The sequence below is a fragment of the Miniopterus schreibersii genome, assembly GCF_964146895.1.
Source record: "Miniopterus schreibersii genome assembly, chromosome: 3".
Taxonomy (NCBI): Eukaryota; Metazoa; Chordata; class Mammalia; order Chiroptera; family Miniopteridae; genus Miniopterus; species Miniopterus schreibersii.
In genome coordinates this window covers 76864083-77122220 of record NC_138103.1, presented here as the reverse complement: position 1 = coordinate 77122220, position 258138 = coordinate 76864083, and the positions used below count along the sequence as shown (strand labels likewise).

The following is a 258138-nucleotide window of genomic DNA, read 5'->3' as shown; positions in this document are numbered from 1 at the left end:
GACAGTGATCACAAATAGAAAGAGTGAGATTTGAGAAAGGAAAGAGAAGAAAATAAATAACTACAAATACATAGTGACTAAGTATGACTTTCTGTGGGATTAACTATTTCATTAAAATGAATGAAAAGCATCATCACACGTGAGCCAGAAGGGGTGCATGGGGGTTACATGCTCATGGCTGCTATATGATATCAGAGGCGGATGGAAGGGCTGATTAAATAAATATGAATGTGTAAGAATACACCAGGAACAGAGTGCATGGCTTCCAAACTAGTAGAGGTGAAATGCAAAATGATAAAAAATCCAAAAACAGCAATAGTGGGGAGGGAAAAAAAATGACAGGAGACACTGAACAGCATAGAATGACATGGCAGATTTAAATGAAAATGTATCAATTCTGCTAGAGGATAAAGCAAGAGAAACACGGAACGGGAAAATTGATAAAATAGTATTTTTAAGCCAAATGTATCATTAATTTCAGCATGGCTAAAAAGGAAAGGAACAGCAGAAATTAAAAAGGAAGAGAAGGAAATGAAGACCAAGGCTGGTCCTTTGACAGGACTGGTCAGCTCAACAAACTTCTGGGAGATTAATGAAGAGATGAGACAGATGATGGAGGGGAGTGGGAGTTGGGCCCAGGAAGCTGATGCTGAGCAGTCAGCATGTTACTGGAAGGATGCAGGAGCAGGGAGCCCTCCAGACCATGATGCAGACTCGACAAAGTCTTGTGAACCAAGACAGCCAGTTTGAGGCAATCCCCGTGGCAGGAGGGTCAGGTCCTGGTGCCCCACCTGCTCAGTCACTGGCTAGGGCCCACAGATGAAAGCTGGGGCAGAGCCTGAGGCCACAAGCAGCTGGTGGTCATCTCTTACATTCATGGCAAGGACTTACTTGAAAGAACACAACTACCCCTACATCTCTGCCACAGGGACACAACTTCAAATGCTGAAACTATTAAAATGATATTAAAAGATTGGGTGTTATGCGAAAAATTTTGAAACAATCGAACAAATTCCTAGAGATGTGTAACTTATGAAAACTAACAGAAGAAGAAATGGAAAGCCTGCATAGTCCTATGATTTAAGGAAAATAACTACCAACTGTAGTGGAAAGCCTCCCAAATCTCAGCGGCTGGACACAACAAGTTATTTCTCATTCACAAGAAGTCCAACTGGGGTCAAGCAGAGGTCTCTTCAACAGAAGAGAAACGGGCTTCCTGATCTTGTGATGTAGCTAGCAAGGTCACTGAGGGATGGGAAGCTATTGGAGTGGCCTACCACACAAACAATTATATCATGCTTACTATGTGTCAGATACTGTCCTAGAACTTACCATTTAACCATCACAACAACCTATAACGAAGGCACTAGTATTACCCCATTTCACAAATGAGGAAATTGAGGAACACAGAATTTAAATAATTACCCAGAGTTAGGCATTAAATGGTGTACTAGACGATAAAATACAAAACAAAATATTAACAAACAAAATACAATAATATATCTGTAAAGGAAAACCCATCATTACTAAATTTTCCTTTATAATGTATCTGTAAGGGAAAATCCATCATTACTAAAATACAACAATATATCTATAAAGGAAACCCATCATTTATCCCAGAAATTTAAGGTACTTTTTACATTAGCAAACTATTGTGATTAACCATGTTAATAATAAAGAAGAAAAATCATATGGTCATGTCAATAGTTGCAGAAAAGTATCTGATAAAATTCATTCATTCATGATGAAAAATTCTTAGCAAATCAACAATAGGAAGGAACCTCTTTAAGCTGATAAAGGCCATCTACCAAAAAACCTACCACAAATTTAGTGGAGAAATGGTGAAAGCTCTCCTTTTATTTATTATCTAAAACAAAAGAGCCCACTCTAATACCATGTCTAATCAATATTGTACTAGAATTACTAGCCAGCATGGAAAAGCAAAAACCAAAGGAAAATAAAAAGAAAAAAATAAAGTGAAAACCCAGAGTAAAGGAATAGAAAAGAAAACAAAATAATCCATTACTCACAGGAAACACGACTATGTGCCTAGGAAAGCTAAAATAACTGCAGGTAAATTATTAAAATTAGTTAAGAGTTTCACAAGTTTGCTGGTATAAAACATACAAAACTCAACTGGATTTCCATATAACAGCAACAACTAATTAGAAAAAGAAATCAAATAAATTTTAAAAGTATCTTTTAGAAATGTCATCACAAAATAAGAAAAACCTAGGAATAAATATAACAAAATATGCATAAAACCTATGGAGAAAGTGACAAAAACTACAATGATGAACATTAGAGGAGACCTAACAAGTGAACAGAGATATCCTATCCACTGTTTGTAAGACTCAATATTACCTATATGTCAGTTCTTCCCAAACCAACCAATGTAATCTCAAACAAAATTTCAACCAGCTAATTCTAAAACTTAAGAAATGCAAAGGGTCAAAAGTTACCCAAACATCCTGCACTTGAGACAGAAGGTCTTTCCATGCAAAGCGTGGACGTGCACAGAGGTGGACAGGGAGGCCCATGGGAAGAACAGAGCTCACACACACCACTTATGCCCAAGGAATCTTGTCAGTGACGATGCTGGGTAGTTGGACTTACATATAAAAACAAAATTGGGTCTTTAACCCTTATTACATGCACAAAAATCAGTTCCAGGTAGAATATACATCTAATAGACAAAACTATAAAGTCTTTTGGAAGATAATACACCAGAATATCTTCATGATTACAAACAGAGAGAGATTTCTAAAAATTAGGATCTAAAATTATTGAAGCATAATAAAAAGACAATAGATTAGACCATATTAAAGTTTAAAAGTTTTCTTCATCAAGACACCATTAAAAAGTAAAAAGACAAGAAAAAGCTATTAGCAAATGTAAACCACAAAGAACTACTATCCAGAATTATAAATAATTCCTGCAAATGAATAGTAAACAGACTATACAACAGATAAATAAGGAAAACACTTGAACAGTCACTTTACAAAAGGAAGTCCGGATGGCCAATAAACATGTGAAGAGATGCTCAACTCCCTTGATAATTGGGAAGAAGCAAATTAGAACCACAGAAGATATATTACACACCTTCTAGAATGAAGATATTAAAAACTTTGGAAATATATGCTGAAAACATAGACCAATGGAAATTCTCATATACCACTACTAAGAGTGTTAGTTGGTTTAACACTTTGGAAACACTTTGAAATTATCTATATATAGTAGTGCTATTAAGAATATGGTTAAGGAGTTAAATGAAATATGAACATAATGGGAAATAAAACCTTAATAAAAAAGAACCAAACATAATTTTAGAACTAAAAAAATATTATTTCTGAAATTAAAAATTCACTATACAAGCTTAACAGCAGAGAAGGCAGAATGTCAGTACACATTGCAACAGGGCAACAGAACTGATCCAAACTAAAGCACTGAGAGAACTAGAATGAAAGAAAGACCAAGTTTAGGGACCTGTGGAGACAATATCAAGTGGGCAAACTAAGTGTGGCTAGAGCCCAGGAGAAAAGGGAGAGGGAAACAGACATTGGGTCAAATAAGAAATCTGAAGAAACGGCGGCCAAAACTTCCAAATTTGATTAAAAAATATAAACTCACAGGTCTAAGAAGTTCAATAAAATCTTAACAAGACTTCGTAAGTAGCAGCACAGTGACTATTCTCCATAAGCTTAAAATGCATTAATACTAAAATCTTCTAAAGTTTTAAAAATGATCTGATGACAGAAATTCCACTCCCACACTTTTGGGATGACACATTTCCCAGCTAAGCTACAAAAACTGGTGCTGTTGGACATAAGCATGATCAGATAGGAGACTGGAAAGACACCTGAAGCCCAGGGACCCCCCTCTAAGGGGAAGACCAATGCCCCTCTGACTTCCCCACGGAGTCCTGATGTGCACAGCTACACACAGCATCTTTTCTGAGGCCTGTTCTTCTTCCTCAACCAATTAAATATTATTCTAAAAAATCATTTTGTTTTATCAAAGAAAGCAAGTATTACATAAGATATAAAGTTTCAAACTAAAAAACCTAATTTTATGCCTTGTTATGACATAATTTTCAGAAATACACTGTAAGCAAAAGAGAGCCAGAGCTTGGGTAGATGCTTTTAGAGTAGGATGGTAATATCACAGAACATTTTTTGTTTCCCACACTATAAATGTTACTTTGATTAAGTCCTGGAACTTACTTGTTTCTGCTCACCAACCATGGTGCATAGCTTGTTTTATAAAAGAATTCAATAATAAAATCAACTATAATTTATGAAGACCCACTTTTCAGAACAATGTATTCATTTATTAAATAAGAACTGCTTGTTACACAATAAGTTATTTTCTTTAAATATCATACATAGTTCTCTTTTACATTAGGCAGAAAAATACTGCATTTTCTTTATAAGATATTTGATGAAAAATTAATAATCTGTTTGTCTTAAGTGTCAATGTGTTTTGTCTCAAAACATGTGAAGGGCCTGGATTAATCCTGTCTTTTTAAAATGTTTTAGAAAACTGAACTGTGGGCCCTAAATACATTTCAGAGCTCACAAGATAACTGCAAACAGAAGAAACAACTCTCATCAAGTACGCCAGGTAAAAATACACACATGCACACCACACTGCTTGGAAGGTCAGGTTTAGGAGCAGCCACCGAGGCGGGCGCTGCTGAGCGGGAACAAGGCCATGGTTTTCTTGAGCTCCTTGTAGCTCCAGTGCAGCTGCTCCACCTCGGCCCTGTGCTGAGCCCTCACCTGGCCCAGCTCCTGCAGGAGGTGCTCGTTGGTGCTGACCAGGGAACTGGAGAGAACACAGGGCAGCCATGTCCTGGCTGTGCTGCTGTCCTCTCCAGCAGCATCCTCCCTCAGATGGCCAAGCCTGCCTGTTGACCCCACACGCCCCAGCCGTGCCCAGGCCCGCAAACCTGTCTGCTCCTGCTCCCTCCTGGCGACTGCCCATCTGCCTCTTGCCTCCAGACCTGGTGGGGCCAGGTCTGACTCAACCCCTCAGCCCTCATGCTGCCCGGCAAGCACTGCCCAGCACCCGTGGAATGGACCCATGACTCAAAGTGAATAGATGGTCCCTCAGTGCTCCGCCATGCATGGCCAGCAAAACAATGTTCTAATTCTAGAAAAGACCCAAATACCAAAGTATTTCTAATTTCCAGTCAAATATAAAGGACCCTCTTAAAAATCCTGACATTGTAATAGTATAATTGAAAAGCTCTGATTTTTTAATATTGTTAACCATTTTTAATTAGAGGGGATTTCAGAAAGAAAGTGGTATTGTATTTTACCAAATTATCCAACTCACTCAGTCAGCAATGACTCAAGCACATTTGTGGCATCACAAGTAATGGGTGAAAGCAGGGCCATTTTCTCCACAAAGGTCCCCCCACTGACAAACTCCCTGTACACGTGGCAGTCTTGTTTGCCTGGACCACTGACCAGACAGAGGCTCAGAGTAGACACGTCCTTATGGACCTCACTCTCTCACTCTACTGCACTTAGAGGCTCTGCCCCCCTGCCTTGTCAACATTAATGCCAAGGTGCCAATACCTTGTGACCTGCCACAGATGGGGCTGTTGGACTCCAGGGAGTGATCTTGCCTTGCCTGCCACTTTCCTGCACCGTGACTGTGTCTCATTTCCCTTCCTTCTGCTCCTCCATCTAGTCTAGCTCAGTCCCGCCTCTCCGGGAACACAGACCCACATCACCACTCATCACCACTCAGATGCCCCTCACCTCTCAGATCACATACCTCACAGAATACTGCAGCAGAAAGGGACTTGCTTTTCATTAAGAAACGGAAGCTCATGGAAGTGCCAAGTCAGCACAGCGACACACATGGGCCCAGAACACTGGACACCAGCATCTGCTGCTCCTGCACCCTCCCCATGCCTCACCCCACCTCACCCCCATCCCCTCATCTATACCCCCACCCCCGCAGGCACCTGTGGCTCTCCTGCAGCATCTGTGTGAGCTCCTGGACCTTGTCATAGTGTTCCAGATGCTGCTTCAATTCCACGATCTCACCGGAGAGCCTCTTCACGTTTGTTTGAAGCCCTGAAAAAGAAAATCAAGTAGCATTATTGAGTGAAATTCACTTATGTATTTGGAAAACTAAAAACAATTCTAGAGTTTAAACTGGACCTGGGACAGAAGAAAAAGAATATAGCTTAAAAAAGGTCAATTTTTGTAAGCAACTCAAAGATAAGGGTGAACACATCCAGCTGTTTCTACCCCAGGGCCCAGCCCTGGCTCCCTCCTTGGGTTGAAGCTGTGGGAATCTGCCCTGCAGATATCCCTGAGGAACCACACCCTTGTGTGGAGGGCAGAGTGATGACAGAGGTGGGCCTGGTACCAGGTGAATGATCCCTCAATTGGGCCTGCCTGCTGGCAGGGGAGGGCTTCAGGGTGTCTCTTCCACAGAGCAACAAGCTCTGCCGAGGGGAGGCTTTGAGGAGAAGCTTTGAGAAGCAACTGGAAGCCCACTGTGGCCACAGGTCTCTGGTCCCATGTCCATCAGTAGCAGAGCCTGTGTCTGCATTCCATCTATATGACTGTTGCATCTCTCTGGGTTTCCTTAAGGGGTGAGGGTCGGGGAAATATACCATTCATTGGCTCTTAAATCCAAAACCAGGATACAAATAACTCCACATGTAGACACACCACTGCAAAAGCAAACAACGCCAGAGACAACGAGAAAGCCACTGTGGAAAGATAACAGGCAAAGGGATGCAGACATTGACAGTGGGTCCTTCTCACAAGGATTGTCCCAGAGATGGAGGGGCATCTTCTTGCACTCAGACAAGAAAACCCTACTCAGAGTCTGTGTCCACCCAAACCTCCCTAGAGGGCATGCTGAAAGAGCTTCTGGGAAGGGGGCAGTGGCGCATGGGTCAGTTCTCCCAGAACCCCACATTAGTCAACACCAAGAATAAATAGATGATGAAACCGGAGCCCCACAGACATTATAGCTCCTGGTGATGAGGTAGCCTCAAGACCCCAAACGCAAGGCAGCCATAGCCCTGCATGGTATCCACATCTGTGCGGGTGCAGCACTCAGCAGTGGGGCAGCTGACAGACCTGAGGACGGAGCACCCCCAAGTATCCTGTTTTCATGGGAAATCCTGGCAGGCCAACTAGGGAACCAGGGCTGGCAGGAGGAAGGTTCAGCCTCCTCTAATGAGATGAACTTGGGGTAGGGGTGTCCTGCGTGGTCTGAAGGTTGGAGCAACCCATGAGCCCTTGGGGCTGATCCACCTGGTCCTTTCCAGAACAGGGCCATTCTGCAGAGAAACAGCTGGTGAGGGGTTCAGATTGAATTAGACAGGACACCAGAAAGAAGAGGGGAGGGAACAGGGCAAAGGAGGCCACCATATTTATCTGTGAGGTTAGAGAAGCTGTCTGACCTGCTCCTTCTAGAAATTCAGAACAAACCTCACGAGACAATGAACAACAGAGACGTACTGAAGTCAAACCCCATACAAGTTACTGCACAAGCACAAGAGCAGCCATTCAGACAGCAAAAGCCACTCCCAACAGATCAAAACCACAACCAACTGCTTCAGAATGAACTGAAGTCAGAATCGAGCAGTGTCAGAAAGGAGGCGGTTGAACTCAAGCAAGAATGCAGAATGGAGGCTGAACCAGAAGGAACCCAAGAGCAGTGAAATGGAAGGCAAAAAGAGGAAAGGTTTTAAATAAAAATTTAGCCCTGGCCAGTGTGGCTCAGTTGGTTGGGTGCATTAGAAGAGCGTGGGCTCAATTCCCCAGTGGGGGGCGTGCAGGAGGCAGCCAATCAGTGTGCTCTCACATTGGTTTCTCTTCCTCTCCCTTTCCTTCTCTTCCTCTCCCTTCCTCTCTCTCTAAAAACTAATAAATGATTCTGTAAAAAAATTTTTTAAAAAGAGAAGATTGTAAACAACTTTTACCACTCAATAAACTAGACCAATAAACAATGGGCAAGGACAGATGAGGGGACTCCATGCCTGCATTCACGTGACAAAGGCCACAGTAAGTACTTGGGACAGAGGCCACGGGCCTTGAAATATTTACTATCTGGAACTTTAAGTAAAAGCCTTTGGATCCCTGAGAGGTGAGAATGGGAAAAGATGCTCAATCTGTCCTTCCTTTGAAATAAAAAGCTTCAAGAGACCCCATTTCACCCCAAGTTACCATGAAAAGCAGACACCACTAACACCTCCTCATTCTAAAGCCCAGTATCTGAATCTGAAATACAGAGAGTGTACTTTTGTAAAATGGCAAAATAGAATCAAAGAAAGAGAAGAGAGGGAAATGAAAATGATCTGGGTCTGGAAGGTAGTGATCAAGAAGGACCACTGTGCCCGCTGGGGACAGACAAAGCTGAGCAATAAGTGCTATTGCCCTGCACACGTCAGAGGCAGACAGGCTACCACCACAGTCCATGGCGCCACAGCCACGGGATGATCCCTGAGCACCTAAGGAGTCAAAGGAATGGAGCAGTAAGGACCTGACGGAGCCCACAGTGGAGGCGCCTCTCCTTCAGGCACAGCCCTCCTTCCATACACACCCGAGCGTGCCGTGGGCAAGCGTGAGCATCACTCGTGAGCCAAGACAACTCACAGAATAACCAGGGGTGTGGGCTCCAACACCCATTTTCCAGTATTTGCTGGTTCTGAACTCTGTGAATAATTTAAAATGAAATCTCATGAGTGTTTGAACACATACATTTACCAAGTAGTGGTGCTAAACAGACTGTCAACTCACCAGTGATCTGCACATTTAAGGCAGCTGAAGCATCTGCATTTTTTACTTCTTTTTTCATGCTGGACAAAAGAGACTTTAAGCTACTATTCTCCTCCAAAGATTTGTCTAAATGTTGCCTCAAGTCATCCTAAGGACACAGAACAATACACTTAAAAAAGACAAGTCAAATTCAGCAAAATGCATATAGAAAATGATATAAAACCCTTCGAAATAACCAGTTTCCTTTTACATATCAGAACTGCTGAATCACAATGTGAAAAGCTGTATAATCATGAGTTGATTAACGACAGAGATATGTTCTGAAAAATGCATTGTCAGGTGATTCTCTCATTTTGTGAATGCCACAGAGGCACGTACACAAACCTAGATGGTACAGCCCACTATACACCTAGGTTATGTGGTACTGCCTGTTGCTCCTTGGCTACAAACCTGTATGGCATGTTACTGCACCAGGTAATGCAGGCAACTGTAACACATGGGAAGTATCTGTGTGTCTAAACATACCTAAACACAAAAAAGACCCAGTAAAAATACAGTATAAAAGATAAAATGTGGTATGTGTGTGTGTAGGTCACTTTCCACGAACAGAGCCCACAGGACTGGAAGTGGCTCTGGTGAGTCAGCGAGTGAGTGATATGAAGGCCTGGGATGTTACTGTACACGACTATAGACTTTATAAAACACTATACTTAGGCTACACTAACTTATAAAAAATATGTTTCCTTCAATAATATATTAACCTTAAGTTATTATAAATTTTCACTTTATAAACTTGAATTTTTAAAAACTTTTTGACTCTTGTAATAACATTTAGCTTAAAACACACACACTGTATAGCTGTACAAAAATATTTTCTTTATATCCTTAGTCTAAAGGCTCCCCCACCCCCAATTTTTTTTTTCCACTTTTTAAACTTGTTTATTAAAAACTGTCACACACACACACATTAGGCCCACACAGGGTTAGGATCATCAACATCACTGTCATCCACCTCCACATCTTGTCCCACTGGAAGGTCTTCAGGGGCAGTAACAGGCATGGAGCTGTTATCTCCTATGATGACATCTATGCCTTCTTCTGGAATACCTCCTGAAGGACCTGCCTGAGGCTCTTCTTGAGGACATCACTCCTTCTAGAAATGTGACCACCATGAACATTCTTCTCTATTAATGAAAGCTTTTGGTGTTGAGGTCCATGTTTTTTAATCTTTTAAGGGGCTTGGCAAGGTCTGCAAAAGCTTCTGCTAAATCCTTCACTAAATTTTCTAGGGGTCCTGCTTTATCTTCTCCTGCAGTTTCCTTTTCTCTTGTCTGTCAGCTATGCATTCCTGTTCCAATTCCAACAGCTCATTAGTCAGTCCCATAGGAACCACCTCTAGGAGCTTGACAATGTCATCCTCATGCACACCAGGGATAAAGCTGTTTCCCGTCTCAACCACGGCCTTGGTGATTTTTACAACCTTTGTGCTACAACACTAGGGCAGCTACAATGTCACTAGGCAATAGGAATTTTTCAGCTCCATTATAATCTTATGGAACCACTGTCCTATGTGCAGTTTGGCGTTCACTGAAATGTCATTACGTGGCACATCATTGTAAGCATGTATCTTACCTGTCAGCAGGCTGGCCCAGGCTGAAAGTAATGTCCTTCAGAAAGGACAGGAAAAAGGGTAGTTCAGCTCACAGGGGAGCACCCATCTTCCCATGTCCCCTGGTGAAGGGTATGCTTCAGCTGGAGCCACAGGCCTGGTGCTGAGAGGAATAAATGTAGTGGCTGCCTCCTCCAGGAAGACCCCATGGTCACCACAGCAAGAGCACAGGCAGACCCCAGGCCTTTATGGTGTGCCTGGGCAGGTAGCCTCCCTCCAACTTTTTTATATTCCATATAAAAAGTGAGGTCATGCAGTTTGTTCTGCCTGACTTAGTTCACTTAACCTCGAGGTCCATCTGTTGTTGCAAATGTGAGGATTTCCTTCTTTGTAAGGCTGAATACATGTTGCATATATACTTGTTCATATACCTGTTCCTGATGGACAAGGTTGCTTCCACACCTTGGCTATCATAAATAATGCTGCAATGAAAATGGAGCATTCAGATATCTCTTCGTGATACTGACTTATTTCCTACAAGTTTATACCCAGAAGTGGGATTGCTGGATCATAAGGCAGCCCTATTTTTAATTTTTTGAGGAAACTCCATACTGTTTTCCATAGTGGCTGCATCAATTTACATTCCTATCAGCAACGCACGAGGGCTCCCTTTTCTCCACATCCTTACCAGCACTTGTTGTTTGTGGATTTATTGATGGAGCCATTCTAACAGGTGTGAGGTGGTACCTCACTGTGGTTTTGAGATGCATTTCCCTGGTGATTAGTGATGTTGAGCATCTTTTCATGTTCCTATTGGCCATTTGTATGCCCCTCTTTGGAGAAATATCTATTCAGGTCCCCTGCCCATTTTTTAATGAGGCTCTTTTTTTTTTTTTTTGCTGTGGAGCTGTACAAGTTTTTCTGTATTCTGGACATTAACCCATTATCAGATATATGATTTACAAATATTTCCTCCCATTCTATAGGTTGCCTTTTCATTCTGCTGACTGTTTCCTTTGCTGTGCAGCAGCTTTTTAGTTTGATGTAGTCCCACTAGCTTATTTTTGCCTTTGTTGCCTGCTATTTTGGTGTTATATCAAAAAAATCTTTTCCAAGTCCATGTCAAGAAGCTTTTTCCTGTCTTCTGGTAGGTTGCATGTTTCTAGGAATTTATTCATTTCTTCTAGGTTATCCAATGTGTTTGCATATAGTCATTCACAATAGTCCTTTATGATTTTTACTTATTTCTGAGGCATCCTCTTTCATTTCTTATTTTGAGTCTTCCTTTTTTTAGTCTAGCTATGGGTTTGTTGATTTTGTATATTTTTTTTCAAAAACCCAACTCAATTTTGTTGATTTTTTCTATTGCTTTTCTATTCTCTATTTCTGCTCTGATCTTTATTATTTTCTTCCTTCTGTCAACTTTGGGTTTAGTTTGTTGTCCTTTTTCTAGTTCCTTGAGGTATAAATTTAGGTTGTTAATTTGAGATCTTTCTTCTTTTTTAATGTAGATATTTGTGTATGATGGTCTTATGGTGAAGTTACAAAGGAAAAGGGCAGCCCTGAAGGCCAGGACTCTTGGGCTCAGCCAGGAGGCCCAGCTGTGCGGGCTTTGGCTGCCCTGTGGAGCCACCTGGTGGTGGAAATTCCCTCAGGTCCAATAGGACACCTTGGGCCTGTGGCTGGTGCAGGTAGGACTGGAGCAGGAACCCTAGGATCACCCAGCTATATGGAACCTCTCTCATCAGTAGTCTGGGGAGCCTGGGGCAGGGAACTCGGGACCACAAAAACTCCACCTTAAGCTCAGCTTCACCTTGTCTCTCCCTCTCCCACTCACCCTCTCTCAGAAGTGACGGTAGCCACTCAGGAGAGGCAGAGCTGGGAGAAGCAGCCATGCCTCCATCTGCAAATTGTGTTGCTGAGGGGACTCTAACACACAGTTAAGAGTCCCCTCAGGTGGGGAAAGCCTGGTGGGGAGGGTTTGTGATCCTGGAAGGACAGCCTGACGGCAGCTAAGGGAAAGTGCAGAGTGGAGAGTCTCCCCTCCTTCTGTGAAGTCAAAATGATGTTTTCACCCATTTGTGAATAAAATGAAACACAGGGGTGTGGCTCACCATCTCTTTCCGAGTGTTGTTGAGCTCCGATACAACCTCACTCATCTTTTCACTATATTGCTGCTGTTGTTCAACAAGGTGATTTTGCAAAGATTTATTTTCAAGAGTCAAGTAGCTAATTTCTTCATTCACAATTGCTGAACTGTCCTGAGTTGCTGTAATCTCTTGAACAGATGACAAAATATGCCTTGCCTGAGCTGGGAATAAAAATCAAGTATTATTATCCCATTTATGCCAAAAGGATAAAGTGTAAACAAAATACATTCAATAAATTTTGAATCACACACATTACAGGCCTCAAAAGCACTGCAGGCATGGAGATTGGCCAAGGGATGAGGGCACCACTGAAATTACCTTCGCTCAGGCTGTTCACATCTAGTCAAGGATGGGAGGCAGAGAAGAGTAGAAAAAGTTTTATTCTAGAGAAAAGGTGCCGCTCAGGAGAAGGCTACGACTAGAATGGTTGGGTTGAATGCCCCAGCAGCCCACCACACTCTCTTCAACAGCTCTGACTGCTCCTGTGCCTGGCCTGGGACATGTGTGTAGACACCATCTGGCAACTTCACTGGGAATAGCAGCGTGGCAAAAAAGACCAGTCCTGCTGCTACCCTAACGAGAGGGTGTAGATTCATGGGGTCAGCATCCAGGGGCTCCAGCATCTTGGGGCATCCTGATTCTAGGTGGAGAAGCTAAGGGGCCATAAGACTGAGCAGCTGAAGTACTCAGGAGCCTCTGGTGGTGGCTCAGATGGCAGCTCCAGGAAGGGCCCAGGGTCTGTAGGGAAGGGCTGGCAAATCCCCTCCCATTGGGACACTGAATGCTGCACCCCAGGCTGTGGGGAAAAGAGGTGGTTCCCTGAGGATGCAGCATCCTGTTTCACATCCTGACTCTGGGCGATGGGATCCCCAATGTGCTCCTGTATCTAGGCACCAGGTGGAAGCAAACCAAAGTCCTCCTAGGGGAGGGGCCATCCTCCTGGGCCTCAGACATTTCCATCAAAATCTCATTTCCATCAAAATCTGGGCAAATCCCAGATCCTCCATACAATCAAGCTCTCAGATTTGGAGAAGACAGCAGCAGCTTTTTAATTTCTCCGTGGGGACATGTGAAAACACAGCCACAAGAACCAAATACCTGTGAACAACACTTCTAGCAAAACCAGGCAACGAGGCATCTCCCCAAACACCAGAACCAGTGGCTGGGAAAACCAAAAGCCACACCTCAGGGGAGCCTCCAGCCACTGAGAGGAACACTGTCAGCGTGCTCCCTGAAGCACAGCAGCCACAGTGACAGCTGGTGAGGAGGGCACAGCAACGTGGGCGGTGCAGAACCCAATGGGAGAACAGGTACCTACTAACACAATGCTACCTGCAGGGTGGGCCTGCACATGGCACTGAACTGATGAGCTGATGTCCCTTCCTGACTCACCCAGGAACACCTCGTTGCTATGCAGGGACTTGCAGCCACTCCAGTACCTGTCCACCAGGTCAAGGAGTGCTTCAAGGAGGGCCACCTCCAGGGTCGCCTTCTTCCCAGGCAGCACAGCTGGGTGCAATTTGGGAGACACCTGCAACAGAAACAAAACCATGACACTGACTTTCAGTTCCTGAAACACAAGGCTTCTAATACCACATGCTTACATGCCCACCAGGCATCATACTGATGCCCTTGTCCCATGGAGACTGCATGATGGGGCTGTTCACAAATTTGCAGGAGGTAAGTGACTCATGGGATTCACCTCCCCACCCCCTGGACCTGTGACCATGGGAGGGTTACAAGAGCTTAGTGCCCTGAGTGTCTACAGCTGTGTGGGGGGGATGACATCTCACACCAGGAGGAAAAGCTAAACTATAAGTACCCTAAACTATAAGGCATTTCACCATGTGTTGGCACTAACACATGGTCATGAAAGCCACAATCACAGTTTTCGGGCTGAGGCTGCGGGAACGTCCACCGTGGTGGCTGTTCTGGGTCTTCCTGACTAGCCCACAGTGACTCCTGAAGAGGGGGACATTCTCTAGAGCCAGTCTCAGCCTGCACGGTCACTGGCAGAGGGCCCTGAATGTAATAAAGCCACACCTGCAGAAGAGGCTACAGGGCAGAACTGTCCAGGCTGCACCCAGTGCCCGAGCGTACCAGCACCTGCAGGGGCCTCGACAGTCTGCCGTTGTCGGCACTCACCTCCGTGCTCTCTTTTTTCCTCCCTTTAGGAAAACTATTTTACCAATTTGAGAGAATTACTGAAGAAAAGGGGATGGCTCGTGCTTTCCTGCTCACTTTCCAAGTGTTCAGGGTACATTTACTGTGAGTAGGGTGTCTGGGAAGGGAAGGTGGAGTTAAAGCTGACATCTTTCCCACAGGCCATGACCAGAGCTGGAGACATAGAACTGGTCCCAGGTTTCCAGGAATCAGTTCCAGGCAGAAGGCCAGCGAGAGCCCCACCCTTCACAGCCAGCGCTCTTAACTATTATTTAACAGGCAAAGGGGCTTTCTACTGAAGAACTTTTGGAACAGCCAGTGAGGCCCTGAGTGATGGGAGAACCCAGGCCAGGGCAGGTAAAGCTGCTTCAGCTGGGATGCTCCTCACCTCCCACTACCACCACCTACCCAAAGAGAGCTCCATGAGCACCAGGGAGCACAGTGGTGGGTGGTGGATGTACCCTCAGCCCCCCAGGAACAAGCCCACCAAGGGAGCACTGCTCTGTCCAAGTTCACACCAGGGATGGGGCAGCCCATATCCTGTAACTGGTCAGCAAGGTAACATTAAGGCCTAGCTGCTTGCCTCCCAGAACTGAGGCTGAGACCATCCCAGTGAGTGCTTGGCACAAACACCTCCATCATCTGGACACTTGGCCAGTGCAATAGGCATGGATGACAGAGCAAAGTTATCAGGGTGGACACAGCACAGTCACACAGGTTTCCATCTCCCACTTGAGATGCACAGGTTGTGCCCTCTCCAAGAGGATGACCACCATGAGGTCAGAGCCCTAAACTGAGAGGAGAGGGCGCCCTGGGCAGGAGTCCCTCCTATAAAGTCCCAGCCCCACAGTGAGTATGCAAGCTTGCCGGGCACAGCTCTACACTTGGCGATGTCCATCCCTGGCAGACAGGAAAGGCCAGTGCACATCCCTGGCCTGAGCACATCCCTATTTTCCTTCCTTCTCTCAACCTGGACAGTGAGACAGTGAAAGACTGCATGTAAGAATGGATGACAGCCAGGCCTTCTGTAAAAACAGACTCTGAGCCACGATGTCCCGAACCCAATGCATGCACACTTCTAGTAAAACAGAGAGATGACAAACACTGAGGAAAAGTACATTTAAGAGCTGTATTTATCTTGGGATCACAGTTAATGTTGCAAATAGAAGACATGGCATTACCAAAGATGGCAGCCCTTCAACATCCAGTCATCCTTGGCTCTCCGCTCACCTCCCTGGCGCCACTTGTGCTGTGGGGCCTCTGCTCTTCAGGCTCAGATACCTCCAGATGAGAAAAGGCCCTTTCGCTCCTGCCCTCGGAGCCATTCTGCCTGCCCAGACTCTCCTCCAGGCAGCTAATACACTCCTGGTCTGCAGGTGCCTGGAATCTCCCACCAGGCATTCTTCGCTTCCTGTACTTTTCGAGAGCAGGCAAAGGATTTAATACCTTTTGTGTTGACAAACTTGACTTCTGAGAAGAGGAGGCTGAGTCCTCAGTGTCTGCGGAGTCTGTAACAGAGGGGAGAACACAGTCCTCAGACCAAGTTCTCTGGGCACAGTGACCAGGACTATTATTTAAACAGAGTGTGCATGTGTATGTAAGCATGCATGCACATATGGAAAATCCATCAGTGTGACAAAACTGAGTAACTTTAATAAATGAATCAACTGATAATTATATGTTTTCTTGCCAAAATTATGTATAACAAAGATGAGTTAAGTGAGTAAAAATCTAAAACTTTGGAAATTAGGGAGGACTCAACAATTTGTTCCTATAGGAGATTCTGTTAATGTGAGTACCTGGGACACTCCCTACCCCAGGGGACACGGCCCACATCTGCTGACAAGGGAGTGTATGCATACATACATATGGACATACACATACGTATATACATGCACATGCACACGCACACAGAGGGACACACAGGGCAGGGGCAAGGGCAAATGTGTTCAATGCTGACTAGGGGTCTGGGTGAAGCAGATATGAATCTTCCTTGTTCTGCTGTGGCAGCCTTTCTATGTTCACTGTGGAAATGCACAAGGACTACAGGTCAACAGAGTCTAAACATCAAGCATATATGCCTTTGTGAACAGAGGTGGAATGAAGAATTCTGACGACGAGTGGAGATGGGGGTCCTGTGCACCCATACGCCACAGCAGCATTATGAAGCCTCAGGACACAGGGTAAAAGGAACCGGGACAGTGAAAGGAGGCAACAGGGTGCACGTGACCTGGACTCAATGCCACACCCTGCTCTGCAGTGGCCACAGGCAACCTGGGCAGGTCATTACCACAACTCGCCTTCATTCCAAAGACCCCATGAACTCGCCTGAACAAGGCCCAGAAAGGTGCTCGGTTCACTCATATTGGGAGGTTTCCTGACATTTTTGTCACAGATGTGCACACAACACTCTCAATTAACTTATTAACTTCCCTCATCTTTAATTTTTAAAATACAACTATTGTCATAACCTGGGCCAGTGTAGTCACAAGAAATCGTGTGTGTCAGTGAGAGAGAGGGAGAGGGAGAAAAAGTATGTGTGTATGGTCTGTGTGTAGAGAAAAGCAACAGAGTACTCACAGCCTAGGAATCTAAAATAGGAATGTATTATAAATTTTTTTACCCTTACCTGAGGATATGTTTTCATTGACTTTTAGAGAGGGAGGGAGGGAGGGAGGGAAGGAGAGAGAGGGGGAGGAAGAAACAATGATGCAAGAAACATCGATCAGTTGCCTCTCACGTGTGCTCCGACCAGGAATTGAACCTGCAACCTTTTGATGTAGGAGACCACGCTCCCAACAACTGAGCCACCTAACTAGGGTGGATGTATTCTAAATTTCAATGTACAAGGCTCTTTCCTAAGTCACTTTAGAGAGTTCCACAAACAAATAAATGCAGTAGAGAATGGGAGAAATGTACACATTTAAGAAGGAGTCGTGTGAAATTACCTGGGTGTGGGGGGAAGTGCACGTGCTGCCTGAAGGAGCAGCAGACCTCGGGCTGGTCTCCCTGCTGTGGCGGGAGCTCTCCACAGTACTGGTTCTGAAGCCTCTTTTCTGGACAACACTCTCTGGAGCAGCTTTTTCGCTTCTCGTGGCCCTTCTTTATGCAGTCCCCACACTGGTGCTGCACTGAGTGAGGACTCAATAGATGTCTGGATTCTATTTTATTTAAGAACATTTAAAAAGTTTTAGTTCGTTAAAAATTACATTTTAAGCTTCTGACAGTATACTATATCTATAACGTGTATTAATTAAATAAAAAAGATGACTGAGTGGGTTAATAATGCAATCGCCAAACCTGTAGTGAGCCTAGTAGTCACTGCAAACAGTGCTGCAGGTGCAGGACTGACACTGACCAACCACCACTCACTACACGGCTGAGGAGTCAAGACAGTTTGGTATTGATACAAAGACAGACGTGATGACAGATAAAACAGCACCCAGAACCCAGACACTCAGGTCAACTGAATTAACAAATGTGCTAAGGTTATTAAGTGAGAAAAAAGACAGTATTTTCAACAAATGGCATTAGCACAACTGGATATATGGAGTAGGGCTGAGGGGAGACAACCTGACCCATTTCATACTACAGTCACAAAACCACTCTAACAGTGGACCACAGAGCTGAACATTGGAACCATAGGACATCTATACACATCCATAGAAGAAAATCTTCACAAGCATGGGGCAGAGAAAGATTTTTTTACCAGGCTCAAAAAAAGTGCAAATCATATACAGAAAAAAACTGATAAGCTGATTTCATTGAAATTAAAACTTCTGGTCTTCAAAGCACTGTTAAGAAAACAAAAGGCAAGCAACAGAATGGGAGAAAATTTGCAGTACTTAGATCTGAGAAAGGGTTGTATTAAAAAAACCATAGAGAGCCCTAGCTGGTTTGGCACAGTGGTTAGAGTGTCAGCCAGCAGAATGAAGGGTCCCAGGTTCGATTCCAGACAAGGGCACGTGCCTCGGATGCAGGCTCAATTCCCAGCCCCAGTTGAAGCGTGTGCAGGAGGCAACCAATTGATGTGTCTCTCTCACATGGATCTCTCTCCCCCCCCCTTCCACTCTCTCTGAAAAGCAGTGGAAAAAATATCCTCAGGTGAAGATTTTTAAAAAAAGTCCTAGTAGAAAAGAGTCCTTGGCAAAGTAATGAAGTTCATGCAAGCATTAGGAGGACTTCACAATGTCCTTGTCAGATTTAATGTTCTAACGTGGGAGCCTGAGCTCTAAATGCTCCCTAAAGCTAAGTGAACACCCCTTGGTGGCTGACACAGACATGAGTTCCACCAGCCACAGGACACATCACCTTCTTGCCCACTTGGACATTTTACTTCCTCCCTGCAACTGTAACTGATCTGAGGAAGAATACAATTAAAATCACCATGCAGTATGACTATACTCAAATACATAACTTTTTCTTTTATAATTCTATAATCCAAATTACTGATATTTGCAAGTACACAAGACTTCATGAAGATTCTATATTTAAAGGTAAGCTTTCTAAAAAGCACAACTGTGCCCAGAGCAAGCTGGACCCGCTGGGCCTTCGGGTGGAGCAGCATTGTACCTTGGGAACTATGGAAGTCATCCTCTCGCTCCTTCTGGCTAGAACTTGTACTCCTAGGAGGGTTGCTCAAGTCCCACTCACACTCGGCAATGAGGTTCAGGACCGCCTCATCATCTGCATCCATGACCAAGCACTTCTTGGCTGAGGGGTCAGTGCACTTAGCTCTGGAGGGGTGTGGTCTGCAAAGAAAAGCCAACTTAGTGCTGTTGCCCCAACTGGGATGCGTTCCAGCTGACCAGACCCTGTGAGGAAGATGACTGCACTGCCAGCACAGCCACTGAGCTCTTGGGAAGAGCAACTGGTGCACTGCAGGAAATGGCTCTTGGGTCTCTACTAAAGTGAGGTCTTGGAGGGACCCAGCAGGACAACTGGTGATGAAAAGCAAGGGTGTATGATGTCACCACACCATCCAGAATGTGCAGAGCCCCACTAGGGTTTGTTCAAGAACGAAAGTTCAGAAAGCTCCTCTTTTCTTAGCGTATCATATAATCAAGAAAGTTAAAGGACATAGTGTTCCAAATTTCTATTTTTACACAAAGTGACTAGAATGTGAGGTGTTTTAGAAGATTACCTTCCTTTTAACAGTGATTCTATAAGGGAGCTCCCATAAGACTGTCAGCTGATTTCTCAAAAGAAACTTTGCAGACCAAAAGAAATTGGCAAGAAATATTCAAAGTGATGAAAAGCAAGGACCTACAACGAAGATTACTCTACCTTGCAAAGCTGTCATTTAGAATTGAAGGACAGATAAAGAGCTTGCCAGACAAGAAAAAGCTTAAGGAGTTCATCATCATCAACCCAGTATTAAATGAAATGTTACAGGGTCTTCTTTATGAATGAGATGATCAAAAATATGAACAATAAAATGGCAATAAATACATATCTATAACAATTGAATCTAAAAACAAAATAAACAAGCAGAACAGAAATAGACTCATAAATACAGAGAATGTTTTGACACTTGCCAGGTGGGAGGGGGCTTGGAGGGTGGGTGAAAAAGGTGAAGGAATTAAGAAGTAAAAATTGGTTGTTATAGAATAGTCACGGGGCTGTGAAGTACAGCATAGGGAATATATCTAATAACCATGTATGCTGTCACATGGGTGTGAGATTTATTGGACGATTACTTAGTAAGTTACATAATGTCTAATCACTGGGGTGTACACCTGAAACTAATAATAATGTATGTCAACTGTAATTAAAAAATTTTTAAATGATACAATGTTAAAAAAAAGTAAATAAGCAAGAATGATTTTTGTTGGGGTGGAGGTCACTTGATTCTTCCCCTAAAGGTGGCAAACAGAAACAAAATTTCATAAATTACTTTCAAATAAATAAATAAGTAAAAATATTCACTCTCAGCCCTTTACAAAAAAATGGTGGCCAACCTCTACATTAGAGGAATTTATAGATAAACTAAGGCATATAATGCAAGAAGAAAAAAAACTATTAAAAACTTCAGACAAAACAAAACAGTGTACAAGGAGTACATAATCCTAGCACATTACAGGAAACGTAAACAGTTTATTGACTTTTGCCTTTAGAATCAACCCATACACAAAGCATGAAGGCCCTTTATGGCTTCAGAACATTTAAATACTATCGACCCAGACAATCTAAAGTTAAACATAAAGATGCAGATGGCAGGAGCGGGGAAGCACAGACGGGCACACGTTCCTACAGCCCCACCAGAGCAGAGCCTGGAGCACCGGCCACAGGGCACTGAACAGAGAATATAGGAGGGCACAGTCCACAAACTGTCACCATGGGGTGGCAAAGGGGCTATGGCAGCTGTCAGGCCCTGCTTCAAGTGTGCACACCCAGAAAGGGCAATTAATTTGTATTGTCTGGGGATTCAGAAGGAAGCAGAAACAATTACAGAAGTGAATGAAAGTGGCTGCTCTGAGGAGTGGGCTGGACAGTGGGGAGAGGGGACTGTTGTTTATCATCATAAGTCTTCCGTGTTATTGATTTTATATGTATTACTTTAATAAACATTTTAATATTAAAAAATAATGTATAGAAAATGTGGGCAACAGACAGACTCCGTCCAACTGTCTCCTGGAGCCCCAGCTGGTATCTGGGCATTGCTCTTTTCCTCTCTTCCTGCATGTCTGCCCTTTAAGTGGAGATCAGTGCACAAGAACATTTACATCTTTTAGTTAATACAGGGCTTTATATCTTTTAGTCATTCTATGAATAAATAAGCCTGAGCAACTTCTTTCCACATTCAAACACCACTCGTGTTCATACCTTCCAACTCTGCAAATAGCTGGGAAGCTGTGTACGGAGTCAAGTGACTCTTCCAAAGCAAAATGCAGCTGCGATGCTTTCCGCTCGCTCTCTCTCACAGGGCGGTCATCTAAGGAGAAAATGCCAGAGAAACTAGCAAACGACACCATGAAGCAGGTGCACCTTCCAGCACCCCATCACTGCCCTACAGCACACCACACATGACCAGGGCTGCCACTGCTTGTTCTGGACCTTCTGTCCCCTCAGGGCTGACCCCGCCACAGCATCCCCCATCAGCACTGAGCAGTAAAGGGATGCTGGGTTCTGGTGGCTACACTTGGTTTCTGAGGTGCTGATTCCAAGAGGCTGCCCTGTTCCCACATAGCTCACTGCTCAGACACTCCTTTGGAGGCAGGCTACTACCGCAGGAAAATAAATATACAAACAAGTTCACATACAGACACATCTTCTGGGCTCCCTTCTTTTAATGTACATTTTGAGTGTTGCATGAGATTCTTGAACCACATTGAGCACTGCTAAGAATCTCCATGGGTGAGAATCCTGAACACGCTAAAGAGAGAAGACATCCCAGCTGTGTGTTTATGCCTAGCGTTTGCACCCTCAGATCCTCAGGAATGGGAAAAAGAGGTAAGTTTAAACTGTTCCCACATGCATGCCCTGGGCCTCAGAGGCGTCTCTTTACTCAGCAACTCCCAGACTTCCTCAGGAAGTACTGAAGATGAGGTGATTCCCAAATGCTGAAGGTCAGTGTGGTGGAACTTGCAACATGTTTGAGCATAGAATTAACGTTACACATGGTGGTTAAGTTCTGAAGCTGCCTCCCAAAGAGCATTAACCTGTGGCACAACCCCAAAAGTACATAATTTCAGTAAGAAATGAGTAAATGAATGATAGTACAATAATCATTCTCAAAGAAGAAAAACAAAGGAGCTGTGAAAACCATCCAGAAGTGCCTCTGCACACTGGGGCTCCTCCTCAAGACACAACTGCCTTCCTAATCCTGTCCATGGCCTGTCCTGTGACTCCCGTCCTTGAGACATGGTCTGGGAACTTCTGGCCTTTTTTTCCACACTTCCCAATACGGCATCTGCTCTCATAGTGTAGACACTCCTTTGTGCTAACAACAATTCTAGTCACTGAGCCTTAACTTTACTTTTGAGTCAGTTCCAAATCCCTTACTCTAAGAATAATTCTCTAGACTATTACACTATAAATTCAAGTTCAATATGGCTAAAACCAAATGCAAACTCTTTCTCCCCAAAGCGAATCTCTCTTGACTTTGTAACATTCTCCCAGCCCCCACAATCCTTAGACCCATATGGGTGGCTTGCTCTGCTCCCTGACCCCACTTCCACTCCACAGCCCCTCGCACCACCCCAGACACCACACCCCTCCAGAACCTTTCAGTTACTAAGAACAAACAACTGAGCTATGTCCTTACTGGGCACCCTGCTAGGTAGGGTGGGCCATGAGTCCCAAAATGACTTTGATTTTCAATTATGTTCCTTTTTCATGTCTGAAAATATCTTTCCCATGTGGAAAGACTCTCATGTCCTTTCTCTATACAAACATTGTGTAATTCTCAACCTAAAACTTTTACAACAAAGGAAAAGTAATGATTTCAGACTGAAGATTGCAAAAACTTCCCATAAGGATTGTAATGTTTCTGTAAAGACCCAAATTCAACTATTTATAAGTTACTTAGAGTCAAAAGTTGGAACAGAAGCACTTATTCCTCCCAAGTATCTAAAAATTAAAATGAAACATTGAATTTCTAAGTAGGTTTGACACTGAAGAGTGTGCCTTTAGGGGTCAGTCACTATACCCACAGCCCAGCCCTGCTCCCAGGCCCAGGCAGTGTAGAGGAGACTGGGGGATAAGCTGACACGAGCGGCTGAGATATGCATAAATTCACTCACAGCCAAGAGATGCAAAACATGGGTTTCTATAGACACTGGCTGGACACAGACAGCACAGAGGGGCAGTCTGCCCACAGCTCAGTATTTACCACAGTAACAGTGGTGGAGCAGTATCTTCCCTGACAAATGCAGCCCTGATGTGGGTCTCACTTTAGTTTCATTAGATCAGAACCTAGGAGATGGAGGTGCCCTGAATGCATCCCCAGCCTTGCCAAGAGGTGAATGGGGCTGCAGATTGAGGACATGCTGTGATCACTGGGGCACACGACAATACCCTTCAATCAGACATTCCTGCACCACAGCTACCCAGCACTTACCACCACCCTTCACACAGGACCAAGGGGATGAAGTACCCAAGCCCTCCCTTCCCCATTTGCATGGTCAGTGCATCCTGGACTCATGTTCCAGTTCTCTCCCTTTGAAGTGTGACATAAGGGAGTATCAGAAGCACCAGTGGCCACATTGCTCACAGCAAAGACCCCTCCTGGTTGGTGGGGAGGCAGATGGGAGGGTGTGGCACAATGAATTTCTAGTTCTGTATCTTTCCAGATAGATGGGAAACCAGTAGAATCCAGCTGTCCAGCTGAGCCTAAGGCAATGCCCGGGGGCCATGCATGGAAACAGGGCACCAGAAGTTCAGAAACATGCCCAAGTCAAATAGCTTGAAAGCAAAGACAGAATGAGACCAAACAGTCCAGCCTACACCTGTGCTCCTGGCCTCCTGGCAATTATCTGTGGTCATGGGGCTCCCTGTCACCTTCCCAGGAGGCTCTCCTATAAGACCCATCCTGTGAAAGAGGGACTCATGCTATCAGAGTAGAAAGTAACTTCCCTTTTCAGGAAGATCCACAGTGGGATAATCTGACAGCACCAAACACTCGTCAGGGCTCTACTGAGCAAGGGCCTCAGCACACTGCACCTACCCAGCTGCCTGAGCTTTGGGAGCATGTGCACAACAAAGAGGCGGTAATCGGACTCATTCTTCACCACAGGGTTTAGTCGGAAGTCCACGTCCATGAGTTCAGTCAAGCAGTGGAGCCGGAACACTTCTGCTAGCGAGGAAATGCAGTTGTAGTAGAGATTGAGGCTTTCCAATGCAGCCAGGTACTGAATGCCCTGTTAACAGGACAAAATGCTGAATGAGTCTGTGCTTTTAAAAATAAACACATAGCAATATGAGCCACAGTACAAACTGATCAACTTAACAAATGCACTTAAAATGAATACATACTATTACAGGAAGAGCATAAAGATGAAATTTCTGTCTTGCACACAGTGATATGACTGTTCAGGGAAGTTTGCAACAATTGTGACTACTAAGGACAGCTGGTATTATTGGCATGTGCCAAGCTAAGTGATTTACACAAACAACTTCATTCCATCACATACAACCCTTCAGGGTAAGCCCTATTACTGCTCCCATTTCACAGATTAGAAAACTGAGGCTTGGGGGGGCTGAGAGACGAGCCAGCACTGGGTGCAGCCTGGATTGGGACTCTCCTCTGACTCTGAGCAGATGCCTGACCCCATGTCAGGGGCACTGACAGGATCATGTTCCAGGGTAATGATGTCCTGCCTTTCTTTCAGGCAAGAACCCCTTTAAAATATAAGCCACCTGCCATCACCCAGGTAACTTCTCACTCACTCACCAGGACTGAGCCCGTCAGGTCAGGCCCCCTGCAGTAAGCCTGCATTTGTGTCCCTGCCATTCAAGGGCCCGCAGCCACCAAGAGGCAGACTATAAACAGAGGTACAGTGCAGAAAGTGGATAAAGAAAAATACAAATGATAGAGGGATGGAGAGGGATGGACACACACACATTAGTCTTCTGGGCCTTATTTTATTCCTTTAAAGATACAACTGTTTCATCAGAGAGCTAAGACTTTGGTTTGTCAAAGTAGTTTAAAGATGTAATGTGATGCATAAGAAATCTAGTTCACAGTAAACACAAGAAAAACAACCCTGTGCTTAAATCATTGTTAAGTGTACAGTTTACAAATATTATAGGCATAGTCATAAAACAGATTGTCGTTTTAATTATAAACAGACTTTCCACTGCTATTGATAGCAAGAAATTTTCTTTTAAAAAACAAACTGAGCCTGGCCGGAGTGGCTCAGATGATGAGAATCGTCCTGTGCACTGAAAGGTTGCTGGTTCAATTCCCAGTCAGGATACATACCTGGGTTATGGGTTTGATCACCAGTTGGGGAATGTACGGAAGGTAATCAATTGATGTTTCTCTCTCACATCAATGTTTCTCTTTCCTCTCTCTTTCTCTCTCTCCCCCCTTCTGCTCTCTAAGCATGTCTTTGGCTGAGGATTTAATAAAATAATAATACAGTACAATAAAATAAAACAACCTCTCCCAACTTCCTCCTTTAAAGAAAAAACAAACCTAAAACTTACCTCTAGACTAACCAAGGAGTTGCGCGAGAGATCTAAAGATTTTAGACCTGTTAAATTCATCAAAGAATTTCCTAGGTGAGTAATCTTTTCTTGGTAAGTTCCAGGTATAGATAATGACCGAAGTTCAGCTAAGAAATAGAAAATTATGAGATTTTAACCTTATTTTTGAAGTTGAAAATAAATTGTCATAAAAGCGATATATCATAACCTCAAGAACAAGAACTGCATACAGTTTTAGCTTATGTTCACCTCCAAACTGTCTGCAAACCCCTGCTTGTTCTTCACTCCACTGCCTCTCCGTCCAACACCCTCTGTTGCCAGGAACGCCCTCCTGAATGGACTCCCAGTTTCGCTCCTGGCTGCTCACCCCACTGCCTATGTAGCCTCCATGCAGGGATCACTATTTCGCTGACCTGGCCACTCCATGCCCGTTACACGTGAGGGCAGATTGCATGCTCTGTGCACCATATGCCTCTGTATGACACGCCCAATAAGCAGCCATTTAATAAATGTCACTACAAAAATAAGTTTCTGTAATCAAAAAGACAGTTTGGGTCTAAATTACACTAATACTTTCCCAGGAATATTTATGTTTTAAAAAATGTCTTCATTAAAGAAACTGGTTTGCATGCTTTCAGTCCCAGACAAGACAGAGCAGACAGATTTCACCCTATTTCTCCCTATTTCTCATCCTAAAAACCCTGGACAATACAAAAAACAAACACCAGACTACTCTGAAGGGTGGGGAACAGAAGGCCAACTATCAAAGGACCTGAAGAAAATGGTCATGAAGAAGTGGGATTTATTGCTGGGATGCAAGATTGGTACAATATCCACAAATCAACTAACGTGATACACCACATAAATAAAACAAAGGATAAAAATCATGATCATATCAAGAGATGCACAAAAAGCATTTGACAAAATCCATCTGTTTATGATAAAAACTCTCAGAAAAATGGGAATAGAGGGAACATACCTCAACATAATAAAGGCATATATGACAAACCCACAGCTGACATCATACCGAATGGGGAAAAACCAAAAGCATTTCCCTTAAGATCAGAAACAAGACAGGGATGTCCCCTTTCACCACTCTTATTCAACATACTACTGGAGGTCCTAGCCACAGCAATCAAACAATCAGAAGAAATAAAAAGCATCCAAATTGGAAAGGAAGAAGTAAAATGGTCATTATTTGCAGATGACATGATACTGTATACAGAGACCCTAAAGATTCCACACACAAAAAATACTAGAACTGATAAATTAATTCAGTAAAGTAACAGAATCAAAATAAATACTCAGGAATCAGTTGCATTTTTATACACCAATGATGAACTATCAGAAAGGGATACTAAAAAAAAAAATCATATTTACAAATGAATAAAAAAAATACTTAGGGATAAATTTAAACAAGAAGGTAAAAGACCAATACTAGGAAAATTATAACACATTGAAGAAAGAAATTGAAGAAGATACGAATAAATGGAAGCATATCAAGTGTTCATAGTTAGGAAGAATTAACATAATTAAAATGTCCATACCACCCAAAGCAATCTACAGATTCAGTCCAATTCCTACCAAAATACCAATGGAACATTTCACAGAACTAGAACAAATATTCCAAAAATGTATAACAATCAGCCAAACAATCTTGACAATCTTCAGAAAGAAGAAAAAAGCTGGAGGTATCACACTACCTGGTATCAAACTATACTACAAACAAGGCCATAGTACTCAAAACAGCATGGTGCTGAGATAATAACATGCACATAGATCAATGGAACAGAATACAGAGTCCAGAAATAAGTGCACCTATATGGTCAATGAATATTTGACAAAAGAGGCAATAACATACAATAATATTAAGACAGTCTATTCAATAAGTGGTGCTGAAAACATTGGACAGATACATGCTAAAAACATGAAACTAGATCACCTTCTTACACCATATACAAGAATAAACTCAGAATGGATTAAAGACTTAAATGTAAGACTCAAAACCATAAAAGTCCTAGAAGAAAACATAGGCAGTGAAATCTCTGACACCTCTCTTAGCAATATTTTTTCTGTTATATCTTCTAGGGCAAGGGAAGCAAAAGAAAAAATTAATAAATGAGACTACATCAAACTAAAATTTTTTTGCAAAGCAAAGGAAACCATCAACAAAATGAAAAGACAACCTATTGAATGGGAGAAGATATCTGCCAACGATACATCCAATAAGGGGTTAATATCCAAAAGTTATAAAGAACTCATACAACTCAACACACAAAAAGCAAACAATCCAATTAAAAAATGGGCAGAGGACCTGAATAGACCTTTCTCCAAAGAGGACATACAGGTGGCCAACAAACATATGAAAAGATGCTCAATATCACTAATCATCAGAGAAATGCAAATTAAAAACACAATGAGATACCACATCACACCTGTAAGAATGGCTATCATCAATAAATCCATAAACAAGTGTTGACAAGGATGTGCAGAAAAGGAAATCCTCATGTACTGTTGGTGGGAATGCGGATTGGTGCAGCCACTATGGAGAACAGTATAGAGAATCCTCAAAAAAATAAAAATGGAACTACCTTATGACCCAGTGATTGTACTTCTGGATATGTATCTGAAGAAATCCAAAAAACACTGATTTGGAAGAATATATGCACCCTTATGCTCACTACTGTGTTATTTACAATAGCCAAGATATGAAAGCAACCCAGATGCCTATCAATATATGAGTGGATAAAAAGATCTGGTATATACAGGGGTAAGCAAAAGTAGGTTTACAGTTGTTCATGTGGAAAAAGACATGCAGGTGATGATTATTACAATAGCTTTATTAACTCAAAAGAATGTCACTCATGACTGTAAACCTGCTTTTGCCTGCCCCCATATATACAATGGAATATTACTCAGCCATAAAAAAGAATGAAATCTTAATATCTATGACAGCATGAATGGACCCAAAGGGTATCATGCTAAGTGAAATAAGCCAGTCAGAGAAAGACAAATACCATATGATTTCACTTACATGTATAATCTAAAGAACAAAATAAACAGACAAAATTGAAAGGGATTCATAGATACAGACAATGGACTAATGGTTGCCAGAGGGGAGGGAGGTTGAGGGACTGGGTGTAAAAGGTGAAGGGATTAAGAAGTACAAATTGGTAGTTACAAAATAGTCATGGGGTGTACAGCACAGCATAAGGAATATAGTCAACAAGGTTTGTAATAACTATGTATGGTGCCTGGTGGGTACTGGAAATATCCAGGGGAACACTGCAAAGTATATGATTGTCTGAACACTGTGCTGTACACATGAAACTAAAACAAAATAATACTGACTGTAAACTGTACTAAAACAAACAATAAAAGAAGAAAAGAAAGATGGTTAAGCAATGAATGAGTTGGGTTGGTTTGGTGTGTTTTTTTTGTCTCCTATACATCCCAATCTGAGTGCCAAAGAAGCTGTTAACCCAGAAATGCCAGCAGACACTGACCAAAAAACAAGGGTAAGCCTGCTGCCATCCATGGTCAAAGGCCGAGGATGGGGAAGCCTTCTAGGACAGACTCCTGACAACATCAGGCCCATTCCAGTCCAACACCAAGGGGAAAAAATGCACCTTGTAAACCTGGCCTTGCACAGTGGCTAGCACAGCAACTGTGTGAGTGGACCCTGACTACTATCCTAGCCTGGCTATAATGAGGTAGCCTGCAGGCATCTGCAGAGGCCATGTGTGTGACAGGAGACTGTCTACCACCTCAGTTAGGCAGTACCCAATCAGTGCCAGTAATGAGCAATGAGACTTAAACAAAAAACAGAGTCTCGCCACTTAATATTCAAAATGTCCATGATACAATAAAAAAATTACCAAAAACTAGTAACATCTCAGTTTGAATGAGAAAAAAACAATCAATAAACACTAACACTGAGATGACAGAAGTCAGAATTACCTAACAAGGATTTTACAGCAACTGTTATAAAAATAATTCAATGAGCAATTACAAACACTCCTGGAATAAGTGAAAAATTAGGAAGTCTTGACAAATACTATAAAGAAACAAAGAAACTTCAGAAATGAAAAATAACTGAAACAAAAACACAGGAGTGGCTCAATAACAGAATGGAGATCACGAGGAAAAAAGTTGAAGAGTAAATGCAAAGACAGATTGAACAAAATTGTCCTTTCTGACCAACAGAGAGAAAAAAAGACTTAAAAGGCATTACCCATAGGGGGAACACAACTCACATGGCAGTGAATTATTCTTCAGAAACTACGAAGGCCTGTCACATTTTTCAAGTGCTGAAAGAAAAGAATTTTCAACCCAGAAGTCTATATCCAACAAAAACAACCTTCAGGACTACAGGTGAAATAAAGATATTCTCAAATGAAAAAATACTAAGAGAATGTGTCACCAGCACTTTAAGATAATTGTTAAAACAACAACAAAAACTCTTCAAGTATAAAGGAAAGATACAAGAAGGAAACCTGGAACATCAGGAATGAAGAAAAAAAAAATGGGTAGGTAATATGTGGATAAATGTTTCCTTCTGAGTTATTTAAACTGTTAGATGACTGTAAAAAAAAATCCTATCATTAATGTAGTTCTCAAGCTATGTACATTTAAGACAACTGCAATATAAAGGGGCGATGAAAATGAAACCTAATGGTGGTGGTTTCTCCCTTTCACTTGAGGTGGTAAAATGCCCACACAAGTGGGCTGTAATTTGTAATGCAGCCACTAAAAGAGCTATACAAACAGATATACTCAGAAATATATATGACAAATAAAAATGGAAAACTAAAAAATATTCAAGTAAACTACAGGAGGCAGGAAACGGGAAACAGCACAAGAAAAACAAAGAGAACAAACAGAAAAAAAATAATAAGATGGCACACTTAAGTCCAACCATATTGACAATTACATTAAGTGTAAATGGTCTAAATACACAATAAAAGACAGAGACTGGCAGAGTGCATTAAAATGAACGAACTATATACACTGTCTACAACAAACTCATTTCAAATATAATGATATAGGTAAGTTAAAAGATTAAAAAGTAAATAGATGGGGAAAGATATGCTCTTCAAAGACCAAAGCACAGCCGGAGTGGCTACACTAATATCAGATAAAGTAGACGCCTCAACAAAGAAAATTATCAGGGGCAAGACGTCTCAACAAAGAAAAGTATGATACTACAAGAGTCCCTCCAACAAGACATAAAAATCCTAAATAGTTTGCAACAAATCGCAGAGCTTCAAAACACATGAAGTGAAAGGAGAAACCGGCAAATCCACAGTTACAGTCAGGACCCCCCTCCCCCCTCCCCTCCCCTCCTCCCTCCTCCCACCTCTTCCCCCCTCCCCCCTCCCCCCACCTAACCCCCCTCCCACCTGTCTACCCCCACATCCCGCCTCTTCCCCAACAGGCTCCTACGCCCAGCCCTCCACCCTTCACCCCCTCCTTTGCACACGTGCCCCTGGGGACCCCCAACCCTCACCACCCTGGCCTGTGACCGTTCGGGGCGACCGGTCCGTGTGCGGGCGCCTCTGGTCTGACGCTGACCCTCTGGCGGGAAGTTTGCGCCCTCAGCCAGCGGCCCCGCCCGCCTGCCGGCCCCACGCACCCAGGTCGCGGTGAGGCGACAGGCAGCTCTTCTCCCGGACCTTCTCCTCGCTCAGCACCAACGGCGGGCCCGCCGGCGCCATGCTTTCAAACGGCACGCACCTGAGCCTGCGCCTGCGCAGTTTGGCCGCTGAGCCCCGGCAGCGGTGGCAGGGGGCGGGGCCAGGAGCTGGGGGCGGGGCCAGGAGCTGGGACCGGGTCGAAAGGGCGTGGCCAAGGCCCTCCGGGGGCGGGGGAAAGGCAGGGCCCCTGGGAGGAGGGGAGCGGGGCGGCCGGGCCACAGCCGCAGGGTAGGATGGAGTTGGAGCCCGTCCTAGGGCGTGGGGCAGCCACCCCAGCCTCGTACCGGGCCAGCTCTGCCCACGACGCCCCCGGAATGCTGCGGCTTGCTGGGTGCGGCCCCTCCTTGGAAAGACCGTCTGCCCTCAGGGAGCCCGTTACACCCGGGGACCCGCCCCACGCGGAAACCAGCCCCACCTGCCGCCCCGCCCCACCTGGAGACTTCGCCCCACCCGGGGACCCCACCCGTCCCCAGCCTAGCCCGCATCCTGGGCAGAACCCCCGCACGTGGAATCGTAATTCTTCCCCTCCTTAGCCACTCGCGGCGGCCACTCCTCCTTTGTCCCGGTCCTGAACTTCCCTGCCATCTCTGGGGTCCGATCATGCGGGTCACCCACTCACCGGAGAGCTCGTTGGGTGTCTGACCCTCTGCGTCCTTTATGGGGCGTCGTGAGGAGCCTCTGAGATCTGCAGGATTTAGGGAAGACCCCATTCGGGGTCTGAATCTACCCCACCCAGCCGGGGCTCCTGGTGACCCTCCCTACACCCCCTCCTGGTGTCTGAGGGCGCCCCTGCTACCCCTCACCCCAGGTTTAAACAGTTTGTTGGTAACGTCCCCTGGCATGTCACAGCCTAGGTGGTGGATGTGTAAAGGGATAGGGTGCAGGGTGGTTATGCAGGGTGCCCCAATCTAAGCAGAGCAGAGCTTCAAACCTGGCACACAGGCCTCCTTGGGCACCTGTACAGAGTCATTTATTGTGACTGGAGAACACTCAGTAACACTGGGTCAAGATTGTCCTGTAACACAATCTTTCCTGATACTGTTCCCAAGTCCCCTTCCTACAAGACTGGAGGTATTCCAGCCCATCCCGGGCCAGCTTGCGGTCACCACGCCAGGTTTCATCTGAGTGGAAATTTGTGCAGCCAGGAGACCTGGAAAAGGAACAAATATCCTTGCTTTTCAGAAACAAACAAAGGCAGACAAAAGGCTTCTGTCGGCCCCAACCCAAGACAAGTAGCTTGTCAGGCACAGCCCACACTCCAAATAACCACTGCTTCCTCCTGCCTGCAGTCACTTCAGGTCAGGTGGCCCACTCTTTGAGGCTGAGTTGTAGAGAACAGACCTCAGCACATACCCTGTGGGACAGCACCACACAGCGTTTCTAATGTAATGCATACTCTCAGGCAGACTCTCAGCCATGTATTCAAATGCATACTTGCACACACTCACACAAACCTCCAGGATCAGCACACAGCCAGAGCTCCAACTCTGTGGGCCTTTCCCAGCCAAACGACAGGAAAATTGCCCTTGGTCACCAGTGAGGCACTGTTGAGCCTGAGTGCTCTGTGGGCTCACCCCTACCTTGGACAAGGTGGATACTGAGCAGACACACCCAAAAGATTTCTCATTGATGAGCTTGTGGTCAGTGCTGCTCCCAAGTCTTGGAGCCCTGTTGGGAGGCAGGGGAGGCCATCAGCCCATGGAGCAGGCCCTGCCCACCCTCCTGTCCCCCCACCAAAGCTTTTTCATGGGAAGCATATGATCAAATGCAGGCAGCTTTGCAATGGATATACTTCCTTCTTGTGCTCATTCATTCATAAATGTTGAACAAAAGAGCCCTTTCCCTTGCTACATTTCTAATAGTAAAGATCAACATCAATATTTGTGAAGAGTCAATGTGTCATTTTTCCAATTAATTTCTCTCTGAAGTGTGGAATGAGCTGGGGTGCAAGACCCTTTTTATGGTTGCCTTAAGGTTAACGCTCTTGAGGGTGGGCTGGGGCTCACGATAACATCTTGACCTGTAACTAGTAATCTTAACATGGAGCTTGAGTCCTGCTTCTTCTCCCTTGTCCAGAACAATAGGGTGTCATGTGAGCTCCATCAGCTCATGGGACAGACTGCGGGGCGGCCACTGTGGCCAGGAGGGAGTCCAGATCTGTGTCTTTGCTTTACACTGAAGCTCTCATTGCATGTGATTTACGCTTAATCCTGGGAAGGCGAGATGTCAAAATTAGAGGTATAAGGCCTCTCCCTGCTAGACCCATAGCTCTAGTGGCTTCCCCTGGGAGCTGAGGGTCTTGGTCCCTGGGGCAGTAGTCCCCTGAGATGGGGAAGACACACTTAACCTTGGAGATGTACCCTCATGAGTCATCAGTAAAATGGACATCAGGATACAACAGGGGAACAGAGCAGGAAGGGGCAGATGGGCCACCCTGTGGAACATGGGAGGGTGTTCACCTGAGAGTGTTTGTAAACATTTTCATCTAGTTGAGGTATCAGTTAAGATGCAAGTAAAACCCAGCTAGAACAGGCTACACAAGAATGCAAGGCAGGGAGGGTTCAGCTTTGCTGATCAGCAACTTAACTTCTCAGTTCCCATGAGGCTGGACACAATTCCCTCCACCTGTCTCCAGCAGGAGACCCCCCTGCTCCCACACCCTGCTACTGAGCCCAGAAAGGCTTCCCACAGCCTCACAAGTCCCTTGTCCCATCTGCCAGCCCGCAGTGCCCGTGTTCTTGAGCTACCCTGTGCTGGGGAGGGGCCTCAACCTTCAGAAGAGGCATAGAGGCCGGCTGTTTGCTACAGTTGCCAATACGTAAAAACCCGAGACTTATCAGGAAAATCGTGACTTTCAGATCTTTCTGAACATGAGGAGACATGACAACGAGGCCTGCATTTCTGCATTCCATGACTCCATCTGGACAGGCCCTGCATATCAGGGTGAAGTACAAACAGAAACTTGAAACTTAATTGTTTTCCTAACTACAAAGTGACAGAGAATTCTGATAGTCCTTCTGCCCTTTGTCATTTGTAACTATCAAGAATTGAAATAAACAGCCAATGACGAGACTCCTGGGGCAAAGCCGGAGCCTGGGTTTGTTGTTACAGGTTGCATTCAGAAAAATAAAGCACAAATGGAAGATCTTTGCCTGCAAGAAGCTTACAATTGACTTGACTGTGTGCTTGCGAAAGCTGTGCTGGGAACACTTGGTGTCAGACTTGGCTACAGAGCTGTGGGAGAGCAAACGCGTGTGGTTTTAAGCCACTCCGTCTGTGGGGGATTTGTTGTAGCATCTCCAGGAAACTCATACACACACAGTCCAAATTCGGCAGCATATCGAAATACAAAAAGACATTAGATGGCAACTTGATCAGTCTGCTTATACAGAAAACTGATGTTCACAGATGTCAAACGTTTCACCGAAGTTCCGAAGATAACCAGTTGTTTTATTTGTGAGGGCCTCTGCTCTGCAGGCTCCTGTCTGGGCCCCATCTATATGGTAAAAGTGAGCCAGCATGTGGGATGCTAAGAAGACAGCTCCACAGGGTCCTGCATCCTCTCATATGTCAGGATTCCTGGGTAGGAGTGTGTGTGTGTGTGGGGGGGTGTCCTAGGACACTGGGCAGCAGGACTGACAGTGGGACAGGGCACAGGCACCCTAAGAGAAGAGCCTCATCTGCATCACTGAGCAGCAGGCCTGGCCAAGAGCAGATTCAGCCTTGTTGAGCTATGGCAGGTGCATTGCAGGTATTGTCACAAGGAATGAGGGGACATCATTATCTCATGTCTGTTTTATAGAGGAGTGATCTGGGTTTGAAGGAGCTATGAAACATGACATGAGCCACACCCAGTTCTGCTTCCAGACATCAGCTCTTCACTAATGGAGACCACCTTCCATAAGACGCAAGCCTGCAGTGCATGGTGGGAGCCCAAGAGGGTTGTCACATCACCACCACCCTAGCAGTCTGGCCCTCCAATGTACATTTTTTTGTAGTGTGTTCTCTGCTGGCATGGTATTGCTCTGAAAGGTGTCCCCTTTCCTCAGTACCCCATGGAAAAGACTGCGTTGCCTCCTGTGGCTTATATGCCATTTTCTGTACTTATTTAACCTCCAATAACCATTTTCAAAATTGAATCTCTGTAAATAATTTTTTTTCAAAGGCCCTTTTTCAGTCTTAGGGAGCAGGAAGCAATATTCTTTTAAAAACCAATTAGCCACACATTTTTGCTCATTAAATAAATATTTTTACTTTGGACCTAATTGATTTTTCAGATACGTGGAACAATGGACTGAGTCACTTGTTTGCAGGTCTGCAGCCCCTTTCCTCTCCCGACCTTTGAAGTCCATGGGAGGTGGCCACACCTGGCACACGGTGGGACCCAGTCCTATCCCACAGACACATGCCTGGATTCTCACCAACTTCACGGATGTTTAGATACTGCCTTTTAACTTGCTAACATATCCCTTTTCTTGGAACCCCATGACATGCCCTGCAGAGAAAAATGCCAAAGGGATGAAAACATCTGGGAAAGAGTGCCAAGAAAGTTTGCCCCCAGGAGCTCCTCACACAACCACCACTCTTGCCAGCTCCTCCCAGCAATGTCAGCCCAGTGTCTTTACCCAGCCTTGTTTATGAAGCCTCGACTTGCCTTGTTTCCTGACATCTCTTTCTCTATTTCATGGCTGCCAGTACCAATGGAAGGTAGATGAGTGAGGCCAAGACTTCTCTAGAAGAAGCATTCATTCATTCATTCATTCATTCATTCATTCATTCATTCATCACGTGTTTATTGAGTGCCTACTTATTCCAGGTCTTGCTTTAGGTGCTGGGTGTAGAGTGGACTTTTGACTACAGTGAGGGAGGCAGGGACTTGGGCAGCAGTCAATGCTACAGCATGCCTGAAGGTGAGGTGTTCCTGGAAACAGTGAAGAGGGGAGCAGGGTTAGGACACGAGCACTGGGCAGGGTCCAAGTTGCACAGAGGCAGGAGAGGCCTGATCACGGAGACGCTGTTTGAGTAGGGACCTGCTACTCGACCGGAGGCGTTGCTGTCTACACTGGGGCTCTTGGGGAAGAGCAGGAGAGGCCCTGACACAGGTGCTCAGGGTCAGGGGCTGGTGACCATGGCTGGCTACGAGGGTAGGTGAATGGGACATGCACTCCTGTCCGCACTAGTGCTGGCCTGCACTGACTGGCATCAGCACCTCTTGAAGCCAAAATGCCAAATAAGTGTTTGTTTTTACCCTTTCTACCATTTTCTTCTTGCTGGGATTATTTTTCTGCTGATTGCCATTAAATCCATGTCCCACCTTATCTTATAGTGCATTTGGCCTTTCTCTACTTCTATACATACTGACAGGGTACCAAATCAAATGATGGGTCTTACAGGAAATGTATTTAATTTAGTTTAAATAAATGTCACATGAGTTATTTAATACTCAAATGGTTCATTTGTCAAATGGTTCATTTAATACTTTTGAACAGAAATAGCCATAGGAATAAATAAATAAAGATTTAGAGTAGAAAGCCAAAGAAGCAGATGAATGTAAACAGGTATATTAATAGAATTGGTGATATTAATAGAATTCATTTATGTAATTTATTTCCTAATTTTTGAAGTGAGCTTAGGACTGGCTTATGGGCTAATTTCTAACCCACACTAAGGGCTGTGTGTCATTAAATCCATGTAGCACATAAAAAAGATACACTAGATAGAAAAGAGATGAAAACCATAACTTAACATTTCAAAAGGGACTAAAAAGAAACAAAATGATTTAAGCTATAAAAGAAGAACATAGTGATTCAGAATTAGAACATTTTACCTTAAAAAAAGTGTTTAACAATGGCACAAATGACCTGGGGAAAAATAGATGAAAACAACTTGGAAGTGAAGTGATTGAAGAAAGTATTTGAAAAGGCAAATGACTAAACTCAGGAAAGAATTTAAAATATTTTTAAAATTCAGAGAAGACTAAACTAGAAGGATCATAACAGTGAAAAATCACAATGAATATTGCCTTAAGAGAAATAAATGAAACAAAGGCTATGTTTCAAAGTAAAGAATGAAGGACAATGAGGGAAGGACTAGAGGAAGTGGCCTGGAGATGGGCAAAGAAGCCCATGGACACACTTGTCCTTGAAGAAGAGAGCAAAGCACAGACCAACAGCACAAGCGTAATTCAAGAAAACTTTTCTGGAAGAAGAAAAACCAGCTGAAAATATATATGACAATGAGTGCATCATGTCCTGAAAACCGAGGCAGAGTGACCGGCATCAGGCATCTGTTAACAAAACTAGTGGGCTTTACAGAAAAAGAGAGGTTATGTGGTCATGAGACAAAGACTAGCTCACTTATAAAGGAAAGAAAATCAGGGTCATCTTTTTGGTAGGAGTGACATTTTCAAGATAATCAAGGAAAGAGAATATAGGCCAGGGACTTACATTCAGCCAAACTGACCCCAGAGTGTAGACAGAAGAGCTTCAGACACATTGTGAATGTTCTTGAGAGCCTGGCGGAGGATCCAGCACAGCAGTGGTCAGCAATGCACCCCTAAGGGCGAGACGGGAAAGAATTTAGGCTCTTCAGGCCCAAAGGCAAAGTAAAGGGGCTATATAGGGCCTAACAAACCATTTAAAATGTAACTACTTAGAATGTAAAGACCATTCTTCCTTTGGAAGGGCTTGACTTTGCCAGGAGTCAGGCTGTGTTGACCTCTGTATATGAGAACTAGCCTCAGGAAACCAAAGTGACAGGGAAGGTGAGCTAGGAATTAAGATCTAGAATTTGGTATCTGGTTTTGAATTAAAGATTCTACATACAGAACTTGGAACCCCAAACCTGAACACAGAGTAGTTCATAATGCTCCCTTAGTATACTTTTATAGTGTCTGTGGGGATGTGGTGGTATCTCCTCTTTCAATACAGATATTGGTAATTTATATCTTCTCTCTCTCTCTCTCTCTCTCTCTCTCTCTCTCTGATAAGTCTGGTTAAAGGTTTATCAACTTTATTGATCTTTTCAAAGAATCAGCTTTTAGTTTCATTGATTTTTTTCTTTATTGTCTTTCTGTTTTTAATTTCATTGATTTATCTCTATTATTTCTTTCCTACTGCTTGCTTTCAGTTTAATTTGCTCTTCCTTTTCTAGTTTCTTAAGGTGAACGTTTTGATTGTTGACTTTTAATTTTTTTGTTTTAAATATAAGCATTTATTTTTTCTAATTAGCTTCTAATATAAATGGTTAATTCTATAAATTTCCCTCTAAACACTGTTTAGTTTTAATATAGTGTATTTTTATTTTCATTCAGTTCAAATAATTTCCAATTTTTCTGAGACATTCTCCTGAATACCTGGATTACCTGGAAGTGTGCTGTTTAATGTCCGCATATTGGGAATGAAAAAAGGTATACCAGACTGTGGACCAAAAAAAGGGTCACATACTAAACCTAACAAACTCTGGGGGGTCACATGGCAGGTCTTACAAACCCAGAGACTAAAAGTCACCACATAGGATGGTCAGACATAAAAATTACTAAAAGTGGGTCATAGTGAGCAGTCACATCTTAGGCTGGTAGCTTCCTTGAAAAGGTCAATCTTTACCTTAAGTAAGTCTATCTATTGTCTTTTTGCATCTCAGATAACACACCTTTGAAATGTCAGAGTAATCCCCCTTTTCTAGACCCCTCAGGGCACAACCTCCCACTAGAGCACAAGACCACAGACCCCTTGTTATTTTGTTTCCCGCATATCATCTCTATGTGCTGTAATGTTAATTATTAATTATCCTGTACCCACCACTGTAAAACAAGTATGTGTCTCTCCATTGGTTTTTATCCAACCCTAGAGATTTCTCCACTTTGCTTTCTCCTACCCCCTTAATCTACCATCAGTGGATTTCATGTAATTTACCCTCCTTACAGCTTCTCCTTTGACTCTAACATATAAAATGAGCTGTAAAACTCATTCTTCCGAGCATTTTCTCAATCCATTGAGATTTTGCTTCCCGGAAATTGTCATCAGTTTGGCTCAAATAAACCCATAACACTTTCTTAGGCTCAGCATTCTTTTGTTGACAAGACAAACATCAATTAAATAAAACTCTTCAAATGGCCGCATTAATGTTAGACAAACAGACATCAGAGCCAGGAAAATTAGTAGGAGTAAAGAAGAGAAATAGGCCACTGTGATTGCTCAGATATCTACCATTTCTCCTGATTTTGCTTCCTTCCTGCACTTTGGGTTTCTCTCTGGTATCATCTCTTTCTACCTGAAAGACTCCTTAGCAAGTCTTCTAGTGCCTTCTGAAGTAGGCATACTGGCACAGACTCTCAGGGCTTCTTTCCCAGAGAACACCTTCACTGGCCTCACGTCTGAAGGGTGCTGCTACTGGACACATAACTCTGACCCAATGGTTCCTTAGTTTGTCAGTTTAAACACGTTACTCCATGTCCTTCTGGTCTCTACTTGCACTGATGAGAAACCTGCACTTGTTTGGATTATTGTTCTGTGTGGGGCACTGTGCCATTTTTCTCTGATTGTTTTCCTAGCACTAAGTTAATTAATTTAAATAAACACTCTTTTTTCAACAAACACTTTATTGAACACCTGTCACTTGATGGACATGGTGAGAAACTGAGCTCTGTCAAGGGGTAAAACAGACATGTAACAGATGATTGGAAATCAAATGCCCTCTCTGGTCAATGAGCCATCACTTCATATGGAACTTTGGGGAAAGATCGGTATTAGGTCTAAAGACTTTGGGTCCAGGTAGATGATAACATTGGAGGTTTATGGAGAAGAGGAAGCACCCTGTTGTGGGTTGAATGGTGTGCCCCACAAAGATATGTTCAAATCCAAACCTCTAGTACCTATGAATGTGAACTTATTTGGAAATGGGGTCTTTGCATATGTAACTAAATCAAGATGAGATCCTATTAGATTAAGGTAGGCCCTAATGCAATGACCAGTATCCCTGTGAGAAGAGGGAAACTAACACAGATACATGCAGAGGGAGGTAGCTACATGGAGATGCAGAGACTGGAGTGAGGTTGTTACAACCCAAGAAACACCAATGATTGCCAGCAACTTTCAGAGACTGAAAGAGGCAGAAATGCTCCTCCCCTAGAGTCTTCAGAGGGAGTGTGGCCATGCTGACACCTTGATTAGACTTCTGACCTCCAGAATATGTTTCTGCTGTTTCAGGCCACCCAGTTTGTGCTAATATGTTATGGCAGCCCTGGGATGCTCATACACACCCCTTTTCTGTATGTATATGCCTCTTTTCCTTTAAGTCCTATAGGCCTGCTTGGGCAAAAGCTGCAGGGTCCCACACCTTGCTTTTCAGCATGGTTTTCTTACTGAGTTAGAGAAAGTGACTCTAATCAGCAAGCACTGACCTCCTAGGAGACACAGATCTTCTTGAGCCTTGGACCTAATTCGATGGGTAAATGACTTGCTTGTGATTCCAGCCACCTTAGATGAGAACCAGCAAGAACACAGCCAGCCAGAATCCCTATGACACAGAAGGCACATTGATGAAAACAGTGTTCTCTGTGATGGGAACATCAGTAAAGACATGATCTCAAATGATGGATAACTCTAGTGGTCAGTACAGGTCTGAGCCTGAGTGATATGTGGGACACTTCACAGAAAAGAGCATATAATGGTTAACAGGCTAGTCTGTGCCTTCTACCACATAACTAGAGCCAGTGCCAACAGATAAGTTGGAAAATGCATAAACTGGAAAAAAGTCAACCAAGGGAATTCAAATTAATTTAAACTAACCATGCTGCTAAGGATAACTGGAAAAGAGCAAATACAAACATATTTGCTTGAAAGCATTGTGAGCTAACATGGCTGGGTAGATATAATTAATCAATAGCTGAGATAAATATGGGTCCAGATAGGTGACCTTAGAATTTGGGGTCATGTCTTTTGTGGACTGTGCCAATTCCATAAAGAGTGGCTAAATATCAGAGCCAGCCTTTTGAAAGCACTGTGGGATCTGGAAAACAAATGTTGCCATTAGGACACAGTGGGACAAAGGCTCTGGTGTACACCTCTAGCTGGGGTTGAGAACCTGCATGGCCGCTCTTGAGCAGGGAGGTGGACTGAGGTAAACAGCACAGACTTGAGTCATCTGGGTGGCCCAGAAAATCTCTCCTTGATACTTGAATCAAGGTGACACCACACTGTTGGCTTCAGGCTCTGAGAAGAAGCAAACAAAAATCCTCACTGGAGGTAGAGAAATTATATTAGGCTCAAAAATACAAAACTCCAGACAGAGTGTCTGCATACAATAAACCACCAATTGCATGATCTTAAAGGAACACAATGCATCAGAAACAACTAACAAGAAGTAAACACTACAAAAGTCCTGGTATTGGAATAATCATGCAAAGCCTTTAGATAGTAATGCTAACTATATTCAGTGAGATACATATAAGACTGAAGGTTCCAACAGAGAATTGGAAACAATAAAAAATGACATGGCAGATTTGAACAAGAAGCCAAACAGAAATTCTAGAATTTTACTACAATAACCAAAAATTAAGAGCACACAAAAAATAGGTTTAATAGAAGAAGATTAGTAACAATGAAAGAGAGATTTTAATGAGATGAAAGATAGATCAGAAGAAATTATCCAGAATGAAGTTAGGAGACAAAAGAAAGGAATATAAAGAAGAGAGGGTAAGAAAACAGAAAACACAGTGAGGAGGTCTAATATATGTATAATTAAAGTTGTAGAAGAAAAAATTGGACATAATGGATCAGAGTCAATATTGAAAGAGATAATGGTTGAGAAATTTGCAAAGGTAGGTAAAGACATCAATCTACAAATTCAGGGATCACAAAGAACTCCAATCAAAATGAATTAAAAAGAAAGTCACAGCTTAGGCACATTATAGTGAAACTTCAGAGAACCAAACAAAGAGGAAAATCCCAAACACAGCTAGAGAACAAAGTAAGACTACTTTAAAAGAAACAATTTGATATACATCTAACTTCTCAACAGATACAATGAAAGATAGAGAACAATGGAATAATATCTTTAAATGCTGCAGAAAAGAAAAATTAATGCCCAACCTAGAATATTACATCCAGTAAAAATGTCACTCAAGAATAAAGTTAAAATAAAAACATTTTATAATTAAAGACAAAAGGAATTAAAACTCCTGGGAGAACAATAAAAATATTGGCAAAGCAGTGGGAAAAAACAATCTTTTCAATAAATAGTGCTAGGTTAATTTCATATCTACATGGAAAACAATGAAACCGACCCTTCACCTGACATGGGACCTCTCCTCTGAGCCTTAAGACTGACCAGCTGCAGCTAGTTGGTTTCCCTCCCCAAAGGTCTGAGTTTTAAAGTTTTAATAATTCCAACCTTTTCCCTTTGTTCCCTTGGCCATAAGCATAGTAGTTCCTACCTCCAAGATACCTTTTAGTCCTCTGTAAACTTCATACCCAGTTAACAATCCTTTATATTTAATTCCCTGTATTCAAATAATTGCTTTGTTTTCTGTTTTCTGACTGTGCCCTCATGGATACATGAGGCTTATGACTAGTTATTATTGACTAAAATGGTAATATCTCACCACATCATTACAAATGAACATTCTTTTTTTGTTGTTGTTAATCCTTGATATTTTTTCCACTGATTTTTTAGATAGAGTGGAAGAGAGGGAGGGAGGGGGACAGAGAGAAACATCCATGTGAGAGAGACACATCAATTGGTTGCCCCCCCCTCACACCTCCTCACGGGGGCGGGGGATCACACCTGCAACCCAGGTATGTGCCCTTGATCAGGAATTGACCTCAAGACCCTTCAGTCCACAGGATGATGCCCTAACCACTGAGCCAAACAAGCCAGGGTGCAAATGAACGTTCTTGATAAGAAAATTATTTTTTTAGGATGTCAAGGAAACACATCTAATTATACCTGAAACTTTCTTTCTTGGTTACAAGAGACTCTGACATGATACAGTCCTTTTCCTCTATCTTTAATGGCTTGATTTTTCCTTTATTCATCTCTCCTGTACCCGAATAGGCTTTCTTTATTGATTAGTGCAAACACTGTCCTCATGTGCTAAGATTTCCTACTGCTTTTCTCTTAGCTTCCCTATGGAACAGTAACTTCTTCTATAGTTCTATGGAAAATACTAAGACCACAATTCTTCATTAGTTCATTCATTCATTCATTCATTCATTTCAAAAGCATTTATCTTCCAAAGAAATTTTTCAGATTTTTCTTAAAAGCAAATGTTGTGCTTTTTTCTTAGAAACTGTGCAAGGTGAAATAGAAATGGGAATTACAGACAAAAATTCTGATAACAGCTCTATTACCAGCTAATTGTGTCTTCATATCTGGGGCAAGTTTCTGCCCTTGTTCCAAAGCCAGTTCTTTCTGCAGCAAAATACAAAATTAAACAGTGAAATTGTTAAGGTCTTGCCAGATATATAATTTTTATCTATAACATTTAGCACATTATAAACACATCAGTCATACAATAGATGTTTATTTAAAGTAAAGGAAATCCACCTAAATGGTCTCACTTTGCCATTGGCAGCCTCCTCAGTGGCCCCATGATCTTGCTCCTGAGTTCACACACTCAGGTAGTTGGTCTCATCACACTAGGTTGGACTGTCGCCAATGGGAAATGGGAGGTGTGAAGGGATGTCATTTCTGAGTTGGATGTTGCAGACTGTGTCTCTACCCTGAGTGCTGGCTCTGGGATGGCTGGTTCTGGGAGGTGCTCCAGCAGTCTCTGGAGAAGAACTGGGCCTCCTGCCAACCTCATGTGGGTGAGCCTAAGGACAGGCCCATAGACCCTAACTGGGCCTTCAGATGAGACCACAGCCCCAAATGAGAGCTTGACTGCCACACTAGAGACTCCGAGACAGACTAGCCAGTAAAACCACTCCCAGGTTCTTTGCCCACAGAAACCATGAGAAAACAAGTTTGTTGTTTCAAGCTACTCAGTTTCAGGGTAGTTTTTATCGTTGTTGTTGTTGCAGTAATAGATAACTACAATTTCAGTAAGATGATTTGGGTGGAGCCTAGGTGGTGGTAGAGCTATGTGGATGGTACCCTTTTCCTCTCTCCCTTGTGAGTGAGTGATGATTTGGGAGCTGTCTTTCTTCAGAGCCAAAACAACAATGTGTTCCCACTTGCGTTATTTATGGCTTAGCAAAGCAGTGGCATGACTGCAAAACCAGGATATAGATCACAGTGTCCTAAGGGGTAGTTGTAAAAGCACCTGGCTCAAAGGCGTGGCAGAGAAAGGAACATCCAGCTTAGCCCAATGTTTCTGAAGATGCTTTCCTGACAACGCAGGACCAAGCAAGATGGAATTACACTCTCTCTTTCTGCAGGTGGAAACCTTCTGAGCCGCTGAGCCACAAGCCAGACTCCCAACATGTTAATAACTGTGGGAACGCAGTGACTGCTAAGCACAATGCGTTCCCTCTGCCTCCGGTCCACGGCTGCCCCTGCAGCTATTGGTAGAATGAGTCACAGGCCAGCTCAGACCAACTCCTCCTCGGCGAGCTGCCCAGTGACATTTTTGTGGACTGGGAGATAGGTGCAACATCTCACTCTCTTTTGTTTTAAGGTGATAGGCTGAAAACATCATTATTTTTAAATCTAATGTCCACAAACATCTCACAGCATCTTTAAAGTAAATAGGTCACAGAGCAGTAATATTGTTTCCCACTCTTTGTGCACAAAAAATGATATGATGACAATGGGACCCTTCAAACAAAATGGACAGAGTGGAGAGGGAGGGCTCTGGGGTTAGTGTGCCTCGGAAACACTGAGCACCAGGGCTCCTTCTGGAAAGACACACAACACACATGAAGCGAAACCGTGAAGCAAAGAAATGTAGCTTTGTTCAGTCCACACCAAGCTGATGTGGAACTTCTCACCCAAGATGTCTATGCCCATAATTCCGGAGGGAAAATCTGCACTCATTGCTGGAGGAATGGCTGCTATCGAAATGAATCTCTGCCCATTTCTTCAGACATCTAATTCACCAGGTTAGAAAAGAATTTTGAATAGTTTCCCTCTGTTGGAAGAATAAAGACAGAGGTGGCAAAACCTGGATGGGAGGAAGAGCTTCAGGACTTTGGGTAGCTGCTGGGGAGATGTCCTTTTCTTTGAACTTTTACTCTTGGAGATCAGAGGACATTGAGGCCCACTGGGACTCCAGGTTGGTTTAAACTTCTGGTACCATCCAGGGAGAGTTGCAGGGTCTGAGTCTTTCGGGGCAGGTGTGGACCTGGCTGGTCAGATTCAGTGGGAGGATGGCATCCTGTCATAGTCCAGTGTGACCCTTGGCCCCGTGTCGCACACCCAATTGTCTGCCTCTCAGTGGCTTGTCTCGTGTGGCCCCTGTACCTCACTGAGCTTCGTGGGGAGAGAGCGAGTGAACACCTGTCCAGCACTTGAAACATTGCCTGGCAGAGAGCAATCTATATGTTACCTAGTATGTGAGTTTCCTTAAATTTTCTCCAACTTACATCTTCTTTTCAAGAATAATAATTAGCCCGGCCGGGCCTGGCCTGGCTCAGCAGTTGAGCGTCGACCTCGGATCCGGGTGATCGGGGTTCGATTCCCGGTCAGGGCACATGCCTGGGTTGCATGGGCTAGGCAGCCGATCAGTGACTCTCTCACCATTGATGTTTCTATTTCTCTCTCTCCCTCTCTCTTCCTCTCTCTGAAATCAATAAAGATATATTAAAAAAAAAAAAAAGAATAATAACTAAGCCCATGTACTAAAATTGGGAGCACATGGAGATTAATACAACCCTGTGTGAGGGTGGCAGCAGGCTTGTGAGTGTCCCATGTTTTTCTCTTCAGCCACTTCTGGCTCCCACCTGTGGGACAGCGTCCACTTCAAGGGGGAAAACTGGGCATGCCTTTGGGCCCTTTGGAAGTTACATCTTCCCTTTTCTACCTGTTCACTGTGCAATTGGTTGATTGTCTCAGGCGCAGCTGGTGGTCACCAAACACACAGCACCAATAAACCTGAGGATGATCTCCAAAAGGGAAGTTAAGGAATGAACAATACAAGTGTCAGAGCAGGTCAGTCCCAGATAGGAACAGAGTTGCAAGCAGGACAAGTGTCTGTACACATCTGTGTGTACAAGTGTGTGCGTGTGCAATTCTGCTTTGAAAATATAAAATATCCAATATAAAATATAAAATGCCCCTGTGCCATGTGTTTCATCTGAATGCTATTAGCACATGAGAAGCCTGCTGTAAAGCATGTGGCTCTCCTGACGGTATAGCTATTTCCTGGAGCAAACATGTCCCCTATGTCATATGCAGTCCCCACTTTTTATTATGACCAGAAGCCCTCAGCAGCTGTATTGAGGAGCCCTGGTTATTTGTAGAATGCCTTGCATCTGGGCACCCATGTTGGGTTTAAATCTGTTTGCCGCCTCAATGATTTAATAGGTGAAAGAAAAGACCATCTCTATTTTGGCATCTTGCAAATATACAAGTAAAATGTAAATTTAAAAAATTATAATGATAAATGGTATACATATTTAATTTTCTTCAAATCCTATCCATTTACCCATCCACTCATCTCCTTTACATGGTTTCAAAATGCCTGGCAGTTGTATACTTTCCACACCTGCTCCTGTGGCCTGAGCACAAGGTAGCACCCCTACCTGCAACCCCAAGGGCTAGGGTCACTGAAGCCTACCTCATGAAAGGCACTGCTTTATTTATTCTCTTCCTGCTTTTAATTCTGCAACAAACAAGGGCATAATACCCGTGTGAAGGCCCAGGAATTGAAAATATCAAATATCAGCAGAAATTGAAGAATTAGGAGAAAAGAAGGGAACACCTTTGTGCTTGGTGTCACGTGAATGCCCTAAAAGGGCAGAACAAATGTAAAGAAATCTTTAATACACACAAAATGAGACTGGATGAAATTCAAAACAAGGAAGAGCTGATCAGAGGAGGAAACTCAGTGCCCACCAATTTAAGGATTACAACAAAGATGCGATAGTTGCTCACATGTTCAGTTAACTAACTCTGCGCTCACTCTTGTGCCTGCCAGTGGAATCCCTGGCTGTTCGCGTAGAGGGTCTAAGGCTTGGTCAAAGATCCTCATACTGCAGAGGGAAGCAACGGTGACCGCTTGATGCAACCACTTGCTGGCATCTGTTGAACATCTACTGTGCACCAGGCACTGTGCCAAACACGAGCACTTCCCGAGGGGGGGAGGCGGGCCCGGTCTATAGGCAGACCCTTTCCAGTCAGCATGGAGTGACAGGCAGAGCAGGGCTCATCCAAACACAGTGAAGAATCTGGGGCCATTGGGCCAAATGTCCTCATCACAGCCCAGATACAGTGATGTCCTCAAGAGGACAGGTCTTGCCGGAGCTCACAGGGGCTGGGATCCAACCCACATAGTCAGAAATAGGACTTCAGTGTTCAGAATCGCGTCCCAGCCCTGAGCTGAACCCCGGGCACTGACCCTCAGGTACCCTATTTTGGGGGCTGGACCATCTTTGTGAAAAAGTTTTTGATAATAAATTCAATTTCTTCAATAAATATAGTGATGTCAATAGTGTTCAGTTCATTAAAGTTCTCACCTGGGGGGAAATATAAGGTTGTTCAAATTTTCTATTTCACCTTGTGTCAATTTTGGTAACTTGAGTTCCCAAAAGAATTTGTTTATTACATAAATTGTCAAATTTATCAGTATAAAATTTTTCATAATGTTCCAATATTATACTATTAAAATGTATAGAATTTGTATTGACATACTCTCTTATATTCCTGATAGTGGTAATTCATGATTATTTTTTCCTTTGATCAGTCTTGCTAGGGCTCTATCAATTTTATTAACCTTTTTAAAAAATAACTTGTCTTTTCTGACTTCTCTGTTTTATAATTTATTTTTTTCTCATCTTTGTCATTTTCTCTCTTTCTTATTTTGGATTTAATTTGCTCATCATTTTTAAACTTCTTAAGGTGAAATATTATAAACTTCTTTGAAAAATTTATCTTTTCTAAAGTGAACATTTAAAGCTGCCAGTTTCCCTTTAAGCTCATATTATAGATTTGATCTGTTATATGGCACTCAGTTTGAAATATTTTCTAATTTCCCGTGATTTTTTTGAACCCATGGATTATTTAAAAGTGTATTATTTGATTTGCAAATGTTTGTGTATAATTAGTTTTGACTTCTAATTTAAGTCTGATGTGATCAGAGAGTTAATATACTCCCTAAGATTTCACTTATTGGGAGTACTTAAGACATATTTGATGACCCAGAATATGAGCCATAGTTCATTTATGTTCCAGAATTTAAATTTTGTTTCTCTGCTGAGATCCCCTGTTTATTCCTTGTGACTATATTTTCCTTGAATTCCCTGAACATATTTAAGTCACTGTCTTCTACTTTCACCCTCTTTTATTATCTAAGGTTGGTTTCTGTAGACTGCTTTTTTTTTGTACCTGGGTCACATTGTCTTGTTTCTTTGCACGGCTAGTAACTTTTTATCATAAACTACTGTATACCAGTCACTGTTGTTAGTATGTTGTAGAGACTCTGGATTACATTATCTGCCTCTGAAGAGTGTTCAGTCTTGTTCTAGCAGGCTGAACTCAAGCACGAGCTCTTTTTCCCTGAAGTGGACAGCAGCTGCCACCTCTGCTCAGCTCCTTCTGCCTCGAGCTGCTGCTTTTCTTCACTGGGATCCTTGGCACCTTCCCCATGCATGCAGTCAGGAGTCCGCCAAGGATTTGGAGGGGATTTCTATACAGATTTGATAGCTTCATTGTCTGGGTCTCCCCCTTTTGAGGATATTATCCTTCATTTTCCAGCATTTGACTCTTCAAACCAGTGAGGCTACAGCTTCCTGCCTGGGTTACAGCAGCCCCATGTCACACTGACCAGGTGTGCCACCTGGCAAAAAGCTGTACACTTGACTCTCCCCTGTTGCAGTTCCATTCTTTCAAGGGTTACTTGTATTTCAGTTTCTACCTTTTAGTTGTTCTCCAATATATTCAACTAGTGTTTTTGTTTGTTTGTTTGTTTTCTAGAATGTATAATTATCATCTATGGGAGAGTTACTCTGATACAAGCTACTCTGCCATTTACAAAGAAAAATTCTTTGAATAATTTTTATAGGCCCTCCAAATTTTTATTTTAAAATACTTGATATTTATTTATACTTACTAATAAGATTTACCAATTTCTTTTCTTTTGCTTCTTTCATTTCACTCCTTCCTTCTGAATGAAGTATATACTTAGTGGTTATTTCAGGGAGAGTCCATGAGCCACACCCTCTCTTTTTAGTCTTGATGTGTCCCAGAGCATCTTTATTTTACCCTCATTCTGGAGTGATAGTTTAACTGATGGATCAGTGTTACTGCTACTCACCCTTCATACTATGAAGCCATGATCCCATTGTTCCCTGGTATGTATCGCCCTGGATGAAAAATCTGCTGCTAGTCTCTGGTTGTCATCCTTTGGTGGGTATGTGGGACCATCTTACACATCCACACAACCTCTCAGCTTCACCTGCCTCCTGGACCCTCAGTACTTGCTTCACCTCAGTCTTTGCCCTTCATAGATACCTAAGTATCTGAGCTGCATCTATATCACACTTCCTGGGAAGAGTTACTCACATATATACACTTGCCAGTCCAGAAAGTTATGCCTTTCTAAGTCACTAGTAGAAAAAAAAAAATCAAAGACAAGATTGCAGTGTTTTAGGACATGACACAATTAGGAATGACATTTCAACTTACATTAGATCTATTTTGGAATCCTTTCAGTGGAGTGAGACAGAAGTGTCAGGACACCACGAGAAAGACAACAGAGGCTCATTGTCCCTTTATTCCCTAAGACAATGCTGAGCAATGTTTACGAGTTCTCACCCTCTTGCTTTCTGCCAAAGGTAAGATTTCTAATGGATTGAACAGTTTGGGTTCTGAGTGCGGTTGCCTGCCAGGAGGTGGTGGCAGGCACAGAGGAGTGTTCCCACAGCCCAGAGCCAAGCTTTGGGGGAACAACTAGACATCTGTTGCAGAAGGAGGAGGTGTCCTGGCTACTTTCAGCATCTTCCTTTAGGAACCTTGTGATCAAGATAGAGGTCTCTGTCTTCATTTGGTACACTCGAGAACTGGTTTCTTTTTGTTTCCCTTTGAAATATAAGTGGTGAAGGATGCTATTGGAGGAAACTTAGGTCCAAGACAGAGGTACCTCTCTGGACCTATGAGGCTGAGTCAGCCAGTTTTCCCCAACTCCATGCCATGCAAACCCAGCAGATCCCAGGGTTTGGTCTCCCTGCTCTCTCTGTGGAGAGAATAGTCCCTTCTCTCTTATAAGGGGCTCCTCACTTCCAGTGGCTTTTTGACAGGTTTCTAAAAACTACGAATTTAAGTTGTTAGGTGAAAATAGTCTCCTGTGATTTCTGCATTATCATTGAAGAAGTTAAATGTGCATTTTTATATAAACTTATTTATTTGTAGAATTTTGAAAGTGGTATATTTAAAAATTTTTATTTTGACAGAAATGTTGCATAAAATATTTTATTTTGACAGAAATGTTGCATGAAATATTTTTTCCCCGACCATTTGAGAGTAAATTGCCAAAAAGATGTCTTTCATTGAAGTCTCAACATACAAACCAGAATAGTAACTCAATTCATGGCCCTCAGATTCCACAAAGTTTCCCCAGTCTCCCTGGGTGTCTTTTAGCAGAGAATCCAACCCAAAATCAAGTGTTGCTTTTAGTTGTCATGTCTCTTTAGTCTTCTTTGACAGTTATAGTTCATTTACTTTTTTAGAAGTTCTCTCAGTTTGGGTCTGTCGGATGTTTCCTTGTGATTAGATTCAGGTTATGAATCTACTGCAGGAGTACCACAAACATGATGGCAAGTTTATAAGCATTTTCTCTCTTTCAAAAATGTCATTCCCTTTTCTGGAAGCAAGAAAGTCAGCTTCTGTTGTCCTCAATATAGTTTATATTTGACCCACCCCCCTTTAGGCAACCAGTCTCCTGACACCCCCACCCCTCCTCACCTCCCCATGGCACTCTCTTCATCTTGCTTGGGTTTGAAAACCCACGCCAGGTCACCCCATGAGGATGCCCCCTCACCCTGCTTGGGTTTCAGTACCACATGCCAGCCCAGGCCATTGTCCCCACCCCCATCTGCCCAGTGTGCTCAGGTTTGACCAGGCAGGATGCCCCGCTTTCCCCAGGCTTCTAGTTAGTGTCTCTTCACTGCAGTTTGCAAGGCCACCTGGGCTCAGGTAAGTGGGAGCCAGCTGGGATGAAGGCTCAACAAGCCCAAGCCTGACTTGGAGGGAAGGCGCCTGTCAAAGCCAAAGGTCCTGGGGTCGCTCTGCCACCAAGGAGCCCCAGAGAAGGTAGGAGGGAGCTTTGTGAGGCGCACAGCTTGCTGCGGACCCCACATGGGAACTACACTGCTGGTGCTGCATTTGCAGGTAATGTTATCAGGTGTGATCCCTTCCTGTGGTTTCCCCATCCCACAGCAGTATTCCAAACAAAGACTGAAACAACTGATAAAGAACCCATTAAACCCCATTTCTTCATCTGCTTTTATTTTATGTGACAGCCAAAACTTAATCTCATAGGAACGGGCAGCCCCTTATCTTCCCAGCATAGGGAAATGGGCACCCCATCCCGGCAAAGGCTTTGAACTCCTGCGGGGAGAGAGCCAGCCCAGGGAAGGCCCGCTGGCCAGAATCAATGGGCAAGGAAGGAACCGGGGGCTTATCTGGAGATGACCTGGGGGTCAGGGCGCTGCCCAGGACAAGGCTGGTCAGTGAAGGAAAAGTAGTAGGGAGGTTGAGGGTGTAGCCAACTCAACTTTAGGATGAGGTGGCTGGAGGGAAGTGGGGCCAGAGTGCTGCCAGAGACCAGCTAGGCAGTTCCCTGCATTAACCAGGTGGCCACCAGTTGTGAAAACCTGAGGCGGATATTGCGAGACTGGTTGGGAGCACGGCACCCCATCCCCAGCATGCAGGCATGGGGGTCTGGTCTGTGTGCCTTTACATTGCTGGCTGACTGATGGGCACTCGTTAGCTGGGGCCCAGGGCCAGCACCCACTGCCCCCCAAAACAGCAGTGGGGTCCTGGTGGCCAGCCTGCGGTGGCTCTCTGTGCCGGCCCCCTTCCTCATCACCCTGTGGACTCTTGTGGCCCTTTCGTCCCTTGCGGGTAAGCTCACCATGTTGGTTTGAGGGTTTCCACTCTGTTCGCAGAACAAGCCTCTAGAAGCATCCAAGTGCTGTTCAGTGGTCTCCAGGGCCTTTCTGGTTTTGTTCCACAATTCCTTGTGCCTTGTAAATATTCTGCAAGTAAGCACTGTTCTTCTAGAGCAGCAAACAGGCCTTCCAGGCTCAAGCGAGCGGCTGATGAGCACTGGCCACTCACTGTCCCCCCTCCTGCCCTCTTGGGCTATCTCAGTCCCACACCTACCCAGCGGGGTGAGGAGGAGGCTGAGGCTCGGGGCCTGCTGAGCTTTCAAGAGCCTCTTTGAGGTGGAATTGCTTAATCGAGTGCACACGGGCACTGTCCTGGCCAATACCACTGTCTGAGGGACCCCTCGGCAGCGGTAGGTGGTGGGCTGGCCCGCCTGGCTGCCATGCGTCTGCACAAATGTGAGCAGAGAAGGCCCTGCTCCCTTGTACAGGAGTCATCTGACCCCTTGCAACTCTTGGTACATTTGTTTAGTGTTTTTTTTTATATTGAATACGAGATTAATGCCCACCACCATTTTCACAAATTTTGGAGTCTGAATTTGTGAGTGCTTAATCTTTATAAAACATGTAGCCTCTTGGTAAAATTGCACAGAACAAATAACTCAGCTGTAAGGGTAAACTGAATTTTGGGGCTATATGTCAAATTAAATTGTGACCAGATTAAGAAGAAAGACAAAGGGTATATTCAATTATGACTGATTCCAATGACCTCCTCTTTACAAAGAGAATTGATTTGGCTTTAACATTCCCCTGTCTGTGCACCAGATTGGTGGAGCATGAGTGTGTGTGCGTGGCCAGGAGCGGCCAGGGCAAGGGGGCCGGGTGCTGAGGGTCTGGTCCCAGCCCTGCCCGGCTGCCGATGGCCGTATGTCCTTCCTAAGGGTACAACTGGCTTACCCTCAGGTAGCAGTGTCTTACCCAGGGCATAGGTCAAAGAGGACATGAAGGGCGGGGAGGTGCTTTGCTAATTGAAGAGACACCTACAAAGAAGGCTGTGACAGGCACGCAGGGCCGTCAGCTGACAGAAATTTACCCACCTGGCCCAGGGTGCAGGTAGAACCCACCCCAGCAACCACACACATGCGGCAACTTCTCTCTGCTCCCTGCCAGGGAGAGCCTGGAAGGGCTGGGAAATGTCTGGCCTGAGTGGGGGGCCTACATCTGTCTGCCAAAAGCAGGGGGGCTCTGGAGACAGGTTCAGGGAGTTAGCCTGGGACGAACTGCTGCTGCCCATTGCTCCCCTGGTTGCAAGTCTCTTGGGGTCCCCTCGGAGGAAAGAAGGGGGAAGGAGATGGCTTTGGTTGCTCCCCTGAAAGGTAGCACGTGCTGGGTCCTTTGTCCTGAGCTTATTTCTCTCTCTCTTGCAGGTGGAAATCTTAGGAGAGGTCTCAGGGGAGGGTCTCAATAGAATATTCATCAGCTTTCCAGGTGTGCTCCTTCAGGGTTCTGGTTTCCACTGATTGGTCGGCGCCAGGGCAGGGTGTCATTAGTCAATGCAGCTGGTCCTAAGGCAGCCATGGTGTCACTTGTCGGTTTTGCTGCTCTTCTGAACCTGGAACTGAAATACAACTGAGGCCTAGATGTTATCTGTAGAGAGGAAAGGTCAGGGGATCTAAACCACATGACCAGCGATATGCTGGGGGAGGAAAGTTTACCCTGGGAGTGAGATCCTTGCTTTCCCAGTTTTGCCCCTTGCTAGGCATCCAGGGTTTTCTGCCCTGGTCACCTTCTGCACCTGGCCCATCGTCCTTGCTCTTCTCTTATCTGTCTGACTGCCTATTACAGTTGGGGCTTTTTAGGGAGCAGGAGGATGTCTGTGAACCCTGAGCGGCCAGCTTTCTGAGGCTTCTGTGTAAACTGCATGGTGAAGCCTGCAGAGTTCCCTGTGGAGCAGAACTCAGGGCTTTGATATTTGAGGATAGATTTGGAATTGGTAGATTTTAATTCCTTTTGCAAGGTGACCTGCAAGCTCCAAGGAGCCCAGGAAACAGGTTTTAGAGCTGCAGGATACTGAAGGTGTGTGGAGACTGCCCAAGGCAGAGGACCCTGAACAACTGTTTCAAGTTCTCGGCTGGCTGCCCACACCTCAGGGGGCTGCCTGGTGCTTCCTGAGCCTCTGCCTGGGGTGGCAGGTGTCTGGGTGTGGTCACAGTTATGGAGCCAGGAGCTGGAGTGGACATAGACCAGACAGAGAAGGTGTTCACCACTGCCAGTAGCTCTACAGGGAACTGCTGGCTGGTGTATAGGATGAATGAAAGGGAGTGGCCTGGGAGTCCTCCAGGGAAGACTGAGGGAGAACAGCCTGGGAATCCACCCTGACTGGGCTACACAAAGCCATCCAGGGCACTGGCAACCTTTTTCTTCCTTGCGCCAGAGGAGAGGCCTGGACACAGCCAGGCCAAGCCTTGGAGGGGGGACAAGTGAGTGGGGTACCTAGTGTGGGTTCCCCAGGGGTGAGGGTCTGGTGGAAGGAAAGTTTGTCTTCTAAGATAGGAGGGATTCACAGCTTGTCTATAGGCCAATAGGGATCGTCCAGCAGAGAGAGAGGAGAGAGGAGGGCGCTGGCTGAGGCCTGAGTTGGGCTGGGGCTGTGCCTGCACCTGCAGGAGGCCATGGGCAGGAGGAAGAAGGAAGCAAGCAGCAGGAGGGCACAGGATTGATTTGAACACATGAGCCTTTGCCAAGTGGGCACTATGGTGATGAAGTGGAAATGGAAGGGGTCCAGGGAAATGTGAGGATGTGACTGTACTAGGGGGCTGGTCCGTGGGGAGAGGGAAATGTGAGGGTCAGTGGCCTGGAGGTCCCTGTTGCTGGGTGGTCAGGGAGTAGGAGGCTTACCTTTGGGTTGGAGAGGTGCAGAGATTGGTAGGACAAGGTCTAGGGTGTGATTGTGGGAGTGAGGGGCTCGGGTGGGCAGGAGACAGACCCCTGGAGGAGAGGGGCTCAGGGAGGAGCCTATGTGTGTTTCAATGGTGACAAAATTCAGACAGGGATGAAGTGGAGAGAGTAACACTGAGCCAGAAACCAAAATCCTGGAGAAATGAGGGGAAATGACCTGGCAAAGGATGCTGTACAATGACCTAGGAGTTTTGGTGAAGACAAGAAAGGGAGAATGGTCTGGAAGCAGTGGAAGGATTTTAGGAGTCAGGAGGGGTAGGATGGGGTGAGCAGAGCCAGGTGGGCATGCACGGTGTGGAATGAGGGTGGTCCAGGAGTCCAGCTCCTTATAATGGGCAGAGAGGGAGATAACAGATGTGGTGGGATAACAGTCCTGGAGGATTCAGGGTAGAGAAGGGAGGGGGAGGGAAGGCAGCATTGTCTTCACTCAGACGACAGGTGTGAGGACAAACTTGCCCCATGCAGTTCTCCTCCGGATGCTGTACTGGGGGTAAAAGATTTAGGGGTGACAATTTGGAATGACCAGACACTTCTTGAGCATGCCTACAAGGGCTTCAGAGACTTCAGGCCTGGAGTTACCGCCGTGAATGTGCACAGGCATGGATAGTTGGACAATACACATTCAGGAGGGACTCACGGGAACAAACCTCCACCTGTGCCACTGCTTCTGTTCAGAGATGGAGACTTCAAAGTGTCTCTTCAGCAGCTGTGTGAACTGTGTAGAGGTTCCTCCAATGGTGGACAGAAAGGGCTTCAGGGATGTCACTCCCCAGGTCTCCCGAGGGCAGGCCCCTTCCACCAGGTGTGCACTGTCACAACAGCAGCTGCAGGTGTTGGCAGGCCAGTGGGTTGGGTGGCCACCAACTGCATCCCCACAGTAGACGTTGCTTCTCTGCAATGCGCTGTCTCCAGCAATGTTACTGTAAGTCTTCCTGCACTTGGCCCTGCTGTAATGTGCAAGAGCTTTGCTGGGAAAACACGCGGTCGTGAGCTCGTGAACTTTGGTAAATAATGCCTAACCTAGAGTAGTCTCACAGATTCCCACCAGTGGTGGAGGAGACCCCCATGCTTCACGCCCCATAACTGGTATTATCAGACCTTTGCGTTTCAGACCTTCTAGCGGTTCTCATTCCAGTGGTGTTTGCGTTGTCCTGATTGCTGATGGACTTGGGTTTCCTTTACAATGACATCTGCTGTTTCTATTGTTCCTTTTCCTTGTTCTCGTTTTTTGTAGCTCTTTGTGTAACTTGGGTACTAATTCCTTTGTAACTCACATATAGTCATGTATCTTCTCCAACTCTGGCTTACCTTTTCCTCTCAAAATTATGTCTTTTGAGCCCTAGCCAGTTTTCTCAGTGGTTAGAGCGTCGGCCCTCCGGGTTTGATTCCAGCCAAGGGCACGTACCTTGGTTGCAGGCTCGATCCCCAGCCCCTGGTCATAGTGAGTGCGGAAGGCAACCAATGGATGTGTCTCTTTCATGTTGATGTTTCCCTCTCTCTCTCTCTCTCTCTTCTTCCACTCTCTCTGAAAAGCAATGGAAAAAATATCCTCGGGTGAGGGTTGAAAAAAAAAATTATGTCTTTTGAATAAATAGTTCTTAATATTAACATAGTCAAGTTTATCCATATTTTTATAGTTAATGTATTTTGTGTCCTATGTAAGAAATCTTTCCAAATGGATGCTTAGTTGTTTTTGTTTTTTTTCACACAGACATTCACTTGTCCCAACACCTTTTACTTACAAAGACCATCCTTTCTCCACTGGCCTGCAGCGCACCTTTGTCACAAGTGCCCATACACATGCTAACTGGGCTCTTCATTTCTTTCCATTCAACCTCATGCCAGAGCCCAACTCTGTTAACTGATATGGTTTTATTAGTCTGAACACCTAGTAGAGTACGTTCCCCTATGGTCTTAGTCTGCTGCAGCTGCTATAACAAATACTACAGACTGGCAGCTTAAACAGAAACATATTTTCTCACAGTTCTGGAGGCTAGGAGTCCAAGATCAAGGTATCAGCAGGGTTGGATATATTTAATATAGAGAAAACTCCTAACACTCAACAACAACAACAAAAGACCCCAATTCAAAAATGAGCAAAATACTTGAATAGATATTTCTCCAAAGAAAATATACAAATTTGCAGTGGAAGTCCATGACAGTGGTCAGTAAGAACATGAAAAAATTCTCAAAATCACTAGTCATTAGAAAAACGTCAATCAAAACTACAATGAGATACCACCTCACAACCATTAGTAAGGTTTCTATAGAACAAAGCAAAACAGAAAATTGCAATATTGTCAAGGATGTAGAGAAATTGGAAACTTTGTGCACTGCTGGTGGGAATGTGAATAGTCAACTATTGTGGAAAACAGTATGATGGTTCCTCAGAAAATTAAAAATAAAATTACTATACAATCTAGCAATTCCATTTTTGGGTATATGCTCAAATAACTGAAAGCAGGGTCTTGAAGAGATATTTGTGCATCCATGTTTACGGTAGCATTAGTCACAATGGCCAACAGGTGGAAGTAACCCAAGTGTCCATCGACAGATGAATGGATGAGCAAAATGTTCCATATACTTGCAGTGGAATGTAATTCAGCCTTTAAAAAGAAGGAAATTTCTGACACATGCTACAACATGGATAAAATCTTGAGGATTTTATGCTCAGTGAAATAAACCAGTCACAAAAAGACAAATACCGTGTGATACCACTTATATGAAGTACCTCAAGTAGTCGAATTCATAGGGACAGAAAGTAGATGGCGGGCGCCAGGGACTGGGGTAGAGGTGGGGGAGTTAGTGTTCAATGGGGATGGGGGTTCAGTTTGAAAGAGGAAAAGAATACTGGAGATGAATGGTGGCGATGGCCGCACAACGAATGTGAATATGCTTAATGCCCCTGAGCTCAGCATTTCAAAAGGGTTAAGATAGTAAATTTTATGTTTTATACAGCTTACCACAATAAAAAAAATTGGGGGAGAAATGTCAGCAATGCTCAGATTGAGAAACCCTGGATGAAGCTGTCTCAGCAACCTGTTGACGTCACTCCCGGGTGCTCAAGCCAACAGTAAACCCTATAACACGTCTGTCACCATCCCGGCCAAGTCCTTCCCCCTCCTGGACCAGCACTCGGAGAGCCCCTGCCCAGGCCGGTGCGGCTGCTTCCTCCTGCATTCCCTGTCACTTGTCATCCGCCCCGGTTGCGGTGGCCTCCACTGTCTCCCCCGACGTGGTTCCGTTTCCTCAGCCCTAGGAACCTGTGCGCTGTGTGTGTGGTGAAGCTCTGCTTTTGCTTATCTGAAAACACCTTTATTTGCCTTCATTTTGAAGGAGATTTTCCACGAGTACAGGACTCTAGGTTGCAGGCTTTCTTTGCTCTCATGACTTTTAAGATGTCACTGTTATAAAATCGTTCATCAAGGTGTTGTTACATGGGCTCAGAAAGAGGCAAATAGCAAAGCTGGATTCTTCAAACAAAAACTTTGGATTACTTGTCTTTCTCATATTGATTTACAGAAGTTTTGTTTTGCTGGATACTAATCTTTTGTCCATTTCATGAGTTGCAAATACCTTCTCCTAGTCAATAGTTTTTTTCAAAAAGGTGTGTTTTCTTGATGAGTAGTTTTGAAAACCTGAAGTTAATTTACTGTTAAACCTATCCTTTGAGCTGTTTTATTTCATTTATGGTATCCCCCCCACCGATCCCCGGGACCACATGGTTCTTATTTTGCTTCTTTTAGCAAACTTGTTGAATTTAGTCAGTTGGTTATAAGCTAATGATAATCTCAAAAGTGTGGAAAACAATGCTCCTATCTTGAGATGGGGTTATCTAGTTGCTTAAGATGCCTCCTGGCCCAGCTCTGCCCCAGACTAGGGAGTGTCTTTCCAGCAAGAGCCTGGGGTCTTGTTTCTCCTTAATTGTATCAGAGACAGAGAAGAACCTCCTAGAACCACACCATGTCCATCCCGTTGGAGAGGACTGTTTGGTCAGACAGGTGGCACAGAGCTGTGTTTCCTTGACTGTAAAATAGCATAGTAATAGCACCTGCCTCACTGAGTGTGATGCAGATGAGCTAATACAACATACTTAGAGCCTCCCCACAGTGTCAGCTGTCATTTTTGTTTTCCTAAGAAGCAGACACACTGAGATGCTTTGCAGTGTGGGTCATCTGGGTAATGCGAGTGGTCTGGGCAGTATGAATGGTCTGTGCAACGCAGGTGATTGTGAGGTTTGGGTGACCCTTGCAATGTAGTGGTCTATGCAGTATGATTAGTCTGCAGTGTGGGGTGTATCTGGACAATGTAGATGGTCTTTACAGTGTAAGTGGTCTGTGCAATGTGGGTGGTCCTGGCAGTGTGGGGGGATCTGGGCAGTGTGGGTGGTCTGTAGAGACTAGGAGGCCTGGGCAGAGGTGAGGTTGACCATAGAGACATCAAGCTCTGTCCTTTTCCTCTGGAGGCTCTGTGGAGTGTGGCTTGAACAGCCTTGTGTATGGTCTGGCATCTCAGCCAGGCCACACCACTGGAGATCCTGAAACCCACTGCTCCTCGCAGTGGGCCTTGACCACAGCTGTGGCTTGGGGAGGCATTGACTCACCAGTAGGTGGCAGGCCATCACTTCCCCGCCTGGGCCACCAGTGCAGAGGCCCCTTCCTTTGCTGTTCCTGCTCTTCTGCCATTTAGTCCACAGCACAGAAGCAACTTTACTGCCCCGGTCACATCCATTTATCTTGAGAGTGTATGTGCTTGGTTTTCTTCTTCTTCTTTTTTTTTTTTTTTTTTAACTTAATCAGAATTAGGGTAAGAGGTCAGATCCCAGCAAGCAGAGCAGAGAGAACCCCCCGTCCCCCGCCCCCCAGAGACGTGCTGGAGCGGGGTTCAGACTGAGTACGTTTTTATGATTCTATTTCATCTCTTTGGTTGGGTTTTGGCTGTTACTGGCTGTGTGTTTGTTGGGTTTTCACAGTCACGTTAGGGTTTATGACGCACACCTTAGTTTATCACACTCTACCTCCCACTGGTGTCATACCAGCTGAGACCTTCACAACAGGTGCATGTTCTGCACACCTTACAAATTCCATGACACAATCAATTTGTTTCCTGTCTCTCGGGCATCACTGTCTAGGTGGCCTGATGTCCAGTGTCTCCAAAACCTTTGTTCCACTTATTATTCCTGTTTCCATTTGTCTCATGAGGCAGTAAAACTGGTCCCAGTTACTCCACCTTGACTTCCAGCTAGAGGGGAAGTCAACCCACTTTTTAAAATAGATCTTTTTCATTTGTGTAAGCTGTGTGTGTTCACTGTAAAAATAAAAAATAAAAAGTTGGAAGCTATAGGAAAGTAAAAGATCATAAAATCAAACTATCCTAAATCCCCCTCTCTAGAGCTAACTACACCTCCATCCATCTACTTTCCTGTATGTAGGCATACGTGATGCGTATAGCTGCAATCTTGTGCAGCTGCAATCACAGTGTACGTGTGCGTGGGTCCTGATAGTTTTTCTCTCCTAACATCAAATAGGGAATATTTTTCATGTCACTAAAATTCCTTGGAATTTTAAAGGCAGCACAACACCCATATTTGAATGTACTGTAATTTATTTAATTGGTCCCCTTATTAAGGTTGTTTCCATGTTTTTCTTGTCTTTGCATCTTGTGGTTTCCCTAGGGTAGATTCCTAACAGTGGAGTTCCTAGATTAAAGGAAGCCCAGGGCATAATATAAAAGAGAACTCTGTGTGTATGTGTGTGTGTCCATGTGCACACTTACCCTGAAGTTCTACTCGATGACTGGTAGGGAGGAAGAGGTCCTTGCAGCATTAGCTTTACCACAACCCAAGTGCAGATGAAACAGGCTTCTTCGTGTGTAGAATGAAGAGGCGGCTATGGTCACCAAGACTCCTCTCCGTGGTATTAAGACCCTTGCAGGGAGGTGGGCAGGTGACTCTTCTCACTGGGAAGACGGGAGAAGCCTCTCCATTGCTGGGGCCCCAGTGGCATCTCTCAGGAACTACTGGAAGGGGAGAGGCCAAGGTCCACCTCAACTCCAAGATTTGATATGGTGGCTGGACAATTCAGTAAATATAGCAAGATTGTAGCAGTTTACTTATTATGCATTTTCACTTTGGGGGCTCACATAGTTGACCATTTTAGCTGGCAGAATTTCAGGAGAGTGGTGGATACCAGACTGATGCGAAACAGGCCAAAAGGGGAGGGGTAACAGCCTGGAGGCAGCCCCAAGTTCACGGAGGGCTGGGACAGCACACAGCAGCACCACAGGCCTGTGGAAAAAGGATTCTTCTACTGAGATTGTGTGACTTCCCTCTAGGCATTTGGAAACATAAGGCTAGGACCACAGTCATGCCTTCTTCCAGTCAAACAGCGTAGAAAATGAATGAATGGTTTACAATCAAGAGATTGCCAGGACAGCTTTGGCTGGTTTGGCTCAGTGGTTAGAGCGTCGGCCCACAGATCAAAGGGTCTCTGGTTCAATTCTCAGTCAAGGGCACATTGACAGGCTCATCCCCAGCCCCAGTGGGGGCGCATGTGGGAGGCAACAATCAATGTGTCTCACATCGATGTCTCTCTCTCTCCTCCTATCTCTCTCTCCTCCTCCCTCCCTCCTACTCTCTCTAAAAATCAATGGAAAAATCCTCAGTTGAGGATTAATAAAAATAAAATTTTTAGAGAGAGATTGCCAGGACAACCTTCTTTTCTCTGTCTTTACCTACAAGCTCCACCCTCAGGTCTTACCACAGTGTCACCTGCTCCAGGAAGCCCCCCACCCCCTGGCCAGGTGCCTTTCCTTTAGGGCCCACAGGGGCTCCCACATCCCTAGCAGACCCTGCACAGAGCTGAAATATCTCTGGAGCACTTTGAGAGTGGGAATCTAGTTTATCCATCTCGAAAACAGGAGCCTGGCCCTTGTCGACACTCGCAGGGTCTCCCTTCCTCCAGGGCCAACAGTGCATGGGCTTTTGCATAGAGAGCTGCTGGTGAGTAGTTGTCTTCCTAATACAGATAATGGATGGACTTCTCAGGTCTCGTGGCCCCCAAAGCTATTCAAGGTGGCATTAGTGATTTTAGGGTCTGTTTGCTGATTCCCCGTAGTCAGACCTGAACTTACCAAGACTATCAGAGTCCTAATTGTAACAAAGTGACTCATATAAACTGCACCCAGTCCAAAGACAAGATTACTGTGTGGCAGTATTAAAGTTATCATAAGATGGATATTTATTCATTGGAATAAATAGAAAACTATTCATTGTGCACTTACCACTAAGGAACCCTGGTGAGTCAGTGCCTGCAAGTTATTTGGTTGGGAGGGTCCCTGTGGTTCAGGTCTTGGTAGGAGGCTGGACACCATGAAGGCTGAGGGACCAGGCACTTGGCTCCTCATGCAGGTGTGGGCAGAGAGGGCTTTATCCACCTGATGCCTGAGCATCACGTGAGTTTGGATTCACTTGGGCTGGCAGCACCTCGCACATCAGGCTGTATCCACCAACAGGCAGCAGGAACATTGTCCCAACCTGGCCACTTGTGGGCTGGGCTGCCCTGGGCCAAATCTCCTGTGGGCCAATGGAAGCAACACTGCTGGGGCCCACTGCACTGCACCCGTCCCACACAACTCGCATCCCCACCCCACCCCAAAGCTACATCCAGCTGGTACTCCAAGACAGGACTGCCTGCCAATGAGAGTCTTGGAATACCACCTGCCTTGTTAACACCATCCGCAGCCAGGTTCCTTCCCCACGCTGCTGACCGCCTACAGCCAAGGTATATGAATTCAGACCCCATGGGCTGAACTTTACCTCTAAGCCGTAGATGCCCAGTGGCTGGACCCCAGACTTGCCTTCTTCCCTATGTTGGGTTTGAGCAGCCTTGATCCTGGGCCCCTCAATAAACCCAAAGTAAGAGTCTGGCCCCAGGGACTGTGAGAGCTGCTGGACTGAACTGTCCAGCCAGTGCCCCGTGGTATTGTGGCTGAGCCTGAGGACACCGAGACCACTGGTCAGTGCAGACAACACAGGTGGGGCTACTGCTTCCATTGTTTCAGTGATTCTAATGGAATAATAAAAGCTGCACTTGAGGGTATAGCTTCCTTACCCAGGCATGGTAGGTCCAGGGGGCTGGGGTGAGTGGGTCGTGGGGAGCAGCGGGCCATGGCCAACCTCTCCCTCTCCCAGGCTGCTTGCTCCTTCAGGGTCAGGGCAGACTAGGGGGAGACCCTCATCTGGGGACATCTCCCTGGCTCCTTGGAGGCCCCCAGAGCATCCCCTCCTTCTCTGGGTCCCACACTTGGTTCTCCCTTCTGCCGGGGGGCTTCAAGCTCACCCTCAGAGGGCCCTTTGCCCCTCCAGGATGGAGCTGTGAGTTTTAAACTCGAACAGGCAGGAGGCAGCTGCCATATTCCTGACCACCTGGGAGGCTCCGGGGCTGGCGCTGAGCTGTGGAGACAGGGTTCCTGCCTCATTATCAGGAAGCAGGAAGTCAGCATGGCAGGCCTGAGCCGCAGGAGTCATCTGATGGCACAAAGTCCAAGCCTGTAACTCTGTGAACTTTATTGGCAGGAGGGGCCATCTTCTGGGCCCTCTTACCCCTATTCTAAAAATGGCTTTGGCACCAAATATGTGTGCCCCAGTCCACAGCAAAGCCTTTTGGGCATAGGACATCTGTGCTCAACCTCCAGCAAGGCAAAAGGCAGAGGACATGGAAGGCCAGGAGAGCCTGAGCTGGGCCTCAGGGGAGGGGCTAGCACTAGGGTCACAGCTGGGCAGGCTAGCCTGTCGCCTGGCCCCACAGCCACGCACATGTGAACAAAGCCCCCACTTGGACCGAAGCTCCCAATGTCAGTGTTGGAACCACGAGATGACAGGCATGTGCAGGTAGACTTTCCTCCTGATAAGTCCCTGGCAACCGCTCCAGGCATTGGCTGGGACAGACAAAGTGACTTTCCTCAACCTCCTTCCCGGAACCTTCCCAAAACTGCTGGAGGCAACAGAGGCTGAGCCTGCTAAGAACTGGATGAGTGCACTGTGGGATTTGGAAACATCCTCTACCTGTGTCTTTTGGGGCCCAGGGCCCTTTACCAGAAAGAGACCAGCCAGAGCAGGTCTGTCTTGAGCTGGCCTGTAGTAGATGTGTTCTTGACTTTGTGCAGGAAAGATTTCACAAGAGAGATCCAGGTGATTTTGAGAGTACATTTATTAAAGCTGGGGACAGTGAAACAAAGAAGGGCTTAGGATAGAAGCAGCAGGAGAGCCTAGGTGGGGCTGCTTTGGCTTGCTGAGAAATAAAAGTCATAGTGAAAGAAGTGAGCCAAGGGGGGACTGCTATAAGCTCACTGGAAAGTCAGGGAAGAGGGGACCGTGGAGACATTCAAGGGGTGAGCGGGGGGCAAGCTGCTGCTGCCCATTGTTTCCCCTGGTTGCAAGTCTCCTGGGGTCCCTTAGAGTTTAGGAGATGCACCCCTGTGAGGGAAGAGGAGGGGAAAAGGGTCGTTCCTGGGAGGGAGAGTGGGCCCTAGGTTCTTTGTACTGAGGGTTTTAAAGGCTGGGCATTTAGGGGAGGTCTTAGGAGAGGATCTCAACAGAATATTCACCAGCTTTATGCTGATGCACCAAAATGAGATTAATTCCCTTAACTTCACCTGTCCTTGGGTGTGGTTGGCACAAATGGTACTAATTGTATTTCTGCTATCTCCCTGAGTAGGGTGATTTAAGCTATTTACCCTCTGGTTGGGGAGGAGAAAAGTGTAAACCATTTACTCTTAAGTGTTTAAGTGTCCTTGGTTAGAGGAAGATATGATTTTGTCATTTACTAGATGACTGTAAACTGCTTGGCCCTTAAAACCACCTGTCTCAGTTTCCCTATCCTACTTGTCCTGTCTTACTAGCCTGTCTCAGGCCAATTCTGCAGGTTTTCAAGGTGGGGTCCTCATGACCTTGAGAAGCAGCCCCAAAGCCCCTCCTATCCCCAGTGCTTTTAGCTGCCAGCTGCTGAGCTCTGCAGGACCCTGACAGATGAGGGGTGGGCAGGTCAAAGCAAAGCCCCATGAAAGAAGAACCCATGCTGGGAAAAAGGAACGTGAGCAACTGATCAATGGCAAACTTCATACAGGACTCCCCCCAACATGTCCTAAATGGGGTTTAATGTAGATAGGATTTTGGGGAACATCTTGGAACCAACAGGCTGCATACATGGGCAGATACCTGGCTCCCTGGTAGTACCCTCCCAACTAGACAGGTAAGGGGGAGGTACTCGGGCCCAACACCCAACACAGCCTCAACAGAACCCAGCCTTCCCTCCCTTCTGCCTGGCTCCAGTGCACAAGCTCTGGAAGTGCACAAGCCCATGGAAATTGTTAGGTACCTGGTGCCACATCTGGCACGTCCTGGACCACCCTGGCGATCACGCCCCCAGAGACAGTTCTAGTCAGCAGGGAAGGTGAAGTTATCCTGGCTGATGGCCATCATCAATGGGCCCAGAGATCACATACCACCCTGAGATCACTCACAGCAGGCAGGGTCATCAGTGATGTCTGACCTCCAGTCTCATGTCTGCTCATGTATCCAGCCAAATATGGGTTCAGCAATGCCCAGGAAGAAGGGGTTTCTTAATGGCCAAGTTTGAGTGGAAGAGTCTATGTGTTGAGTCCTCAGTAGGTCACCTGCTCACACTCAGGATCTAGTGAGACCTCTTTGGTCATGACTGACCAAAGGGTGCACAGCTGACAGTCATGCACAAATGGCTCTGGGGACCTCTGGGAGACGGGGCCTGCTCTTGGAAAGACAAGCCCTCTTGGTCCTCTGATGGGTTTGGAGAGTTTAAGCACCAGAGAATCTTCAGGACATATGTCAATACTCTGCCCTGAAAGCAGACGGCAGGAGAAGAGCACAGTGATCTGAGCAGTAAGCACAGAGCACCGAGGTTCCATCCAGCTCTGCCCCCCAGCCACAAGCCCCTTAGTGAGAGCTGATTTCTCTGTGTGATCCAAGGGGCCTAATCTGCTGTCTGAGTTTTGTTTTTCACCAGGCTCATGTGACAGTTCAGATTCACCTGACACCAGGCTAGACAAGCTGAGAGAACAGAAAGCGGTATGGCGTGGGGCATCTGGAGTCCTGTTGAGGAACAGCCCTGACCTTGCTCAGGGGCCCCTGCAATGGCTCTTCATGAGTAATGATGAGGAAACAAGTCAATGTCACCGATGTCTCCTGTCCCCTGGGAGGGAGCCACTATGCATGGCTACTTTTTACTCACTTTCCAGGGGGCAGATCTGCCAGGCTGAAAACCCCCAGCGTCTGTTACAGCTGTAGGCGCCACCCACCTCCCCACTCTACTCCCACAATTATGAAGCATGTAAAAATGAAACAAGGTGAGGAAGCGGAAGGCATAGGGACCTGGCTCCTCCTACAGCTCAAGGGCCAGAGCCTTGAGCCTGCACTTGGCCAGCATGTTAACTTCCCTGCACTGGCCCCCACCTTCTAAAGAACAAGGTAGGCTAAAGGTGACTTGATCATAAAACTATTTTTGGATCCTCGGTGTTCATGGCAGGAGCCCTGCCCATCAGAAGCCATCACAGTGAGATAATCCTGTTCTTTGATCAGCTCCTACTACAGCTGCTTTTTCTTTCAGTTCAAATGACAGATGATGCCCAATTTCACTATTTGCTCCCAGAGGTTAACTGTTTCTCTTCTGCTGACTAAGGTTTCATAAATCACTCGAGGCTTATGACTGAATGTGCAGAGAGAAGAGACTCTGGGTCTCCTCTGAGCCTGACTGTGATGTGGGTCCAGGTGGGCAGCATTCTTGCGAGTGGCCTTTATCATCTGCCCTCCCAGAACCTCTATCCCACCCTCCCTGCTTTCCCTAGGAGCCCCACAAGACTTGTTTTTCCTACTCAGGTTCCAGAGCATGGCCCTGCTGAGGTCCTTGGCCCACCTCATCCCCTGACCACACTTGTTCTGATGTCTGAAGGTGGCAAGGACCCAAGGAGCATCCACAGAGGACACAAGCCCAGGAGCAAAGTCCCCCACCAGGGCCCAGAGCCAGTGTGTGTCCAGCTGAGATGCTCACTCAGGCTGCTTCTCCGCCCACGAAGGCCCCTGCCCCCCCTCTGCCATCCAGTGCCCCATGGAGACTGCCTTTGCAGAAACAATCTGCCCTGGGCTATCTGAGCAGTTAGCACTGAATGTCTTACTAATAAACAGTGAAGCAGCCCAGAGGATGTCCCCTCAACAACTTTGAGGCAAAAGAAACTGAGCAAAGCCTGCTTTCAACATTGTGCACGTGACTAGCAGTATACCGCCCCCCATCCGTTCGGGAGGGGAGGGATTGTGCCTTCCCAGTGCGGCCCAAGCACGAGGTGGCCCTGGTCTGGAGAGGAGTATGGCCATTCCTTCCCATTTCTGAGAAACCCTGTCCCATGGAGCTCCGAGTCAGGGCTGAGAGAGCAAGGGGTAACCACAGGCTAGGGAGGGCCAGATCCAGGGAGGCAGGAAGAGGGGGAACCAGGAACCAGGGGCATGCAGGAACCAGGTGGGGCAGCCAGGAACAGGAGCTGACCCTGGGCCCTGGCCGGGTAGCTCAGTTGGTTAGAGCAGCATCTCAATACATCATGGTTGTAGGTTCAATCTTGGTCAGGGCACATACAATAAATGCATAAATAAGTGGAACAACAAATTGATGTTTCTCTTTCTCTCCATCCCTCCCTCCCTCTCTCTCTTCCTCCTTTCTTCTCTATCTCTAAATCAATCAACAAAAATTTTATGAATAAATAAATAAATAAAAGGATCTCTTGGTCTCCTGTGGGGGCTGAGGGCCTAGACCCGCCAGGGAGGTGGTCGGCAAGCAGGGCAGCTGAGTGCCATGTCCTATGTGCCTTCCTCCAATGGCCATTCTCTAAGGTGGTCCAACGCCCATCGCCAAGTTCTGCTTCTCCTTGGGGATTACCTAAACTCCATTGTCCCTTTTAGACACTTTTTGTTGTCTTTTCTTATTTTTCTTAAGACTACATTTCTAGATCAGTTTTAGGGTCACAGCAAAGGTGAATGAAAGGCACAGGGATTTCCCTTACACTCCCTGCCCTCCAAAATGCACACAGCCTCCCCCATTATTAACAGCCCCCACCAGATGGGACATTTGTTATAACGGCTGAACCTATGTTCACACATCATCATCACCCAGAGTTGTCGTTCACATTAGGGTCACCCCCGGCGTACATTCTGTGGGTTTGGACAAATGTGTAATGACACATATTCATCATTATAGTGTTATACAGAGCAGTTTCGCTGCCCTAAAATCCTCTCTGCTCTGTCTATTCCTCCCTCCCAGCCCAAACCTTGATAACCACTGATCTTTACTGTCTCCGCAGTTTTGCCTTTTCCAGAATGTCATAGAGTTGGGATCATGTGGTGTGTTTCCTTTGCAGATCGGCTTCTTTCACTTACTATACTAATATGCACTTCAGTTCCTCCATGTTTTTTCATGGCTTGAGAGCTTATGTCTGTTTAGTGCTAAATAATATTCCATTGTCTGGATGGACCACACTTTGTTTATTCATCTACTGAAGGACATCTTGGCTGCTTCCAAGCTTTGGAAATTATGAATAGAGCTGCTGTGAACATCAGCATGCAGGTTTTTGTGTGGATATAAGTTTTCAGGTCATTTGGGTGAATACCAAGGAGCATAACTGCTGGGTCATACACAGTAACAGTGCATTTAGTTTTGTAAGAGACTGCCAAACTGTCTTCCTAAGCGGCTGTTCCATGTTGCATTCCAACCAGTAGTGAATGAGGGTTCCTATTGTTCCACATCCTCACCAACATTTGGGGGTGTCAGTGCTCTGGATTTTGTCCATTCTGATGGGTGTATAGTGGTATTTCATTATGGTTCTAATTTTTATTTCCTTGGTGATGTGGAGCATCTTTGTCATATGCTTACTTGCCATCTGTATATCTTCTTTGGTGAAGTGTCTGTCAAGGTCTTTGGCCAATTTTTAAATTCAGTTGTTTGTTTTCTTATTGTTGAGTTTTAAGAATTTCATTGTGTATTTATCAGATTTGCCTTTTGCAAATATTTTCTCCCTGTCTGTGGCTTGTCTTCTCATTCTTTTCAAATTGTGTTTTGAACAGCAGAAGTTTTTCATTTTAATGACGTCCAGCTTATCAATTATATCTTTTGTGGATCATATCTTTGGTGTCATATCTAAAAAATCATCTTCATACCCCAGGACATCTAGGTTTTCTCCTGTGCTATCTTGTAGGAATTTTATAGTTTTGTGTTTTATAGTTAGGTCTCTGATCCATTTTGAGTTAATTTTGTGAAGGGTGAATGGTCTGTGTCTAGATTCATTTTTTTTTTGCATGTGGATGTCCAGTTGTTTCAGCACCATTGGTGGAAGAGACTATCTGTTCCATTGTGTTGCCTTTGCTCCTTTGTCAGAGATCAGTGACTATATTTATGGGTCTGTTTCTGGGCTCTATTCTGTCTCATTGATCTATTTGCTACATCGCAAACACCACACTATGTTGATTACTGCAGCTTTATAGCAAGTCTTGAAGTTGGGTGCCGTCAGCCTCCAACTCTGGTCTTCTCTTTGTGTTAGCTGTCTTGAGTCTTTTCCTTCCATATAAACTTTAGATCAGCTCACCCCAGTCTTTGGATTGCATCCTGGGTAGTATTAATGCCCACTTGCCCCAGCCCTGGGCTGCACCACTGCCACCCCTCAGAGTATGATCTCAGAAGGCTGAATCCATCTGAACATTCCCTGGATGAAATCAGTGATTGGCAGGGATTTCTCTAGGAGTGAATACAAATTTTACTTTGAAACCAAACATGACTATTGGATCTTCCTGCCTTAGACCTCTTTTCCCAAGTTGACTCACTGGATAAGTCTGACGCTATGAAAGGAGGTCTGTGGGGCTGATGTCTAAGGCCAGCAGGCTCAGGTCCTGATCTGGTGGGGTAGCCATCTGGGAACAAGCACGGGGGTCCACAAAGGAAGCCAGCTCTTGGGAACAGCCACACCCTCCTCTTGTTCTGGGGTCTTGGAGCTTCAGCCTGAGGACTTGAATGTGACTTGGAGGTTTGGTGATGTCCCAAGCTTAAGCTTGAGGACACAGGGGAACAGGGAGCTGAGACCTGGAGAGGTGGGACAAAAGGATGAGGGGACAAAGGGTCAAAAAGCAGTGAGTGTCCTGTTGGGGTCAAACACTGAACCAAGCATGCAAGCCAGTTCCTAGGGCAGTTTGAGGGCATCTGTGGACCCCCAGCCTCCCCCAACTCCACTCATCCCAGCTCATCCATATCCCCAGCTGGCTGTTGTCCCATCTGGCCCTATCCACCAGCCCCTCCAGCCCCACCCGACTACACATGAAGCTCCCGCTGACACAGGGAGACAGGCTGGGTTCCAGGTCACCACTGAGCACCTTCAATTGCCTTTCCTGCTTGAAAATGCCCCTCCCTCCTCAGCTGTCCAGTGTGGATGTCACCCTGCAGCCCCCCACACCTGCCTACTCCTGGTGGGCATGTTCCCTGCACACAGTGTCCCTGGTCCCTACACAGCTCAGGACAGAGTGCTCCTCTGACCAAACCCTCCCCAAAGCAGCCAGGTACAGCCCTGCAGAGCTAGAGGGTCAATCCTTCCCAAAAGGAGAAGCTCCAAGAGCCCAGCACCTCTCCCTGAAGGATTGTCTCCCTACTCACCATGTCCCGTGAAGTTACAGACATTATTGTTATTGTTGTTATTATTGTTGTTATTACCTTGAATGAAATGATAGTGTATCTAGATGGCTTCAAAACCATCTGAGGTGCCAGGGAGGAGGTGACTCTGGCAGAGCCCATTTAGGGGCAGCAGGTCAAGGAGAAAGGAAGGTGTGGCTGAGGAGGGGAGGGGGAAGAGCTTGCAACTGGAGCTGCAGGACCAAAGGCACAGGACACAGGGAAAGGACCCAGGCCTGGGCTGGGCCTCGGAGATGGGCCGGGGGCTTCATCCAAAGGGGTAGTGGTTCCTTGAGTTGAGACCATGGACAGGCTCAGAGTGGGGCAGTCACCCTAATCGCTCTTGTTGCTCTCAGAGGGGAGGCTCAGGTGTTTGAGACAGCTCCCCAAATGGGGACAAGGAGCATAGGGAAGGCCTGGCCTGCCTGGGGGACCAGGGCATGCAACTGCCAAGCCCTGGAGCCTGAGGCCAGAATGTCAGGAGGCCACTCTCTGTGTGGAAGCCACTGTTGTGGATGGTGGTCCAAGGAGCTGTCTGCTGTAAGCAGCTACGTAAACATTAATTAGCACGAGTTAATATATAATTCTGCGTGTGGGCGTACACACACACACATACACACACACACACACAAACACCCACGGGTATCTTGCCAGTGCCAGCACTATTGTTTGATAAGGATTTAATGAGAAATAAGAAGGGAAGGCGCCTGATAAGAGACTTTTCTCATTGTGAACAGCACCAAGGTCACAGAATGGGGGGGAGGATTGCCCCAGGAAAGGGCACGGACCCTGCTCCTTCACCACCCACCTAGGGCCCTGCCACAGGGAGCCCCTCACATCATCCAGGCCCTGATGCCCCCACCGATGTCAGCACCCACCCGGTGAGGGCTTTGGGGTGAAGCCTCAGCAAGCGTCATCACTGAAAGTTTCGGGAGGGTGTTTTACTATTATTTGCGTTAACGTTCACCACAGGCTGCAGCTTTGCTGAGAGGCTTGTCCGCACAGGTCACCCCCAGGCGCCCAAGCCGTCCCGTCTCCGTGTGCTTTTCCCTCTTGGCGCACAGACAGCAATCCCGGGAGGGCAAGGTCAGGGAGCGGGTGATTTGTAGAGTCATGCATTCCCGAACAGGCAGTTCCCTTCCTGCAAGTAGGTTAAGGTGGCAGGGAGGGCAGAGCACAAGCATTTGGGGTTTAAAGCAAGGATATGGCATGTCATAAACTGGGCTCACCTCCCAGCCCATCCTGTGTCTGTGGGGTGCCTGCACGCTGACCGATTATAGGCCAGCTGCCAGTTGCCAACAGGAATGGTGACTAAGTGCTGATACCTGCTATTCCCTGAGATATCCTGCCAGGGCTGGTAGGAACACAGCAGGTGGGTGTTAGCCTTCCAAGGAAGCAGAGGAATGAGTCTCAGAGAAAGGAACAAGTTGAGGACCCCTCTCCCCGACCTGCCCTCTGCCTCTGGTCAGCCAGCCACATAGTGAGTGACTGCCAAAGCTACCAGTTCTCTGCTGTAGGCCACACCTCCACCCACCTTCCTGAGGAGGCAAGCAGAGCCCCTCCATGACCCTCTGGGTGTAGCCCCCTCTCAGATGAGCTAATCCAGAAGGAAAAGGGGCATACATTAGACATATGTTCATGAGACAAGCCCCCAGGGGCTCCGCACTGAGGTCCTTGCTCAAATGCAGATACGCAGAGATCATTTTCCTGGTCTCAAGGTGCACACACGCACGCACACACACAGCTTGGTTTCACACATCTGGTCCTGGTCTCAAGGACCACTTTCTGTACAAATGTGGTTGGTGAGTCAGTTCCCATGTCTCCTGCACTGCGGGTAGGTGGACAGTGCCCGCTTAGGAGACACATTTGGGGCTGGGCGGTGGGAAGAAGGTCTGCACCTGACTCCTGCTCCAGTGCTGCTCTCCCCTTCTCTGCCAGCTGACCGCAGCCAGGCCTGTGGGCTGTGGGCTGGGCTCTGGAAAACCCTGGACAAAACCCCAGAAGAAAACCTTCAAGTGCGTGTGCATTCTCTAGCCATCCAAAACCATGACTGTCACACAAGCTGACACATCAGATCATAACTCTGGAGCGTTTGAGGCATTAATGAAAAGTCAACTGTGATCTTCAGCAAATATTAAGTGATCACTCAGCTAACCCGATGCTAGAACAGAGTCAGGAGATGCATTTCCCCCCAGCTGAGCCGCTCTTGTGCCTGCAGGCATCTGGGCATCCTGGGGTGATCTTATCCACAGACACGAGGGACATGGATAAGGTTGAGTATTGTCCCAGCTGTTGTTCTCTGCGTATCTCTCAAAACCTGCCGTGTGATGGGCTCTAGCTATTGGTCAAGGGCTCATCAGGTTTTTCTATCCCTGACCCCATGCCACTGCCCCAAGTCACCTGCCCACCTCACCACCCAAGCCTTCGCTTTTAGCCTTCTTGCTTTTCCCACTGGGGACTCCAGGCTTTGGAGAGAAACCTGAGTGCCCCTTTTGCAATGGTGCCATGAAGAGAGACAGAGAAGCTCCTCACTAGGCCGGTAAGTGCACTGTGCCTGGGTTGGACACAGACACGACTCCTGCTAGCAGAACACTGTTGCCCAGGGCTGTCCGGGCAAGTTAGTAAATCAGTTCACTATTAGCATATTCATTCTGGCTAAGTTTTCTGCTGGCTCCACACCTGGGCAGTGGCTTCCCTGGGACCATCATGAGTGGCCCTCAGTACACACAAAATGCCCCCTTCTCCTGCACGGGATGGCCAAATGCCCACACCTGCATTCACTGACCCAGATGCTGAACCCTCACATGGAGCTGGAGAGCTGGGTGCTGTTGCCATCACCTTGTCTGACAGATAAGGTAGTTAGTTAGAGATGTTAAGTAATTCCCCAAAGGCAACACAGCTGGCCACAGATGGGGGCAGGATTCCCCGGGGCCCTTGGATTGCTGCAGGCCCACCCACCCACCATACATGCTGCCTCTCAGAGAGGCAGGGCAATTGAGGCGCAGGGGCCTGGCTCTGGACTGTGTGACCTTCGGCAAATCACTGAGGTTTTCCGCTTCTTTATTTCAAAATGGGATCCAGAGGTGAGGGCAGAGAGTGTCAGTTGGACCTGCTGCGTGGGGTTCCCAAGGGTATCAAATGAAACTTAGGGTGGGGACGTGTGCGGGGTAAGCAGCTGAGCTGTTGTTATTTTTCTGTGTAGCTAATACCCGATCTCTAAATAGGGAAGTTCAGAGGCAGAACAATGAATATATTCATTTGCAGGGGATCATGAAGGATGGTTCCCATACTAAGTCGAGAACCCCTTGACAGCCAGTGCTGCCTGAAAATAGTGTGCTCTGGGTCTCTGCCACACCATGAAGCGTATTCTTTCTTGGTACATTTTCATAAATGCCAAAGGCTATGTTAACTAAAGGAGACCTTGGTCCCAACCCATAAACAAAAATCAGCGGGACTAATGAATTCCTGTGGCTATAACCTGCCCAGGTGAGTGGGTGCCGATCATGAGCAGAGCATTATGCCTTTGATATGATGTCAGAATTACTGAAACAAAATGCACAGGCATTTTTACATGAGGGAAATGGTGAGCAAGCCACCACTCATTTTATTTATTCGGTTAGTGATATCTGTCACCCTGGGCAGGTGAGCCAGCAGGGACAGGCCAGCGGTGGGGTGGGGCAGTGGGGCTGATGACGGTGGCTATTCTGCAGGAGGACCCCATGCATATCCAAGGAAAACACCCTTGTTTTCACAAGCTGAGTCGGCAGATGCAGGAGAGATTGATTTTTGAAAATATTATTCCTGAAATCTAAACTTGCAGCTACTGTTTCCTGGCAGCTCAGCTGTTTGGGCATCTTGGTCTCAGGACACCAGTGTCCACCCTGGGGCTTGGCTGAAGTGGTCAATGAAGCCTGTTGAAACTGGGGAGGAAACACTTGCATTTACATACTGTCCACCCCAGGAGTGGGAGGGGCAAGGGAGTGGCGCTCACATCTTGCACACCCTCTCCTGGGCCACTAAACGGTGACTCAGACAGTGCTGGCTTTCCACTTTTTCCTCAGAATTACACTCAATAAACCCTGTGACTTGTGTTTCTGGAAAGAAGTCCTGGTTTATGTCCTACACAATCACATCTCTTTAACAGCCCAATTGACCTCCGTCCAACCTGTACCCTCAAGTGCCCTCACTGCCAGGCCCAGGGTGAGTGCTCAGGGCCAGCCCGCAGGTTCTGTTTTGTAAGATCTTAGGAGGGGTGAGAAAGGATGGGGCTGCAGGGACAAATCCAGTATGGAAGAAGTCCTCCCGGCAGGGGAGGGGATGGAAGCAAGAGGGAGCCAAAGCTGAGCTCCGAAGGGAACCTGTGGGCTCCAGTAGGAGTTGCCTGAACTGGATGGGGGCCAGGAGGGCCACACCCCAATGCCTCAAGCTTCGGAGAGGAGGCCGAGTGGTCCTCCAGGACCGCCTCTTGGGATGACGGGCTTAGCATCCCTCTCCCTCCCCTCCTTGAGCTGGATGGACCTTGTCATGGGGGAAACCCAACCCAGATGGTGTCGGCTACCATCCACAAGGTCGTCACAGAACCTGGGGATAGCACAGTTCACCACACACAGGACAGGGCAAGAAAGGGCAGTGAGGGGCTTTAAGGATGGACTCTTGTGTACAGGCCACCATCAATCAAGTGGCCTGGGGCAAAATCAATGTGCCTCAGTTTCCCCATCTCCTAAAAGGGAGATGCAGTCCTTGGTTTTGCCCTCCCTCAACCCTGCTTTCACACTCATTTTACAGGTGGGGAAACTGAGACACCGAAAGGCTGAGTGTCCAACCAAGTTCCACGACCCCCACAAAGACCCTGTGTCTGGTGAGCTTGGTGTGCAGTGAACGCTAGGCAGGCCTCAATGCCACCACAGATAACTGGGAGCAAATGCTGCAGAGCACTTATCACAGGCCTGTGATGATACCCATGGCAAAAGGGTGGAGGCTCGGACTCACTGCCCTTGGTCTCGGTCACAGTGGCTTTGAAGCCCAGTCCTGATATCCCCTGGCTGTGGGGCTGGTGAGGCCTCCAAGTGTCTTAGCTGGGAGGAGGTGTCCTGGAGAAGCCCTGGTCAGGGTGCCATAAGAATTGGGGTAGGGAAGTCATGTCTGAGGCTCTATGGGGTCTCAGGGCCCTGAGGGGATGGAGCAGGGAGGGGGTGGGAGGCAGATGGGGAGTGTCTGTGCACACAGCACCTGCTGGGTCCCCCTGGCCATGTGGTCTGTGTAGCCTCGCCCTCCTGCCTGCCGCCCTAGTTTAGGACAGTCTGATAGGAGTTGCACCGCGAGGACAAGGACAGATCCACTGAACTGCCCTTGGGACCTGGCTGATGCCCATCTTTAGCCTCCTTATGCCCTGGAATCCAACACATCCCCAGAGGGCAGGGCCCCTGCTGGGCCAAGGCTGGGTAGTCTGGGCACCCACTCAGCACCGCCCTCCGCTCTGCTCTGCCCTGACCTCCGCCCTTCACAGAGGAGACCAGAGGGCCAAATAGACCCCCACCGCCGTTGGTCCCTTGGTCTACAGTAAAATGCTGGGGGTCTTCAGGGACCAAGAGGGCTTCCTTGGGCCCTCTTCCTCCAGGGAGGACAGGTTCCTCGAGAGTCTTTATTTCTGTTTTAGTGGTTTTAGTCATGGAAGTCTGAATGGACAGGTGTGCTCAGGCAAGTCTGGGTCAACACTGGGTGGCCCCCTGGATGGGAAGGCTGCACATGTCAGCAGAACTGAGTTACAGAGGCCAGGCCAGAAGGGACCCTCTGCCACCCCCTGTCCTGGGGCAGGGGAAATACTTGCCCCCTGCAGTATCCAGACAGAAGGCCTCCCTCTCTCAGCCATCTCAGGCCTGCCCAGGGCCAGGAGGTCTTAAATGGCCCCAGGCACCTAGGGAGAACAGCAGTGAAAGGAACTGGGTGGGACAGTGGTATGCCTGGGCTGGGGTATACCTCCTGCCAGGACACCCATGACCCCCTGCTGGGCCAGCCCCCACCTACAGGACTGTAAAGGATTGTGTGAGGGTCTCAGGGGACAGTGCAGGCACAGTGTATTCCCAGTGTTCTCACTGAGCGCAAGAGTGAGTCCCTCTGCTCTAAGAGCACCCATGTAAGGATCAGGCCAGAGAGTCATGTAGGGGTAGTCAACCCCCACCCTACCCATCCTTAAAGCCAAAATGAGCAGGTGACCAGAGGCCTTTTGTCTTCCCTGTGGTCCTCCTGATGAAGGTAGTCAGCTTTGCCCAGAGGCTTGGAGCGAAGAGGCTGTGTGGGGGGCAGGGGGAAGCCAGCCCTTTGCAGGGACCTTGACTCTGTGCCCAGGACGCAGAGTACCCCCCAGAAGCGGTTCTGTGCCAGTCAGGTCTTGCATGAGCAACATTCCCATCTAAAAGGCTAATTTGTGCAAATGAGAGTTCTGCTCACCTCTACCTAGGAATTCCCGTCCCCACCACGCAAGCTGCAGACATTCCTCTCTCTGAAAACTTTCCACTGTCAAGTGAGCCCTGCTGGTCCCACTGGAGGGACCACATGCTTGTTGTCCGGGGGAGCCCAGCTCCCATGTTTCTGTTTCCATTTCCAGCGCTGTCTTTGGGCTTAGGCAACATTTCTGGAGGTCAGAGCCTTTGACAGGGAGGTCTGGACAGAGCTGTGCTGATCACAGGGCCTGGGATCACCAGCTGGGGCCCTTGGTCCTCTGCTCTCGGGCTCAGCAAAGCAGGGGAGGAGGTGTCTGCATGTTCTCAATCAGTGGGTTTGGGGCGTCAGATGCCTGTCACTGATTCTGCCTGTGAGTCCCATCAGAGCACTCATGGGGGCCTGACTCCACTGGTGGGGATCCCCACAAACAGGACCCCAAAGTGGGGGTGTATGGCATTCATGGCATGCTTCCTAAAGGGGGAGGGTCCCTCCGGTGACAGTGACAGGCCCCGAGAGATAGCTGTGGCAAACCAGCCCCCCATCTCCCTTGCTAAGGATGGTGAAGGCTCTCTGGGCCACGATGCTGGGTGATCGGGTTCTGAGTTTGCCAGCATGGTTCCCAGCAGTCCGCCGTGGAATCACAACAAGGGTAGGAGAAAATGAAACTTGAAAGAGGCCATGGGACACACTGCAGCCTGACCTGCTCCTTTGCATACAGCAACTGCTTGAGCCATGACAGAGGCAGCTGGGGTTCAGCCCTGATCCCCACCAGCCTACCTCCTTTACTAAATAGCCCAGCTCTCCTAGGTTCTCCAGCAGCCCAAGGTGGGAACGAATATCCCACCATGGCCCCTCACCTCTGCGCAACCCTCTCCCCCCCTCCCGCAATCTCCTCAATACCTTCCGGGATGATTGAACCCAAGGCTTACTTTGAGGCCTCCAGTTCTCTGGAAATCTGGAGGCTGCCAACCAGACTTTGGCCTTTGCTTACATTTAAGAATATAAATAAGAGGACAAATGCACAAAAAAGTTAAGAGCCAATTTTCATAGCATGTTAGGAGTTCTAAAGTTATTCCCATTGACAAAACTGCCATTTCTTGGAGAAATTCCTCTAGATTTTTTTCAGAAGAAATACTCTCAGGAGTGAGTATGTTAACAAAGCTTTACCCACCTCTATGAAGAGGGGCCACCAGTCCCTCCAGGAGCACTGTGTGTCCCTGGGATGGCACCGGCTCAGAGGCTCCTAACTCCTCTGGCATACACTTGCAGCCTTAAACAAGCCAGGTTGCCCCACCCTCCCTGTCGAGCTGTCACTGGTGTTTCAGGGAGTGTTTTCTCTGTACCTGGCCTGATGCTATTGATTGACAGGCCAGACAGGGCCCACAGTGGTTTTCAGGCCCACCTCCAGCAGCCCCTGTGAGGGCTCTGCAGACTTCTTCTCACACTCACATGTTAGCTGTGTGTCTCTCCCCATCTGGAAGGTCCAGGGAGCAGGGAACAGGCTGGCACCACTGCCCCAGGGCATTCCCAGTTTCAAGATGGGGACCCCCAATAGTGTACAACATGGGTTGCAGACGAGGCCTCTGGGTACAGTCTTGTTCACATCTGTGCACCTAAGTGGGTGGCCACTTCAGGAAACTGAGGCTCTTTAATATAAATAAGATCTCCCCCAAGGCAGTTGGGAGTCTGGTCCCAGGGTCTCCAGAGCTTCTGTCTCCCAAATCAAGTTCCGGTCAGAAATGCCCAGTAGCTTCCAGGCACTTTCAGCTCAAAAGAAAACTGTGGAAAGTAGAGGAGTGAGGAACATTGGAGCTCTCCTGGAGGAGAAGAAGTTTCCCCATCTGGGGGGTGAGTTAGGATCAAGTGAACAATTGCCTGATTAATTAATTCCTTCCTTTTTCAATAATTCCGTGGTGACTGGCAGGAATTCCACCAGCAGACAGCAGAAGTGAGTGTCATCGCACGCAGGCCCACCACATGCCCTCTCTGAGTGCAGGTCCACATTCTGAATGATAATTTGCCCCTAGAAGGCACAGCCTAGTGGTCCAGACTCCTAGACTCCCAAGTGAGGCAGGGACAAACAGAGGGCAGGCTGCTTGCAGTGGCGGGTGGGGCCAGCTCTGGGTCACCCCCTCCTGAGTATCTGCGCCCAGCTGCTTCATAAGCCCCCGGGTGATTGTAGGGTCTAAGTACCTGAGTGAACTCCAAGGTCCTCAGAAGCACGAAGCCTCAGGTCAGCTGAGAGGGCTGTTATGTTGCCTTTGAGGGTGAATGAATCCTCCCAGAGGGTGGGCCTTGCAGGACCAGGGACGGGGCCAAAAGCAAGTCTCCTGGAAAATGGGAAAATCCACAGGTGATCAGATCGAAAAGCTCAGTCCAGAAAACCTGATTTTGTCCAGCTAGGAACAGAGTCTGGAGCCCCTGGGGGACCTCTGGGCCTGGGAAGAAGCCGAGGAGGAGACCTGGATGACCATTCAAGTATGAGAAGCCTCTGGGACACCAACGGAAGCTGAATTCTGCATGAGCAGTGACCGGGAATGCACCTGTGTAAAGCGGTGGGCAGGCCTGGATCTTGGGGGTGTGGGTGAGATCCCACTTGTGGTGCTGCCTCCTGGATCTCTCCCCGTGTCTCCGGGCTCACAACCCTTTATGCTGTCCTCTGACTTTTACATGTGAGGATCCCCTTCCCATGCATGACTGAGGGCACATCTGCTACCCACAGAACCCAGCAATGCAAGTCAAGCTAGCTGAAGGGAAGTAAATATAACAAGAGTGCTTAGGAAAATTAACAAGGCCCAAAGGAAGAAGAAAACATCCGAGGACAGACATGCAGAGCGAATTCACTTTTCTTTGAGCTGAATCTGAGTGAGTGATGGACCAAATGGAGCTGAGTCTGAATTAGTGATGGGCCAGATAAAGCTAAGTCTGATTAAGTAATGGGCCAAAAGGAGCTGAGTATGAGTGATGGGAAGCTGAATCCAAGTGAGTGATGGACCAGGCAGAGCTGAGTCCCTGTGAGTGATGGACCAGGCAGAGCTGAGTCCCAGTGAGTGATGGACCAGGCAGAGCTGAGTCCCAGTGAGTGATGGAACAAACAGAGCTGAGTCCCTGTGAGTGATGGACCAGGCAGAGCTGAGTCCCTGTGAGTGATGGACCAGGCAGAGCTGAGTCCCTGTGAGTGATGGACCAGACAGAGCTGAGTCCCAGTGAGTGATGGACCAGGCAGAGCTGAGTCCCAGTAAGTGATAGACCAGGCAGAGCTGAGTCCCAGTGAGTGATGGACCAGGCAGAGCTGAGTCCCTGTGAGTGATGGAACAAACAGAGCTGAGTCCCTGTGAGTGATGGAACAAACAGAGCTGAGTCCCTGTGAGTGATGGACCAGGCAGAGCTGAGTCCCTGTGAGTGATGGAACAAACAGAGCTGAGTCCCTGTGAGTGATGGACCAAGCAGAGCTGAGTCCCAGTGAGTGATGGACCAGGCAGAGCTGAGTCCCTGTGAGTGATGGACCAGGCAGAGCTGAATCCCAGTGAGTGATGGACCAGGCAGAGCTGAGTCCCAGTGAGTGATGGACCAGGCAGAGCTGAGTCCTTGTGAGTGATGGAACAAACAGAGCTGAGTCCCTGTGAGTGATGGAACAAACAGAGCTGAGTCCCAGTGAGTGATGGACCAGGCAGAGCTGAGTCCCAGTGAGTGATGGACCAGGCAGAGCTAAGTTTGAGTGAGTGATGGACAAGACAAAGCTGAGTCCAAATGAGTGGTGGACCAAAAGGAGCTGATTCTGGGTGAGTGATGGACCAGATGGAGCGGAGTCTTAGTGAGTGGAGAAACAGAGCTGTGTCTCTGGCAGAGAAGAGTAAGTGATAAGGAAGACAAAAGTTTGTCGCTTATATAAAGAGCAGGAGGTTAACAGCGACATCCAGATCTTAAATATACAGACCGGCCATTTGTGTTATTAGTTAAGAATGGATGCATGAAGACAAATCTTGTCAGACATGATGAGAAAACAAAAAAATGCACTTTAAATATAAGAACACCTATAGCTGCAAGCAAAAGAATGGAAAATGGCACACCTTACATGCATTAACTGAAAGAAAACGGTGTGGCTGCAAGAATATCACAGTAAACTTGAGGCAAGAAGTATTAGGAAAGAAATGGAGGGACATTCCATGATGACAAGGAGCCAATTCAATCTGAAAACACAGCGACCCTATTTCTAAGCTTAAATTATAGAAAGCAGAAGCTAATAGAACTAAAATGACAGACATGGTTTTAACATGTCTCTCTCAGTTACCAAACTTAGTAAGAATACAGAAAATTTGAACAACTTAATTGACCAATTTGACCAAATGGACAAACAAAGCACCCTACATCCAACAAGTGCAGAATACACGCTCTTATCAGGAGCACATGAATACTTACCAAAGTGGCCCATATTCTAAATCACAAAGCAAGTTTTAACAAAGGTGAAAGGATTGAAATCTTTTTTTATCCTCACCTAAAGATATGCTCATTGATTTTATTCTTTTTTAGGAGAGAGGAAGAGAGAGAGAGAGAGAGGGTCATTGATGTGAGAAAGAATCATCCATCGGAGGCTCTCCACACATGCTCCAAATGAGGATCGAATAGGAAACCTAGGCATGTGCTCTGACGGGGAATCAAACCTGCAACCTTTTGTGTGTGTGTGTGTGTGTGTGTATGGGACAACACTCCAACCAAATGAGCCACCCAGCCAGGGTAGGATTGAAATCTTACAGTGCGTGTTCTCTGGCCAGGGTGGGATTATATTATATCTCAGTGATAGAAAGATAGAAAACTCTCCAAATGTTTGGAAATACACTTAAAGTAACCTACATCAAGGAAGAAACCCCAGTAGAAATCAGATAATATTTTGACCTGAATAAGGAAAATTCAACATCTTATAAATGCTGGAATGCACAAAAGTAGTTATCCAAGGGAACTTCGTAGCTTACTGGAAAAGTCACACATTAAAAAATGAGAAACACTGAAAATCAATGACCTGAGCTTCCAGCTCAAGAAGCTAGGAGAAGAACATCGAAATAAAAGCAAAGAAAGTAGAAAGAAAGAAGCATTTAAAAGTCTGTAAAAGAGAAGACAGAAATACAGTGGAGAAAATCAACAAGACCAGAATCCGATTCTGTGAAAGGAGGAATAAAGTTGGCAAACTTCTAGAAATATTGATCATTAAAAAGAGAGAACACAAAAATTACCAACATGAGGAGTAAAAAGGGAACCATCACCACACAGTCTTATAGACATAAAAAGATAGTAAAAGGACATTATGAACTTATATCGATAAACATGAAATCTTTGATGAAATGGGCAAATTCCTTGAAAACACAATTTACCAAAATGAACACAAAAACAGAAAGTCTGACTAGTCTTATATTTATTAAATAAATTAAATCCAAACTTTAAAAGTTCCACCTAGAAAACTGCAGAGCCAGCTGGAGGACTGCAGAGGACACTCCCATAAGCATCTTGCATATATATATTTTTAGATTTTCCCCCTAGGTGTCTCATTGTTTTTGATGTAAATAGTATTGTCAAGTTAATTTTCATTTTCTAAAACATCTTTTGCAGTGTATAGAAATTGATTTTGTAGCCAGCAACCTTGCTGACCTAACTCTCCTTAATTCTAATAATTTATAAGTCCTTTTGGACATTACATATAGGCGACATCTCACATGCTAAGAACAACTTTGTTCCTTCCTTTCCCGTTCTCACAGCTTTTCTTTCTCTCTGCTCCTGGAAGCAGTGAGGGAGGCATCTGGATGGCTCCTCACCTCCAGGAGACAAGTCCCAGTTTCATCAGCACTGCACTCACTGCGGGGTTGTAGATCCTACTTGCCAGGGCAAGGAAACTTACTTCTGCTCTAAGTTTGCTGAGAGTTTTCCTTCTTGCATGTTTTGTCATGAGTGCATTTATAATTTTCCCAAAGGCTCTTTCTGCCTCTGTTAACACATCACTGAGCTTTCTCCTTTAAGCTGTTGAGGTGATGACTCACAAGCAGCTCTTCTAACATTAAGCCAGCTCCTCAGCCTGGCACCTTCTCTGCACTTTGCAGGGTTCAGCTGGTCCCTTGTGTTTAGGATGCTTCCAGTTGTTGGTGACTAGGCTGGCTTCTGGGCCAGTTGGCAGGCCTGGGGTGGGGGTAGAGGGATACCACTGGTCACCAGTCCAGGGACTTTTGTGGGGCCTCAGTGAGGAGCTGGGTTTGGGGATCTTCGATGACCATGGGTGGGGGCAGGGAACACTACGCAGGCAGGTCACAGGGTATTTCTGGGGAAGGGGTCCCAACCAGGGAATGTCCGGAGGAGTGGCCCATGGCAGGGGTTCCCTTCCAGAATAAGGTCTTGCCTCCAGAAAGGAGGGGGATGTCAATATTCCTTGGAGGAGGGGGCCAGGCCTGGAGAGTGGGGATCCCACCAAGGGGTGTGGTGGGGTTGGCAGGATATCACAAGGGACAGGAGGTGGGAGCAGGGAGTGATCAAAGTAGTTGGGGGAGAGGCTTCTGTGGGAGCTCAGTGCAGCCAAGGAGTCCTTATTGCAGAAGGTCCCCCATGTCGCCAAGGGTAGAGGGGTTGCCAAGCCAAGGGCATAGGGCTCAAGGCAGGCCCAAGATCCTTGGGACCTCAACCCCACCCCAGACTGCCACACCCACCTGCTGCCAAGCCACAGGCCAGCAGGGCAGTGGGAGAATATAGAGTGTGACTGCAATCCCAGTCCTGTGGCCACAGCCGGGCAACCCCAGAGCCTGGAGACACTATAGCCAAGATGGCAACGTTGGAACTTCTGCTTGGCCTGAGACCTTGCTGCCCTGGACTCCCCCCACCTGCACACTGGTCACTGGCTGTGGGCTGGAAAGGCTCCAGGCTCACCTGAGGCCTCAGGGCCACCACAGGCCGACTACAGAAGAGCCCGTGCTCACAATTTGTTCTGAAAAATGCAGCTGTATTACAGTAATCAAATAAAGAAGAACAACACCCAGAATGGTGGTCTGCTCCCAGAGGGGCCTGGACTCTAGGTAGGACCTGGGCATGGCAGGCACTCAGCTGGTGCTTTAAGAGTGCCATTTAAGTTACATTAAAACTTAACTTTCATCTCTTGTGTATTGTCAGCAAAAGCATAAATAGATTCTAAACCTTTGTCTCTATTCATGAGATGTTTCTCACAATAAGCAGAAATTACTACAATGGACTAGATGTGATGTTTTCACTTCCATTTTCTTAATTTTGAAGTTCAGATGCTCATGGCAGATTGCAGTTCTTTTGGGACTGGTTATTTGCATTACTTTAACATTTCTGAGTCGGTCATGTGGTCATGGCATCTCACATATGCTATGGACTAAATGTTTGTCATTATGTTGAAGCCGGAGCACCCACTGTGGCTGTATTTGGCAGTGGGGCCTTTGGGAGGTAATTAAGGTTAAGTGAGTTCATAACGTTGGGGCCTTAATCCAATAGGGTCTGTGCCCTTACAAGAAGAGGAAGAGAGATCTCCCTCCCTCTCTCTCCTCATACTTGCACCCTGAGGAAAGGCCACATGAGGATATAGTGGTTGTCACAGGCAGGAAGGGGCTCTTTGCAGAACCAGAACCTGCTTGGAAACTTGATACCAAACTAAGACAACATGTGTGTGGGCAAACCTGCAGGTGATCCTCACCACTGGGGAGGGTGCAGTGGGGCAGCTCTGCAATGCTGCTCAGGCCTGCCTGATGGCGGTGCTGAGTAGGGCAGTTATCAGATAATCATACACCCACCAGGCCCTGAGGACACCTCCCAACACACACACACACACACACGCACACAGGCCTCTGGCTACATTTGGCCACATGGCCATTTGGATTGTGCACCGCTGTTCATAATGGTAGCCCTGGAGTGGTGAAATGCTGCAGCCCTGCTTAAAACCACAGCCCAGTTACAGGAAAAGAGGTCATGGGGGCTGATCACCTACCACATGGCTCCTGTCCTTTTGGGGGGTGAGCACTGTGGAGAAGTGGGCCAGTGGGTGGGTGGTGTATTGGAGTAATGGAGCAGTACACACTCCCCACCCCCGTAAACTGACTTCTGCTTGTAAGGAAGGCTGGTATTCTCGCCAATGCACCATTGCCCTGGAGCCTTCCAGCAACCTGAAGTACAAATGCATTCATCCTATACTTGCCCGCAGATCTTGCAAACAGCCTGCTTCTCACCAGACCTTGCCTGCCCTGCATGGTCACACCGTGCTCCAACTGTGCCACTGCAGGGGCTTGCTTCCTTTCAATTCTCCCTTGTCCTTGGGCAACCTGTAGCCACTTCTGCAGCACACTGTCCAATGGCTGATAACTAGCATAAATCTTCACTCTGAATCCTCATGTGTGCACAATAATGCTCTGCTCCTCTGCCCTTTGAACTGCCTCCTGGGTCTCAGAAGTGGCCTCTCCCAGGAGAAATACTGTGAGCTCTTAGGACATGCTCCAGTAAAAAACCCCAAGGGTGGCATGACCCTTGGGTGACTGGGCATCATAGTACATGCCGTTCTAGTGGGCATTTCGCCTTCCTGTGGAATGCAAAGGCACCATCTTCAAAGAGGACCCCTTGTAAAGGCTTCACCCAAGAACCATGAAAAAGGAACAGGGAGGGTGTCTGAGTTGCAAATAATCTAATCATGTCCAGCTGGCTCTACCTCTGGGACAGGAAGCCAAAAATAAAGCTAGGGACAGAAGCAGGTACAGCATGGATAGCCTTGAGCTGGGAGTGACCACCATCCACCATGGTCCACCAAGCAGAGCCACCCTGGCAGCCAGCAGTCACATACTCCTACAGACCCTGTGCCCAGCTCAGTCCAGCTCCTCCCCCATGATCACAACAACCCTTGAGGCTGGCCTTCTTCCCCCACCAAGAATCCCTGGGCTACCACAGAGGCCCTTACAACTGGCAAGTCCTCCCAGGACCCCCAGTGAAGACTGCAGCATCCTCCCAGTGGTCACCCAGCTTCACTTTCCATTCAGCACCCAGCCATCCAGCCAAGTAAGCATGATTTGAATTCACTCTCTCTCCACTACATGACTGATAGCCACCTCTCACCATAAGAAACTAGGGGGAGAATTCAAGGAATGAAGTCATCCAGCTCAGCACTGCCCTCCCCAACCCCTGAGACACTGACATATGCTCAGATATTAGAAGATATGTCCACCTGCCTTCTCACCTACCTGTCCATCCACCTAACCAACGTCTCATAAGTGCTCCTGTGTGCCAGGCACCATTTCAGGCACTAGGGATGCAGCCAGTGAGCCTGGAGGGCTTTGTGCAGCCCCTCACTCAGGGAACAGATGTTTCCATGGAGAGGGGAGACAGTCAACAGGCAAACAGAGCAGATAGCGTGTCAGAAGCCCAGAAGGCATGGAGGAACTCAAGTGGGGAAGGGGGCAACGGGAGCTGAGAGATCAGCGGATGGAACAAAGAGGTGACATTGGAGCAAAGACCTTAGGCAGCCAAGGGAGTCTGGGAGCAGAGGTCCCCAGAAAGGGGGAGCATCTGGCAGAGGGAGGCTTGGAGGAGGGAGGGTCCAACAGGAGGGCCAGACCAGGCAGATGAAGGGGAAGCCTTTGCAGAAGCGGGTAGTGGCCAGAGGTGATGAGCAGTGGCTGGTTCCGGTTGTATTTTGCAAGTAGAGCAGACAGGTTTTCTGAGATGGAAACAGCGGGAGTTGAAGAAGTCAGGTATGCCTCCTAGGTTTGGGCCTGAACAGAAGACAAAGTTGCCCCGCTAAGGCTGCAGGGTGGGTTTAGGGAGGAAATGTGAGGTGCGTTTGCATGGTGGAGTCTGAGATGTCCAGGTGAGCAGTCTGCAGATGCGGTGCAAGCAGAAGGGGATTGAGGACAGACCCGTGTCCCCCCCCCCCAGCCACCATATCAATCCGAAGCCCACCCTGCGGTAAAAAGGGCATTTCAGGTCTGGGCGGCGAGGTAGGGGTCCCTCACAGACGGAACAGGGACCATGCTTGAGGAAGGGCAGCGACCTGGATTGTGCATCACCTGAGGTTGAGGAGGAGTCGGCCCTGGTTCCTGACAAGTTGTTGGATCCTGTGATGAAATGCAGGTTCATGTGAAAGGCAGCACGAGACTGGCGGCCTGACCCCCTCCTGGGTCCTGGGGCCTCTAGCGGGGTCTGCACAGCCCCAGGTCCTGCGTTTGTGGAGAAGGAGGGGCTTGAGGCTAGTATGCCCGCGGGCGGCCCCAGGCAACTCCGGAGCTGAGCAAAAGCCCCCGAGGGGCGCCTGAGGCACCGAGCAGCAGAGCCCTTAGGGACCTCCAGCCCTCAGGGCTGCCCTCGGTCCTCGAGGGAGGAGGTCCTCCATCGCCCTGCGACCTGCAGCCCAGGGCTCCAGGAGAGGGCGGGAGTAGGGAGCGCGCAGAGCTGAGAGTGTGCAGGTCAGTGAGCCAGGGAGACCAAGGGGACCCGGCGCGCGGAGGTGGGAAGGTGAAGTCTAGGGGCCGGTCCGGCCGGGGTGGGCGTGCCGAGAACGCGCAACCCGTGTACTAGCTGGCTTGTGCGCAGCGGGGGCGGGAAGGCCCCGCCCCGGGGCGGGAGGGGGCCACTGGATTAAAGGCCACCCCAGCGGGCGGGGACCAGGACAGCAGCCCACACCCGGAGCGCTCTCTGCTCTGCGCCGCCCAACGCGCGTCCTGCCGGCCGGCCGTCCTGTCACTGGCCCCAGCGCAGCGTGTCCTGCAGAGCGCAGCCGGACTCACACGACATGAGCGTCCCAACAGGGCACTGAGCGGTGGGGACGATGTTGCGGCGCGAGGCCCCAGGGCCCAGTTGGAGGCTTCTGCTAGCGTTCCTGCTGGTGCTGGGCGAGCTGCCACAGGCGCAGGGCATCGAGGAGAACCCTGAAAGCGAGCTCAAAGAAACCCATGGCTTCCAAGTGGTCACCTTCAAATGGCACCACGTTCAGGACCCATACATCATCGCGCTCTGGATCCTCGTGGCCAGTGTGGCCAAGATCGGTAAGCGACCCCGCACTCAGAGGGTTTTGGGGTTCTGGCCCCGCCACGACTTTCCCTCCACCAACCCCGCCTGCGCTCCAGGGGACAGGACTAGGCGCCAGCTTTCCTCCGGGTCTGTGCTGGGTCCACAGTCTTCCCTGTGGAAGGGGCACGTCCAGCGTCAGTTGCCCCTCGGTCCCATCCGAGGGCACTGCGCCCAACCCCAGGGAGTCAGCCCTTGGGTCAGGCAGGGCGAGGCTCAGACGCCCCCCCCCCCAGCCTGGCGGGGCCCAGAGCTCCGTGCTGGTCCCTGAGAGAGTCCCCGGATTGCCTTGGGGTGCAGTTTGGGAAGCCCACGCGCTCCGCTCCGGATCCCCGGTCCCGCGTTTGGGCTCCAGTCTGCCCATCCAGGCCTGAGGTACAGCGCGTCGCTCCGCTCTAGTGCTCCTGTGCCAGGTTTTCTGTCTGTCGGGCTTATGGGGCTTTTTAATGCCCTGAGAGAGGGAATGTCCTTGCTGTCAAGCACTGAAGTGATACTTTGTTCCCAGAGCAGAAGGGAAACGGTGTCACTCAAAATTAAACCCAGTAAAATCCTATTTATAGGAGCATTTTTTCCATTGTTTCTCTTTTTAAAATCCCTTTCTGTCAGATTTCTCTTCTCTTAACTTGCTCCAGTGAGCCAGCAAGGTGGGATTGCCCTAACTCTGCCCAAGGTGATGGGGGAGGTCAGCTTCCCTACGACCTTATGAGTACTAAAGTTTCTTAGTGTTGGTCAGCACCAGGCAGGATCTTAGTTGAGGTGGTGGAGGTGTAATGGCATTTGTAACTTACTGGGGGCAGCCTGAGGAAGGGCCCACTGAGAGCAAGGTCTAAGGACATCCCCCACTTTTGCCCTCCAAGGAACTGTAGGTGGCAGGGACAGATCACCTATGGTTTTGGGATGGGGAAGGGCAAGGCAAAAGGAAGAGGGCCCCTTCTGGGGCTTTGGGGGGCACTGTTGTCCTCTACATGACGGGAAGGACAGGTTTGGGGCAAGACCCTAGAGGGCTTTGGACCTGGGGTTCGGGGGTACCTGACAGAGGCTGCTTGCAGCTTGCTTTCCCTTCACTTCCTGCTTATGCCAGTGGCCTCCCTTGAAGTCCCTCTCATTTCTGCTTTGTCTTTCTTAGAAGCTCTCTGAATCCCCCTGCCTCCTCCCTCCTTTTTCCTGGCATATGTGTAGCCCCTTGGTCCTGCCTGCCTGGTCACCTCGCTTACTTTGTCCCCCACAGGGCTTTCCAGTGGGGGTTGTGATGTCAGGAGTGAAATGTGAGCACCAAGAGGGGGTCTCATATGCTATGTCTCTGCCAGACGCCTCTGCCATGGGGAGACCACTGACACTGGCCGTGTCCAATGTGATATAACTGGGCAGGTCCAGCCTCATCCTGAGGCTTTGGGCACACCCAGCCCTGACACTCATGCTGCTCACCTAAGAACTGACCTGTTTCTGGGGCAGAATTGTGGGGAGCGTCTCTTCCTCTGCAACCTTCTCTACTCTCTGAAGCCATCATAAGGATGATGACTTGTGCAGGATGGGCCCAAGACACTCTGGGAAGGGCAGCACCTCTGTTGTGTAATCAAATGTGCATTTTCTGTCCAGCCTCAGTATCTACACAGGTGTGGAGCCTGGCATATGAGAGTCCAGTGACATCCATCAGGGCGCCAGCTGCTCAGCCTTGGGTGTGGGGCCACTGGGAGGGCAGCACTGACCCAAGTATTTGCCTAGCCCAGATTTTGTTACTCACCCAGGAAGATCCATGGCTTGCAGGTCTCTGAGCACTCGAACTGTCCAAAGAGGGCCTTTTCCCAGGTGGGGGCCACCCACTCCAGCAGCTCCAGCTTCGTCTCCTGGGCAGGGCAGAATGTGTTTTCCTCCTGGCACTCACCATTTAAAAAGGCTCACCTTAACAGCACCACACCCTCTATGTTGTAATCCTGGGAGGCTGGAGGTGGGGGCTCTTGGGACAACATGAAGAGGACCCCAGGGAGAAGACCCATGGGGCTGACCAAGTGCCTCCTGGAGTGCCCCCTGGCCCTGGGTCAGGCCTTGTCCTGTCCCTGCCTACACAGTTCTGTGTCTGGAGGCTCCCACTATGACGGCACCGGGGCCTTGCCTGTGAATAGGCAGCACTGCAGACACTCAGTCTCCCCATCTTAACACATAAGCTGGGACTCTAACCATACCCAGCCCTCTCACCACTTTGTTCACTCCCTGTTCCTCCTTGTGGCCCCCACCCATAATCCTGTCCCTTGGAATCCCCGGCACTGACCCTGCCCAGCTCCCCAAGGCCCTCTTTGTGGCTCAGCATGGGCCTCACATAACCTCTCCTCTTTCCCCTACCCTCTGGAATCCCACCCCTTACTGCCTTGTCCTGTCTCCATCATCTGAGGCTGCTCCTTCTCCATCCACCTTGAGGCCCTGCCCCTGGACCTGGGCACAAGCCCTCCCCCCTGTCCACTCTCCCTGCACTGCCCACACTCAGCACCTCCAGGTACTGTCTTGGTGCCAGGGAAGCCTTCATCTCCAGCCCAGGGTTCCCTGAAAGTATGGCTGGTTATCAGGCATCTCTGCACAGAAATCTCCCCACACCTCAGATGGACCCCCATGTCCCCACTTAGCCCTCCAGGCTCAAAACCAAAGCTTAGCAAACGATCTGGACCCACCATTCACACTTAGCTGCACAAACCAGGAGTCACCTCAAACCAGTCGCCTCATCTCAATGGTCCCGACTCACTGCAGACCAGACCAGACTGTGCTCCACACCCTCCAAGGCTCAGGTCCCACCCCCCACAATTCACTGTGCTCTCTGCTGTGAAAAACCAGAGCTATGACCTAGTTTCTGCTGGACTAAGCCAGGGACTTTCTACTGCCCAGCCCACCTCCCTGCTCAGCCTTCTGTATTTGGGTCCCCCTGCCCACCCCTCCCCACCCTCCCCTCCCCAAGAACTCTGGACTTAACACTTAGGTCCTGACTCAGGGACCAGGCCCCCTCAGACATCTCCCTCCCTGTGAAGCCAACCCTAGTGCCCATCGTTCAAACCCCTAAAGACCACTCACACCCATGCCTTCACCTGACTGGGTCTGGAGGCCTCATGGCCGTGGGTCCAGCCTGTGCACAGATGAGAGACGTGTTGGGATCACAGTGCACTTCCTCCTGCCCCACAGTCCAGGGTTCACACTTGTTAAGCTACTTGGCCCCTTTCATCATTTAAAATGATCAGGGATCATCCAGACTATTTGAGTCTCAAGTTACAGGAACAGAAAAGCTGGGTTGATACTGATTTCCAAACACCTTGTGTTGGAGAGGTCAGACATTTTCCAGCCATTTGTAACCTTGTTGAGGAAACAAGGTGCAGGGGACCCTGAGACAGAGGCAATAACTCATCTGCATCTTTCAAGGCAACTTCTCTGCTCAGCAGTTAGGGACAGAGAATTGTGGAAAGCAGGGTCATAGCACTATCTTGGTGGCCCGGGCCTGGGTTTTGCCACTTTGCAAGGTGGGGAGCAGGTGTGGCTACTGTGTCCACAGATGCCTGAGACCCCGTGTCTGCAAGCACCCCACATGTTTACAATTGGGTGTGTTATTGCATCTTTAGGAAATTCAAGGGAGAAGGGGGCCATTGAGGCCAGGGAGCCATCCACAACTCAGGGCCAGGTGGAAAGTGAGGTTGAATACCCTTATGCAGTGGGACAGTATCTGCACTTGGTGGGGAACTTCCTCTAGGCCAGCCTGGCCGTGTGCTTCTCTGGGGGCTCCTGAGTCTGCAGCCGCCCACACCAGGGTCACTTTGAACTTTGGACCAGGCCAGGCTTTCTCTCTCTAATAGTGGTCTCAGTCCTTAGCCCTCCTCTGGCTGTGTGACGTCTGTCTAGACCCCCTGCCTAATGGTGGATTTCTCTGAGGTACAACTGTCAGGCACTGGGCGTCTGCCCTGAACTATGTTCCAGGCTGTGGGGGAAGCCCTGGGGTGGTGTTTACCTCCTGGGGCTAATTTTACATGCTCCGGTTTAGACCAGGAGCCCCTGACGCTGCACCTGACCCCTGTCCCCCTCTTTCCTGTGGGCTCCTGAGCACCCTCCACCATGCTCTCCTCCCTGCACCCGCTGAATTTCCCTTGCTCCCCTGGAGCGAAGATCTGGAAGATAAGGATGGCCTAGAAGGGTAGAGCGACCAGCAGGAGCTCCCAGTGGACCCCATCCTCCCAAGAGTAGACAAAGTCAGTGGGCCCTAGTGGACCCCAGTCCTGACAGGACAGATGAAGTCAGTGGGCCTGGAGTGAAGACCCCTTATCCAAGGCCTGGAACCAAGGACTCTCCCAAGAGTCTTCTAGGAGGGAGAGTTCTATGCTGAAGGTGTAAAGTCTCCTTATTCAGGACCGGCCCATGGGAGAATTAGCCCCCGGCTATAAAACAATCCCTGGGCATTTGGAGCTAAGGTATTTTGCCGGGATAATCTGAGGAAGGGGGCAAAGGTCGGGAAGTGCGATAGCACCCAGTCCTGCTTGCTCCATAGAGGGGACTCCCCAGGGAGCCTTCCACCTGGGCCAGCTTCTAGTAAGAGTCCCAGAGAGAATCATTATCTGTTCCCAGGACTCCAGGTCCTTCTTCAGAGCCTGGGCCTGGGTCAGCCTCGGCTCACACAGGCTCTGTGAACACAGGACTTTGGTGTAACTTATCTCTGGGCTCCCTGATCTGGCCTTTAATAAGCCTCACATTTTATTTCTTCACAGACATGTCAGGCCCACTCCCCCCCTCCTCCCCCCCCCCTCTCTGGCCCCCCGCTCTGGCCCAGTAAACCCTTCACCATGTGCTCCCCAGGAGCCAGGGAGTGTTTAAAGTTGGGTTTCCCAGCCACACATCTTCTCCCCAGTGTCTCCCCACTTCCTTTTGGCTACAAGTTTTACCAAGAGCTGTGCACCCACGAAGGGCTTGGGGCTGCTCAGTGGCTGATGAAGGAGACCAGCCAACATCAGTGCTGGCCAGGGTCAGGGCTGGCCAAGGTCAGGGCCAGCTCTCCTCAGCTCCTCTACCGGCCCTACGCTGGCAGATGCTCTGAGTTTCTCTTAGAGAAGGGTCTTCTCTGCCTCTGTCCCTGCTGGGTGCTAGGACAGACCTACTACCAGGAACACGGTGCCCACAGCTCTGAGTCTGGCAGCTGGCAACTCTCTGGTGTTGAGTCTCAGATGCCAGCCTTGGGGTGCTGAGTACTGAGGTGCTGGATCTCAAGTACCAGGTGTTAGGGCACCAGGCCTCAGGGACCCTGTCTTGGGGTACCATGTGTTAGTGTGCCAGGTGTTGGGTGGGGAGTCTAAGCAGAGCCTACTTCCCCACCCCTCAGCACTGGAGCCCAGAGTGGGTGGTTTCCTGCTTGAGCCATGCTGGGCACAGTGGGGTCCCTGTCACCTGCACCCAGTAAAGCTTCAAGGCGTCTGGGTGTTTTCCTAGTATGAGGGTCTGAGCTGTCTGAGGTTTGCTCAACGGGGGCAGATCTTTGCCCCCCACCTCTGCCTGTACCTTGCTCACATCCTGCCCCTACCCTCTGATCTCCAGCCCTTCTTCCTGACCTGACCTCATGCACTTATTTCCAGCCCTTCTCTATCTCTTCATATCTTTGTTTTCTATCTCCTCCTGTCTCTGTTCAGAGCTGAGGAGAGAGCAGCACTAGTGAGTCCAGGTGCTCGCAGTGCCCCTTCTCACCCAGCCCTGCCTGCAGAGTCCATCAGACTCTGGAGTGATGAGCTTAGGGGGGCATGTGGGTTGGGGGTGGGTGAGTTTGTGGCAGCCTCTCATCCATACTGCTGCTGTGCAGTGGCTTTTCTTGGCTTCACCCGAAGCCCAGACTCCACATCCATACCTCTAGACACACACACACACACACACACACACACACACACACACACACACTGACCTATTCAGGCAGGTCACCAGGGCGCTGAGCCCCACCTACCCAGAATTTCTCTTGCCCCACTTCTGAGCTCAGAACCCTCCAGCCCTCCAACCCTAGAGCTCCCAAGGATGCTTCCACAACCAGGTCAGTGCTGCAAAGTCAGGGACTGTGTCTTTCTCTTCCTGCTGTGTCCCCAAAACCTGAAGCTCGGAGTCCTACCGGCCTCCAGCAGTGCTCCTGAAGATCTGCTTGTGCAGAGGTGATGGATGAGTGAATGAATGAATGCACTGACGAATGTCAGCTTCTAACCTGTCTGTGAGCTTCCTACAAACCATCCAGATGCTGGGTCTGGGAAGCCGCTCCCTAAGCTCCTCAGCTGAATTTCCCCCCCAAATTGCCACACAGCCTCCGGTGAGCTTAGCGGCACACCCTATGACAAGTGGCGCCAGCAATTGCTCAGAGCACTGAAGGCGTGTTGGGGTTCAGGGTGGGGAGCACCATCACCCCACACAGAGCTAGCCTGGGTGGGCCAGGTCTCCAGGAGACAGCATGCTCGCCTATGCGTGTCTAAAGTGCCCTCCACCACAAGCTGAAATCTGCTGCCCTGTTCACCGCCATCCGACCTTCTGGAACAAGACAGGATGAATCCACCAGGCCCTGACATGCTGGCCTCCAGAGACACAGACACCTGCACAGGTCCTGGCTCATGCACCCTCCTGGGACAGAGCCTAGAAATTGGGTCCCAGGCAAGTCTGTATCCTCAGCACTGTGATGACTATTTTGGGCTTGAACAGTTTGATTTATTAATATAATCCAAAATGTTTGATGTTTTTAGCCACAGTTCTGGGCACTAGATGAGCACTCACCAGTGTAATAGTCATTTAACAAATGTTAGTGCTGCCATGTTCCTGGCACTGCTATAGGCCAGGAGGAGGCCACTTTAAACAAAACAGACCTAAACCTCAGAGGGAAGCATTTGTACAGGGACAGACAATGCAATCATGCCACAGGATATGCATTAAATGCAATAGTGAATAAATGACAGGAGGAGTGAGCCCTTGGGTGAGAGGAAAAGCATTTTCAGGGGTGGAACAGCCAGTGCAAAGGCACTGTGATGGGCATGTGTGGGTGTGTCTGAGGAGCAGCTGGGAGAGCCACCAGTGGAGGGGTGGGAGGTGAGGTCAGAGGGGCCAGGGAAGTGGAGCCATGAGGGCTTCTGAATTGAGACGAACTTGACCCCACTGGGAGGAACAAGACACCAGGGAGGGATGAGGCCCTCAGACCCATCACTCCATAAGCTGAGCTGCCCCAAGGTGATTTGTAATGTGGCAAAACTCCTCTGATTTCATAAGATTCTTCCTCAAAACATGTTCGGAATAAACAAGTCAGAAAACCAGTGTGTATGTGTGCTAGAGTCTAATTAGAGATGCAGGCTCTTCTCTCTGGAGCTGCTGACAGCCTTGGTGAGACAAGGCTTCTGAGAGCTGAAGGGCCTGCCAGGCTGTTGTTTGGGCCTCTGTGCTTCCAGCATCCCAGGAGGGTGGAGGCCTGGAAGGTAAAGAGGGTGCATGGGGTCTGGCTCTATTAGACATGAACCACATGCAGGGTTGGTGTCTACACACAATGACCACTGACAGCATCAGGGCTGTGGGTCCCCGTGGTGAAGTCCGGGACAGCACCTGAGTGTGGTGAGCCCTGAAGTGGCCATTCTTCAGGTCATGCAAGGCACCTCAGCTGGGCCCGACGTCCTTCCTTGGAGCTGGCTGTGTCTCAAGTCCATATCTATAACCCAAGTGTTCATTCAGGTCTAGAAAGAGATGAGAGCCCAATAGTTGACTAAGTGAGGGGTCAGAGTCCAGGCGGAGGGGTCAGATGGTGGCCAGATGCAGGCTTCCCATATAGGGGGCAGTCAAGACGGGCCTCAGAGGAAGAGAGGGGGCTGGGCTGAGCAAGAGAGGCTGAGGGGAGAATGCTCAGGCAGCAACACCAGTCCAGGGGGCCAGGGCCATTTGGGCTGAAGTGGTGGATGGTTCGGTCCTGAAGGAGGAGATGGGGGATGGGGAGGGGTTGAGCCCTAGGTATCTCCCACCATAGAATTCTCTGCTTCAGGCACAGACAGGGCCCCTGCAGACATACTAGTGTCAGCTCCAGGAAGATAGCTTGTGAACCATCCCAGCCCCAACCTCCAGCTTCTGGGGGCAGAGGTAAATCAGCTCCTTTCAGGGCCAAACCAGTGCTCAGAGGGAAGGAGCAGGGCTGCTGGGGGAGGGTCAGACTCTGTTTCTTCCCTTCCATGAATTTACCACCTGCTGAGCTGTCATGCCAAAGTCCAACCTGGTTTGAGTTCTCAGCTGGAAAAAGGTTTCTTGCAAAGGCAGGATGGGAAAGCTGGAAATGCTGGTTTCTAACAGCTTTTGGAACAATGCAAAGGGTGGAAACCACCAGCTCATGGGGGCTCTATTTCTTCTTGGATTTAGCTAGCCTTAGTTTTGGGGTGCAATAAGCACAGTGCTGCAGCCTCCCCCTCGTGCTTCCCCTTAAAACTTGGCCCCCATGTGCTAGGCACTCAGCACAGTTCACCCTCACCCCCACTGCTTGCTAGCTAGACATGAAAGTGAATGGGGCAGGGCCACTGGGGAGGCCCATGTCTGTGCATTTCCATGGGCATGTCCATGTGTGGTTGTGCATGTTCATGCACATGTGCGTGTCTGCGCTGGTTCCCCTGAGGTTGAGGGTTTCAGCCTGTGGCATTGAGATCTATTCCGCATATGGCCATGGATGCTGGGCCTGGGTTTGAATCCTGGTTCTGTCATTGCCCCAGGCCCGTCAGTGACCTCTGTGGCACCAACAGACCCTTCCTATAAAGGGTCAGTAAGAAGTGGGTGAAATTCAGGCCAGGACAGATGGTGGCAGACGCTATCCAATTAACTCTCACGATATTTTCACCCCACACACCCATCTAATGGAGTGTTGGCATGATGGCTTTGAACCTTGGACACAGGGTCACCAGGGAGGCTCCTGGGACCCACCCCAATGGGAAAAAGTGGGCTCTCAGGGAAATGGCTAGGGAAAACCCTGGGGGTGCGGGAAGAGGCTGAAGCCACTCTTTGGCTATCCTTTGGCTGCACCTGTTGGAGGCTTGGCCCAATGAAAGTGTGTCATGGGGTCACAGAGGCCTTTCCAGTTTGAGAAGTCGCCAGGCACCCCCAGTCCCAAGGCAGGGCCCCAGAGCAGGCCTGGGAACAGGCATGGTCAATACCAATGCTCCAGAGGGCCTTCAGTCTCCTGCCTCTTCCCAAAGGCCAACTCAGAGGCCAGACTGCCTGAAGGAGATGTCATCCCTGTGCGGTGACAGCAATAACTTAATAATTGAGCAGCAAGTGCATATTGTAAAGCAAAACCACACTTTGCATGTGGAATTGCCGCCCATTTCCATGTCCTGCTCCTTCAGCCAAGAATCTGGATGAGGGACCAGCTGTCCCTGTCACCTGGGGCAGCAGCTGAGAAGCCCGGTGAGACCAGTGGTGCTCAGCCTGTTCAGTACCCTGGGGGTTGCTCCAGCCATCTTAAATTAGAGCTCCTGGGGTGAGGCTGGGGCCAGGACCCCAGCACATGGGTCTCCTGGAGGGGAGCAGGAAAGAAGAGGCTGTTCACTGTCCCCAAGCAGACACCCCCTGCCTGCAACTTCATGGAATTTGATAATTCTCCAGGGCCTCCCACCCCCTGGCTCCTGCCTGGTCTGTTACTGCCTCTCAGAGGACTCGTGATCGGCCTTGTCCGAGGGCAAGCTGCTGTCCCTTCTGAGCCTCGGCCTCCACAGCAGGGACATAGCCAGTAATGGCATCTCTCTCAGATGTGGCTGTGAGGGTAGACTCGGGCAGGTGAATGAGTGCATGGAAAGTGAAAAGTGCCTGGTGGACTTTCTGTGGACATTGTAATTACCCTGCATATTGCCCAGCACATAATAAGAGATCAACAAACAACAGTTGAATAAAAATGAAAATGCCAAGACAGTCACACAATAGCTCAGGCACCTATATCTGAGCCACTGAGCTGTGGCTCTCACAGCACCCAGCAAGGGCAGGGGCCAGTGTCCTTTGATGCTGGTTAAGGAAGGGACACAGCCGTCCCACCCCCACATACCTATTACCTGCAGCCTCTTGGTCTCAGCTGTCCTTGCGTTGGGAATGATTTTGTGGTCCCATCCTGGTGGGTGCTGGCTTCCACTCACTGAGTCCCCAGCTACAAGGTTACTTCATGGAGCTGGTCAGGCTTGTGAGGAGGGGACCACCCAGTGACGGTGTTGGCCCCACACAGGTGCACCTCACCCCACACCGCTAACTTACCTCTTCTTCTGCCACTATATGACAGTGCGGGGGTTGGATGGAGATCTCCAGCACAGTGTGGCTGAGATTTGTAGGGTCATCGCGACTGCCATTTAAAAATATAACTAGTGAACAGAGCACGGGTCAGGGGTCAGGGGTCAGGGGTGGGATGGGGCCTCTGCTAAGTGTGTGGCATATCATATATAATCCTCACTTGTGCTTGTGGCCTGTGGCTAACACAGAACCAAGTAAAATTTCTCAGGTAGACCTGATGTGGCATAGTGGTGTTTGCTCCCAGGAGAGGAGCAGGAAGGATGCCGCTGCCCTGGAAGCTCTGTCCTTGGTGGAGACCTGGCCCTGACCCCTGACCCATGTCTCTGGTGGCCACCGTCAGGGGAGAGGTGCTGAAGGCAGGCAGCCCTCGAGTTGAGAGGGTCCATCATACCAGCCCAGCCACCTGCAAGAGCCTGAGGGGCCATGCTTAGCTGTTTTCAGCTTAAGTCCATGCTACGGGGCCTCAGTGCCTGACTATTAGAAGTTAAACAAGACACCCCCCAGGAAGGTTCTCCTGCTTCATAATGTGCCCCCTGGGGTAGCACCCTGTGCCTCCATCAAGGGGAGCAGGGAAGGGTCTGTGCTCGCCGAGCAGCCTGGCCCAGAGCCCACCCTCCTGCCATGAGTGCCACTTGGGCAGCCCATGGCTGGACCCAGGAAGGACGCCTGTGTGCGCCACGGTGAAGGTGTGTGCATGCTGTGGTGGGGGCATGTGTAGGCCATGGTGAGGGCATGTGGGGTGGAAGATCCCTCTTTCCTGTTGCCCTGGCCAAAAAATTAAAACTAAAGGAAATAAACGACAGCTTTCCCCCTGTGCTTTCATTGGGCTTGGAGAGGAAGTACTCAATGCACGTTTCTTGTGGGGATCTGATTTTCATCTTTACAACAGCCCAGAAACGTCTAGACTATCATTTTACAATGAGGAAACCAAATCTAAAAGAGATAAAATACTAATAATAACTTGTAGTAAGTGGCAAGACAGGTCCCTCCTACAGAAAGCTGTCCAATGTGCAGGAATGTGACTCTGACCACCCCTACTCCACCCCTGCCATAGGTGTGGCTCCATGAGGGCCCCTGCACTGGGGGTGGGGGTGGGGGGGCAGCTCCCAGCCAGGCCATTCAGCAGGGCCTGCCCTTGGCCCCTGTCTCTCCTGCATTTGGGGCACACCGTGGGATGTGGGGACACAAAAGCTGCCCCCATGAGTGTGTTCTGGCTCTGTGTTTGCCTCCAGAAGCTTTTGCTTGCATTTGCCTCAGTTGAGCTTTCTAGAGACTCAGTGCCTGTGCAGGACCTCTGGTCTGGTGGTGTCTCGTGGTCCTCTCACCTTGGGGAGCCCTTTGTCCTCTGGCTGTGTCGCACCAGTATAAAAAATCAATAGTCCCATCAGTTCCTGCTGTCTTGTGGCCTGTGACAAAGTCCTGGCTTCGGTGGATGGTACTCAGAGCACCCTGATAATAGTACCGTGGGGACACTGTGGCTACGTGAGCAGGCACAGCCTTGTTTATGATGCCATGGGATGTCGTCCACACCTTGTGTTTGCAGGAAGATGTCCATGGAGGAAGTAGCCTTGCTGGGATTTTTTACATGAAACTGTAAAGGTTAATGAGATCCAAATCTCTCTCCTTTAGAGCATCTGTTTGCCAAATCCTTGTAGCCTTTTCGGGGGCCCCTCTCGTCCCCCCAACCCCATGCTAAAGTGTAGTGTCTGCCTCTTTGCTTCAGCGGACTTTACAATGAATTTGAAGGTCAGAGTCAATCTCCAGACCTCCAACCAACCCCAACCCCAACTGAGGGCGAGATTTTTCTCCTCTCATGCTTCCGATGATGTAATGAATCTTTTATGTTCTTGAAACTTAAAGCCTTCACAAAGAACACCCGCCCAAGCAGGCCTCCAGCTTCCTCATTCTGCGAGAGGGAGGCCGCGGCACGCGCTGTCCCTGGTGAAGCTCTAACTACTGAGCAACCCGGCCAGGGCTAATTGTGGTTTTGACTTACATTCCCTGATGATTATTGACATTGCGCATCTTTCCATATATCTGTTGGTCATCTATATGTCTTCTTTGGAGAAGCATCTATTCAGGTTCTCTGCCTCTTTTTTAATCAGATTGTTTAAGTTTTTATCATAATTGAATTCTGTCAAATGTCTGCATTTATTGACATGTGATTTTTATAATTTGCTTTGTTAATAAGGTGTATCATGCTGATCAATTCACTGATCAATGATACCTTGCAGCCCTGGCATAAATTCCGCTTCGTCATAGTCCATGATCCTTTTCATGTACTGTTGCATCTGTTTGCTAATATTCTATTGAGGATTTTTGTCTCTGTGTTCATCAGGGATATTGGCCTGTAATTTTCTTTTTTTTGTAATGTCTTTACCTGGTTTGGGTATCAGGGTAATTCTGTCTTCATTGGATGACTTTGGAAGCATTCCTTTCTCTTTGATTTTTTTGAAATGGTTTAAGGATAGGTATTAATTCTTCTTTAAAGTTTTGGTAGAATTCATCTGTAAAGCTGTCTGATCCTGGACTTTTACTTGTTGAGAGTTTTTAGATCACTGCTTCAGTTTTATCACTAGCAATCAGTCTGTTTAGATTTTTTTCTTTCTGGTTCAGTCCTGGAAGGTTATATACTTCTAGAAATGTATTCATTTCTTCTAGATTGTCGAATTGGTTGGCATATAATCATAGTATTCTTTAATGATCTTTTGTATTTCTGTCGTGTCAGTTGTTAACTTCTCTTTTACTTATGATTTTATTTATCTGGGCTCTCTCTCTTATTCTTGATGATTTTGGCTACAGGTTTGTCAATTTTGTTTATCTTTACAAAGAACCAGCTCTTAATTTCATTGATCTTTTCTATTTTTAAAAAATATTTCCACTTCATGTATTTCTGCTCTGATTTTAATTATTTCCTTCTTTCTGTTGACTCTAGGTTTTGTTTGCTCTTCTTTTTCTAGTTCCTTCAGGTGTAAAGTTAGGATTTGGGGGGGAATTTGTCCTGCTTCTTGAGGTAAGCCTGTAGAACATTAACTTCCTTCTTAGAACTGCTTTTACTTCATACCATAAAATTGGAAAATTGCATTTTCATTTTTGTTTGTCTCAAGGCGGTTTTGATTCCTTGTTTGCTTTCCCTTTTGATCCATTGCTTGCTAGTAGCATGTTGTTTGGCCTCTGTGTATTTGTGTGTTTTTCTAGTTTTCTTCCTGTAGTTGATTTCTAACTTCATGCCATTGTGGTTAGAAAAGATGCCTGATATGATTTTGGCCTCTTTGAATTTACTGAGGCTTGTTCGTGGCCTACTATGTGATCTATCCTGGAAAATGTTCCATGGGCACTTAAAAAATGTATATTCTTCAGTTTTTGAATGAAATGTTCTATAAGTGCCTTTTAAATTGATCTAGTCTAATGTGACATTTCAGACCATCATTTTCTTATTAATATTCTGTCTGGATGATCTGTCCATTGATGTCAGTGGGTTATTACAATCCTTTACTTCTTTACTGTAAATTTCTCCCTTTATGCCTATTAATATTTACTGTATATATTTAGGTGCTTCTCTGTTGGGTGCATAGGTCTTTATGACTGTTATATCTTCTACTTGGATTGACCTCTTTATATTTAGGTAATGTCCTTCTTTGTCTTTTTTTTAACATTGTTTGTTTTAAAGTTTTGTCTGATATGAACATTGTTACCCCAGCTTTCTTTTTGCTTCTATTTGCATGGGATATCTTTTTCCATCCCTTCACTTTCAGTCTGCATGTGTCTTTCAATTTGAAGTGAGTATCTTGTAGGCAGCATATAGATGGGTCATGATTTTAAATCCATTCAACCAGTCTATGTCTTTTAATTGGCACATTTAATCCATCTACATTTAAAGTAATTATTATGTATGTACTTATTGCCATTTTGTTCATTGTTTTGGGTTGTTTTTGTAGTTTTGCTTGAGTTTCTTTCTCTTTATTCTTTGAGTATCTTTTGTAGGTTATTTTTGTGGCTACCATGAGGTTTATGTATATCATTCTGTATCTATAGCAGTATATTTTAAACTGATACGCATTTAAGTTTTAATATATTCTGGCTGGAAAGCCAGGTGCATGTGGTAGTAAAAGTACTAGATTTTTGTTCTATGCTTAATGTTTTTAATGTCGTATTTTAGTTCTTTTTGTTTTGTGAACTCCTAACGACTTATTGTAATTTGAGTCGATTCTGGTACTTTTGTCTTTGGACCTTTATAGTAGGTATTTTAATGTCTGATTTACTGTATTTATTAAATATTTAGCTTTACCTGTGAGATTTTTTTCTTTCTCATATTTTCTTATTTCTGATTATGGACTCCCTTTTCTGCTTAAATAATGCCCTTTATCATTTTTTGTAAAGCTGGTAAGGAACTCATTTAGTTTTTGTTTGTCTGGGAAACTCTTTATCTCTCCTTCAATTCTGAATGATAACCTTGCTGGGTAAATTATTCAAGGTTGTAGGTTCCTTTCATGTGATTTCCTTCTAGCCCATAATTGTTGCTTCTGAGAAATCAGCTGATAGTCTTACGTGGTTTCCTTTGTATATAACCAGTCCTTTTTCTCTTGCTTTCTTCAACATTGTCTCTTTAACTTTTACCATTTTAATTATAATATGTCTTGGTGTGGGTCTCTTTGGGTTCATCTTGTTTGAAACTTGCTGTGCTTCCTGAACCTGGATTTCTGATTCTTTCCCAAAGTTAAGAAAGTTTTCAGCCATTTATTTCTTCAAATAAAGTTGCTGTTCCTTTCTTTCATCTCCTTCTGGGATCCCTGTAATGCAAATGTTTGTGTGCTTCATACTATCCAAGAAGTCCCTTAAACTATCTTTGTTTTTTAAAATTCTTTTTCCTTGTTGTTGTTCTGATTGGTTGATTCCACTGGTCTGTCTTCTAGGTTGCCGATTTGTTCTTCTGTTAGTATTTTTCACTTCAGTTATTATATTCTTCAGCTCTGCTTGGTTCTTTATTATACTTCCTAACTCTTTGTTGAAGTGTTCCATAAGTTCCTTTATTCCACTCTCGATTTTGGTGAGAATCCTTATGACCTTTTCTTTAAATTCTTTATCAGGCAAGTTACTTATCTCCATTTGCTTAAGATTTTTTTCCTGGGGATTTTTCTTGTTCATTCATTTGAGAAATGTTTTTCTGTCTTTTCATTTTGTTTGGCTTTCTAAGTTTGATTATATGAATTTGACAAAATAGCTTTCTCCCAGTCTTAAAAAAGTGGCCTTGTGTAGAAGTGACCTCTGTGTAGGCTGTGTGTGCTGGGTGGTTTTGGCAGACTGATTGTAGACTGACAGGAGCCTACAGAGCCTGGGGCACTGGACTGTTGGGCTGGAGCAGCTCTGGGCAGGGAGGCCAGGTCATGTGGTGACACCTGTTGATCCTGCTTGCTCCCTTTAATCAGAGAAGAAATGGGCTCTGAGCAGTGTGTCTGAGAGTATGCTGTAGTGATCTTGTAGGTAGGTTAAAGCACCTGAGCAGAACTCCCACCCACCCTATCAAGATGGAGAGGGACACTGGCGCCTCCGACCCTGGAGAATTCCTGCAGCTTCCAGAGAGCTTCCACAATTTCTAAGTGTTCTCTATTTTGTCTTTTTCTCTCATTTGTTGTTCAAAAGCTGTTCATTCATCAAAATCTATTGTCTCTCAGAAGGAATTTCCCTCTATATACATGTATATTTCAGTGTGCTCATGGGAGGGAGTGAATTCAGTATCCTCTTATGCTGCTGCCATCTTAAACCCCACTATCTAGCCCTTTAGGAAAAATTGACCAACCCCTGTTCTATTACACTGCTAAGGTTTACAATTTGTTTACATATTATACTTTCCTTAATATCTTTAAACATAGCTTTAATAGGTGTTTTTAAATCCTTGTCTGCTAACTCCAACATCTTGAGGTCTCCATTGATTTATGGGTCCCACTTTCCTGGTTCATATGTCTAGTGATTTTGGATTGTATCCAGGACATTATTACTGATACATTATAGATGCAATGTGTTCTATTAGGTTTTTCTGAGGAACATTGATTTTTGTGTGTGATATTTGTTGTTGCTGCATTGTTGTTTTACCAGAACTGGACTGAAACTCCAAATATGTTTCTGCTGTGATGACAGCAGCTGATATCTCTGCCCAATTATTTTGGCTTCTGTTGGTGCTTGGGCCTGCCTCTCTCGTGTGTAATGCAAGGATCAGCCAGAGATCTGGAAAGAGTTCATACACAGACTCTGGTGTTCTGGCTCTCAGGTTCTTCTCTTTCTTGGATTTGTCCCTCACCCTCACTTCTTGGCTGCTGTGCTTACACTGATCTTTGTCCTCTGATTTTTCAATCCAGTAAGACTACAGGTTTCTTTCTGAGTTTTAGCTGCTCTGCATGGCCTGACTGGGATCTGTTCTCTGGGGGAATAAGCCATTAAAAAACAAACAGGGAAATCACTCAGTGCTTTTTCCTTCCTCAAAGCTTAGAGACCACTCTAGTTTCTGCTTTCTTTAGGTATCCCTTCAGTGTAGTAAGTAGTTTCATATGTGTGTGTGGTTTTTTTCAGAGTTCATGCTTGTTACTTGAGAGAGAGTTGGTACAATAGGAGCTACTCCACCAATTTCCAACCATAAAGATGTACAGGTTTCCCCAACAATTTGAAAATGGAATGTTTCTATGAAAACTTTCTTAAGCCAAAATGGCATAAAGGGGAATCTAGCCAGTGTGGCTCAGTTGATTGAGCATCGTTCCACGCACCAGGAGGTTGCCGGTTCTATTCCTGGCCAGGGCACATTCCCAGGTTATGGGCTTGATCCCCAGTTGGGGGTGTGTGGGACAGCTGATTGATGTTTCTCTCTCATCAATGTTTCTATCTCTCCCTCTCCCTCCCTCTCTCTCTCTAAAAATCAATAAAAACATTTTTTTAAAATGCCTTAAAGGGGAGAAGCAATTACTATTCATTTATATGGGAAAAAATTTTTAGTGTTCCCAGACTGAAAAAAATAAACCTACCAAATCATACCAAATAACATTAACACAATAAAAACATTGCCACTCTCCCTACTCTGGGTGCCACTGCCTCCATAATGGCTGCTGCAAAACAAACACTGAATGCTTTTTGTGCTTTTTGCCTTTTTTCATAAAAACAAAAAACCTCTTTGAATTTCTTCCAGTTAGCAAAAACAGGTACTAATGTAGGTCTTTCATAAAAGCGAAGTGGCAGAATGCAAACTTTTGAAAAGCAGTAGATACCGTCAGTAATTGTTACAAATCCACTCTCAAAGCTTTAAATTAAAATGTATAATCCTTTGTCTATGGAACACTTTGGGAGCAGACTGACAGAGAGGAAGGACTAAGAGGGAGGAGGCACTTGGGGGAAAGATCGCTGCAGTGTGGAGGCCCAGTCTTCCTTCTATCCTCATGTCTGTTGCTCGCAATGGCTCAGAATTGAAGAATCTACTGCTTTCATAGGAAGCCACTAACAATTTTCATTTTTTAATTTAAAAGTTGACAAAGTTTGCTTGAGTTTTATAAACATGCAATGTTTAAAAATTTTAAACACTTTGTGGTTTGTGAGCAGAAGGGCCAGTACTCTAAGCTCTATGCACATGGTGCAAGAAGCAGCCACCTCCCTCCCCTCCATGCACACCTGCCAGGGGAGCGGGGCTCCCTGCACAGCCCTCCCCAGGGAGAGGCCAGGGTCTCATTCTGCTTCATCTGATGGTGACCTCAGAGCACTCATCTGGAACATCCTTGCAGGCAGGAGGTGTTGGGTCAGTTAGATAATATTTGCGGACACTATAAATATCATTGCCTCCTGCCCTGAACTCAGCTGACACATTTACTATAATTCCTCACAGGGTGCCGAGTGAGCTCAGCCAGTGCATTGGTGGTCAGAGAGGAGTAGGCTGCTGGGGACCAGGTATACAGAGCCAGCCCCTGTCCTGGAGGAATGCTGAGGGGCCCCTGTACCTTGTCTGTAGAGAATGCTAGAGAGTTAATGATGGGGACCCACATGCATGTGTATCTGTGTATGTGAGTGTGTGTATGTGTGCATCTTTGTGTGTATCTCTCTGTGTATGTGTGTATATCTGCATGCATTTGTGTGTGTATCTGTGTCTGTGTCTTTGTGTATGTGTGTGTGTCTGTGTGTGTATCTTTCTGTGTATCTGTGTGTGTCTATGTGTACCTGAGTGTGTGACATTTCAATCTTTACCAGCTCCTCCTACAAGCGACATGGGTCCCAAGTGCTTCCCATCCCTCCTCTGGAAAGGTGTTACTGTTTGCTCTGGTTATTTTGTCCGCAGGGTTAATTTACCAGGCTTGCACATGTTAAAGTAAAACCAAAGGATTTACTGTGCTGCTGCATTTGCGTGGACTCAGCTGAAATCTTGTGGAGAGATCCTTGGAGGCAGCAACCACGCAGGGCCTGACCGCAGGTCGAGGTCCTGGCTGTGTCTCGACGGGCATGACACACATAAGCAATGACCTTCCTGAGCCCCTTGGTGCCAGCTTTGTCCGGGGCCTGCTCCAGAAATGGCTGGCTAGCTGGCTGGTCAGCTCCTTCTGACCTTTAACATTGGTCATAGGTTGTAATTAGAACTAAAAGTGTATGTCCCCTGTCGTTACTATCCTGTGGCCAGGCTGTTTGCATTTAATTAGCTGTAACTCTGTGGTCTCTGCGATCAGTTACCTGTAGGCTTGGAAGTCACTTGTTAAAGTTCCTTGTTGGAAGACACCTGCCACAGCAGGGGAGCTTCAGACCCGGCCAGGCCTCACTCTGCTGTTTGGTGGTCTGGTGTCCTTGGCACACTTTGATTTTGTCCTGTACAGAGACTCCCATGCTGCGTCCCACTGTGATTATCACTCGGTGCTGTTGGCCCTGGGAGTACATCAGTGTCTGTTGAGCTGGAGTTTACACCGGTGTGTGTTGCTGCCAAGGAAGTGTTTGGGGTACGCAGGGAGCCACGGTCTCTCTGCAAAGCTTTGTCTCAGCTCTGACTGGCTGCTGCCGCCAGTGTCAGTATGCAGGGCTGATGTACAGCTGGGTGGCTTGCTGCCTTTCACATACCACGAGGCACACAAAGCGCAGCTCCTCTGCCCTTCCAGCTGAAATGGTCCGGCTTCTCCCCAGCAAAAGCAGAATTATGATGCACAAGGTTACACCATGTGCTCACGTCCCAATCAAGGCCACACTGGTAGCACAGGGATGTAGGATACTGGTCCTTTCTTTGTGTTCATGGCTCAGGCCTTGGGCAGGCCAGATGTGTAGACCCCGGAGCTGTAGGTCCAGAGGAGGTGACCACACATGCCTGCTCACATATTCTTGCTGGTCCCTTGTCTCTTTGGAGGTAAAGAGAACAAAGGCTGAGAAGGAACGGAGGATCTTCCCACTGCCATTGGTGTCCAGGTGGCCAAGCCCACATAAGCACATGGTTCCCACAGTGTGGGCTGAGGTGCTGGGTCTTCTGGTGATGAGGACAGTGGAGCAGGGTGAGAGCCTGGAGCTCCTAACCTGACCACTCTGTGTCCTGCTCCCGCCACCCTAGTGCCCTTCTTGCATGCATCCCCAGAAGACCAAGCTGCCCGAGGTGGTGGCAGTGACAAAGATGCTAGGTTGGACGTTGCTGGATGGGTGTTCTCCCCACCTTCGCCCTCACAGGGCTGTGGACTGTGGACTGAAGGTGCAGGAAGGAAAGAAAGGCCCCATGAGTTGTCACCTCCACCCCATCACCTTGGTAAATTCCCACAATAACCCTGAGACACGAGTATTGTTACCCTATCCTGGTAATGTGCAGGCAGGCAGGAAGTGTGTGGCCTGCAGTGACGTGGGTCCTGACCAAGAGCCTAGTCCCTGCCTGTGTCCACCACAGACCACCCCACGGTGGCCAGACCCGGTTCTGGCTGGAAAGTCTTACCATAAGCAGTAGGAGCAATGCTGCAGGGCACTTTGAGCCAGAACTTGACTTTCTTATTCCTAAAGTGCTCCATTATGTGCTTAATTGCTAAACCACTAGCAAATTGCCACTTTAAAGCTATCAAGCTTTTGGTTTAATTAGCTCATTATAATGCAACCTGCCATCCGAGCGTGGTCATGGGAGATGAAGATAGCCGCCCGCAGGCCTAATCCGTTCCAGGCTGGCAAGACACGCTTGAGAAGAAATCCCCTCAACCAGAGACCCTGAGTTCTGGGAGAACCTAGACAATCTCAGACGGCCACCCTCCCCTTGTCCCCATGCCGGAAAGAAACCTGTAACCAGAGGCCGGGCACTGAAGTGGAGGGAGGGCAGAAGTTGCAGCTGAAAAGGCGTCCTCAATATTTGGGGAAAGAAGGAAAATCAGCGTTGAGAGGTGTCCTTGCTATAAGGATGTTCTCAAGGATGAAAAAATTTCTTCTGACAACCAGACAGAAAAAACAAGCCAACAGGTGACTTGCAGGGCTGAAACAAGTAAGTAAAAGCAGCTGGCCTGACTTTCCTCCTCACACCACTTAGAGCCCAAAGATGGTGCAGCATCTGGGGGAGGTCCTGGGCCTCTGTGCAACCCAGGACACAACCCCTCGACATAGGCATCGGGGAGATGTCTGCAAACATGAGAAGGTGAAACCCAGCCACTCTCTGATGCAGGAACAGAGAGTGAGTCCATGCCCAGGAGAGAACATGATGTCACAGCTGGCTGAGCACCCACGGATGCAGGAGGTGTGGGAGCCCCAGCCACAGGAGCAGTGAGTTGTCCACGGACACTCAGATTCAAGGGAAGATTCTCTTTGGGACTGGGAAGGTCCTTCAGTTTTACAACTATTTTTGAATCTTTTCTTTGTTAAATTCAAGTCAAGCTGAATTGAATGTTAAAAGTTTAGTAGAAATCAGAGGAGTAGGAATGGCTATTTGAAGCATAACCCAAAACTCAGAAGCCATAAAACAAAAGACCGATAGATTTACCCGAAGAGATGATGTGTGTCTATAGCAAAACAACATAAAGTAAAAAGAGAAGTGGCCATACCTTTGACAGTGAAAATATCCCTGGACCAATATGAGAAGAGCGACCTGTCGATAAGAAAAAGCTTGAGAACTTGTGAAGTTGTGAACAAATGCTGTGAAGACACAGGTCACAAAAGAGGAAAGACTGTTTCCCAAAGGTGAAGAGAAGCCAGGTTAAATCTGCTGTTTGTTTCTCACCTGCCTGAGATGAGGACAGGGACCCCGCCCCCCACAGTGGGCACATGTGACAATCACTTCCACTCAGGAGAACACAGGTGAGCCCTCAACCTTAAAATGCGCCCACAGAGTGTGCTCCGCGCTGACGGCAGACGTTCAGAATCAAGTGCCTGTGCCACGCACTGTGTGCAGATGTGGGTTTCTTTCTCAGTGAGTAAAAAGTGCAAATTATTTTTTCTGTGGATTTTCAGGGCTTCTGAGCAAAAGTATCTGGTCCGAAGTTGGCGTCTCATCCTCTCATTTCCCAAATTAATAAGATTTTGTAGTAACCAGCTGCCATACAGGAATGTGGCAGAGGATTAGCGATGGTGCCAACGAGGACTTCCAGTTCCTAAAGTGCAAAGTTTGTTGTTGTTGTTTTTAAGGATAAGCCTGGTCCCTCGGCACCTTCCCGCCCCCTGGCCCTGCAGTTGTCAAAGGTAAACTCACAATGCTCATGATCATGATTGGTGGTGAATCTCTAATTTTGGAGAGATTGTGACTAAACACTAAGTCCTGACCACACCACCTTTGCCAGGTCTGGGGATCCCTCACTGCCTCCTCACCAAGAAGCCTTCCAGAGTTCAGAGGTCACTCGGTGCCCCCCAGGTCTGGCTCTGGGCCCTGTGACCTGAAGTGCTATGTCTTTTGGTCACTGGATTCCATCTTCCAAGAGGCCTACTGACCAGTGGGCACTGAGGGTCCCAGCCTCCCAGCTGCTGTGGGAGCTTTGCTGGCCCTTAAAAGGCAAGAGAAACAAGTGAGGAGGTTGTCACAAATACAGTCGCTGCTAGAGCCTGGCCAGGACATGAGGAAGGACAGAAAACATGCATTTTGTAGAAAACAGTGACTTACATAATGGTGAATGGAGTTAGAGCCTCCAAGAGGGTGGCCCCCAACACGCTGGCTTGGGGCTCTTGGGAATTCATGGGGGCAGGAGGCTCCCCCACCTCAGAGAAAGGCATTCCCTCACCAATGGCCCAGCCAAGGATAGAGAAGTGGGGCCAGACAGGGGCAGGGACCACTGACCTTCTAAACCCAGCTCCTGGACACTGAGTCCATCAGGAAGGAAGAGAAGACCATCAGCTCGGTTCTCTCTGGACATTAATAAACAATTAGGGAGAGTCCAGATGGAGGTACACGTGCCCCAGTCCTTTCCAGAGTCCGCCAGGGAGGGGCCTTTAGACCCATTAGAATGCAGACTCCTGGGACAGTCCAGGACCTGCTGAGTCTGGTGTCTGGTGTCTGGTGTGGGGCCTTGGGACCTGCAGGGGGTTCTTGTGCTGCCCTATGTGCTTGGATGTCAGGGCCACAAGGAAGGGCAAGGTCTCCCAGGTCTCTTCCCAAAGCATAAGGCAACCCCCAATGTCTCAGGGCCCGGGGCAGTTGGAGCATGCTATCACAGGAAGAGATGACTTCTCTGTGCCCCTGCCTTGGCTAGCCCTGTGAGAGGATCTGGCAGGCCAGTTGCTGCCAAGGGAGAACAGGATCTCGGACGCTGTCATGTGGGAATAGAACTGGGCCCGAGGTAGGCTGTGCTGGACGCCTGTCCTTTCTCACCCACATCATGGCCCTTCCCAAGCTCAGAGAGAACTCCCTCCAGGGGGTGTGAGCCTGTAAACTCTGGTGCGGCCAGGATGTTTTCCTGCTGAGCAGCCTGGCAGGGCCTGAGGAAATCCAGGAACCCAGTCCTCCATATTCAGAAACAACTTCCCTCATTCCAGGTGGTCACCCTCTGGTGCCACTTGTCACCCCTCCTCAGGTATGTGGAAACATCCAGGCGCCAGCCTCCTGGGCCTCCTGAGTTTCTCCACCAGGGTTGGAACTCCCTGTGCGGGCTTCCTGGGTGGTTCTTCTGGGGTGGGGCGAAGAAATGCTGCCTCCACCTGATGTGTGTGTGTGTGTGTGTGTGTGTGTGTGTGTGTGTGTGTGTGTGTGATATCAGAGGAGAAAGCAGGACCTGATCAGAATGCAAGATGTGCAGCCGGGCTGGGGGCTCCAGAGGGCCTGCAGACCTATGGGCATGGGAGCAGGACCCCCAGCGGGTCCTCAGGCCCCAGAAGCAGTACCCAGATGAAATCTGATCCTTACCAAGCATGCAGGGGACCCTTGTAAGTCACAGGACACAGGCCAGAGGCCATGGTACCGGGAAGGTCCTGTGCTGGATCTGTCACTCGGTTTCTCAGCCAGATTGGAGAGGGCTGTCCACAGGGAAGAAACAACAGTGAGAACAGGAGACTTCCTTCCTTGGGGAGCCCCCACAATAACTGGTAATTACAAGTGAGAAAGCAGGCCGTGGAGGGGTGAGGCAACCTGACAGCAAGGGTGGGGCTGGATCAGAACCAGCTGGACCCAGCCTCTGAGCCAGCCACCTCCTCCAGCCTCACCCAAGAATTCTCCCCGAGATGGGGCAGGGTCTGTAAGGACAGGACCCTGGCAAGACAGCGCCCTGTGCTCTGCATCCCTCTCTTCCCCACTGGGGGTTGGGATCCTAGCAGCTCAGGAGACATGCTCCTCAGAATTTCAAAGAAAACCTCTCAATAAGCAGAATCCAGTGACTGAAAAGGATAATCGTGCCAAATATCGCTTAAGCAGAAGGAGCCCAGTGCTTCCGTCAACATTCCAGTTATTTTGCAATCAGGCTCAACGTAGGAATTATCACTTTTTTTCTGAGTCTTAGAAGAGAACAAAGGAGAAATGGACTCCAATAGGCCTGTGCGGGCAGTGCCTCCGCATCCTAAGACCCTGGCAGGATTGATGGCCCAAGGGTTTGAGGGGAGCGAGGGGCCAGCTGTGGGCAGAGAGACCTCTGGAGCTCACGATCCCCTGAAAGCTAGAATGCGGGCAGTGGAGCTAGTTTCTTTAGGGAGCCCTGGAGACCCTGGTCTTAGAAGGCTCTGTTCCTGGGAGGGGGTCATTCTCTGGGCAGGAGATGGGGAGACCCCTGAGGAGGGTGTACTCTGGCAAGGTCCTGAGGGGGCAGCTGACAGAGGACTGGCCAGGCGTCCAGGCCATGAGAGTAGGACAGAAGGAAACGTGTATAGTCTGGATGTGGGCCTTGCTTCTGGAGCCCATGTCTGTCCTGTGGTACCAGGATGGTCCCTCCTGTGGGGTCCCCAACCCTCTCCCTCCTTCTCCTCCCACATGGGGTCCCAGTTGCTCACTCTCCCTCCCCTTCCCTGTGGGTCCTACTCCCCACAACCTCGCTCCCTTCCCCTGAGGGTTCCTGGCCCCCTTGACGCCTCTCTCCTCCGCAGGCTTCCACTTGTCCCACAAGGTCACCAGCGTGGTCCCTGAGAGTGCACTGCTCATTGTGGTGGGCCTGGTGCTAGGCGGCATTGTCTGGGCAGCCAACCGCATGGCCTCCTTCAAACTCACGCCCAACGTCTTCTTCTTCTACCTGCTGCCGCCCATCGTGCTGGACGCTGGCTACTTCATGCCCAACCGGCTCTTCTTCGGCAACCTGGGCACCATCCTGCTGTACGCTGTCATCGGCACCGTGTGGAATGCGGCCACCACGGGCCTTTCCCTCTATGGGGTCTTCCTCAGTGGCCTGATGGGTGAGTAGGCACCCCCGTCCACCAGGCGGGCTCTGCAGGCTGGGCGACATCAGGGTGGGCTCTGCAGGGTGGGCATCAGAGGGTGAGCTCTTCAGGGCGGGCTCAGTCAGGTGGGCTCTAGGCAGCCCCATTTAAGAAAACCTAGGGTGCAGAACACAGACCTAAAAAGTGGTGTTTTGGGTCAGCGAGAAATGTCACTGGTGGGTCCACTTAACCCTCCTGGTTTGTTTAAAGTAAGGTTCAAGCCGGCCAGCGTGGCTCAGCAGTTGAATATTGACCTAGGATCCAGGAGATCGAGGTTTGATTCCCGGTCAGGGCACATGCCTAGGTTTTGGGTTTCAATCCCCAGTAGGGGGCATGCAGGTGGCAGCCAATCAATGACTCTCCAGCATTGATGTTTCTATCTCTCTCTCCCCATCTCCCTTCCTCTCTCTGAAATCAATAAAGGCATATTAAAATAAAATAAAGTAAGGTTCAATTCATAAATAGCTGGTCCCTGTACAACCCAGCATCCCCAGGCCAAGGTATGTGTCTTGCTTGGGAATGAAGTCCTATTGGACCAGGGTGGCCAGTGGGCTGGGCAGGTGAAACAGCCCAGCTGCTGTCCCTCCCCCTTGGCAGGGAGGTGAGGCCTGGCCCCACTCCCCTGTCCCCAAGTCCCCAGAAACAGAAAGGAGGAGGCCCCTCTGGCAGAGCCCCATAGCCCATGTAAATGCCCACGTAAGCAAAGTGTTTGGGTGTCCTTTCTACCCAAACCTTGGAGAAAAGGGCACACCCTTTCACATGCACTTGAAGCTACTCCCCTGCTGTGTTTCCTGCAGTTTGGTTACTTAACTCAGCCCTGGCCTGGTAGACTTGTGAGGTGCACCCCACCCACCTGGGAGTTGGTCCTTATCTCCCTGGGAAACTGGAGTAGGTGAGGCCAGGGGTTCACTGAGACCTCACACGGATGTGCCTGTATCATGAAGCCCTAAATGCTGCACTGTCTGGGGTTGCTTCCGCTGCCCCTGATGCATCACAGGTCGCACTGGGTAACCAGGGTAGGGAAAGGGTCAATGTCGGCACCCACGGGCTTGTCCGAGCACTTAGCCGCACCTCACAGACTTCCTCCATTGGAGCCAGACTCGTGGGGATGAGCCCAGATCCTCAATTTCCCATTTGATTGAAGGAAGAGCCTCACACCACCTGACACCAGGCACCACCTGAGCCCCTCCTCTCCTCCTAGTGACACAGGAGATACACTGAGGAAGAGAAACCAAAGGTCCCCTGACAAGAACAGTCACCTCACCTAGCATGTTTATCACCTCAGGACTTTGTCCTTACTCCACAGGGAGCACACATGCTCCCTCAAGCCCCCCACTATTGGCACCACCCAACAGGCTCATCCCGGAGAGACCTACCAAGGGTGACATAGGGCTACACTTGCCTAGAAGCTGCAGGACCGTGAGGTGTGATTAGTTTACATTTATTGGCAATGTCTTTAGGTAGTCAGGACATACCTAAGATGACATGGCCATCACCAGCCCCTGGGCCCAAGGGAAAGTCTCAAGGTTTAGAGTAGGAACACCTGTGACTGGCACCCAGGACACAGCTAGTCAGGCTGGGCATCAGCCCAGGTCATGGAGCAGAACAGAACCCAGGGCCAACATGTCTGCTCTGTTCCTGGATAAACAAAGCTGGGAACCAATGGAGCTGGGAGGGCAGGGATCTGTCTGTGCAGACCAGGGGCTCAAGGCTCAGTGCGCCCTTCTGAGGAAGGGTCAGCCTAGGCTTTCTGGGTCGCTGTCCAGGTGAGCCAGCTCAAAGATAGGCTCTGCAGAAGCTCTGGGCAGTTGGAGAGGTCCCAGCAGGTGGGCAAAGCCACAGGTCTTCATGCCCCAGGTGGAGAGAGGGGCTAGAACATGTGGTTTGTCGGCTGTGAGCCCACAGTCCAGTCCACAGAACTCTCTTGGCAGGGTCAGTGGGTGGTGGACTCTCCCACCAGGAAGGAGGGTAGGCTGCTCTTGGCCCCAGGTCATGTCCTGCTTGGAGTGGCTGGCTTCTGGAATGTGCCATTGGGTCGGTCAGGGTCCTCCACAACTTGAGGCCAATGTTCAGGGAGGCATTTAAGGATTGATGGGCCTGGATGGAGGGTGTACATCTGGAAGCCCCTGGTAGAACTGTGTTATCACATCTGCCCGCTGACAGAGTCTGGGGTGGAAAAGCAAAACCTATGATCCCCATTCCAAATGGGGCATTTTAAACTTACTGGAAGCTGGTCTTATAACACCTGTCACTTCTGGACAGTGACACTGGCTCCAGTCTGTGGAGCTTTAGTAGCTCCCAGCCAACTCCCTCTGGGGCACAAACTTCTACAGAGACCACCTTCTCTGAGGGGGCCGTGGGGACGTGGCTTAGCCCTGAGGAAGAGCAAGGCTCCTGCAGCGTTCAGCCCACATGTACTCCGCCTCTCCCTACTCCCTCTATCTTCCTTGCCCTGTAGGTGGGCCTCTTCCTGCCCTCAAGGCCTGACTGGCTCCTTGACCCTAGGCTGGGGTGGGGACTCAATTCCAAAAAGGCAGCAGGAAGGCCTGCAGCCAAGGTCTTTCTCCAACCAAGCCCAGCTGAGAGCAGACCTGACACTCAGACTGAGCCAGACAGGCACCCACATGCACCTCTCTGAGGTTGTGTGTTCGTCGCTGGGAAACAGGGTTTGCATACAGCCTATTGGTGATCTGGGACCTGAGATAACTCTGGAAGAATTGCAAAGGATGAAAGTACACTTCAGCATTACCTCCCTACCCAAGGGTGCCCAGGAACCCCCTGGGCAGGAGCAGTGCAGCAGAAGGAAGCAGGGGGCTGGGCTCCACACAGACCCACGCCTTCCACGACCTCCTCCCTGCCTCCAGTCTCTGCTCCACCCCTCCCAGCACCCCCATATGTGTCATTTATCTCCCTCCCACCCTCTCTCCCCATCCCTCTGTAGCTGCTCATATTGGGGGCCCTAGGCAGTCGTGGTCCCCAGGATCCTGTGAGGCCTACCCCCACCCAAAACCTCCCTTGGGCCCTTCCTGGTTGTTCCAATCATGGCTGAGACATCATTTTCCTGGGAGGCTTTCACCCATGCCATCAAGTCCCCTGATGCCTTCCCAGCACTTATGAACCTCCATCTGTACTCACATTGACCTAGCTGCAAATTCCCCAGGGCTGGGATCTGACTGCATGTCTCATGGCCAGGCACCACCCGAGTCCCTCACGTGCCTGCAGTGGGCTCACTGGTGAGCCAGCCAGGAGGGGTCAGCCAGGCCCAAGGGGAGATGAAGAGAACCAGGGGCAGTCAGTCTCCTCTGAATGGGCTGCTGCTTCTGGAAGGACTGTGGGAGCCCCTGAGGTAGGCCAGTAGTCTAACCCAGGTTCCACACCAGTTATCTGAGCCCTGAGAGTTAGAGGCCCCACCCTGGGGGTTCCCAGCCCAGCAGTTACCAGGCAAGCAGCCTGAGGCAGTCCTGGGAAGGTCAAGGATGTGCTCCTGCCTCTGCTCCCCATAGCCCCTCTTCTCTCCCAGGTCCTGGTAGCCAGGGGACGCCATAGGGACCCTCACTTGCCCGGCCCTCTAAGGCTCTCCCTGATGCCCCCTTGTCTCCCAGGAGACCTGAACATCGGGCTGTTGGATTTCCTCCTGTTTGGCAGCTTGATCGCTGCTGTGGACCCAGTGGCTGTCCTGGCGGTGTTTGAGGAGGTTCACGTCAACGAGGTCCTGTTCATCATTGTCTTTGGGGAGTCACTGCTGAATGATGCTGTCACTGTGGTGAGAGGGCAGGGGAGGGTCCTGGACTTGCAACAGAGCGTTTCAAAGCTGTGGGTGGGGGGAACCATATTTACTGTGCTGGAAACCACTGAGCCCCCACTCCCTGGGCATCACGTGTCCCTCGGTGCCGTTAGCACAGGGAGAGCCTTGCCGAGGTCGCCCACAGAGCCCGAGTCTGTTCCTTGGCCCCAATACCCTAAAGGCTCGTGGTTAAACAGCATTTCCCAGGCCAGCTCCTTTCACTGGGGCCTTTTCCTCTACTTTTTCCTAACTCCGAATGACTGGTTGTTTTAATCAGATTTCTTCTTTCTTTCTTTCTTTCTTTCTTTCTTTCTTTCTTTCTTTCTTTCTTTCTTTCTTTCTTTCTTTCTTTCTTTCTTTCTTTCTTCCTTCCTTCCTTCCTTCCTTCCTTCCTTCCTTCCTTCCTTCCTTCCTTCCTTCCTTCCTTCTTTCTTTCTTTCTTTCTTTCTTTCTTTCTTTCTTTCTTTCTCAGTTCTTAGCACCCCCTCTCCCTCCCTGCTACACACACACTTCATTCCTTCACGGTCTCTGTTCCCAGAGCAGAGGGTCTTTAACTTTGGGTCCACAGTTGGTGCTCTCCTTCCTGATTTTCCAAAGAGAATGAATACATAAAAACAAAATCTCACATTTTTAGGGAGGGGCATCAGGTGTCAGTGTGCTCAGGAGGGTGATTTTCCCTCAAGGAGGTTGTGCCAAGGAGCTCAGCAGGGCCCGTGGGTGAGCAGGGGCTGGAGGGCAGGTTAACACTATGCGAAGCAAATAAAAGATTCATGAATTCGAGGAACTGTCTCAGGATTGTGGTCATCTTGAGGTTTTCAAAACCCGCCCCCAAACTAGGCCACAGCCTCCCTGGAAGTAAACGTGTCTCTGAGCGGCTCTAGGCCTGGCTGCATGTCCTGCTGCCCACCACCTCGCCCACCACCTCGGCAGGGACCTGGAGTTCCCTGTTTGCTGTAAAACTGCCTGTGGCTTCTCTAAGAAATTCTCCTCCCTGATTTCCCTTCAGGGTTCAGGAGATGGAAGAGCTTAAGGGCAGATTGCACCAGATTCCTATGTGACAGATGAGATAGTCTTGGGGAATTAAAAGTAATTTGAGATATAATCAGAAACACAGTGCACGGCTCCTTCAAGACTGGGGCTGCTCTGTCCTGAGGCTTTTGCGTCTCTGTAGAGGCATAAACTCCTGCTGGAGCCAGGATTTCCTACATAGGCACTGTCTTCCCTCCCACCTGCGTTTGCATAAAGAAGCCAGGCAAGCAGTGGTTTGGTTCCCAATGACCTTCTGTGTGCGCCCTGTCCCTGTGCACAGCACTTGTGTGTCTCCTTCTGTAAATACAGTTCTATACACCCACCCTTTGGGGGCCCTGGGGAGCACAGACTTGGGGAGCACACACTTGGGGGCACAGAGATAAGTTTCCTCCCTGGGGGCCTGTAGCTCACCCAGGGAGCACCTTGGCCTCCTGGGGGTAGAGCCCGGCACATCGTTTAGGAGAGCTCAGGCTCAGAAAACACAGCTGTCTCCACAACTGAGGCCTCGGATAAGGTTTCTGGGCGTTTTATCTCAATGTCTTGGTAGGGTAAGGTTTAAACATCAACATGCAAAAATGCCAGGGGGTGTGATCCCACACCGGGGGGCACCAAAACAGAGAACTAAGTCATTAAGGATGAAACTCTGGGTTTGTCTTGGAAAATGAAATTGAACACAGTGGGTGAGCTTTGTGGCCGCCCCTATTTTGCCCAGGGTAGGAAAGGGCCAGGTTGCTCCTGAAGGTTCTAGTTCCTTCCAGAATGTTCTGTCTCCCTGGTCCCGCCTGCTGGCTCATCTTTGGCCTTCTTCCTGTGATGATTTTCGACCATTACTGCCCTGTGATGCTTTCCCTGCCAGCGGCGTGCAGGCCCCAAAATAGATGGCTGCCACAAGCTCCTCTCTCCAGCCCTAAGTCCCAAAAGGCCTGAGGCCCAGGACAGGGAGGGGTCAGTGCTGATGGAGGGCTGACCCCATGTCTGGCTTGCTTCTCTGTCCCCCAGGTCCTGTACACCGTGTTTGAATCTTTCGTGACCCTGGGTGGTGACAAGGTGACTGGTGTGGATTGCGTGAAAGGCATAGGTATGTGTTGGTGGGTCCATGTATCAGGGGAATGCCAAGGTAGCATCTCTTTCTCCAAGATGCGGGCCACCTCTTGGCAGCGCCTCTGTAGACTGTGGAGGTGGGCCGGGCCAGGCGTGGGCACCAGACCTGCCCCTGTGACCCACAGCTTGACAGTCCTTTCTGCCTCCAGTGTGTTTCACAAACAATTTTACTGGGTTCCAGCAACCCTGGGAAGCCCGAGGGTCACTGCCTGGTTAGACCCACAAGAATATCAGGTTGGAGAATATGGGTTCTGGTGTCCTGAGGGGTTCTAGGTGTTTCTTGGGGCAGGAATAACAACAGTCTGGCTGTGCCTGCAGGTGCAGAGCTTGGTCCTTACTGCTAACCCATACCCAAGGGCCACTTGTCACAGTGCTCTCTCTCTGATGGGAGCAGGGAGCTGGGCCTCCTGTGGGCTGCAGGACTGTCCCCTCCCCAGCTTTCCATGTTGAGGCTTGAGGAGTCCAGGCCTCTCTTCCAGATAATAGGCCTCTTGTTTGCTGAGCTGTTAGTGCCTCTGTGTGTGTGTGTGCGGGGGGGAGGTTACCAGGCAACTGCCATGAGGAATGACCTGGAAGGAAGGCTAGCCTGACCAGCCTGGCCCACACCACATGGGTCAGGCCATGCCCAGGCCACAAAGGGCCATTTAGGCAGCCCAGCATCACGTCCTTGCCCCTTGCAGTGTCCTTCTTCGTGGTGAGCCTGGGGGGCACGCTGGTGGGGGTCGTGTTCGCCTTCCTGCTCTCACTGGTGACCCGCTTCACCAAGCACGTGCGCATCATCGAGCCCGGCTTCGTGTTCGTCATCTCCTACCTGTCCTACCTCACCTCCGAGATGCTGTCCCTGTCGGCCATCCTGGCGTAAGTCCTCCCTCGCTCCTATAGGCCCCAGAGCCTGGAGCATATTCTGGTGGCCCTGCTGGGAGGGGGGGGAGGGCTAAGCAGGGAGCAGGACCCACCCAGACGAGGGGGTGGCAGGAGTGGCGCCTGGGCTCCCACAGCCCCCCAGAAGGCGCCGTCTTTCACAGCCCCTTACACTATCTGCCTGGCCCACTTCCCAAGCCGAGTGGAAAGTCACTGTGGGGGCGAAAAATTTGATCTATTTAGCTTTTTAAATAGGGAGTTGGAGTTCTGATGCAATTGTCAGAGCTGCAGGTCCTCTCCGAGCCAAAGGGGAAGGGCTTTGTGTTCTGGGCCCACACCCGGCTCCTCCCTCCCATGTCTGCCCTCGGCCTCGAGCAGAGCCAGCCAGCCTGGCTTGGACAGAAACAGGCAACCTGCTCTGCAGCTTAGGGTTCAGGTCCCGAAGGCTCATACTCAGGTGACAGTGGTGGCGAGGTACTGGAGCTGGGCGTGGGCCCAGCTCAGGGCGCTGATCCACAGTAGGAACCCCGAGCTCATGGAGAGAAGGGCTGATCAGTGAGGTGGATGTCTGTCCAGGACACAGAGGTCCTGAGGTGCCACCAGAGGACAGCAAGTGCTGGGTCTTGAGAATGACCCCACAAGGTCAAGTGGGAGCAGAGTGTGGCCCTGTGGCCTCATGCATGTTGTCTTATACCCCAGCATCACCTTTTGTGGCATCTGCTGTCAGAAGTATGTGAAGGCCAACATCTCAGAGCAGTCGGCCACCACTGTGCGCTACACCATGAAGATGCTGGCGAGCGGGGCCGAAACCATCATCTTCATGTTTCTGGGCATCTCGGCAGTGGACCCCCAGATCTGGAAGTGGAACACAGCCTTCGTGCTCCTGACGTTGGTCTTCATCTCTGTGTACCGAGCCATTGGTGAGGGCATGGTGGTGGAGGGTGGGGAGTGGGGGGTGATGGGGGATGGTGAGGGACAGTGTGGGCATGGGGGAGCCATGGATGATGAAGGGGAGACCATGTGGACCATGGGAGATGGTGGGGGACAATGGGAATGGGGCACAATGGGGGAAGATGGGGGATGGAGAGATGGAGGATGGGAGACTACAGAGCTAATAGAAAGGTGGGAGGAGGACAATGGAGGGACAGCACTGGGGAGACAATAGTGGGGTGACAATGGAACTGGCTGTGGGGAGTCATGGGAACCAGGGACTTGGCATTTGCCCCCAGTCCAGTGAAAGGTAGGTTCAGGAGCCCTGGGGAGCCTCAGATGGACTGTCAGTAGTCCTCAGTGAAGTTCCAGGCCTTCTTGTGGCCTCACCACAGTGAGACTAAGGTGGGACACAGCTGGGGGCAGGATGGAAGGTTCTGGAACCCAGGGGAACCCATTTGGTTTCCCACTGACTCACTCTGGATGTGGCAGAGTGACTCAGGGACAGTGTCGTCACTGAGGAAATGAACCATGGCATGTGTGAGGCAGGAGCCCCTGCTACCCCCACCCAGAACCTGCCACCATCCCTGGTGTGTGGTGCCTTGGGGGCCGTGAGTGGGGTCAGTGGCAGTGAGAGAGGCTCCCAGTGGTCACACCTGCTCCTTCCCCAGTCCCTGGGGACCAAGGGCTCCAGGGAGCAGATGCCATGGTGGGGTAGGGTCACTCTCTTCCTGCTGCCCTCAGCAGTGGCCTTTGGCCCTGGAGCTGCCTGAGCAGCAAGAGGCAAGGCCTCGGCCAGTAGAGCCTTAGCCACACTGAGACCTGAGAACAGCGGAGCTGCCCGGCAGCCCAGCACCACAAACTCCGAGTGTTGGCTGTATCCACAGAGCGCGCGGTTCCAGGGTAGAACAAGGGCCGGGGGTGAGCAGGGCCACGGGCTGGAGTTTTCATCAAGCCCTATGCTGGATGCTGCTGTCACCTGTCACCGCCTTCCATCCACGGAGGGAATTCCTAGATGTTACCTTTCAAGTGCAGCGGCGGCCAAGGAGGACGATGGTTTGGGTGCACGGCGCTCTGTGGAAGCTGAGCGCACGCCTGGTCCCCGCCTGGTCCCCGCAGGTGTCGTGCTGCAGACCTGGATTCTGAACCGGTACCGAATGGTGCAGCTGGAGATCATAGACCAGGTGGTCATGTCCTACGGCGGCCTGAGGGGCGCCGTGGCTTTTGCCCTGGTCGTCCTTCTAGATGACAAGAAGGTCAAGGAGAAGAACCTCTTTGTCAGCACCACCATTGTTGTCATCTACTTCACCGTCATCTTCCAGGTAGCCCCCGGCCGGGCCAGCCTCGCTTTGCTGTCCCCCCGACAGCCCTCCTTGCCCCACTCGCTGGCTGCGAGGGGCAGGCCACCGTCACCGCTCCCTCCAAAGGGCCTTTCCAACTCCAGGCCCTAATTGGATTTTGTAATTTTAGTAACTAGGAGCTGGTTTGTAGGTTTTCATGTGGCCCCACAGGGGACACAGCACAGTTTGGCTTAAAAATGTCCTTCCTTAGCTGCCACTGGTTAACGGAGCCCCAGTTAATATTTTATCCCTCAACTTGGCCTTACTTTAGGCTCATTTGAGAAGCTGATTTGGGGCTCTTTAGGGGTATCAATGGACCCACAGGGGCTGTTGGGGGGGTTCCTCTCTGCAGGGAAGGTCGCAGACCTGCTGGGTCCCTGGATAAGGGTGGCCCACTTCACCCTGTGTGGGTGCAAGTGAGTCGGGTGTAGATTCACACACTGGGGACCCATTGGGCTGGAGTGGGGTGCAGTGGGGCCTGCCCTGGCTGTCAGCATCAGTGTACCTCTGTCTCCCAGGGCCTGACCATCAAGCCCCTGGTGCAGTGGCTGAAGGTGAAGAGGAGTGAGCATCGTGAGCCCAAACTCAATGAGAAGCTGCATGGCCGGGTAGGGGGTGCAGGGAGGGAGGAAGCAGTGGGGAAGGGGGAGAGCTGGGGGAAGGGGAAGGCATGGGGAGAAGCACAGGGAGGGCCATCAGTGACACCCACCCTCCTGTCTGTTCTGGAAAGGCGTTTGACCACATCCTCTCAGCCATCGAGGACATATCAGGACAAATCGGACACAATTATCTCAGAGACAAGTAAGTGGCTGGCACATGGGAACCTTGGGCGGGACTTTTGCCTCAGTTGTTCATTTCCTTCCCTCTTCCTTTATCCAATGACTGACTATAGGACCCTCAGGGTAAAGAGAACACTGCCTTTCACCTTAAATCTAGCCCCACAAAACCCTAATTATGGAAGAACACTGTACTCAAAGGAACCTAAATGTCTGGGTCCCCCTCTTCCACCTGGGGCCCCCTCCTCCCCTTCCTCTGCTTGGAGCCCCTCCTGCCCAGGGTTTCCCCCCTCCCACAGTGCACTGAGCCTCTTCTAGAAGTTCCTCTTCAAGTCTGGCCCAGCCACATCCTCTTCTGACCCAAACAACTGGTCACTGTTCTAATTGTGTTGAATTAAAAAATTTATTCTTTTTGGGCAGCCTGGTTCTCTCTAAGTGTGAGAGCTGGGGTTGGGGAGGTCTCCTCCCCTGGCCTATGCCTCATGCAGGTACAATGCACCCCTGTCACTGTAGCCAGAGCTCGGGGCCCCTGCCCTCACCCAGCCCCACCTCTCTAGAGGGCTGTATAGTGATTTGGAAAACTCTCTGCAATATGGAGTTAAATTAGAAAATGGAACCCACAATTTTATGTACCTTCTAATGACAAATGTCATCAGATAGAAAGGTAGGAACAAAGTACAGAATTGTGAAATAGGTCTGATTGTGGTTTATTGCTCTTATTTTAAAACTCACCTTTGTGGTGGTTATAAATAGTACATAAAAACCAGGGAGAGACAAGGGGGTCTTCTGTGCCCACTCAGCTTAGGAGACCATGTTCAGTGAGTCTGGGTAGTGGGTGGGGAATGCCCTTCTCCATCCTCTCCAGGCCTTGCCCACAGCTTGCCAGGTGCTGACACTTTCTGGTTCCATTCCCCAGGTGGTCCAATTTTGATAGAAAATTCCTCAGCAAAATCCTTATGAGAAGGTCAGCCCAAAAGTCACGAGATCGAATTCTTAATGTTTTCCATGAGCTCAACTTGAAGGACGCCATCAGCTACGTGGCCGAGGTACCAGACACGCCACATGTTCTCAGTGTTGGAGGTTGGGGATGATGCAGGACTCAGACATGGGATGTGGACAGCCACTGGGGTCTTCCTGCACCCAAGGACTTGGGTGGGTGGGGTTGTTGCAGTGGCACCATGCTATTCTTAATGGCCCACCCCCAAGTCTATGTGAGGCTAATGGGTCCTCCAACACCTTGAGAAAGGGTCATGTCACAGCTCCTTCTCACTCATGGGAAGCTGAAGCATAGAACCTTCCCCCCTCACTCTGTCAGACACTATGGTGCTGGTGGGTCTGACCTCTGAGGCCAGGTAGGGAATATGGTGCCATGGCTCCCAACATACATGTACACACAGGCAGTCATGCACACATATGCACATGTGTAGAAGCAGCAAGGATGTCTTCTCCAGTCCCATGGGTAAGTATGGCACACACCCATGGACAGGCTATGGTTCTGAAGTGGCCTCCCCATCATCTCCTAATCCCTCCAGGTGAGCAGGACTCTCCTGCATTCACTGAGCTCCCTGCCTTCTCCAGGTGAATGGGTCCACCCCCAGGTCTCTGAAAAGGCTGTCCAACCCCATGTATCCAGGATGTGGCTTGAATGAGCAGGCTCAGGGAGCATGTGGGTAGATAAGGGATGAGCCTGCTCTGTGGGCTGCATGGTGACACCCAGCATCTTGCTATTTCTGATACCACCTTCCTATTGGCAGCCTCCAGCCACTCACAGTCAGGACTCAGGATATGTCTAATGGGACACGAGTCATGGGGAGGTCTCAGGTCTAACTCTACCCCTCGTGCGACACAGTGTGCAGCTGGCCTCTTCCCCAGTGGCCACACACCTCCTGGCAGTGCTTCCTAGCTTCTCAATGCATACATGTGACCACCACGTGGCCATTACATTGATCATCAGGCCTCTTCTGCAATATACATGTCTCCATGCATGCCCTGTGGGCCCCAAGGTCACCTGGCACCCTGTACAGGCCTGGGTCTAGACAGGTCCCGAGCTTGCTCCTCCCCCACCCCCAGTGTGTGTCCTGTAACAGTGACTTCCAAGCCATTCCATACGGCCCTGCTGGGCACTGCTGCCCACAGTGGCAACCAGTATTCACATGGGCAGGGTCACTTTAGATCCCTGCCCAGGCCTCCTCCGAGGGGCTCTGACCAGGCAGTCTCTGCCTTCCCTCTGATCCCTCAGAGCCTGTAGATTTCATGCCTTCCCTTTGTCCTATCCTGTGCCAGCTGGGATCTGTGTAGGGCCTGGTGAGCTGGGGGGGTCTCAGCAAATGATGTGGCCTCAGCACAGAAATGCATTAGGGGACTGGAAGCATCTGCTTGTCCAGAGAGAAAATGACTGCTGTCTCTGCAGGGCTCCTCTACTCCACACATGCTGGCCTCTCAGACCCAGGGTTACACAGAGCGACCAGGTGCTCCTGGCAGAGGAGCTGGAGGCCAGTGGGAGATAAGGAGAGGGGGCCCTAAACTATCCACTGAGCCAGTGCCTCCCCAACCCAGCTCCATGGAAACCCCAACCCACATGCTCCAGACTCCAAGACCCCATATGGGTGATGCGGGCTCCTGGCAAGGCCCCCAGCCTCACCTCTACCTGCTGCTCCCCACACCCATTGCCCCACCTGGCCACCCTTCCCAGCTCCAAGCCCCTCCCCTAAGGGGTGCCCCCAGCACATGCCTAGCCCCCAGCAACAGGAGCCAGGCTGTGATTTTTGTTCCTGTTGGGCTCTGCTCTGTGTGGTCTCAATCTGAAGGTTCAATTCCTGAGGGTTCCCTTCTTGGAGAAACAAAGACAGCTGGTTTGAACCCCCAGTGGGGACAGAGGTCACCTTCTTTAATCCCATGGGGATCTGTCATGCTTTCCCAACACTCCCCATGGTGCACAATGAGGTGCTGTGTCTTTTACTCACAATTGTGTCTTCACTTTCCTCTTAACACAATGACTGACTAACCGCTCAGCTCAAGCAAGGCCTTGGCTGTGGCCTCTGAAATCTCAGCTCTCCAGGCTAAGAGGTGACATGATCAGGCGCTACAGGCTTTCTTGGGCTCTGCCCCAGTGCCTGGGGTGTTCCCTGTCCTGGATTATGCATGCATATCCTCTCGCAGGGAGAGCGCCGTGGGTCCCTGGCCTTCATTCGCTCCCCCAGCACAGACAACATGGTCAACGTGGACTTCAACACACCACGCCCCTCCACTGTGGAGGCCTCCGTCTCCTACCTGCTGTATGTGCCCCAATTCACCCAGGCTTCCCCCTGGGAGAAGCCACCCCTCACCAGGGCACCTCTCACCATGGCCCTGGAGGCTGCTGTGGGCGGGAGTGGGTGTATTCCCCGGCCAGGTTCCCAGGCCTTCCTGATCACAGCTACAGCAGGGGCCCCTCTGGACAGGCATCAGCCAGTGGGCATCTCGGGACAAAAGGGGCAAGTGCAGGCTCCCAGCGTGAACACCATGGGGGATGGCACAGGGTGTGGGGAGGGGCATGGAAACAGGTGGGGGCCAGGTATTCCGCCTGCACAAATTCACCTTTATTATCCAGTCAACATGTTGGTGTTGGCAGAGAGGGAGGGAAGGAAAGCCAGGCAGCAGATTTGGGGCAGAGCCTCCTGCCTTTGTCCGGCCAGCTGCTTGGCTGGGGCTTGTAGGCAACAGAGGGCTGTTCTTGGCCTTGTCAGTCAGTGTCCAGGTGCTGGGGAGAGGCAGTGGGTGCATGGGCGCGCAGGTGGGCTCACAGCTGGGGCTTTAGAGGGGCTGTGGGAACTGCACACAGATTAGGTCAACCTTAAATACGAGACCTTCTAGGGGTCATTCTGACCAAAATCCCCAGGGCGAGGACTCCCAGGATCAGCCCTTTTGGCAGGGGTTGGTGCCCAGGCCAGAGGAGAGCACGGAACTCTCCGACACTCCATGTGGTCCCATGTAGGAGGGAAAATGTCAGTGCGGTGTGCTTGGACATGCAGTCCTTGGAGCAGAGGCGGAGGAGCATCCGCGACACGGAGGACATGGTCACTCACCACACGCTGCAGCAGTACCTGTACAAGCCCCGGCAGGAGGTGGGCTTGCCAGCAAGTGGGGGATCCTGCCCAGGGAGAGAGCCTTGGGTGGGGACACCGGCCCCCCTCTCCTCTCCCTGGAACAAGGGAGAGAGCCTCACCCTTAGGGCAGACAGCGCTCAGGCTGGAGGGCCAGGGCTCAGCCTACCAGCCAGGTGGGCCTGGGGCTCTGGAGCCCAGGGAGCCCGCCCTGGGGCGGTGGGGGCAGGGTGCCTCCAGCCCTGGGGCCACCACCAGCCCTAACCATCACTGTCACCGCCCTGCCTTCCCCAGTACAAACATCTCTACAGTCGGCACGAGCTGAGCCTGGAGGAAGATGAGAAGCAGGATAAGGAGATCTTCCACAGGACCATGAGGAAGCGCCTGGAGTCTTTCAAGTCCACCAAGCTGGGCATCCACCAGAACAAGAAGGCGGCCAAACTGTACAAGCGAGAGCGCGCCCAGAAGCGGGTGAGGGCCTGGGCGAGGGCCGGGCGGGGCCCGGGCGGGGTGGCAGGTGGGGCGGGGGTGCCGCGTGAGGGGGGCTCGTGGCGTTGAGGCCACCGTGGGACCATGCTGATCAGAGACGGAACAGCCAAGGCACCCCTTTCAGGGACAGGGCTGGGCAGGGAGGGCCCTGGGCTGTAGGCCAGTGGGGTCTCCTGGGGACAATCTGCAGTCAGGGTCCCCGTGGCCGTTGCACCCTTACCTGTAAGGGGTTTTGTTCTGTTTTTCAGAGAAACAGCAGTATTCCTAATGGGAAACTGCCAATGGAGAGCTCCATGCACAATTTCACCATTAAGGAAAAAGGTACGGATGGGAGCCATGGCAGAAATGCTTGTCAGCAGGACCTTGGGGACGTGCGCAGGGGGCCAGGCAGGGTGCAGAGGGCTGTCCTTGGAGGGAGATCCTTCACGCAGCACCCAGGACCCTCCTCTGCAGGCTGCTACCCTGCTTGTAAGAGTGGTAGTAATGACAACTCTCAGGGTACTCTAGGAGCATTGGGTCTTTTGTGTTTCCAGCCTGTTTCCCTTGTGCTGCCCTTTCTTTGCCACCAGATTTGGAACTTTCAGACCAGGAAGAGACTCCCAACTACGATGCTGAGGAGATGAGTGGGGGGATCGAGTTCCTGGCGAATGTCACAAGGGATATAGCAACAGACTCCCCCTCAGGTGAGGGGATAGGGGTGGCCCTCTGCTGCCTCAGAAGTGAACTCAGTGATTGGACAGGGGCAGTAGGACAGGAGGACTGTGGCTGTGCAACTGCACGTGGCAGGCTGGGGGTCTCTGCTCTGAGATAAGGGAGCTGTCATGATCCTGCCTATGATGTGGGGAGATCATGGGGTGGAGGACCTGAAACCCCAAAAGCACATGACCCTGACCTTCCAGGTTACCTCCAGGTGATGGCAGCAGGATGTGCTGATGTCAGACCCCTGGGCAGCACCCTCCCTCCTGCCATCTGGGTAACTTGGGAAGCTGATCAGCCACTGCCCTTTCTCCTAGGAATTGACAACCCTGTGTTCTCCCCGGATGAGGACCTGAGCATCCTGTCCAGGGTGCCACCCTGGCTGTCTCCTGGGGAGACAGTAGTGCCCTCCCAGAGGGCCCGTATGCAGATCCCCCACTCTCCTGACAACTTCCACCGCCTGGCTCCCTTCCGCCTCAGCAACAAGTCCGTGGACTCCGTCCTGCTGGCTGAGGGCCCCAAGGAGCAGCTCCACACCACTATGCCTGAGTCCACGCACATGTAACTGGCTCCTAGCCCTTCCCGAGCCCCTAATGCCTGCTTTTTCCTCAGCTCCTCTCCCCAGGCATCTGCCTCTCTCTTGGCCCTGGACCTGAAACTCTGCAGACTTTCTCTAGCCGCTGCTCTTCCTCTTGCTAAGCCTGTTCTACAAGCCTCTTGTTCTAGCCAAACACTGCTTAGGAGACGATCCGAGTCTCTGCTTCTCCAGCTGGGATGTCGGGATCCAGAGCTGTCTGAGGATTTGAATGATTCAGCTTATTGATTAGAATTTACTCTTAGGTTGTCCCTTTGATCACTAACTACTCTGAGATGGGTGTTTAATCTGTGTGGTCAGCCCATGGATCTAAATCACAAGCTCAGAGGGGACGGGGCATGCGCTGGGCTCAAGTGCCGCGTGCACAGGGAGCATCTGTTTTTCTCCCTGAAGGCCCTGGGGCCCTGGGAAAAACCAACATGACAAAAGTGAGCCCAGGAGAGAAGCAACTGTTCCCTTTTACCCTCATACAGAGAGGAGCGCGGCTGGTGTGCCCACATCCTTGCTGTAGGCACTGTGGTGGGGGCGCCCTCCTGGATCAGGACAGGGCGAAGCAAGGAGGACGGTGGGCAAGGACAGCGGGTGAAGGACGAGGTCCCCATTCAGTAGGCGCTGCAGGGGTGCTATTGCTGGGTCCCAGAAGGCACTGCCCCCACTTTGCCTTCTGCAGGGAAGGGGGTCCAGCCCCCTTGGGCAGGGTTTAGGGGCTTATCTCACCTGTGCCTTATGTTTGGCGGGAACGTGGGAGGAGATGGAAAACAAGACTTCCCCCAGCACAGGTTGGGCAGACTCGTTCATGGGGGTTTCACGTTCTTTCCACTGAAGCAGTGACAGCTGTTTTTCTCTCCTGTGGACACTTGGAGAGGGGTGAGTATCAGTCCAGCTAGGGGACGCAGTCGTGCTGGCTGGGCTAGCAAAGTGGTTTCTTGGTACACAAGCTGGCCTTTCTCTCGGACGTTTCTGGGGCTAGAGGTGAGGGTGCACAGGGGCGAGTGGCGAACAGACCCGCTGCGGGTCCTGGCAGAGAGCTTGTGCGCAGGACCCCACAGGGCTTCTCTGCTCCTTCTGCATCCTGGCTTCCTCCTTCCTGGGGTCTTCTTGAACACCTTGGGTCTCAGTGCTGGGTGCTGTACAGCGGTGGGCAGAGTGGGCGCCTGGCGAGGGTCTGCACAGTCAGGGTCTCAGCTGATCCTGTCACTGGGGACCCTGGCAGTCACACAACCAGAGTGTGACCTGCAAATGTCCATGAACATTGCAGGTGGTGGAGGTGGACCCAAAGATGGGTCTGTGGGGGCCCTCCTGTGCCCCCAGGTGCCCCGCGCTCACGCTGGTTTCTCCCGCAGGTAACACGAGCTCTGACGTGCCGCTGATGGGACGCACATCCCCAGTTCTGCCGGTCACCGAGAAGCCCACGCGCCTGCTCGCTTCGCCCCCTCTCACCACGCCCCCCGCCCCTCCCACTGCCCAGAACCCAGAGCCCCCCTCGCAGCCCGCCGAGGAGCTGGGAGCGGGGCCTATCTCGAAGGCGGGGTCTGCGGCAGACGCGGATTTTGCACCGGGAGCCTGGCTGGAGCGCCGCGGGCTGCCTGGGGCGCACGCGCGGTCCGCGGCTGCGCGCCGCGTGCACAGCCGGCGCTCCTTCCAGCGGCCCCGGGCGCGCCGCCCCGCGCTGCTCAAGCTTGCGTCGCTGCAGCCATCGTGCCACACGCCGCCGCACGAGCTGGAGCAGGAGGAGACACCCCTGTGATTGCTGCGACCGCCCTGGTGTCCTCTCCATGGCCTTGACCCCGGGAGTTTTCCCCTGGCCTTATCCACCCGGAGTCTTCCTTGGGCGACCCCCCTCCGCCCCCAACCGAAGTATGCGTGTGGGATCGGCAGCAGGGGGACCAAATGTCTGCAAGGCCTGAACCTTGAAATTCCTCGGCGCCATCTGGAGAGGAGACCCTGTGGGGCAGAAAGTGGACAGTGGCCAAGCCTCCAGCTTCTGGGAGGTCTTGGCAGGTGCCCTTGTACGAGACTGCCTCGTGGGTCTTTCTGCACACCTGTCCTGGTTTTGAACTGAGCTGGCACTTGTTACTATTCCCGTTGTCACCCCTGACTCAGGGACTGGAACCCCAGAGGCCAGGCTCCGTGTTTGAGTTCTTGCCACTTTGTGTCCATTCTCTCATCAGCACTGCCAGGGAAACTGAGACTCATGCAAAATGAGATTTGCCCATAATACCAACCTGATTCCAGGCCCAGGCTGGCCTCTCTCAGGGCCCTAGGAGGTCAGAGGCCCTGACTCCAGGAGCAATTCACAGGCCAAGTGGTTGAGGTTGTCGTTGTGCTAGGCCCTGTGTGATATCATGACCACTTACCAGTTCTGTGAATCACCTGTCACCTTATGGAGTGGGTACAATTGCAGAAACATCTGTTTGTTCATCCTTTTTGTGTTGAGACTTTTAGAACCCAGCACTTGTCCTGCCTGGGTCTCAGTGTGGCAGCTTCTGGGTACCAGGTACTGCCCCATGCCCAAACACCTGCTCTCTGGCCTGAGTTGCCCCACCTGACACTGGCAGATAGCCCAGGCTGAGGCAGAGGTTGCACTGGCCCCATGGGTGCACCCACACAGCTCCAGCTAAGTCGAGTGGGGTCTTCATTAGCAAGCATCTTTTGTTCAGAATCACAGCCAGTCCTTAAGTGGACCTGGGCCAGGTGGTTGGTCTGGCCCCTCGTAGCCACAGCAGGGGGAAGCTGGTGGAAGCCCTGCCCTTGGGAGCTGCTGTTTCATGGAGAGCTAAGGGGACTTGGAAGGATGCTCAGGCCCTCCTGGGACTCCTTGAGGCTGTTGTAGCACAGACCTTCATCCCCTCTGAGGTTTCAGGGACATGGCCTTAGAGATCCCCTCGCAATCCTCTACCCTGCCAGGCCTCTAAAAGGAGATTACTGCCTGGCTGTCTGGGGGGACAGGAAAGGGGCCCCTGAGTTGGCCCTCATTTGCCCATCCATTACTCAGAGGTAGTGTTTTGCATGAAGACAAGGTAGTGAAGGATTAAAGGGACAGTGGACTTCAGGACACTCCTAGAGGCTTTTCTAAAGCCACTCAGCTCTGCTCAGGAAAGGCGGCTTCATGCTGTGCTCAAATGCTCACAGCCATCACAGGTCAGGATTACTAGCAGTTTGTAGTGTTTTCATGGTGCACATTGAGTCCCTGATGGGAAAGTCTCTACAATTTACTGATTATTGCTTTGCTGTTGAGAAAAACAACCAACAGCAAAAGGAACATTCAGTGTGGTGTTTGTTCACCAATACAGAGAAGGCTCTTTATCCTAAGAGGAGCAGAGCTGCTCATTATTTGAATTGAATCATTACCTCAGCCATCACAGATAAAGAAGTGACGGTGGTTTTCAGTAGTTGTTTCCCACACTTTGCAACCATTTTAATCAACTCTGAGAGCACAAAACCCAGCCATGATCTGCACAACAAAACCTGCCTATTAGTGATCCTAGGCCAGCAGGCGCTGAGCCCAGCCAGTCTGGCATCTCCAGCTGCCTTAACAACTCCCCTGGACCACAGGACTCATCCAATTTCCAGCTGCAGGGCCAGAGGCTGAGTTGGGTGAAGCAGCTCAAGGGCAGTTCCTGGATACCTTACTTGACCCACTCGACACTCTAAACTGCCAGGTGGTGAATCCATTCGACAAATCTCTCCTGGACAAACCCTTCAGCCCTGTGTTTCTGCGGTGGGTGGGCAGATTTTCTGTTTGTTGAACTGCACAGTCTAAGCACAGCCATAATGGAACCAAAGTTCCAGACATGAAACCTCACAGAACCCAAAACTGCACATTTCAGTGATCAAGAGACAACTCTGTCAACACAGTGTTATAAACCCTAGTACTGTGGATACATTTCATAAATGAGAATCCTAGCTGTTCTTGTCACTGTAAAACAGAATGTAAACAATATCTTATGAATGTATTTCCTTAGGAAAATGTTGTAAAATTTTTTTATTAGGAAAGAATTCCTATTTATTTAATACTGAACTTTGGCCTACTTTGTGGTAGACTATAAAGCACACAAATTTAGAAGTCACTATTTCTCACTTCTGTATCTTGAAAATTTTGTCACACTGCTCGCATATTGTGTACTATTGATCCATTGAGAAAGGAGATTTTTAAAGCAAGAATTTCAATGAAACTGGAATTGAAATGTATTGTAAGTTATGAGTGGTGAAATTGTGAATTTAATTTTGTGAAAACGATCTTAGTCAAACTTTGTGTAACCCTAACCACAATCAATGTGCCTTAAAGTGTCCCCCAATGTGCTGTTGGCAGTGTCTGGGCAGGGGGCCCATCATAGACCCTGCCATACTGCCTGATCAAATCTATTAAAAACATTTCAAGGCATGGTGCAAAAATGATTTCAGTGAGAAATCACATCAAGGAGAACATAAGGAGCAGTCTCCTGAAGGCATACATTGTTCTGGTGCTAGAGTTAATGTTGACGTGTGTGCGCATATGTATGTATGTGTGTGTGTGTGTGTTAATGTTGACGTGTGTGCGCATATGTGTGTGTGTGTGTGTGTGTGTGTGTGTGTGTGTGGAGAGAGAGAGAGAGAGAGAGAGAGAATGAGGAGGGCCCTACTGGCTGGTACGAGGTCACTGGACACACAGCTGTAGGCATAGCCTGGGCCCTGGAAACTGGTTCCTCCCCAGCAGAGACAGGTGGACACCACCACTCTCTCGCTTAGACTCATCACAGCACAGAGAGGACAGGGCCCAGGAAGGATGGGAGCAGTGCCCACCCAGCCTAAGTGGGAGAATGAAGCACCTGAAACATCAAGGGGGGGGGGGTGAGCCTGGGGCTAAAACAAGAGCTGGGTCCAGAGCCTATGTGCACAAGGAGGGTCTCTGCACGGCAGAGATAAGGCTTGTCTTTACCTGGTATCACCTTGTAAGGACACAGTAACATCAGGTAAGGGCCCCACCTACCTGTTGGCTAACAGAAGGAGCCATTTTCTGGCCTCTCCTTGCTCTGTGTCCCATGTCTGCACCCAACTGGCAACTGGTGTCTGGTGCCATCCTAGCCAAGGCATGCCCTGCACAGAAGGGCGAGGCCAAACAGCCATGGTATTACCCATCAGGCATGACTGGTTTCATCTGGATAGAAACTCCCATGCTCTCAGGCCCTGTGTCTTGGGTGTTCTCATCCCAGCAGCCTGGATGGTATGTTAGAAGATACGAGGGGACCGTATATCAGGTAAGGCTGACTGGCAAGAGCTACATGACTCTCATCAGTTAGATATTCAGGAGCCCTTTCTTTCCCACTCTCTGAAAACCCACCAAATAAAATGAGTCAAGGAAATTTCCTGAAGATGTTCTTTCTCTGGAACAGTAAGGTTTTTTTTTACGAAGAATGACCCCAAGACTCAGTGAGTAGACAGTGAGTGGCCTAAGAAGATGGGATGAAACCGGCTCCTGGTATAGGCTGCAGGCTGTCCTGTTAAATCAAGGGCACTTGGCAGCGTGTGGGAGGCAGGTATTGGCCTTGCTGCTCACCTCTCGCCAGGTGGTCTGGACATGACCCTCCCCTGGGTGTTGGTGTGAACACCCACTGCCCACCCACCAGGACATGGCCCTCCTCCATGGGCACCCCCATGTTGCCCAGCACATCCTAGCCAATATCCTGTCCCCATAATCACATGTACCCACTGTTTGGACTGTGCCTTCGGCTTGGGCAGCCAATGCTCAGCTGTTACTGCAGGTGTCCCGGAAGTGGATATAGCCAGTGACCATCACATAATCAGAGCAGGACACCAGTCAGAACGTACGCCACTGGGGTCTTATCCTCTAGACAGCCCTGGATTTATTCCAGAAGTCACTTGGAGTGAAAATAAAATATGTATTTTTATTATTATAAGGAGCAATAATTAATGTGGAACAATTTAACTTAAAAATATTTTTGAGCATTGCTAGATGCTGTTTAAAGCATGTCTTAAGTAGGGAACTAGATTAATATGAATATAGAGACTGCACATTAGCTGTCTTTGGGAAGATTATCTCTCTTCTGAGTCAGTAATACTTATAAGAACTAGATTTAATGTTTAGTTACCTAATTCCACTTCAGTTTTGATTCCTTCAAGAAAGAGTCCTATTTGTGAGTTTTTCATGTCTCGTGAGGATGAAAGCGCAGTATCAACTTTGTGACTGGGACATGTCTTAAGAGGAAATAAGCCTGTCAGACACACTGGGACGTTCAAGGCAGTCCGACACCACACGAGCTGTCCTGCAGGGAGGGAGCAGCACAGGCGCCTCCCTGAGGGACGACCTCCAGCCTGAACTGGCCAGTACCTGGGACCCTGAATCAAAGGTAGAAGGGACCTGTGACAGAGGAACAGGCAAACGCCTCCACTTCCTGTTTTAGTCAGCACTGTGCAGCTAAACCCAAGCACAGTCCACCCAAGAAATCTCGCTCACTGGGATGGTGGGGTGAGGAAGGTTTGGGGAGGCACACACAGGGGCTCACTGACCTTTCCATGAGCCTGGTATGAAGGCAGCCATGGAGAGATCGCTGAAGGAAAGAAAGAGGGTCTCAGGGACGCTGTGTCAGAAATAAGCAGGGACTATAAATCTGAAACACCCAGGGCTGCTGCCTCTGCAGGTGCGGAGCAGCGGGCAGGAGGGACACCAGTGGGATCGTCCAGGCAGGTGAAGGCGAGGGTGGCCTTCAGATGCCCTGAGACCCTTGCAGTCACTGCTATTAAGAAACAGTTGGAAAACTCTCATTTCCCCACAGCGTTTCCTTTTATTGAACAGCATCAGAAGTGCTGACACTACAGAAGGGAGTAGGATCGAGAGGTGAACAAAACAGTCAACCAGTACCCTGCTCACAAAGCTTGTCCACAGCAAGATGAGAGGGACAGAACATGACACCAGACCATTGGTCTGTCAGGCAGCCTTGCGCTCGGCACCATGAGTCACTGGATGTGTCACACAGGGTAAAGATCACGGGACCACGTTTAGGTCAGAAACTGAAAGTTTACTTGAGGAGCTTGGCCACGTTCAGACTGGGAACTATGATTTCCCTGAAGATGGGCACATAGTTTGGATTCGCTTGCGTGGGGCCCTGCTCCAGTGTCTCAATGATGGTCTGCTTCATGTCCCGGCTGGCATCCCCTCGCAAAGCCAGCAGCGCACCAATGTGGTCATCCCTGGGAAAGGGGGGGAAGACAGGGGTTTGTGGGGGATGCATCGAGTCCCCCTCCCCCACTGCCTGCAGCTCCGCAGACACTGAGGGCCCCAGAACCAGGTCAACAGCTGCAGATGAGAGGCACGTCTCCTTTGGCATACCAGAGGGAGAGAAGCCCAAATTTTCATATTCTAATGTGGTCTTTTTTTTAACCTACAATTGCAAAATTTTTTAAAGGTTGCTTTTTTAAATCTTTGTTTAATGAACTAACTAGAGCACGAGGACCCTGGAGAGCACAGGAACACTGGTTCTTCTTGCTCAAAGCAAGCCCAGAACAACAGGAGAAAAAGAAACCTGGCTGAGGTGACCTGGATGGGTTCAGAGAGGCTGGTGAGAGCCTGCAGCCAGCACTGTAGACAGCACTGTAGACAGGCCCCTTCCATATGAAGGCTGGAAGGTGTCCTGGCCAAGCATGGCACGCAGGCTCCCTTCTCTGAATCCACCACAAGCACCATATAAGCTTCCTAAAACCACTCTGTTCAGCCACCTTCCCACCAATATCAAGCCTCCGCCCGGCCCCACTCGCATTGACCACTGGGAGGTACGTGAACCATAGCAGGGCTGGCAGGAGGGCATATGAGATGCAGGCATATCCGTTATCATTCTCAGAAACCCACTCTGCCTGCAACTGTGGTCTGCACAGCTTGTCCTTGAGGGAGCCCTGACCTACTGCACTGTCATCCCTGAGGGTTAAACCTAAAGCCCAGGACCCCGGGAACGATCCTGCTGCTCTGTTCCCCGAGTTCTAGCTGAGTTAGGAGGTCGTTACCTGATGTCTGGGTATTTGCTGACCAGAGTCGAGACTTCCAGGTAGAGCAGGGAAGGGTCTGTCAGCTTAATCACTTCTGCAACGGCAATGATGGTATCACAGTACCCATCTGCGTCTTCGCCAAATCCCTAGAAGTGAGCATGGAGGCCATGAGCAGCGCGCAGTACCCCCATGCTTCTAAGCCAGATGCAAGCTGGAGTCTGTCAAACCCTCTCTCTGGCTAAGGATGCCTGGCTGGCCAGCCCGCTCCCTCCTCTCATGTAAACACCAAGACCAGTTCCCAAAAGTGACCCATTCCCATGGGAGCACACAGCACAGAGAGGGGGTTGGGGGTCTGGGTGGGTCATGAAATCAGCTCAGTCCCTCATGAGGAAGGGGATGTGTGAGCACTGTGTCTCAAAGTTGAAGTCTGGCTACATGGTGCTACCAGAAGAGTCTAGAAGCTACTGCCCTGAGTGCATGTGCCCCAACCACAGGTGAGGCAGATCTGCACGCAGATCCTCCTGTTTACAAAGGAAACAAGAATCAACCAGTTACTTGGTTCCTGATGTGACTGATCCTAATCAACTGCCCTAAAACTCCCAGGGGTTGAAACAAAAAAAAGCCACAGCGATACTTGTTAGTGACAGTAAAGGGAAGGAGGCAGTGGCACTCACAGATGCCAGCTTACGGAACAGGAAGCGCAGCTGCTCGGCCTCCCGGACCATCCTCTCGGCACCCTCCTTGCGCTCCTCGGGGCCACGGAAGGAGATGCGCTTCTGCATGACGGCGCGCAGGTACTCCACCACCACGCGTCGGTGTGCCTCAGCTGTCATCCGCTGGGAAGCAGAGACATGTCAGCTCAGCCAACACATGGGCTCCACTTGAAATTTAGGTCAATATGTGAACACAGCACAATTCCTTCCCATTTCCCGTCAATACAAACAGCAGAACTTCAGAGTGAATATATTAAGTAAATAAGCACCTCTGTGACTTTTAATTATAAATTTTACTTTAGAAAATTATAGCAGTATTCACTGTTTCCCTAAAACCCAAAGGTGAGAGGGAATTATACAGGTAGGGCACAGCACAGGCAGGAGCCATGCAGGTGAGCGCCCACGGAGCTGACCTTGTGCCTCAGATGCTGATGGTCCCTCCAGAAAGCAAACAGACTAAAGGTCCCCAAATGACGCCTGCCTGCAGCCTCACGTGACATGTCCTTTTAGCAAAAGACGTCACTGCAGGAAAGCTTCCTGCCAGCTGCTCCAGCACAGCACCTGCTCCAGCACAGCACCTGCTTTCCGCAGACCCCTTCACAGGGCCCCACACCCACCCCTCTGGGTGACTCCAGTCAACTCCTCTAGCTGCCCCATCCTGCATGAGTCTCAGAGCACTTCACCCCCAGAGCAGAGTGTGGGGTCAGTGGGGAAACTGGGAACCCCAGGCCAGGCCCCACCTCCAGCTCTCACAGAAAGACAGGCTCCACAGGATAGATGTACACAAAGCACACACATTGTGCCTTGTCCACAGGAGGCTGTTTAATGACCAGTCTGTGGAAATTGTGAGAGCTTCAGAGGAAGGAGGAACCCCGAATCGATCCATTTGAGGAAGTTTCAGAGAAGGCCACGGATCTCCACAATATATGCAGACACAATGTAGATGCTGGTTCCCACAGGAGCCCACCCCCAGTAGCACCTGAGCACCAGGCAGTCATCCCGCAAATATGTAAATAAAACTGCAGTGATGTGATATGCGGCATCACAGCCCCATACCAAACAGAAGCTGTATCTACTTGGGAAGGCTGGATGCTCCACATCCTGTGCCAAAGGGAGGGGGACCCCAAGGGCCCCAAAGAAGACAAGCAAGATGGCACCAAGCACCAACATGGGGCCACCGCCGAGACCAGGGTCAAAGGACTGTGTGCCACTCCAACAGCCCAGGCTCTCAGGAGAGCAGACGTTCTCAGTTTAGGCATGAGCTCCAACCACACCAGGAGATAAGCCACCAAGACTGGGAGTCCACAGAGACAATAAGCTCCTGGCCTCAGGACTCCCAGACATCAACTGTTAAATCAACACACATGTTTAAAGAAATAAAAACTGTGCAAGAAACAAGAAATTCAAAATTGACCACAGCTGGTCCCACCGACCTCTAAGCACCAGAGGCTCCTAACAGCTGTGAAGGGACCCATGAGTCAGGTGGACTTAGAACACCTGGGTCTCCCTGCAAATACCACTTTTAATGGCAGTTAGAAGAATTCCCTTTAAAATTAGTAATTAGACACCGATGACCCGGGCTGCATGTCCAGTGCAGCAAGACATGGAGAAGACACAAAAACTATAAGGACCAGAAAAGAAAACACACAATGTCACTGTTCACAGGTAAAACATGTGACTGCATAGAGACATGAAAATATGTGGAGACAAATCCTAGGAACAATTAGAAGTTTTACAGTGTGCAGATATGAAGTCAACATATCAAAACCACTTAATTTCTAGAAACAAAAAGTTTTAGAAAGCCTCATTTTACAAAGTAATGCTTTTAATAGCAACAACAGCAAAAATTACACAAGGCCAAGTACAAGAAAAATGCCCAAGCCCTGGATGAGGACATGGTGGTGTCTTATGGTTAAGGCCTGGAGGATACTCAGACAGCGAGTTAACACAGGAGCTCCCTGTTCTCACGGGGCCCCTGCAGAGTAGAGAAGGGCAGGCAGTCAATGTGACCTGATGGGGATCTGGACAGGGGACTGCCCTTTCTCCGTCTTCTCATCAGAGTGACAGCTACTACCCCCACCACCCACAGGGTTCCAGGTCTGTGGCTGTGTGTCAGTGTGGGTTTAGTGGGGTGTCAGGAGGAGACAGTCAAGTCAGATGAATGGTCTAAATCTTCACTCACAGGTTCCAACACCAACTTTATCATATCTTTAGACACTGATGTCTCCTACCTGCTGTAGGTTAATAAAACCATCTGTGAATGTTCACTCACAGAACTAATTTGACACTGAATTCTACACAAAATGCCACATGGGCTCCGGCATGCAGGTGAGCTCAGATTACATGACTGTGCCCCACACTCTTACCTTTTTATACGGCTTTTTAATTTTTGCAAAATCATTGAAATAGTCTTCTACAGTGACACAGATGATGTCTACAGCATTCGATCCCAACAGCCACTTTTTTGTCATCAGCTCACTGAGTTGTAGCTAAAAAGCACAAATGACAGAAAACATCACCTTGATACTGTCCCTAAGTCACGTACATCAGGAAGGAGGCACTGATGTGCTGATATGAGAGCACCTGGTAATCACAAGCACTATGGATGCGTGACCTGCAAGTATGTACTTTAACCTCAAAGGACTCAGACCACACACACCTGTGAGGTATGCAGATATCTGTGTGTACACATTTCACCTTTAATGACTACATGTACAGGTTTGGGTAAAAGTAGGTTAACAGTTGTGAGTACGTTATAGTTTATTCTTGTATTATTATTATTGTATTATTTTTCATACAAACTACTGTAAATCTACTTTTGCCCCACCCTGTATATATTATACAAATACTCTGTAATTTATTTACCCAATTCTGATAGACATTTAACATTTTTCACATTTTGCAATTAAATAATGCTGCAGTAAATTTGTACACTTCTGCAGGTAAAACTCTTAAAAGTGGAATTGCGTAAAAAGTATGGAAACTAAAACATTGTTTCCAAACTGTCCTCCAAAAACTGCACACCTCACATTCTACACAGAACACGAGACTGCCCCATGGCGCCAGTATGGTGGCTCAGTTGGTTGGAGCATCATCCCATGCACCATAAAGGTTGTGGGTTCAATTCCCAGTCAGGGCACACACCTAGGTTGCTGGTTTGATCCCCGGTCCAGGAGCATAATGGAGGCAACCAATGTTTCTGTCACATCTATGTTTCTCTCTTTCTCCCTTTCTCTTTAAAATCAACAAACATATCCTTTGGTGAGGATTTAAAAAAAAAAAAAAGACTGCCTTTGCTCATGCCCTTAACAACACCAAGTGGTATCAATGTCTGCAATCCTTGTCATCTTGATAAACAAGTAATATTTTTTAAATTTACATTTCTTTGAAGATCAGTAAGACTGGGCATTTTGTTTCATATTTAGGATATTTGTGATCCTTTTACTGTGAAGTGGTTTTTGATGTCCTTTATTTACTTTTTGATTATATTGTTTTTCATATTCTGAAATAATTTCAAATTCACACATTTCATTTGTTTTCTAAACCATTTTCGAGAAAGTTACAGAATCATGAAGTTATCCCACCAATCATCCCAGGAGCTCCTTTCCAAGGGACCTATGACAATGGTTTTATTTTTTTAAACATATTCTGGTTTCTGCCAATACACCCATATAATCTGAACCATCTTTGTATTTGTGAAATAAACCTTACTTGCTCGTGGTGTATTACGCCTTTGATATGAAGCTAAATGCATTTTGTTAATGACTTTGTTCTGTATCTTTATTCAAAACCGAGACTTGTCTATGTAACGTGTGCGTACCATGCACATGATCTCAGTTTGGTCTGGCATCAAGACTCTGCTAATGAATATAACAGTCTTCTTGTGATATACTTGATTTTAGTTTGTAGGCCACGATATTTATTGGGAGTGTCTATTCAGTTGTGTAGCAGAAGGACCAAAACTTGGGCCTACACCAGACAGAGCACACCGTGTCACAGAAAAACCACGGCGCTTTAACTGTGACTAAGGATGAAGGCAAGTGCACACGCAGCTTGAGTGCAGTCAGAGTGCCCTACCTCCAGGTCCAGGAAGACCTCCTCCAGCAGGCTGCTGCAGCCCTCTTTTGCGATGGCATCCAGAATCCCATCCATGTTTGGTTGGCTCAGAGACACACCTTCTTCCACTTCATTTTTTAAATACTTCCTCTTTAAACTGACTACAGATTCTCTGCAAGGGAACAGTTGAGGCTCAGTGAGATGGCTGCGTGTCCTCACATGCCTATCTTCTTCCCTAACGGTCACTTACTTGAAGGTCTGGCAGTTGTTGATGATGGCGATCATGTACTGGACATAGCAGTGTGGGTACTGCCGGTTTCTCAGGTGCTCCTCTTTATACAACTGGGCTTCATCTTTGTATCTGAGGACACACAACCCACATCACACACTATCAGAGGATAACTGGCAGGTGTTTCAAACACCATGCTGACATCACACCTAAATAGATGTTTCACATGACTAACACTTGACCAGATGAGTCTTTAAAAAAAATTTTGTTTTGGATGCTCTATACTAATTGAACAGAAAAGTTGGTCATTTAAAATAAATTATTAAAAATTAATTTCATATCAATCCTTTGAAATAGGATTCAGCATTCAGATTATACAAATATTCTGAAATATTATGAGTAATTGGAAAAGTATTATTTTATCTGACATAATTCGCCTAGAAACTTATACAACGGGAACACTACTGAGTGTTAGATAAAATGTCCCTTTCTGAAACTCTCCATGAAGAAATCAAATTAAAAATAAATTAGACTCTTTAGATGTCACAAAAACAAACAACTGAGATGGCTACATGCTTTATTTTTGAACTTATTATGGAGATTCTCAAACATGTATGGGAATAGAACAGTACAACGTGCTACAGATCTTAAGAAAGGCCCAAACTGAAAGGTGGCAATTAAAAGGAAATTATTCAGTATTTATTCTACCTTTCTGTCCAAAGTGTGGTTCAGGTAATCAAACCACTGAGGCAGGTGAAAAAGACTTCCTCTTTACAGAAGAATCCCACCTCATTCCTCTAACAAAATGACTAACTCAGGCCATGTTCCCCAGATGGACAGCCGATGGGGACTCTGAGGGGCCTGGTTGTTGGCATCGAGCCACCAGAGCAGGAAGGAGGGACACGCATCTCCTGATGTGCTGCTATGTGGAGCGCACACACTATCTATGCAGGGTTCTTGCTGAACACTAAGTAAAGAAGGGGAGTCCTACAAGCCTTTAGAAACAACCTATGGTTTGTGGGCAGACAGCAACCTGAGACCCAGGCTGGAGGACGCTGGTCACTCTATAGGACAATGTGCGCATTTCAACAAAGGGAGGGAGGGGAGGAGGGAGAGAGACAGATGAAGCAAGGGGTGGCTTTAAAGGGAGAGCTTTTGAACCTGGATGACAGGTAAACAGGTATTTACGTCATTCTTTCTCCTTCTGCACAGCTTTGAAAATCTGCTTCATGAACAATTCAAAGGGAAGGAGGTGTCCTGGACACAGTCCCTCTGAAGCCCCCCCCCCAATCCAGGGCTGGCTTTGCTGAGGGTACCTCCCAGTGGTGGGAATTCAGAGTGACCACTGCACCTGGAGCTGTCCTCCTCACCCCAGAAATTCAGACTACAGGAAGGAAAAGAATCTCAAGAGAAGTTCTAACTCCAGTCCTGTGACATACTGACTACACTGCTGGGGACATCACAGATCAGCTCTGGGTTCTTAGGGGCTGCTGAAATACCTTCAACAGGGGGTAACAAAAAAAGGTTGCCTTTCTAAATAAAAAAGAAGGTGACTACAGTCAACACAGGCTTAAGTTCTTTTTTAATATCTGACATATCAAGATCAACACATTTTTGCTTTTAATTTTTAAAAACATCTACTTTCTAAAATAGTACACTGGCAAAAATACATACCTACTTAAGAAAGAATTCATTTGCTGAAGACACAAAACTAGTACCTTTGTTTTCAAATCTTCACTTATCTGAGCAGCAACTTGAAGATTCTGTTCAAACATCTAAAAATTGGAGAACGTATGAATTTTGACATAAACTCACAACAGCACAGGTTTCCCATTATATAAAATTCCCATCTGCTAACTGGTAGTTAGAATAATCCAAATTCGGGGGAAAAAGTGAAACCATGTGAAAATAAAGTTAGTTAAACAAACAACTTTTTCACTGGGTATAAAAACAAGTAAATAATTTCCTAATTACCTGCAAACAGTCAAGTCCCCTTGAAGGGGGAAGCTGACAGGGAGATGGGGGGTCCAGAGACACGGTGGTATGTGGGCCAGGGGCTGTGCTGTGATCAGTGATGTGTATTTCTTTTTTAAAAAATACATCTTTATTGATTTCAGAGAGAGAGGAAGGGAGAGGGAGAGATAGAAACATCAATGATGAGAGAGTCATTGATCGGCTGCCTCCTGCATGCCCCACACTGGGGATCGAGCCCACAACCCAGGCATGTGCCCTGACTGGGAATTGAACCGTCATCTCCTGGATCCTAGGTCAATGCTCAACCGCTGAGCCACGCCCGGCGAGGCAGTTATGTGTATTTCTTAAGAAGAATTAGGACGTATGTTGGAGCTGAGGGGAACTGGACTTGGAAAGACAGAGAAGGGCCAGCAGGCAGAGTTCACCCCAGGTCCTTGTCATAAATGGGTTATCATGATGTCAGACTTTTCAAAATAAAGGGTGAGGACCAACCTGTGGCTACCTAATGGTATCACCTAAAGAAAAACACCATCAGCACTCACTTCTGCTGGCAAGAGTTGCAGTTCTGTCAGCAGAGCGGCATACAAATATTCCATAGGATTCAGCTCTCCTACTGTCAATAACTCACTCAAAGGGAAAAGATTCCACAGGCAAGAGAAAAAGAGGACAACACAGGGGGACACCAGCAGGCAACTGGGCATTAAAAAGTAAACTAACTATAAAAATGCATGATTATCGTTAAAATCTAAAGGACTCTTCCCCAAATCCATCAGGTTAGCCTCAATTTTGTAGCATTTATGAAGCTATATCTTGGCGATTTACAATATCAGGAAACTCTAACCTAACAAACTCAAATCTGAGTGTTACACACAAATAACAAAGAATTCAGTTTTATTTCAAGTAAAAAAGGATTAGGAAAACTAAAATGACCCTGGGCAGAACTACTTGGCAGATACAACCCTCAGTTTCTTCAGCTTGAGAGGAGGACCTGAGGAACTACACAGGGTTCTATCTTCACTATGAAATGAGGGACTTTGTGTTCATTTGTAAAACCCATAGGCTCTATTAATTACCCAGAAATGAACCTCAGAATCTGCAGATGGTACCTGGAAGACAATAGCCGGGAGTGTCGTCTGGTAGTACCCATCTTGGTCAGCTTCAGGTTCAGTCTCTTTTATCCAGTCTTTCTTGTCTGTTTCTAGAGCTTTCCGCAGCCAGGCAATGATGTTTGACTAAGGAAGTTTAGCATCAGAGGAAGGGAGAAAAAAACAGGCTCTCTGAGCCAAGGATATAGTGGTGCAGCTACAGAAACCAAACACAGCACCCTAAGACTTCCTGCTCCCAAACAACAGAATGCCACAAAAGCCATCCCAAGAGCCAGCTCCACAGTGGTAGTGTCACTGCCACCCTCCACTGACTTAACCTTTAGGAGGACAGGCCAGTTTGTCAAAAGTACACAAAAGATCAAGGCAGACCTGTCCGTGGAAGACCAGATACCAGCTCCATCACCAGCTCCGTGCACAGAGCCCCTCCCTGCTTTCCAGGCATGGGCCTCCACATGTCAGAACACTGTGTGGTGAGCAGGTAAACCATCCCAGGAAGCAGACCCTGACCACCTCATCTTACTCTGAGACCACCTGGGGGTCACTGGGCAGCATTTGGTGCCCTAACTGCCACCTTCTCACTCCCAGGCTCAATGCTCCCAAGCTGGTAGGTGCCACCACACATCATCAGGATGTCCTGGGGTCTTGCCAGCCTACTAGGGACAGGACAGGCTCACTCCTCCAACCAGAGATGGTTTTCATACCTGTGGAATGTACACCGCAGACAATCTCCAGATCCAGGGCTAAAGATTGGGCCACTCTCCTCCTCTAACTGGCAAATGTACATTTCAAGACCCAATTTCCCACAAACAGAGTCTGCACATCCTTAGGAGACCAACGTCAAGGCAGGGTCTCACCCATGCTTTTGCTCACAAGCATTTGTTCCAGGCTGACACGCAGAGACCCCGTGCAATGTCTGGGCAGTAGATACAGACTGTTTTAGAACAACATACTGCTCTACTCACAGTGAGAGTTGACATGTATGTGTCCAACAGCTCAGAGATCACATTTGGAGAAAGCAAAGGCTCCAGGGTGCTGACATCCACTTCTGGGGCCAGCTCCACATTTCCCATCATCTCTGTGCTACAGGAAAACCCAGGAATGAGAAAGATTAAGAACCAGGAAAACAGAAAATTCTCAAGTTTTGCTATTTGTTTTTACACACATATACCCAACCACCCTCAAGGCAGTCGAAAGGGGAGGTGGGGCCTTGGGAAGAGTACTGGCCAAGGAGCCCCTGTGCCCATGTCACAGGATACTGGAGGCTCACTTAGGAAAGAAGCCCTGTGAGGGTGAGATCTGTTTGTTCCATCCACAAAGCCTCCCATGGAAGACCAGGGTCAAACAGAAGGTGCTGAAAAGATGCATCCTATGAAACTGGAGAATAAGCTCTAATGCAGAGAACACATGACATCCCTAATGAAACTCAAGTCAGCAAAGAAAATGTCACTGAATCCAGTCTACCATGTTTAGCACTTTGCTGACCAGCTATTTCGAGTCAGAACTCGCCCATGCAACTGGCTACTTTGGTCAGCAAAGTGTTTTAAAATTACTTAAATGAATATAAGTGCAGACACGAGTTATCTCATGACTGGTCAGCAACATTCGGACACGGAAACACATGTATACTCATGACTAGTCAGCAAGGTGTCTAAGAAGGCAGGGATGTGGTCCTGGCTGGTTTGGCTTAGTGGTTAGAGCGTCAGCCTGCAGACTGCAGGGTCTCGGGTTCAATTCCTGGTCAAGGGTACGTCCCTGGGTTGTGGGTTCACTCCCAGCCCCTGGTCGGGGTGCATGAGGGAGGCAACCAATCAATGTGTCTCTCTCACATCGATGTTTCTCTCTCTCCTCCTTCCACTCTCTCTGAAAAATCAATGGGAAAAATATCCTCTGGTGAGGATTAAAAAAAATAAAAGAAAAAAAAGGCAGGGATGTGGACTAAGTTTCAGAAAAAAATTTTCCTAAAAAAACAGTTAATACCTGTGTATGTGGTTAGGTTCAACTGCTCAGAAAATTCATATGCCTTATGCTGCAGTCACTAAATGTGTATTTAAATGGCACTAGTCCACTCTATAAAAAATCCAAGGTCTTCTTAACTAAAAAAAGCAATTCATAAAATTATGTCAATGTTAAAAGACTATTTACTTAACCCACATTATTTTCACCCCAAGAAACCTTAATTCAGCATGAAAATGTGTGCAGTATGAAAGCAGTTCAATTCTTTCCACGGTAAAGTCCAATATGACAGAACAGGATGACAATAGGAAGCTGCCCAAGAGTTCCCAAGGACAGAAAGTGCTTACATAGTGAGTAAAAAACAAAGTCAACACACAAAAACGGGCATGCCACACAAATGCACACTCCATGGTGAGGTGGCTGGAGCACAGGCAAGGGCCCAGGATCCAAATTTTAATCCTGCTCCCCACTCCACTTCCCAGCCATGTGAATTGGGCACATTACTCCCTATGCCTCAGTTCCCTCATGTACGAAAGGAAGATAATCATTACGGTGCCTTCCTCACAGGTAATACACGTAGCCAAGGCTGCATGGAGATGACTGGCAATCGTGGCAGCTGTGGACTCCCAGGCTGTGTGAAGGCAGCACACAGGAAGTAACAAAGCTGCAGCCCCAAGGATAATGATTAAAAAGATATTTCCTCTCTCTTTATATTTTTCTGCATTGAAATGTACTCATTCTCTACTATAAGCAGTTACTAAAAACAGCCCTGGCGACTTTTGCTCAGTGGTTAGAGCATCAGCCCACGGACTAAGGGTCTCTGGTAGATTCTGGTCAAGGGCACATGCCTCGGTTGCAGGCTCTATCCCCAGCCCCGGTTGGGGTGCATGCAGGAGGCAACCAATTGATGTTTCTCCCTCACATTGATGTTTCTCTTTCCCTTCCACTCTCTCTGAGAAGCAATGGAAACAATATCCTCTGGTGAGGATTAAAAAAAACAAGACACAAACAAAAAAATCCCAGAACCTTACTGCTAAAACAATAGTAGCAAGATAGAAAAAAAAAAAAAATAAATAAATAAATAAATAAATAAATAAATAAATTCCAACAGTACTTAATAGTTTTCTATTCACAAAACCATACAAGATTAAAATGTGTTTTCCTTTCAGCTAGCTGATTTTAAAGAATTTCAGAATTCCCCACCATTGCCTCGTTTTCCAAACCCTACCTTAAACTAATACATGAATGAATTGGCTCATGTCACTTTCGTGAAGTGACAAAGCCCCAAGGCTGAAATGTGAAATGGATAACTGATTTTCCCAATATACTGGTGAGAAGAAGAAACCAAACCTGGGGAAAGAGTTAGTTGGTGTCTCCTCACCAACCATGTGACTCTGAAGGACCTCTTGGGCCCAAGTGTCCTCACCTGTCCATGGAGGTGAAACCACCTGCACAGTGTCACCTCAAGGAGAAAGCAGGTTAGTACATAGTGAACACTTAGTACCATAGGAAAGTCCAACCTGAACTGCTCAATATGGACTGGATATCAGGGGCAGAGGCACCACCCAAACATAAGAGCACTCAAACAACCAGAGGCTGCGCCCTGACCTCACCGACAAGCCCCCACTGGTGGACTAGAAAGACAACTTTATCAACCAGAAAATAATGCCTGTGGGTGCCGAGCACCTGACTGGAGTAAAACAACAGTAGCTGTTCAGAGCCAGTCAGTATGTTTTTATACAGTTTCTATGTAAAAGAAAACACAAGACAAAGTTAGTGTTACCTCGTGTAAGTGTTTAAGACCCAAGTCAACAGGCTCACAATCTCATTTGCTTCTAGGTCTTCTGATGCAAGCTCCTGCATTCGTGTGGTCAGGGCCTGGTGGTACATGCGCAAGAGATTTCTGAAAATCTCATAATGAGGAGGAAAACACTGAACCATCAGGTTTTTGGTAACGATGAGGTCATCTAGGACGTACTTCCTTATGATTTCTAGGTGGCGAACGAGCCACATCTTGTCGGATTCCCTGGTGTCTGCCTGTGTGCCCTCGATTCTGGTAATTACGGTTCTGTCCAAGATGGCAAACATCTTCTCCTTCCAATTCTTGGGCCTCCCCGGAGGAACAAAGCTAGTCTGCTTTTTTCGGTCAAGTATGCGCCTGTCAATCTTTTCTTCTCTTTCAATGATCCTCACAACTGACACCAGCAAGGTGGGGTCACGGCGGACGGTGACCAGCGACCTCTGCAGCACCATCCACAGCTGCTTGGCCAGCTCATCAGAGAGCCCCTGTGTGCTCCCAAAGTAGCTGTGGATGAGGGTCATGTCACGAGTGTTCCCACTGTCCATACGGTACTGCTCATACATCAGCCCATCCCGGGAGCACTCCAAGTCCATTAGTTTCCGGTGGGCCTGCAGGAGCTCCCCTTGCTCTATGAGGTCCTGGGTTTCCCTCACAATCTCAGGCACTAGGGAAAAAGACACAAATGGCACTGTAAAAAACCACATAAGGCTGTGCAGGCTTCTGGGAAGATAGCAGAGGAGGAAGCACCAGGAATCTGTCTCCTCCCTATCTGGACAACAAATGCACTGAGAGAATCTGTCTGATGTAACTATTCTAGCATGGAGGGCGTGCAACTTGCAAGGGAAGGCGCTGACAGTAAATTGCAGTTAATTCTGGTGAATTTCAGCTCTTAGCACAACAGAAACTACTCATCCCCAAGCCCCCACTATGCCTACCATGTTTCTAGAGCATCTTACACACAGCCTCCACAAGGTCTGGTTCCAACTAAGACTGAGACTCCTAAGCGTGCCCCACCCCTGACCTCCAGGCCCCTGGCCTGTGCACTCTCTTCCTCCTCCTGGGAACTGCTGCTCTCCTTAATCACCTCTCCCTCTGGGGACTACTCCCTCTGTCCTTTCAAAGGACAGCTTCTCTAGAAAACCATAAGCTCCTTTTAAGGGTGTGGTGCATTTTTATTCTTCTGCATCTAGCACAGTCCTAGCTGGTCTACTGATCTAACTACCACCACTGAGGGAACGCAGCTCACACAGCGCTGGTTCAGTCACCCACTTCTGTGCCTCTGTCCTAAAAAAGCACAGAACTATTGGCTCTTACTTGCTCAGTTGATCATTTCCATCCGTGTTCAGAACACTAAGTAATGGTGCAAGCAGGAATCACATCTACTGCCCACTCTGAGACAGGTCTACAAAACATACTGCACAGAAGCTAGACTGCTTCTGCATCACCCACAGAGCAAGGAAAACCAGGTAAGAGCCATGGGCATGAGCACTGGTGGCACTCTGAACCATGATGCTCGTGGCACCCACCGGCCCCAATGTCAGCCCAGCTACCTGAGAAAATGTTCTTGAGGTTCTCCACAGCGGCAGCAAGCTGGCTGTGCCGCACTACGGCATCCTTCACGTTCTTGAGGCTCTCGATAGTGTTGATACCCTGTCTCCAGTCCTTGCTGACATCGGCCAGGGACCGCTGGATGTCCTTCACGTCGTTCAATGCATTGTGGAGTTGGCTCAGGCCTGTGCGCACCCCATCTAACTGTGACTGGATAGCTGCCTGGGGGAGACAGTGAACAGTGCTGGGCACTACAAACAAATCTTCCCAGGAGGCTCAAGTGCAGAAATGCCATTGTAGTAGCAGGGAACAGTCAATACCAGAGAAAAGAGAATAAAACTCAACAAGAACCTAACTGATTCCCAAGGGAACTTTTTCTTTTTCACTGCTGCCTTGGAAAAAACAATGTCTTTTAAAGCTTTTTCAGAAAACCTCACAACACTCCTCATCCAGCCCCTCCTACTAAAGAGAATGGATGCCCCTGTGGCTGCACCTCAGGTCCCATGGCCATCCCTTAAATGGTATCTTTAGAAGGACCCCTTCCATAATCTCCCAGGCGCCTCTCAGTTTCCTAACAGGCCTTATCTCAGTACAGAAGACTGTCAGGACTTGCTCATCAGCTTTAGGGATGAGGGGTCTCCTGCCATTCAGCCCAAACCAGACTCCGCTCAAGGACAGCCAGCTGCACTGAGCAGAGCTGGTACACATAAGGTTTGGGCTCACTCTCCAGCCCCAGAGGAATGCCACCCAGGGAACTGTATAGTCAGAAGGGAGAGGGCATGACAAAGCAACAGCAGGTGGATGGGTAGCATAAAAGAGGCCAAGAACACCTTTAACCCAGGAGTCTTAAGTTGCATTTAGAAATAATTACTAATGATTGTAACAGACCACACAAGGTTTCTAAGTCACTACTGATGATCCTCAGTTAATTCCACAAGTTTCCAGAGCAGATTAACATTCTGACTAAAAATGCAGCAGGTCTACACTCATTTTAAAATTAATACAAAACTGCTGTTTCAAATCCATCCATGGGTTTTGGGATGCCTCCTTAGTACAAATGAATGGCCTCATCCTGTCTCATCAAGGCTGCCATTACCTTACCTGGATGCTAGTATTTTCTAGTGGAGAGGTGATCTCACTGCTGTATCAGTGTGAGAATTAACTTTCACCAAAGACAGTTCTGCTGCCTGTCAACCATAGCAGTCCAGGGTTTTAACATTTTCATAATTATACTGAATGTGCATATTTTAATGAAACCTCACCTCCCCTTTTCATATGAATTAAGCTGAAAGCCAATCCAAATCATAAAATACCTTGAAAAGAATGATTTTCACTCTTGCCCCACTCTCACACACTCTTAATAAATGTGTCTAACTCTCCTCCCCTCTCCCACACCAGGGCCAGCAGAATACCTGGCACACAGTCAGCCTGCTACACAATGTGTGCTGAAGTTATATAAACAAAATATTCTTGGGAAGCACTCTGTACAAGAGCTTTTAAGAAAAAAGAATAACTGTTAAAGGTTGTTCCCTTGGTGTTTTCAATATTCCCATAATCTTGTTTATAAATCTATTGATTGGTAATATACTGTTGGAAGGAATGTGCTAAGTAAAGGTCATGCTCCACTCTGTCTCTTTCCAGATCGCTATGTCTCATTTAGGAAAATTACAATAATGAACCTAAGCAAGGACCTAAAACTCCAGATAAATGGCCCTATCCTGCCTGAGGGTGCAGCAGGTGCCTGTGGCCTCTCTGGCCTTGTACCTTCAATCTGGCCTCCACTGAAGCCTTTTTCCGGGCCTCTCTTCTGCGATACTGCTCCACTTTATCCAGTTGGTCCGGACGCTGAAGCATCCCAGCAACCCTCTGGACTGCTGTTGCAACAGCCTCCCGGTCTGTCTCCTTCATGGTTAAAAAGTAGGCAGAATCTCCGAATCTATCATACTAGAGTTATGTACCCTGTGTGCATGGGGAAGAGGGAACAGGAGGGGAAGATGTGTTAGAACGGTAGAAATGTTAGGTACAACCCCCTCCCTCAACAGCCGGTTGTTCATAGTAGAGCTGTAAGGAAAGCATTTGATTAATCCAGTAAACCTGAAAGAACACTGAACTAGGATTATCAACTCTTTAATAAGAAGTACAAACCTTCAGAACTCAACTATGGAGAAAGTTCTACCTTTAAGGGGACCAGAGGCATTCACAGGTAAAAGATATGAACATATGGAGGATATCTCTATGTGGACCCCAGACCACTCAGCCTATCAGGTGTCAGTCTCCAAAGCATTTATAATGTCCAGACAGGGCCAATTTCTTATTTCCTAATCATTCATACCACCTCTGGGCCATGCTGGTGGGGCATCTGCACCAGAATGTCTTAGTGAGGACATGGAGGCACAGGAACAGCACACCTCACCACACCAGTCAAGGTCCCAGCACACATCCCATGATTCCCCTCAAAAATCACTACTGTCTGTAGCATCCAGATTCCTGTTTCCTACTATCTAACACAGCCTGGTCAACAGAGGTGAGAGGGCACAAGGCTCACATACGAGGTACAACAGAGATGCTCTGATACCAAGCAAACCTGCCTTCAACCCAGCTCCACTTACATCCTGGCTGTGAACCCAAAAGGGAGATTTGGTGAGTCTGGCAAGTGAGAAGATAACGCAAGAACCCATTCCCCTTGACTTCAGCCACGGAACTCCCATTTCCATGCACACCTTCTCTACACAACCTCTCAAAAATATGAAAAAGACCGAACCCCTCCCTAAATTACTCCCACACGCTTTCAGGAAAACACTGAAATCCACGAGGCTATCTTAAGGGCTGTTACATAATCCCTCCATTTGTATACTGTATGCTTTTTTATTTCTCTTTCAAGTGGAACTACACTGCAACCACTGTCTTTCTTTTTTATTTTTCTGATTATGAAGTTACGGACACCAATGCAGAAAATCTGAACAGGCAACCCGCCTTAAACCCGCCATCAGAGGCAGGCACTTCCACCAGGGCTCCTGGTTTTTCCTTTGCATTCCGAAGTTGCATCCACCCGCGTTCCTAACTCTATATTTGCTTTTGTTCCCTTGTTTCGCTTTGACATGTTTCCAGCACTTCCAGCGACATTAACACCTGCAGGATTTTCACTAAGGGGCGGGCAGTCGCACAAGGAGGGGCTTCCAGAGGCCGCAGGTGCGCAAAGCGTCCGTCTGCGCCTCGGGGCAGTGGGAGGCCGCAGCTCCCACCGCCATTGCCCGGGACAGCCGGGCGCCCTCGGAACCGAACAGTCACCCACTCGCGACGGCCGACTTCGGCCTGAACATACCTGAGGCGCTGGGGCCACGGTGGCTGCAGCCCAGGCTGCGCTGTCCACCCCCGGGGCCGCGCCGCGCCCTGGCCCGCCCGAGCCCGGAGAGGGACAGCGGCGGAGACCCGCGACCACTGCCCAGGAGTCGGCGTCCGCGTCCGCCCCCGCCCTGTGTCAACTACCCCCTCGCCGTCCGTTTCGCTGCGGCCAGCGGCCCGACCGGAACTCAGCGGCCCACGGCCACTTCCGCTTCCGGCCTTACGACTGGGAGGGCGGGGCTGGTGGCGTCCCTGCCCAAGGGCGGCGCCCACTCACCGTGGCGCCCGGGACTCGCGCCGCTGCTCCCTCAGGGGGGATGCCTGCGGGTGGGAGGGGCCCTCAGGCCTCTCGGGTCAGTGCGCCGCCGTCCCCTCCCCCGGACCCGGTCCTCGGGACGCACCTTCGCCCGCGCCGCGCGAGGCAGCCAGGCGCCACCTCGTTTCGTGTCTCCACCGCGGCGTCCACCTCTGACGCTCCCTATTCGTCTGCCACACCTGTCTGCCCGGCACAGTGTGGCAGGGCTGTCCCCCGACCAGCGATTGGCACGTGGCGGATGTTCAGTAAATGGGGGCTGCTGCCCCCACCTTCCTCCCCTCCAGACCCAGTCCCTTCCCGTTCAGGGCTCCGCCCCAGTTGTACCATCTCGGCAGGTTTTCAGGAGGTGCCGCGAGTAGTGCAGCAGCTGGTAAGAGCGAAAGGTTTCCTTTTCACTTCGAGTTAAGGCAAATAGTTCTTCTCTCAACAGACAAGCCCTGAAAACTTATTAGGACATGTTTCTCCCTCAGGGAGTAAACGGGGACCGTCCTCCTCCAGCTTCCTTTCCAAGAGGCTCCTCGGGGCTGAGGAGGAGGGAGATCCAGGCTCATGCGGCCTCTTGGAGACACCGGGACCCCGAGGCAGCTGCTATCCTGAGCAAAGATTGCCGCAAGTCACCTGGGGGGGGGGGGGCAAACAAGTGCCGGAGCGGGGAAGAAACCAGGCCTGTGCTGCCTGGGGCCTGGCCCCACCCTGAGGGAGGCACGCGGGCTCCTGGCGCCCTGCAGCCCTCCAGACTGGGACCTTCAAACCACAGGCCAGGGGCGTTCCCGCTCGAAGCCCTGCCGGCCCTTCTCACTCAGGCCTGCCTGTGACCTGCAGGCCTACCTGTCTCACCCTCTCCTCCCCTCCCACTCCAGCCCACAGACACCTCCACCCCCACCTGCCCCAGCTGCTCCTGTGCCTGCAAGCCAATTCCAGGTCTTGTCTCAAACACAGCCTCCCAGCACCGCCTTGCCCACAAAACTGCCACATGGGCTGCCCGCTGCCCCATCCCGGCTAATCTATTTGTGTGGTGCCCATCCCCTTCTGATGAATTACAGAACTTAGTGATTCTGTGGTCACTTCTCCCCCCTCCCCCCATGCACACGTGTGCGCACACACGGGTGTCAGCTCCAGCACAGCACTAGTGTCTGCATCCTTCCATCTCTAGTGTGTCCCCAGCCCTGTCACAGAGCCTGACATTCATCTGGGACTCAACAACCACTGTTGACTGATGGAAGGAAATACACATAAAACAACTAACTACCACTCACCCTCTGAAGGAAAAAACCAAAGCTTCTGACAACACCCAGTGTTGGTGGGAATGTGAGCACTGGGGTTGCTGGTGGGGTATGGCTGTGGTCTGAATGTTTGTATCCCCCAAACTTAATATGTTGAAACGTAACCCCAAAGGTGATAGCGTTAGGAGGTAGACCTTTGAAAGGGGACTAGGCCCTAAGTGTCCTTAAAAAATGACTCCACAGCCCGGGCCGGTGTGGTTCAGTGGTTGAGCAGCAACCTATGAACCAGCACGTCATGGTTTGACTCCTGGTCAGGGCACATGCCCAAGTTTCAGGCTCAATTCCCAGTGGGGGAGAGGGGTGTAGGAGGCAGCCGATCAATGACTCTCTCATCACTGATGTTCAATCTTTTTCTCTCCTTCCTCTCTCCAAAATCAATAAAAACATTAAATTAAAAAAAAACACAAAAAACTCCACAGAGCTAGCTCCTCCCACCAGTGAGGACACTGAGGAGTTGGCTGAGCCCTCACCCACTGTCCAGCACTCTGATCTCGGGTTGAGCCTCCAGAATATGATAAATAAGTGCCTGTTATTGATGAGCCCCTGTCTGTGGTGGTGCTGTTAGAGCTGCCTGAGCAGACGGGGGCACCCACATAGAGGAAGACCACGGGCAGCACTCTTGAGGTGCCTTCACTCCCAAGGAATGCACTGGGAAGTCTGGAATTGACCCCCATGCCCATCTGTCCCCACAGGAGTGAGGTAGTCATGTGACAGTGAAAGTGAGTGACCTCCATCTCAGGTCTCAACACAGGTGAGTGTGAAAAACATGGGCAAGACAGGGAGGAAGGAGGGGGACACAAGGGAGGACAGGAGGCCACTACAGAGGGAACAGCCGGGTTTGGCCCAGCAAATGGGGACTGGCTGGCCTGCTCTCCCCTGAGGACACAGGAATCTCAGGACCCCAAAGGAGGCCTGCCAGGGCTTGACCTGCAGCAAGCAGGGGCAGATCTGTGCTCTGTCCAGGGCACCTGAAACATGTTCCCTTTTGGGGGTGCTCTTTGACCAAACAGGAAACAAAATCATTATTCTCTGGGCTTTGGGAGGGGTCTCTGCGTGTGCCCTGATGACCCTTTACCCTACCCACATACCTATCACCAGGTCCTGGGCCAGGCAAGACTGACCCCACAGGGTTCCCCCCCACACACATGCATGGTGGGGGGCAGGGGCACCTATTCTCACAGAAAAGGTCAAATCATGGGGTGTCCTAAAGGCCCCTGGGAGGGTCCCCCAAGCCTCACTGATGGTCAAGAGAGTGGCTGGCAGGCAGAGGGAGAAAGCACTGCTAGGCCACAGCAAGAATGCTGCCCAGGTAGTTGGTCGCCCTTCCCCTTATGACTTTTGACTCCACCACGTTTATTTTTACTTTTATTACTCCCTTGTATCTGTAGTGAAGGCCTGTCTTAGAATGTAAATTAACCAACACACACTTTAAAGGAAATAAAGTGACTTCATTTGAAAAATCAAGTAGATGTTTCCATTTATGCTAAACACATATTACCGTGGTTTATTGAACATCAATATTGCAAATGTAATGAAACCACAGATTCAGAAATACATTTGAAAGCTCTTCCTAAAGGCACCAAGAAAACTGCAAAAAATGACATTATAGTCATCCATTTGTAAAATTCGACAAATCAGTCTAGATATCGAAAACTTTTCTTCCAGTAGAAACTGCAAAAATATAAAATATAATTTGTGTTTATCTCCCCCCCCCCCTTCCATCCCCTCCCCACCTTCTATTTGATTGTAACCTGTTTCAGCGACACAGGCAAAAGCTACAGACAACAGAAGAACACAGCATGTAATTAGTACTGCTATTGACATCTCAGAGCAGGAATGCCACAGCTGCACCTGCTGCCTCCTGTCATCATCTTCCCCACATAATTTTTAGGACAGGCAAGCATGTAAAATAACAGAAGTTTTGTTGCTACTGACCCAGCAGAGGAAGGGGCCTGGGCCCAAGCACAATGGAGGTCTCACGGACAGAAAACCTGCAGAGTTGAGGTCCAGATGCTGAATTCTACACCAACAAGCATGACCTGTCCACCCAACGGAGACCAATTGGATGCACATGGTCCAAGGAGAATGCGGACAGACATTAGGGAGGAGGTGGGATAGCACGGGCACTCGTGGCAGGATGGGGCAGCTCAGGCACCTTGGCACTTGTGGGCAGGGACCACTGAGTGTGTTTGGAAAGGCTTCTCCTCCCGTGAGGTTCATGCCTGCAGTCTCCTTTGGTTTCGCTGGGATTTGGCTACAGTGTGCAAAAAACGCGATGATGTCTCTGAATTCCATCTTTCCAGTCCCATGTTCTCCCAGTTACATATTACACGTGCGCAGTACTGCCTGTCTGCTGCACTCTGAGATGGGGAAGGGCAGTGGCCTACATCCCCTCCGTGGAATGAAGTGAGAGGAGGAGCTGAGGGAGAGCCCTCCCAGACGGGAGCACAGAGAGTGGACGGCTACTTCTGAGAGACACGGGGCTTCCTGTGATGAGGGGCGGGCACTCAATTTGAATAGGAAGGAAGCAGGAAAATTCTGAAACTCCCTCACTTGTCTTTGGGATTAAATCTATAGCTACCCAGAGAGCAGAGGTGTGCTATGCTCAGCATGAGAACTGGGTCGACAGGGGACACTGGGCCAGCAGGGGGCGAAAAGGGAAAGTAGGTGGTCCTCAGAGCAGCTGGTCCTCACAGGTGGCAGTTCCTCACAGGTGGCTGTCCTCACAGGCGGCAGGTCCTCTGGATGGCTGGTTCTCAGGGTGGCTGGCCCTCAGGGTGGCATTTAGCAAACAGTTTCAGCATTAACCCAGAGATGGAACACTGACACCCCAAAGCCACCAATGAGAAACACCCTGCACCGAAGAGCAGAATTTCCAGATGGTGAAGTAGCAAGTCCTCACCAGGGGTTCCTGCCACCTGTTGAGATGCCCAGCTGCAGGTGACTTTAAGGACAGATGTCCTTGTCCCGTACAGGTGGGCTGGGCCACAGGGGGACCCCAGATCCAGGGCCTCCCTGCTGTGTTCCCCTGCCTGTTGCTGGACCCCTGAGGGAAGCCCTGGGGTCCCCCTGGAACTTTGCCACCAGCCACAAGTCCTCTCTGGGTGGGGATTGGGGGTCACCTTCACTTTCTGATTTATGCTTTGTATATAAATTTCCTACAATCAGAATGTATTACCCTTTCAATTAAAAAAAAATTATCTGCCTGGCTTTTCTCAAATAATTCTTCCTGGGATGGTGACTGGAGTCCTCATGTGAAAAACTGAGGACAGTCAGCAAGACAGCAGGACAGCAGCACCTCCTGTTTCTTTTCTCTACTCTTTCAATTTCTCTCTACCTCCAAACTCAGACTCTGTGAACTCTAGGTTACATGCAGCACCAAGAGACAGAGGAGCATAAGCCATCTTCAGAGGCCCTTTCAAAACCCCAGAGATACTTCTGGAAGAAACCGGACATTACCCCGTGAATCTCCACTCCTATTGGTCTCAAAGTCTGCCACGGGTCTCAGAGCACATGCGGCAAGATGTGGTGCTTCTGGTGCTGTCTGCCTGGAACTCCTAGGTGCCTTCCATGAATGGGGCATGGTCACCTGCAGCTCAGTGAGTTACAGCCCTAAGTTCCTGTCTAGCAGTGGAACCCCCAGGGAGAGGCTGCTCTCTGAATTGGACCTACGAGCTGGGAGGCTGCAGGAAACTTCACCTCAACAGCTTTCATGCACTGCGATTGCCAGTCAGCCCGGAGCTTGCCGCCACCTCTCGAGGCCAGAGTACGCCCTAGCAGGCCCACATGCCTCACTGTGTCCGCTTCCTGAAAAATTAACCCCTCAGAGAGAAGTACTGTCATACTTGAACAGACTTAAGACCACTTTAAGAACTTCGGTGATATTTTACAAAACAGAGAACATGCCGTTGCATGAGCGACCACATATAACAGAAGACTAAACCTGTGCAACTCTGCAGAGCATCACTAAGGAAAGGCTCTGACCTGCTCCTGCCATCCCAGCTGACAGGTAAATTGGAGCGGGACAGATGCCACTTTCAACAAATGCCCGGCTCTATGGCAGAAAAGAACACTCGGAGGCTTTGGGCGGTACCAGTGTTGCCAAGGCACTTTTGGGGAGCATCCTGGGCACCCCACCCTGGCTGTGAGCAGCCCATGGGGTTGAGTCCAAGGGCTCAAGCTTGATCATGGGTGTGGTCCCGGGAGCTCTGCAGTCACAACCCAGAGTAGGGGGCCGGTGGCCCCGCACGCAGAGACAGGGGGGAGGCTCCGGCTCAGGAGGGCCATGCCCATGCTCCAGGCAGACGAAGTGTGTGGGGTGGAATGGGGCCAGCTCCCTGCCAGGCCTAGGGGGAGCCCCCAGGATGCCATGCCCCAGGTGAGGGGGGTATAGGTGGTGCTTGGAGTCTGGCTCTGTTTTCAGGTGCATCCTGGTAGGGAAAGTGACCAGCTGTCTCTTAGTCACATCACTGGCTCCCAGCCACACCTGGCTTGGGGACACAGAGTAGCCATCTGCTGCATCCTCGGATCCAGAGTCACTTTCCATCTTGATGGGCACATTAAGTGACAACATGGGGTTGCATGGGGCCTCCGGGGGCATGGGCACTCCTGGCAACTTGATGTCCTCAGTGGAATAGCCCCCTGCTGCAAGACACTGCACTCCAGGCTGAGAGAGCTGGTTCTCCAGGCTCCCCTGGGGGAAGGGGCCGCTGGTAGGACGGTGTACCTGGCCCTGATCACCATCCTGCAAGGCTCTGCTTGGTCGGCTGGCATAGGCACTGGGGGACTGATGAGTGGCAGGTGAATTCCTGAAGGCAGGGATGGTGCCCGGGACACTGGGGTAGGGCATGCAGGAGCCCTGGGACGTGGCATGCACAGAGAATGGATCACTCCTGCTGGGCTCCAGCTTCAGCTTGGTGCCATCCTGACTGTGTTTCCCTGTTGTCCAGTTCAGCTGCCTCACGGGTCCCGGTGTCTCGAAGTGGCAGTCATAAGCGTGTATGTCCCTCCTCCTCTTCACGCCGGAGGAGCCGCTTGGCATCCTCCCGTGCTCCTCTCCTCCCCAGTCCCTGTGGAGAGATGACCCATCAGAAAGTGGGGGCGGAGATAAAGGAGGGCTATAAATTAGGGTGACACTGACTGAATCTGTGCGGGCCACTAGGTGCCCACACTGCACTGCCGCTCTTAACCAGCCTGCAGCCCTATGAGGCCAGTGCCAGCATCCTCCCTTCCTATGCTTGACCCTCCCACCACCTCCTGGGTGCCAGACGGGACTCTGAGGGCCAGGTGGGGTAGGGCTACAGGGAGCAGCATCGCAGTGACACACAGGCCGCGTGTGAAGAGTCTGCCCACCAGTAGCCACTAACCCTGGGAGAGGGGGTTCTGGGCGGTTCCCATGTGCCAGGTCCTGTCACAGACCTTGCTGCTGCCACACTCATCACATGGTGTGGCCTCACCTGTGGGGACAGGGGAGGTGATGACTGAGGGGGAGGGGGAGTCCTGTAAACAAACAGCCAGGGTAGTCCTCCAAGAGGAGACCTGCTGTTCAGGGGAGGGGTGGGGACTGGGGGTGAGTGCGGAAGGTTTCCAAGCAAAGGTGAGGGGGGAGGATGGGGCAGGCACCCAGGGTCAAGGCTGAAGTCACTTCCCCCATCTCCAGTCAGTCCCCACATGTGTAATGATGACTTCTAGGGTGAGAAGCATGTTTGGGTGTGTTTCATGTAAATCTGCATGTTCAACTAAGAGCAAGGTTTATCCATCATTGTCAAGGCCACCAGCCACTCTTTTTTTTTTCTTAACACCTGCTGTGACTTAGCTAGGAGCTGGGCTGTGTAGAGGCACCACTTACCCTGCAGCCCCCTCAGGGTAAAGGACAAGGTCGGGGCCGCCCCTGAGGCACAGGCATGTGGCCCTGGCTGGAACCCGGGCCCAGCGGCAGGCATCCATTTGTGCCCTGAACACTGAAATGCTGTTTTCTCCATTGTTTCTTCCTGTCAGGATTCAGAGAAGGTAAAAGCATCATTGGTGAACTGACATGACTCATGGAGTTCCCCAGAAACGCACAGACCAGCAACCACAGGGACTGGCTGTCGTCCCAGCCTCCCTCATTACAAACAGCATTTCCAATGAATGTGCCATGGTTTCCAGGAGCAGGGAGAGCCCTCCCAAGGACACAGGCACATTTTACCCATTTAAATAGGATGACAGACTGAACTTTAAAAGTACCTGCTAAGTAATTGGGTTTTCCGTGCAATTCTGATACACACAGACTCTTGGTGGCTTTTGCTCTGCAGAAAACAAATAATAGCAAGATAACATACAGATTACATGTGTTGATGGTGGAAGTTAATAGCACAACAGGCGTTACAGTCATGGCTAGGAGAGGGAGACACGACAGTAACTCACACTTTTTAGCTTTGTATAGAGCATAAAGTCTTTTCTCAGCTAGATAATTTGCTGAAAATTCCAATTCACATCCCATTTTAGACCAATAAAGGGCTAATGAATTTGCTTCAGAAAGTAGATGTGCACCCAGGACAATTTTTCAGTGCTTTTGTTTTATTCTGGATGGCCAGAATGAAAATACTGACTCAACTGTCATTATGTGTGCCTTCATATCCCTTACTGCCACCGTGGACCAGCGGCACCTGTGCAGCCAGTTGCGCTTCCCCACATGGGCGCCAGGGGGCAGCAGAAGCCCGCCTTGCACGCAGACCTCTAGGAGGGGATGCAAAGAGTAGAATTTTCCTCTTTCTTGTTTGTAGGGTTGAAAAACATGTACATAAAAGAGAAAAGTCATTGTGTGAGCTTCAATAATAATTATCAAGCTACAACAGCTCATAAACACAGAAAACTTGAAGATAGTAGATGAAGATGGAGAATAATTCAGAGCGTGAGCGTGTTAGCCCAGGTGGTAAGAAAACAGGTGTGGACGGACCCATTCCCTGCCAGACACGTAAGACCTTCGCCATGGGCTCTGCACAAGTCCGTTGGTCTCCGGGCAATAACCTTTGCACTTTGGCACACTTTCCTGATTTAGCTTGCTTCATCACTTACGTTTATAGCTGTTTTCATTGGCTATTCTGGTTTCCCTCTCTCATATTTCATGCCATATTACATCTTTAAAAGTTAAAAGGCATATGTATTTCATTTGAAACTGCTCCGCAAAACTGCTGTCTTAGCATGCTGGCATGTGTCAGGGACCCGGAGGACAGCCCTAGGCTCACGGCCGGCTGTGTCCCTGGAAGCCACTTCAGTGCAAAAATGTGAGACCAGCAGCAGCAAGGTAGGGGCTTGTACCGTGAAGGCAGTGGCTCCAACTGCAGAGCCGAGGCCGACCACATCTCAAAGAGTGGGCATGAGAATGATGATCGCGGGAAACCAGCGCACACAGTGGGGGTGCGCCAGTCACCCCGGCTGCTGTCCGACACGTGGTCATTGAAGACATCAGAGGTGAATCCTGGGTGCTGAAGAAGAATGGACACTCACACCCACAAAAGGGGAGAGTTATGAAGATGGCCTTTGGGGCTTGACTGTGGCTAGAGGACTTAGGGGCAAAGTGGTGTAGGCAGTGTTTGCTGCCGCAGCTCACAAAAGCATTTCTTTTTCTAATAGTTGCTTCCATAATGTGCTAGCTTAGAACACACCAAATATCTCTTTTCTTTCTTTTCTTTCTTTTTTTTTTTTTGCTTTCTGGAAATGAAGAAAAAGTAGACAGAAGGCACCACGTATCAAGCACTCTGCCTTAAGCACCAGCGACAGCGGGCGTGGCGGCTTACTCACTTTGTGTCCATCGCGGTCGAGATGTCTGCCCTGTGCTTCGCCCTCAAAAACGTGCCCTTCATCTTCATCTCTGCCACAGAAGGTAGGAGGACAGGCACCACGATGCAGAACAGCGAGAGCCGAGGGGACAGGACTGTTCCCGACGGCGCTTTCCTCTTCTGTCCGAACAGGAATTTTAGTTTTCCTTGAAACTGCATCGTCTGATGTTTTAAAGACAGAAATATGTTCACAGAGTGATTAACAACATGGTCAAATGATGCGGAAATGACATTCTCAGGGATAGAAACATGGACAAGAATCTTATTCTAAGTGGCTGAGGAGACATGAACCAACATTTCTCCGTGCTTGGCCTCCTTGGGACAGGGACTATCCCAGGCCTTCCGGCTGATTCACGGTTTCCCCAGAGTCGCTGTAATATCCTTTAACCAACAAGCATGCTCTCGTGTGTACACTCAGCGGTGTGTGGGTGTGTGAGCCGACCCTCACACATGAGCGTGAATATGCATCAGCTTGGGCTGTCCCTGACCCAGGGCACAGCCATGGGCCAGCCCGTGTTGGTGATGCAGAGGGTCTGGAGTTCTGATGGGGCTTGGCCCTCGGCCCAGAACCGATGGGCAGCTCCGATGTGGGATAGTTTGCTTTGGATGTGCATTTCCCAAATGTCCAGGGCTGGGAGGCGGTGGGTGATGGTGGCTCAACGGACCCTGAGCTGGGAAAGCTGGCTCAAATCCAGATCAGTGAGACAGGCATCGATGCAACAAGCCAGTAGGTGGCGCCCGAGGGCTGGTCTGCAGGGACTGCTCCCTCTTCCAGAGCCACTTAGAAGATGATCCTCCAACACACCACCGTCCTCTGCCCGCCTTCCCTTCCTACACACTGAGCACCAGCTAGAAATTGCCAGCCCAGCCCTGGCCCAACACTCTGGAGCTTTGCCAAACACCAAACACCATCAAACTCCAGGGGTTCATCCCTCCCAGGGCCACAGCCCAGGCGGGGAGACGGACCCTCGAGGGACCCAAAGTCCAGGTAGGGGAGATGGACCTCTCAGGGGTGCACAGTCCAGGTGGGGCTGGGAGGGGTGTGCAGTGGTTGGGGGGCTGGGGGCAGCAGTGCACACGCCCATACGGGGCTGGAAGCTGAGCCCCAGGGGCCTGCCATGCAGCACTGATGACAAAAGGCTCTGGCGTCAGAGGGTCTCAGTTGTTGAATTGCTGCCCAAGGATGGGGACACTGGGGCTCTTAGGTGGCTGTGACCCAGAGGAGAGTGTGGGGACTGGGCTGGGGAGGGGACAGCAGCAGAGGCTCTGGGATGCCCCAGAGCCTGAGAGGTGGGCAGAGGTCTGGCACGGGCTGGGGACTCAGCTCTGTCATGCCCCAGGAGGACGTCTTCTCCCTTCCCCTCATCCCTTCAGTGAGGAGCTGGAAGAGGAAATGGTCAAATATGAGAAGGGGGAACACAGTTATCTATTTGCAAGAGAAGAGGTTAAACCAAAGGCCCTGGCAGGAACATGGTCTTGGGTGCTTATCAGGGGTACTGGGAAAATTTTTGAAAATGAATTTGAAATTAAGGTACAATTAAACATAAATTAAAACCCTGTATGGTGTAAGACCTACTGCAGATTTTTAACATTTCAGCTGTGTTGTGCCATGTATTCGTAGCAGGTGTCACATGTTCACTCTCCTTCACCCACCTGTTGTTACTCAGTCCCGCTGAGAACTACATGCAGGTTACCCCCCAGCCCCTCACTTTCCACTCTGTTTCTTCTGCAACAGGACACAATGCACCCGAACATCACTGGAGCCCCCGCTGCTCACTCACCAGGAAGCCTGAGGTGCTGTCCAGCAGGCAGCGTACACGGCACACGAAGCAGCGGGTCAGGAAGGCCGAGTACTCAGTGGGACCTGCACCCCCCTCCTGGGCTCTGAGCAGCCTCCCCAGGATGGCATCCTCTCCTGCCCAGGTGGGCGTAGGCAGCAATGAGAACCACGAAGGCAATGACCGAGAGAAACCAAAAAAACATGCTGATAAGCAAGGTTATGCATGTAACAGCCAGCTGTCACCACCTAATACACCCTGTAGGGCACAATTCACATGTCCCCTGTGCTCCCGCCCACCCCCCATCTCCAAGACCTTATAGACAGCTGCTCCCACAAATGTGCTCACAGTCCTTTGCCCTTAGAAACATCCCTTCAGTCCCTGCCAGGTGGTTTAGTTGGTCGGAGCATCGTCCCCTACACCGAAAGGTTGCCGGTTCGATTCCCAGTCAGGTTGTGGGTCTGATCCCAGGTTAGGGTGTGTACAGGAGGCAACCAATTGATGTTTCTCTCTCTCCCTCCCCCTTCCTCTCTGTCTAAAATCAATAAAAACAAATCCTCAGGTGAGGATTTATAAAAAAACAAAAGAAGCAGATCACTTCAGTACAACTGCACGTGTGCCACCACCGGTTGTTTAGTCTGTCCACTTTAAGCTTTATAAAATGGGCTTGTGTGTTGGCACCTGCGGTTTGCTTTCCTCACTCAGCTTTATGAGAAAATTGTGCTGTTGCGTGAGGTTGTGTTGGAAACTTTTCTTGAATCATTTACAACTTCTGGGGAGACGTGTGAGAGAACCGGGCCTCACTCTCCCCTGCTGGACGCCAGGTGGATGGCGCCCTGTCTTCTGGCGCCGGAGTGCACTTCCCCTGAGTGCCAGGCTGCTCTGTTACCTCTGCAGGAGCTGGACGCCTGCTGAGCGCGGCCTGAGTGGGCAGGGCCCTTGGTCTGTGGGCTTTGCAAGGGGCAACATCTGTGAGCAGACAACAATCTTTTGGGGCTTTTTTTTTTAGGTAAATCTAATGCAGGCCAGAGGAATTTCCTGGAAGACTGCATCTCGAGAGGAAGGCAAGCGCCGCAGCTTTTTGGCGAGGGATTCCCAGGCCCTGGCAGAGCACAGAAAAGTGGCAAGAGACGCCATCACACTCAGGAGCCCGAGAGCCCTGTAGGGCTGACTGGAGGAGGCAGAAGGAGTGTGGGAGGAGGTCTCTGAAAGAGGGGGGAAAACTGCGTTCAATGTGAAGAAAAAGAGATGGAAGTTGGGTGGGCAGTTTCTTGGGCAGCCCATGCATTTACATGAAGGGCTCCCAGTCTCGGTGAGACCCACCTGTCTCTGAGCGCAGGGGCTGCCCACACACCACCTGGGGTGGGTCCATGGCCCAGTGGAGCTGCCGGCAGAAGTCCTGGCGGTCATCCACGTGGATGTAGTCATAAATGTTTTGGTGCATCACGTCCGTCTGAAACATTGCAACAGTTATTTCAACCTTACCCTGAGGGCGTTGCCACACAGTACCCAGTGATTACTACCTGCACAAATGCCTCATCCATCTGTCAAGAGCAAGTCACCTCTGTGAAGAGAAAGTCCACAGAAAAGACCAGAGCTTGGCTTCAAGGCCATTCCCTTCCTGGGAAGTTGGGTCATGTGGCCTGGAACATAGACCGCCCCCCCCCCCCCCAGCCTCCCATCCATCTGCCAGGTGGTGACTTCGAGGGCAGAGACCAAATGTCTTCTAAAGTCAAGATACCCAATTTTCTAAATTGATTCCGACCCTCAATGACTCAGGGAACTCATCGAGCTGTATCATTTGGGCACTTTGCAGCCTATATATTATACTCGAGATCACAGAAGTTTATTAGGAAATCACTCCTGTGAGGCAAGGTAGGAGACACCAGTGCCTCCTGGCCAGTGACTTCCTTCTTCCTGGCACCTCCAGGCCACATCCACCCCCTTCCGGGACGCCACATGAGCCCACCAGTCCACAGGTCCCTCTCTGGTCCTCTGTCTTCCCATTTGCTTGGGCATAGAGGCCGACCCTCGCAGCACCAGGCCCACAGTAGGAAGCCACCATCTGGGGCACAGAAACCACAACCACAGGACTATTGCTATTGTCGGTAAAAACATCCTGAGTGTGTTGATAAGTGACGAGGGCCTGTACACATCTCCCACTGCTTTTCCCTACTGTAACTCTGTGGCTAAGGCTGGTTGGGACACCCCGAATGTCAAACAAGACACGATCTCAGGAAGGTAGAGCAGGACTGGGATAGTAACTCCAAGGTTGGACTCCAATCACCTGCACACCCCACAATCCAAAGAGACTCTGTTTTCACAGAAAGAAGTGGACACAGAGGTCAGAAGTGGTGTTGTCCTTGGCCAGTGTTGTCCAGGGTCAGGGGTTCTGGACCTGAATGTGGGACCAGCAGACAGAGACCAGCTCATGGTAGAAGGGGATGCACCAGGCTTTCCCTCCAGCTCCAGACCTGCTGGCTCCCACCTCACCTGAAGGTTCTTGTCTCCCCTGGTGGCTTCCAGCTCACCTGATGGCTCTCACCTTACCTGGAGACCTATGATCACAAGTGCACTTCCCACAGGGATGTTTTCCTAATAGCTTTTATGATTCAAGCATAACGTATAGGCTGAAAAGTACCCAAATCATAAATATACAGCTTGATGAGTTCCCCGGGTGACCACCACCCAATCAGGAAACAGGACACCAACAGCCCGCAGAGGCCTCTCCGCTCCTGCCTCCCCGGAGGGTCACAGCGCTGACTCCACTGCTTCTGCATTAAATGGAGCGCTGTGTGCTCTTTGGTGCCTCTCCATTTACCCGTGTGTGTGTGTGTGTGTGTGGCAGTTTTCCCCCCCACTGTTGTATGAGTTTCGCTGTATGGATACCCCACCTCTGGCTGATTCTCTCGCCTGCAGACGGACATTTGGGCTTCTTCCCGTCTAGGCCCGCGACACGTGACGCTGCTGCGTGTCTGCGTGCACACCCAGGAGTGGAATTACTTGGTCATGGTAGCCAAAGTTCAGCTTCAGTAGATAATGCCAAACAGCTTTCCAAAGTGAGTGTCACACTCTTGCTGTGGCGAATGCAGAAGTCCAGTTGCTTTCCATTCTGGCCAACATTCGGCACTTCAGCCTTTCTCGTTTGAGCCACTGTGGCAAATGTGTCATGGTTTCTTAGTGTGGCTTTAATTTGCACGTCATGAAATCTAAGGAAATTGAGCATCTCACATATTTATTGGTCTTTAGATGTGAGTGCACATGTCATGTGTGTGTGTGCGTGTTGCCCATTTGTGTCTATGTCTCCATTTTCCATGGCACTGTCGTGCTGACTTGTCAGTGCTCTTTATCTGTTCTGGACACGAGGACTTTGTTGGGCGTGTTCCATTGCAAACATCTCTACTCTCTGGCCTGCCTTCCTGCTCTCTTAATGGATCTAACACAGTTTAATCCTCAGGAATGGGGTTTTGCCCTAAGAAATCTTTCTTCATAGATCTCCTAACTCTGCCCTGTAATCTTCTAGAAACTTCTACCATCCACCTAGTATTTATTGTGCATGGTATTGAGGCAAGAATCAAGATTCGTTTTTCTGACAGTAGATCTGGTTCACCCAGCTCCATTTATTGACCATTTCCCCACCATCGGCAGTACTGCCTTTATCATAAATTCCATCTGCACACACACATCTGCACTGACTTCCAGGTCTCCTATGGGTCTATTTGTCTGTCCCTGCACTGAACCACACTGTCTTAACTGCTGAGTTTTGCAGGAAGTCTTGTGTCTGGGATCATAAATCCTGCATAATCCCCCCCACTCCCTTAATCCGCTTGGATCACCTTAACTTTCCGCATCTCCAATGAGCTTGTCAATTTCCAGAAAAGATGCTCCATTTTTGTGGTAATGTCATTAATTCTATAACTGGATCTGACATCTTTATAATAATATTGGGTCCTCCAATTCATGAATATGGCCTATCCCTTAATTTATCTGGATCTTCTTTAATTTCTTTAAAGAATGTTTTATATTTTCTGTATGCTTGAGTCATTACTGAGAATTTGGGGTTTTTCCATCCTGTTGTAGATAGATGGCATTTTCCCTCTATGGTTTTGATTAAGAAAGAGAGTGTGCTGGCCTCTGAGCCCTGGGTAGTCAAAGTTCTCACTGTGGTTCACATTAGTCCCTCATGAGTTTTAGTCGGTTACCCCAAGCTTTACAGAACCCAGAAGGCAGTGTCTCCCTGGGTGCCCTGTTCGTCATCATCACGTCTTAGTTATTAACAAAAGGGATGTGTGGAATTAACAGGCAAGGTATGAGTCTGTGGCTCAACCAAAACAGGGGACAGATTCACTTGGAGGAGGGCATAATAAAGCTGGAAAAGGCATTTCTGATTAAGGCAAATTTGAAGACATGAAATGCATTTTTCAGTTTGAGGAAACAAGGATCTGCATTGTAGTAATCGGCGTGGCATGTCTGACCACCCGTCTTTCTTCATATCCTAGAGTTTGAGGCCTTGGAAGTGAGGTCAAGAGAAATAAACGGTGGGAAAAGTACGAGGGGGGGAGAGAGTAATGTAACAATTATTCAAATAGACAAAAACACGGCTTTGGTCAAGTAAAAGCACCTGTTATTTTAGCTCTAAACCATCATTATTCGAACAAAGTCCTCATTCCAGCAGTTACCATCTTTATTCTTTTGTGCAAAGTGTGTGCATATCTGTGATCCAAGCCTGTGCTCTGCTCAACAGGTTCCAGCAGGTGCCCTGGCTCACATGGCACAACTTCCCCACTGCTGACCTTTGAGAGAACAGGCAACTTCTTCAATCAATAAATGTCAACGGCAGCTGGAATATACACCTAGACCTGTGTGTTCATCACAAAAAGTGCTGGACTTGAAGATAGACAATGGGCTCAGGTTGTGATAGGAAGAATCTGGCTCCCGACTTTATAAAGCATTTTGAGCAAGAAGCTCACAATAGCACAGAGCTGTTCTCATATTTTTATGAAATGTTTTGCATAAATTAGAGCCGATGCCTGATTTAATGGCATTTGGAAACAATTTCCTTATAATAAAAGGCAAAACTTTTTTTTAACTTCCAACTCTTGGAGGGAAATAACCAAACTCCAATAAAACAAAAGTCCAATGACTAGCTCAGACCTGGAATCAGGGCTGCTCTACAGGACCCCTGCCTTGATCACCGAGCCAAAGTCTATGCTAAGACCTTTGAATTATGGCTAAAGATTCACGAAGCAACTCTGGTGACAGCACTGAAAGGCAAACCAAATAACATCTCTCTAGACGCAGGCCCTGTGCAAGCAATCGAGGGAAGTCAGTAGAAAGCTTCACCACCTGGGGGCTGGAATCAAGTAGTGTCCACTCGCGCTGTCCACCAGCGGTGCTGTGAGCTCTGTGTTGTGCAAGTGGACCTCCCAGCGAGGGAGCCATTAACCCAGCCATGCCCACCAATCTACTGGTCACTTAGGGGTGAACAGCAGTGTGTAAAGGAGGCACCCCAGAGCCAGTGACCATGATGTACAGGAGGGGACAGTGGACAGGGTGGGCATCAGGGCTAAGCTGGCCACACCTGGTGCTTGTATTGTCCTAGGAATGAGAGACTCATTACCCATCACTTCCCATCTCCCTGAGATGGGGTGTCTTCAGGAGATGGATGTGGTGACAGAGCTCTTGCCACACACTATTAGGTGCAGCCAAGGGGAGAAATACCTCAGGCAGCCTCCCCTGTAGCAGGGCTGCTGTGGGGACAACTCTCACAAGTGTCACAGGCGCCAATGCCCTTCCCAGTGCTCTGCATGTTCAGGGACCCATGTGGTCCCAGCAGCTGCCTTGGCAGTGGACACTGCTGCTGCCCCATTGTGTGGAGGAGCAAAATGAGGCTCAGAGCTGTCACCTAACCACCAAAACGGCAGAGCCACGGCTCAATCCTGTGGTCACACGCAGCCTGGGAATGCCACTTAGAGGACTCAGCCCTGGTGCTTCATTCACTCACCGTGACCTGGCCGTCCCATGGGGTCCCTCAGGGGCCACACCTCCACATGCTGCAGGGTCTCACCCAGGCCATGTGATGGGCTACACTAGAGGCTGGGGCGGGGGTAGAGTCCTGTGTCCTATCAGGGACTGGCACAGGGCCCATGACAAGAAAGAAGCCTGGGCAGGGCAAGGGGTGGTGGCCATTCGGTCCTTCGGTTCAGGTGGTAGGAAAGCAAACTTAGAGGCAGGTGTAAGAGGAACTGCTCCTTAGAATCATGGTAGAGTGACAGCTACTTTAGTTTTGCAAACATTCAAAATGATGGTTTCCATGGAAATCAGATCAAATGCTTCCTCTGCCTCAGGGGCCAATGGTGTGTCAGGGACGCACTTCTCAGATCTCAGCTCCCACCATCCCTTGATTCCAGGCACTCCCTTGGTGTTCTCCCCATCCAGTGAGATTTTTGTTACTAACTTCACAGTCTGCCTCTTGGCTCCAAACCCCCCTTCCATAGCTTGGCTCTGATCCTGGATCCCACAATCATTTCCTCTCGGCCAGCAAAAGTGCTTGGGGCTCTGCATCGGAAGGTCTATCCCCTCAAGTGTCAGACACTCTCATCAGCCTCTTGAGGAGCACCCCACCATGGATAGCCTCCTCAAGAGTACCACTAGCATCCCAGTGGGCAGTTACCTGCTGGCCAGCCCTGGCCTAGGGGACCTCAGGGACTTCTCTATCCAGGGGCCAAGGTCCCACCTCACCAGTGAGGTCTCCAAAATGTGCTCCCTGCCAGGTGCCCGGCCTCAGTGCTGTGGGCACTGCTGCCCTCCATCCACTGTGTGTTTATGTCTATCTCCCTTATTGCTAATCTGTGTTACTAGTTGATAAATCTTTATGTAAACTTACAGTAATGCTTTATATTAAATTGTTCAAATTATTGCATGGTTTCTGCTTCCAGACAGAACCTTGACTGACACACTGTATCCTTTCTATTTCAAAGTTCTGTTTTGCTCTTTCTGAAATCCACCTGTTTGTTATCGCGAGTCCTTGGGGAGTGCGCCAGCCCCTTATAGGCCGTGGCTTCCTGTGTGCTTGTGATTTCATACTGTGGACTCCTCTCACCAGACTCAGGAGTATGCTCTCTGTGGGAATGTAAACTGCATTTGGGTTTGGGACTTTTCACAAGAGACTTCTTTCCTTTCCCAGAGGCCATGTAGAGAACTTTCGTTTCCCCTTCCTGGGCTTTGCGTGGGAATTCTCACTGCACCTTTTCTTGCTGGAGTTGACCTTCTGGGTCCCAGCATCTGATGGGCCTCAGCCACACCTCTTGGCTTCAATGTCTGGAACCAACCTCTTGGCTGGTCTGCGGCAACATCCCAAATGGATTATCTGCGCATCCATGAGGGCATTTCCAGAACACTGTCCTGGGGTTTAAGGCACCCATGCTGCTGGCAAGGACTCGTCAGAGTGTAACACGGGTGGGGGCTGTGCCACAGTCAGCAAGATTGCTGCTCTTTAGACTTGGGGCACCCTGGACACCATCACTCCTCTTGCCGTGACTGGGCCCCAGACAAAGCTGGGATGTGGAAATCCTTATCTGATAAAACATCTGTGATAAGGAAAGCTTGAATTTGGAGATGTTTAAACCTTGAAGACAATGAGCATTCACAGGTAAAGGGACCTATCGTGTGGCAGAGAGAGGGGTTTGCTTACCTGGTGGAAGCCCAGGTAGTCCGCGATCGTTGCCGATGCATAAAATATCACCCCTTCCGAGCTCACAACCAGAGCAAAGCCATCCAGGGACTAGAAGAAACAAAAATTGAATTGGCTTCAAGACACATTCATGTAATCACTCAAAATGAAAAAGTGCAAGCATCATTTTGCTTGAGTTTTCCACCTTTTCTCCTGTTTTGTAGCCTATATTTTTAATTCCCAGAAATGCCTACTTTTAATTTATTTATGACCATTTTTCAGCAGGTCCCAGGTTAGCAGGTGACATGGGATATGGTTGCTGTTAGAGGCAACAACCTGGGTGACACAAACTTTTCAGTCTAAGATCATCCAGTGAGCATTCTATCATCCATCTACCATCTATCTGTCTATCTATCTATCTATCTATCTATCTATCTATCTATCTATCTATCATCTATCATCTATTTATCATCCATCTACCATCTATCTATCATCGATCATCTATCTACCTACCATCTATCATTTATCTATTTACTATCTATTTATCTATCTATCATCTATCATCTATCTACCATCTACCTATCACCTTCTCCTTCATCACCACCATTACCATGATAAAGTAAGGACAGCACACACTGTGTGGGTCCTCATGAGTGTCAGGCATCCTATGTGGAATATCTCATTCAAATTCAGGTCGCCTCCATGAGGCAGAAACAGTTATGATTCCACTCTGCCAGCACAGGAGCTGGAGGTGAGGGGGGCTGAGACACCCAGGCAGTGGAGTTTATAAATGTTTCGATTTGTGTCTTTAAAATGCAGACATTTAAAGACTTTAAATTAACTTTCAGAAAGTCTGTGGCCATCCCCATTATACTATAATATTTCTCTTAATTCTTGGCCATCTGGGTACTTTCTTTTTTTTTTCTTTTCTTTTTAAAACCTTTGCCAATTTGATAAGTGATAAATTATTTTATCATTAGTAGGACTTTCATTTCTTTCATTATCAATGAGATTGAAAACATTTCATACAGTCATTGGTAACTTGTATTTCTTCTTTGGTAAACTGTCCATGAAGGTCATGTGCTAATTTTTCCATTAGAGTCTATAAATATCAACTTCTAAGAACTTTAAATTACTAATATTGAAGATTTCTAGGCAGCCTAGGATAATGGGAGCCACCTAGATTCAAGCCCCCATGTCCAAAACATGGAGGAGAGCAACAAGGACAAGCAAAGCTGCACAATCCAAGCCCTCACCTTGAGGACACAGAAAATCGGTAAACTTCAAGTTACTTATAAGCAGAAAAGGCAACAGAAATCCCAGTGAGCCTAAAACAACTGTTTCAAAAGGAAAAGTGTAGAAATCCCCCTCAAGAAACTAGGGAAAGAAGCCAATGAAATGGCTTTCCATGGTAAGTAGAAGGAAAGAAAAATTAGAATAAAAGTAAAAATCAAGGAAAAATGTCTAAAGCAGTCAAGTAATAAAGGTCATCAATAAAGTAAAAATTTGGTTCTTTGAAAAGATTAATAAAATTAATAAATCCCTAGCAAGTTTGACCAAGAAAAATACAAATTACTCACACCAGGAATTTTTAAGACTACATCATTACAGTTCCTACAGACATTAAAGTAAGGAAATATTAAAATTGATCTTCAATAAAGTAAAAATTTACGCCCAGCTGGGCATGGCTCAGCGGTTGACCCTCGACTAGGATCCAGGTGATCAGGGTTCGATTCCCAGTCAGGGCACATGCCCGGGTTGTGGGCTCGATCCCCAGTCGGGGGCGTGTAGGAGGCAGCTAATCAATGACTCTCGCATCATTGATGTTTCTATCTCTCTCTCCTTCCCCCTCTCTGAAATCAATAAAGATATATTTTTAAAAATAAATAAATAAAAATAAAGTAAAAATTTAAATGAAATGGGCACATTCCTTGAAAAACACTAAGAAAAGTAATATTAAAAGAGCTAGAAAATTTAATAGCCCAATATCTATTAAACGAATTGAAGTTGCAATCAAAACTACCCCACAAAGAAAACTCCAGGCCCAGATGAAACAAGATTTAAAAAAATACCTAGGAATAAATCTAATAAAACATGTGCATGACCTACATGCTGAAAACAATGACAGGGCGGAGAGGACACCTAAATACACTGATATGCAAATTCCTGCTTGAAAGACTCAGTAGAGTTAGAATGTCTAATCCCCCTTCATTAATCTAAGATATAAAGCAACCCCAATCCTATCACAGTAGGGTTTTTCTTTTTGTAGAAATTGACAAGCTAATTCTAAAAAGTTTATGTGGAAATGCAAAGGGCCCAGACTTGGCAAAGCAATCTTGTTAAAGAACAAAACTGTGGGACTTATGCTGACTGCCTCCACAACGGACTCTAAGGCCATGGTGATTAAGGCCACGTGGCGTAAGGACAGACAGGCAGTCTTCAGTAGAGGTGTTGGTTCAGTCCAATGGGGAAAGAAAAGTCCTTTACACAAATGTATCTGGGACAGCTGGTTAAAGGAAAAGCCACAGTGCTCATGAAAATATAAAATGAGTTCTACTCAAGAGGGAAGCAATGAGATGTTAAAACCAGTCTAAAAACTATTGGGAAGTGAGGTGACTCTAGGCAATCGGACATGGTTGCTGTTAAATGCAAAATTAAGTCCCTGGATGACCCTTTAGTGGAAAGGATGTGACACCCAAATTGTTGCCTTATTTCTGCCCCCTCCTCCCAATCTTCACCCAAGGACATTCTTAGAGACAGAAAGAAAGATATGAAGTGAAACCCTCAACCCAGGTATGTGCCCTGACTGGGAAACAAACTGGCAACCTTTTGGTGACACTCAACCAACTGTGCCACTCCAGCTGGGCTTGTTGCCTTATTTGAATGTTTCAGATAACTTTCCTGACACAGAGGTGCAAACACCAGGGCAGTGACTTCACAATATGATTTAGACTTTGTGCTGAGTTTTCCAAACAAGAAATCCCAGCTCACATGGCACTACAGCTACGGCGGCTGCTTTAAATGGTCCAGCCAGAGACGATGACCACAAATCATCGCAAAGCCCATTATCAGCAACTCACCCCTAAACTCTGATGTACTTCTAAAGAATGGGAAACTGACCCGTGCAACACAGGCATCCGCCACAGTGTCTCCAGGAACTAAACAAATTGTGTCATTTGTCATTTCAATTTCTGTGCGGCTCCATGGAGAAGTGCCTGGTCCCACTGTCCTAACATCTCTGAGTAGAGTGGGACGTGCAGTGTCTGCCTGGGCCTCGTCCCACTGGGTTATTCTGGAGTTTGTGAATGTGCCACAGTCTCCCCAGTGCCTCTGTTCTCAGACACGCGGTATTTCTTGGGGAAAAATCTGTGAAACATTTGAGATTTACATAATTTAACAAAAGACCCGATTTGCTTGGCCTGATGAGCGCAGACAGGACACAGCTCTTACCCTGGCATTTGGGTCAGACTCTAGGACACGAAGCAGGCTGAGTGGAGGGTGTGAAAGCATCATGTGGGTATTTTCCTAAACAGGCAAGTCTGTGCTCGAAGGCTCATCTCCCTTGCCTGGCAAGCAATGAATGTGGATGTTTCCCACAACTGTGTCCTGTGCCACTTCAGAGACATTTTACCTAAAAATCTAAGACTGTCTCATCCACCAGCTCAGAGGTTTTCCCAAAGCACCTTTACTGTCAGCACCTGTGACCAGGCTGGGACTCACTGTGGCCAGATTTCTGTTCCCTCGGACCACCAAACCAGGCAAGGCAGTGCATTTTTTATGACAGTTTTTTTAACTAAACATTTTAAATTGTGGTATAATACACATAACACAAAACTCACCATTTTAACTATTTTTAAGTGTATAGTTTGTTGGTATTAAGCACATTCACATTGTTGTGGGGCCATACCCACCATCCTCTCCAGAATTTTTCCATCTTCCCAAACTGAGATTCTGTCCCAATTAAACAGTAATTCCCCATTCCCTTTAACCAGCCTGGCCCCTTCCATCCTACTCTCTGTCTCTATGAATTTGACAGCTCTAGGGACCTCATATTAGTGGAATCATACAGGATGTGTCCTTTTCCGACCTGCTTATCTCACTCAGCATAATGTCCTCAAGGTTCATCCACATTGTAGCATATTTCGGAATTTCCTTCCTTCTTTAGGGCTGAGTAATATTTCAGTGTATGGACGGGCCACATTGTGCTTATCAATTCATCCATCAATGGACACTTGGGTTGCTTCCACTTCTGGCTACTGTGAATGCTGCTGCTGTGACCATGGAGGTACCAGTAAGACAGTGAGTGCATTTTCAAGAAGGAAGGTATCTGAGGTAAAAATGAAATTCATTTCAAGAACACTTTGCTCTTCCCTGACACCCTGTCTAAGATAAAAGAGGCTCATAAGGAGGTTTAAACATGCTGCCGAGCTGGAACTCTTTTTCAAAGGACAGATGGTGCTCTGGTACTCAGCCTGCATCTCATGCCCTTCCTGTGATGGCTTCCACATGCTTCTTCTCGGAAACCCTGGAGCTCCTGTTCACCTGGATTTGATCGGAACTCATGCACAAATCATGCCCACTCTGTGCTCAGCAGGACCTGGGCAGAGCCGAGGCTCTGGGGCTGGTGCTGATGGAGGATGTGAGTCTCAGGGCCTCAGCAGTTAAGAGCGGGGCTGGCACCATCCACGTCCCAGATGGCAACAGGCACACTCAGACAAACCAGGGAAGTTCAATGCCTGGCTCCCACAGGTGCTCAATGGATGCAGTGCTGTCACCACAGTGGCTCATGCCTTATCAGGAGCCAGCAACAGGAGCCCAGGATGGGAAACCCTGCAGGTTTTCTAATACCCACTCCATCAGGCCCTTGCAGTCCCATCCCCAGGATTTGGCAGAGGTAGGGTGGGGTGATGCTGGGTTAGAAGATAAGGCGTCAATTCTAATAGACTATCAGAGCAACTATTTGCTACCACAGCAAATCACTAAAAAGTGAAAACCTCATGTAACTAGCGGGCTGCATGGTCCAGGGAACATATGCTAAAAGGGCAGTGGTCAGAGTCCAATCACCCATGAGTGCTGGGCAGTAGTGACCCCGAGGGACCATCTCCTGGACAAGCGGAAGGGGTGCAGCCACCTGCAGGCTCAGGGCAGCCCCATCCTCCATGCCCAGCAACTCGGCGCTGGGTGGAGGAAGTGGGCACCCGGGTTGGGCACCGGCTCCCCCATAGCTTCTCCCAATGCCGAGGTTGCCGCGTACTGATGTCCTACTAATAATAGTTCAAAGACCAAAGAAATGCTCAAGGCTTGAGCATATAAAATGCCTTCTTAAAAAAGATTTTATGAGATTAGTCACAACCAAAACAACCTTAATTTTAACTCACAAAGCAGAAATTTAAAAAAAGAAGAAAGACCATAAAATGCTGTTTGCCGAGTCATATGGATTCAATATCAGACTGACTTTCTGGTCCAGAGTCATCGCGCCAAATACTTTTACACATGTGGGACCATCCTTCAAATATGCATCGTGAGCATTTGTTTGTTTTCTCTCCCTCTCTCTTTTTAATCCTACAAGAGTTTTGTGTTTTTTTTTAAACATGGTACATGGAAAATGAGATCACTTTTCCAAGTGGAAAAAAGGATTTGGCCCCAAGCTTAAGGCTGCACTTTTTTTAAAAGGGGAAAATAATCACATCTACATTCAATTACTGAAAGTCACGAAACATGCACCTGCCACCTCAGGGGGAGGGTCCGAGGGGCCAGTGCCTCCCTGCTAGCCTGGCCACAGACTTGCCATCCGCAGCCCCTTTTTGGAAAAAAGGGACATCTGAGAAAGCCAGGACTTCCTTTGGCCGATACTTTGAATATCCTGATCTCTTCCAGTCTTGTGGCAAAAAAAAAAATAGCTAACAAGTACTTCAGAGGTGGTTTTGTCAAGGTCATAGCAGAGGGGGAAAAAAGAGGGGAAAGGAACAATTCTCACAGCCCCATGTTGCTCCTCCAGGAATAAAGGGCAGCGGGGAGCAGAGAACTCCCCCGAGAACTGTTGCCAAGGTCACCAAGCAACAGCACAAGGCCAAGCCCCGCTAGTCACGCGAGCCCAGTGAGCAAGCGAGCAAGCGGGCACCAACCCGCGGGTGTCAGGCAGCTGGCTCGGCCTCCTGGAGCCAGATCACTCGCTGGGCCTCTCCTCGGCCAGCCAGCGTGCGTGCGAGCGGCGTTCCTGCTTGGGGAGCGGAATAACTGGCTGTTTATAGATCCCACGAACAGTACACTCAGGCTTGACTCTCTGCCATGAAGCAGCTACAGCACTTGAGAGCAGTTCCTGAAGGATGCAATTGTCTGAGGGCGGTAGGGCTACAAAGAGGGCAGGTGGGACCCTGGGCGCCTCCCGCTAGCTCAAGTCTGTCTGGGTTGGAGTGAGGAGGGTCCTGGAGGTTGCAGCCTGCAGGGGATTTGGGGAAGCAGAGATTAGGGAGAAGGAATCCTTTGATGTTATGCTGCTGACCCTCTCGGTTGTCTGGGGACAGTCTCTGCCTGGTAGGACAACAAGGGCAGGACTAGAGGTGCAGGGCCAGCTGGAGTGAGAAGCTGACACAGCTGAGCTGCCCTCCAGGTACTCACCTCTCCTATTCTTCTTGTGCAAACCCCAGGCTAGGGGTTTCCTCCCACTGTGCCCCTTTCTAAAGGGGAGACAAACCTCCACCCAGTCCCTTCCCTCCCCTCCCCTCCGACCCTTGACACTCGGCCAGCACATAGCTAATTAGAGGAGCTGGTGTCAGACACCTGCAGGGACAGAGGACACAGGAGCCTGGGAGATGTCTAGCACATGGGCAGCACAAAGTAGATGCCAAAGAGCTGAGACAAGCATTATTTAAATACATATATTTAAGGAGATAAGAAAAGCTATTAGCAAACTGAAACAAGAACAAAAAACGGTACAAAAAAAATCAACTGAAAATATAGGAATGAAAATGGCACAAAGGAATGAAAACAGTTGAGGGGTTGAGAGTGATGGATCCACCACCTGCTGAAGCAGCTGGGAGGGAACCAGACAGAATATAAGAGAAGCGAGGCAGGGGAGGTTGACATAGAGACCTGGAACCTGGGCAGCTGCTGCAGCTCCAGTAGATAAAACAATGACGCAGAGGGAACAATGCTGGATGAACATGGAAGGAAGATGTCCAGACTGAAGATGGAAGAGCTCATACAGACAGAGAGCAGAGCACCACGCAGGTGACACAGGCAAATGACACAGTGAAATCTAAGACATTAAAGCCAAAGAAAGAATCCCAAAGTTGCAAGAGATGGTGAGAAAGAATGGGAATAAAACCCCTCAGACTCCCCACACCAGCAGCCACAAGGACGCTGCAAACAACTCAACAGTATTTCTGAAGGTAGAAGGATAAAAACTTTGGACCTAAAATTGTATATTCAGCCCAGTTATTATCCAGATGTGAAGGCATAACAACTCCCCAGCCTGCGGGAAACAAGAAGATTTCACACCCAGACCCACAAGAAAAGCCCTTTGGGGGAATCACGCGAAGAGAAACACATACGCGCTGCAAGACATGATAAGGGTGGTGACCAAATCCCAGTGATCTCTAAAGAGTCTTCTAAAAAGTTAGGAACAAAGACAAGAATCTGTGCCATCCAGGATTCAACTTCTAGACCAAATCAACATGGAAGTGTGTGTGCGAGGGGCACCAGAAGACCCAAGCATATACCACGTGCAAGTCTTTTTGGGGAAATCCCAACACTGATAAGTCTAATAAATCAGATCAAACCAACATGAAACGCGTTTATGCTAAAGGCAACCCCGTAAGAACAAAAGCATATGAAAGTTCAATCTATAAATGGAGACCCAGAGAGAGAAAAGGAAAGCAATGAGTGTATAGTAAATGGAAAATTGAAAATATGACAGAAATTAGAGTGATTACATAAAGTACAAATAGGTTAAAATAATCACCAGAAGAAAGTTTGGGGGAAGGGTCCCCTCATGTACATCTGCAAGAAGCAGACTTAAAAAGAGAAGAAAAGCTGAAAATAAAAGAATGCAAAAGATGTATCAAGCGGCAAGGAATCCAGAGGAAGCTGGGGACAATTTTATATCTGATAAAATGTAACTTACTAGGATAAAAGGGTTAAAGTCAAACGTGCAAGACTTAAGAGGCATGGGGCACCCCAAGCCTGTAACAATGAGCAGTCGGTGCCTGACCCCCGCCACACAGCTTCCGTCCTGAGAGCTGCAGCTTCCAGCCCTGCGGTGGGGGGGCCCATGGGGCTGGCCTCAGCTCGCTGAGTCGCTGGCTGACATGACGCTTGCCTTCCATTTCCCTGGGTTCAGACGTCACTGTTGGCTTGCTGCCACGCGTACCTGCCCACCGCACACACGCACACACGCTCACACGCTCACACGCTCACACGCTCACACGCTCACTTCCCCTCCACCGTCCTAAATTAGCTGTGTCATAATTTTGCTTAAATCATTGTGCAGTGTTTGTGCTATTACAGAGTCTTCTCGGCTGAGCCAGGCGGATGCACTTTGAACCCTTTGCTGCCCCTCAACAACTTGTGGGCCTGGAGTTAACAAATGCCTGTGCGCTGACTTATTTACACCGTCCCTGACTTGTCCCCCAAGTCCCCTGAGCGGAGTAAAGCCTTCTCTCTGTAGGCGTCCTGTCCACACATCTCCGGGAAGCCTGCCTCCTTCCCCTCCTTGTCACCCTGGTTCTGCTGCAGAGATCCTCCCTGCGAGACCGTGCGGAGGAAGCGAAACCCTCGAGACCCAGAATGTCTGAAGTTGTCCTGATGCCACCACCTCTCCAACCATGGAGTGGACATGTGTGCGCGTCCCAGGTGTGTGTGCATCCCAGGTGAGAAGTCACTTTCCTCCAGCGCTGTGCAGGCTTGTCCTCCTGGTGGTCCAGCCTCCAGCGTCCCATGGACACGTCATGAAACCTGCTCCTTCTCTTTGGGAGCACAGAGGCTTTCTCACTGTCCCAGGTGTAGAATCTCACAAAGGCAAACACCCGCATCCTTTCATCCATTGTGCTAGTCACCCAGCGGGACCTCCTGGGCCGGAAACTGGGTCATTGGTTCTGGGAAAGCTTCTGGTTGCTTCCTTGCCCATTTCCTTCCCTCTGATTTTTCTGGAACTCTGATTACTCAGGTCTTGTGGGGTCTGGCAGTCTGCCTGACTTTCTTCTCCTTTCCTCCCCTACTTTTCTTTTACTCTTGGAAAGATCCCTTCAACTTTAATTTCTGACCCTCCTACGGATTGCTAAGTTTTGCTCGCATGCTTTTCATTATTCATCTTGAATCTCTGAATATTCCCTTTTACAGCAACCTGTTTCCATTTTGTCGACCTTCAGTCCTGAGGAGCCCAACAACGTCTTGGTTTGTTTGCTCTCCATTTCTTCCCTCTGCACGTCTGCTGCGTCCACACTGCCCTGACTCCCGGCCTGTGCTTTGCTCCCGTCTTTCACATCAGCCCCCTTGCTGAAGGGTCCAGCGATCCTGGTGTGCTCGGGTTGGGAGCAGGCACAGGACTCAACAGGAAGCCCTGCACCCACAATGGAGCCTGTTGGCTTTGGGGAGTGTGTTCTCCAGGGAAGACCTGGGGCCGGCATCTTTGGGTCCTTTTTCTGAGCTGTCAGGCCCTTTGGATGTGCCTTGTCCTTCCCTGCATCTCGAAGTGGAAGTGGTCAGTGCTGTGGGGGCCGAGTCAGGGCTTGGGCTCAGCACAGGTGTGCGGCATCGGCCATCCCGCTGCGTCAGGGCCCAGAGACCCCAATTCTCGTCTTCAGGACAGGAGGGCCTCCCAGTGGCTAACTGCTTCCTAGTTGTGTTTTTAACAGTTATTCCGACCAGAGGCCATCGTGTCCACATGCTGAGATGGTACCTAAATCCCCCTATGTTGGTTGTGTTTTGACTTTAATCTCTTCAATTCTCTTTGAAAACATGAGTCCAGGGCCTGGTCACCACTGCTCCCAATGATCTCCATGGATATTTCTCATTGGTTTCTAAGAACTTTATGTGAAATTATGAAGCTATCACTAGCACTGCCTGAATTCACAGCTTTTTCCCTTGAAAATCTGCCCCTTCAGCCTGATCTGCTGACAAGTCCCGTTCATACCCAAGCACCTGCTCCCCATCTCTCAGCCCTGACAGCCCCCACCTGGGCTCCCCGGGACCCTCACCAGCATTGTTGCTAAGCTCAGGTTTCCCTGAGGAGCCAGTATTGCAGCACCCAGACCCAGCCACATGCATGAACCTTGATTCCTAGGAGCGTCCTGCCCAGCAGCACCCCCGGAAGGACCCTTGTCCATGGGTCACCCAGCCAGCCTTCCCTTCTGAGTGTCGTTACTCAGGCCCTTCACCCTTGGGTTTCCAACTGGGTTCCGTTTTATCTTCTGTGTGAAATGCTTGGAGAAAATCCTCTACAATATGGGTTTAGTTCTGAGAACTGGCGCCCAGGCACCCAGCCCTGGCTGCCGCAGCACCCCCCTGATACCTTTGTGTTTCAGTGTGGGCAGGAACTGAAGGCCTCAGGGACTGCATCGCAAGCCTGACAGAAGCTGCCCCAGGCCAGCTTTCCCCTGGAACTTTGAGGTTTGAAACTGAAGCTCCGAAGAACTCTGCAGGTCTGGGAGTGGTCACTATACTGGAGATCCTCGTCTCTGCTGACAGTGGGACAGCCCCTGGCCCTGACACCAGCCCCTCACACTGCCAGGCCCCACTGGGCCACCTGCAGAGTCCCACAGAGAGGGGCATTCTCAGCCCAGGGCCCTGTAGAGTCCCACAGAGAGGGGCTCAATAGCAGAATGGAGGTGACAGAGAAAAGAGTTTGTAAAGTTAAAGACAGGCCAATAGAAATTATCCAACCTCAGAGAGAAAATATTAGGAAAAAGTGAACAGAGCCTCAAGGACCTATAGATGTAACACCAAAATCATCCTCCATTAAAAAATAAATTGATAAATTGTACTTCCTCAAAATCAAATAGTTTTGCTCTCGGCAAGACCTTGTCAAGAGAATGAAAATACAAGCCACAGACTGGGAGAAAATACTTACAAATCATACATACAACAAAGGATATGTGTCCAGAATAAATAAAGAACTCTTTTACCTCAACAGTAAGAAAGCAAACAACCTGATATTTTAAAACAGGCAAACAGTTTACAAAGACGGATGGATGGATGGCAAATAAACACAAGGAAAAATATCCAGTATCATTAGTCCTAAAGGAAATACAAATTAAGACCTCAGTGAGGCTCCAGTGTACACTTCCTAAGATGGGTCTGAGAACAGATAATACCTTGCAATATCAACCCTCAGATGGAGCAACTGGAATGCCCATCACTGCCAGTAGGGACTGAACATGGCACAGCCACTTTGGGAAACAGTGTGGCAGTTTCTTATAAAGTTAAAAACGCACTTACTTTATGACTTGGCAATAACACGCATAGGTGTTGCCCAAATAAACAAAAACCTCCGTTCAGGAAAAACCTGTGTGTGAATGTTTATTACAGTTTTACTCATAAACACCAAATCCTGCAAACAACCCAAATGCCTCCTTCACTGTTTAGCACACTGAAATACATCTGAGCCACCAATGCCAGATAGGACCTGTGATTCATGCAGCAACACCGTGGGTCAGAACTAAATCTCACTGCCTGAAAGCAACCTGACCCCAAAGGCTGCATGCTGTTGGATATGATTAAGGGACATTCTGACAAAGGCTGTTAGAGAAGACTATAAGGATAAGGAGCATAGCAGTGGTGGTTGGGGGCAGGGGTCTGACTGCACAAGGGAGATTTTGGGGTGATGGAATTGTTGTGTATCTTGATTATGGTGGTGGTCCCACCACACTGCCAAAAGAACAAATTTTAGTGTGTGTAAATTGAAAAATGTTAGAAAATGACTATGAACAACTATATGCCAACAAACTGGACAACCTAGATAAAATGGATAAATTCCTAGAAATATACAATCTTCCAAAACGGAATCAGGAAGAATCAGAAAATCTGAATAGACTCATTACAACTAATGAAATTGAAGCAGAACCCACCCCCCACCCCCGAACTTCCCAGTAAACAAAAGTCCTGGACCAGATGGTTTCACAGGCCAATTTTACCAAACATCAAAGAAGAACTAACACCAATCCTTCTCAAACTATTCCAAAAATTTCAAGAGGAGGGGAGGCTCTGACGCTCATTTTATGAAGCCAGCATTATCATAATTCCAAAACCAGATAAAGACACTACAAAGAAAGAAAATTATAGGCCAATATCCCTGATGAACACAGATGCTAAAATATTGGCAAACCAATATTGGCAACAAGATATTGGCAAACCAGATCCAGCAACACATCAAAAAGATCATACACCATGATCAAGTGGGATTTATTCCAGGGATGCAAGATTGGTTCAATGTCTGCAAATCAATAAACATGATACACCACATAAAGAAAATGAAGGATAAAAACTCCATGATCATATCAATAAATACAGAAAAAGCATTTCATAAAATCCAGCACCCATTTATGATAAAAATCTCTCAGCAAGTGAGAATGGAGGGAATAAACCTCAACATTATAAAGGCCATATATGACAAACTTACAGCCAACATCATACTCAATGGGCAAAAACTAAAAGCGTTTCCCTTAAGATCAGCAACAAGGCAGGAAAGTCCGCTTTCACCACTCTTATTCAACACAGTACTAGAAGTTCTAGGCACAGCAATCAGTCAAGAAAAAGAAATAAAAGGCATCCAAATTGGAAAGGAAGAAGTAAAACTGTCACTATTTGCAGATGACATGATACTGTATACAGAAAACTCTAATGACCACCAAAAACCTAGTAGAACTGATAAATGAATTCAGTAAAGTAGAAGAATATAAAATTAATATTCAGAAATTGGTGGCAATTTTATACACCAATAATAAACTACCAGAAAGGGAAACTAAGAAAACAATCCCATTTAAAATTGCATCAAAAAAAATAAGGTATGTAGGAATGAATTTAACCAAGGAGGCAAAAGACCCGTACTTGGAAAATTATAAGATACTGAAGAAAGAAATTGAGTAAGATACAAATAAGTGGAAGCATATACTGTGTTCATGGATAGGAAGAATTAATATCATTAAAATGTCCATACTACCCAAAGCAATCTATCATTCAATGCAATTCCTATCACAATACCAATGGCATATTTCACAGAACTAGAACAAATATTCAAAAAGCTTATATGGAACCACAAAAGGCCCTGAATAGCCTCAGCAATTTTGAGAAAGAACAAAGTTGGAGGAATCATGCTACCTGATATCAAACTATACTACAAGGCCACAGTAATCAAAACAGCATGGTATTGGCACAAAAACAGACATATAGATCAATGAAGCAAAATAGAGAGCCCAGAAATAAACCCACATCTTTATGGTCAATTAATATTTGACAAAGGAGGCAAGAATATACAATGGGATAAAGACAGCCTATTCAATAAATGGTGCTGAGAAAATTGGGCAGATACATGCAAAAAATGAAACTAGATCACCTCCTTACACCACACACAAGAATAAACTCAAAATGGATTAAAGACTTAAATGTAAAACTAAAAACCATAAAACTCCTAGAGAAAACAGGCAATAAAATCTTGGACGTTTCTCATAGCAATATTTTTCTGATATATCTATCTCCTTGGGCAAGGGAAACAAAGAAAAAATTAACAAATGGGACTACATTAAACCAAAAATTTTTTGCACAGCAAAGAAAACCATCAACAAAATAAAAAGAAAACCCACTGAGTGGGAGAACATATTCACCAATGATACATCTGAAAAAGGGATAATATCCAAAATTTATAAAGAACTCAAACAACTGAACACCAAAAAAACAAACAATCCAATTAAAAAATGGGCAAAGCACCTGAATAGACACTTCTCTAAAGAGGACATACAGATGACCAATAGACATATGAAAAGATGCTCAGTGTCACTAATCATCAGAGAAATGCAAATTAAAACCACAGTCAGATATCACCTCACACCTATCAGAATGGCTTTCATCAGTAAATCAACAAACAATAAGTGCTGGCCTGGATGTGGAGAAAAAGGAACCCTTGTGTACTGTTGGAGGGAATGTATATTGGTGCTGCCACTGTGGAAAACAGTATGGAGTTACCTCAAAAAATTAAAACTGAAACTGCCTTATGACCCAGTGATTCCACTTCTGGGAACAGATCTGAAGAAACCTGACACACTGATTTGAAAGAATATATGCACCCCTAAGTTCATTGCAGCATTATTTACAGAAGCCAAGATGTGGAAGCAGCCCAAATGCCCTTCAGGAGATGAGTGGATAAAAAAGCTATGGGGCATTTACACAATGGAATACTACTCAACCATGATAAAGAAGGAAAATCTTACCTTTCGTGACAGCATGGATAGACCTAGAGTGTATTATGCTAAGTGAAATAAGCCCGTCAGAGAAAGACAAGCACCATATGATTTCACTTGTGGAATCTAATGAACAAAAAACCAAACAAAAGAGAAACAGACTCATAGATACAGAGAACAGACTGCCAGCTGCCAGAGGGGAGAGGGATAGGGGGCTGGGAGGCTGGGTGAAACTGGTGAAGGGATTAAGCAAAAAACGCAAAAAAACTCTCATAGACACGGATAACAGTATGGTGATTACCAGAGGGAAAGGGGGGTGGGGGCAGGTAGAAGAGTGGAAAGGAGGAATAAGTTGTGATGGAAACTAGACTGTAGATGGTGAACACACAATACAATATACAGATGATGTATTATAGAATTATACACTTGAAAGCTACATTACTTTATTAACCAATGTAACCCTAATAAATTTAATTTTTAAAATGTTAGAAGATGTATCATGTAGCCACAATGCACTTGAACTCTAGCCAGAGTCAAGCAGTCATAACATCTTCCTGCCCGTCCCCCCAGGCCCAAGTTCACAGTTCCTGTGAACATGTTGCCATGTCCACACTAAACACAATGGCCTTGCAGCCCACCTTACAAGTAGAAATAAGAACCCAGGCACTCTGATCCATGCTCAAAACTCACAGCATTGCTCTATTATATACCTAATGTGTGTGTGTCCAGGACCCTCTATTCCACCACATCCCCTCTCCCAGCATGTCCCCTCCTGCTTTCTTCTTCAAACCAACCTCTCACCCCCAGGCCTCCACTGTCACCCATACCCAGGGCCTGTGCCAAGGAGCTCACTAGGTGGCAGCTCTGTCTGTCCGGGGGAACCAAGGGCTTGGAGCCCCTGGACCCAAGAGCCACTAAACTCAAAGAAACACGGGCTCAGCCTCATCCCCAACCCCAGTGGGGACCCTGGACCAACCCCTAACAGCTGCAAATCTTGGTTTCTTCATCTTAAAATAACAGACATTAGACCACAGGCACTCTAAAGTCTGCGCCAGCTCTAAATTTTTTATGAATTAATAATGCCCTGCCATAAACCTCTCCTTTTTTCTAGCTTATCTTCAAGAGATTGCAGATTGGAAATAAAAGCTGGGATTTTCTTGTTGTTGTTGCTAATCTGCTTCTTTTGCTCTGTTTGGGAATACGTTTAAACTTCATAAAGAGTTTCTAACCCCAAAGTCTGAGAGTCACCAGGTGAAGGAGGACACCATATAACCTCCCTGACTGCAACCAAAGGGAGCTTCCAGAAACTTCCTGTGGGCCACAGAGAACAATAAAGAGGCAGCAGAATGAGACTTCACAAACATTTAGAAATCTCACTCTCTGCAATGCAGGAGGGAGGACAGTATTCCGACCTGGCTCGAGCCAGTGGGCAGGGTGACCACCACAGTGCCCTGAGCAGACGGGCAGCAGACCCTGACCCTAAGCCTCGGGACCTCTTCCTTGTAAAAGTCCAACCCCAGAGGGTAGCTCCAAAATCATCCACACTCACTGGGGAGCAGGAATCAGAAAATCAATGGTAGATAATGGGGCTAGGCTCCACCTTCCCCTCCTTCCCAGGCCCTGAGGGAGCCTGTGGGGACCCAAGAGTCAGGCCTGGTCATTAGATCCTGGGCCTCAGCCTCAGCCTGGATGCCATCCACATCCTGAGGCCCCCAGGGAAGACCCAGCTGCCAGAGCAGAACCAAGGGGTGAGGTGTGGGGGGATTGCGCAGGACAGCCTCTGGGGTGCTGCTCTCTGCAAACGCAGCAGAGAAGCCGGAAGAGGGTTAGTGGTGTGAACACATGTGAACATGTGTGAAATTGTCCCCTGAACTCCAACCGGGAGGCCAGGCGCTTTGTGCATAAGCTCCTGTATTTATAGCTCAGAACAAAAGTTTTAAAAAGATTTTATGATTAAGATTTTATTATCTTAACTTTGAACATGAATAATAAAAAAGTAATGCCAACTATCTTTGCCAAGAATAAAATCCAAACTGCCACATTTCCAGCTCCAATTTTACTAGCACTGATAAAAAAATTTTTAAGGAAAGATAATATTTAAGAATTTGCTTCCTAAAAGACCTGCTAAATAATGAAGTATGGAAGTATTTCCTCCACTGAGAGCATGACAGTCCCCCTCATCCCCCCACTGCCATGTTCTGCTCCAGACAGAACTGAAATGAAACCTGCACTTACTCTACGACGGGAGTCCCCCGAACACCCACGAACCCAGCAAAATAGACAGCACGAATGTACTTCCTCACATATTTTTATTTTTTTAAAAAGGAAATTATCTATAAGCTCATTGATCCTCATGAGGCCATGGGAGCTGGGTGGGAGCATGGTGGCACATGAGGGGCAGGTGGGAACACAGAGCTACCATGTTCCATCTGGCACCAGCACCCCCAGATCCTGTGCTGCAAACCTCTCCTGCTCTCCCAGTCCCCTCAGATCACTCTGGATGCTCTCTGTCTGTCTGTCAGTCTGCCCATCATCACCCTTACTGGGTCCCACTGTGCTCAGCTACCCACCCAGGTACTTGGAAATGGGGGAGCTCACTGCCAGGCAGATGGGAAGGCAGAGGGCTGGACACAGCTCCCACACAATGAGAAGGTGCAGCACCAAGGAGGGGCACCAGGGGACCAAGAAGCCTCAGGATGAGGGAGGGCTCTGGGAAGATAAAGCAGAGTGGGGGTCTGTTGGGAGAGACAAGGAGAGTTTGGGGGACAAAGAGGAGCAAGTTGGCCAAAGCCGACTGCCACTGAGGCCTGGCCACGAGTCCCTGGCCATCCATCACTCCATCTTCTCTTTGTCACCATTAGAAATTTCTAATAAAAAGTTGAAAGTGAAGAGGGGAAGAGGGTGCCAGTCTCTGAGAGGCCTGGATGAGTAGGAGAGAAAAGGTGTCAGGCAGGTTCCCCTTCCTCGCCAGAGAGGGCTACAAGAACATGAGCACTACTGACCGTGACCAAGTTCAAGGCCTGAGATGACCAGAGGTCACTCTACGTCCACTATACCCCATGTCAGTTAAACAGCTGAGTAGCTAAGATCTTAGGAGACTGGTCAGGGAAGCTGCCAGGAGGGCCCAGAAAAGCATCGAGGGAAGTTGGACAGAAGGGCTGGAGTCAGAGGAGGAGAATGGAGGGGCTGAGTGAGCCCGAGAAAGGACAAGCCAGGACCTCGGTCCTCAGAGCCTTTTGGCCCCTGGTGAGGCAGTGACGCCCTCACTTTGAAACACTGGCTTGATACAACCCAGAAAACTCCTCACCATTACATCTCCTTAAGAAACTGACCACGGCCCCCCATCCTGCATAGAAAGGCGCACAGAGCACGGTCAGAAAAACACCCCAGAATCATCTCAGGTGAAAGGGCCAACCCAGCTCTCGACATCCAGCATGTAATACCAGTAAACGGACAGCCAGCCACACCTGCCAGACCCCAGGAAGCTTAATGCACAATTTTCTGTCCTTAATTTCAAAGTAAAGAAATCTTGCTTAATATTTTATTAGGTTGACCCATGGACAAGTAAAACCAAAGAATGCAGAATGAAAATGTTTTCAGATTTGAAGACTGGCATGGCTGGTTCTCTCTGTCCAGCACGTCACCCGGAGTACCTAAGACCCCAATTTGCTCTGTTCCCAGGAGATCCTGGGATTCCATCCACAGATACTTCTAGAGCCTTAACTTCTAGTTAATTGTAAATGGTCATGGCCTCAGGGCCCTGGGGGAGATGGCCTGTAAGCTATGACCATGAGTGTGATCAAATGGTGAAGGGAGCTCACCTCCAGCAGCAGCCTTCCCTCTAGCACGGCTGACCCTCCACGAGGACCACTGTCTCCTGGTGAGGGGGCACCGACCACTGGCTGCCTCGGACACTTCTCCTGCACAGCTGCCAGAGAGAAAAACAGCATGTTAGCACCCTTCCTGGGCCCCAGGCCTGGTTGCATACCTTTAAGTTACATTTCTCCAATCTTCACCCCAGCATTCTTCACTGCCACCCTCTTCAGGCAAAGTCACAGCCCCATGCTGACCCGTGGCCACCAGGATGTACTGGGACCACTCGGCCTCCCCAGGAAGAGGGCAGGGCAGGAGGAGCCAGGACATAGGACCAGGGCAGCCAGGTGGCAGCAAATTGCTAACACTTGGGAGATGGGGACATCACAGTTGGGCCTAACCTGAGGGCACCACCCTACTCCGCTCCCCAGAAACTGCTCTCTACCTACCTCCTACAAACCCCTCAGAGCCCCACTGGCTTCAGGGGCACCCTTCCCCCACGGTGTGGTGCAGCCCACACCCCACAGGCATCCATTACTGCACTGATTGCTCCAGTCCAGGAAGCTCCCCCTACTCACATTGCCATCCTTCCCTGGGATGTTGGTGGCACCCTTATGCCTCTCCCATTCCCACATTCCCACATCCTTCCCAGGCTGGCCTCACCTCCACTTTGGGGGAAAGAGCTCAGACAGACAGAGACACCCACATCACAGCTCCCAGGAGCTGGATGAGACCTGCAACTCCACGCTCAGCGTCCTGTTATGGGAGGAGTTATGGGAAGACCCCTGAGGCAAAGAGGAGAGGCCAGTAGAGAGATCCAGTCAGAAGCTCGGGGCCCTGACTCCGTGGAGGGTGGGTGGGGAAGTGCCTCACAGCTTCTCCTCACTTCTGGGATTTGCAAACTGAAGCTACAGGTGATGTTAGTGCACCTGAGGGCCAGGTGGAGCCGGAGCACTTGCTCCCGTCTTGGGATAAAATATAAGTGCAGGCACTTAAACCTCCAGTGTTTTTTCTTTCAAAACCAGTAGTTTGTATTGAACTTTTGCTCCAGGATGTGCTGCTTTGAGATGCTTGTCTTACTCAGGCAGCATCATCCAAAGATTGTGAGGGAAACCACAAGGCTCTGCCTTCACCTCTCCACTGAGCCCCATTCAGACACAGGACCTGCTCCCCACAGATTCCCCCTCACCCCTGTTAGTAAGAAGTGGGCAGCACCTGCTTTCAGGGGTTCCAGGCCCCCAGATCCACAGCACAGCAGGGCTCGAATGTGAGCTCCAGCTCCACAATGTGACCCTCCTCCCCACAGAGTGGACACACACAAGGTTACAGCCCTGGGCCAGCAGTGCCCCCACCCCACAGAGGCCATGCTGGGCCCTTTCATGTAAGCCCTCTGGTACTGACCAGCAGAGTGTCCTCAGGGCAGAGAGCTCAACTCAGGGAGGCAGCCCTTGGGAGAGCCCCACAGACAGTGGCCATATCTTGGCCATATGGTGGCCTTTGGTCTCGGCTGGCCTCTCCTCCCTCCCTCTCTCAGAAGCCTTTGTGCCCTCACCCTCCTCTCCCACAGCTAATACCCACTAACCTCTGGTCACTGCACTGAATACAAGAAGGAACCCATTCCCTTCAGGAAGGCAGGTGTATTTCTGGAGACATAAGCAGTCGCACTTGGGGGGGGGTCCCTGGGGGTCCCTGACAAATACACACAGGCTGTCTGAGCTGCCAGCCATCGAGTCCAAGTGGAAACCTCAGAGCAACCAAGCTCCCACACTGCTACTGGATTTCAAGGCCCACAGGCTGAGCTCTGAGACAGTAAAGGCGATTATTTTTAATCCCCTTTTGTGCTGCACTCCCCTTCCTCAAGACAGCTCCAGGAACGGCCCCTTCCCCTGAAGGGACCTCCTGGGTCAGCACGCTCTGGAGGCTGCGCCAGCGGCTGACCGAGGGTCTCACAGCCAGTGTGTGCTCTCAGCCGCTGAGAACAAGACCAGGAGGCCCACCCCACCCCTCCTTTCCCAGCGCCACCCCTCCAGGCAGCCCCTGAGGCCAGGTCCAGCTCCCCGCCCAGCCCACGGTGCTGACTGTACCACCACGCTAGGCCTTGAGGCTGGGCCCGTGGGGTGGGGGAGCCCACCGTGCCTGGGACGATGTGGGGCTCCGTAAAGGCCAGGAGTGGCACTGAGGGGGGCAGGACCCCCACCTCAGTGCACCCAGGTCACCTGCTGCAGACCCAGACCACCAAGACCTCCCGTTCAGCAAACTCCATTGCAGGGGTCGCCCCGCCCCCGCCCGCGCCCCAGGGTGGGTCAGCTCCCCGCCCAGCCCCGGCCAGCACCTCCCTGGAACCGGGGGGAAGGGGAGGCTTGGGGCCGGACTGTCCTGACTGCTCACCCCTCGCCCCTGCAGGCCGCGTGGGGGAGGGGATGCTGGCCCCCGCGGTGGTGGGGCTGGGTGGAGGGGGACCCCGGGCGCTGACGTCACTGCGGACGCGGAGGCTGACCCCTTCACGGCCACCGGGACCCCGCCCGCACTGAAGCGCGCCCGCTCCACCCCAGACACACGGAGGCTGCAGCCCACACGGCGGCCAAAAGGGGGGGGGCGCCCCACCTCCTACCTTCTCCCCCGCACCTCTCTGCACCCGGATACCACCCCCGCAGCATCGCGTGCCCCCTTCCCCCGCCCCCATCCCCGCTGTACTGCGGGCACACCCCCACTTCCCTCCTCCCTACATCTCTGCACCCGGACACGGCACCCCCAGCATCGCGGGTCCCCTCCCCTGCGCCGCGGGCACCCCCACTTCCCTCCTCCGCAGCCGCATTCCGGGCCACACCCAGCGGCCTCCTCCGGCCCTGTCACGCGATGGGGCCTCCGCGCAGTGACAGCCGCCTGGACCCCGGCCAGCGCCTCGCGTGCGAGCAGAGCCGCTACCCCCACCCCAGGCCTGAGGCGAGACAGAAAGAAACCGAATGCGATTTCCAGGGCCGGAGGGGGGAGCTTCCCCCAAACCCTGAGCGGACAGGGCCTGTCCCCTCACTTCCCAGGTGCCCCAGTTCAGGGGTGCTCGGGATGTTGAAACAGGGCGGCAAACGCCAATGGGGGGTCACAGCGGGGCGCAAAGGCTCTGGGTCTGGTCATTCGTGTTATCAATGGGTAAAAGCGGTGACACAGCAAGGAGGTCATGAGGAGCAGCCCTCACCCCCCACCCCCTGCCGGCACCCCAGGTCCCCTCCCAGCAGCTCCTGGGCTCAGCACTTCCTGGTCATTCTGCGTCTGCCCTTCCATCCTGGGGGTTCTCCCCCGTGACACTCTTCTCCCTGGGACTCAGACCTGAGGGTGTGACCCTCCTAAGAGGGGAGCTGAGCGAAGGTGGGGCTGTGGGCAGGGGTGCCAGCCAACAGACCCCAGCTTCACTGCTGGGCACACCCTGGAGGGCCCACCCTCTCATACCCAGTCTCCTGCTCCTGTATGAGGAGGGAGAGCCTACATCAAGGTTCCAGGTCACCTCCATCTGTGCCCAACTGCCCAAGGTAATGTGTCAAGGGGAAAGGCTGGTGCGGAGCAGGCATGGGGTGTCTTTTCAGGGAGGTGGTGAAAGTGTGGAGAATCACTGTGTACCCCACTTCCCAAAGCCAAGCTTGTGGAGGAGGTGGTAAGGAGGTGATGTTCCAGGGACAAGAAGTGCCCCAAGACCCAGAGTGCAAGGACTTTCCTGTGGTACCAACCAGTGACTGAGAGGCCCATCCACATCCTAGTGTCCAGTGTACCTGGCCTCTGAAGAGCAGTGAGGGGTGGGGTCCCACAGAAGCCCATCTCACCCTGGGCAGAGCCTGGGGCACAGGGCTTCCTATCTGTCAGACAGAGCTCAGGGCTAGATGGCAGGGGCCAGGGCTGTCCAATCCCAGAAATGAAGGGGCACAGGCTCATGCAGCTTCCTGGACCCTGACAGAGTCTGGTCCCGCTGCAGCCTCCCCCACTGAGTCTCCAGAACCCCGGAACTGCAGCCACACTTGAGATTCTCATTGCCCTGCCCACGCTTTCCCCAACTGGCTGCAGAATTAACTGGAACCAGCCTTTCTCTCATTTCATTGATTTCTTGGATCCCTGTAAAGTTTCATTTGGAACAGAGAATTTGAAGAATTATCATGGAGATAGTGGATGTCTCTGTGTACCCATGCAGAATGGGGTAGGGGCTTCCCTTTAAGGCTCAGAGTGGGGCTAACTGCATCCTGCCTGCTGACCCCCACTCAGTATCCCCCACCCTGCTTGCTAAGAGACCTCCATTTCCTTTGCACAGAGGAGACTCAGGGCAAGGTGTGACCCTGAGCTGAACCATGTGCCACTGGGGCCCGACTCCTACCAGCAGCTGTTTAGGGGTCATGTGCCTGAGTCTGGCCAGTGAGAGGTGCCAAGTGCTCCTGGCAGAGGTCAGGAGACTCCCCCATCTCTGCCTCTGGACAGTGCTGTGATGCCTGGAAGGTGGCAGCCACTTTGTTCCCAGCTCAAGTCAAGTCAACGCCTTGGTGGGCAGACAGTTAGGTCCAGGACAAGCAAGTCCACAGTAGGTGAATTCAGGACAGGTGGGTCCAAGACAGATGAGCCCAGGATGTGGGATAAACCGAATGTGGAATTCATGGGGCTATCTAAGGGTTGGGGTACAGGACTTCTGTCACCCCGGTGTTAGAGAGCCAGGGCTCCCACAGGAGGCTGGACCGAAACCTGATTCTGACCAGCTGCAGTTCCTAGAGAGGACTGGTTCATGACCACACACCTGCCCCTGCTGTGAAAAAACACATGCCCAGGAAAATCTGGCACTATTTTATCACCAAGTCAAGAGCCCCAAGGGCTCTGCTCTGTGACCTGACCTGCATGCTTGGGGCTGCACCCACAGCAAGTGTCATCTGGGTATTTCTTCCTCCAGCCCTGGTCCAGCAGCTTGCTGGCCCCTGGGGCTCAGCCTCCTGCCCCAGGCCCTCACAGGTCAGAGCCCACCTCCACATCATCTTGTGACCATTTATAGGCAGCTGGCATGAACATGACCCCCATTTTGGCCCATCTCATTGGAAGCTAACTTCCAGCCGGGCCTCCTGGGAGTCATGCTCAGCACAAGGGTGTGCACAGTTTAGAGCAGCTTCCCAGGACCCCCTGTGAGACGGGGTCCGACAAGGCCATACACCTGACATGCCTTATGCAGCCTGGGCAGCAGGTGCCCCATGAACACCTTCCTCTTCTGCTTCCACATCTTATTGCCACTGACTCAACATCAGCTACAGTAAGGTGGTGCTATTGACTGTGTGTCCCTCCCCCAAATTCATGTGTTGAAACCTAACCCCCAAGTTGTATTTGGAGGTGGACCTTTGGGAGATGATTGAGTCATGAGGGTAGAACCCCATGAATGTGGTTAGTGCCCCTACAACAAGAAACCAGAGAGCTTCTAGCCTCTCTTGCCTTGTGAGGACAGAGAAAAGGCAGCACCTGCTACTGGAATAGGTTTTCACCAGAACCTGACTGTGTGAGCACCCTGGACTCAGACCTCCAGCCTCCAGAATGTGAGACATCAGTGCCTGTTCTTTATAAGTTGCCTTATCTGTGGCAGCCTGAGTTGACTAAGATAGGTAGTTACCAAAGTATCCAGATTATGACCACATGGGCACACATCTTGAAATCCCCAGCTCACCTCTCAGGACACTTGCTCTCTCCATGAGTGCTGGGCATGGTTGTGAGTCCAATGCAGTGCAGTGCAGCCAGGCCATGGGGAGTAAATGACCAGGGCCTGGCAGGGAGAGCAGATGGGTGGGTGCTCCTGGGGAGGGAGAGAGGGCAGGTGTTCCGGGGGAGGGAGGGAGAAAGGGCAGATGCAGGGAGACAGGGCAGGAGCTCCCGAGTAGATGGCAGGTGCTCCAGCCCAGACGGAAAGAGCATGTGCAGGGAGAGAGTGCAGGTGCTTCAAGGGAGGCAGAGAGGGTGGGTGCTTCAGGGGATGGAGAGAGGCAAATGCAGAGAGAGGGCAGGTGCTCCGTGGGAGGGCGGGAGGAGTGGGAGGTGAAGTTGCAGGGAGGGTGTGCTCCACCTCTGACCTCTGCTCCCATCCCTACTGTGTCTACACACCCACCTTCCCTGACATCACCACTGCACAGTTCTCCCACATTCAGTCTCCTTCCCTTTCTTTCCCCAGAACTAAAAGATAAACTCCTTGCTTTGCCTTGGGAGAGGATCATGAAGTGTACATGTATTTAGTGTTTCTTGATGACTACAAACTAAATTTGTAGAGGAAGCTCCTGGCCTCAGTTATCCTTTGCACAGATTGTGTTGCAGGCACCTGGGGTGCGGACGATTGATCCTTCATGCATTCTAAGTAGCTGGCAGGGTTACGGGTGCTTAGTGTCCAATACCTGCTGGGCTCAGAAGTGGGGGGTGGGGGGAGTGGGGAAGCACTGGAAGGTTCTCTGTGCAGGAGACTCGGGCAAGCACAGCTTTCATCTAACCACCCCAAGGAGGTGAAGTCCCCACAAATAAATCCGGAGCGCCCAGATGGGTGACAGGAAATGTGTAAAGGCAGCCTAAACTCAAACTTTGTGAAAAGACACAGAGGGCGCCAGGTTGTGAGACGACCACGGTGGCTTTGGACAGTCTGCTGTGTGCACACATCTACAAATAAGCAAGGAACACACACACAAGGCAGGCGAGTCCAGCACCTGAGGGATGCTGCCAGGGTGAGTGTCTGGGGAGGGGCCAGGGTGCGGAGGGTTCCGGAGAGCCCCGCCCTCCCAGAAAACATGTGGCACCAGTGAGAGGGAGCAGAGTGCTGTCCAGGCTGCCACCTGTGGGTCTGTGGGAGCTCCTGAGCATCACAGAGGTGCATCTGTCCTCTCCCGCAGAGTGAGGACATGAGGACATGCTGGCCCTGTCCCCAAGAGGATGGGCCTCTCAGTGGCTCTCCTCTACCCAAGAGCTCCCTCTGTGGATCTATGGGGACCTCACCTGCCTTGATTAAAGGCAGTGCCCAAGGTGTTCTTTGCCTGCAGGCTCTACAACCTGCTCCAGGTTTGCAGGTGAATGGGGAGTTTCTGGTAGAAAACATGATGTCCCCTCTCCTCCATGCCCCATTTCACCTGGCTGCAGCCTGGTCTGGAGGAGACCCCCAGGGGCAGCACAGAGGGGCAAGGTGAGGGGCAAGCCTGCAGGCCTCCCCCTCCCTGGTCACAGCCCCACTGTCCCCACTGTCTGCCAGGCACCCCTCCCTAAGCAGTGCCCCTCCTATGAGGGCTAGCCACACACCACAGCCAGCCAGCGGGTAGGCCCAACATGTAAAAAAAAAAGTCAGGTGGGGAAGGACCACAGGAGGGGGAGTAACGTGTGTGAACTCTCGGTGTGAGTGCTGTGTGTGAATGCTCTGTGTGTGTGAACACTGTGTGTGTATGTGAATGCTTCTGTGTCTGAATGCTGTGTGTGTGTTGTGTGTGTCAACACTGTGTGAATGCTGTGTGTGTAACACTGTGTGAACACTCTGTGTGTGAATGCTGTGTGTGTGGTGTGTGTGTGCATGACTGCTGTGAGCGTGTGAATGTCCTGTTTTGGGTTAAGACAATGAGGGAGAAAACGATTCCTTTGTGAGGAAGCTTCCACACATGGTGTGGACGTGTTTTAACAGAGCGTGACACACACGTGGGCAGAGGGTCCCAGCATGTGGGATTTGGCATGGGTGTACCTCCTTCCAAATGCTTGTCACCCTCCTTACTGGTACAGCTTGACGGGAGAAGGGATTAAAACTGCCATTCAAAGCCCCAAGTTCCCTTAGACAAGAAAACTCATCAGGAGTATAAATAAACATGTGCATTTCATGTATTTAGAAAATGAGAGCATGTTCCAAGATGTTTATGCATCAAGTTGTTAATTTTCTATAGAAAGAACTTCCATATTTTCTTCTCTCGTGTTTTACTTTATTTTTATTGTTGACACTACTGCCGATGGCCCCATGGCCCCTTGTCCACCTCCTCCCAGCCCGGCCATCACCACACTGTTGTCTGTGTCTATGGGTCGTGCATATATAGAACCTCCATATTTTCTAAAATGCACCAGGCAAGCTTTAGACATTTAACACTGCGATACAGCTCAAAGAACCACCAAAAATGTGTTTTCTCAGAGCCAGTGATGGTGCGGAGGCAGGGCCAGCGAGCCTGGTTTTTCCGGTCAAGAGGCCGAACTGCTAACCACTTTCGGAGGTCACTCCTCCCTGGAGTCCTCAGGGGGCTCCATGGAAACTTGGGCACAGGTCCTGCAGCACAAACACACCCTTCCTGTAATCCCTATGCCACAATGCAAAGTACAACCAAGAATAGCTCTTTAGAAAGAAAAAGAAAAAGGAATATTATTTATATACATTGTGGGTCCATATTTGTTCATGGTGTAAAACACCTGGAAGAAGCCAACTATTGGGGTGTTTTTGTTAAGTTTCAATACATTGGAAGGAAAGTGCACATGTCAAGCTGAGGGTTCAAGGAGTGTTTTGCAAAACAAAACCAAAAAATGGTGCCCTGGTGCTTTTAAAAATTCAAATATTTATTCAATTAATAACTGCACAATATGCAGGCGTGAAGACAAGGTGCACAAGCCACCATGCAGGACCCAGTACCTCAGCGCGACAGGGAACCCTGGTCAGAGTTCAGACAGTACAGAGCCTTGAGGGACAGCCCCACACAGTGCCCTCAGTTGCAGTCCCAGCTGACAACAGTCCCAGAGCTGTTCACTCAAGGGCCAGGGTCCTGGACTTTAGAGGAGTGCCCAGCTCAGCTGTCAGAGAGCAACTGATTCCTACATGAGTTGTGAATTTATGGCAAATTCAATATGTAGTAAAAACTGGAGGCCCGGCCTTCAGTTACCCAGATTTGCAAATAACTCCGACTTGAAGTTGGCCTGTCAGTCATCATCACCTTCAGTTTTCTCAGAAATCAATCACGAGTCACTATAGGTTCATGCATAATTCACCATCAATAGATATAGACCGAATTGATGAAAAGACCTGGAGGAGCTGAGGGCCCCGTGAGGCTGTGGCTGTAAGAAAAACCCCCAGGTGGTTGGGTTGTCAGGAGAGCACCCCCATCTGAGGTAGGAGACCCATCCTCATGCTCCATGGCACCTCATGCTCCTGCTGGGGCTACACCCCAGTCCTCAGGGCCACAGCCACCCACTCGCCTGCTCCCTCTTGACCACCCACCTCTGCTCAGACTGCATTTGTGAAATGGTTGGTGGCAATGGTGGCTGTGAGGAAAGCGCTGGCTATTCTCATATTTCTCTTTACAAAAAGATTGGGTGCCCCAAAATGCCAAGTGCTCCTAAAAGGTCCAAACATGACTTCCTCACAAACACTTACAAGCATACCATGCTCCCCAACAAGGCTGCTGCATCTAGCACTGCCCCAAACACCTGCCATTGCCAACCTCCCGCCCTCCCTTGCCAGAGGGACTCGCTCTCCCCTCTGCCCCTCCAGGAGCCCCACCGTTCACACCTCAGAGCAAATTTTTGGTTGTGCAGTTGTCTTTGTTCTTTCTTCTGTTTGTTTATGTTTCAAGACAATGTCAGACATATAGGAAAGTTATAAGAATAGTACAAAGCACCCCAAATATCCTTTGGCCAGAGACTCCACTCAAGTCTTGCCTGTTGTCCCACTAACATCTTTTTAGCCTTGGGTCTGGTCCTTCTGCCCCATCACTCTGTTCCTGTCCATCTAGAGTGCTCCTTGGTCCATTCTTGACTTTCATGACCTTGACTTTAAACATTATAGCAAGTTATTTTGCAGACTGCCCCTCAATTTGGGTTTGTTGGGTGTTCCATGATCAATTATCTTCAGCCAGAATATGACAGAAGTAACAGTGTGCTCTTCTCCTGCACAATGTCAGCTATTTCATTATTGGTGGGATCAGATTTGATCACTTAGGGCACTGTGTGCTGGGTATCTCCACTCTAAGTATTTTACCTTTGTAATTCATTTGTATATTGTTGGGAGATATTTCAAGACTACAAAATCTCACTTCTCACCTCACTTTAACACACTAATTTTAGCATCATTGATGTTTGCTGCCTGAATTGTTACTACAATTGTTACCAACTGGCTAGTTTATAATTCACCTCTTCTACCTACAATTGTCTGTCTAGAATCCTGTCTCCTGTCTATTAGTTAGCAGTTTATTGTAAGGAGGGTCTTTCTCTTATTATTCATTTATTCCTATCAGTGTGGACTTATGGAATCCTATTTATTCACTGGGTTATAATCTATCATTATCCTTACTCTTGTTAATGTTGAAATTGTCCCAGATATGGCCAGTGCAGCCCCTTCTGATGGCTCTGTGTTCCAAGACATCTCAATCACTGTCTGAGCACAGTCTTCCTTTCTGGTCCAAATGTTCTAAGTTTCTCTTGTACATTCCCTGCTCCAACTCTGGAAGGAGACCAAAAAAAAGGCCCTCTTCCCTTTTAATGGTGAATGGTGTCTAGACACCAAGGTGTGAATGTGAGTTGTGCTCACTGAAACTGTGGTGTCATAAGTGGAGAGAGCTAGAACACACACACATTTATACATATATATTTATGTCTATATCTATATACAGAGTGTCCCCAAGAATGTATATATGCTTTAACTGCTGATAGCTCAACTTTGAAAATGAAATGTATTTTAATAAACACTGCCTTTACAATTATTTGGAGTGTGTGTATACATTTTTTTTGGAGCAACCTACATATCAAAATTCATGATATCATACCAATACCTCCAATTCCAACTCAACACCACAGGATTCAGTATAGAGTGAAATTGTTTTCCCTTTAGTATTTGTTAGAAATTGCTTTAAAACTACCTGGGCCTATATTTTCTCTGTGGAAGATTTATAATTGATTCAGCTTCTTTAACCAGTCCTTGGGAGGACTCTCCTCTCAGGTTGGCTAACTGTGTGTCTCAGCCCCAACCTCCTCATGTAAGCTGTTGTATGGGTGCTGGCAAGGCAGGACAATACCCTACTAAACTTCCAGGAAACAAGGGGCATCTTACAAAATATCTTGACAGTCACAATGAAGACAACCCAAGTGAAAATAACTGTGAGCATGAAGGGCGAATACAAGTTCAGACTCTATGATGTTTCTTCAGTGCTCCCTACTTGCACTCTGTCCACTCAGGTATGTTTCTCTGGTTTTTCCAAGCTGGCTACATAGTATTTTAGGAGTAAATCGAGTCCGTGGCTGGGAGCAGGGGCATTCTGCTGCTTCTCACAGTGTTGTCATCTTCCCTCTCTGATTCAGCTTCTTTAATAGTCATAAGACTGTTCATGTTTTCTATTTCCTCTTGAGTCAATTTTAATAAAGCTGTATTTGTAGGAATTTACTCATTTATGTTTTCAAATTTATTGGCATAAATTTGTTCAGAGTAGCTTCAAAGTATCTTTGAAATAGCTACATCCTCTATCATTGTGTCCCTTAGACAGTCCTGACACTGTTTCTCTTTTCTCCTTTATCCATCTCACCAGATCTTTGCAAAGGAACTCTATTGTATGTTTCTTTTCTATTTCATGAATATCTTCCTTTATTATTTGCTTTCTTTGAGTCTCTCTTTGTTTATTATGCTTTTCTTTATCAAAACTACTAAACTGAATGCTCAGGAAATAAATTTCCAGCCTCCTTTTATATAAACACTTAAGGTTATTTATTTCTAAGTATTGTGTCAGCTGTTTCCCACACATTTTGATCTGTAAATATTTTCTAAATTCCATCACATTTTCTTCTTTGAACTATGAGTTATTTACAAAGTGTTTATTTCCAAGTATGAGGGTTTTTCAAGTCACATTTTCATTATTGATTTCCAGCTTAATTGCATTGAGGCCTCACCATGCATTCTCCATGATTTTGTCTTTTGAAATTTATTAAGTCTTGCTTTATTGACTAATCTGTTTTCAATATATTTACAAGTTTCATGAGGGCTTGAAAAGCTGTAAATTCTTTCGTTTCAATCTATAGTGTTTTATGTATGTCCATTAGATTAAGCTTTTTTGCATTGTTCAAATAGCCTATAAACTTTACTGATTTTTATTTATTTGATCTATTAAATACTGAGAAAATTATTTAACATCTTTCTCTCTGATGATAAATTCATGTACTATTTTTCCTTACAGTTCTGCTGATATTTGTTTTATTTTTGAGTTGTTATTAGAAGCACACAAATTTAAAGTTATTTTGTCTGAATATTACCCCAAAATTGATTTTTTGACATTAATATGGTTTCATTAGATTTCTTTTGGTGAGCATCTCTCCACCCTCTCACTCTCCTGTCCTGTGCCCTCTGTGAGCAGGCCCAGCTGTCCACTCTCATAACCCTAGGCTGCTATTTGGCATGCTAGGTCCACTTACATTTTCTGTATTTAGTAACATGTTTGGAATTTTGTGCTTTCTATTTGTTCCACCCTTTTCGTGTTTCTTTTTTCTCCTTTCTTGTCTTTTTTCTTTTGATTGATTACATTTCTCATTCCACTTTTTTCTCTCCACTAGTTTGAAAGTTAAATCGCATTTCTCTTGTCTTTGATTATCATGGAAATGTTATAATAAATTAGCTAATCAACCTCCAAAGGTAATTAATGCAAGAACCATTGAACTACTTAACAGAAATCTCCTGCTCCAAATGTATCTGTTCTTATGCCTGGAATTTATTTCCCTTCATTCTTACAGAGTATCAGTGCTATTGCTTCATATAATCAGGACCTGATGCACCCACAGTCACCACCTTCTTGTCTTTCTTCCTCCTCGCATCTCAGATCCACCACCTGTAATTTCCTTTCTTCACAATTTCCTTTAATAAAGTTCTCCTTGGGTTCTCAGCTTCACTTAGTTCTGGTCTCTGAGTATTCCTTAATTTTCTGCTGGCTCATCAACATATTTTACAAGGTCTCAGACATTTTGTTGTATTTTTGGCTCTTATAAGCAGGAGGGCTGACTGGTGACTTCTCTGCATGCTGCTGGAAATGGGAGAGACTATGTATTTGGAGCACCTCTTCCCACTGGACTCTGAATGCCAGGAGAGCAGGACTATGGCTCCTCTATAACATGCTCTTCGTGCTCTTATAACAGGTTGTTGACGTGGAACTCTTTTAGTCTGAATTTTGGCCCCAAGACCACAGGTGCCAACTACACCCAAGCCCCACAGTGAGATTCCAGGTGATCTAGGCAGGGCTGCAAAGCTGCTGTCAGGGATGAGAGACACTCGGGTTGAGAGAAAGGTTTCCCTGGAGGGGCTGTGCAGTGAGTCCCATGCTCCCACCTGCACCAGAAGGGTGGGACACTTATCTCCTCACCTTATGCTCAGTGAGAGGGGCTTCATGAGGACCCCTCTGAGGGCCTGCCATCTGATCCCTAGGGCCAGTGGTGGCACTGAAGGCTGGTGTCTCTCTACACTCAGGAAATCCAAGGGGCAGAGGCAGCACCTGGAGCTGTGTGGGAAGTACCATGTGCCAATCAGGTGGGTCAAATGTACATGTTTCCTGAAGAGCAGGTAGGGCCACACCCCCAGACATTGGCCTGAGATGTTGCAAATCCTCCCTGGAGGTGTCTGCAGGCCTGAGAAGAGGCTGGAGCCACCATCTGACACTTGGGGCTAAGGAAGGAAGTGCAAGGGACCACCCAGAGAGGAGGGATCATCTGAGTTGGCCAACAGCAGCAGGCAGACACCCCCGCCCCAGGTAAGTGGCCTCTTAAGAAATCATGAAAGCACACAAGAGCCCCGATCCTAGCTGAGCTGCATGTGCCAGTCACAGGTCACAGCAGTGCCAGTTGCAAGGAACCCCTCCCAGCTCTCCCCTCTCCCACTGCTGCTGCTCAGCCTGCTTGGAGGGCAGTAACTGGAAAACACTGAATTAACTAGAAGGGGCCAGAGAAGTCCTGGGGCTGCACCCATTCTTCCAGGTGCAGAGGGGGAGCCAGTGAACACACGAGGTTGGCTGGGGCAACGAGAGAAAGCCAAAGCTATTTTCTGTCGACCTGCATTCTGGCTCCTTCCTGTGTCCTGGTGGGTGGACAAATGAACGAATGAACCCAGGGCCTGCCCCTCCTCTTGGTCAGGTTTATATTTTGGAATTTATTAAGAGATGGTAGGAAAAATAAAACCATTGCATAAAATAATCAAGAGAGATCTTTCCGCACAACTGTGAGGGGACCTCCTGGGGCCCTGGGGTCAGAGAGGCAGGTGGCCACATGATGGTCACCTCGACTTTGGAGGTGGCTGGCTCTCTGCCCTGAAAGGTTCAAAGCCATTGTGTCCTTGCTGGAAATGCCCCAGAGGAGGGAGCTGTCTTCTGGAAGTGGCTCTGGCAGGAACGCACCACATCCATCCCGCGGGAAGAAACTCACCAAATGTTCAAAAGAGAAAAGGCTGGTCCCAGACTTTTAGCCCCACCACAGGGCCATCTTAGTCTGCTTGGCTGCTTTAACAAGATGCCACACATGGGCAACTTAAATGCATTCTGGAGGCTGGACTTCCAAGACCAGGTGCCTGCAGATTCACTTTCCAGGGACAGCTTTTTCCCTGGCCTGCGACACCACCTTCTCCCGTGTCTTCCCATGGGCCTTTCCTCAGCCCCATGGGAGAGAGGGAGGAAGGGAGGGAGCTCTGGTGTCTCTTCTTGTAAGGACACTGGTCGTATCAGATCGAGACCCCACCCTGTGATTTCATTTAACCCTAACTACCTCCTTAGAGACCTGTCTCCAAAGACAAGCCACCCTGGGGATCAGAGCCTCAATATATCCGTCTGTGGGGACACAAATACTCTGTCCATAATAGGCTCACAAGGGAAAGATGACTCTTTAGTGAAGGCTGTGAACTGGTACAATTTAGCCTAATAACTGTATTGTATACTCTTCAGTCGCGGGTTTTAAGATCATTAACTGTCTCAGAGAGCACTTCCCTTTGGACATCTAATGAACATGGCACCTGCGTGGTGGTCCCAGGAGACACACTCGTGATTTGAGGGCTTCTGGACCTGCCCTGCCCATGGTGGGATGAAGCAGGCCCATCCGGCCCAGGTGCGTAGGGGACCAGGGCAACCAAGCAGGGCTCCAGGACAGGCATGTGTGGAACTGGGTGCCAGAGGCTGAGCACAAAGAATCAACCACAGGATATGTGAAGAAGGGGGGGGGGCAGTGTTGTCACAATGTGAAGAATCTCCAGGTTTTGTGATCTTTCCCTTCTCAGTTGTGTTTACTGAGATTGTTCCCATCTCCCTAGCACTTCTCTCCAGGGCACCAGGCGTACACATCTGTTTCCTCCATAGACGCTCCCATCTGTGTGACTCTGGGGGACGCTATCAACATGCCAGGCCTGCATGGACATCGAGTTCTCTGTCACCTGTATAAGCTGCTTCTCCTTGATGGGTGCTTGTCCCTTGGGCCCAATGAGTCTCCCAAATGAGTGGGCGCTCAGGGAGGGTGACCTAATTGAATGCTCAGCCTAAGTGAGGGGGTGGAGGTTTCTTGGACTCGCACATCAGGGGCCACATGTCCTGGAAGGAACACAGCTCTGCTCCAGCCCCACCTAGGGGGTCCTTCATGCTTCTCCTCTGCCCACCTTCCCTCACAACATCCTTCTTGTGAATGGTGAGATTTACGAGTGGAAAACTCTGCTCTTGGGTACAAGCAGAGGGTTTATAACTCAGAAGTGCTGGCTCTTTGCTCTATGTAGAAACCAAATAAGTAAAATAATCCCACTGCCTTTTAAAAATTCATGAAAGTCAACACTAAAGTAAACATTACTGAGAATTTTCAGGTCATTGTTACCCTTTGAGGACGAAACTTTCCAGTTCATGTCCTTCTCAAAGGTGACTTTTTATAGAAGCTGTAATGAAATTAATTCATCTCTTTCTGAGTCAGGAAGCACAGATAAAGATCCAATTTTTATAGCTTAACTTTTTTCTAACTACACAGTGGAACTGAATTCAGGAAAGTGTTTAGAATTTTCTCTAAAATGTACAACTTCGGAATCCTTGAAAAAAAAGGTTTGATGGAGAAATCAGGTTTGTCATTTCACTCAGTGGTGATGTCTCAATGCTCCCATGGCATCTCTGAGCTTTGCAGCCTGGCCAGCCTGCAGTGGAGCATGAAGTCAGCCTCACAGACTCAGGAAGGGGGTCAGCAGTGAGATCGGACTGTCACTCTGCTTCTGGTTAAAAACCAGGCACTCAGGTGGACACCTGGACAGTCATCTAAACTCTTGGGCACAGCTGGACAGGTCCAGAGAGAAAGTGACCGGTCACCTCCCAATCTCCTGGCCAGGAGGTCTGGCCTTCGTGGGTGTGTTAGTGGAGGAGGGTGGCCCCAAACCTGGCCTGAGCTGTCCAAACAGCCCAGTAGCTCCAGCCATAGAACAGGTGCTTCGCAGAGGCAAGTCTGCGTCCCACACAACAACCCACTGTCATTTTGCATGACTTTCTTGACTACTTCAACACATCACAGCCCTCCTAGAAAGGCACAGTCATCCTGCAAGACATGACAAGGCTCCAGGTTACCACAGCAAATTGACCTCAGCACTAGGTGTGGGGATGGAGCCCCTGGCGTGGGGAGGTGGCCCCAGTGAGGGGATACCCAGGCATTGGGACGTGGGTACGAGGCCCCACAGCATCAGGCCAGGCAGAGGGTTCTGAGGGACATCCAGCCATATGCCAGCAGCACATGCTCTGCATCTGCAGGGCTTCCTTGGTCATTCCCTCCAGGGACTCTCCCAGCTTCGTGAACACAGCCCTTCTGGCTCAGCGGTCAGGGAGCAATAACTTCTACTTTCTCAGTTCTCAGAGTCATGCAGCTTTTCCTGATGAGACAGAATTCCTTCTGCTCCATCTCTGTTTCCACAGCAGGCTTCCCGTGCGGCCTGGTGGATGCCTGTCCCCACCCCCGCCTGGGGGCCGTCCTGCCGTCAGCATGTACAGGGGCGACATCAGTCCGTCCTCAATTGTATGAATTACTATGCAATGTGCAGTTATAACACTTATACATGAGGGACTAAGTGATGATTTCAACAGTTATTTGACTAATTGGACCTATCCATCCAGCAGCCCCGGCACAACTGGCTTTCCCAGACGAGGAGCCTGGACCCCCTACACCAAGATGACAGCAGCTCTGCTAAGATTGTCTTGGCTGTTTTACATATATGAGTTTTTCTTATTTATAAAATTAATACATTTCAGTATGAAATTGAAACCACTGGAAAGTAAAACAAAACCTCTGGAACGTCTCTACTCAGAGATACCTGCTGCTAACACATTCGTGTGTTCAACTCCAGGGGTGCTGGAGCTGGCCGGGACCTGGGGAGGGGGCCTATGAAGCCCTGCTGCAGGGCCACAGGACAATGCCGAGTGTTAATGCCATTCAGGTGCCCTCTCCAGCATCCCCACAGCCAACACCCTTCATGAGGGGCATCTGAGATGCGTGGAGACCACAGGGTCCCTGTGGTGAACTGTCACAGGCACCCATGACAGCCCTTCCTCCCTGAAGGGACACAGGAGGGCCAGTGAGAGGCCTGTGCAGAGCCCCTACTCCAAGCCAGAAGGCCGGCCACACCCCTGGTCTCCTCAAAGCCCCCCAGGACCTGGCAGCCAGTGCTGAGCCCACAGAGGACCTGGAACAAAAACTGTTGATTTTTAATCTTGAAAGAAGCCTGATTCAAAACTACTTGAGGAGATGTCATTTTCAGCTTCATACACAGAAGCCCAAAGCCCATCAGCCCACCTTACAACAGCACCAAGCTATTTTCAAGTCTGCAAGTTTTTGTGGGCTCATCAGAGACCCAAGGTCCCAGGGCATCCAATAACCCAAAACCTAAGGAAATAAAGGTGCTCCTGGGGACAAACAGGACACGAGCTTGATACTGTGGACACTGGGCAGGAGAATTCAGACACAACTCAGACATAATTCTGAATGTGGGACTGGAACCCAGTGAGAGAACCCAGAACCCTGGCAGTTATACAGGTTTGAGATGGGGGCCTGCATCCACTGCAGCTGCTTCTCTAGGGATCTCACAATGCTCACAGAGAAGAGGGGGCCAGGCGAAAGTTCTAGTGCAGGCCGGGGGAGGGGCCGGCAGCAAGTCCATCACCATAGGGCCTAGTGAAATCCCAGTGCAGCTGGAGAAGGGACAAAAAATCCCTCTGGCCCTGGAGAAGGGGCCCAGACTACAGCGGGGAGGGGAAGAGCACTGAAGAGGGCCCACCAAGATGCCGGAACACCTCAGTGCAGCCTGCAGAGGGCACCTGGCCCCTTTTCTCCTGCAGGAAGCCCTCCAGCCCACACAACCCTCCTGGTGACCCCCACTGAATCGTCCAACCCCATGGCACCCACTGTTCTCTGCCATTCTCCAAACCTACTTTTCAGGAAGTGTTTTGTGAGCCTGTGCCTCTAGCCACTTGGGTCTGGGTGACAGACACTTGGACGCAGCCTTTTAACCCAAAGGAAAAGTGTGTGGTTCTTGGGGGAGGACTGACCTGGGCTGGGTGCTGGGTGAGCTCCAGGCCTGGGTTGCAAAATCTCAGTCCATCATCCCTGCCTAAGGTGCCCACAGGCATGACTATGGGGTGGACACAAGCAGGTGGCCCGGGGAGGCACAGGTATGCACGGGGAACAGGGACACCTCAGAGGAGCCCCAGGCATGGCTGATACCTCAGCCACCAGCACACAGGACCAAGTCCAGCTCAGCTCATCCCACAGCCACACAGCCTTGTGTGCTTGGCCTCCCCTGGGAGCAGATGGCCTTTCCATGATGGGACATCTCAGAGCAGCTCAGGACCAGCCCCACACTACCAACAAGGGGTCCACGTCCCAGAGCAGAGTGGGAACACAGATGGGTGGCCTTCACACAGAGGTTGGGAGGGAGCCAAGACCGCCATTCAGAGATCTCACACACAGCGGGGACTCTCGGGAGCCAGCAGTGGCCAGAGGATTTGGGGCTCCTGCTCCGTGAGAGGAAATGAAGGCCAAGGGGGCCCTATGGAGGAGGGATCGGTGATGGTGTCCAGCTGGAGTACATGGCAGACAGAGCTGAGTCCTCAGGAAAACTGCCCTCCCTCTCCTGGGGGGACAGAGAAAGCTAGCAGTGGGCAGGGGCTGAGTCTTACCCAGACACGTCTCAGCGCAAACTGCTCCCACTGCTGTGGGAGGTAGACAGACCTGCTTCACATGGTCTCAGGCCTCAGCCCTCACCTGCCATCCATCCTCACTGCAGCCCAAGGCGTTTTGTTCAGCACCATGAGGATGTACAAAAGGTGATGGCAGGAGGAGCAGGAACGCTACAGTTTGCTGTAGTCCCCACCCCTCCCTGTTGTCCACACAGGCCCATTTGAGACATTTACCTTTCCTGCTCCCGAAGACCTATCGTAAATTCATGATTTTGTAAGAAGTGCACACTTAATTCACTGGTAGTGGCAGTCACAGGTTTTAAAATAAGTGACATCCACATTTCTTTCTCAGGAGCTGAGCCGGCCACATGGAGAATGAGCATGACCTGGAGCGCGAGGTGCGGGAGAGCACCCAGGACAGCAGAGCAGCCACGAGCCCGGCCACATAGCCTTCACCACTCAGCACAGGACATGAAGCAGATCTGCCCGGTCCCTTGGAGCCCTGGGGCTGTCAGGAAGTCCCAGGGCCCCAACAGCGAGTGAGTCAAGAGGGGGAGGACCTGCCAGAGCTGCTCTTGTTAATCAGCATTCAGCGAATCCTCCTCTAAATGGTTACGCAGGACAAGAGGCACCAACTGGTCCAGTCCAGCAAAGAGGAGGAACCCAGGCGAGACCCAGCTGGGCACAGGAGGACACGGGTAAGAGCCTACCTTGGAAGAAGCTCTTCACCCTGAGGTAGCTGACGCTGAGACGCAGGACCGAGAGCTTATCCAGCTTCGAGACGACGTCGGGTGGGAAGGGCAGCAGGCTGGCCAGGTGGTCCAGCTCGGCGTTCAGGCGGTCTCGGTGCCGCTTGGAAGGGTTCGACTTCTCAGCCCCCGCAGAGGGCTTCCTGTGGGGAAATGACTACAGTCAGGCTCGGGTGACTCTACCAGGGCCCATCGGCCACACAGGTGGAAACCTGTCCCTGCTTCAAAATGGAGCTACCACCAGGAAAAAAGTGCTGAAACAAACTAAAGCTCACCCATTCCTGAAAACATATATGCTGAGAATCTGAAACCACACCTCAGGGACTATATCTCATCACTGGGAGGGCATGAACAGAGATGAAGAACCGGTGGCCTGGAACGTGGCTTGGTGCAAGCTGTGTGATTCCAGCATGGCTCTTGACTTCTCTGTGCTAATATTCCCAGAAGTGGGAGGACAGCTGGCGCTAGGCTGCATTTGCTCAGCCTCTTTTAGTAATTTCTCGGTGTCTAAACACACAGCTTTCTTAGGACCTGGACTTCTAGCCCTGCAGTCCAGGTGCAAGTGGCCCCTCTGGGCCTCAGTTTCTCCTCTACACGGTGAGGTTGAAAGGGGGTGAGGCGAGGGTAACTGAGGAACCCTGGGCACCATGGGTGCTGTCCCGCCTACTCCTCCAAGGCCTGAAGTCAAAGGCTGTGCCACCACGCACATGGGCATGGCCCTGGCTGCTTTCTCCTCTTGCCCCAAAACAGATCTGCTCTCCCCTCAAAGGGGGTGTCCCCTGCCCACCCTCCCTGACCCCAGACCTCGACCTGCCTCACAATGACCTTCCTCATCTGCCCCTCTTGCCCCCAGGATGACAGTCCCCTTCATCTGACCCTATTTCCCACCTCACAGAACAGCTTCTCCCATTTGTCCTTCCCAGCTCTCATCACAGGAAACCTTCTGCCCCTAAAGGCAGCCAGAGCACTGGAGCTGCTGGGAGGCTCCCACTGCCTTTAGGGACTTGGGTCTCTTATCCAGAAGTTCCTATTTTCCTATTGTGTGTTCTCTTGTAAGTACATTAAACAGTCTGTCCTCTCTGTTCTGTCTACAAAACTGTCCCCCGAGCTGTCTGAGGGCCTCTGCCACAAGAACCATGACAGAACCTGCAGCCCCAATCCCAGAGTCACTTCATTTTTTGGTTGAGATATAATTCATATAACATTAAACTAACCTATTTAAAGTGTATAGTTTGGTGCCATTTAGTACATTCACAGTGTTGTGTAGCCACCACCTCTACCAGGGTCCAAAACATTTTCTTCACCCCCAAATAAAACTGATACCCAGTTTCTCCCCATTTCCCCTCCTCTCAGCCCAGGAAACCACCATGTGCTCTCCGTCCCCATGGATTTCCCTGTTTGGGAAATTCACATAAATGGAACCACACAATGTGAGGCTTTCATGTCCTGCTTCTTTCACTGAACATCATGTTTTTAAGAGTCAGCCATGGTATAGCATTTATCAGAACTTCATTCTTCTTAAGGCTGAATAATGTTCCTCTGCTTGGATTTACCACAGTTAATTTATCCCCTTGCCAGCCCAAGCACATTTGAGTCACTTCCACTTGGTGGGTGTTGTGAATATGCTGCACAGACATACATGTCCAAGTTTTCACTTGTGTTCAGCTCCCTTGGGCATAGCCCTACAGTGGAATAGCTGGGTTGGTATGTAATTCTTTGTTTAACTGTTTGAAAAACTGCCAAACTGTTCCCACGAGGGCCATACCACTTCATAGTCCCAACAGGAGACTCTCAGTTGCTCCACATCCTGCCGACACTTGTGATTTTCCTTCTTATTCTAACAGACATTCTCGCTGATGTGAAGTGGTACCTCAATGATTTGCATGTCCTTAGTGACCAATAATGTTGAGCATCTTTTCATGTGTTTGTTGGCCATTTGTGTATCTTCTTTGGAGAAATGTCTATTCAATTCCTTTGCCCATTTTTAATTGGGTTATTTGTCTTTTATTGTTGAGTTGTAGGAGCTCTTTATATATTCTAGATACAAGTCCCTTAGCAGATATATAATTTTCAAATATTTTCTCCCATGTCTTTGGTGATCTTTTCACTTTCTGCTGTGTTGGGTTTATTTTTTGTTTTTTCTTAATGAGGCCCCTACTCCAAATTTACTCACACCATTAGCCAAAATGTAAGTACACAAGAGACTGAGGATAAACTGAGCAGACTCCAGTGTGGACAGGCACTTCCTGGCCAGAGAAGAGGCCCACCCTGTCAGTGAAAGACTCCCACCATGTGTCCCCATAAACAAGGCAGCACCAAGGGGAGGTGTGGGTTCAAAGAAGAAGAGAGATTCCAGAAAATGGGCAGGAAGCCCTGGCTCAAATTTCACCTCTATGTAGACCTGGGGGAGCAGTCGCCCACCTGCCTCCCCAGAGAGCACATGCCTGAGAATGAGCTGAGTGTGACTATTCTCCTACCCACCCCCATGGGCCACCTAGGGGATGGGCACTCACCTGCTAAAGAAACAGGTGTCAGAAGAGCTTGGCAATCAACACTGTGTTCCTTCAAACTTTCTCAGAACATCTGGCTTCCCCCTGATGCAACTCCTCCACCCCACTCCTAGCTCCAAGGGCCAGGAACCACCCATCCTACACCCAAGTAGATGAGAAGAAATGCGGTAAGGGGCACTGGAGAAAGCTCCAATCCCCCAGGACACAGACTCAGCAGGAGGCGATGGGGACAAGGGACCATCAGCACAGAAACTGTGCAGGAGGAGCCACAGCCAACTCAGATGGAAGGAGAGTTACAAAGGAAGCCTTGACACCAAAAATATGAAATTCTTAGGAAAAATCTAGTGAAAGACATTCCAGACACCTAAACAGAAACTATAAAAATATTGTTGAGAAAAAATTTTAAAGACCTAAATAACAAAAACATATACCATGTTCATAGATTGGAAGACTCTATATTGTTAAGGTGGCAACACTCCCATAAGCTGATATATAGATTCAATGTAATCCAATTAAAATTCTAACAGGCCTTTCTACAGAAACTGACAAGCTGATTCTAAATTTGCATGGAAATGCAAAGGACCTAGAACAGCTCATTAAAAAAGAACGAAGTTGGAGGACTTATCCCACTGATTTTAAGCCTCCTCTAAAACTACAATATTCAAGATGATTTGGTATTAGAAACAAGATAGAAATAAAGATCCACAAAATAGTCTAGAAATAGACCCACATCTTTTCGGTCAATTCATTTGACAAAGATACTAAAGCAATTCAATAGAAAAAGAAAAGTCTTTTCAATAAATGGTGCTGATCAACTGGACATCCATGAAAACAAGTGAACATCAACCCTTACCTCACACTACACCCCAAAATTAACTCAAAACACATCATAGACCTGAACCCATAACCTACAGTATAACTTTACAAGAAAATACGGGAGAAAATCTTAGTGACCTTGGGGTGGTCCCAGACTCAAAACACACACAAAAAATCATAAGAGAAAAAAATTGATAAATTGATCTTTACTAAAAATTTTTAAATGTCTTTTGAAAGTCACCTTTACAAAGATCAAAAGTGAAGCCATAGATAGGAAAAAAATATTAATAAGAGCTTGTATCCGGAACATGCAAAGAAGTGTTACAACTCAGTGAAAAGACAAATAACCCAATAAGATATAAAAATTATTTAAGCAGACACTTCACCAGGGAAGATGTGTGGTTGGCAAACAAGCACCTGAAAGGTCCTCAACACCAGCAGTCAGTAGGGAAAGGCAGGCTGAGCACAACAGGACCCAGCAGAAGGGCAGACACAAAGGGACTGGAGTTCCAGGTCCTGGACAGAGTGCTTAAGAGCCAGGAGCTCATGTACTGCCCCCAGATGTAAACAGTGCAACTGCTTCAGAAACAGTTTGGTGGTTTCTTAAGAAGTTAAACACACACCCACTGTATGACTCAGCAGTTCCACTCGTAGGTATTTATTCAAGAGAAGTGAAAACACATCCACACAAAGACCTGCACACGTTTGATGTTCACAGCAGCTTCGGTCCCAAAGGCCCCAAATTGGGATCAGCCCAAGTGTCCGTCTACAAGTGAACAAACAGACGCGGAGCTTCCCATCTGGGGCACGACTCTGACGCACACACCATGGAGGAATCTCAAAGTCATTCTGCCCAGTGACGGAAGCCAGACACAACGGCAGGCCCAGTCTGTGGGATTCCATCTATAGAAACTTCCAGGAAATGCAGACCAGTCTGCAGCACGGAGCACATCAGAGGTTACCTGGATGAGGTACGGGAAGGAATGACAGGGAAACTCTGGGAGTGACAGGCATGTCTGTGACCTTGGTTTCAGCAACGTTTTCACAGGTGTTTACATAGGTCAAAACCAATCGGACTGTGCACTTTCAATCTGTGCCGTTCAGCGCACTTCAGTTATAGTCCAGTAAAGGTGGAAAATGCAGATGACAGAAGGGAAGGCCCACTGCTCACCCCTGTGAGCTCAAAGTGCCACCCCGGGAGAGCACAGTCATGCAGCACCCAGAAGCCCCATGGGACCTGACAGCTCCTGGTCCACTCTCTCTGCATCCACTCTCTGCATCCAGCCCCGAGAAAGCCTCTCAGGAGCAGGTTCTGCCCCCGAGCCAGGCTTCTGTGGGTCCAGCCAAATCCTACCTCCTCTGTTCACCCCATGCTCCCCGACTCTCATCACCCACTCCTTCCAGGGGAAAGATGGGCAATCACAGACCCCTCACCCACCACCGCTCCAGAGGGCAGGGCCAGACCATAGCCCCACAACCCTCTGGTGTGGCAAGGAGTCTAGGACCGCAGCTGGGATGCAGGGATGTAGCTCACACCCAAGGAGGGGCTGCGGGCTCGGGTGCCCTGTGTTCAAGCATCAAAAACAGAAGTTGTCTGGCCCCAGTTTCCTGGAACATGTCCCTGTGGAGATGCTCAGAACACATGCACACACCCAGCTGCTCCCCGTGAGCTTCTCAAATCCCAATTCTAAAATGCTCGATGTCACATCAGTGAGGAAAATAATGATTCTTCAATAAAACTGTTAAGAACAACTGGTGGTCACAGCAGAAAAGAATGAGGTGGATTCAGACCCCACTTCTTACTCCAGGAAAAATTCTAAGGGCTCAAAAGTTTTAAATTTTTTTAAGGAATCCATAAAAGTTGAGAAGAAATATTTGCAAAATTCTCTTAAAAACGTGAAGCAGAGATCTTTCTAATCGTGACGTAAAATTAATTAACCACAAAGGAAAAGATTAATACATTCAACTTCATAAAAATTAAATTTTTCTGCATGGCAAAGAACACCAGAAATAAATTAAAACTGGGGGAAAGTATTTTAAACACATTCAAGAATTAGTCTCCCTAGTATACAAGTTCCCAAGGATCAAGAAGCACAAAAACATTAACGAGTTAAAGGAAAAATGAGCAAAAATTTTCAACACAGACAGTTCACAGAGAAGGAAATACAGTGGCTCTTAAACCTCACTTGTGAGAAAAGCATACAGATTACCAAAGTCTGAACTACACCATGTGCCCAGGCTGGGGAAGAGGCACTTCTTGAACGCTGGGGAGCTTGGTGACCCGCCAACATCACCAATGCCCACACCGGTGACTGAGCAATCCCACTTTAGGCATGTGTGTGCATGTGGGGCCTGGGCCTTGATTTTCCTTCTTGCAAACTGATAACCTGCCATTGCTCCATGGGTGCTGGCAGGAGGCACAAGTCTGCGCCCCTCTGCCTTGCCCTCGTCCAGGTGCACATAGCTCCGTTCTCCCGCTGCCTTCCCCTGCAGGCCATGCTGTGCCTGTGCTCCAGGCACCCACCCCACTTACGGCCTGTGCTGCCCCGATGCCACAGTGGTCGCACGACAGGCTGAGGTGACAAATCCACTTGCTGAAGTCCAGTCTCACAGGCCTTTCCTGCCTATCCTTGGGGCTGGTGGTGCCATATTCCCAAGACCCTCCCACAGAATCCTGCAGCTGCCAAATTCCGGGGGGTGGCCCGGTCACAGAAACACAGACCCACACACAGACGCTGCTGTAGGTGTGCACCCACACACACAGCCCATGCACACACAGTCACTCGGAGCTATATCACACACATACACATACAGCTGTATTGCACACACAGCTGTATTACACACACAGCTGTATTACACATGTGCACACACAGCTATTACAAATAGCTGCATTACACACATGCGCACACAACTGTATTACACACATAGCTGTACTACACACACTCTCATACACAGTATTACATACATGCACACATAGCTGCATTGCGCACACGCTCACACACACCCACAGCTGTATTATACACACACCCCTGCTGACGGTGGATACCTACAGGACCCCTGTTGGAGGAGCCAGAGGTAGCCTGTGGGCCTCTGGGATGCCACTCTCCACTGACTTCCCAGCGGGGCACCCTCCAAACCCTGTTATTCCTGCAGCTACCACAGATCTTGCACCTCTGTGGCCCAGAGCTCCTCTGGGCCAGCCACAGGCATGTAGAGGGACCATGAGCAGTGGTGATGTGTCCTGGGAGCAGCAGGGGTCCTGGAGCCATCTGGGGGTAGAAGGGGTTCCGGAAGCCCCCAGGCAGGAAGGATGAGCCCCCCACGGTCTCCTTTCGCCAGTGGTGAAGCTCTCAAAGGAGTGCTGGGTTCGTCCTCACTGAGGACGGGGTGTCACTGGGGCAGAGAGGGAGTCAGGTGCTCACCACTGATAGGGGTGATGTCACAGCCCTCCATGTGGGCTTTTGGCCAAATAAGTGTCACTGGGCCTCACCTCACCTTCCATCAAAGTCAAAAGAGCAGCCGCAGCTGGTTCTGCCATCAGCCACCACCTAAGGGAGGGCAGCAACAGCCTCGTGCTGCAGGAGCCACATGCACACCACCAGCCAGGCCTCGGCAAGTCCCTCCGTCCCTCAGGGAGGTGGGACCAACACCTCCCCCTCCCTCACTTGGTTCCTAAAATTCACTTTTGCCAACAAGAACGCAAACGCCTTCCGCCTTCGTCAGTACCAATCAGCAGAGAGAGAAGGTGATACGTTACTGTTTCTGGATGGGCTTCCTTCGCTTCCTCCCGGCGTACATGCACTCCCCTGGCGGGATCATCGTCTTTGGCCTGGAAAAGAAAGGAGCACCGAGTTGGTCACATTGAAGAGGTCCCAGGGCCCGCTTGGCTCACCAAACCACCAAAGGCAGCAGTGTCAGCTGAGGTCCCTGTGCCGGGATCGAGGTGTCATGCCATCCCGCTCCCCCACTGGGGTCCCTCCATCGCCACGCAGGCAAGATGACCCACAGCACTTCCAGCACAAGCCTGCACTGCTCACGCCTCCTCTCACTCAGCACAGCCCCGGCGACATCTTCCCTTCGATGGGCAGCATCACGGTCCCCCAGCCTGGCCGAGGACCCACATCGCCGCTCCCCACAGAGAACAGCCCTGTGCTCTTGAACCTGGCTCTGAGAGCCTTTCGATAGACAAATGCACTGGGCCTGTCATCACAACACAGACACCGGTCCACATGGCCCCCGAGAGCAGGACACGCAGCCAGGGCAGAGCGTAAGGGCTCCATGTGGGCCCAGCTGCGTGGCCTCAGTGGCCTTTGTGGTGGTTCTCTTTCCTCTTCCCATCTCCCCCTTATGGCCCTGAACTTCTGGGCCAATAGGCTTCTTCTTTTCTGTGTAAAATCTCCCACTTTGGCCACTAACTCACAGCTGCACCCAGCCTAGCTGACCAAGCCCGCCAGCCTCCACCAGCACTGCCGGGCACAGGTGCCTGGATTCGAGCAGCGGCCCCTGAGGGGCGGGCACACTATCTGTGTCCTGAGGCTGCTGGGTTGCCCATCACTTCAGGCTTCTGTGCAGTGAGGACATCTGAGACCTCCCATGTCCTGCAGGTGAATGTGCAGTGACCACACAGTGCCAGGTTCGGGGCCAATGGACGAGGCGAGGAGGTCAGGAGCCCTCACCTGGCCTCAAGCGTGTGCAGCCTGGAAGACTCGACACAGAGCTCCACCCTGTGCAGAAAGTGCGCGAGAATATGGGAAATGTGTCCTGGACCCACTTTAAATACAAGAAACACACTCTGAATATAAAGATACAAGTAGGTAAAGTAAATGGATAGAAGAAGACACACCATGCAAACGCTAATCACAAGAGGCTGCAGGAGCTGTATGAGTATCAAACAATGTAGGCTTCAAAAGGGGATATTCCCAGGGACAAAGAGGGCTATTACATAATGACAGGTGGTTCAGTTTTCCAAGAGGACACAGCAATCCTAAATGTACATGCACCTAACAACATGTATATGTAAAAATGCATGAAGCAAGAGCTGACAAAACTGAAAAGATGATTAAGTCACCGGAGACTTCAACATTGTTTTCAGTAATCAATAGAACAAGTAAAACCAAAAGAATACAGACCATCCAAACAACAGGCGTGAACTAATTGCAACTTACAGAACACTCCCTCCACCGACAGCAGAGTATGCAGCCTTTGTACACAGAACATTCATCAAGATGGACTATATTCTGTAAATTAAAACAAATTTAAAAGAATAGAAATTATATAAAGTATGTTTGTTGACAATTACGAAATTAAACTAGAAAGACATATCAAAAATTCCCAAATGTTTAGAAAGCAACCCATTTCTAAATAACCATAGGTCAAAGAGAAAGTCTCAAGGAAGTTTAAAAGTCTTTTGGACTGCATGAAAATGGAAATATAACATATCACACTTTCTGGGCTACAAGCTGAAAAGTACTTTGATAGAAACTGATAGCATTAAACATTATATTAGAAAAAAGGTCTCAAGTAAGTAATCTAAGTTTCCACTTTAAGTAACCAGAAGAAAAGAAATCCAAATCAAGCAAAAAGATGGAAACAATAAAGGGGGGGGGGGATCAATGACATTTAAATAGGAAAAAAGAGAAAAATCAAAGAAACCAAAAATTGGTTCCTTGAAAAGATCAACAAAGTTGATCAAGGAACAGAGACACAAAATACCATCAGAAATGAAAGAAGGGACATCACTATAGACCCCACACACACTAGAAGGAACATAAGAGAGTGCTGCTATGAACTTAGTTGCGTCTCCCCCAAATCCATATGTTGAAGCCCTAATCCTCCATTTGACTGTATTGGAGACAGTGCCTTTCAGGAGGTAATTAAAGTTAATTTGGGCCATGAAGGTGGAGCCCTGACCCAGTAGAACCATCGCCCTGGTAAGAAGAAAAAGTGCTCTCTCTTTACCATGCGAAGGTAGCCATCTACAAGCCAAGAAGGGGCTCTCACTGGAAACAAAATCAGCTGGCATCCTGAACTTGAACTCCCAGCCTCCAGAACCATGAGAAATAAATTTCCATTGTTTAAGCTGCCCAGTCTACAGTATTTTGTTATGGAACCCCAAGTTGACTAAGACAAACACTATCTGCACAAATCCAATAATTAGAAAAAGTGGACAAATTCCTTGAAAGACACAAACTACTAAAACTCACTCAAGAAAAAATAGATAACCTGTTTATTCCTATATCTATTCCAACAACAACAGTTTCATTGGTAAATTCTACCAATTTAAGGAATAAATAATACCAATTCTCTAAAACCTCTGGCAGAAATTGAAAATAAAATAAAAAATTGCCAATTTACTTATAAGTTCAGCATCACCCTGATACCAAAAAGCAAAGACATTTTGAGACGAGAAAACTACAGACCAATAGCCCTCATGAACACAGACATACAAATCCTTGATTAGATATTAGCAAATGGAATCCAGAAATATATAAAGAGGACAATACATCACAAGTGAGGTTTATCCAAGAAATTCAAGGCTGCTTCAACATCCAAAAATTCATCAATGTAATTCATTATATTAATAAACTAAAGAAAAAATACATATGATCATCTCAAGATATACAAAAAAGCTTTTGACAAAATCCAAATCATTCATAATAATGAATAATTCTCATCAAACTAGTAATGGCTAATTAACTTAATTAACCTGAGAAAGAGCATCCAAAAAAAAGCCTGCAGCCAACATTCCACCCAACAGTGAAAGACTGAGCATTTCCCCTAAGATAGAACAAGGCCAGGACATCCTCCATCCCACTTCCATCAAACATCTCTTGTGCACCAGTAAGGACAACAAAGTGACAAAGAGAAACGTCATGAAGCCAGGAAAGGAAGAAACATGCTCTGTGTTCACAGGCACACGGTTGCACATTCCAACAATTTTACTAAGACAAATATCTTATAACCAATAACTGAGTTCAGCATCGTCACAGGGTAAGAACAATACACAAAAGTCCACTATGTTTCTACAGACCAGCAAGGAACAATCTGAATACAGATTTTTTAAAAACATTAAAAATTATGTACTTAGGTATTTCAGGAGGTGTAACTGGGGCTCTAAAGAATAGGATGGTAAAGGAGGTAATGGGGGAAAAAAATAAGTAATAATAGCAGAATTTTTCCCTCAAATGTAATGAAAACTGTAAACCTACAAATTCCAGAAGATCAATGACTCCCAGCACAAGAAGCGTGAAGAAAATGACACCCGGGCACATCATAATCAAATGTTCATAACCAGCGATAAATAGAATAATCTTAACTGTCACCAGAAAAACAGTCATTGGGTAGAGAAACAAAGGTGAGAATGACAGCAGATGCCTTGGCAGAAACAGGTGCACGGGAAGACAATGGGGCACTGGCCTGAAAGCATGGAGAAAAAAACACTGAGACCTAGAACTCCACACCCTGCAAAAATACCTTTCAAAAATGAAGGTGAAATAAAGACTTTTTCGGATATACAAAAGCTGAAAGAATTCACTGCGGGCTGACCCACACTAGAAGAAATGTGAAAGGGTGTCTTCAGGCCAAAGGAAACTGATACCAGATGGTAACATGGAACACAAAATGGAACACAAAGCTCGGATTTGTTCTTGCTATTAAATATCTTTAAAAGATAGTTGCCTTTTTAAAAATAATGATAACAATGTTTTGTGGGGTTTATAGCATATGTAGATGGCAAGGACAGCACAAAGGCCAGAAGGAGAAGTGGGCTGGGGTAAGGTTCCTACACTACCCCTGAAGTGGTAGAACAGTATTGCCTCCAAGCTCCACATTCACCCTCCTCCTCTGCTCTGCACTGATGGGCTGGACCACTCAAGCATTTCTTCTTTGAAGTTAGCACAATATGTCACTGCCAGTAGAGGCACTGGAGGGATATGCCAAAGTGAGGGTCTTTGGGTTCCAGTGCTTCCAATCTTTCTATTTGTTTCTGCTCACCACTGCCAGAGGCTGGGACCCAATGAACTTCACCAGCCAGGGGGCTGAACAATACCTTCCCAGAGGAGGCCAGAGCCCAGGTTTGGGGAGGGCCCTCCACGTCCAAGTGTGACCCTCGACTTGCTCAGCCCTGGAGAACCCTTCAGGGTCCTCTTTTCACCTTTGCAGTTATCCTACTGTTGTATCTAGTACTTCTTTATATTTAAGTCTCTCAAATCACAAAAAAATTAAGTTAAGAATATAAAAAGCTAATTTTTTAAAGCGCATGTATTTTAGAGATACATACTGAAACACATATGAAAGAAATGATATATTAGGAGTTTGCTTCTACTATGTGGGAGCAGAGTGGGGTCTAAATGGAACTGGATCAGCCTATATGGATGGTTGGCCATCTATGCTGGCTGATGAATAAATTGAGCTCATTATAAAATCGTGTCCACTTTTATAAAAGATTTGAAAATATCCATAATAACTTTTTAAAGCACTAAAAGGAGAAAATTTGCCATAAGAATAGGCATACTGTGGTCAACTGATGTTCAACAAGGGTGCCAAGGCCATTCAATGGGGAAAGGACAGTCTCTTTGACAGATGATGCTGGGACAACTGGATATTCGCAGGCCAGAGAGTGAGGTTGGACCCTTACCTCACAGGATATGAAAAAACTTAACCAAAGTTAGTTAAAAGACCGAAGTGTAAGTGTTAAACTATAAAACTCTCAAAGAAAACATAGTGCTATACATGTATCTTCATGACCTTAAGTTTGGCAATGGATTCTTAGAAATGTTACCAAAAGCACAAGTAACAAAAGAAAAAATTGACAAATTGGACTTCATCAAAATTAAAAGCTGTGCTCTGAAGAACACTATCAAAAAAGTGAAAGGACAACCCTCAGAATGGGAGAAAATATTTACCAATCATATAACTGACAAGGGTCTAGAATTCACACTATACAAAGAATTCCTAAACTCAACAACAAAAAGACAAACAACTCAATTTAAAAGTGGGCAAACAACTCGAGTAGATATTTTTCCAAAGAAAATACAGAAATAGTCAACAAACACGTGAAAAGATGCTGAACACCATTAGTCACTGGGGAAATGTCAATCCAACCCACTACGAGATCCCACACCACACCCACTGGGACGGCTGTAAGGAAAGGAACAGAGAAGAGCAAGGCTTGGGGAGGCTGCAGAGAAACTGGGGCCTTGCGCTGTGCCAGTGTGAACGTAACATAGTGGGGCTGCTGCGCAAAACAGTGTGGCATTTCCGCAAACAGCTAAACACAGAGTCGCCATATGACCCAGCAACCCCACTCCTAGGTGGATGTCCAAGAGAACTGAAAATGTGTTCAAATAAAACCTGACACACAGTTGCTCCCAGCTGCACATTCACGGGGAGCCGAAAAGGGGAAGCAACTCAAACGTCCGTCATCTGGTGGATGGACAAACAAGACATGCTCTCTGTAGAGTGGAATATGACTCAGCCATAAAAGGAATGAAGTTCTGCTGCTATAACATGGATGAACCTTGCAAACGCGACTTGTGTGAAAGAAGGCAGGCGCCAAGGGGCACACATTGACTCCATTGATGCGAAATGTCCAGAACAGGCAAATTCATAGAGATGGAAAATAGATTCGTGGTTGCCAGGGGCTGGGGGTGGGGAGTGGGGGGTGGGGGTGGGGAGTGAGCACAAATGAGTACAGAGTTTCCATCTGGGGTGAAGAAAATATTTTGGAATTGTACAGAAGTGGCAGTTGCACAACTTTGGCAATATACTAAATAAATGCCACTGAACTGTATACATTTTTAAATGGTTAATTCTTTGCTATGTGAATTTTACCTCAATAAAAAATGTACAACACAAATTTATATACAAATGTAAATAAAATCTCTGGAATGGTAAGGTGGAGAGGGTATGGCAGGGGAGAACCCGGTGCCAGAGGCAGAAAAGCCTGCAGGGAGCTCTTCAGGAAGGGAGTGGAGAATGGTGGAGCAGCAGGGGCTTGAAGGTCGAAAGCCCGTTTTAGGCTGGTGGAGATAGTGCTGTGGAGGTGACGGGGAGCCCTGATCCATGGGTTGTGGTGGGTGAGTGGGGATAGGGTCCAGGGGGCCACAGGCTGGAGCAGGAACAGGTGGACGGATGTTTCAGAAGGCCCCGCCTTCTCAGCCTCACCCTGTGCCAGGGCTACCAGGCCCGCACTTCTTGAGAAGCAAGTCATGTCCTTGGTGGCTGGACACTGTTATGCAAGACCCTCCTCACAGCAGGAGCTAAGACAGGATCTAGACTCCTCTGTGTGACCCTTCCCTGTCCTCGGCTACCGCCTGCTCCCCCACAAGCCACATTCTCCCTGTGTCTCCAGCTCGGTGCTCAAAGGGCCCTAAAAACGCAGGCTATGATAAAAAGTGCCAAGAACAGGTAACTATCTCCAGGTACCCCTCCGCTGGGGGTGTGGAAGCCGGCTGTTGCGCCCCCTCTCCCATCCACAGTCCCAGTTGAGTAACAGTTTGGAATCTGATCTGTGCCGAGTTCCCAGCCTAGGAATCATAAATAACGGAGGCGGATACTGCGCAGTAGGTTCTCCATTCTACTAAATATTTGTGTACTCTCCTCAAAAACATGAAGCCTCCTAGGGTTGAACCAACCTTCCCACGGAAATGTCCCTCTGAGGAGGGACGCAGGTCTCAGCCCAGGATCAGCCTCCTTCTCTAAGGGGGGCAGGAGACCCTCTCCATTAGGCCCCTTGTAGCCTGCAGCTGCCCAGGACCAGGGTCTTCCTGCAGCCGTGGACAGTGCTGGGGCAGGGGCACGTGGGGGGCTGGGTGCCACACAGGCGAACAACAGATGCACTGAGCCCTACTAGGAGACTCGTGGGCCTTCCACCCCTACCAAGCTCTGACCTGATTGTGTGTCTCAGAGAAATCTGAACTTTTGCACAAACCCTTCTCTTATAAGAGGTAAGAGAAATAACTGTCCTTTTAAGAAAATACAGGTAAGAAAAACCAAACAGAAATCCTCCCCACCCAGCAGTGCCCCCACCCTGGGCACCCATCACTCTGGGACCAACCCTGGACAGAAACCACACAGAGTCTGGGTCCAAACTCTGCCAGTCAGCGCCTGGAACTCCTCCGTAAAATAGGGTGACTTCCGGCCACCTCAGGAAGGCCGCAGGAGATGGCAGAGCCCCCTGGGTCAGGGCCTCGGGGGGACGGTCTGCACACGACTGCAGGGTCTCCTCCACCACAACTAACAGGCTCCCACCCAGGAGCCTGCAGAAGCCAGGCCTGCTGTGGGGCAGAGGCCAACCAGGCTTAGGGGCCTGCCTCTGCCAGAAACCCTCGGAGAGTGGCCTCGGCTGAGAAGTCCAGTTCATAGCTATCAAGTACCCAGAGCCTGGGGACAGATGCCCAGGGCACACACTTAGGACCAGAGCCTGTGGTTGATCCCACAGAAGCCACCTCCCCAACCCCACGATGACACTAACAGCTGGAGGCCTTCTGGATGCTTCCAGGGGGCAAATACCTCCAGCCCTAGCCCCTGGAACCTACCGGGAAATAGGAGGAACCCAAGGGCTGAGTGGCCCAAAGCCTCTCACCCCTGACCCTGACCAGCACCTGCCCCTCCCAGTGGGGGTCACTGGGGCAACACTAGGGTGGGCAGGTCCCTGAGGGTCTGTGCCACTCACAGAGTATCCACGACCTGGGATTTTCAGCCACTCAAAACAGGACTTTAGGGGAAAAACTTTCTTGGTGCCACTAACTGAAACCCAGCGAATTCCTGGAACTTGGGCCCTTCCGCCCTTCCCAAGTGTGAGACCCAAGCCTGGTGCTCCATGCCAGGAAGCAGGGGCCAAGCTGTGCCAGGGGCCGAGCTGTGCCACCCCCGCTCTGGGTGCCCCCAGCGCAGCCTTCCCCACCCCCAGCTGCCCTGGTGAGGGCTCAGGGCATGGGTTCAAAGCCCCTCTGCCAGCATCTTCCCAAAACATCTCTGAGAGAACTGGACTAAGACTGAAGGGCAATGAAACCAACTCCCCCAGAGCCGCCTGGTCACAGCCGGAGCGTCAAGTCACCGCGTGGGGGGAAGGCGAGGATGGGGGGTGAGGCTGCGGGTGGGGGGACCCAGGGACCATGATCAGCGGACGTGGCCGGCTTTCCTCAGAAGCCCCGTTTTAATTTTTAAGTGAGAAGCTGCCCGTCGGACCCCGGCGCGCGGAGACGTGGGGATGCGGCGGGAGGATGCCCCGGGGCAGGATGGGGCCGGGGGACCGGTGGGAAGAGGGCTCCCTGCGAGCGTCCCCGTCTCGCGGCCGGGCCGGGAGCCCGCCCAGGGCACTTACCGGGCCGCTCGGCGCGGAGGCTCAGGCGCGCCCGCGGGGGAAGCCCGCCCGGGCCAGGAGCTGCGGCGGCGCGGCGGCGGGCGCTCGCATCCCGGGGACCAGGCGGCGGCCGCAGCCTGAAGCGCGGCCCCACCCCGGCACCGAGCCGCCCCGCCCCGCCCCCGCCGACCGCCCCGCAGGCGGCAGGGGGCGCGCGCGCGCATCCCCTGGCTCCCGCCGGGCTGTGTGCCGGGCTCGCGCCCTGCGTCCCTCTGTCCCCGTGGCGTCCCCAGGAACTGTCGGCTCCGGGGTGGGCGGTGCCCGCGCCCCTCGAGGCCCCCACGCTCCCCTCTCCTCTACTCCTTCCCTCAGTCGCGCTCCCCTCCCACCTGCGCCCGCGTAGCTCGAGCGCGCACCTGCGCGCGGGCCCGGGGCCAGGCTCAGGCTCCCCCGGCCGCGGGGTCCCGGCGGTCCCCATCCGAATAGAAAACGGAGGGTAGTGGCCGGCCCCGCCTGCTCCAAGGGCTTGTGAGAGTCAAAAGGTTTTACAAACTATAAAATAGTAATACATCTAATCTTTTGACCCTGAACTTCCCAGGAACCCCAGCTTCGTTCGTGTGACGTCCCAATCCGGGATATTTCGGGTCCCACCAGGGGGGTGCGCATGGCGTGGACACCCTGCTCTGCGAGCCCGCGCGCGGTGGGCACCTGGACCCCGCGCGGCCAAGTGCAGGACCCTCTCCTCGTCTTTCTCCCTGGACCTCCAGGGGGGAGTACCTGCCAGCTCCCCGGGCGTGCTCCCTCCTCTCTTCCTTTCTTCCACTCTGGGGTCCTCAGGGCCCTTCTCCTTCTCTGTCCTGGTGCAGACCTCAGGACTCACACACGCGCGCACACACACACACACACACACACACACACACACCCCGCGAGGCTCAACCCCGTGTCCTGCCCTGGAGCTCCCCGCACACCCCCCGAGCCTGGGCGCACATCTGGAAGTCTCTGCCCAACGTCTGAGAGGCCCCCAGACACCCCAGCCCACTCTGAGGCCACTGCCCTCACCAGCCCGCCCATGGGTCGCCAGGCCTCCGCTCTCTCCCACAGTCCAGTCCATCGGTGGTTCCGGGGTGGCACTTCTCATCCAAGCCCCATTTACCAACCTCGCAACCCTGCAGCCAGCCCTGGAGTGGCTTCTGTGCCCTCTCCTGCCCCACCGTCATAGCCAAAGATGTCACTCCAGGCGCCCCCCAGGCTGAGCAAAATGCTGTCTCCCCAGAAGCCCCCAGCTCCTTCCCCCTGGCCTCACTGATGTGCTCTGAATGAGCAATGTGCTGGGACCTTTGCACTCACTGTCCCCTCAGGAAAATGCTCTTCTCCAGGTACTCACAGGGCCAGCCTCCTGTTCTTGCTGCCTCAGAGAGAACACCCACCCCAAATGGAAGGCCACCACTATCCATTTCCTCTCCTTGATGTTTTTCATAGTGTATACACCCCTGAAATCACAGCAGGTGTTTCTTTACTCCTTGGATCTAACAGGTAAACGCACCAGCCAGGGTTGCTCTGTACGCCTCTACCAAGGAAGAGCATGGCACCTGCTGCACAGCAGGGGCTGAAAATGTTGGTGGAGTAAATGGTTTTATATTATTTTTTGACATGCAACAACGTGCAACTACAATGCTGATTGTTTTAAGTAGTTAAAATCAGTAGTTGTGACTTGGTCCAATTTTTGTAAAATATGTTACTGGTGAGAGGATGAGACCTCGGTTCTTGTCTTCTTGAAGGAAAGATTTCAGTCAAGTGCAGCAAAGCAAGCAAGAATTTATTGGCCACAGCAAAAATACACTCAGATGGGACTTTTATTAAAGCTGGGGACAGTGAAACAAGGAAGGGCTTAGCATAGAGGAAGCAACAGGGGAGCCTAGGCTGGGCTGCTTTGGCTCACTGGGAAGTCAGAAAAAAGGGAGCCTTGGAGACAGGTTCAGGGGGTTAGCCAGGGATGCACACTGGGTTCTTTGCTTTGGGAGTATTTCTCTCTCTCTTGCAGGTGGGAATCTTAGGGGAGGTCTCAGAGGAGGGTCTCAATAGAATATTCATCAGCTTTCCAGGTGTGTCCTTTTAGGACTGAGGTCTCCACTGCTTGGTCAGCACCAGAGCAGGGGGTCATTGGTCAAATGCAGCTGGTCCTGAGGCAGCCATGGTGTTGCTTGTTTGGTTTTGGTGCTAGGAATCTGGGGCTTTCCACCCTGGTGACCTTCTGTACCTGGCCCATTGTCGTTGTTCTTCTCTTGTCTGCCTGACTGCCTATTACAATTATACACAGAAAAGTTGGTCTGCTAACTCCAATGCTACAGGTGAACTTTAATGTCTTCTTTATACTTTCTAAAATTTTTACAGTTTCTAAATATTTTTGCAAGAAGCATGTGGGGTCCAGCTGGTGTGACTCAGTGGTTGAGCCTCAACCCATGAGCCAGAAGGTCACTTTTCAATTCCCTGTCAGGGCACATGCCCGGGTTGCAGGCTCAATTCTCAGTCGGGGACATGCATGAGGCAGCTGATGGATGATTCTCTCTTATTGATGTTTCTCTCTCTCTCTCCCTCTCCCTTCCTCTGTCTGAAATCAATAAAAACATAACAAACAAACAAACAAAAAAAGCATGTAGTACTTTCGTACCTTTTTGGTAGTTTTTTCTTTTTGTTAAAGAAAATAGGTAAGCATGTATATGGTGTTGGGGGGATGGCTCTTGGAATGGCAGTGGTGACGTGGGTCTGCTGTGGGAAGTCTAGGCCTATAGGAGACCTTTGGATCTAGGAATGTGGGCAGACACCTGGGTGGGCACCCTGAGGAATTAGAACTTTGTAGTAAGAGCTGACACTCCCCTGCATGGGAAGACAGCTCCCCCAAATCTCAGGGAACCTCTTGCTAGTCTTGTTGTCCAGACACCAGTCATACCCACCCCATCCCATCAGGGGACTGGCTGCAGCCAGACAGGTGAAGCTGTACAGCCCAATTTCCGAAGAAAACCAGTATCCACCTTCCCCCTCCTTCCCTTAAACTGCCCTGGATGGGCAGAGGCCACCCCCCTGCCCCCCCCCCCCCCCCCCGCTGGTCCCCAAAGCAGAGCCTCAGGTAGTCAATGGAACTGAGAGGAAACAAGATGACACTCCCCATTTGGCCTTGTGATGGGGGGCAGGGCAGGAACTTTCATTCACCTTGTAACCTGCTATATAGCTCCATAGCCCATGGGGGGGGGAGAAGAAGGAAAGGGGGAGGGGGAGGGAGAGGAAAGGGAGAGAGAGGGGGGAGAAAGGAGGAAAGAGAGTGAGGGGTGGGGGTGGGAGGTGTCGAGGAGGGGGAGGGAGGGCCAACTTACTATATTTTATTTCCTTTCTTGCACAACCCCCAGCCCCGACTGAACAGACTCATTTGCTTGGTTTTCTTTGAACCTGCTCTTGTCCTCCACATCCTTTGGCAGCTCTGTAAATTCTGTCCCTGAGCCTTCCGCACGGTTCCATGAGTCAGACCATCTCAATCCCACACACACAGGGACGGCTCCCTTCAGGCCGCTGCCCACTCCCCCGGCTTCCCTTGGGCTGTCCCATGTTGGTTCCTTTTCCTGAACCCCTCGCCTTCCTCTTGGTTTACTCACTTTTGCTGGAGCAAACCCTCCAGGAGGTAAATGTAGGAGGAAAACTTCTTGCAGACTCTACACAAGGATAGAACTGTAGGTGGAAACAACTTTCCCTCCACATGCCTGATGTCTGCTGCTCCTGGTGCGGCCATCCTGTCCCTGAGCCTCATGTGGGCCTGTGCCAGCCCTCTCGGGAGGGTTCCGGTCTCCTTGTCCCCCGTGGTCCTCAAGGCAGCCTTGTCCAGATGCCAGTGCACCTTTCTTCCAAAGAAGCCTCACCTGTTCTGGAAAGTGGCCCCCACTTTTGTTTTGAAGTTTTCTTCCCTATAGTTTTCTGTTCTTTCTTTTCCCCCTACCAGATATTCTATTTGTAATTTTTACAGGTGAATTCTCATCTTGTACTCCTTCTTTCTTAAAGGATTGGTTCATTTTTTAATGGATGCAGTGTCTTCATTCATCCTGGAGATGCCAACTGTAAAGTACAGGATTCTAAATGCTTCAATTGCCTTTTACAAATGTCAGGTGAACTCTGCCGCGCTTCATACAGGGCAGCACTGCCCTGAAGAGCACTCTGGGTGGTAGGCTTGTTGGGTGCTCTGGTTCTTTGCATTGTTGAAGGCAATATCAAGAGGTACTCTGCCATCTTAAAACCTTCCTGAATTACTGGCAGCTAGTGTGACCTACTTAAAACACCCCTGCTGGCCTGTGTGGCATATGGTGGGAAGAGCTGACAGTTCAGGTGTGACCTCTGCACTCCCCATCTCTCAGTGAGACAGGGCAGGGCCAAACCCCAGCCTAACTACTGCTGATCATGTGACCTCTGCCAAATTATGGGCCCTCTGTGGGTCTCCATTTTCCTGTCTATAAAACAGGTAAATATAGACCAATGGAACAGAATTAAGAGCCCAGAAATAAACCCCCTCATGCGTGGTCAATGATGTTTGACAAGGGTCCCAAGATAATTCGATGGGAAAACAGTCATTCCAAAAACGGTGGTGGGAGCCCGGCCGGCTGTGGCTCAGCGGTTGAGCGTCGACCTAGGATCCAGGCGATCAGGGTTCGATTCCCGGTCAGGGCACATGCCCGGGTTGCGGGCTCGATCAATGACTCTCTCATCATTGATGTTTCTATCTCTCTCTCTCCCTCTCCTTTCCTCTCTCTGAAATCAATAAAAAAATATATATATAAAAAAAACCCAAAACCACAAAAATGGTGGTGGGACAACAAGGTTTCCACATGCAAAAGAATGAAGTTGGACCCTTACCTCACACCATATGTAAAAATTAACTCAAAATGGATCAAACCTAAGCATAAAAGATAAAACTCTTAGAAGAAAACATAGGGGAAAAGCTTCATGACATTGGATTTGGCATTGGTATCCTACATAACAACACCAAAAGCACAAGCAATAAAAGGGAAAAAAATACATCAGAATGTACAACTTTTGTGCACAAAGGACACTAACAAGAGTGAAAAGGTAACTTATCATAAAAAGACAAACAACCAATTAAAAATGGATAAAGGACTTGAACAGACATTTCTCCAAACAATATATACAAGTAGCCAATAAGCACATGGCAAGATGCTCATCACTAATCATTAGGGGAATGCATATCATACCACAATGAGGTGACACCTCACACCCACTAGAATGACTATCATAATAAAAACAAAAAGTGATGTGGAGAAGTTGGAACCTGGTGCACTTCGGTAGGAATGTAAGATGGTGCAGCCACTGTGGAAAATAGCATGGAGGGTCCTCAAAAAAATAACCCACCACTCCTGGGTACAGAACCAAAGAATTGAAAGCAGGGTATTGAAGATATATTTGTGCACCCATGTTCCCAGTAGCATTATGCACTAATGGCCGAAAGGTGGGAACAAACCAAATGCCCATCGACGAATGGATGAGCACAATGTGGTAACATATATACAACAGAATGTTATTCAGTCTTAAAAAGGAAGGAACTTCTGACTCAGGCTGCAACATGGATTAACCTTGACGTGAAATAAGCCAGTCACAAAAGGACAAATACTGTGATATCCCTTATATGAGGCCCCTAGAGACACTGAATTCATAGAGACAGAAAGTAGATGGTAGGTGCCAGGGCTGGGGCGCGGGGATGGGGAGTTAGTGTTTCATGGGGACAGAGTTTCATTTTGGGAATATGGAAAAGTTGTGGAAATGATAGCTGTGCAACAATGTGAATGTGCTTAATGCCAACACACACTTAAAAATAGTTAAAATGGTAAGTTTTATGTTCTATATATTTTACCACACACAAACACACACAAACAGGTTAAGAATCCCCACCTTTACCTACTTATCCAGCAGGTATGTATGTCCCCACTCTTAGAGGCAGACATGGGCCAGCTTCCTGGAGCCTCTAGTCTGAAGTCAGATATTGATCAAATAATCACATGCACACACTCACACATACATAGACTCATACACGCACTCACACACACATGCACTCACACTTACATGTGCACGCATGAGTAAGCCCACACTGCACGTAAGTGCTAGAGAAGCAGCAAACTCCAAACTGCTCCAGGCCCGTCTGTCAGGTGGCATGAGGGTGAGGGGCTGGGGATGAGGAAGACACAAGGCCCAGCTCCTAAGGTCCCCACCTTCCAGGGCAGCAGGGCAGCCCCTCCTCGTGGGCACCTTGGTCAGAGGAGACAAGAGGACCATCCAGCAGCAGGGACTCCACGGGGACTGACTCAGACACATGGCAGGGTGAACAGGCCTGACCTCTGCTCTCGCCATCCCAGGTGGAGTAACAGCCCGCATCTCTGCCCCCTTGGCCCCTGGTGCCAATTCCCCCTCTGCCCAGGCCCCCACCTGCTCTCCTCCTTGGCCAGACTCATCTAGACTGGGACAGGGGACTCTCCCATCTGGCAAAGGTGACTTTAGTTGTGATCTGTGTGGTGGCCAAGGTCAGGTGTCCTGACTGTTCCGGGATTATTCTCAGCTTTGTGAAGAACTGGACAAGAATTTCAGGGGTCTTGAGCAGGTCCTTCATTTCTCCAAAAGTCAAATTAGGAGCTGGGTCAACACATGTTCAAATGGCAAGAGAGGGAGTCATGAGAGCATGTGCCCAGAGAACAGGTAACTGGGGATGGGGGACAAAGATAGGGGCCTTGGGGCTGAGGATGGGGGACAGGGGTAGAAGATGAGGGAGTTATGGGGAAGCAAAGGTGGGGGACAGAGGACAGGGGATGGAGGACAAGAATGGGGGACTGGGTACAGTGGTGGCCTCGGCAGCTTGCCTGGCTTAGCCTCCATGACCTTGCCGGGCCAGGCCAGGCCGGCTGCCCGGCAGTGCTTCCTTTGCTCATCCCAACACCCGACACCCAGTGGACCAGGTGCAGCTTGAACAAAGCAACGTGATGAATGAAAGGCTGCAAAAGTCAGTGTTTCCACAACTTCCTAGGGCATTGTCATCGTCGTGTCCCATCCCGTCCGCCCCCCCTGGTTTCTGTGTGACTTCTGTGAATTCCATGCTGGCAGGCCAGAATGAAGTGGCTGGAGACCCTGAGGCGTGACTGCACTGCCCCCGTGTGGCCGACTGCTTGTGGGCTGTGTTGGGTGTCCTTTACCTTCCTGCCCCTTTGCCAGGGCAGCCTGGTGGAGCAGAGGGCTTGCTCACCACCCTTCAGGTAGCCCTGCCCCCAGCAGGACACCTCCCCCTACCCCCAAAGCTCCCAGTCCCCCTCACCCAAGTCCTCAGTGACTGCCCAACCCCCCACTCACGCTCCCCCACGCCCCACATGTCCCCCACTCCTCACTGTGCCTCCATTGGCTAAAACCTTTGACTCCCACTTCGAGGGTCTGTGCCACCTGAGTATCTGTACCAGACACCTGAGTGCATCAGTACCAAATACCTAAGAATATCTGCACCACATCTGTGTTTCTGTACCACACCTGAGAGTATCTATACCACACATCTGAGCACATCTGTATCTTACCTGATAGTGTCACCATACCTGAGCACAAGTACCTTACCTGAGAGTATCTGCTCCATACACCCCAGCACATCTATACCTTGCCTGAGTCTGCACCACACACCTGTGAGCTGCCGAGAAGCCCATACTATTTTCATACAGGAACAGCTCTCCCAGCTAGTGAGGAAAGACCTTAACTCATCTATAATCTGACTTTTTCTTTGTGTCTATCTCCCCTTCCCTAACTCAGAAATGCAATTAATACCATTCACACATCATACAATCTCCTCACTGTGGCTGATACAGTGTGAGAGAACAGGTCTCTCAGCATCCATGTCTGGCATTGGGTGATCCACAGAGATTAAACACCATGTACCTGGCGGAAGGTGCCTCACCAAGGCCTTGAACTGCCACTGCTCCAAGATCAGCTCGAGAGGCCTCCAGCTTCCTGGGGCTTCAGGCTGAATCCAGGGCCCCAGGAGCTGCAGTGCAGGGTAGGTAGGGTGAAGTGGGTGGCCGAGGAAGCCAGCATTTGGAGGATGGGGCCCAGATAGAGCATGGAGAGGCTGGACTGGTGGCGACGCCTACTGCCCTCACTCTAAGCTTGAGGTCTTTACATGCCTGAGATCAAGGGAGAAATGGGAGTGGTGTCTTCCACGGGCACTTCTAGTAGGGACGGTGTGTAGCATGAGAATGGGGACAGGGAAGCAGCAGTTACTGGGTGCAGGGGTTGTGGGTATGAGATTAGATGGAGATGTTGATTCCAGTGTGTTTGTGAGAACCAAAGAAGTCACCTGAGCACATGGATGTGTGGGACTCACAAAGTCAGTTCTAGGGTCTGAAGGCCTCACAGAGTCTGGAGCTTAGGGTCTGGGGGTCTGAAGGCCACTTGTAGTTGCAAATTTGGGATTTGGGGTCAGGGGATTGACATCACTAAAGTAGAATTTGGGGTCACGTGCTGGTGCTGTGTCATGAGTGTGTTGGTGTCCAAAGAGGCACTAACATAAAAAATAGTGGAAATCCTCAGAGATCCCCGTGGACCCTCCCCCACTGAGCTCACACAGATAGTGACCAGTGATGTTCACATCCCTCTAATCACTGACACCATGAATAAGAAACCCACACCTCCCCAGATCCCCACATCCCCAACCAGCAAGGTGCTCAATCACAGATTTTCAGGGCCACCCAATTTCTGGTAACAACTATCCAGAACCCAATGTCCTCACAATGCCCCCAAATTCTGGTTTGGGGAAGCACACTTAGAGCGGGGAGGGGCAGAAACAGCCTAAAGCAATTCCATGAGAGGCAGGGCCAAGGGTCACAGGCTGACAGACCACTTCCTCCCTTCACTTTCATGTCTGAAACTCTATCAGACCATTGCAGAGCAAATCATTAGTAAATGACCAAAACACACCTCGAAACTACATTTGGATTTTTATGTCCAAAAAAGTTCTAAGAAATTTAAACAACCTCCTATAACAGGACAAGTCGTATATAAGCATTTCCACTAGTGAGTCGTGCAGACACCCAAAAGTGACCCAAAGGTGTCCCGAACCCCTCGAAGCTCCCCTCATGAGCACATCAGAGATGAACTGGGACAAGGGGTACATTGCTTTATTGCCTACGTGGCATATTCAAATGAATACAATAACCCCCCTTTTTAAAAAGTAAGGCACATGAAAAGCCTTCTGTGCAAGTTCTGTATTATTTTAAAATTCCTATTTGCTAATAAAAGTATTTCTGCTATAGAACTGGAGCTACATAGAAAAGCACATGATGAATGTTTTACATGCAGAATTCCTGAAACATTATTTTCTCTTACCTCATGGCACAATTAAACCGTCCCAAATCAAATGCCTGTATCTGAATAACAATATGACTATTGTTACAACTGGAAAAATGCTAATCAGCTTATCCACATATGTACAGGTGGGTCCCAGAATGTTAATTATATAAAGTCTAAAGGAAGAGCAGTGCCTACTGCATCCGTGCTTCGTTTCGTTAATGGTGAGAGATTTGGCATTTTCAGTCTTTCCATAGTCATGTTGCCGTTTGTAAAAGGCCAGTGTTATACGATGGTGAAGACCATGGAGAGATACTGTTCATATGACACCTGAATCCAGCCATCCTGATCTGTATCGTAGCGTCTGAATATATCTGTCAACCTCTGGGGAAAAAAAACACAGGCATTTAGATCTCAATATTAAACAGAAGGAACAAAATGAATTTGGCAAAAAGACATTTAGGGACCCAATTTCAGAAGCATTCATGTTTCTACATCCCCTAACTAACAGACCAGGGCAGGGAGGCACAACTGAGGGATTCTTGCCCACCTCCCAAGCCAGGCTGACCCAAGCCAGGGCTGCTCCCTCAGAACCTGCCCCCAGCAGGTGAGGCCCTGCACACATCATGGAAGAGCAGGTCTCCCTTCGCCAGTGCAGAGTCCACCTTGCCCACCACGTCCTCCTGTCTGCCAATCCCCAACCCCAGGGCTCCACCCTAGTCTGTTCATAAACCTGACCATTGAGGTCAGGTCAGGTACAGAAGGGCACCAGTACCCAAAGGCAGGGAAAGTCAGATAAGGGCTGCCTCAGGACAGGGCTGGCAACCACAACAGACTCTGAAGAATTATAATGACAAGAGAAGAAAACAACGCCAGGGTTCATTATGGCCTTGGTGGCCAGTCGGCTGCCCAGGGAGGCCTGGAGAAAGGCTGGAGTCTGGCCATGTGGGCTGTGTGTGCCCCAGTCTCCTCAGAACTCCACCTGTTGCCCCTCCAGTGCTGGGGCAAGTGAAATGGCTACAAGAAACGAGGCCTGACACAGGTGACCATCCCCTCAGTGTCAGCCAGGAGCATCCCAGCATGTGTGTGAAACAATAGCAGAAAACAGCAGCAGCGCTTAACTCTGCCTGGAAGAACAATGGGCAATCTTTCTTTTTTTCATTTTTAAAAATTTATTTATTTTTTTATTATGTCTTCATTGATTTCAGAGAGCGGAAGGGGGGGGAGAGAGAGAGAGAGAGAGATAGAAAGAAACGGGGGGGGGGAAATCTGAGAATATTTTCAAAAATTCCAAATTACATTTAAAAACCTCATGCTGTTCACATCTTCAGTGGATTCTAAAGCTGACAAGATGGAACCTCAACTTGGATTCAAGTTGCAAGGACTTATTTCTAGAGATGGGTTCTACTAAAATATTGATGGAAAAAACACTCTTTCCATAAGTGGAATTTGCCTCAGAATAATGGGGGGTGGGGAGTTATAGTTATTATAATTCATTGGCCATGAGTGATAACTAGTGAATGTGAGTGATGGGCACATTGGGTTAATTTTACTGTTGTCTCTTACTGTTAATTTTACTGTTGATTGTTTGTTTTAATCTGTCATAATAAAAATGTTGAACGATATGTGTTTATTAATTCAATGCATTTCTAAAGTTTAAAATATATGGAGCTTGGGTCCCTACCTAGAAACAGGAGCAGGGACCCAGAAACAGGGTGGGAGCGGCCAGTGCAGGATCGATTGCTCTTCTGTCTTAAGAAGGTGTCTCTGGGAAGCCTCCTTAAGCTCTGTGCTTAGTTTTCTTGGGGGTAAAATGTGAGGCTATAGGATAGACATCTCAGAAACGAGTGGGGAAATGGCACGTGCAGGGCTCAGTGCAACTCAAGAGCTCTACCAGCCCCTGGTTAAAAACAGCACCAACACCCACACAAGGACCCTTGAGCCTGGGAGCCAGGTCGGGGATTGAGACCTCACCTCACACAGGAAGGCAGGGCAGAGGAAAGATCACATGGAAAATTTACCCATCTCCTCAGAATAAAAATACACAACAAAAATACCAGAGCATGCATGTAAATAACCCACTGGATATGGAAAAAAACCAACCGCTTCCAAATGGACCACTGTATAGTACTTCCAGGGGGAGAAAGCACTACTGTTTACACCTCCGTGTAACAGAAAAAACAGTTACTTCTCCAAAGGCAAGACTAACTTTTAGAAGATCCAGGAGCTAATTTTAAATACGTTTGACTCCATTAAATTGCAAATTCCAGAATGACACTGCCCTTTCCCTCCATGGAGCCCAACTACCTGCAAGACGATGCAGCCCTGGATGAAGTCGTCAAAGGCAATCTGTCCCCGTCCTTGTCTGTCAAACTTTCGAATGAGGATGTCGTGAAACTGGTCCGAGAGCCGGTAGCCTTGAAAGGGAATCAGAGTAAATAGAGGGCCAGGAGAGCCAGCACGGCCTTACAGGCCACGCTCACCACCCCCAGGCCCCCAACAGACAGGCCTCTTATCACAGCTGATAATAAACGGTCTGGGCTGGTGGGAAACACATTGTGCACATTCATTCAAAAGCGCTCTAGGCTACGTGACAGGCCAGAGCAGCTTCCTGGAGGGTGAGGGGTAACTGGAGGCAGGACTGCATTTTGAGTTGAAGGATCCCGTGAACTCACTAGTTCACATCACATCCCAACTCCACAGGGTGGCCCCACCACAGACCACCTCACAGGGCTGAGTTTCTTGAATGCAGTGATCATTTTAAAAGCCCTTTAGCCCTGGCCGGGTGACTCAGTTGGTTAGTGTGTCATCCCGTACACCAAAAGGTTTTGGGTCTGATTCCCAGTTAGTGCACATACCTAGGGTGTAAGTTCGATCCCTGGTTGAGGCACACACAGGAGGCAACCGATTGATGTTTCCCTCTCACATGGATATCTTTCCCCCTTCCCCCCTCTCTAAAATAAATAAAAGCATATCCTAGGGTGAGGATTTAAATTTAAAAAACAAAAAAAGGCCTTTATGGATAGATTTTTATTACATTTATTAACCCTGATGTGAAAGTTCTGAATAATTTAGCTGCCCTGGGTTAACTCATTACTAGAGAATGTTTTGAAAGATAAAGTATCACTGATGTCTCCCAATTAAACAAAATGTAAACCTAAGAAAACAGATTCATTGATAGCCATTTCCCCCACAGAAATGAAATGATTAGGAAATGGAACATTACAAGAAAGCTTCACAAGGTTCAAAATCACAACGTTCATCAAAGGGTCACCGTTTCCATTTTCAACTTACTAGATATGTCATGAAAAGATCTCCAGCAGGAACATGGCTCTGAAGGCATGGGGACACACAGTCCCTTGTGTGTGGGACATCCCTGGGGGCCAAGGGAACGAGGACACCTACTTCCTTCCCTTTCCTCCCCTCCTGATCCCACTACCTGTATGACCATGGTATCCTCACTTATTCAGGAGACAAGATCCAGGTGCCAAAATATTTTTACTGATTTTCAGTCTTGCTGCAGTCTTTGCAAGGAAATGTACACCCACTGTCTGAGTGAATTTCACAGTTAATTGCGTGTATGAATACTTAACACTTTACTGAAAGATTCCAACATGCAAACATGTAATGGTACCTTCCCAAGTTGCCAGTGTGCTTTGCACGTCTATGACTTAAATCCCAGGTCCCTTCCCTGCAAGCTGAATAGAAGATGGGGTGCCCGACTTAGAAAGAGACAGCAGGTCCTGGATGGCTGCCATTCCTCCTGGCCCATATGATTCTCATCTCCTTACACAAGCACCTATGCCTGTGTTCAGGTAAGAGAGAGGCCCAGGCTGGTGAGGACTGAGCTTGGTACACAGTGACAAGGCCGTGCCCGTTCAGGGTGCAATGGTCTCCTGCCCAGACTGGGAAAGGACAGACAAGATAATAATAATAACACAATAACTCCACAATCTACAGACAATGGAAGCAACATGTATCGTCCCTGGCATTAACTTCCAACGTCTCTAGTCCTCAATACCACTGCAGGGAAAACGAAAGCAAAGAAAGTCAAGACTAGAAAACTAAGTGACAGACAAACCCAGGAAAGAATATTTATCTGAGAGGCCAAAATCTGGGAGCAGTCAGTTCTCTACGAGGTCCTTCCAGTGAAAATCCACATAACGATATTTAGAAGGACGTGCCCTTTGCTCGTGGACCCCCATTGCCTGGGGCCCAGGTCTGGACGGGCCATCCTTCACACCTGGGTGTGACCAAAGGGCCACACCCCTGACCTGCAGCTGAGCACCTTTTTGCTTCAGCAGAAAACGAGGGGAGGGGGGGATATGCAGCAAAAAGATGGAAAACAATTGAAAACGACTGATAAGTAAATGGAGATTCATTACACTTTCACAAAGTTTTCATGATAAACACTATACTGGCTTAATGGCTGCCAGGCCCAGGTGGAGGAAAGGGGAGCTGGGTGCTGAGCTGCCCTGTGCCTGCCTGTCATGGGTCAGAGCTGCCCCCGAGGCCTATGGTACATGAGTAAACTCCATCTGGGAGCTGTGTCCTCCATGCTGGCAGGAGTGAGAGCTGTGCCTTACGCGTGTTCTCATTTCCAATTCTCTGTACATGGCACATAGCATATATTAATAAAAAGTTTTAAATGAATGGACTATCAAATCCAGAATGTGTGCCAGTAAGTCACACAGCGCTGCCAGGGTTGGCCTGAGACACCCTCATGGAGCTGACAAAGGTCAGAGGGCACCTTAGTTCAATCCCCTGATTCCCTCATGCATCTGCTGAGCTAAAATTTATCCCCCTGCTTACCCAAGGCAAGATGCTTGTTCTTAGGGGTCAAGGAACGGAACTTTCTGCTTCTGTGGTACATTTCCTAACAGTTACTACAGAAAATCTTCCAAAATAATCAATGTGGGAAAAGGATGACAATGTTCCTTTAACAGAAAACACAGCTTTGGAGAAGCCCTGGAAAAATCAAGAACCAATTGCAGGAAGAAAATTTTTGGAATAACTGAAGAAATGCTACAAAAGAATATTTACTTTCTTCAGAAAAACTAGGACGTCAGGAAGGATCTCAGCACTGAGAGTGTGAGGAGCCTGCCAGCTCCTGACTAGGGATCTCTGCCTGACCTGCTCAGCTCTGCTATAGCTGCAGACACCCTGGGTCTGACCAGGACTGGGGGGAATGACTGGGGCTGGGAGGCCCGAGAGTCCCAGGGCACCCTCTACATAAGTATTTCTACCATAAGCTCTAGGAACCCAGTGGTCACAGTACTAAGTAAAAAGGGGGCTCTGGGCCTGGCAAGGTTAGAAAATGCAGTTCCATGACCCGTGATACACCTGAGGTCACTTGACTAAAATCACTTGTAAGATGTGGGCCTCTCCCAAGTTCTCCCTAGCCTGGCTAGGCCCCTAGCTCCTTTCCTCCCAGACTTCCCTAGGGCCTCCACCAGTCCTCCCACCTAAGGGCAAAGCAAGATCAGTTGCATTCTGAGTTCCAACTCCGAGAACCTGAGGTTGACATCCTGCTCAAACTCTGAACACATCTGGTGAACTCCAGACTTCTTGTGCCATACCACAGCCTCCACCTAGTACTATGTCTGAGTTTATAAGGCAAGAAAAGAAAGTGAGAGAAAGAGAAGAGAGACATAAAGTACATGACCAGAGAAAAACAGAGAGGGCAGGACCATGTTAACCACCACAAGAACTAAAATGTAGTTTATATTATTAAAACTCAAGATACCTAGAAAATAGTATATTACAATCTAACTTTTCTTATTTTTCCTACAAGGCATTTATAAAGCAGCCTTTTAAGAAAAACATAGAAGGAGTTTTGTAATACAGGCCCTGTGAACACAGGGCCAAGTAAAATTGTCCCAAATTAGAATCTCAGTGTAACTTCAAACCTTGAACAAGTCCAACATTCCAGTTTTCCCTCTATAAAAAAATCCCAACTTCCTCTCAGACCCATGCATGGTATCAGAGGCACACTGACCCACTCTGGAAAGGTACCATACCATGTGCACATTTCTGAAGGCACTGCACGCACACACGCTGACATGCACTTGAGAATGGGAGCTCGTGCTGACTCTAATGCCCTACCTGCGCGGCCTGTGATGTGCACTACAGCTTAGAGAATCATCTCTTACAGGTATTTTATCATCTTTCTGTGTATTTTGATATATCATGAAATATAAGTGCCCTACACTATCTTTTTCACTTACTCACTTTAAATTATTTCAAAGCCACATTCTCAATGTGCTTGTGACGTCATTCCAATTCACAAAAGATAAATGATTGCATAGCCCTTATCTCATTTTGGATGAAAAATTACATTTAAAAAAGACTGCATAAAAGTCTTCAATAATATCAAATTATAAGTCTGTATGATGTAAACAAAAACTTCACATAGACTGGCTTAAAAAATCAGTAAGCTGAACAAAGTAAAAGAACTTGAATGGTACCTAGGTTCCAAAATGAAACATGCTACACAATCAAGGTAAGTGAATTACCAAAACCTGAAAGTGCTTGCTTGAGCTCGTTCTTGTCAATCATTCCCGAGTTATCCCTGTCATAGGTACGGAAGACATTCTGCCAGTCTGTGATGTACTTCCAGACGCCTGTGAATTCGCTGAAGTTCACACCAGCCTTGTTCTCACGATCAAACATTGCTGTGACAAAAAGGAGTGTGAGTGGTGCACAATGAATGGAATCTGAATATTAATCAGCAAGAAACATGACCACAGTAGTTATCTCCCCAGCATGGCACTCGCCCAACAAAACCTTAAGTGTTGCTAATCATGCTCATTGGCTGAGTGAGGGGCAAGATCACCTCTGTTGGGGCAGGGCAGGGGAACTGTCACCCAACCACAGCCCCTATGAAAAGGAAAAATGCAAGCAAAACACACTATTAGAGCCACAATAAAAAGGATACTTCAGTCCGGCTGGTGTGGCTCAGTGGTTGAGCATCGACTTATGATCCAGGAGATCCCGGTTCGATTCCCAGTCAGGGCACATGCCAAGGTTTTGAGCTCTATCCCCACTAGGGGGCGTGCAGGAGGCAGCCAATCAATGACTCTCTCGAATCATTGATGTTTCTATTTCTCTCTCCCTCTCCCTTCCTCGCTCTAAAATCAATAAAAATATATTAAAAAAAAAAAAGGGGGGGGGGGTACTTCACACAGGTAGGTTCTACAGAAGCACAACCACTGGTGGGTGCTCTTGCTTTGCCAGGAAGATGCCAGAGCTAAAGTGCCCCTTATTCACAGCCTCTAGGTCTGGATCTAGAACACAAGGCACCCTCCATTCCCCAGGACTGACATCCTCTAGTGGAGTCCACTCCAATGAGAAAGACTTTCTACTATCTTTAATGGTTTTTTTTAGTAAGAACTGCCTTTCATTTAAAAGAAAATCGGCCCAATTCCAGGTCCAAATACAAAAGAACCTGTAATTACATTTACATAAAATTGCAAAGTGGCTAAAATATATGTATATAAAGACTAACTCTGAATTACTGCCATAAAGAAACTGATAAATCATTTGCTGTCTCTTCAGATAAAGAGATTAATGGACACCTGTAGTATGAGTGCTCTCGGTTTGCTCAGAAGTACATTACATTTAGTGAAGTTTCATGTTCCTCCAGTCAGCAGTGACACAGGATAAGGACTGCGTGTGGAGGGTACAGTCCAGTGTATGCATGAAAGCTTCAGGGCTGGCAACTAAAAGGGTGGATCAGACGTAAACTGGCAGTAAAGCATTAGTGAGGGGACAGAGGAGCGGGATGAAGGCCCACATCTAACTAGAGTTCCAGGAGAGTAAGTAGGAAGCCCAAGCTGCACCAAGCGGCCCACACCTGTGCCTGCGCAGGCAGGATGCTGGCGCCCTTACTTACATATGATTGACCGGACAGTCACAGGATTAAATGGAGTCCAGGTGCCTGAAAACAAACAGGAGTAAAGTAAGAGAATGATCTGTACCTTTATTGATTTTTACACTCAGTAAAAACAAAGTAAAAAACATGTTTTTAATGTGGAGGAAAAGCAGTATCTCTGCCCATCCCCTATTTGTATAAAAAGAGCCCATTTTTTCTTCTATATACACAACTGTTATAGTTCCGGGTGGCACACAGAGATGCACTCCCGACCTTTGAGCTTTAGTGGGCTGGAGAGTCTGCAGGGTGCCATGCCTCACACTCAGGGACACTGGGCCCTGCAGCACCTCCCAAGTGCCACTCCCACCCAATTCGGGGCTTGTCCAAGCTTCTGTAACCCTCACATGTGCCCATCTAACACATGTACCCCCTCCACCCAACTCCAACCTCCCCTGTAAGCCTCAACTGAAATGCTTCCTCAGGGAACTTTCCCTGAGTACCCCACACTCCAGGTCACTAAGCTAAATCCATCTGCTCTGCCTGCCCTTCTGACTGCCCCTTCAGAACACCTGCAATGGCTATTACTCCAGGAAGGCTGGTCCTCCCAAGAAAGCAGGGGCTCACCTGTCCCCAGGCTTGGCACACATCAGTGCTGGACAGCACCTTTGTGCAGATTTCACAGATCTTTTAGGGAAAGGTGAGCAGGAGTATGTATAGAAAGGAATGATGAATAGTAGTATTATTAGAAACCAGTATAAAGAGAAAACTATGTTACAGGAAAATTCCACATACAGGGGACTGTTTCACCCATGCCTGCTTTCGCCTCCCTCCCTCCCTCTTAGTGGCTCCATGAACTGAATTGGGTTTCACAGAAAATAACCCACCACTGACCAGAAGCCAGAAACCACAAGTACCTACTGGAATCTCTTCCTTCCTCTGTGCTGATACAGACTAAGTGACCATAGGAGAAGAGTTGGGAATGTGGGCTAAAGTGAGCTGACTGTGCAGAGCTGGGGTGGTTGCAGAGATGAAGCTGCACCCACATTCCACCCCAAATGCGCACATCAAGCCAGGGCCGTCAGCAAACGACTTGCCGGTAAAAGTGTTAAACAAAAGCAGTACAAGTAAACCAGTTAAATCAGGCTGCACACACAGGCACTCTCATGGTGAGGGCCAAGGGCCCCAACAGGCACATGTGGAACACACAGATGGCACACCACAGAGAGGCAGGCCTGCGGGACTCAGCCATGCTGGGGGAGTCTGAGGATTGGAGGTCTGGGGCTGAGTCAATGATGAAGAGACCTGGAACGTGGAGGAAGGCTACAGGCATCCACTCATCCTTCTTGTTAGCCAAATGGGACCTGACTCTCCACAGAAACCAGGGGGCAATAACAACAGCTAACAGGTAATTGACTCTGTTGTGTGCTAGTTCTGTGGCCTGGTTCCCAGGCCTAACATCAAAGCTTACTAACCCCACAATGAAGCTGAAATGTCGCAATGTGCAGACATTTCACACTCTGGTTATATTAAACATTAAGTGCACCTGAGTGTCAGCCCGAAAACCTAAACAGTTTATAAAGTGTTCTGTAACAAATCACACTGCAACACCAATAAGGCGTTTGCAACAGCACTTGCTGAAGGCAGAGGACACATCTTACAGGTGGGTTTTTTTCACAAGCCCTTCACCTCCAGCGAGCCTCTATCCCAGGTTTCCTGGGCCAGCGCAACTTCAAACATTTCCATCTCCTCTTCCCAGTAACCGCTGTGTCCAGGAATATCAGAAGCATCCAGCTTGCAAAAGATTTCCTGCCAGACTTTTACATAGAAATATATGTTCACTGTATGTATAAGTCTTGTCTCAACTTCATCTCAAAGAACCAAAGAACACAAACATACTATTATTTCCCCTGTAAGTTGAGTACTCAACTTTTCACCCATAATTTGGGATCAGTGCTAAAACCTTAAGAAGCAACACTGCACGAACAGTGTGCTTACGAAACAAGCTACCATCTATAGGGTGGTCAGTCATCATCGGGGGCTTTAGTGTTTTCCCACTTAAAAACTCCAAACACACAAATGGTTTTAGGAATTTATATCTGCTCCCTTCTCAAAAGGGGAAATCCCACTCTGCTCTACAATAATATATTGCCTTTTTAGTCTCCAAAGAGTTTTCTTTCTTAAAATTATGTCCTATTAACGAAAAACTTAAATTTTGATTGAAGAAGACTTGAGTGATGGTGAAGGGTTGTCTTCACAACATGTCGCATACATACAACTGAAACACCTAAGTACTTGGAATCTTTTGGGGCAGGGGGGAAGGGACAATAGACTTTTCCCACCATCACTGGTGATCTCTGTGAGTCTCCCTGCAGCAGACCCAGAGTCCAGCCTTCCTGGGCTTTTCTGCCAGAGGAGCTTGTGAGGAGGGGGTAGAAGTGCCACAGGGCCTGACTCTGTTCTATGCATGGATTTGTGAGGACTTCAGTGCCTCTTCAGGTTCAGCAAAAGCCTACATTTCACCCAGTCATCTTCAGTTATGGCTTCAAACAGCCAAGACTGGAAATATGGCCTTTCTGAAAAGCCATCTGAATACTGACCAAGAGCACGATGCCTACACCCTTTGATCCGGTAAATGCCCCTTCTAGAAACTTGTTCTATGAAACTTTGGGTCCAATCACTGCAATAGTTACATTATTGAAAATGAAAACAATCTAAGTGTCTAAGGTAAACACTATAAACTTCATTCTGGTAGATACAACAGTGTCTTACAGTTCTGGACCAGACAGGGTGGGACCTGGAGATGGGCTTGGTTGGAGGGGAAAAGGATTCTCAACATCCAGTCACCCTGTTTTTATACCCAAAGACAGAGGCCAGGAATGCTGCGACCTGCCTAGGCTCATGAAGTGCCCTGTTGGTAAAGCCAACCTTCCTTACTTCTATCAGAAACTGGTGGGCAAGTTTCTAGGAAGGGCAGATGTGACAGGCTGTACTGAGGCCTCTCTCAGGCTTGATAGCTTGCTAGGATGACAATACTCATGGTCAGTTTGTTACAGAGAAGGGAGAGTTAAACCAACACAGCTAAAGGCATTGGGACAAGTCTGGGGGAGACCAGGAACTGATTCCAGAGCCCCACGTGGAGTCACAAAGGAAAGCTTAACCCTCTAGTGACAGGCTGATGACACACATGAAGTGCTGTCCAACAGGGAAGCTCCTCTGAGCCTGGGAGTCCAGGGTTTCTTTAGGGGATCAGTCATGGAAGCTCCAGGTGTCCAGAGGGAAGTCAGGTGCTTTGCATCACCAAACTCTCAGTGTGAATATCCAGGCAAATGGGTACAATGCACTCAAGGCCCTGAGTGGGCAAAACACTTATCAGTCAGAACATTCCAGAGGGAGCCCATCATCTAACAGGCCCTTCCTGGAAACGTGTGGGCTCTGAGTAACCCAGCCTGCTGAGTCAGCCCTCACCTGCATACAGGCAGATGGGGGCTGAAGGTGAATCTCACTCCCTCTGCTGCACTGGGGCAACAAACACCATCACCCGCGACACTGGGCTGTGGCAGGACAGGGATGCAACTGTAGGTCCTGTCTGCTTGGATGGTCTTATTCTTCTCATTTCTTCAAATATGGGCTCCCCAAGAAAGCTAGAACTCTACTTTGATAAAAATACCTTAAAAATATATGAATTATTATTTTTTAAACTGGTAAGAACAGATACTACACTTGATCTTAGCCAAAAGGCCGAGAAGTGATGAATTATTATTTTTTAAAACATAGCTAAAAATGTCTCCTCAAAATACATCAATATCTATGTTAAGGCAAACATTAAAACACAAAAGAGGCTTGAGCAAAATTTTTTTTTTAAAGTATCTAAAAGTAAAGATAGTGACAGGTTATTTTAAAACGAAGGCACAAGAACAGTCCTCTCTCTCTTTAGACCCACTGACCACACACGTCCTGAGAGCAGTCATTTCTGGTGGCTTTCCTACAAAGGACTCAGTGTGTGGGACCTACAAAAGCCCTTTCCAAGATGGTTTCAGCTGGACTCAAACAGAGAGCGCTCCAAACCACAGGTCTAACTAAAGTGAGAGACTATGTTGTTCTGTAGCTTCAGTTTCCCACCAGCAATAAACTAATAAAAATAATTTCCTGAGATTGCCCAATAGTCTAGTTCTAATATGAAAACAAAAGTCCATTCCTGGGAGAAAAATCAGAACTGAAAATAACTTCAATCATATCAGCAACAGGAATTCGAGGAGGAGTGAAGAGAAATGACCTTGTCTATTAAGTAACCAGCTCAGTCCTCATTTAGGAGGAGATAGCTACAAAAATGGTTAAGGAGAATGAAGAGAAAGGAACACATCAAAGAAAAAGAAATGCTGTTCAAAAGGAGGGGCAGCACACGCCACACGGGAGGAAAGGGGTTTGAAGATGTGGCGGATGGGCGGAGTTCATCTTACCATGAGAGGCAGGCATTCTAGGAAGGAGCAGAGACTCAAGGCCAGGGAGGATGCCACAGGCGCTAGAGGCATTAGATGGCGCCAAGAGACAGGTGGGAAAGCAGCGGGGTCAGCGGCCTGACTGAGGAGTAAGCCTGAGGCAGAATGGGTGCGGCCCTGCTGTGCACCAGATCCTGGCTCTGCAGTGTGAGAGCTACGAGGGCAAGCAAGTGGTGGTAATACCGTTAGGCACTCTGTGACGTGAAAAGAACTAGAAATCGGGACTCATTATTAACCTGCTTGCTGCGGAAAGAACCTAAAGGAGTTGATGAAGGCCTGGCCGGGCAGCTCAGCTGGTTAGTGTCGTCCCCATCTGCCGAGGCTCAGCATTCCATCTTCGGTCAGGACACACACAAGAAGTCACAATGAATGCATAAACGAGTAAAACAACAAATCAATGTTTCTCCCCCCGCCCTTAAAAAAACAATACAAAATTAATATTTTTTTTAAAAAGAAGTTGGTGAAGATAGTAACAAAAGTAAATTTTAACTATGTTGGATGGGAGAAGAAAAGGAGGGTAAGAAAGTGCGGAGCCTGAGGTTACATTCAAGAAGCTCATCCCTTACACCTCTAAACTCTGGTTACTGGTGGGCCACAAATTTAACTTCAGGTTTTTAGCAGCTAATTTAAAGAGGAAAACATAACTGGTTAAAAGATTCAGTGTTTTGCCCAGCTGGGCATGGCTCAGCGGTTGAGCATCGACCTAGCATCCAGGCGATCGGGGTTCGATTCCCGGTCAGGGCACATGCCCGGATTGCGGGCTCGGTCAATGACTCTCTCATCATTGATGTTTCTATCTCTGTCTCTCCCTCTCCCTTCCTCTCTCTGAAATCAATAAAGATATATTTAAAAAAAAAAAAAAAAAGATTCAGTCTTTATAAGATTCAAACAAGACAGAACAATCACCACAGTTGCTTAGTACACAAGAAGCACCACACCTGCAGGGAGAAATGAACTGGACATTTCTCTAGGGCTGCCCCAGAGAGGACCTCTCTCAGGATTAAGTGACTGCTTCATGGAGCCAGCTCTTATATGCCCCCAACAAAAGCTGGGGAAATCCACAGGGCAACTCAAGAAAAGTGACTATGAGATGCACCTGACACATACTTGTTAGTTGGGTTACACCAGGTATTGATTTCAAAGTTGTCTTAGGAAGGGGGGAATGATCACCCTTTCAAAAATCCTGTTAAAATTCTCTGTCAAGCAGGCTCCTGGTTGAGATTTAGTAGCAGCGGAGTTCAAGACTATGTTCTGACAGAACAAAGAGCCATATGCTCCAACAACCAGCAGAACCAGGGGGCAGTACTGACACCTCTAGTAGAGACAAGAGGAGCCTAACCCACAGGTCAGAACAGAGGGTCCCCCGCTCACATCCACGGGACTCAAACAACGATGCTGACTGTGGGACAAGGTTTGTTAAGTGCCCAGCACAGTGCCCATGTGTGGTGTAGTGGATGCTCAGTAGGTGGTAACCATCATCACCTCTGTCATTAGGAAAAGAAGGGCCATCAAAGACTCAAGTTGGCTCTCTGGCCAGTAACAGTGGCAACAGCACCACTATTCCTCACCCCAGAAACAATACTGAGCCCTTGCTCTGTGCCAGGCATCACACCAGTGTTCTGCATGCACTTCCTCAATTTACCAGCCCAGTAACTGTGGGACACAGATCCAGAAAGGTCGAGTCCTTGCTCAAGGCCACATTCCTAGAACTGGTTGAGCTAGGATTTGAATCCAGGTAGGCTGACCCCAGTGACCTCACCTCCCCCCACATCCCCCCAAGGTAGACAGATTTAGAGTATTTGACCATCACTCCCAACTGAGCAGGTTTCACACAAACCCTAAACCTGGGCAGGACTCTCAAGCCTTATAGCAAACAAACAAAAGGAGATGTCCAAATAGATCACAAATCAATCCTTACTCACTGGAAAAGAGCTCAAAAGAAAAGCCTTACCCTGCAGGGCACTCTCACTGTGATGGCCAACATCTTTAACATCTGGCCACAATTAACATATGATGTGAAGAAATCATCCATTTTTGTCAACACTTAGAAAGTTTTAATCCAGGATTTGCCAGATTATAGTCTGCTGGATTTGTGCTCTGGACATCTTTCTAGTAACCCTGTCTTCTACTAGTGTAACTCTAATAGTACTTCCACAGATTATTCAAGTTGAAACTGGCAAGAACTCAGCCATGGAGAACCTGCAACACACCACCCACAAGAAACTGTAACCCTCACCCCTGTCTGAATGCCTATAATTCTGCCACTGACAAGACCACCACCCCACAATCCAGTGGGCTCTGGGACCTTGGTGATCCTCTCCAGAAGGGTCACAAAGATTACCTAAGAAAAACAGTGATCTTCAAGATACATGAAGGATATCTGCTATACAAAGCTAAACTTCCTATCCATCCCTAAAACCTATGTCCCCAACTTGCACTTCTCAAACAGTTTCCCTATGCCCATCCACACAGTTGTTCCTCAAGGCATTTGGAGTAGCACTGACAACCACCAGGAAACCACTGGGCAAAATAAATCAGAAGCACCTCCACTATGTGCCAATGATAACAGGTCTACAGATGGGTCAGGCTTGCAGTTTAGAAGTCCTAATGGGAGGTCCCACTCACCATTGGACAGTGCTTGTTGAAGCTCATTGTCGGATATCACGCCGCTCCGGTCTTTATCAACCCTACAAAATCAAGACCAATTCAGCTGGTGATTAAAAGTGCAGGAAAAGCAAACCATGGCAAGCACAAACGTTTAACCCCACTGACCAGACTACATTAACTCTAGCATGTTTCTTCCCATGGACCTTTCACTTTGTTCTGCTGGGGAACAGGTATACGCTGGAGCTCCTTCACAAAGCCTAAGCACTCCACCTGCCAAAGTCCAAGTTGGTTCTCTCCAGAGGCCAAGTTATTTTTTCACTCTCCTTTCCCTTTCCCAGGCCTTACTCTTTGATTATTCCATGGCCCCAGTTCCCCCTACACCAGTTTCTCTTTTGTTCACAAACAGGAAAAAACTGTCTCAATCAAGTCATTCTCGGGCCATGAGTCACTCAAGTTTCCGTCATTCATTCACTAGAAGGACGGCCATGGACGGAAGGAGCTCAGGTAAAGATCACCTGTCCCGGCAGCCATCATGTCCCAGCTTCTTTCCTGGCTGCTGGCATTTTAATAGTGCTAGAGCAGATTCTTGTTTCTGTTTATCTAAAACTAGCATCGCCAGGAGACCCTCCCGGAGCAGCAAGAACCTGCCCCTCGTCTGCGGTTTTTTGGCTGTTTGGGGAGGTGGGTGGAGGCAGCGCTCCAGAGCGTCTTCGGAAAGCTCCACACCTCGGGGAGGGGCCCGGAGGGAGGGTGAAGCCCTGAGACAGATGGGGACAGAGGAGGGGAGTGAGCAGAGCCGAGGCCTCAGGAAAAGTTGGGGGAGGGAAGCTGGGGCAGGCCAGGGAAAGGCTGGAGGAGGCGGAGCGGAGACGGTGGCTGGGGAGGGAGACCCGGGAGAGACCAGGGCAGGCCGGAGTGCAGCCTGGGAAGAGGCCCGGGGGCGGAGGAGGCAGGCCAGGACCGGGAGACGCGAAGAGGAGAAATGCAGCAGAAGGCTGAGGAGAGGACGCGGGCGGGGGGCGCGGGGGGCGCGGAGTGCGGATCCGGACAGTCCCTGGGCGGGGGGTAACATGGAGCCGGAGGTCGGGGAGAGGAGGAGCGGAGGCCGGCGGACTCCCGTAAGCCCCGCGCGCCGGCTCTCACCTCTGGAAGACGTTCCACAGGAAGCTCTGGTCCGGCAGCGCCGCGCCCACGGCTGGGCCGGGGCCCGGGCCGGTCCCGGGGCCTGGGCGGTAGGGGTAGGCGGCCATGGGCCCAGGGGTGCGGCTAGACTGAGTAGTCCGAGGCTACAAGAGACGCCTCAGGGTAGCTGCACTTCCGCCTCTGCCAGGGGCGGGGCCAGTAGCTACGTCACTTCTGGGAGCAACAGGAAGTACGATTCTCCGCAAAGGTCCCCGGGCCTAAAGCTGCGAATCCCTCCGCGGCCCCGTTGCCAGGCACCTCCGAGTCCCCCCCTGCTCCCTGGCTGCGGCGGCCTCTAGGTGTGGGTACCGCTTGCTTCGCCCCGGCAGAGCGCGCGTGAGGGGCGGAAAGGGCTCCACAAGGGCACGTTTAATTCTTGCACCAAAAGAAAGTCGTGAAAGCGAATGTGATCGAGGGGAGGACGCGCGTGGAATACCCTTGCGCTTCTCTGGGTTTGCCTGCCCGTCCCCGCCCTCTTCCCCACGTTGGGTCCCCCGCGCGTCTTTCGCGGACCTCCCCAGTAGCTCTCCGTGCCTGCATACCCGGGAACCCTCACGCTCCCGGCCAGTCTGTCCCCGTCTCCGGGTAACAGACACCGCCCTCGTCGGGACAGACTCGGAGCGTTTTTAGCGAGGTCCCCGCCTCGGGGCACTCGTGTTCCCCACCAATCCACCGGCCTCGCCCCTCCCGCCCGGGTTCGGAGGGTGAATTTGTTCCTGTGAGTTCATAGACTTCCAGCTTCGCAGGTTTTTAAATTCCCGATTCAATGATCGCTGACCTGTTTCATCCTCAGAGCTGGGAAGCATTTAACAGAACATGGGAGGACCGAGGGCTAAGGACACGACCTTTTATCCGAGGCATCGGAGTGCTCCCGGTGGACACGAATGCATTATTCAGCGCTCTGGGCGCGGCTGATCCTGCCCCGACGGTTACCCTCTGTCCCACTTAACACGAGGCTCCATCCTGGAGAGTTCCTTCAAATTCTACAAAGAAATTAAGATATTCTGTGACTGTGTCATTCACCTAAGGTACTAATCCTCAGACCTCTTCAATAGTGTGGGGTTTTTCTCATGACTCAGTGAATTAAGTGGTTTCTTGTTTTCTCATATTCACATCACTTGAATAGTCCTTTCTAGATTTTCCACAGCTCTTCACTCTGTAGTTTCTGAAATCCATCTTTATTCTGTCTCCCATCTCTGGCTTTTTTGTTCTCTAGAGCTCTACAAAATTAGTAACTATTATTTTCCAACCCAATTTGTAAGTTTTCTGGTACATCAGCAAGAACCCTCTGGGTGGCTGCAGAGGGCCCCTGCCTCCCTCTCTCCACTGTCACTGGCTCCACCAACCTTTGGCCAAGTCTCCAGCCTGGATTGGCAAGGCCAACACCACCTGTGGGGCCCAGAAGGGCCCCATTCTACTTTCTGTTTAGTTCTAGGGGTGGGAAATGATTCATTCAAGGTGAGAACCACTTACTGGATGCTTACAATTAGATAGAATCTACCCTTGTGTTCAAGTATTACTTTATGTAATCCTCATACATGCACCTGGTAGCAAAGTCCCAAGGTCCACGTTACTGATGAGAAAACCATGGCTGGCCTAAGGTCAAACAGGAAATTGATTCTCTCTGCTTTTCCTGCATTACTTCAGTGGTAGCAAGGCTGACTTTTAAAGGGGAAATTACTAGGAAAGAAAGGTTTATAGAAAAATCACCCCTGCCCCTTGTACATTCACCAGACTGGTCTGGTGCACTCAAGAGCCAGGCAGCCCTAATTTCCAAGGAACCTCTGGCTCTGAGAAGCTAAGCCTGAGCACTGCACATGGGTCGCACCCCTGTGCTGCACTGCTAAGGCACAACCAGGCCTTGAGTCCTCACAATGGACCATTGCCATTGATGAGGGGCATTGCTTGGGGCCCTGTCACTACATTACAAAGATGTACAACAATGGAGACCACCTTCTGCCAACAGAAAAAGGCAGATCATCTCTTGCTCCTGGTCCTACTAACTCAATCATTTAAAGTATTGATGTGCTTGCCTCTATCTCCTTGCCTATCTAGGGATCCAATTCCCTCCTAACCTAGTCTGTTCTAAGCTTTCCATTTAGATGGTGCTCCTGGATGGGAGGCAATAAACTGAAAGACAACACTGCTTTCTTCCCTACATTAAAGGTATCACACGATGTATCAAATCTCAGGCCAGTCTTTCCTTTTGGTCTAATTTCTTGGAGCTAATTGGGAAATGCCTTTTTATTATCCCTAGAATTTTTCTAAACATTGATTTTATCTGGATGATAGAATTCCTAACTTTCTATAGTCCACCCTCGTATTCATTCTATGGCATACAGGAAGTTCATGGATGACTAAATTTTGTATGTGTCCTACCTTAACAGATTACCTGTCTTTTCTCATCAGCTGCACTGTGACATTTGCATAATGGGTAACTTTTCTTTTTCAGTCTCTCCCTTTTACAGCCTCTGGTGTAGAATTCTAGGAGCCAAGAGCCCACCTTCCCTTTCCTTCCCAACCAGTATCATCAGAATTCAGTATGAAGGGAATGCCCTACCACTTTTTGTCAGGTTTCTTACTGAGTAGTGATCAACTCATCAAATATATGCTGTTTTCTTAGGTACTAGCAAATGTCTACATTAGCAGTGGCCAATAAAACTTTCTGCGATGATGGAATGGTTTTGTATATGCTGTCTAATGTGGTAGCTATGGGGCACATATGGTTATGAAGAACTTAAAATGGATCAAGGTGACTTGGGAATGGAATTTTAAATTTTAGTTAATTTTAATGAACTTAAATGTAAATAGCCATGTGGCTATGGCTATTGCTATGGACAGTGCAAGTCTGAATGTTTTACTACTATGTCTTATCTTTCTGCTTCTTTTAATCCATATTAGAAATTATCCACATCATCTTTGGGCAGTATTCTATTCTCTTTATATCTTGATTCACATTTTTTTATTTCTCTGGTTCATCAATTCCCCTAGCACAGGTGGGTTCATTTAGAAACTGAACACATTTTACAAACATTTCCAGTGTGAAATAATCTGTCCCATGGCTCCTTAACTAGCGGAGTCCCATAGAAACATTTCCAGACTACCCACATGCTTGGTAGTTTTCTTGGTCTCAGGATACTCATTAAAGTAGTTTGAAGGTTTCTGTTTCAGAGTAGCAGACAGACAAAAGGAAACCACCAATTCTTTCATTGAAGCCTAACTGGCCCTTCTGTTGTTATCGTATCCTGCTTTAGTGGTACTGTGCTAGCTTTTAATTCATTGTCGCTCGAAAGCCTGTATTAATGCTTCCACTTAGTTTACAAAATGCTCAGACATATATATATTTCTCATATCTACTGGCAGGGATGAATCTTTCTGAGGTGGTCAGTTGTCTTTCTACCCATTTTCAATTACCTCCTTCATGTTGGACCATATCATTCCATGTAGGTGGTTTTCAAAGTGTGGTCCTTGGACATGTTAAGAAATGCAGTATCTACTGAATCAGAAGTTCTGGGTGGGGGCAGGAATTCCTTAACGACCTCTCAATGTGATTCTGATGCACACTTAAGTTCTAGAACCACTATATTAGGGATTGCAAAGTGGCGACCTTCAAATTCTATCATTCCTTATTTATTTACAGGAAGTCCTCTGTAAAGAAGTTTCCCTAATCAACTAGGTTATCCTGAATTGCAGTTTGTAGAGAAAAGCCAAGATAACTTTATATTCCTTTAATTGTCCATTTTCAGGGTTAGGAGTTAGTGCCCTCATTGCTTCCAAGAGTGACCAATTATGTTTTTTTCTTTTAACTATCATTATACGTTCAGTTTTTAATCTATTCAGTGTTTCAGTCAGATGTGATCATTATTGTTTGCTGGCTCCCATGTGCCCTCTGGCATGGTTCCAGCAGTCTTTGATGGTTTCCTGGGTCTCTGAATCAGAAAACCATTTTAGGCTCATCTTGCACATTTCCTCCCCCAGCCCAGGAATCAGCAATTCTTCATGGAGCCCTAGTTTCTTTAAGTGGGATATGGTACGCAGGCCACAATCCAGGTGCTTGGGGTGTCTACTGCTACTGGGGCAGAGCTAGGAAATGTGTATTTCTTTTGAAGAGCAAAGAAAAGAATGAGTTTACACTTATATTTCTGTACCAAATTTAGCATTACAGGGTTTTCACCTCTCTGATTTTGAATGTTTCCTCTTAAAAAAAAAAAATCTTAGTTTTAACATTACCATAATTAGTTATTAGCTTTAACTCACACTACACAATTTCAAAAGATAAATACCAACATTACTACCAATAATGAGATTACTGATTGAAATTTGGGATTTCTTAGTGACTCTATTTGTAGTTAGATTCTAGTTTACTAAAGTTGTAGACTCAATGCCACTTGAAATAATGTTCTCCTCTATGTGACTGTCAAAACTGGATTTGCAGTTGGGTTTTAGACACTTGATGCTGTCCCTCGGCACTCTCCAGATCTGTGCAGCCCCTAGCTTCTTGCCCCAAGAACCTGCAACTCTGCCTGAAGGCTTTCCTGGTGGTAAAGTGTGGCTTGGAGCAGGGCCAGGAGTTTTGGCACCCTGGATGCAGCCTTCAACCCATGAAACACACCAGTCCCCTTTCTTGTGAACTACTGGTTCAGCAGTGTGGATGAATCTCAATTACCATGCTAAGGGAAGAAGCCATATTAAATACTACATGCTGTATGTTTCCACTTATATAAAACATAGAGAATGCAAACTAATCTGTAAGAAAGGAAAGCAGATCAGTGGTTCCCTGTGAACTGGTGGGAAAAAAGGGGAGGTGGGTATTTGGAAGTGGTGAATATATTTATTATCTTCTGCCAATTATACCTCAAAAAAAGATGTTAACAGTGATAACAAAACAAAAAAGAATTAGAAGACAAGCTACACTAAGATAAAATTTCTCATTATGTGAATGGTAAACATCTAGAAGCTTGCCATCACACCTTCTTTGCAAAGTAGGACTCTCATACATTGCTGGTGGGAATGCCCACCAGCCCAAGAATTTGGCAACATCTGAAAAAAGGTGACTCAGCAATTCTATACCTAGGACTCCACCTCAAAGAAATGTCAAAGAAAACGACTTCACACACAAAGTTATTCATTGTGATATCTGTAATACTGGCAACAACACAAATGTTTACACTAGGGGATAAGCTCCATATTGGAAAACACCACCAATGACCACATTAGGGGATAAGGTCAATTCAGCAGTGAAGGACTACGAAGCCACAGAGGATTGAGGACAACTCTACTGATGACAAGGAATAACCAACCCCAGAATATACAGTGTGCGTAATATATGCAAATATCTATTTGCTTTTTTTTTTTTTAAAACACTCACTAGAAATACAAAGCGGTGCTCTGGGGGGAGGAGAGAGGATGCAGCGATAATTGAGGCGAGCCCTGAATAAAATAGACTTTGAAATCATGTAAATGTTTACATGATTTCAAACATATTAATAAGCTTTAAAAATTTTGAGACAATCTCGAAAACTGAAAAATAGAATCTGAAATAAATGAACATAATTGCCTTGATTGGTTTCTACAGAAGCTAACGCTGAAATAAGAACATGGGGGTGATGCCTAGCAGCACCTAAAAGGAAGTGGGGAGGGAAGAAATCCATATTACATCCATATCAGTTTCACTTAGTATTTGGTTACTGAAATGCTTTAGGACACATGTTCACATATGAAACCATTTGTTTACTAAGA

At 48.7% G+C, this 258138-nt stretch overlaps 5 protein-coding genes across 7 annotated transcripts; 1 reads left to right on the top strand and 4 right to left on the bottom strand.

Moving 5' to 3' along the window:
* Positions 1 to 4353: 4353 nt before the first annotated feature.
* On the bottom strand, positions 4354 to 31553 carry CEP72 (centrosomal protein 72). The gene is made up of 12 exons (XM_081132634.1): positions 31468 to 31553; positions 25833 to 25960; positions 24349 to 24541; positions 21507 to 21615; positions 19254 to 19432; positions 17630 to 17842; positions 15912 to 16189; positions 13911 to 14049; positions 12483 to 12679; positions 8781 to 8907; positions 5981 to 6092; positions 4354 to 4827 (listed from the first exon to the last, which is right to left on the bottom strand). Exons 1-12 carry the CDS (start codon positions 31547 to 31549, stop codon positions 4668 to 4670), a joined length of 1917 nt encoding a protein of 638 aa, XP_080988760.1. The 5' UTR covers positions 31550 to 31553; the 3' UTR covers positions 4354 to 4667.
* A 56935-nt stretch (positions 31554 to 88488) lies between these two features.
* On the top strand, positions 88489 to 134003 carry SLC9A3 (solute carrier family 9 member A3). Its single transcript, XM_081131666.1, has 17 exons — positions 88489 to 88867; positions 113604 to 113906; positions 117533 to 117693; positions 119743 to 119821; positions 120525 to 120702; positions 121405 to 121625; positions 122755 to 122957; positions 123494 to 123583; positions 123706 to 123776; positions 124668 to 124797; positions 126911 to 127026; positions 127725 to 127854; positions 128128 to 128304; positions 128571 to 128643; positions 128892 to 129005; positions 129336 to 129579; positions 130957 to 134003. The coding sequence occupies exons 1-17, from the start codon at positions 88651 to 88653 to the stop codon at positions 130958 to 130960; spliced, it is 2511 nt and encodes an 836-aa protein (XP_080987792.1). The 5' UTR covers positions 88489 to 88650; the 3' UTR covers positions 130961 to 134003.
* Positions 134004 to 135474: 1471 nt separating this feature from the next.
* Positions 135475 to 154534, bottom strand: EXOC3 (exocyst complex component 3). 2 transcript variants are annotated; one of them, XM_081131864.1, is made up of 13 exons: positions 154293 to 154534; positions 152735 to 152929; positions 150973 to 151192; positions 149405 to 150086; positions 146631 to 146748; positions 145669 to 145794; positions 144263 to 144363; positions 142610 to 142720; positions 142381 to 142531; positions 140670 to 140792; positions 138265 to 138426; positions 137609 to 137736; positions 135475 to 136801 (listed from the first exon to the last, which is right to left on the bottom strand). In XM_081131864.1, the coding sequence occupies exons 2-13, from the start codon at positions 152876 to 152878 to the stop codon at positions 136630 to 136632; spliced, it is 2238 nt and encodes a 745-aa protein (XP_080987990.1). In that variant the 5' UTR covers positions 152879 to 152929; positions 154293 to 154534; the 3' UTR covers positions 135475 to 136629. The 2 variants fall into 2 exon arrangements, with proteins under 2 accessions (XP_080987990.1, XP_080987991.1); XM_081131865.1 differs by lacking the exon at positions 150973 to 151192 and having other exon boundaries at positions 136373 to 136801; positions 154293 to 154508.
* Positions 154535 to 157391: 2857 nt separating this feature from the next.
* AHRR (aryl hydrocarbon receptor repressor) lies at positions 157392 to 226972 on the bottom strand. Its single transcript, XM_081132563.1, has 11 exons — positions 226906 to 226972; positions 218338 to 218409; positions 211216 to 211397; positions 191393 to 191499; positions 173203 to 173292; positions 166833 to 166962; positions 165513 to 165646; positions 163694 to 163893; positions 162137 to 162198; positions 161760 to 161901; positions 157392 to 160980 (listed from the first exon to the last, which is right to left on the bottom strand). Exons 2-11 carry the CDS (start codon positions 218397 to 218399, stop codon positions 159966 to 159968), a joined length of 2124 nt encoding a protein of 707 aa, XP_080988689.1. The 5' UTR covers positions 218400 to 218409; positions 226906 to 226972; the 3' UTR covers positions 157392 to 159965.
* Positions 226973 to 236051: 9079 nt separating this feature from the next.
* On the bottom strand, positions 236052 to 252575 carry PDCD6 (programmed cell death 6). 2 transcript variants are annotated; one of them, XM_081133256.1, is made up of 6 exons: positions 252361 to 252575; positions 251236 to 251297; positions 244136 to 244180; positions 242757 to 242915; positions 238549 to 238658; positions 236052 to 236625 (listed from the first exon to the last, which is right to left on the bottom strand). In XM_081133256.1, exons 1-6 carry the CDS (start codon positions 252465 to 252467, stop codon positions 236527 to 236529), a joined length of 582 nt encoding a protein of 193 aa, XP_080989382.1. In that variant the 5' UTR covers positions 252468 to 252575; the 3' UTR covers positions 236052 to 236526. The 2 variants fall into 2 exon arrangements, with proteins under 2 accessions (XP_080989382.1, XP_080989383.1); XM_081133257.1 differs by having other exon boundaries at positions 242763 to 242915; positions 252361 to 252557.
* Positions 252576 to 258138: the final 5563 nt, after the last annotated feature.

Excerpts from the sequence above, each read along its gene's own strand:
- CEP72 (XM_081132634.1), bottom strand. The coding sequence starts at position 31,549 with ATGGCGCCGGCGGGCCCGCCGTTGGTGCTGAGCGAGGAGAAGGTCCGG. Across the intron at positions 25,961-31,467 it reads GTCGCCTCACCGCGACCTGG|CTGAACTTCGGTCATTATCT; the intron begins GTGCGTGGGGCC and ends TCTATTTCTTAG. Across the intron at positions 8,908-12,482 it reads ACAACACTCGGAAAGAGATG|GATGACTTGAGGCAACATTT; the intron begins GTGAGCCACACC and ends CTGTGTCCTTAG.
- SLC9A3 (XM_081131666.1), top strand. The coding sequence starts at position 88,651 with ATGTTGCGGCGCGAGGCCCCAGGGCCCAGTTGGAGGCTTCTGCTAGCG. Across the intron at positions 123,777-124,667 it reads CACAATTATCTCAGAGACAA|GTGGTCCAATTTTGATAGAA; the intron begins GTAAGTGGCTGG and ends TCCATTCCCCAG. Across the intron at positions 127,027-127,724 it reads GCCTCCGTCTCCTACCTGCT|GAGGGAAAATGTCAGTGCGG; the intron begins GTATGTGCCCCA and ends GGTCCCATGTAG.
- EXOC3 (XM_081131864.1), bottom strand. The coding sequence starts at position 152,878 with ATGAAGGAGACAGACCGGGAGGCTGTTGCAACAGCAGTCCAGAGGGTT. Across the intron at positions 142,721-144,262 it reads ATGAATTCTTTCTTAAGTAG|ATACAAAGATGAAGCCCAGT; the intron begins GTATGTATTTTT and ends GTGTGTCCTCAG. Across the intron at positions 136,802-137,608 it reads AGCAAATACCCAGACATCAG|GGATGACCACATTGGTGCGC; the intron begins GTAACGACCTCC and ends CCCCTTTCCCAG.
- AHRR (XM_081132563.1), bottom strand. The coding sequence starts at position 218,399 with ATGATCCCGCCAGGGGAGTGCATGTACGCCGGGAGGAAGCGAAGGAAG. Across the intron at positions 191,500-211,215 it reads GGTGAAGAGCTTCTTCCAAG|CTGTGCAGGAGAAGTGTCCG; the intron begins GTAGGCTCTTAC and ends TCTCTCTGGCAG. Across the intron at positions 160,981-161,759 it reads TACCCTGAGGGGGCTGCAGG|GGACTGGGGAGGAGAGGAGC; the intron begins GTAAGTGGTGCC and ends ATCTCTCCACAG.
- PDCD6 (XM_081133256.1), bottom strand. The coding sequence starts at position 252,467 with ATGGCCGCCTACCCCTACCGCCCAGGCCCCGGGACCGGCCCGGGCCCC. Across the intron at positions 251,298-252,360 it reads CTGTGGAACGTCTTCCAGAG|GGTTGATAAAGACCGGAGCG; the intron begins GTGAGAGCCGGC and ends TTGATTTTGTAG. Across the intron at positions 244,181-251,235 it reads TCAACAAGCACTGTCCAATG|GCACCTGGACTCCATTTAAT; the intron begins GTGAGTGGGACC and ends GTTTGTTTTCAG.